Source organism: Rhinoraja longicauda, chromosome 36, assembly GCF_053455715.1.
Source record: "Rhinoraja longicauda isolate Sanriku21f chromosome 36, sRhiLon1.1, whole genome shotgun sequence".
NCBI classification, from domain to species: domain Eukaryota; kingdom Metazoa; phylum Chordata; class Chondrichthyes; order Rajiformes; family Arhynchobatidae; genus Rhinoraja; species Rhinoraja longicauda.
The window spans coordinates 2,890,388-3,178,745 of record NC_135988.1 but is presented as its reverse complement, the minus strand read 5'-3'; the positions used below and the strand labels follow the sequence as shown (position 1 = coordinate 3,178,745).

At 47.5% G+C, this 288,358-nt stretch overlaps 4 protein-coding genes across 7 annotated transcripts; 1 reads left to right on the top strand and 3 right to left on the bottom strand.

Moving 5' to 3' along the window:
- Positions 1-17,572: 17,572 nt before the first annotated feature.
- elmod3 (ELMO/CED-12 domain containing 3) lies at positions 17,573-52,996 on the bottom strand. 3 transcript variants are annotated; one of them, XM_078428799.1, is made up of 15 exons: positions 52,892-52,996; positions 52,314-52,474; positions 43,347-44,093; positions 40,278-40,346; positions 37,815-37,892; positions 37,612-37,681; positions 36,327-36,389; positions 33,401-33,424; positions 33,173-33,261; positions 27,721-27,844; positions 27,161-27,283; positions 26,692-26,822; positions 20,718-20,794; positions 20,009-20,136; positions 17,573-18,435 (listed from the first exon to the last, which is right to left on the bottom strand). In XM_078428799.1, the coding sequence occupies exons 3-15, from the start codon at positions 43,386-43,388 to the stop codon at positions 18,200-18,202; spliced, it is 1,254 nt and encodes a 417-aa protein (XP_078284925.1). In that variant the 5' UTR covers positions 43,389-44,093; positions 52,314-52,474; positions 52,892-52,996; the 3' UTR covers positions 17,573-18,199. The 3 variants fall into 3 exon arrangements, with proteins under 3 accessions (XP_078284925.1, XP_078284926.1, XP_078284927.1); XM_078428800.1 differs by lacking the exon at positions 33,401-33,424; XM_078428801.1 differs by lacking the exon at positions 37,815-37,892.
- A 54,098-nt stretch (positions 52,997-107,094) lies between these two features.
- Positions 107,095-218,553, top strand: LOC144610412 (inactive carboxypeptidase-like protein X2). Its single transcript, XM_078429068.1, is given in 24 exon segments — positions 107,095-107,282; positions 107,285-107,392; positions 107,395-107,409; positions 112,886-113,275; positions 125,003-125,062; positions 128,139-128,246; positions 129,700-129,783; positions 132,743-132,856; positions 138,340-138,420; positions 142,003-142,083; positions 145,914-145,988; positions 153,956-154,018; positions 168,786-168,895; positions 179,645-179,799; positions 187,723-187,807; positions 189,243-189,387; positions 190,774-190,856; positions 194,393-194,516; positions 195,741-195,937; positions 198,303-198,476; positions 201,397-201,748; positions 209,932-210,071; positions 214,683-214,782; positions 216,561-218,553. Coding segments are annotated over 24 exon segments (3,228 nt in total). The 5' UTR covers positions 107,095-107,200; the 3' UTR covers positions 216,863-218,553.
- Positions 217,403-243,466, bottom strand: pold2 (polymerase (DNA directed), delta 2, regulatory subunit). 2 transcript variants are annotated; one of them, XM_078429070.1, is made up of 10 exons: positions 243,035-243,466; positions 235,157-235,272; positions 230,878-231,001; positions 228,982-229,096; positions 227,375-227,573; positions 225,845-225,925; positions 225,383-225,540; positions 222,814-222,941; positions 222,060-222,161; positions 217,403-220,497 (listed from the first exon to the last, which is right to left on the bottom strand). In XM_078429070.1, exons 1-10 carry the CDS (start codon positions 243,258-243,260, stop codon positions 220,340-220,342), a joined length of 1,407 nt encoding a protein of 468 aa, XP_078285196.1. In that variant the 5' UTR covers positions 243,261-243,466; the 3' UTR covers positions 217,403-220,339. The 2 variants fall into 2 exon arrangements, with proteins under 2 accessions (XP_078285196.1, XP_078285195.1); XM_078429069.1 differs by having other exon boundaries at positions 217,404-220,497; positions 235,157-235,278; positions 243,035-243,464.
- A 4,507-nt stretch (positions 243,467-247,973) lies between these two features.
- myl7 (myosin, light chain 7, regulatory) lies at positions 247,974-268,552 on the bottom strand. The gene is made up of 6 exons (XM_078429091.1): positions 268,454-268,552; positions 266,875-266,950; positions 265,856-265,960; positions 263,660-263,738; positions 252,612-252,660; positions 247,974-248,084 (listed from the first exon to the last, which is right to left on the bottom strand). The coding sequence occupies exons 1-6, from the start codon at positions 268,487-268,489 to the stop codon at positions 247,980-247,982; spliced, it is 450 nt and encodes a 149-aa protein (XP_078285217.1). The 5' UTR covers positions 268,490-268,552; the 3' UTR covers positions 247,974-247,979.
- Between the last annotated feature and the right edge of the window lie 19,806 nt (positions 268,553-288,358).

The window sequence follows — 288,358 nt, the reverse complement described above, 5'->3', positions numbered from 1 at the left end:
GGTACGACGGTGAGTAAGGTGGGCCTAAAATCGTTGCGCTATCGTGTACCGTATTGGCTGTAGTTCAGGAAAAACAAACAAAAAAACAAGAGTTTTAGTATATAACTAGACCAAGTGGGCCCGTTGGGCCCGTCCTCGTAGGGTTTCCATTGTAACCGGGAGGGGAGGAAAGGGGGAGGGTTGGGGGAGGGAAGGGAGGGGGGGAGGGGGGAGGGAGGGGGTAGGGGGAGGGATGGGGGAGAGGGGGGGATGGGAGGGGGGAGGGGAGGGGGAAGGGAGGAGGGAAGGGGGGGAGGGAGAGGGGAGGGAGGTGGGTAGGGGGGAGGGAGGGATGGGGACCTCCCCTTTTCCCAGTACCCCTCTTTCCCCGTTGGGCCCGTCCTCGTAGGGTTTCCATTGTAACCGGGAGGAGGGGAGGGCGGGAAGGGGGAGGGAGGGAGGAGGGAGGTGTGGAGGGAGGAGGGGAGGGGAGGGAGGGAGGGGGGAGGGGAGGGAGGGGGGTAGGGGGGAGGGGGAGGGAGGGGGAGGGAGAGGGGAGGGGGGAGGGGAGGGGGGAGGGGAGGGGGAAGGGGGAGGGGAGGGGGAAGGGGGGAGGGAGGGGGACCTCCCCTTTTCCCAGTACTCCTCTTTCCCCGTTGGGCCCGTCCTCGTAGGGTTTCCATTGTAACCGGGAGGAGGGGAGGGAGGGAAGGGGGAGGGAGGGAGGAGGGAGGTGTGGAGGGAGGAGGGGAGGGGGAGGGAGGGGAGGGGGGGAGGGGGAGGGAGGGGAGGGGGGAAGGGGGGTAGGGGTGAGGGGGAGGGAGGGGGGAGGGAGGGGGACAGGGGAGGGGGGTAGGGGGGGAGGGGGAGGGAGGGGGGAGGGAGGGGAGAGGAGAGGGGGGAGAGGAGAGGGGGGAGGGGAGAGGGGGGAGAGGAGAGGGGAGAGGAGAGAGGGGAGGAGGAGAGGGGGGAGAGGAGAGGGGAGAGGAGAGGGGAGAGGAGAGGGGAGAGGAGAGGGGAGAGGAGAGGGGAGAGGAGAGGGGAGAGGAGAGGGGAGAGGAGAGGGGGGAGAGGAGAGGGGAGAGGAGAGGGGGGAGAGGAGAGGGGAGAGGAGAGGGGAGAGGAGAGGGGGGAGAGGAGAGGGGAGAGGAGAGGGGAGAGGGGGGAGAGGAGAGGGGGGAGAGGAGAGGAGAGGGGGGAGAGGAGAGGGGGGAGAGGAGAGGAGAGGGGGGGGAGAGAGGAGAGGAGAGGGGGGAGAGGAGAGGAGAGGGGGGAGAGGAGAGGGGGGAGAGGAGAGGAGAGGGGGGGAGAGAGGAGAGGGGCCTATTTTACTTTAAAATAAACAGCATCCTTTGTTGAAAAAGAAATTAAACTTATCTATAGAGCAGCAGCTTATGTCTTTGTTATAAATGAAATTAAACTTATGTGAAATAAATGTTCTTTTGTTAAAAAAGAAAGTAAACTTATCTATGAAATCTCTGTCTTTTATCTTTTTTTTAAAATAAAATTAAATGCAATGGAAATCTCGTACCGTTTAAAATAAAAGTAATTTTTCTGTTGGAAATGATAAGAAACTTATCTATAAATATTCTTTCTGTATTTGGATTAAACTGCCCTCCTGAGCGATGCTGGAGCCTGTCCTCAACCAGCAGCAGCACGGTGGACTGTTGGTTACGGCAGTTGGTGTCAGTTCAAATCAACTGCTCCACCCACATCGAGTGTGAGGTTGGAGCCAATCACTGCACCCCACGTAGAGACCCAGCCAATCGGGCGCTAACAGGGAGGGTGGAGCCAATCACTGCACCCCACGTACAGACCCAGCCAATCGGGTGCTAACAGGGATGGTGGAGCCAATCACTGTACCCCACGTAAAGACCCAACCGATCGGGCGCAAACAGGGAGGGTGAAACCCAATGAAAAAAACCGCGTTTTTACTTTAAAATAAACAGCGTTCTTTGTTGAAAAGGAAATAAACTTATCTATAGAGCAGCAGCTTTTTTAAAATAAATAAAATCAAACTTAATGAAAATCACATTCCTCATTTAAAATAAATGTCTTTGTTATAAATGAAATCAAACAGCGGGAGAGGCGACGGCGACTACACTTCCGCTTCGGGGAGAGGAGGGGGGTGGAGAGGAGGGGGGGGAGGGGTGGGAGGGGTGGAGGGGTGGGAGGGGTGGGAGGGGGGAGGGGTGGGAGGGGGGAGGGGGGAGGGGGGAGGGGGGGAGGAGGGAGGGGGAGAGGAGGGAGGGGGAGAGGAGGAGGGGGGGAGAGGAGGGGGGGGAGGAGGGGGGAGAGGAGGGGGGAGAGGAGAGGGGGGAGAGGAGAGGGGGGGAGGGGAGAGGAGAGGGGAGAGGAAAGAATGGAGGGGGAGAGGAGAGGGGGGAGAGGAGAGGGGAGAGGGGGGAGAGGAGAGGGGGGAGAGGAGGGGGGGGAGAGAGGAGAGGAGAGGGGGGGAGAGAGGAGAGGTGTCTATTTTACTTTAAAATAAACAGCATTCTTTGTTGAAAAAGAAATTAATCTTATTTATAGAGCAGAAGCGGGAGAGGCGACGGCGACTACACTTCCCGGCGGTCAGCGCTGCGGGGAAGGGAGGGAGGGAGGGATGAGGTAGGGAGGAGAGGAGAGTGGGGAGGGAGGGAGGGGGGAGAGGGGAGGAGAGGGGGAGGGAGGGTGTAAGGGAGGGGGGAAGGGGGGGGAAGGGAGGGGAAAGGGAGGGGGGAAGGGAGGGGGAGGGGGGAGGGAAGGGGGAGAGGAGAGGGGGGTAGAGGAGAGGGGGGAGAGGAGAGGGGGGGAGAGGAGAGGGGGGGAGAGGAGAGGGGGGGAGAGGAGAGGGGGGGAGAGGAGGGGGGGAGAGGAGGGGGGGGAGGAAGGGGGCAGAGGTGGGGGGAAGGGGAGGGAGAGGGGAGGGGAGGGGAGGGGGGAGGGGGGAGGGGGTGGGAGGGAAGGGGGAGGGGGACCTCCCCTTTTCCCAGTACCCCTCTTTCCCCGTTGGGCCCGTCCTCGTAGGGTTTCCATTGTAACCGGGAGGAGGGGAGGGAGGGAAGGGGAGGGAGGGAGGAGGGAGGTGTGGAGGGAGGAGGGGAGGGGGAGGGAGGGGGGGAGGGGAGGGGGGGAGTGAGGGGGTAGGGGTGAGGGGGAGGGAGGGGGGAGGGAGGGGGAGTAGGGGGAGGGAGGGGGAGGGAGGGGGGATGGGAGGGGGAAGGGGGGAGGGAGGGGGCTCTCCCCTTTTCCCAGTACCACTCTTTCCCCGTTGGGCCCGTCCTCGTAGGGTTTCCATTGTAACCGGGAGGAGGGGAGGGAGGGAAGGGGGAGGGAGGGAGGAGGGAGGTGTGGAGGGAGGAGGGGAGGGGGAGGGAGGGGGGGAGGGGAGGGGGGAAGGGGGGAGTGAGGGGGTAGGGGGAGTGAGGGGGTAGGGGGAGGGAGGGGGGAGGGAGGGGGAGAGGGGGGGGGTAGGGGGGAGGGGGGAGGGAGGGGGAGAGGGGGGGGGTAGGGGGGAGGGGGAGGGAGGGGGGAGGGAGGGGGAAGGGGGGAGGGAGGGGGCTCTCCCCTTTTCCCAGTACCCCACTTTCCCCGTTGGGCCCGTCCTCGTAGGGATTCCATTGTAACCGGGAGGAGGGGAGGGAGGGAAGGGGGAGGGAGGGAGGAGGGAGGACGGGAAGGGGAGGGCGGAAAGGGGGGGAGGGGGGAAAGGGGGTAGGGGGGAGGGGGGAGGGAGAGAGGGGGAGGGTGGAAAGAGCATCCCTCTCCCCATCAGAACTGCCCCCTCCATCGACTCCTTTAAGTCCAGGCTCAAAACCTATTTCTACTCCCTAGCGTTTGAGGCTCATTGAGGAGGCGCTGTGAACTGTTTGCGTGCCACTGTATGTTTCATTTTTTTCCTTAGTACCTAATCAGATGTACAGCACTTTGGTCAACGTGGGTTGTTTTTAAATGTGCTGTACAAATAAAATGGACTTGACTTGACAGCTCTTCGCAACAATGTAGCACAGGGGCATTGTGACATCACACGCTGAATACCGCAGGGGGGTCAGCTCGAGTTCATCTCACAGGGGCATTGTGACATCACAATCCGCACCGCAGCGCCCCCCTTCTGTCAAAACTTCGATAAATCAGGGGGGGCAGCACTTTTAAACCTCTGTAACTTAAAAAATATGCGTCCGAATTAAATAAAAATATCATTTTCCAGCAGCGAACCGCATGCTGATTAAGGCGGTACAAAAATCGTGGCGCTACGGTTCACCGTTTTGCCGGAATTGCCGTATTCAGCCGACATTAGTGGAATATATATATATATATACACAACATCTGAGTTTTAATAGTATATAGATTATATTTCAGGTTCAATTTTTCTGCCATAGTGAGATTTGAATCTGTATGTCAGTATTGTTTGATGAAGCCTCCTGATTTCTAGTCCAATAAGGCTTAAACTCTGGGAAGAGAGACGAGAGAAATCTCTGGAAGACACTCACATGGCAATCGATCCCCCTGAGAAACTCCCACCACGTTCCGACCAACCGTGGATAACCTGGCGCAGTCTCAACAGACTGGGGACAGGCGTGGGGAGGAGCAAATCCAACGTGCTGAAGTGGGGATATACTGAAGATGTGGCAGACTGCGAGTGTGGACGGGGCCTCCAGACTATGGAACATCTCCTGAGCTGTGACATGCTGCACGACACACATACTGTAAAGGATCTTGCAGAGGCCAACCATGTGGCACTAAAATTTGCTCGCGATTGGCAAACAGCTGTGTGATGACATGAATAAATAAATAAACCATAATTCCAATGTTGACATTAATGAAAGGCTTCTGATGGATAATGCGGAGCATGGAAATTGCTAATGTTGGCAAGATAAGACAAGCTCAATGGCAACTTTTGTAAAGGACAGAAGTAGAAGGTGGATGCTGGGAGTTTAGTAGAATGGCAGTTTTAAAGCTACCAATGTCAAAATTTTCACCCCCTGTTCTCAAGTACCCAACAAACCAAAAGATAGACATAAGACTACAGATGCTGGAATCTTGCCTAGTGCACAAAGTGCTGGAGTAACTCAGCCAGCCATTTCAGGAGGACATGGCTAGGTGACGTTTCAGTCTCGCAATTAGAGTGCATGTGAACCTCTGTCTCACATGGAAGGGCTGAGGTCCCTAGATGGAAGTGAGGGAAGAGGTATAGGGGCATGTCTGAAGAAGGGTACTGGCCCAAATCGTAGCCTGTCCAGCTCCTCCAGAGATGCTACCTGACCTGCTGAGTTACTCCAGCACTTTATGTCCTGAGCCAGAAGGGAGGTTGGCTACACTGGAAAAGATGTCCAGCGCAGCAGCAGATTGGAAATTATTCTGAGACGAATGAAGCAGATCAAAGCAGAGAAGATGAGAATATTGAAGTTGGTTCCTGGTTGACAGTATTGACAAAGAAGGGCGAGGAGTAGGAAGGAATATTGTTGCCAAAGAGTTAATTGTGTTATTTTGGGACTGGGACCATGCATCTGTCAGACTTCTAAAAAGTTTAAGACTATTTTCGACGGTTGGGAATTACTTGTATTTGTGTAACAGTCCACAATTTGTATGGTCACTTATTCCCACTGCCAGCTCATAGGCTACAAGATCAATTAAATTAATTTTCATAGTGGATCATGTCGAAAAGCAAGCTCTTAATGATAGACTACAAGTCGTACTGCCCACCAGGGAGAATTATCGTTGAAGAAAATGGGGTGAATCACCAGGTGGAAGCTCTCTAATGTGGTCCACCAGACTTGGCTGTCCTATGAACCTCTGAAGTGGCGGAGTCAGGCTAATTGGAACAAAATTCAAATTCATTCCTAAACCACTTCATCCTCGGCCAAAGATATGGCAATATAGACCAGAAAGCATCTTAATTCATGGGAGAATTTCTGAGAGAAATTATGATGGATTAACAGAAAAGCTGAAAAAGAAGTCCAAAAAGAGAACCAAGGGAGCAAATCATGTGTAAACCACATGCGGGAACAAAAAGGAAAAGACTCCGGGTCTCAGAGGACCTAATTCGGTTAACCACACTGTTCAAAGACATTACTAAAAATCCATTTGCAAAATCTATTCATGAAGTGTACTCATTGTACTGAGAGGTGTGCTGCCCCCTTCTAATTTTACGTACTTGGAGCAAGGCGTTATTCCTTGGTGCTCAGTAGGCTGAGGGTTGATTTTATATAGGTGTGTAAAATCAAGAGGGGGCTAGGCTGAATGCAGTCTTTTCCCAGGACATGGGAAAGCAAGACCCAGCGCATGCACATGTTAGGGGAAATATTTAATAGGAACCTGAGGGGCTACTTTTCCCACACAGAGGGTGGTGGGCATATGATATGAGCTGCCAGATGAAGTAGTTGAGGCAGTTACAATAACAACATTTAAAAGATATTTGGACAGGTACATGGGTATGAAAGGTTTAGAGGGAAATAACTAAGTGCAGGCAAATGGGGCTAACTTAGTCAAGGCTTTTTGGTCTGGGTGGACGAGTTAGGCTGCAGGACTGTATAACGCCAAGATGATAGGTAGGGAAAGGGTAGGTCTACTAAAATAAGGAGGGAATTCGTGCATTGAGCTGGAGGAAGTGGATAAGGTCCTTAATAAGCTCTTTGCATCAGTATTCACCAAGGAGGACATGGATGATGAAGAGATTCTGGAGGGTAAAGTTGATATTCATAATAGGGTGGTACTATTGGGTGCCTTGAAAAGCATAAAGGTCGCTAAGTCTCCAGTGCCTGATGGAATCTACCCCAGAAATCTGTGGAAAGCAAGGATGGGGCTGTTGGGGCTTTGACGAAGACCGTTGTATCTTCTTTAGACATGGGTGAGGTGATGGGTACATGGATAGGAAAGGTTTAGAGGGAATGATTAGAATCAGTCAATATGGCTTTAGATTTTAGAGATACAGCGCGGAAACAGGCCCTTCGGCCCACCGAGGCAGCGCCGCCCAGCGATCCCCACACACTAACACTATCCTACACACACTAGGGACAATTTTTACATTTTACCCAGTCAATTAACCTACATACCTGTACGTCTTGGGAGTGTGGGAGGAAACCGAAGATCTCGGAAAAAACCCACGCAGGTCACAGGGAGAACGTACAAACTCCGTACAGACGGCGCCCATAGTCAGGATCGAACCTGAGTCTCCGGCGCTGCATTCGCTGTAAGTCAGCAACTTTACCGCTGCGCCACCGTGCCGCCCTGAGACTCGGCTTTCTGTGGAGAGGTCCTTTCTACAAATTTAAGTGACTTTTTGAAGAAGTGAATAAGTTGTCTGATAAGGTAAGGCAGTGGATGTTTTCTGCATGAATTTTAAGAAAAGCATTAGTTTAGTTTATAGACACTGTGCAGAACCAGGCCCTTCGGCCCACACCAACCAATGATCCCCACACATTAACAGTATCCTATACACACCAGGGACAATTTACATTTATATCAAGCCAATTAGCCTACAAACCTTAATGTGTTTGGAGTGTGGGAGGAAACCAAAGATCTCGGAGAAAACCCACGCTGTCACGGAAAGTCCAAACTCCGTACAGACAGCACCTGTAGTCGGGATCGAACCCGGGTCTCTGGCGCTGCAAGGCAGCAACTCTACCGCTGCTCCACCATGCTGCCCACATCGGACATGGTAGGCTCATCCAGAAGATGGGATTCATGTTGATTTTGTAAATTGAATCCAAAATTTGCTTGGTCACAGAAGGCAAGGAGTCGTGGTAGTGGTGTACCTTCTGACGCGAGGTCTATGACCAGTGGCAATCTGCAATCAGTATGTTTGCAGACAACACGAAAATTGGTAAGAGTTGTGGGCAACGAGAAAGACTGTCAAACAATGCAGCTGAAAATTTCAGTTGAAAATGATCGATGTAGTTTAATGCTGACAAATGATTAGTGTTGTGTTTGGGAGGTCTAATGCAAGAGGCAAACATACTGCAGGACCCTTAGGACCATTGATGTACAGAGGGATCTTTGGGTGCAAGTTCATAGCTCCCTGAAGTGGTAGCACAAGTAGATAGGGTGGTTAAAACAGTATATGGCACACTCTTAAGATGGGGGGGGGGGGGGGGGGGGGGGGGGGTGGAGAGCATGAAAGCTTGTGGGGATTATAAAAACTGATTCTAAAAGCTTCTTTCGATATCTAAAAAGGAAAAGATTAATGAAGACAAATGTAGGACCCTTACCATCAGAGCCAGGTGAATTTATAATGCGAAGCAAAGAAATGGCAGAACAGTTAAACGAGTACTTTGGTTCTGCCTTCACTAAGGAAGACACAAACAATCTCCCAGAAATACCAGGGGACCGAGGATCTAGTGGGAGGGAGGAACCGAAGGGAATCCTCATTAGTCAGGAAATGGTGTTAGGTAAACTGTTGAGACTGAATGCAAATAAATCCCCAGGGCATGATGGTCTGCATCCCAGAGTACTCAAGGAGGTGCCCCTAGAAATGGTTGCATTGGTGATCATTTTCCAATGTTCTCTCGACTCTGGATTAGTTCCTGTGGACTGGAGGGTAGCCAATGTAACTACACTTTTTAAGAAAGGAGGGAGAGAGAAAAAGGGGAATTATAAACCAGTTAGCCTTACATCGGTAGTGGGGAAGATGCTTGAGTCGATTGTTAAAGTTGTTATAGCAGCGCATTTGGAAAGAAGTGACAGGATCAGTCAAAGTCAGCATGGATTTATGAAGGGGAAATCATGCTTGATTAATCTTCTGGAACTTTTTGAGGATGTAACAAGTAATGGATAAGGAAGAGCCAGTGGATGTGGTGTATCTGGACTTTCAAAAAGCCTTTGACCATGTCCCACACAAGAGATTAGTGTGCAAAATTAGAGCACATGGTATTGGGGTTGGGGTATTGACATGGATAGAGAACTGGTTGGCAGACAGGAATTAACGGGTCCTTTTCAGAATGGCAGGCAGTAACTAGTGGGGTTCCTGTTCTTCTGAAGGCAAGAACTGCCTTTCTGTTCTTACCACCAAAGTGGATAACCTCACATTTATCCACATTACACTGCCATGCATCTGCCCACTCACCCAACCTATCTAAGTCACCCTGCAGCCTCATAGCATCCTCCTCGCAGCTCACACTGCCACCCAGCTTTGTGTCATCCGCAAACTTGCTATGTTTTGCTATGATCGGTCAGGGTATCGAGTATAAAAGTCAGCAAGTCATGTAGCAGTTATGTAAAACATTGGTTAGGCCGCATTTGCAGTTCTGATCACCACACTATAGGAAGGATGTGAGACTTTGGAGTGGGTGCAGAAGAAATTCACCAGGATGTTGCCTGGATTATAATGTATGTCGAAAGATTGAACAAATTTGGGTTGTTGTCATAGAGTGATACAGTGCGGAAACAGGCCCTTCGGCCCAATTTGCCCACACTGGCCAACATATCCCAGCTGCACTAGTCCCACCTGCCTGCGTTTGGCCCACATCCCTCCAAACCTGTCCTATCTATGTACCTGTCTAATTATTTCTTAAATGTTGCGATAGTCCCTGCCTCAACTACTTCCTCTGGCAGTTCGTTCCATACGCCCACCACCCTCTGTGAAAAAAAGTTACCCCTCAGATTCCTATTAAATCTTTTCCCCTTCACATGACAGCTATCTCCTCTGGTCATCAATTCCCCTACTCATTCCTCTCATGATTTTATACACCTCTAAGATCACCCGTCATCCTCCTACGTTCCAAGGAATAGAGTCCCTGCCAACTCAACCTCTTCCTGTAGCTCAGACCCGCAACTTCTGGCAACATACTCGTAAATCTTCTCTGTATCCTTTCCAGCTTGACAACATCTTCCCTATAACATGGTGCCCAGAACTGAACGGAATACTCTAAATGCGGCCTTAACCAACGTCTTATATAATGGCAACATGACCTCCCAACTTCTATACTCAATACTCTGACTGATGAAGGCTAATGTCCCAAAAGCTTTTTTGACCACCCCATCTAACTGCGACTCCATCTTCAAGGAACTATGTACCTGCGCTCCTAGATCCCTCTACTCTATAACACACCCCAGAGCCCTACCATTCACTGCCTCTTGAGCATCAGCATCACCCCATATCAAAAATCTTCTAACCCACCACTCAAACTCCAGGTCACTCAGGTCCTTGGGGCTGACTTGGGGCTACTGACTGTCCCGCGTTCAACGTTGAGCTGCAGTAGCGCTAAACCTCGACAGTTGGCGGCTTTTGACTGTGCCTGTGCTGCACTGATACGCCGCCTAGCCGGCACCACATGGGGAGCCACGATGAAGACACTGCGCATGTCCACAGTGGCCCTGGTGTTCTCAGCCGCCGAGTACTGCGCGGGGCAGTACTGCGCCCCAGTCTGGTGCCATAACCCTCACGCTAAGAAGCTGGATGCTGCCCTCAACAGCGCACTACGGACTGTCTCCGGATGCCTCCGAGCTACCCCAGTAAACCAACTGCCCGTCCTTGCCGGCATCGCCCCGGCTAACATCAGACGGGAAGCAGCCACACTGGCCCTTCCTCGAAAGGCACAGACTAGTGATTTCCACCTTCTCCATCAGATCGTCACAGAGACACCACGACATGTGCGCCTCAAGTCACGGCGCTCCTTTGCCATGCAAGCCCACGAGCTGCTCTGTACAACACCGGTCGACACTTCCAAGGCCACCTGGGTCAAGACGAGATGGAGAGACCAGTAGAAGTCAGCGGAACCATCTAGGCCGCACCGCTACATCGGTGAACCCATGGACGTCCCTGGCCAGGACCTGCCCCGAAAGCAGTGGAGAACCCTCAATCACTTGAGGACAGGCATCGGACGCTAGGGAGTGTCGATGAAGAGGTGGGGTCTCGTGGACAGTGCCTCCTGCGAGTGTGGGGACCCAACACAGACAGTGGAGCACATAGTCACCAGTTGCCCCAAATACCGCCCACCGAATGGTGAACGAGGTCTGATTGACCTGGACGATGACACGTTGGTCTGGCTCGCCTCAACGGAGCTGCAGGTCTAAAAGACATACGACAGAAGAAGACTATCCCGCGGTCTAGGCTTAAGCTCAGGGGTGACCACGCCTTTGCGGTTGCAGCTCCTAGACTGTGGAACAGCATCCCTCTCCCCATCAGAACTGCCCCCTCCATCCACTCCTTTAAGTCCAAGCTCAAAACCTATTTCTATTCCGTAGCGTTTGAGGCCCTCTGAAGGGGGGCTGTAAACTGTGAACTGTTTATGTATGTGTTGTTAGGTTTGTGTGCTATTGTATGTTCTTTTTTAGTACCAGCACTGATGTACAGCACTTTGGTCAATGTGGGTTGTGTTTAAATGTGCTATACAAATAAATTTGACTTGACTAGAATGTGCTGCCCCAGGAGGCATCCGAATATTTAAGAAGCATTTAGACAGACACATGAACAGTCTTTGGAGATACAACATGAAAATGGGCCCTTCGGCCCACCGAGTCTGCGCTGACCAGCAATCACCCACACACTTGTTCTATCCTACACACTAGGAACAATTTACAGAAGTCAATTAATCTACGAACCTGTATGTCTTTGGAATGTGGGAGGAAACCGGAGCACCCAGAGGAAATCCACAGTCACAGGCAGAATGTACAAACTCTGTACGAACAACACCCATAATCAGCATTGAATCCAGGTCTCTGGCGCTGCAAGGCAGCAACTCTACTGCTGCGCCATTGTGCCAAGGAACTGAGGGATGCTCACATTCAAGCAGATGTGATTTGTTTAATGTGGTGTTATGTTTAGCGCAGGCAGGGTAGGCTGATGGGGAAGTTCCTGTGCTGCATTTTTTTAATTCTGTGCTTTTCAGAAAGAGTGGTGCAAATCTTCAATTTTCACAAGGTCGCAATGATGGTTCAAATAAACACACATAAATTACTGCAGATGCTGGAAATCTGAAAAGAAGTGGAAAATTCCAAAAATACAGATTCCAAAAAGATCTGATAGCTTCTGTGTAGAGAAACAGAATTAATGTTTCAGGTTGACCATTAATCAGAACCAGAAAATGTTCGAGATGGGCGGCTATTAAGAATATACAGCATGGGGCAATGGGGAACACAGGGAGTGAAGGAAGGGGAAATGTGTAGAAACATAGAAAATAGGTGCAGGAGGAGGCCATTTGGCCCTTCGAGCCAGCACCGCCATTCATTGTGATCATGGCTGATCATCCACAATCAGTAACCTATGCCCAACTTCTCCCCATGTCCCTCGATTCCGCTAGCCCCTAAAGCTCTATCTAACTCTCTCTTAAATTCATCCAGTGATTTAGCCTCCACTGCCCTCTGTGGCAGAGAATTCCACAAATTCACAACTCTGGGTGAAAAAGTTCCTTCTCACCTCAGTTTTAAATGGCCTCCCCTTTATTCTAAGACTGTGGCCCCTGGTTCTGGACTCCCCCACAATTGGGAACATTTTTCCTGCATCTAGCTTGTCCAGTCCTTTTATAATTTTATATGTCTCTATAACATTCCCTCTCATCCTTCTACACTCCAGTGAATACAAGCCTAGTCTTTTCAATCTTTCCTCATATGACAGTCCCACTATCCCAGGGATCAATCTCGTGAACCTACGCTGCACTGCCTCAATTTCAAGGATGTCCTTCCTCAAATTAGGAGACCAAAACTGTACACAATACTCCAGATGTGGTCTTACCAGGGCCCTATACAACTGCAGAAGAACCTTTTTACTCCTATACTGAAATCCTCTCGTTATGAAGGCCAACATGCCATTAACTTTCTTCATTACCTGCTGTACCTGCACGCCAACTTTCAGTGACTGGTGTACAAGGACACCCAGGTCTCGCTGCACCTCCCCCTTACCTAACCTGACACCATTGAGATAATAATGTGTCTCCTTGTTTTTGCCGCCAAAGTAGATAACCTCACATTTATCTATATTATACTGCATCTGCCACGCATCTGCCCACTCACTCAACCTGTCCAGGTCAACCTGCAACCTCCTAAAATCCTCCGCAGTTCACACTGCCACCCAGCTGTGTCATCTACAAACTTGCTAGTGTTACTTCTAACTCCTTCATCCAAATCATTAATATATCATATCATATATATACAGTCGGAAATAGGCCTTTTCGGCCCTCCAAGTCCGTGCCGCCCAGTGATCCCCGTACATTAACACTATCCTACACCCACTAGGGACAATTTTTACATTTTACCCAGCCAATTAACCTACATACCTGTACGTCTTTGGAGTGTGGGAGGAAACCGAAGATCTCGGAGAAAACCCACGCAGGTCACGGGGAGAACGTACAAACTCCTTACAGTAGAGCACCCGTAGTCAGGATCAAACCTGAGTCTCCGGCGCTGCATTTGCTGTAAAGCAGCAACTCTACCGCTGCGCTACCGTGACGCCCTATATATGGTAAACAAATGCGACCCCAACATCGAGCCTTGCGGCACTCCACTCGCCACTGCCTGCCATTCTAAAAAGGACCCGTTTACTCCTACTCTTTGCTTCCTGTCTGCCAACCAATTCTCTATCCATGTCAACACCCTACCCCCAATACCATGTGCTCTTATGTTGCTTACCAATCTCCTGTGTGGGACCTTATCAAAGGCTTTCTGAAAGTCTAAATACACTACATCCACTGACACCCCTTCATCCATTTTACTTGTCACATCCTCAAAAAATTCCAGATTAGTCAAGCATAATTTCCCTTTCATAAATCCATGCTGACTTGGACTTATCCTTTTACTGCTATCCAAATGCAACATTATTACGTCTTGTAGGTCAGTCCATGTCGCTCAGTCGGTCTTAGCCTACCTGATCTCCCCGTGGCTCAGCACTTCAACTCCCCCTCCCATTCCCAATCTGACGTTCTGTCCTGGGCCTCTTCCATTGTTAGAGTGAGGCCCAGCGCAAATTGGAGGAACAGCACCTCATATTTCGCGTGGGTAGTTTACACCCCAGCGGTATGACTATTTGGCTTCTCTAACTTTAGATAGTCCCCTGCTTTCCCTCTCTATCCCCTCCCCTTCCCAGTTCTCCCACTAGTCTTCCTGTCTCCGACTATATTCTATCTTTGTCCCGCCCCCTCCCCTGACATCAGTCTGAAGAAGAGACCCGCTGAGTTACTCTACGTCTTTTATGTCTACCTTCGAAGGAAGGGGAAAGGTCTTTATTGAAGATGGATAGCTCTTAAGCATGGACCACATGGGGTAAAGGGCAACACGGGGAGTGAAGGGGGGGGGGGTCTTTATTGGAGTCAGGAGTGTTTAAATGACAAAATGGATGACTGTAAACAGGGAAAGTGGGTCTAGATGAGCAGAATAGGATTCCAGAAGATCTTATTGAAAAAACTGTCAAGTTTGAAGATTGTAACGGATGCATTAATCTACACTTCCTAGAACGAAGCCAAGGGCAAACTATCCATTCCAAGATAACCGCTGGAGCATTCACAAAATTAATATTTATTGTGATGCAGTAATGCTACCGGTTGTGAAATAGTAGCAGATTCATTTTTTTATTTTAAAAACATAAAATTTAATGGATGCAAAAATAAAGATGTTTAGTGCTTATGTTACCATGACATCCCAAGTACAACCACAGTGCTAATCTTACATCCTGAATACAACCAGTCACAGTGCTCATTAGTGAAATCCTGCTTAAAAGTAATAACAGCAATTAACCTGTGTTTGAGCAAAGAAAACAATAAGAAATCACAGAAGAAATGAGAACTGTCAATAAAACATCAAACTTTTGAAACAAAGTCACATTACCTGCAGTGACTTCAATAGCCCATAGATCTTTGAAATAATTTCAGGCAGAATTTTGTAGGTCCCCAGTATACATCTCATCTCTGCACAATTGTTACAGGACATTTAATGTAGTAAAGGAACATTGGATCCATCAGCAAACTTGTTCAAATCCAAAACCTGTTTCTAACACTAAAATAGGTAAGGACTCAATTCCCAAACTCTGAATTGGCCCAACCTCATCACAAACCGTGGCCAGTATGGAGAAGTGTGTAGTATGTCGGCAGATTGCATCCACAATCAAACAGTACACTTCCAGGAAACCAGAGCCATTGGTATTCTAGCGTCTCTCAACCTCCCATGCAGCTGTTTCCAGTGTTGTCACCAAATTTGATTCATATAGGTTGGTAACAGTGGCTTTCACAAAATGTCATGCCTTTTTAATACATTACAATTTTATCTGTTAAGCATCTGTGTGCTGTTAGTTCATTGTTCCCCTACCAACACCACCAGTAAAAGTTTAGTTCTCATCTGTCGTTCCAACCTAAAGATTTAGACTAGATATGGTCTAAATTTGCAAAAATAATAAACTGCAAATGTAATGTAAAATGCCTCTTTACTTCTACTTTACTGAAATTTTCATTGTTAATTTTCCTATTCCAATGGATGCCTAACAATGCACAATGTTTAAGAGTCTCCCATTCATTTAAAAATCCAAGTAGAGTTTTTGCCCAATTTGAATGAAACTTGGCCATTAATCCAAAGGTAGAATCCAATTACAAGATAACCGTCGGTGAGGAAGGCCACTTAATCCATCATGGGCCATTCATCAAGAATCATCCTCAAATGCCAACTGCAGCATGCACCTGTTTCTCAAATGCCTGGACAATTTTCACCTCTACTCCTATTTCTATAGGTCTCTTCTACATAATCAGTGTCCCTGTGATCCAACATTTTGTGGCTCGTTCCATATTGCCCTTTACCAGCTTTATGCTGCTTCCTTGTTCAACACTCACAATTTATTTGAATTTTATTTTTAAATTTTGACCATTTTCCATACTATTCCCTGCACCATCTCCAGTGCTGGAATATACTGGTGATCAGATGGGAAACAACAGTGGTCGGATCACCAGTTCCTCTAGCTTAATCCAATAGTGGCTACATTGTTTGCTAATCTACACTGATTAGACATATCTAATGGCAACTGATTCCGTACAAATTTATTATATCTCTCTCCTGAATGAAAATGTGGAAACAGTGTGTTCTGGATTTAAGCAGAGTTAAACGATACCCAAGCTTACCGCTAGCTGTATGATTCACTGCAGCCCGTGCATCTGGTGGCACAACATTAAACTGCTAGAATAATGTCAGACAAGGGCTCTTACAATCACTACATGGCAACTTTCCAATATTGACCTCAGTACAAGGGGGATGCAACAAACTCTAGAACTATTGGGAGTTAGCATCTATAAAATACCATTCACTTTGCAAATGGAGTCAGGGGAAAAGCAAATTTACCCGTTCCAATAAACAAATAATGTCCAGCACAAAAGGATCTCATAGTTCCATTCCGTTTCACCAATTTGTGATGCCTACTTTTATTTTAGCTCATTCCAGATATATTACCAAGATTTTCTAAGGAATCTCAGCAATGTGCACCATGTGACTGATAATTGCTAATGTGCAGAATTTTCCTGTCTTTGCACAAGTTTCATCAACACAGATCTCTGCATTGGCAAATGACATGCAGTAATCTGCTCCCTTATAACTTCTCGTGAATGAATTCATGGTGGAAGCAACAAGCTCTGATATGTTTAAAACCTTGCAGTGTTCAAGGACACACATTCCATATACTTTGAATCTAAATTCAAAAGAATCGGACAAAAACTATTTTCTCCTCAAACCAAACATCCCACAAAAGCTTCAACAAAACACTGCAGACCACCATACTGAAGGGCTGCATTTACTGCTAGTCAAGAAGAGCATTCACTGCAGCCTGTTGGACGCTGGAGAAATGAAATGAAAGCTACAGCTGTAATTTAACCTCAACCACTTCAGAGGTACAGATCATTGAAGGTTCCTCATCGTGGACAAGTTTTAATAACCACAACTAAAGATCTCTGATAACCTAACAGTCCAATTTAAGAGTACATTTAAAACATATTAGAGTACATACATAGAATAAAACAAGGCTAGCAAGTGTTTTCTTGGAAGTTCCAATGTTACTGGTACCATAAACTGATCAGCAATTACACAGGACGCTGGACGTACCACATGTCTGATCTAGCACTCACGAGGGTTGAAGGAGGGGAACAGCACACCATAAAAAAATAGATAAAAGCCACACAAGGCTCAACACTGTGCACAGCTGAATAGTTTGCTTGTAAATAAATGAGAAGGTACAGAATATAAAGATGCAAGAATACTCAACGATTGGACCATATGCAGGACTACATGTAACTAGCCTGTCACTTGCAACTATTGATTGGACTTTGTATGAAATTCTAAAACTTTCATGGGTTTGAACAAGTTTTCAGCTCATTCAGAATCAGTTTTCTATTTGGTGCCTGGCCCACGACTTGCTGTCTGAACAAGTACTACAGAATGAGAAAACTATAGAACCATGTTGGGTGTCAGGTATTACATGTCTTTTGATTACATCAAATACTTAGGTCAACAAGTTTGTGTGCTTAAGATTAAAATTAGGGTAAGAGAGAACCACCTTGAAATAAGTAGGAAAGAACTGCAGATGCTGGTTTAAATCGAAGGTAGACACACAAAATGCTGGAGTAACTCAGCGGGACAGGCAGCATCTCTGGAGAGGAGGAATGGATAACGTTTCAGGTCGAGACCCTTCTACAGACTGAAGAAGGGTCGACCCGAAACGTCACCCATACTTTCTCTCCAGAGATGCTGCCTGTCCTGCTGAGTTACTCCAGCATTTTGTGTGTCCACCTTGAAATAAGAATCTTTCCATTCGGTTGAATAATATGAACCAAAATCATTTTGCCAACCCGAATATAGAGACAATGGTATTGCATCTTTAAGCTTTCTGTGTTGTTACTGACAGCACTAATTCAGAATTAAAGCTAAATAGTGTCACTTAAAAAGTAGAGTTCAAACTATGCCCAGCACAGACCGCATCATTGTTAAAAGGAACAAATATGTTCTCCTCTCCTGAGTAAGGTCATGTTCCAACCGAGGAACAGTTTTAGAAAGGTAGCAGAAAGCTTCTGTGTTCTAGCATTATCTGCACTTGAGTGTTCAAGCTAGAGCAGTACTGATTATATGAGCTAATACAGCAAGCTTACAACAATTACACATTTGCAAGCCACTGTTATTAGGAGAAGCCGAGGTTCTACTGCACTTACGTTGTTGTGTATGTTTAATGCCAGCATTGTATAATGTCCAGTGTAGTGAGTAGTGCATGCCATAGTCGTGAAACCTTCAGATGTCACATCCCTGCCATGTGGTGATGTCGGTTATCTTTCCCAATCACTCACACCTAGTTTTAGATTAGCCGCACCTCACCCTCAGACTCTGGCTCGGGCTCCAGCTCACACACGCCCATAAAATTCATCTCTTTGGTGTTTGCAGCCAACGTGGGTTTCGGCCTCATCACAGCATGGTTAGTACTGAGGGACACTTTGTCCGTGAGTAGGACCATCCCATTCTGACGCTCCATCAAGTAGGTTTCCAACTTTTTCAGCAGTTGCTTTGGATTCTTTTTGGCAAACGTTTCAACCTCTGCAAGGAAATAGGAAAGATATCTTGTATTCACAAAATCGTGAAAGTTGAAATGGAATTTCATGGAAATTCCAGTGGCAATATTGACGACATGGTTTCATATCAGTCTCACTGCATTTTAATTGGATGCACCAGGATACATTGGGCAAAATATATTATTCATATTTGTTTGAAGACAACTTTTCATCTTTAATTTAGCTTTGCCCATATCTCCCATGGGCAACTCAATGTTTTAGTCAAATGCTTCCAAAACCATTTTCTGCACAAATATTAGTCAGAGAATCAGTCATGCAGCATGGTAACAGGCTTGCAGGCCCAACTCGTCCATGCTGATCATGGTCTACCTTGTGTTTGGTGCACATCCCTCTAAACCTTTCCTATCCATATGCCTGACTAATTGTCTTTTAAACATTGTTATGTACCTGCCTCTGCAACTTCCCTTGGCAGCTCCTTCCAAATACATACCACCCTCTGTGTGGAAAACGCTGCCACCCAGTTCCTTGTAAATCTTTCCCCTCTCATCTTAAACCTATGTCATTTAGTTGTACACTCCCATACCCTGGGGAAAAAAACTGTGATCATTCACCATATCTACACCCCTCATAATTTTACATTCAGCCTCCTATGCTCCAGGAAAAAAAGATCCTAGCCTATCCAGCCTTTCCCGATAACTCAAGCTCCTCAGTCCCAGTAACATTCTTGCGAATCTTTTCTACACCCCTTCCAGCTTAATGACATCCTTTCTAAAGCTGGGCAACCAGAACTGCAGATAATTCTCCGTCTGGTCTCACTTACGACTTGTAACATGGCATCCCAACTCCTGTACTCATTGACCTGACTGATAAAGGCAAGTGTCTTCTTCAGGTAAATGCCTTCTTCACAACCTTGTCTTTCAGGCAACTATGTATCTGTATCCTTAGATCTCTCCTTTCTACACTTTCCAGGTCCTACCACTGATTGTGTAACTCTAGCCCAGGTTTAACTTACCAAAATGCAACACCTTGCACTGGTCAGAGTTAAATTCCATCTGCCATCCTTGGCCTACTAACCCAGATGATCTAGATTTCGTTGTAATCTTACCCTGTTCACTGTCCACTATACCACCATCATTGGTGCCATCTGCAAAACCTACTAACCATGTTAACAACACTGTCATCCAAATGATTAGTATAGATGACAAACAACAGTGGACCCAGCGTCAACCCCTGTGGGACACAATTGGTCATAGCCCTCCAAATCTGACAACAAAAAAAACCTCCATAACCACCCTTGGACTCCTCCACCAAGTTAATTTTGTATCCAAGTGACTAGCTCACGGTGGAACCCATATGATCACAACTTCCAGACATGTCTAAAGTTCATGGAGACATCGTCCACCACTCTCTCCTCATCACCTCTTCAAAAATCTCAATCAAATTTGTCAGATACGATACACCATGCACAAAGCCATGCTGACTATATCTTATATTTTAGGAGTAAGATTGGACGACCGGTGGGATAATCTAATGTTTCCCTGACCGACACACAATATAATGTTCAAAGGATTTCACAAAAAATGCATCAAATTTCTCACCTTTAAGAACAAATCCTGAATCAGTGATGGTTTTGTGCTGTGTTTTCCAAATCTGATAAAGATACAGGAATGCTGCCACGTAGAAATCATTCAGGACTGCAATCACTTGCTGTCTTCGATTACATTCTCTGCCACAAAACACACGCACTATGTAGAACACATCCAAAACTTTACACGGTTAGAATAATCCTCTTTCAGAACGCAGAATAACCAAATCTTTCACTATTTTGCCTCCAACTTTATTTGTGTCTCCCATCCCACTCATTCTACTATTCAAGCAGACGTCCACGTCCCTTGCTACTGAGCCAGGGACTGTTGACTGTGGCTCTGGAATTTGTCTGTCCCATTATCTAGCTTTTGGTAAGGAAAGCCCTGTGCACCCAAGATGCCTGCAAAGTGAGCCATGTATATTTTCAATGTGTCTTCCTCGTAGGTTAACAAAACTTTATAACCTATGCACAAATGAAGAGTCTATGTTTAACTTCTTGAAATACAATTACTATACGAATAAAAGTTGACACACGATGATTCTCAAATTGTAAATCTTAATGTTTCGGGCCCCAAAGGTTTATTTATTTGGGATGATATGGAGGATGAAGAAAATTTTAATCTGCTCCCCAAATAAATAATTTTCTTTGTGCTTATGTTTGTCTTCTCACTACCCAGTCAATATTCAGGTTAAATTAGCATCATGTTCTGAGTCACCTACTTGGATAGACATTCTTCCCTCAGAGCCTGGATAGCGATTCTGGTGATATTAATGGACATTAGACAGAAAGGGAAATTCTGAAATGAAAAGCAAAATGTTATGTTGTCAGAACATAACTCTGTAGAGGAGATATTGTAGAACATTGACTGAGGAACCAATACGATCAATAATTCTCTCACAAATATGAAGGCCAAAACGGGTCTCACGTCTGTTCAGAGGGTAATTTTATTCAATAACAAGAGTATGTACTAAAAGTCACAGAGTCATACAGCGTGGAAACAGGTCCTTCAGCCCAATTTGCCAACACCAGTCCACATGTCCCAGCTACATTAATCCCATCTGCCTGCGTTTGGTCCATATCCCTCCAAACCTGTCCTATCCATGTCCTTGTCTAATTTTTTTCTTAAACGTTGGGATAGTCCTAGCCTCAATTACGTCCTCTGGCAGCTTGCTCCATACACCCACCACCATCTGTGTAAAAAAAGTTACCCCACAGATTCCCATTAAATTTTTCCACTTCACCTTAAACCTACGTCCTCTGGTTCACGATTTACCTACTCTGGGCAAGAGACCTGATCTATTCCTCTCATGATTTAATACAAATCTGCGACAGGTTTTATATTAAAAAATACTAACGCTAAAAAAATAATCAAGACATTCACCATCTAAAAGAAATTCCAAGATTTTTACGTGCAGATTCTTTGTTAAAAAATCCTGCCGCACTTAACTAGATTTTTTTTGTTCACTTCAGTTTTCCATGTGCATGTGTGTACACGTTTGTAATTGCACAAAATAGAAGTTCATTGTGCTGGAGGTAACATATTGGCATGGATAGAATATCAGATGGCTAATAGGAAAGAGTTGACACAAATGGGAACAATGAGTAGTGTGCCATGGAATTGGATGCTGGGGTCTCAACTTTTTATAATTAATTTGACTTCAATGCACCACAAAAAGGCACGATTGTTGAGATTGCCAACGACAGATTGCCAACGACAGAGCAAAAATGCAGAAAGGATAAAAGAAAAACCACAAAGAAAAATTGACATTAGAAGACGGCAAAGAAAATAATTTAGAAATTGTTCTGCTGCAACGCGATAGTTGGTTTCTTTTTCCCCACAGCATTTTCAAGAACGTCTTCTTAATAACTAAAAGGACACAAAGTGTCCAGCACATTGTATCCTTTTGTGTAAACCAACATCTGCAATTCTTTGTTTCTACATTTTGATCTCTCTTTTTAACAGCTACAAGTTTATTATTTTATCCCACCAGCTAAAAATACATATCGCTGCACCGGCCAATCGAAGTGATTGTTTATAACATTCCAATGACTACCCGCAGTGAAACTAGCAGCTGTGTTCTTCAGAAGCAATGGTGTCTCATTATGTGGGGTGGTTACATGGAAACAGTTTAACCCCCCCCCCCCTCCACCCTTCCCGAGACTGTTTTTTTAATGCAAGACAGCCTTTTTTTCTGCTCATGAATTTGCAATGTAACTTCTCAGCTTTGGTGGAAATTGTGTTATAACCAAATTGGTCCGTACAAATAGTGCCCTAAAGCTCATCAACAAAATTATATCCAATTAGATACATGTGTTATAGCAGAACTACTTACACAATTGTAAAATTGTGAAATTGCCTATTTTGGCACAAAAAATAAAAAACCCCATATAATCTAAATGATGAGAGAATATAGAACTCAGATGCACATAGATGTGGGTATCGACTGCATGATCCACACGGTTAGTAGACTGATATCAAATAATTATGGAAGTTAACAGAATGTCATTGTTTAATACTAGATAAATTGAATATAGATGGAGGAATATGCTAGTTATATAGAGGTGAGAACACATCTGCAATACTGTGTGCAGTATTGATCTCCTTATTCAAGGAAGGATACAGTGTGTTAGCAGTGCAAAGCAGGTTTGCCTGATTAGTACCCAGAACTCAGGTTATTTCATGAGAAAAGAGCTGAACTGGCTAGGCTTGTAACTACTAAAGTGTAGAACGAGAGGGAATACAAGATTCTGAGAGGTCTTGACAGGATGAACACGAGAGGGCGTTTCTTATTGAGGGAGAATCTAGAACTAGGGACAATTGTTTACAAACAAATGCCCACTGAAGACATGGATGAGACAAAATGTTTTCTCTTGGAGGGCCGAGTCTTTGAAAGACTCTTCCACAAAGGGTGGTGGAAGCAGAATAGAGATTTTAAGGCAGAAATAAAGAGATTATTGGTGAGCAAGGGGAATGGATACAGTGTGTGGTGTGGTAACCTGGCGCAGTCTCAACAGACTGAGAACAGGCATGGGGAAGAGCAAATCGAACATGCTGAAGTGGGGATATACTGAAGATGCGGCAGACTGCGAGTGTGGACGGGACCTCCAGACTATGGAACATCTCCTGAGCTGTGACATGCTGCACGACACACGCACTGTAAAGGATCTTGCAGAGGCCAACCATGTGGCACTAAAATCTGCTCGTTATTGGCAAACAGTTGTGGGATGACACGCATTTAAAAAAAGCAAGGGGAATAAATAATCTTTGTTGAGGTCATCGTAAGGCTAAAGGTGTAGATGAGACATGGAGTTGAGGTTACAATCAGATCAGTCCTGATATTTTTGAATGACAGTACAGGCTTGAGGAAGTGTGCCTTTTGCTCCTAATTCACATATTACTATTGGGATTTTTATCATAATTCCCTAATGCCCACCCTATACACAAGCTAGCATTTATTTCTAGAGGACTTATTACATCAAATAGGGATGTAATGCTGAGGCTCTATAAGGCGCTGGTAAGGCCGCTTTTGGAATATTGTGAGCAATTTTGGGCACCATATCCGAGGATGAATGTGCTGGCTCTGGAGAGGAAGATCCCAGTAATGAGTAGGTTAACCTATGATGAGCGTTTGTCGGCACTGGGCCTGTACTCGCTGGAGTTTAGAAGAATGAGGGAGGGCCTCATTGAAATATACAGAATAGTGAAAGGCTTGGAAAGAGTGGATGTGGAGAGGGTGTTTCCACTAGTGGGAGAGTCTAGGACTAGAGGCCATAGCCTCAGAATTAAAGGACGTTCTTTTAGGAAGATAAGGAAATTTTTCTTTAGTCAGAGGGTGGTGAATCTGTGGAATTCTTTGCCACAGAAGGCTGTAGAGGCCAAGTCAGTGGATATTTTTAAGGCAGAGATAGATTTTTGATTAGTATAGGTGTCAGAGGTTATGGGGAGAAGGCAGGAGAATGGGGTTAGGGGAAGAGATAGATCAGCCATGATTGAATAGCGGAGTGGACTTGATGGGCCGAATGGCCTAATTCTACTCTTATCCCTTATGACTCCAACAAAATATGAATTTGAAGTTTTCCTGCTCTCTCCTTTACTACAGGTGCTCTCTTTTTCGGTAGGTTCAGGTCCATGGGCAGCGAGCACCCTTGACCTCACTAGAATAATTTAGTCTTTCTTTATGGATTCTGAGGTGCTAATGCTGTGCAACAGCCGCTCAAACTAACAGAGTAAACCGCAAGTGGCACTGACACATTGATGCGAATGTATTGAAACATAGGAATAATGTTTGTAAAGATATTTCAGGCCAAGTCAAGTCTATTACCATCGGCCCATGTACAGTGAGATACAATGAAAATCCAGCTTGCATCTGCATCGTTGGCACAGACTCGAACGCAAAATAATAAATAATTCATAAATTACGTGACCTAAAAGAAAGACGACCATGCCAAAACCAAGACACGAGTGCAAAAAAATTCTTAGAAAAAAATTGACCTTCATTTAAAAAAATTAGGTGGACCCTAGTCTTCCATTGTCAAGGTAGGATTAAGGTTCAGCGGGTTGGTTCACGAACCAAATTTATTTAGAGTCATACAGTACTGAAAAAGGCCTTTGGCCCCAATTTCCAATGCCAACCAAGATGCCCCATCCACACTAGTCCCACCTGCCCACATTAGACCTATATCCCTCTAAACCTTTCCTATCCATGAACCTGTCCAAATGTTACAGTACCTACCTCAACTATCTCTTCTGGCAGCTCGTTCCATATACCCACCATTCTGTGTGTAAAAAGGTTGCCCCACAGATTCCTATTAAATCTTTCCTTTCTCACCGGAAACCTATGTCCCTTGATTCCCTTATTCTGGGTAAAAGACATACAAAAGATTTTATATACTTTTGTAAGATCAGTCAGAGAGATCAGTAAGATCTGACTTTTCAGTCAGAGAGTTGTAAATCTGTGGAATTCTCCGCCTCAGAAGGCAGTGGAGGCCAGTTCTCGGAATGCATTCAAGAGAGAGCTAGATAGAGCTCTTAAGGATAGCAGAGTCAGGGGGTATGGGGAAAAGGCAGGAACGGGGTACTGATTGAGAATGATCAGCCATGATCACAATGAATGGTGGTGCTGGCTCGAAGGGTCGAATGGCCTACTCCTGACCTATTGTCTATTATCTATCACCCTTCACTCTCCTGTACTCCAAGGAATAAAGTCCTAGCGTGCCCAATCTCTCCCTATAGCCCAGGCCCTCGTCTTGGCAAAATTCTCGTCAATCTTCTCTGCATTCTTTCCAGCTTAACAATACCCTTCCAATAGCACGTTCAACAAAACTGAATGCAAATGCAGCCTCATCAATGTTTTACCTATACTCCTAGATCCCTCTGCTGTACAACACTCCCCAGGGCCCTGCCGTTCACCGCGAAGGTCCTGCTCTGCTTTGATGCCAAAATATAACACCTCGCACTTATCTGTATTAAACTCCATTAACCATTCTTTAGCCCACTTACTCAACTGATCAAGATCCTGCTGTAACTTTTAATAACCATCTTCACTACCACCCACTTTAGTGTCATCTGCAAACTTACTAATCAAGCCTTCTACATTCTCATCCAAATTATGGATATAAACCACAAACAGCAATATGCCCAGCACCGATTCCTGAAGCACACTACTTGTCACATGCTTCCAGTCCGAAAAACACCCTTTTACCATCACCCTCTGGTTCCTTTCGTGAAGCCAATTCTCTATCCAGTCCACTACCTCTCCCTCATTCCCAGGCGATATGACCTTCCATGCAGAACTTTATTAAATGCCTAATCCATGTACACAACGTCTACGTTTTTGGTTACTTCTTCAGAAAACTTTGCTGTGTATATATCATGAATACAGTATATTTTTGAAATTAAGCAAAATCGTAGCCTGACCTCTGAATGCTGAGAGAGCAGCTAACAAAGCATAGCACCATGGCAAGCCTCACCCTTCTTAAATGATGCCCACACATTCCTACCAGCAGAGTGGGTTGGATGGTAGCAAAATTCTGCGTTAAAACTTCCTTCTCTGGCTTTGCGCACTAACCAACCAAAGCAGCTTTTACAATTATCCTCCTGATATTAGCTAACTCTCCACAGGCGTGGAGTGGAAACGTCAGCCCACTGGCAAATACAGCACAGACGTCTGTAAAACTGCTTGTCAAAACTTCCTATTCAAAAGGCCACATTGATGGCTCATTCAAAATTCTACTGTGCATGCAGTCTTCAAACACATGCCTCAAACACAGTCGGAGGTCTGGAATAGGGAGAAGGGGGATATTTGCCGAGGCCCATAATGATATTAAAGGGACCATCAATACCCGAGCTACAAGCCCCTTCTCCCACCTACACAAGGTCCACATTTATACAGCAAGATCCTTTCCTCATGCACTCCCCTTGCCTTTTACCCCCCCTCCAGCACACGATCTTCCCAATCCACCTCCCGTTTACAATTTCCCTTCTCCACAATGGTGAGTGGGCAGAAAAATTGTTCTGTGCGTATTTAAGCATGCAATGGCCTGATCTGTTTTGCTTAGGCTGCAGGAATATCGTACCCATGGAGAAACTTGACAGTGTCCCTTGTGCAACTTTAACATGCATTTCTTGTGAGCACTGGGATGCCTCGACCTTACTGGACTTTAAGCTGTTAAAATGTGCGAGCATTAACTAACTTGTGTCGGATGGTGCGACAGTTTGTAGATGTCACGAGCCAAAGGTAGAGTCTGCAGGTCCATCACCATATACAATGTGTGCATCAGGCCAAGGAACCCAGTCCCACGCAGGTCAGTCCCTGGGTCTTCACCTAGTAAAATAAAACATGGTAGACGTGAACTTCTTCACCATTCTACTTTGGTTCACTCGTAAATGTCTACATTTTTTTCCTCAATTTTTCTTTCGACACATTTTGAATAAAGAAAAAGCAAACCTACTCTCACAACGCAGCCAGTTTTACACCGTTTATCTATTTCCAACTATACTGCACCTACATACTTAATGGTGTTACTTATAATACCAATACTCAGGTTAATGTAGCATCATGACCCTCTCACCTTAAACCTACGTCTTTTGGTTCTTGATTCCCCTAACAGATTCCGTGCATTTTCCTTATGGATACTTGTAAAGCAGTTTGTTTCTTTTTACCTTGAAATCCTAGTTGTTCCCAGTGTGTGCCATATCTTGCAGAGTCAAATTTTGCCCCCGTCAGTTTTTTGTAAATTGTCTGCAAAACTCGAATGTGAACTTTCTGATTGTTGTCCATGGAGCCTGCATCATAAAAGATATGCAGTTGTGCAGTTTAACAATATTAATAATTATAAAAAATACACCAGGTAGAATGTTTAGTCCTCCATTTGAAACTACACCTAGCGAAGCTCAGTAACATGTTTTACATCTGGATTCTTACATTGTGCAACAAATGATCGATGGACAAGTTTGAGCTACTCAATCATCCAATATTGCAAGACAACTTTGTTAACCCACAACTCAATATCCATTAATTTCTGCTAATCCAGTACTGGGTACCCACTAGCTAATTCTTTAAGGAGCCTTATAAGAATTTTAGCCATTTGGGAGTGTTAAGCTAGGGTTCTGCTTAAAAATGTAAAATGTATCACGTATATATCTAGATGCTAAAATATTCACTGTACTAGAGGAAAGGTTCATCTTCTTTCATATTCAATTATACCACTTGCTATACTCACACTGGGCAATCGCAAATACCAGATCCCGTTCTTCCTGTAACTCCTTGTGCAACCGTGGAGGGCCAAAAAGAAAATGGGTGATGGCAGAAAACCCGGTCCTACGTACAATCGGCTGGATGTTCTTCTGCAAGTATAAAGAAAAATGGCCAGGATTGTCCCCGAGAACTTGAAGATCCTGCCACATTTCCAATACTCCACTCTTTATGCCAAGCCCTCTAAATCTCTGTAACACCTGACAAGTTCCAAACTTACCCTGAATCTGATGATAATTCAAGACTTGAGTAACCGCCCATAGACTAAATGCATGTGTGTCATTCCCCTAATCAATTTGTCTTTCATGCATTTGAACCCTAACCCTAATGCAAGGAGAAGGAACACCTTCAGGACATTAGTGTAATTCTGAAGGTGGTCCATGCAGTATTTAACCATCATTGCCTGAATTTGTCCTGATCAGCCGCAGTTATTTCCCAATCAATTATCATTCAATTCTTTTACGAACAGGTTTTTTTTTTAAACAGAAACTTTTCGACAAATGAAAATCAGTATTAAACACAGTGGCTGTTATCTCCCATGCATTAATTAAACATCAGAGGATGTCTCAATATGTTTTGTTACATAGAACAGCACAAGAACGTGCCCTTTGGGGAAATCTGCCTCAACCCCTACCTCTAACAGTGTGTTCCAGACACTCACCACCTTCTGTGTGTAAAACAGAACTTGCTCCATACATCTCCTTTAAACTTTATCCCTTTCACCTTAAAGCTATGCCCTCAATATATCCATCCTGGGAAAAATTGGATGTCGCTTTGTGTGAATTCAGTACAAAGTCTGCTCGATACAACGTCTTAGCCATATTTATAAAAATTACAAGAGGCAGCCAATTTGCCTGATCATGTCTGTGCTGATGCTGCTTGCTTTTATTATCCCAATTTCTCAGCATTCCACATTTTTCCTCGAATGAACTCTGCAGGTCCTGCTAGATCCCCTGCTACATTCCCTGCATCCCTCCTCACAGCACTAAAACAATCATTTCTTTATGAGATTGCAATTGCTCAATTTGGAATGGGCGGCAAACCTTCATATCCTATGTCAGTGGCTATCATCCATAAACCCAGACGACCACTTCCATTCTGCAATGCTCAAATTTTGAAACTGGAGCTTAGAAAAAATTATCACTGATATATCCACACCAAGCAACTTCTCATGGGGACAAAAACAAAGTGTTAGAGGTACTTAAAAGGTCAGGCAGCATCTGTGGAGGGAATGGACCTACGTTATTTCAGGTCAGAACCCTTCCCAAAACATCACCTGTCTATTTCTCTTCACAGATACTGCTGACCTGCTAGGTTCCTCAAGCAGTTTGGTTTTTGCTCAAAATTCCAGCATCTTCAGTTTCTTGTGTCTCAACCTTTCAAGGCAGCATAATATTTGCTATCTATAATCTTTTGGCACAATTAAAACACTGTCCATAGATTTTGAGCAAATCATGATGCAAGGCTGAACATTTTTCTCCTGGGTCTCCTCCAGTATCTGGTTTCACTATCAACATCTGGTGATTTTTCTACTTTTATTCTCATTAAAAAATAGCTCCTTAACTTATCTTACACTTTCAATATATCATTTAGTTTATCTGCCAGCCAGTTCATATTGTTAATAAATCCTTGCAGCAGACTTCTTACGACGCCTCTTCAAGACATCAAGACACCTCTGCAGTTTATTTGAATTCTATCCAAATTTACTAACATCAAAATTCATCTCATGTTTCTTGGCAACTTGCTCATTGTCTTTTGAACATTACCAACGGGTCCCAACCTAAAACGTTGGCTATCCATATGCTCCAGAGATGATGCCTGACCCGCTAAGTTACTCTAGTACTTTGTGTTTTTTTAATTTACCAACAACAGGAACATCTACCCCAACAATTCAGAGCAGTAGTGACAGAATGCTGCACTGTCAGAGTATTGCTTTGTTAATGAGATATTAAACTGAAGCCCTCTTTTCCCTTTAAGCAAAGGGACACAAAGTGCTGGAGTAACGCAGCGGGTCTCACAGCATCTCTGGAGAACATGGCAATGTGACTTTTTGGGTAGTCTCCAATCTATGTTCTCCAGCGATGCTGCCTGACCCGCTGAGTTACACCAGCACTTTGTTTCTTTTTTGTATAAACAAGCATTTGCAGTTGCTTGTGTCTCCTCTTTACCCTTAGCTGGGAGCGTGAGATCGCAAGGTCCAACTGGAAAATAAACTGAGATGTTCACCAAGTCTCCTAGTTATTTATCTCCCTCAATAAATATAATAAACTGTATGCATCCAGTGATGTCAAGCCTCAACCAACATCAGTCTGAAGAAGGGTCTCGACCCAAAACGTCACCCATTCCTTCTCTCCCGAGATGCTGCCTGACCTGCTGAGTTACTCCAGCATTTTGTGAATAAATACCTTCGATTTGTACCAGCATCTGCAGTTATCTTCTTATACTCCTTAACACAGATTATCATATTGTGGCTTGTGGGAGCAATTGGCCAGCACACTTCCTCAAAAAACGTTCCAGTAACTATCTTTAAATGATTGGTCATGAAGCACACCAAAGCAGAATTATGTCTTAAAAGGTGTACATAAATACAACTTTCTTTACACGTCACTTAGTTCCAACTGTTGTAACACCAGAGAACTGCAAACAGCAATAATCTCACAACAGAATCTTGCATAATTTCATGGATTTTGGCTTTTAGTTTTGGAGATACAGCATGGAAACAGGCCGTTTGGCCCACTGAGTCAATGCCGAACATCGATCACATGTTCATACTAGTTCTATGTTATCCCACTTGTGCTTCCATTGGCTACACACGAGGGGCAATTTTACACAGGTCAATTTACCTAGAGACTTGCATGTTTATGGGATGTGGGAGGAAACCCACGCGGTCACAATGAAAACGCGCAAACTCCACAGAGACAACACCTGAATTGACAATAGACAATAGGTGCAGGAGCCAGTACCACCATTCAATGTGATCATGGCTGATCATCCACAATCAGTACCCCGTTCCTGCCTTCTCCCCATACCCCCTGACTCCGCTATCCTTAAGAGCTCTATCTAGCTCTCTCCTGAAAGCATCCAGAGAATTGGCCTCCACTACCTTCTGAGGCAGAGAATTCCACAGATTTACAACTCTCTAACTGAAAAAGTTTTTCCTCACCTCTGTTCTAAATGGCCTACCCCTTATTCTTAAACTGTGGCCCCTGGTTCTGGACTCCCCCAACATTGGGAATATTTTTCCTGCCTCTAACATGTCCAATCCCTTAATAATCTTATATGTTTCAATAAGATCTCTTCTCATCCTTCTAAATTCCAGTGTATACAAGCCTAGTCGCTCCAGCCTTTCAACATAAGACAGTCCTGGCATTCCGGGAATTAACCTAGTGAACCTACGCTGCACGCCCTCAATAGCAAGAATATCCTTCCACAAATTTGGAGACCAAAACTGCACACAGTACTCCAGGTGCGGTTCACTAGTGCGGCCCTGTACAACTCCAGGTGCGGCCCTGTACAACTGCAGAAGGACCACGTTGCTCCTATACTCAACTCCTCTTGTTATGAAGGCCAACATTCCATTGGCTTTCTTCACTGCCTGCTGTACCTGCATGCTTCCTTTCAGTGACTGATGCACTAGGACACCCAGATCTCGTTGTACGTCCTTTTCCTAACTTGACACCATTCAGATAATAATCTGTCTTCCTATTCTTACCACCAAAGTGGATAACCTCACATTTATCCACATTAAACTGCATCTGCCATGCATCTGCCCACTCACACAACCTGTCCAAGTCACCCTGCAACCTCATAGCATCTTCCTCACAGTTCACACTGCCACCCAGCTTTGTGTCATCTACAAATTTGCTAATGGTACTTTTAATCCCTTCATCCAAGTCATTAATGTATATTGTAAATAGCTGCGGTCCCAGCACCGAGCCTTGCGGTACCCCACTAGTCACTGCCTGCCATTCTGAAAGGGACCCAATTATCCCCACTCTTTGCTTTCTGTCTGCCAACCAATTTTCTATCCATGTCAGTACCCTACCCCTAATACCATGTGCTCTAATTTTGCCCACTAATCTCCTATGTGGGACCTTGTTGAAGGATTTCTGAAAGTCAAAGTCCACTCCATTCACTGGCTCTCCCCTATCCATTTTCCTAGTTCCATCCTCAAAAAATTCCAGAAGATTAGTCAAGCATGATTTCCCCTTCGTAAATCCATGCTGACTCGGAACGATCCTGTCACTGTTATCCAAATGCTTCGCAATTTTGTCTTTTATAATTGACTCCAGCATCTTCCCCACCACTGATGTCAGACTAACTGGTCTATAATTTCCTGTTTTCTCTCTCCCTCCTTTCTTAAAAAGTGGGATAACATTAGCTACCCTCCAACCCACAGGAACTGATCCTGAATCTATAGACCATTGGAAAATGATCACCAATGCATCCATGATTTCTAGAGCCACCTCCTTAAGTACCGTGGGCGGCACGGTAGCGCAGCGGTAGAGTTGCTGCTTTACAGCGAATGCAGCGCCGGAGACTCAGGTTCGATCCTGACTACGGGTGCTGCACTGTAAGGAGTTTGTACGTTCTCCCCGTGACCTGCGTGGGTTTACTCCGAGATCTTCGGTTTCCTCCCACACTCCAAAGACGTACAGGTATGTAGGTTAATTGGCTGGGTAAATGTAAAAATTGTCCCTAGTGGGTGTAGGATAGTGTTAATGTACGGGGATCACTGGGCGGCACGGACTTGGAGGGCCGAAAAGGCCTGTTTCCGGCTGTATGTATATGATATGATATGATATGATACCCTGGGATGCAGACCATCAGGCCCTGGGGATTTATCAGCCTTCAGTCCCATCAGTCTACCCAACACCATTTCCTGCCTAATGTGAATTTCCTTCAGTTCCTCCGTCACCCTAGGATCTCTGGCCACTAAAACATCTGGGAGATTGTTTGTATCTTCCTTAGTGAAGACAGATCCAAAGTACCGGTTCAATTCATCTGCCATTTCCTTGTTCCCCATAATAAATTCCTCTGCTTCTGTCTTCAAGGGACCCACATTTGCCTTAACTATTTTTTTCCTCTTCACTTACCTAAAGAAGCTTTTACTATCCTCCTTTATATTATTGGCTAGCTTACCTTCGTACCTCATCTTTTCTCCCCGTATTGCCTAGATTAAGTCTAGATTGAACCCGGGTCTCTGGCGCAAAGAGGCAGCAGCTCTATCACTGCACAATAGATGATAAGGCATATAATAGCCACATAATTTACATGATAGAATCCACCAGAGGCATATTATAATGTAAGAAACGCAGCATATAAGGCGGCACACAGAAGCAATTTTCTCAAATAAGCAAAACATCAAATGAAAGAATGATGACAGAGCATGCAGTTTCCTTCTTTCTCTTTGTGCCTACCCTGTACTCATAGAGATCCGCTGTTTGAAAATGCTGAAGAGCTTCGTTAAAGGAGATGAGCAGAGTGCATCCTGTGGCGTCAGTCGGACCTACAACGGACACAGAATGTGTCATACAGGATGATGCCTCATACAAAACAAAAATAAAACTCTACGTTTAGTTACTCTTAATATTGAATCTCATTAATCTATTGAAATACAGCATGCATCTTCGCAAGTAAAATCTTACCTTCCCGTTCCTCCAATGGTAATTCTGAAATCAAAATAAAAGTCACTCAGCCAGTAACGGTATACTGCAATGGCCCAACCATTCCTGAGCTGACTGGACTATTTCCCCACAGTCTTAGTTTAGATACAGGATGGAAACAGGGCCTACGGCTCGCCGAGTCCATGCCAACCATCATTCACACTAGTTGTTTGTTATTCCACTTTCCCATCCACTCGCGACAGATTCAAGGCAATTTTTCAGAACCCAATTAACCTAAAAAACCTGCATGTCTTTTGGGTGTGGGAGGAAACCGGAGCACCTGGAGAAAACCAAGAAGGTCACTGGGAATTCTCCCAGTGACCTTGTTGGTTTTCTCCAGGTGCTCCGGTGCTAGTGCTAGTGCAAACTCCACACAGACAGCTCCTGCGGTGAGGATCAAACTCGGGTCTCTGGTGCAATGAGGCAGCTGCTCTGCCAGCTGTGATATTGTAAAATTGGCCTCATTGTACTTCTTAATGTCTCCAGAGGCAAAATGGAAAATTGTTCCAATATTTCAGATAAGTACACAAATTCTGTTTATTTCTAATCATATGAAATTATCTAATCTTTGAATTAAGTGGCTGTACACAAATATAGTCCAGAGTCAATGTTTTTGTTGCATTAAAAAGAAATGAAGACATATGAAACCGCAGGTGCTGGAATCTTTAGAACAGAGCTGGAGTCAGTCTGAAGAAGGATCTCAACCCGAAACATCACCCATTCCTCTAGAGATGCTGCCTGTCCCCCTGAGTTACTCCAGCATTTTGTGTCTATCTTTGGTTTAAACCAGTATCAGCAGTTCTACACTGTATTTGAAACGCAGGTCGAGGTTGTTTTGAAATTCGCATTGCCGTGCTTCCTGTCCCCAGCGCCATCCTGTCGGAGTCTCTAAGCGCTGTTCCGTGGAGATGTGGCTGCCGCTGCCTCCTGGGAAATGTAGACCACCCGTCAACCCGCTTCCTGCAGGACGTGGGCAGAAAGAACTACAACCCTTCGGCTCAACTTGTCCATGCTGACCAAGATGCTCCATCTGCGCTAGTCCTATTTGTCCCTGTTTGACCCATATCCCTCTTAACCTTTCCTGTTCATGTGCCTTTCAAAAGTTGTTTTACTACCTCAATTACCTGCACCAGCAGTTTGTTCCATATAACCAACTGTGAGAAAAAAAGTATCCCCTCAGGTTCTTATTAAATCTTCCCTTCTCACCTTAAACCTATGTCCTGGGGTTCTTGATCCCCTTACTCTGGGTAAAGGTCTTTGCATTCACCTTATCTATTCCCCTCATGGTTTTACACACCTCTATTTCCCTCATGATTTTACACACCTTATCCTCCTGCACTCCAAAACAAAAAGTTCTAGCCTGCCCAACCTCCCCTTATAGCTCAGGCCCTTGAGTCCTGACAACACTTGTAAATCTCCGAGGAGATTTCACAAATGGAGACACGAGATACTGCAGATGCTGGAACCTTCAGCAAAACACAAAAACACTCTCTGAACATTATATTTCTATTACAAAATGTTTCAAGAACAAATGAAATATCCACTCCATGGACACTTATTTGACTTGGCAGGAATGAAATGCACATCCAAATACAAAATATGATGTTGTGTTTCACTGAAGGAAATGTTGAGTAATTCTTAGAATCAGTCTACTGTGAAGAAATAACTTCAATGCCCAACAACCACATGAGAATGTGGTAGCTGGGCACAGCTAAACAGTAAATAAAACAAAAGGTTCTGTTAATGAGTAAAGTTTCAGTCAATGAAAGAGGTGGTCTCTGCCAAGAACTTCCTGTGCGCTGACAAATAATTCATAGACTGACCCTACCCGTCTGCCTTACTTTCCCCACAACAAACCCCACAATACAAAACGTTTCCCATTTACAAAAAGAGTGGAAATGACCAGGAGGTATGACTGAATCACTTGTTTCTGCTTAAGTGTGACAAGGATCTTGACTGAATCTGAACAGTTGAATCCACCCTGTTCATGCAAGGTTACAAAGTCAACGTTCCTTTTCTTATCTTTCTTTTTGTGTCAGAATTTATGGAGAGACATGATGATTTTCTATCACATCCATCATTTTGTGACTTCTGAGCTCACAACTATGAACTGCTTTTGTAATTATTTAAAGTTCTTTAATTTAAATAAAATCAATATATTGCAAGCTCTGGGATCAAAACAGGAGAGGGTTATTTTTTCATTTAAACATTGAATATAAGAGTCATTAAGTTATGTTGCAGCTTTATAAAAATGTGGTTTGGCTGTGTTTGGAGTAATGTATGCAGTTCTGGTCACCCCAATACAGGAAAGATTTGGAGATGGTATAGAAGAGGTTTACTAGAATGTTGTCTGAATTAGAGGGTACTACCTTACAAGGAGAGGTTGGACAAATTTAGATTGTATTCTTTGGAGCACCGTAGGTTGAGGGGGAGACCTGACAGAAGTATATAAAATTATGAGAGGCAGTCACAACACTTTACCCAGGATGGAAATGCCAAAGACTAGAGGGCACAGCTTTACGGTCACAGAGAGAAAGTTTAAAGGAGACATCTGCAACAAGTTTTATTTACACAGACAGTGGTGCTTGCCTGGAGCACGCTGCCATGGGTGGTGGTGGGAGCAGATACGATAGTACCATTTAAGAGACTTTTAAATAGGTCCATGGATATGCAGGGAATGGGGGGATATAGATCACCTGCAGGCAGAGGAGATTGGGTTAACTTGGCAACATGTTTAGCACTGCCATAAAGCCTATCCTGTGTTGCACTGTTTTATGTTACACAAACATTTAAAGTTAAGAGATACATTCTATCAATTGGAGACTGTAGCGATGCGGACAGACATGTAATGTGGCCAGCTACCATTCTGACTGAAGACACGAGCAGTCTGAAGAAGGTGGTGTCTCACCTCTTTGTGCTGTTTCCAAAGCTTCCCATTCTGCCTCTGCCTGCAACACATTCAGAGTCACCTCTGCGAGACAAAAACAACAAGAGTCAAGGTTAGAAGGTTTCAATAGACAATAGACAATAGGTGCAGGAGTAGGCCATTCAGCCCTTCGAGCCAGCACCGCCATTCAATGCGATCATGGCTGATCACTCTCAATCAGTACCCCGTTCCTGCCTTCTTCCCATACCCCCTCACTCCGCTATCCTTAAGAGCTCTATCCAGCTCTCTCTTGAAAGCATCCAACGAACTGGCCTCCACTGCCTTCTGAGGCAGAGAATTCCACACCTTCACCACTCTCTGACTGAAAAAGTTCTTCCTCATCTCCGTTCTAAATGGCCTACCCCTTATTCTTAAACTGTGGCCCCTTGTTCTGGACTCCCCCAACATTGGGAACATGTTTCCTGCCTCTAATGTGTCCAATCCCCTAATTATCTTATATGTTTCAATAAGATCCCCCCTCATCCTTCTAAATTCCAGTGTATACAAGCCTAATTGCTCCAGCCTTTCAACATACGACAGTCCCGCCATTCCGGGAATTAACCTAGTGAACCTACGCTGCATGCCCTCAATAGCAAGAATGTCCTTCCTCAAATTTGGAGACCAAAACTGCACACAGTACTCCAGGTGCGGTCTCACCAGGGCCCGGTACAACTGCAGAAGGACCTCTTTGCTCCTATACTCAACTCCTCTTGTTATGAAGGCCAACATTCCATTGGCTTTCTTCACTGCCTGCTGTACCTGCATGCTTCCTTTCAGTGACTGATGCACTAGGACACCCAGATCTCGTTGAACATCCCCTCTTCCTAACTTGACACCATTCAGATAATAATCTGCCTTTCTATTCTTACTTCCAAAGTGAATAACCTCACACTTATCTACATTAAACTGCATCTGCCATGTATCCGCCCACTCACACAACCTGTCCGAGTCACCCTGCAGCCTTATTGCATCTTCCTCACAATTCACACTACCCCCCAGCTTAGTATCATCTGCAAATTTCCACAGCATGTACAAGCTCTTTCTTTCATTGTCACCTAATTTGTCAAATTCAGCAACATAACCTTCTCACTCAATTCACTACCTGTACTGCGACTAGCTTGCTTCCATTCCAGCACGAACAAAACATCTTTCCCCAGCTCATGCTGGATGAATGTAACTTACTTTAGCAGTTGAGGGGCGTGCAGTTTGTGTGCAGTTTGTGTGATAAAGTTAATCTTCAGGAATCGACTGCATCGACTGTACTTACCTTCATGTATTCGTTCACCCCCTCCAGCTGTAAGAGATTGTAGAAGCCCATTGTGTTTCAAAGTAGAAATCTGGAAAGAAACCAACAATGATTATAAACCGAAACATCTCAAACAACTCCAATGGCTATAATAGAAATGCGACAGGTATCCCAAGACTCAGTTTCAGTCTAGAAGTTAATTCTGCAAAACTCTTACTACTCACTGGTATAGATTTCAGCATTGTTTTCCCATTGCATGCATCGTCCGTCACCTGTGGGCGCAGACACAAACCCAACAAACCCTGAAAGACAGCACAAGAACGGATATGTAGACACAAGGAACTGCGGACGCAGGTTTACCAAAAACACACAAAATGATGGCTTAACTCAGCGGACCAGACAGCATCTCTGGAGCTATCCATATTAGCCTATGCATGTTCTCCAGGGATTCTGCCTGACCCACTGAGTTACTCCAGCACTTTATGGTTTTTTTTAAACAAGGATATCATGCACTTGCAGATGCTCTCAACTTCTCCCATATTTAACTGTGAATGAATGAAATACTGCTGTAATCTCGTACTATGAGAGAGTTAAATATTAACTGCTTTCCTTTTGCAGAAAGCAATGAGAAAGAACTCCACTTCATTAGGATTAGAATTTATGTCGCCCAATCAGTTGGAGCTGCAGGCAAACAATTCCCTGGGTCCTGATGAACTTAAATCTTTGGATCTTAAGGGTAGTGGTAACGGACATGCAACAACTCCCACCGTCCATCTGCAGGCTTCTCAAAGCTAACGGGCTTCTTGTTGAGCTGATAGACAGCCCAGGTAGAGATTAACCAACTTTTTTTAAATTTAGGTATGTATTTATTGAAATGAGAACTCTGTAAATTTGAGACCATTTACTGGAATGCTTAGTAGTGTGATAAATCTGTCAGAAACTTTAGAATCAAGCAGGAAAACAATGAAAATATTGTGGCATCTTACATAAAATTTACAGCACAGAAGTAGGTTATTCAGCCCAAACTCTTCTGTTATCGTGTTCACCCTCCACGTCAACACATTCACCTTTATTTAGCCCAAATCAGTTTGAACATTCCCTCCAAAGATATTGCCTGACCTGCTGAGTTCTTCCAGCACTTTGTGTTTTGCTCAAGATTCCGACATCTGAAGCTCCTGGAATCTCCACCAAATAATTTCAATGGCTTTCTCCCTCACATTTGTTCTGGAAATACAGCATGGAAACAGGCCCTTCGGCCTACCGAGTCAATGCTAACCATCGATCACCCGTTCACATTAGTTCCATTTTATCCCAATTTTACATCCGTTCCCAATACATTAGGGGTAATTTCTACAGAGCCATTAACCTACAAACCCGAACGGGTTTGGGATGTGGGAGGAATCCGTAGCACCCGGAGGAAACCCACACAGTCATAGGGAAAACATGCAAACTCCACAAAGACTGATCCCAGGTCTCTGGCGCTGTGAGGCAACAGCTCTGCCAGCTGCACCACTGTACTTATTTAGATTCTCTATATGCACATCAAGCTGGGTGTGCATCAGGTTTCACATTCCCACAACTATCTCGGTGAAGGGAATTTTCCCACATTCTTTGTTGGATTGATGTAAAATTTGAACTCCTCCCTTTGGAACTAACCTGGATAAATCAATCGAACATAATTTTATGAAAATTCTTTCAGGTCACCCTCTTCCCTTTTCTTGAGAACAGAATCCCAAGTCCTTTAAGTTTTTCCTGCTATTATGCATGTAGATCTGTTCTGCACATTTCCCAGTTACTAAATATCTTAGTAAATAATACTAGTTTTCAACCGTCCCTTAACATTCAAACCAGGAGATTTCTGTAAACTCAGACCTTCATAACTGTAATAGGTATATATAACCTATATAATTAGATTTATATATCATTATATAAATCTGAACTATAGAATCAGATCAATTATAGGGATGATAAATGAAATTAAAAGTTCATAGCAAAAAGCCACACTTAGCAAAAGCATCAGCATCAGAAAAATTCTTATTCTTATGGGCGGCACGGTAGCGCAGTGGTAGAGTTGCTGCTTTACAGCAAATGCAGCGCTGGAGACTCAAGTTCGATCCTGACTACGGGTGCTGCACTGTAAGGAGTTTGTACGTTCTCCCCGTGACCTGCGTGGGTTTTCTCCGAGATCTTCGGTTTCCTCCCACACTCCAAAGACGTACAGGTATGTAGGTTAATTGGCTGGGTAAATGTAAAAATTGTCCCTAGTGGGTGTAGGATAGTGTTAATGTTACGGGGATCGCTGGGCGGCACGGACTTGGTGGGCCGAAAAGGCCTGTTTCCGGCTGTATATATATGATATGATATTCTGTCCCCACATAACAAATTCCTTTCTTTGCTGGATTCAGGGTCAGAGAAGTCAAAAACCATAATATTCTGTTGCAGGAACAAAGAACTGCAGATGCTGGTTTAAAACTCAAAGTGCTGGAGTAACTCAGCCAGTCAGGTAGCACCTCCTAGAACGTGGGTATGTGATTTTTGGATCGAGACCTTCCTCAGATATTACCAATGTTCTATTGCACTTGCGTCTCTTACTCTCTATTGAGGCCTACTTCCCATCTTAGTTGAATGTGGGACAATGCTCCCCACAACTCACAGCAACATCACAAAGGGCGACAGCATAAACGTACATTTTTGTAACTGTGTTGTTCTTGAAGAGAGCCTGGAGCACAATTCCCAATACCAGGAAAGTTCAACACCTGCAGAATACAAAGAGAGTTATTTGCACATTTAAATAGGCATGACTAATATCTCCCCTTGCGAAGTTTATTTAATTAAATCTCATGTATATTGCACAACGCAGTTGGGTGCACGGTCTCATGCTGAAATCATATGCACATGCTCTGTATAAACAGCCCCAACACGTGCAGAAACCTGTATGACTTAATGCTAAGACTGAAATAGCTCTCATTTCAAATCCTGATCTCACAGTACAGCAGTGCTAGATAGATAAATTATGGATGATGTGGGAAAAGAGAAAAGTGGTAGCCACTTCAGTTATTACAAGATATGTAACAATTAAATGCTGCTGGAAGATCATCAAGAAAGACACTCTTTGGTCAGTCCAAAATGTGCTGGTGTTCCAGCATAGTGAGATGTTAGTCAGGGAATGTTGCCACCTGGCCCATTCCAGACTGCAGGAATAGGTGCTGAAGCTTGGTGCAGCCAAAGCAAAGCCTGTGTAGGGGAGGTTCTCAGTCAAGGGTCCTTCTGCTGGACATTGAGGGGCAGTCGGGACATCCCTCCAACAAGGGAGGGATATCACCTCACGGGGCCATGAGTGGCAAGGGTGTATTGTGTAAATACAGACGCGAACACTGCTGAATATGACACTATTGAATGTGTAGACACTGAGAATTTATGAAGAGTTTTTATAGTTTTTAGTTTGTAATTTTTAAATTCTGAATAAAGTTTATTTTTCAACTAAAAAAGGTATTTAACAGTATGTGAAATGTTTACAGTATGAAACACTTTTAAGAGAAAGATATATGGAAGCAGAATGAGACTTGGCAGGAGAATATGAGATTACATAAATGAGGGTAACAACAACCCAGGAAATCTGTTGTGCAATGAAAGAATGATAAACTTTAACTGTGCAGGATACAATGAGAATACAGCAGCAGTACAGGATATCGCACCAAAAACTGAAAATGCTGTTAAAACTCAGGTCAGACAGCATCAATAAGAAACAGTTCAAGTCTGACCCCCTTCATCAGATCTAAGAAAGAGAGAAAACAAGTCAGTGTAGGTAGCGGAGAAGGTGGGCAGGGCAAGAGATGGAGCAAAGGATATCACCACCAGGTAAGAGACAACGACAGCATGGGATATAGAAATAGTGTGGAAAGTTGTGACACAAAATGATTTTGTATTTGGAGTCCTACAGCATGGAAACACCTTGTCAATGCTAGCCATCAAGTATGCATCTATATTGATCCCAATTTCCAAGACACGGCCATAGTTTTCTATGCCATAGCAGAATGTTCCAAGCATTTTAGAAATGAAAAGTTTTGCAATGTAATCAATGTTATACGGTAGGAAAACACAGCAACTGAGATGAAAGTCACAAGATCCCACCAAGAGGAATGAGATAGCCTGATTTGGTATATCAATGAATAATCTCTTGAACTTTTATAGGTTGTACGGTAGAATGCATTTTGACCGATTGCATCATAGCCTGGTTCAGCAACTCAAACACTCAGGAACAAAGGAGATTACAAAAAGTGGTGAACATTGCCTGGTCCATCACAGCTACTGACCTCCCCACCATCAAAGGGATCTACGGGAGGTTCTGCCTCAAAAAGGCAGCCAGCATCATCAGGGACTTACACCACCCCGGCCATGCTCTCATTTCACTCCTATCATTGGAAAGAAGGTATAGGAGTCTGAAAACCATGAAGGTCTTGAACACGATACCAGACTAACCTATGGACTGCCTTTGGTTGCACTAAGGACTTTGGACATTTTGCATGAGTATCAGTTATTAATTTGTTGAATTTTTGTTTATTATATATCTATGAGTATTATGTTTACAAGCCTTTTACGCTCTGCAAGAAAGAATTTTATCGTTCCGCTGTCAGTATATATATCTATATACTAAAACTCTCGTTTGTTCCTGAACTACAGCCAAAACGGTACACGAAAGCGCGACAATTTTAGGCCCACCTTACTCACTGTCATCCCTTTGGTGCTAATGGAAGAAGTTTCATTGAAATCAGTGTTTATATTTTTTGTTATTCACATTTTAAAGTTTAAATCTATCTCCTAGCGAGGGAGGGGGTGGAGGGAGGAAAAGGGGATTGAGAGGGATGGTGTGGGGGGGGGAGGAGAAGGGGAGAGGGGGTGAGGGGGAGGAGGGGCAAGGGGAGAGGGAGGGGAGAGGGTGCTGCACCAATGCAGGAGACATTTGGGCCCAATGGGTCCACATGGTCTAGTCTCAATTAAATCTCCATTCTGAAAGATCAGTGGTAATCAGGTGATCACAAAGTTCCATGTCAATCATTGAAATTGGGATATTTTGCCTAGATTTGAAGAGGCAATCAAAGCTTTTACTTTGAATCCATCTAAAAGATAGCACCTCTGACAATGCAGGAACTTAATTCCCCAACCTTCTGACTCAATGATATGTTTGCGAATTACTATGGCAGTCTGCCACATTACAGCAATAACAGTGTACATACAATACACCAATAACACGGATGCATTAATGTACCACTTTCAAAAGACATTTAGACAGATATATGGATAGGAGAGGTGAGAGAGATATGGGCGAAATGCAGGCAAATGGGACCAGCCCAGAATGCCAACTTGGTCAGCATGAGACATTGGGCCGAAGGGCCTGTTTCCATGCTGTATAGTTTTATGATTCTATGACTAGTATGCAGGTCAAATCATCAAATATGCCGATGCTTTCCTTTAATATGCCCACACCTTGATACGTTAAGTGCATGGATACACACACAACACAGATTTTGCTGACATTCAGAATACATGAATTACGACTGTGAGATACACTAACAGTGGCACACTACACCAGTACTTTGCAGGAACATAGTAGGATACAGTAACTTTGTCCCTGTTTGCTTCCAGATCACCATTAAATATTAAATGGTGATTTTTCCCATGAATATTCTGCAACTGTTCGCAGAGCTGGATGCAAGCCAGGTGCTGTCTGTCCAATTCCCTCCCATTGATTCACATACCTTCTCCTTCGCCTCAGTTCTACAAAGCTGGTCCCCGTCCATTGTTTTCTGCAGGTTCCTATGGCAATGGCTTTTGCTTCTGCTCAGAGATGCCGAGTAGGTTTTCAAACCATATGCTCCCTATGTGCAGGCTGAAAGCAGGAATCTCTTAACTCTTCTCAACAGAGAGCCTTGGTTCCAGGGTGGAAGTGTACCAGCACAGAACAAAACCAGAACTCTTCAACAACTGATGTTTGGATTGGTGCAGAAATTAACCTACACATCTTTGTAGTCTAATGGTCTCGAGTCTCTCACACAAAAGCAATCTGATTCTTTTTATATAATGTAGTGCTCTGTATTAATTCCTGTCCCCCTGTTCCCTCAGTGGTTGTACAGTTAAGGAAGGTGCAGCTGGAGTTCCTGTTGTATGTGCAGCAACGATAAGCACTGGCCAACTCGTATACAGCACAGGAAGCTGACAATGAATTTATTACAAAACCCAGTCATTTAATTTGATGTGTGCTGCACAAAGGGAAATTTGTGTTGCTTTTTTTGTGAAGAAATACTATTCTTTGTAGGCCGTTCTCAAACCGCAAAATCTGCTTCAAACATTTGTTCAATGATGTTCTGGGGTCGTAGAGTTGTTATGATAGCAGTCCCTTGGGTTCTTGCATTGAAGGATTGAGGGACTTCTCAGTATGCTAAGATTTTCCAGCAATCATTCATCCCTTCAAAGATCTTGTTTAAATTTGATCGAAGCAGAATCATCTGTGGAAGATAACGACATAAACTAAAAGACAAACTTAAGCATTCATCTTTGATTAGAAACAAGGAACTGCAGAAGCTGGCTTACAAAAAAAGGACACAAAGTGCTGGAGCAACTTAGCGGGTCAAGCAGCATCTCTGGAGAACATGGATAGGTGACATTTCGGGTTAGGTTCCTTCTTCGGACTCTGTTCTGAATTCTTCAGATTCAAGTCTCAAGAAAGGTCCCAACCAAGACGTCACGTATCCAAAGATGCTGCCTGACCCTCTGAGTCACACCAGCACTGTGTCCTATTCCTCTTTGTTCCTCTCCTTCTCCTTGGTTAAGGAAGGAGTTATCCAAAAAGTTATTTTTATTCGCTATCTATTTGCTCCATTCCATTCTTGTGTATCAAGGAGCACAATATTTCAGTATCTCGCTTTACAAGTGACTGCACATAGTGAGTGCTTGCAGGTCACAGACCTCAGATCCTGTCCTCAAACAATATATGCATCTGCAATCTTCCCAACCAGGGTTACTGGACAAGGATCGGGGGCAGAAAACGCAGCTTAGATCTTCTGGATACCTTTTAGAACATAGAGCAGTACAGCACAGGAACAGGCCGTTCAGCCTACAAAGTCTGTGCCAAACATAATCATATCATATCATATATATACAGCCGGAAACAGGCCTTTTCGGCCCTCCGAGTCCGTGCCGCCCAGCGATCCCCGTACATTAACACTATCCTACACCCACTAGGGACAATTTTTACATTTACCCAGCCAATTAACTTACATACCTGTACGTCTTTGGAGTGTGGGAGGAAACCGAAGATCTCGGAGAAAACCCACGCAGGTCACGGGGAGAACGTACAAACTCCTTACAGTGCAGCACCCGTAGTCAGGATCGAACCTGAGTCTCCGGCGCTGCATTCGCTGTAAAGCAGCAACTCTACCGCTGCGCTACCGTGCCATACCGTACCGTGCCAAGATAAACTAACATTATCTGCCAGCACATGATCCATGTCCCTCTATTCTCTGCATATCCAAGTGGCAATCTAAAAGCCTCTTAAATGCCCCTATCATATCAGCTTCCACCACCACCCCTTCCAGTCATCCATTATTATGCGCTGTGAAAAAAAGGTGCCCGTGCATCTCCTTTAAATTTTGCCCCTCACCTTAAAAGCTAAAAGGAAAAGGTTCTGACTATCTACCTTGTCTATGCCTCATGGCAAAAATCTCAGGAACTATCTATATTTTTTCTAAAGTCAGCAGTAATGACAGGAAATTATTATTTTATAATTTTTTTTGAGCAGAAGTTGTCGATAGTGGGTACTTGGGAATTCTTCATATCCCTTACAGCTTTGGGGGAATAATAAAGAGAAGGAAGCTGAAGCGGTGCAGTGTCACCTTTATTTGTACTATCTGAAATTTTCTTTCATACTTTTTGCTAATACATGCTCCAAAACAGAAAATTGTTGAAAACACACAGCAGGTTGCACACTACCTGAAAGAGAAAACAAAGAGAACAGGTGTGCACTTCCAAAAACAAAACTCCTTTCTACAGTGCCCTCCACTGTGCCATCCTAATGTTTGGGACAAAGACCCATTCTTTATTTATTTGCCTCTGCACTCCACAATTTGAGATTTGTAATAGAACAAATCACATGTGGTTGAAGTGCACATTGTCAGATTTTAATAAAGGCCATTTTTCCACATTTTGGTTTCACCATGTAGAAATTACAGCTGTGTTTATACATAGTCCCCCCATTTCAGGGCACCATAATGTTTGGGACACATGGCTTCACAGGTGTTTGCAATTGCTCAGGTGTGTTTAATTTCCTCCTTAATCCAGGTATAAAAGAGCTCTTAGCAACCAGTCTTTCTATCACCTTTGGAAACTTTTTGCTGTTTATCAACATGAGGATGAAAGTTGTGTCAATGAAAGTCAAAGAAGCCATTATGAGACTGAGAAACAATAAAACTGTTAGAAACATCAGCCAAACCTTACGCTTACCAATATCAACTGTTTGGAACATCATTAAAAAGAAAGAGAGCACTGGTGAGCTTACTAATCGCAAAGGGACTGGCAGGCCAAGGAAGACCTCCACAGCTGATGACAGAATTCTCTCTTTCATAAAGAGAAATCGCCAAACACCTGTCCGACAGATCAGAAACACTCTTCAGAAGTCAGGTGTGGACTTGTCAATAACCACTGTCCGCAGAAGACATCTGAACAGAAATACAGAGGCTACACTGCAAGATGCAAATCACTGGTTAGATGCAAAAATAGGATGGCCAGGTTACAGTTTGCCAAGAAGAGCAACCACAGTTCTGGAAAAAGGTCTTGTGGACAGATGAGACAAAGATTAACTTATATCAGGTGATGGCAAGAGCAAAGTATGGAGGAGAGAAGGAACTGCCCAAGATCCAAAGCATACCACCTCATCTGTGAAACACGGTGGTGGGGGTGTTATGGCCTGGGCATGTATGGCTGCTGAAAGTACTGGCTCACTTATCTTCATTGATGATACAACTGCTGATGGTAGTAGCAAAATGAATTCTGAAGTGTAGAGACACATCCTATCTGCTCAAGTTCAAACAAATGCCTCAAAACTCATTGGCCGGCAGTTCATACTACAGCAAGACAATGATCCCAAATCCCATATTGCTAAAGCAACAAAGGAGTTTTTCAAAGCTAAAAAATGGTCAATGGCCAAGTCAATCACCTGATCTGATCCCAATTGAGCATGCCTTTTTTCTGCTGAAGAGAAAACTAAAGTCCCCAAAAGAAGCATAAGCTAAAGATGGCTGCAATACAGGCCTGGCAGAGCATCACCAGAGAAGACACCCATCAACTGGTGATGACCATGAATCGCAGACTTCAAGCAGTCATTGCATGCAAAGGATATGCAACAAAATACTAAACATGACTTCTTTCATTTACATGACATTGCTGTGTCCCAAACATTATGGTGCCCTGAAATGGGAGAACTATGTATAAACACTGCTGTAACCAGTGTTTACATGGTGAAACCAAAATGTATAAAAATGGCCTTTATTAAAATCTGACAAAGTGTACTTTAACCACATGTGATTGTTTCTATTACAAATCTCAAATTGTGGAGTACAGAGGCAAATAAATAAATGATAGGTCTTTGTCCCAGACATTATGGAGGGTACTGTAAATGTTGTCAGATCCATATTTTATTCTGATTGCGAATCTTTGATCAAACTGTACTTAAAACCTGTTTATTCTCTGATAATCAGCAAATGTCCAGTCAGAGTAGACCTCATGAAACATGCAGTTATTGCCTTCACACAATAAACTCCACAAGAGTCTCATTAAAATTTCACTTTAACGTGAATAATCGTCAGGGAGGTGGAAATAAAACCTTTGGTTTGCTTCGAACTAAAATTCTCATCAATAAACCAAGAGCTGCTCTTCACACGCACTGTTTGCCTCACTTACAGAATCCAGAATGTACCCCGTATTGGATTCCATCTTCTTCAAATCTAGACCAAATTTGTGGAGCTCATCAACTAGCCTATAAAAGACTCATAACCACAACCAGCCACACGGGTGCATTAACGAGTCTAACTTCTCAACTGACATACATACTACTCAATTACAAAGATAAAATGCAGAAAAACTATTAAAGTAAAATCATAAAAATGTGCAACACAGAAATGGGCCCTATCAGCCCAACTAGCCCATGCCGAACGTGATGCCTATCTCGATGATCCCATCTGGCTGCAGTAAGTCTCTAGCCCTCTAATTCTTTTCTATCCAAGTGCCGAGGTGAGAGGGGGCCTCCCAGTCAGATCCTTATAACAATGCACACTGCCATCGGGGCGACTGCTATGGAGAGGAGACGGTTGCCCACCACTTCATAAATTCATGTGGATTGCAAAGAGCGTCTGGAGAAGGATGCAAAGATCCTTGGCGTGGTTCATTCCGAATATCTCTATGACAAAAGACACTCCGATTTATAGGCTATTTCCTGGGACACACTCGGAGACAGAATCAAGTCCTGCTGAAAGACAATAACCTCAGTCAAAGATGCTCTTTGATCTGCCCACAGCTTTTTGGCCTCCCAGCATAGTGAGATGCCATCAGGTAATGTTGCCGACTAGCCCTTTCAAGACTGCAGGAGTACTTGCTGAGGGACACACTGAAGCTTGGTGCAGCGCACTCCAAATATCTGTGGGGCAGGACCACAGTCTGGGGTCCTTCCACTGCTGGACATTGAGGGACAGAGTCTTGTGGGACACCCCACAAACAAGAAAAGGGATATCAGCTGAGGGGACCACACGAGTGGCAAAAGTGCTTTTTTTAATATAGATGGGCAAATGCCACTGAGTATGACACTATTGAATGTATAGAGAATGGATGGAGTTTTTTGCTTAGTATTTGTTTTGTACACTGATGAGCCAAAACATTATGACATTTTTCGACGGTGGACAGGGGTCATCATGGGCACTCTGACCGGTCTGCGGCTACGCAGCTCCATACGCAGCAGGGTGCGATGCACTGCGTATTGTGACACATTCCTCCAGTGACCACCATTAACATTTTCTGTGACTTGTGCCACAGTAGACTTCTGTCGGTTTGGACCAGACGGGACAGCCCTCGTTGCCCTAGCGCATCAATGAGCCTTGGGTGCCCTATCGCCGGTTCGTGGTATGTCCCTCCTCGGACCAGTCAGTATGTACTCACCACTGCTGACCGGGAGCACCCCACAAGCCTTGCAGTTTCAGAGATGCTCTGACCCAGTCGTCTGCCCATAACAATTTGGTCCTTGTCAAAGTCGCTCAGGTCTTTAGTCCTGCCCATTTCTCCTGCATCCAAAACATCAACTTCAAGAACTGACTGTTCACTTGCTGCCTAATATATCCCACCTCTTGACAGGTGCCGTGGTAACAAGATAATCAATGTTATTCACTACACCTGTCAGTGGTCATAATGTTTTGGCTCATCGGTGTATATATTCTTTATTCTGAATTTTTAAAAAATTGAGATTTAAAACAGTCTTTTAAGCATTGGAATTGTACCAATCTCCACCACCCCCTCTGGCAGCTTGTTGCACACCAACCTGTGCACGAAAGGCTTACCTCTCAGATCTCCTTTAAATTTCTCCGCTCTCACCTAAAACTTGAGTCCTCTATTTCAAGACTCCCCAGAAACATAATAAAGCAGAGTGACTATTGTACAGTGCAATGTACAGCACAGCTCAGTGATAGAGCAGGTACAGCCAGTATCTCACAGCTCCAACAACCTAGGATCAATCATAACCGTGGGTGTTTTCTGTATGGAGTCTGCATGTTCTCTCGCTGACTGCATGGGCTTCCTCTGGGTGTCTCGGTGTCTTTCCACAACTTACAGGCTTCACAGAGGTCAATTAGCTACTGTAAAATTGCCCCTTGTTCGTAGGAGAATTGGTGGCGGAGAGGATCATTAATAAGTAATGAGAGAGAGAGAGCAGGAAACAGCAAGAAATGGGGAGGAAATGGATGGGTTTGCTCTAAGAGCCAGCCAACTGGGCAGAATGACATGTCAAAAAAAAAAAGTAGCTTCAGACTGGAATGTTAATGCACAATGTTCGACTGCTCACAACATACAGAAACAGCCCCTTGGGAATGCAGACATTTCAGCCAAATGAGATTACTTCCTTCTTGCTGATAATCATAATCCCAAATTCACAACATTTAGAATAAAATTATAAAATGCTAAATCTTTAGTATTTACTTTTAGTAGTAAAAAAATATGGATTTATCTTGTGGGTTAAAGATTACTCCTGATCTCGAATAGATTTCCACCCAACACACAGATGTTTGGAATTGTAGGTTGGAATTATAATTCCTCAAATTGGAGAATTTCAGATCTGAGCCCAGCTAGCAGGTGGCAAAACGAGAAAGAGGAGGGTGTCGAAGGTTGTGGAGCCATGTTTGTATGTAGAGGCTAAGGAAATGTCTTTAAATCTCATTCAGGAAACATTGTGAGGCAGAATTTTTGGAAGTACGGTATCAGAACATAATCCATCTTTCAAAAGCAAAAAAAAAACTGCTGGAAGAACAGGGAATCAGGAGGCATCTGTGGAGGCAAAGGGACGTCATTATTTCTGTTCCAAGACCCTGCTGCTTGACCTGCCAAGTTCATCCTGCAGTTAAACATGTTTTGCTCCAGATTCCAGTGTCTGCAATCTCCCGTGCATCTCTTTTCTCATCTTTCCAAACCCTTAGGGGCAAGCACAATATCAATATAATTTCAAACGAATTAATTTGATGATTTACTTGCTAACCTCTTGGAATGTATTGATTTGATGTTTTTCTTCAATTGCATCATTATTTTCCTTCTCCCTAGTCTTCATTTACAGTCAATATTGCTCCTCATGACCACTGTTGACTTGGCAATGCCGTAATGCTGGCATTATCACTGCCACCCATTTCCTATTGGAAACACAGTCTACTGTGCAAATACCCAGTTCATGTGTCCAAAGGGTACACTGAAAATTACAAAGCACCAGACAAATCACGGAGAAAAGACAAGTGGGGGCATTTCGTGGCATTGAGTACAAGAGTCAGGAAGTCATGTTACAGCATTATAGTAGTATAAGAAAATAACTGCAGATGCTGGTACAAATCTGGCTAGTATAAGAAAATAACTGCAGATGCTGGTACAAATCGGGCTAGTCCTGTCTCGACCCGAAACGTCGCCCATTCCTTCTCTCCCGAGATGTTGCCTGACCTGCTGAGTTACTCCAACATTTTGTGAATAAATCAATACAGCATTATAGTACTTTGGTTTGGTTACCGCATTTGGGATATTGCATGCAGTTCTGGTCGCCCCATTACAAAGAGAATATGAAGATTTCCAGCATTGGTTTACCAGGATTAAACGGTATTAACTATAAGGGGTTGGACAAACTTGGACTGTTTTCTCTGGAGAATTGGAGGTTGAAGGGAGATCTGATAGAAGAATACCAGATGATGAGAGGCATTGGCAGGGTTGACAGAAATGTTCCCAGCGTGGAAATGTCAAAGACAAGAGGTCATAGCTTTAAGGTGAGAGGAACAAAGTTTAAAGGAGATGTGCGGGGCAGGTATTTTTACACAGCGGATGGTGGATACCGGAAACACATTGCCAGGATTGGTGGTGGAGACACAATAGTGGCATTTAAGAGTCTTTTAGATAGGCACATGGATGTGTAGTGAATGGAAGGAATATAGATCACATGCAAGCAGGGGAGATTATCTTCTCTACATCGGCGAGACCAAACGCAGGCTCGGCGATCGTTTTGCTCAACCCGCCTTAACCAACCTGATCTCCCGGTGGCTCAGCACTTCAACTCCCCCTCCCACTCCCAGTCTGACCTTTCTGTCATGGGCCTCCTCCATTGTCATAGTGAGGCCCACCGCAAATTGGAGGAACAGCACCTCATATTTCACTTGGGCAGCTTACACCCCAGTGGTATGAACATTGACTTCTCTAACTTTAGATAGCTCCTCTGTCCCTCTCTTTCCCCTCCCCCTTCCCAGTTCTCCCACTGTCTTCCTGTCTCCAACTACATCCTTTCTTTGTCCCGCATCCTCCCCTAACATCAGTCTGAAGAAGGGTCTCGACCCGAAACGTCACCCATTCCTTCTCTCCTGAGATGCTGCCTGACCCACTGAGTTACTCCAACTTTTTGTGATACCATCGATTTGTACCACCATCTGCAGTTATTTTCCTACACATCTTAATCTGACATGTTCGGTATGGACATTGTGGGCCGAAGAGCCTGTTCTGTACTATGCTGTAGTCTATCTTCTGTTACGCAAATTCTAATGGGCAATACTCACCAAAATAGGTTCTTGCCAATTGGGACCGAACACTTTGTTAAGTTTCTCCATAGTGCTCTTGAGAACGCTCAACAATTTATATCAGTAATAAAGTGTCAGACAAAAACCGATCTGACAAAATAGAACAATTCTGTCTATATGGTGGCACACAACAGAGTTCAAGTGGCTAACTCAGCACCATCCAAGTACTGTTAAAGGGTTTGGGCACATGAAAAGTCAACGATAATAGGTTAAAATGGAAGCTCACAAAGCATTAAGATATTAATGTAGGAACACCTCTTCCATCATTATATCTCCATTCAAGACCCTGGTATCATGTCAAAAGGGACTCAAGTCACTTGCTCTCGCTTCTGCCAATAACCGAATTAACAAAATGTCGTTTTTTTGTGATAGGTTTCTCACCTGGTTCATCCCATCGCCAACGTTACTGGTCTAGCAGGTGCCTCCTTTCACCAGGGCTTTTTATGGGCAAGCTTTAACTCCTTGTTGGGGCATGGGTTCCACCAGCAATGGGCACTCTCCGCTCTTGTGCCCTCTTGGCTGCTCCTCAGGGTGAAAAGTGGCTGCAGGGAGGGTTTCAAAAATGAAGGGAGAGAGAGAGAGAGAGAAATAGAAAGAAAGAGAGAGGGGTAAAAGAGCTGATGAAGCTGCAAGAGTAAAACATTGACCCAGATTCATCATGGTTGGAGCTGTGGGAAATGGCAACGCACAACACGGTGAAATTCAGCACAAGCAACTCAACATCAAGTGCCCCCCCACTGAAAATTATTTGGTGATTTATAATTTTTACTGAATAATCTCAAAACCCTGTCAGATTAACCCTGACATGCCCAGATTGGATTAAAAAAAAAAAGGTCGATGTAATCGTTGCCTTTCAGCCACATTTTCTTCATTGTTGCCTTTTAAAAGGTGAGGAGGGTGACATGTTAAATGCTGTCGTTGTTTTATTGCGGGGTTATTTTTGTCGACGTTTGCTTTACCTCTGCTCACTCTCCCGCTCCAATCTCAGCCGCTATTTAACTGCCAACCGCCGAGTGCGGGTGCGCGCGCCCCCATCTCTCCCCGCACCCGCGGGCTGCTGGATGTTGTAGTTCTACTCACCCTTGGTTCCGCAGCAAGCGGATTGGCAGAAGGACTGCATTTCCCAGGAGGCAGCGCGGCAGCGGCAACGGCAGCCGCGTCTCCACGGAGTCTGCCCCCTCCCCCCGCGGGCTGCTGGATGTTGTAGTTCTCGTGCTTGGTTCTTCAGCAAGCGGGTTGGAGATCGGACTACATTTCCCAGGAGGCGGCGCGGCAGCAGCAACGGCAGCCGCGTCTCCACGGAGTCTGTCCCCCCTACCCCGGCAACAGCGCTCGGAGACTCCGACTGCACGGCGCAGGGGACAATAAGCACGGCAACGCGAAACTCAAAACAACCCCGACCAAAGATCTGCTCTACTATCTTTGCTTCCCACACAGTATTTGAAGCTTCAAATACTGTGTGGGAAGCAAAGAGAGTAGAGCAGATCTTTGGTAGGAAGGAACATCAACCATGTCTTCGAAGCAGCTTAAATACCAGCTGGGAAGACAGTTGAGTTGAAGTCATGACTTGCGCTTGACTTGGATTTACGTGAGGGGGAGTTGCGCCAGATCGTAGGCCTCACTCTCTCATCCTGGCCTATCATGGGTTCCGGCAGCAAGACATAGTCGATACGGCTGGGGACAGGCCAGGATGCAGTGGATGGTCAGAAGTGTCCTACGTATCTCACTCTGCCCTGTTTGCGCTCCACGGCGCTTTGCTGGGATCGTCTTTCTGCCCGTTGAACCTTCTGGTGGTTTCCTCCGCGCAATCCGCCGAACCCAGGCTTCACACGCTAGGTAGACAAGCCCTAAAGCCGCTGGAACCAACGACTTGCCGACTGTACATGTGGCATGCACACAAGACAGTGGAGACATCGTGGGGGGCGGGGTCGTCCAAGTCCCGTACAAGTCCCATTTAGGACTTGCCCACTGCTGGGAAGACAGAAGAACCAACGTCAGCGTGCTGAATGAAGCAAAAATATTAAGCATCGAAGCCTCTGTGACGGTCCCTGGGGCACACCTTCGTCATCAAGAACCAAATGAGATGGAGCGGTCATGTTGTTCGGATGGAAGACGAGCGTCTACCAAAGCAAACCTTCTATTCCCAGCTTAAAAAAGATAAATGTAAAAGAGGTGGACAAAAGAAGAGATTCAAAGACGCCTTAAAAGCCAGCGTGAAGAAATGTGAAATCGACATCGAAGGTTGGAAAACCAACGCCTAGGACAGGAAACTCTGGCAAACCATCATCCAAAAAGGATCAGCGATCTTCAAAGCCAACAGATGCGCAGAATTAGACGAAAAGAGAAGTAAATGGAAAGAGAGGCAGCAACAACAAAAGCCCGATCTGACATCTGGAATTACCTGCCCTGAATGCCGAAGAACGTTCAAAGCCAGGAATGGACTCATAAGCCACCTGAGAGTTCATAAATACAACGGAATGTAGACCATCATCCTCGACCTCGAGGGATAGCCACAACGAGGAGGAGGAAGGAACTGCAGACGCTGGGGTTTAAACCGAAAATAGAACCAAAATACTAGAGTAACTCTCTGGAGAGAAGGAATGGGTGACGTTTCGGGTGGAGACCCTTCTTCAGACTTCAAATATTGTACCACCGTTGTCAAGAGTGTTTTATTGTCATATGTCCCAGATACAACAATGAAATTCTTACTTGTAGCAGCACAACAGATATGTAAACATAATACTCTGTAAACAATCTCATAAACGAGAATAAAAAGTTCAGCTTATGCAAAATGCAAGATTGTGTCTATCTTCAGTGTAAACCAGTGTCTGCAGTTCCTTCCTACACACATATACATACATACATACACACAAACATAAACATACATACACATTTAAAAAAATATATAATAGTACAAAAAGACCAAACCAATGCCCCCAAGTCTATATAGTACAGTTTATTTGGACGTTGTAGTGTTTAATAGCCTGGTGTGGGAAGGAACTGCAGATGCTGGTTTAAACCGAAGATAGACACAAAAAGCTGGAGTAACTCAGCGTGACAGGCAGCATCTCTGGAGAGAAGGAATGGGTGACGTTTCGGGTCGAGACCCTTCTTCAGACTAGCCTGGTGGATGTGGGGAAGAAGCTGTTCCTGAACCCGGACGTTACAGTTTTCAGACTCTTGTACCTTCTTCCCGATGGCATGGGTGAAGTGAGTGTGCGGCCAGGGTGGTGCAGGTCTCTGATGATGCTGGCCGCCTTTTGAGGCAGCGACTCCTGTAGATCCCTGGACGGCGCTGTAGGCCCAGACACTGTAGGCCCAGACACTACATGCCCTGACACTAGCCCGGGGGCCGCAGCAGTCCCGGACAGTGTAGGCCCGGGCGCCGCCTAACGGAGGTTGCATAGCAACCCGCCTCCAGGCCGGGGCGGCCTCCATTGGTGGAGCGGGAGCACGTGGCCCTCTGGCTGGGTGAGGTCACGTGGGGCACGCGGGTGGTGACATCACCTTGTCCCTTATTTGGGAGTGAAGAAGTTGGCAACCCTATTCGGTCGGTCAAAGGGTCTGTTTCCGCGTTGTATTTCTAAACTAACCTAAACTAAACTATTGCAGCAACGGTACATTGCACATCTCTTTCAATTCTAAGACAGAAAAAAAGGGTGGCACAGTAGTACTGTGGTAGAGCTGCTGCTTCACAGTACCAGAGACCCCAGTTCGATCCTGACTACCTCTGGTGAGTTTGTACCTTCTCCCTGTGATTGTATGTGTTTTCTCTGGTATTTATTCACAAAATGCTGGTGTAACTCAGCAGGTCAGGCAGCATCTCAGGAGAGAAGGAATGGGTGACGTTTCAGGTCGAGACCCTTCTTCAGACAGAGGTTTTCTGTGGTTTCTTCCCACATCCCAAAGACATGCGGCTCTGTAGGCTAATTGGCTTCTGTAAAATTGTCCCTTGTGTAGGATGAGAAAGTGAGATTTACGTAGAACTAGTGTGAATGGGTGATCGATGGTCAGCGTGGACCCGGTGGGCCAAAGGGCCTGTTTCCATGTTATCATATCATATCATATCATATCATATCATATCATATATATACAGCCGGAAACAGGCCTTTTCGGCCCTCCAAGTCCGTGCCGCCCAGTGATCCCCGTACATTAACACTATCCTACACCCACTAGGGACAATTTTTACATTTACCCAGCCAATTAACCTACATACCTGTACGTCTTTGGAGTGTGGGAGGAAACCGAAGATCTCGGAGAAAACCCACGCAGGTCACGGGGAGAACGTACAAACTCCTTACAGTGCAGCACCCGTAGTCAGGATCGAACCTGAGTCTCCGGCGCTGCATTCGCTGTAAAGCAGCAACTCTACCGCTGCGCTACCGTGCCGCCCTTGTGTCTCTTAAACTAAAATAACCTAACATTGGCCACAACTGGCATAGATGGTGTAGCTAGTCAGAACTTTTTTTTCCCCCAGTGTGGAAATGTCCAACACTAGGGGGCATAGCGATAAGGTGAGAGGGGGAAAGTTTAAGAGAGATGTGTGGGACAAGTGGTTTACTTAGAGAACCTGGGGGGCTGGAATGTGTTGCCAGGGGTGGTGGTGGAGGTAGACATGATAGTGGTGTTTAAGAGGCTTTTAGATAGCTACATGGAAGTGCAGGAAATATAGGGACATGGATCGTGTACAGGCAGATGAGATCAGGTTAACTTGGCATCATGTTCGAAGCAAGCATTGTGGGCTGAAGGGCCCGTTGCTGTACTTGTTGTACTACGTTGAATTTGTGGTCATTTGTGGTCATTGGAGAATTTACAAAGACCTGAGGCTTTCTCACTAATCTTGTTGTATCATACTCTACCAAGTGGAGGGGCCCTTTATCCAACTCATCAGGTAAGAAACAAGATGATGCAACAATCCTGGTACGGTGTGGGAAGGAACTGCAGATGCACCGAAGAAAGACACAAAATGCTGGAGTAACTCAGCGGGACAGGCAGCATCTGAAGGAATGGGTGACGTTTCGGGTCGATGGCTGATCATCCACAATCAGCAACCCATGCCTCCCTTCTCCCCAAATCCCCTGATTCCGCTAGCCCCATGAGCTCTATCTAACTCTCTTTTAAATTCATCCAGTGAATTGGCCTCTACTGTCTTCTGTGGTAGAGAATTCCTCAAATTCCCAACTCTCTGGGTGAAAAAGTTTTTTCTTATCTCAGTTTTAAATGGCCTCCCCTTTATTCTTAGACTGTGGCCCCTGGTTCTCGACTCCACCAACATTGGGACCATTTTTCCTGCATCTAGCTTGTCCAGTCCTTTCATAATTTTATACGTCAGAGAGTAATACAGCAGGAAAACTGTCCCTTTGTCCAAACTTGTCCGTGCTGATCAACATGTTGACCTATCCTAGTTCCCATTTGCCTGCATGTGAATTAGATCCCTCTAAATATTTCATATCCACGTACTAAATTGTAATTGTTCCCCCCCCCCTTTACAGCTTCCTCTGGCATCTTGTTGTAGTTCTAGGATCCAAGGAGAGATAGCCAACTGGATGGAAATTTGGCTTCACGGAAGGAGGCAGAGAGTGATCGTAGAAGGTTGTTTTTCAGACTGGAGGCCTGTGACTGGTGGTGTGCCTCAAGGACAGCTTCTGGGCCCATTGCTGTTTGGGGTTTATGTCAACAATATAGATGAGAACATACAAGCCTGGATTAAAGGTAGACACAAAATGCCGGAGTAACTCAGTGGGACGGGCAGCATCTCTGGAGGGAAGGAATGGGTGACGTTTCGGATCCGGGTCGGATCGACCCAGAAACGTCACCCATTCCTTCTCTCCAGAGACGCTGCCCGTCCCACTGAGTTACTCCAGCATTTTGTGTCTATCTTCGGTTGAAGCCAGCCTCTGCAGTTCCGTCCTACACAAGTGATAGGTGGATACAGCTGAGAGGGTGTTGGTGGGCAGATGTGTGTGGACGAAGGCAAGAGGTGGAAAGGAGTGAAATGCAAATCCAAAGGGAAGGAAATGGGTGAAAGTGGACGGAGGTGAAGGGGCAGGGAATAAAAGAGAAATATGGGACTTGGGGCAGGGAGATGAGCTTCCAGAGGAGAAAAGAGCAGGGTGACAGGGTTTGTAGGAAAATAACTGCAGATGCTGGTTCAAATCGAGGTAGACACAAAATGCTGGAGTAACTCAGCGGGTCAGGCAGCATGCCAGGAGAGAAGGAATGGGTGACGTTTCGGGTTGAGATCCTTCTTCCAGTTACTCCAGCATTTTGTGACTACCTAAGAGTGACAGGGTAAGTGGGTGGGGGTGAGGGAAATGTGTGCATATTTAGTTTAGTTATACAGTGCGGAAACAGGCCCTTTCTGCCCACCGGTCCGCGCCGACCAGCGATCCCCGCACATTAACACTATCCTACACCCACTAGGGACAACTTTTACATTTACCAAGCCAATTAACCCACGAACCTCTACGTCTTTGGAGTGTGGGAGGAAACCGAAGATCTCGGTGAAAACCCACGCAGGTCACGGGGAGAACGTACAAACTCCATACAGACAGTGCCCATGGTCGGGATCGAACCTGGGTCTCTGGTGCTGCATTCGCTGTAAGGCGGCAACTCTACCGCTACGCCACAGTGCCGCCCCATTTGATGAGAAATGGGTGTAGTGAACTGAAACCTCCAACCCTGGTACTGCTTTAAAGCTTGGATCCGTTTAAAGAGGAGCAGCAGATGGACGCACCTTGAGGTGTGGTGTAAGGGCCAGGTTTCAGGCTGCAGGCTGCGATTCACCTGGCACTCCACCCGTGGCCTGTGTGGTCCATGCCCAGCAACATGGGCGAGGTTGGTAGTGGGGCAGGAGTGTGGGATGTAGTCAGAGAGAGTGGAGGTAAGGACTGGCGAGGGGCAGTGGGGGTTATCAGAAACAGAAACATAGAAAATAGGTGCAGGGGTAGGCCATTCGGCCCCTCGAGCCAGCACCACCATTCATAGAAACATTGAAACATAGAAAATAGGTGCAGGAGTAGGCCATTCGGCCCTTCGAGCCTGCACCGCCATTCAATATGATCATGGCTGATCATCCAGCTCAGTAACCTGTACCTGCCTTCTCTCCATACCCCCTGATCCCGTTAGCCACAAGGGCCACATCTAACTCCCTCTTAAATATAGCCAATGAACTGGCCTCAACTACCTTCTGTGGCAGAAAATTCCACAGACTCACCACTCTCTGTGTGAAGAAATGTTTTCTCATCTCGGTCCTAAAAGACTTCCCCCTTATCCTTAAGCTGTGACCCCTGGTTCTGGACTTCCCCAACATCGGGAACAATCTTCCCGCATCTAGCCTCTCCAACCCCTTAAGAATTTTATATGTTTCAATAAGATCCCCCCTCAGTCTTCTAAATTCCAGCGAGTATAAGCCTAGTCTATCCAATCTTTCTTCATATGAAAGTCCTGCCATCCCAGGGATCAATCTGGTGAACCTTCTCTGGACTCCCTCTAAGGCAAGAACGTCTTTCCTCAGATTAGGAGACCAAAACTGTACACAATACTCCAGGTGTGGTCTCACCAAGGCCCTGTACAACTGATATGACTGATCATCCAAAATCAGTACCCCGTTCCGGCTTTTTCCCCTTATCTCTTGATTCCCTTAGCACTAAGAGCTAAATCTAACTCTCTCTTGAAAGAAGGGCGGCACGGTGGCGCAGAGGTAGAGTTGCTGCCTTACAGCGCCAGAGACCCGGGTTCGATCCCGACTACGGGTGCTGTCTACGCAGTTTGTACGTTCTCCCTGTGGGTTTTCTCCAAGATCTTCGGGTTTCCTCCCACACCCCAAAGCCGTACAGGTTTGCAGGTTAATTGGTTTGGTATAAATGTAAATTGTCCCTAGTGTGTGTAGGGTAGTGTTCATGTGCGGGGATTGCTAGTGGTCGCGGACCCGGTGGGCCGAAGGGCCTGTTTACGCACGGTATTTCTAGACGAAACTAAAGAAGCAGGCCTGTTTCCTTCCAGTTACCCGGGGCTGCAAAGCTCAGTCCCTGATTTAGTAGATGATGTACATGTTCACTGCTCACCAATGTGGATAGGATGGAAGGGCGGAGGAAGCCACTGACTGTGGGGTCTGTGGTACGATTTGTTACACCTTTAGCGCAACATTAGGGTGACACATTAGGGCTGGTAGAGCTGCTGCCTCACAGCGCTGAAGACCCCGGTCCATCCTGACCTCGGGTGCTCTCTGTGCGGAGTTTGCACCTTCTCCCTGTGACCACCTGGGTTTCTTCCGAGCACATCGTCCCAAAGACGTGCTGGCTTGTCGGATGATTGGCCTCTGTAAAAAATTGCCCCCCCACCGTTGTGTCGGGAGTGGATGAGAAAGTGGGCGGCACGGTGGCGCAGCGGTAGAGTTACTGCCTTACAGTGAATGCAGCGCCGGAGACGGGATCGATCCTGACTACGGGCGCCGTCTGTACGGAGTTTGTACGTTCTCCCACTGACCTGTGTGGGTTTTTCTCCGAGATCTTTGGTTTCCTCCCACACTCCAAAGACGTGCAGGTTTGTAGGTTAATTGACTGGGTAAATGTGAGTGTGTAGAATAGTGTTAATGTGCGGGGATCGCTGGGCGGAGCGGACTCGGTGGGCCGAAGGGCCTGTTTCCACGCTGTATCTCTAAAAAAAAGATATCGTGAAACTAGTGCAAACGGCTGATGGATGGGCAGCGTGGGCTTGGTGGGCCGAAGGGCCTGTTTCCATGCTGCATCCTCAAAACTAAAATTTACGCTACCACTGCATTACTCTGAAAATCCCACATGGGGTCTTCATCCCGTAAATTGGGGAAGTTGCACTCGATGTTCCACAGCCGACAGAACTTGCATAACCTTTAAATAATCATTCCTACCACTATTACAACAATGATAATAATCCAATAGAATTTATATTACTGTACTTAAGGGCATGTCCCACTTAGGCAATTTTTTTGGCGACTGTCAAAGTCAATAGACAATAGACAATAGACAATAGACAATACGTGCAGGAGTAGGCCATTCAGCCCTTCGAGCCAGCACCGCCATTCAATGCGATCATGGCTGATCACTCTCAATCAGTACCCCGTTCCTGCCTTCTCCCCATACCCCCTCACTCCGCTATCCTTAAGAGCTCTATCCAGCTCTCTCTTGAAAGCATCCAACAAACTGGCCTCCACTGCCTTCTGAGGCAGAGAATTCCACACCTTCACCACTCTCTGACTGAAAAAGTTCTTCCTCATCTACGTTCTAAATGGCCTACCCCTTATTCTTAAACTGTGGCCCCTTGTTCTGGACTCCCCCAACATTGGGAACATGTTTCCTGCCTCTAATGTGTCCAATCCCCTAATTATCTTATATGTTTCAATAAGATCCCCCCTCATCCTTCTAAATTCCAGTGTATACAAGCCTAATTGCTCCAGCCTTTCAACATACGACAGTCCCGCCATTCCGGGAATTAACCTAGTGAACCTACGCTGCACGCCCTCAATAGCAAGACTATCCTTCCTCAAATTTGGAGACCAAAACTGCACACAGTACTCCAGGTGCGGTCTCACCAGGGCCCGGTACAACTGTAGAAGGACCTCTTTGCTCCTATACTCAACTCCTCTTGTTATGAAGGCCAACATTCCATTGGCTTTCTTCACTGCCTGCTGTACCTGCATGCTTCCTTTCAGTGACTGATGCACTAGGACACCCAGATCTCGTTGAACATCCCCTCTTCCTAACTTGACACCATTCAGATAATAATCTGCCTTTCTATTCTTACTTCCAAAGTGAATAACCTCACACTTATCTACATTAAACTGCATCTGCCATGTATCCGCCCACTCACACAACCTGTCCAAGTCACCCTGCAGCCTTATTGCATCTTCCTCACAATTCACACTACCCCCCAGCTTAGTATCATCTGCAAATTTGCTAATGGTACTTTTAATCCCTTCATCTAAGTCATTAATGTATATCGTAAATAGCTGGGGTCCCAGCACCGAACCTTGCGGTACCCCACTGGTCACTGCCTGCCATTCCGAAAGGGACCCATTTATCCCCACTCTTTGCTTTCTGTCTGTCAACCAATTTTCTATCCATGTCAGTACCCTACCCCCAATACCATGTGCTCTAATTTTGCCCACTAATCTCCTATGTGGGACCTTGTCGAAGGCTTTCTGAAAGTCGAGGTACACCACATCCACTGACTCTCCCCTGTCAATTTTCCTAGTTACATCCTCAAAAAATTCCAGTAGATTTGTCAAGCATGATTTCCCCTTCGTATATCCATGCTGACTGGGAATGATCCTGTTACTGCTATCCAAATGCTCAGCAATTTCGTCTTTTATAATTGACTCCAGCATCTTCCCCACCACTGATGTCAGACTAACTGGTCTATATAACATATAACATATAACATATAACAACTACAGCATGGAAACAGGCCTGTCCGGCCCTACCAGTCCACGCCGACCATTCTCCCTGACCTAGTCTCATCTACCTGCACTCAGACCATAACCCTCTAATCCCCTCTTATCCATATACCTATCCAATTTACTCTTAAATAATAAAATCGAGCCAGCCTCCACCACTTCCACCGGAAGCCCATTCCATACAGCCACAACCCTCTGAGTAAAGAAGTTCCCCCTCATGTTACCCCTAAACCTTTGTCCCTCAATTCTGAAGCTATGTCCCCTTGTTGGAATCTTCCCCACTCTCAAAGGGAAAAGCCTACCCACGTCAACTCTGTCCGTCCCTCTCAAAATTTTAAAAACCTCTATCAAGTCCCCCCTCAACCTTCTACGCTCCAAAGAATAAAGACCCAACCTGTTCAACCTCTCTCTGTAGCCTAAGTGCTGAAACCCAGGTCTATAATTACCCGTTTTCTCTCTCCCTCCTTTCTTAAAAAGTGGGATAACATTTGCTATCCTCCAATCCACAGGAACTGATCCTGAATCTATAGAACATTGAAAAATGATCTCCAATGCTTCCACTATTTCTAGAGCCACCTCCTTAAGTACCCTGGGATGCAGACCATCAGGCCCTGGGGATTTATCAGCCTTCAGTCCCATCAGTCTACCCAAAACCATTTCCTGCCTAATGTGGATTTCCTTCAGTTGCTCCATCACCCTAGGTTCTCCGGCCCCTAGAACATTTGGGAGATTGTGTGTATCTTCCTCAGTGAAGACAGATCCAAAGTAACGGTTTAACTCGTCTGCCATTTCTTTGTTCCCCATAATAAATTCCCCTGCTTCTGTCTTCAAGGGACCCACATTTGCCTTGACTATTTTCTTCCTCTTCACGTACCTAAAAAAACTTTTGCTATCCTCCTTTATATTATTGGCTAGTTTACCCTCGTACCTCATCTTTTCTCCCCGTATTGCCTTTTTAGTTAACTTTTGTTGCTCTTTAAAAGAGTCCCAATCCTCTGTCTTCCCACTCTTCTTTGCTATGTTATACTTCCTCTCCTTAATTTTTATGCTGTCCTTGACTTCCCTTGTCAGCCACAGGTGTCTCTTACTCCCCTTAGAGTCTTTCCGCCTCTTTGGGATAAATTGATCCTGCAACCTCTGCATTATTCCCAGGAATACCTGCCATTGCTGTTCTACCGTCTTCCCTGCTAGGGCCTCCTTCCAGTCAATTTTGGCCAGCTCCTGCCTCATGCCTCTGTAATCCCCTTTGCTATACTGTAATAAGTCGTAGCAGATCGCCAAAATTTTCTTTTACCCGACGACAATGACCACGACAATGACCACGACAATGCTGAGTCAGGTCGAGATTACACCGTCTTCTGAAACACCACGAAGTTCCCACGCTGTCAATGCTTCCTGGTCCTGGTTTTCGCTGAAATCACTGACAAGTCAGTAAGTACTTGAGAGTTCTGAACTATAACATCTTGTATGGGTTACTTAAAAACCAAGCTTCACTGTAACAAGGAATAAACTGGATTTACTTCCAGTTTACTAATAGCAGTATTTCTAAAAAAAATTTAAAAAGTGGCTAAGTGGATTTTTGTGAAAAGTGTGTGGGCATTCTTTGAAAATGTACAGGAGATGCATATCTGGTTTCTGGGTTGCATATCTGGGTTGGGAGCCCACTTTAAATGTAATGGCTGATGGCCATAAACATCGCGAAAATTCCCACGTTTACCTGACTGTCAAACTGTCGCCTTCAATCTACCTGTCAAATGTCCTGACGGTAAATAAATTGGTTAAACACAAGCATTTTATGGTATTTGGAAATGACTTTACTAATTTTAATATTATGTGCTTCTAAATGCATCTAAGAGAACCTAGCAAACCTGGGGACAGCATGTGACAGTGCCCGCAATAAGCAACGATACCTGGCGACAAGCCAGCTGTCGCCGAGAAATTTCAAACCGGATGATTTCTCAGCGACGCTACGATTTTTGGAAGACTCCTCACGATCATCCCCGCGACACCCCGGCGAACTGTCGGCGACAGCCTAGTCGCCTGCAGTTGCCTTTAAATCGCCCAAGTGGGACAGGCCCACTGGAATTTAGAAGGATGAGGGGGGATCTTATTGAAACATATAAGATAATTAGGGGATTGGACACATTAGAGGCAGGAAACATGTTCCCAATGTTGGGGGAGTCCAGAACAAGGGGCCACAGTTTAAGAATAAGGGGTAGGCCATTTAGAACGGAGATGAGGAAGAACTTTTTCAGTCAGAGAGTGGTGAAGGTGTGGAATTCTCTGCCTCAGAAGGCAGTGGAGGCCAGTTCGTTGGATGCTTTCAAGAGAGAGCTGGATAGAGCTCTTAAGGATAGCGGAGTGAGGGGGTATGGGGAGAAGGCAGGAACGGGGTACTGATTGAGAGTGATCAGCCATGATCGCATTGAATGGCGGTGCTGGCTCGAAGGGCTGAATGGCCTACTCCTGCACCTATTGTCTATTGTCTATTAGGCAAACTCCTCCACAAAACTCCCAAGTGTGACTTCAAGCCATGTGCACTGTCTGAGAGTCGGGTGAATTACAGATGGCCCTCACAATGCATCTGCCTTTTGTTACGTTCAATGTGACTGCCTTTCTTGGCCGCATTTCACAATCATTAATAAACAAGTTTTCACAACTGACTTTAGTTTCTTCAGTACTTGGAAGTTGAATAAGTAATTTCCAAGTTACTTTTTCAAAATTAATTGCGTGTTCAGTTTGTTTAGCAATTAAATGGAATATAATTATTTTTTAAACATGTAATTAATTTTCCAGCTGTGCTAATTACGGGATTATGGATAATTGAAGAAAGGTTTTCCTCTTCGTTCCACTTCATACTTGGACCGTTGCCACGTTACGTCCCGTGGCCCCAGGCATTCAAGGGAAAGATTAATGTGACCTGAATTCAGATCCCGCTGTTATTGATGGGAAGGAATCTCTCTTCACAAAAACGTGCCGTCGATCGCAGGCCCTGACAAACTGTCGGAAGAGCCCAGAACTCACAGTCAAGCAATGCTGACAAGATCAAAGTCAAGAAAAAGTGCAGATGCTGGAAATCTCAGAGAAAAAAACAGAAAGTGAGGGAAACACTCAGCATATGTTCATAAGTAAGATAGGAAGAGTTAGGCCATTCGGCCCATCAAGTCTATTCTGCCATTTAATCGTGGCTGATCTACCTTTCCCACCCAACCCCATTCTCCTGCCTTTGCCCCGTAACCCTTGACACTCTTACTAATCAAGAATCTGCCAATCTCCGCCTTAAAAATATCCATTGACTTGGCCTCCACAGCCTTCTGTGGCAATTAATTCCAATGATTTACCACCCTCTGACTAAAGAAATTCCTCCTCATCTCCTTTCTAAGGGAATGTCCTTTTATTCTGAGCCCATGACCTCTAGTCCTAGACTCTCCCACTAGTGGAAACATCCTCCCCACATCCACTCTATCCAGGCTTTTCACTATTCTACACACACAGTAGTGTGTAGAAGGGAACTACAGATGCTGGTTTATATTGATGATAGATACAATGTGCTGGAGTAACAGCGGGTCAGGCAGCACCTCTAGGAATGACCCCTCTTTCCATTGATCTGCTTTTTAATATTTTTATTTGCTTATCATCATAGAATGATTTGGATCTTATAGAAACGTATAAAATTATAAAAGGACTGGACAAGCTAGATGCAGGAAAACTGTTCCCAATGTTGGGGGAGTCCAGAACCAGGGGCCACAGTTTAAGAATAAAGGGGCGGCCATTTAAAACTGAGATGAGAAAAAACTTTTTCACCCAGAGAGTTGTGAATTTGTGGAATTCTCTGCCACAGAGGGCAGTGGAGGCCAATTCACTGGATGAATTTAAAAGAGAGTTAGATAGAGCTCTAGGGGCTAGCGGAATCAAGGGATATGAGGAGAAGGCAGGCATGGGTTACTGATTGTGGATGATCAGCCATGATCACAATGAATGGCGCTGCTGGCTCGAAGGGCCAAATGGCCTACTCCTGCACCTATGTTTAATGTTTCTATTAATATGCAGGCGTTTGTAGGAACTTTCAGCATCCGTCAATGAGTTATCCAAAAGACCCAAGAATGTAAAAATTGTCCCTAGTGTGTGTAGGTTAGTGTTAATGTGCGGGGATTGCTGGGCGGCGCGGACTCAGTGGGCCGAAGGGCCTGTTTCCGCGCTGCATCTCTAAATTAAATTAAAAATGAAAAATTAAAACTGCCGATGCCTGAATCTTGAGCAAAGCACAAAGTGCAGGTCAGGCAGCATCTGTAGAGGCAAGTCAAGAGTCAAAAATGTTTAATTGTCATATGTACCACAAACAGAACAATAACATTCTTATTTGCAGCAGGACAACAGGTCTGTAACACAGTATTCATAGATACCATAATAAACCAAAAATGTGCAATTAATTACAAATCCCCAATATTAGTGCAAACAAGCCCAAAGGCCTCAGTCAACCGAGGCAGTTCCTAGTTCACAGTTTAATTGTTTGAGTTTAGTTTAGAGATACGGCGTGGAAACAGGCCCTTCGTCCCACCGAGTCCTCACCGACCACCGATCCCCACACATTAACACTACCCTACACACACACCAGGGACAATTTACACATATACCCAGCCAATTAACCTACAAACCTGCACGTCTTTGGAGTGTGGGAGGAAACCAAAGATCTCAGAGAAAACCCCGCAGGTCATGGGGAGAACGTACAAACTCCGTACAGACAGCACCCGTAGTCAGGATCGAACCCGGGTCGCCGGCGCTGCAAGCGCTGTAAGGCAGCAACTCTACCACTGCGCCATCGTGTCGCCCAGTCCAATTGGTGATGGTAGTATTCAATAGCCTGATGATTGTTGGTGTTGAATAGCCTGATGGTTGTTGGTGTTTAATAGCCTGATGGTTGTTGGTGTTTAATAGCCTGAAGTTGTTCCTGAACCTGGACATTACAGTTTTCAAGCTCCTGTATTGTCTTCCCGCGATGGCAGGAGTGAGATGAGAGCATGGCCAGGGTGGTATGGGTCCTTGGTGATGCTGGCTGCCTTTTTGTGGCAGCCCCTCATATAGAACCTTCAATTCTGGAGGTGATGGTGTTTGAAGAAGGACCTTGACCCGAAATGTCTTCTGTCCATTTCCTCCACAGATGCTGCCTGACCCGCTGAGTTTCTCCAGCACTTTGCGTTTTCTCAGTTATACAAAAGTGCTTTGAAGGGTGCACATGCATTTTGTTTCCGTCGACCTTGTGGATCATTAGCGAGGTTCAAACGACAGACACATAGTACTGGAGTAACTCAGCAGATCGGGCAGCAACTCTGGAGAACACGGATAGGTGATGTTTCGGGTCGGGTCCAGAAAGGTGCTGTGGAAACGCAGGGGGTCAGACCCGCTGGCTTGACCTACTGATTTACTCCAGCACTTTTTGTCTTTTTTTTGTAAACCGGCATCTGCAGTTCCTTGTTTCTACTGGTGAGGTTAAATTTCCCTCAAAATGTAAAGACCCTACCTCCTCACTGAGTAAAGCATTCAGGATAATGTAGGATGGCACAGCGATAACGTTGACCACAGAAAGGATAAAGGACAGCATAGTTTGTTCTAGCAATGTTGGTGGAAAAATACAGGCACAAAACACCAGGAGAATTTCCCGTGCTTTGCGAACTGTCCAAAAAATCATACATGTTCCTCCGAGAGGGTAGATGAGGCTCAATGTAATGCCTCATCAAAACAAAAACAAAATGTTGAAAGAATTTAGCCGAATAGTACTCGCTAAAGCCTGCGCAGAAGGCCCGGCCTGGACTCAGGCCCAGCGGCAGGGACTTGAATCCAACACCTTCACCCAGGGGGCGGTGAATCTGTGGAATTCTTCGCCACAGAAGGCTGTGGAGGCCAAGTCAGTGGATATTTTTAAGGCAGAGATAGATAGATTCTTGATTAGTACGGGTGTCAGAGGTTATGGGGAGAAGGCAGGAGAATGGGTTTAGGAGGGAGAGACAGATGAGCCATGATTGAATGGCAGAGTGGGCTTGATGGGCCGAATGGCCTAATACTACTACTCCTATTCCTTATGACCTTATAACTCCCCTCTAGCTCACAGCAGATATCTATTTTATCAGTTGTACCTTAGTAAACTGTTGCAGGATGTTATTTTACATGACCCGGGTTACATAAATGACTGTGCTAACGTGTCCAACCCCTTAATGATAAGATTATTAAGGGGTTGGACACGTTCGAGGCAGGAAACATGTTCCCAATGTTGGGGGAGTCCAGAACAAGGGGCCACAGTTTAAGAATAAGGGGTAGGCCATTTAGAACTGAAATGAGGAAAAACTTTTTCAGTCAGAGAGTTGTGAATCTGTGGAATTCTCTGCCTCAGAAGGCAGTGGAGGCCAATTCTCTGAATGTATTCAAGAGAGAGCTGGATAGAGCTCTTAAGGATAGCGGAGTTAGGGGGTATGGGGAGAAGGCAGGAACAGGGTACTGATTGTGGATGATCAGCCATGATCACATTGAATGGCGGTGATGGCTCGAAGGGCCGAATGGCCTCCTCCTGCACCTATTGTCTATTGTCTATTGTGGTTTTATCACAGAATTTCTTTATCAATCAGGAGTTGTTCTCTTCTCATGAAGGCTGTGATATTGTCTCTCCGCCCAGGCCCAACGGCGGAGGCAGGTTCCTCTCTCTCCGCTCTTCCTGCTGAGTTGTTTCTGCCTCTCTACTCTTCACCTGCTCACGTTGACACATAAACAGCAGATGCTCGAATCTTCAGCAAAACACAAAGTGCTGGAGTAATGCAGCGGGTCAGGCAGCATCTCTGGAGAAAAGGACTAGGTGACGTTTCCGGGTCGAGGCCCTTCTCTTTTGTGCAGATCTTCGGTTTAAACCAGCAGCTGCACATGCTGACCGCAGGAGATGTAACACCTGTCCCTGCACCTCCTCCCTCACCGCCATCCAGGGACCCCAGCAGCCCTTCCAGGTGAGTCAGGGATTCACGTGCACCTCCTCTAACCTCATCTACCGCATCCAGTGTTCCTAGGGTTGCCAACTATCTCACTCCCAAATAAGGGACAAGAGGTGACGTCACCCCACGTGACATCACCCAGCCAGCGGCCACGTGTTCCCGCTCCACCAATGGTGGCCGCCTGGGCCGGGAGGCGGGTTGCGTAGCAACTTCCGTTCGGCGAACACACTCGGCCCCGCTCCCCGTACACACTCTGTTAGCCTACATTGTCTGGGCCTACAGCTGCCCTGGGCCTGCAGTGTCCGGGCCTACAGCGCTCCCCCGGGCCTAATACAGGACAAGGGCAGTCCCGTACGGGACAAACCAATTTAGCCTAAAATACGGGATGTCCCAGGTAATATGGGACAGTTGGCAACCCTAAGTATTCCCCATGTGGCCTCCTGTACATTGGCGAGACCAAGCGTAGGCTCGGCGACTGTTTCCCAAAACACTTGCGCTGGGTCGGCCAAGGTGTGCTGGATCTCCCGGTTACCAACCATTTTAACTCCCCCTCCCATTCCCACACTGACCTTTCTGTCCTGGGCTTCCTCCATTGCCAGAGTGAAGCCACACGCAAACTGGAGGAACAGCACCTCATATTTCACTTGGGCAGCTTATACCCCAATAGTATGAACATTGAATTCTCCAAAAAGACACTAAGTGCTGGACTAACTCAGCGGGTCAGGCAGCGTCCCTGGAGAATATGGATAGGTGATGCTTGCTGTCAAAACTCTTCTTTAGACTGATTAAAGGGGGGGAGAAGAAAACTGGAAAAGATGAGAGGCAGGACAAAGTTTAGTCAGTAATAGTTTAGTTTAGTTTAGTTTAGTTTAGTTTAGTTTAGTTTAGTTTAGAGATACAGTGCGGGAAACAGGCCCTTCGGCCCACCGGGTCCATGCCGACCAGCAAATGTTAATGTCGACCAGCAAATATTAATGTCCCACTAGGGACAATTTTTACATTTGCCCAGCCAATTAACCTACAAACCTGCACGTCTTTGGAGTGTGGGAGGAAACCGAAGATCTCGGAGAAAACCCAGGCAGGTCACGGGGAGAACGTACAAACTCCGTACAGACAGCACCTGCAGTGGGGATCGAACCCGGGTCTCCGGCGCTGCATTCGCTGTAAGGCAGCAACTCTACCGCTGTGCCACCGTGACCGCCCAAAATAGGTCGATGCCAAGAAGGTCATTATTAGGCCATTCGGCCCATCAAGTCTACTCCACCATTCAATCATGGCTGATCTATCTCTCCCTCCTAACCCCATTCTCCTGCCTTCTCCCCATAACCTATGACACCCGTACTAACCAAGAATCTATCTATCTCTGCCTTAAAAAATATCCACTGACTTGGCCTCCACAGCCTTTTGTAGCAAAGAATTCCATAGATTCACTACCCTTTGACGAAAGAAATTCCTCTTTATCTCCTTCCTAAAAGAACGTCCTTTAATTCTGAGGCTGTGCCCTCTGGCCCTAGACGCTCCCATTAGTGGAAACATCCTCTCCACATCCACTCTATCCAGGCCTTTCACTATTCTGTACGTTTCAATGAGGTCCCCCCTCATTCTTCTAAACTCGAGTCCAGTTAAAACGATGGGTATAGAGGCAGGTTATGGTGCAAGACGTAGAGGAAGGACTGTACTCACTGACGATTACTGGATGCTATACAGGTGAAGTGAATAACATTGATTATCTTGTTACAATGGCACCTATCAAGGGGTGGGATATATTAGGCAGCAAGTGAACAGTCAGTTCTTGAAGTTGATGTGTTGGATGTAGGAGAAATGGGCAGGAGTAAAGACCTGAGCGACTTTGACAAGGGACAAATTGTTATGGCCAGACGACTGGGTCAGAGCATCTCTGAAACGGCAAGGCTTGTGGGGTGCTCCCGGTCAGCAGTGGTGAGTACCTACCGACAGTGGTCCGAGGAGGGACAAACCACAAACCGGCGACAGACAGGGTGTTGGGCGCCCAAGGCTCATCGATGCGCGAGGGCAACGAAGGCTATCCCGTCTGGTCCGAACCGACAGAAGGTCGACTGTGGCACAAGTCACAGAAAATTTTAATGGTGGAATGTGTCACAATACACAGTGCATCGCACCCTGCTGCGTATGGGGCTGCACACGGAGCACCAACAGCACGTTAGGCAGGTGGTCATAATGTTTTGGCTCATCAGGTCATAATGTTTCGGCTGATCGGTGTATATGAGAAGCAATTCCATCACCACCCATCCTCCTAGAAGAATTCAGGCCACTCCAGCATCTGATTGAGCCCCAGGCAGATCTCAATATAATTCAATGCATGTGTGAGTGGTAGATTTCAAGGTTGACGTCGGTTTCTATGCAAGAAGATATTAGACATTGACCAAGATAGTTTTGTGTCTCAGACTAAGTTACTGAATGGATGATCTGCATTTTGCATGGCTGTGTATTGGAGAGGACAGTTTAGTTTTAGAGATACAGTCTGAAGAAGGGTCTCGACCTGAAACGTCACCCATTCCTTCTCTCCTGAGATGCTGCCTGACCCGCTGAGTTACTCCACCATTTTGTGCCAACCTTCGATTTGTACCAGCATCTGCAGTTATTTTCCTACGAAACAGGCCCTTCAAGTGTGCGCTGACCATCGATCAGCCGTTCACACTCGTTCTACGTTATCTCACTTTCTTATCCACTCCCTACACACTAGGGGGTGTTGTTACTGTTGTTGTTCGTCCTTCGGGTTGGAAGATGACCATGACTTCACTTTCAGTTGGAGGATTGGTGACTGGCGAGACCAATCCGGGCCCGGAAGGCACTCCCACACGTAGGACACAAGTGGATGGGTGCTGCAGTGGAAGTGGAGGTAGCCCGGGCCTTGCGCGCGGTGCGTTTCCTCTGGGCCTCTGCAGTGCGTCTGTTCTCTGCTGCACGGGCTCCTGTGGTGAGCTTGCTACGCCAGGTTGGACGGTCCAGAGCAAGAGACTCCCAAGTGCTGAGGTTGATGTCCAAGTCTTTGAGGGACACTTTGAGGCAGTCCTTAAACCGTTTCTTCTGTCCTCCTACAGAGCGCTTGCCCTGACACAGTTCTCCATACAGAAGATGTTTTGGCACTCGACTCTTGGGCATTCTGACGACATGGCCTGCCCATCTGCCTTGGGCTTTCCGTAGGAGGGTGTGGACGCTGGGGATTCCGGCCCGTTCCAAGACCTCTGTGTCGGGAATTTTGTCCTGCCACCCAATGTGAAGGAGTCTGTGTAGGCAGCTCAAGTGAAAGTGGTTGAGCTGTTTGGCATGTCTGCTGTAGACAGTCCAAGTCTCACTGGCATAGAGAAGAGTGGTGAGTACCACTGCAGGGTAGACCTTCAGCTTGGTGGTGAGGCTGAGTCCTCTCCGCTCCCAAACATTCCCGATTAACCTACAAACCCGCACGTCTTTGGGATGTGGGAGGAAACTGGAGCGCCCGGAAGAAACCCAGGCGATCACAGGGAGAACGGGCAAACTCCACACAGACATCACCAAGGTCGGGATGGAAGCCAAGTCTCTGGCGCTGTGAGGCAGTGGCACTGCCCGCTGGCATCGAAATGCCGTGCCACCTTCTTGGCATCGAAATTAAAACTGACTTTTAATGTTTTTCATTCGCATTGCTTCAATACTGGAATCATGGAAATGATGAAGAAGGGTCTCGACCCAAAACGTCACCCATTCCTTCTCTCCTGAGATGCTGCCTGACCCGCTGAGTTACTCCAGCATTTTGTGAATGGAAATGATGAAGTGATGAAGCTGTTTCTTTGTACTATTTGTTTTGGGCATCACTGAGCAAATCCCACAGCCCTGCCTTGTCCCATAAAACACAGCACAACACGGCACATCGGACGGCACGGTGGCGCAGCGATAGAGTTGCAGCCTCACAGCACCAGAGACCCGGCTTCCATCCTGACTACGGGGGCTGTCTACATGGAGTTTGTACGTTCTCACTGTGACCACGTGGGTTTTCTCCGGGTGCTCCGGTTTCCCACGACACTCTAAAAGCAGCGTTTCTCAACCTTTTTACCCTTGCGGAACCCTTGAAATAATTTTCATGTCTCAGGGAACCCCTACATAAAAATTATTAATGGGGGGGTTACCCCAGATGGCCGCCGGGGGTGAGACCCGCCCGAGTGACGGGAGTGGCGGCCAATGAGGGTGGGGGGTGCCCATCTTCCCGCTCAAAACAACGGCCGTCGCCATTGAGAAACGTTGCTCGAAAGACTTACAGGTTTGTTGGTAAATTGGCTTCTGTAAGTTGCAAATTGTCCTTGGTGTGTAGGGTAGTGCTAGTATGAGGGGTGATCATTGCTCGGTGCGGACTGAAGGGCCTGTTTCCCAATTGTATCTCTAAAGTAACTAAGGCAACAGGCCCTTCGGCCCACAATGTCTGTGCTGAACGTGATGCCAAGACCAACTCTTAACTGCCTGCACATAATGCATATCCCTGCATTCCCTGCACATCCATGCGCGTGTGTACTCAGATGCTACTTAGTAAAGATATGGTGTACATTCCCAGAGAGGCTCTCCATTGGGAATTACATTCACTGGCTGTGCAATGGGAGTGGGAAGTCTATCCAGGTTAAGTACAGATTCTGTGCAGGTGGTTATATTAATTTAGTTTAGTACTTTAGAGATACAGCATAGAAACAGGCCCTTCGGCCCATCGAGTCCACGCCGACCAGCGATCACCCCGTGCACTGGCAATCTTCTCCACACCAGGGACAATTTACAAATTACAATTTACAAAGCCCAATTATCCTACAAACCGACACGTCTTTGGAGTGTGGGAGTAAACCGGAGCACCCGGAGAAAAGCCACACGGTCACAGCTAGATCGTACAAACTCCTTACAGACAGCACCCGTAGTCAGGATCAAAAACGTGTCTCTGGCGCTGTAAAGGCAGCAACTCTACCGCTGCGCCACCGCGCCGCCCTAAATCACTGGCAAAGTGTTGGAGGAATACTAATTCCAGAATAATACTGTGCACTATTACACTCCCAGAGACATGGTTTAAACTGGAGAGAGGTTTAAGGGCCCTAAAGGCACAAGTGGTGAATTCTCGGCATGGTGAGTTCTCGAAGCCCTTTCCTTCTATTGATGTGCGGAAATATTTGGCATAATATCCTCATGTGTTTTTCAGTTCATCTGCATTTGAATAAATTCCTTTGGATCATTGGATGTGATGGGATAACTGTAACCATCTGGGGATTGCCGGCAAAATCCCCGCCAGGTTCTACTTCCAACGCAAACACACTCCGGGCTAATTGGTCGCTCTGTGCCTCTTGCCACCCTTTCAGGGAAGTGGGAATTTGTCAACCACGGCAAGGCGTTAACAACCCGCGGTGCAGACTAATGGGTGAAGGTGCTCCAGCACCCTCCCAACTCCCAGCCCCATCCACGCGCTCGAAACAAGCACCAGCAGACGTGGGTTAATGCACAAAAGGACACAAGGTGTTGGAGGAACTCAGTGGGTCAGGCCACACTTTTCCTTTCAAATCCTTTTATTGAATATCAAAAAAAATGATAAGCATAACAGTGATATTGATACATAGGGATCAGGATCACATTAACAACAAATGTAGCCTTAATATAAATCCAGTTTCAAAATACATATAGGGTATAGACCTCCCAGTCTCGATGTAATTATAGATAAAAGGTCAAAGTGTTTATTTTCGGAGGTTTTTCATACTTTGCCTCTCTTAAGTTAAAACATTGTGCGCCCTTTTTTTTCACAGAGCAATGTGTGAATGGACAAAAGTACCCAGAGTGCTGGAGTAACTCAGCGGGTCAGGCAGCATCTGTGGAGAACATGGATAGGTGACGTTCCACAGAGTGCTGGAGTAACTCAGCGGGTCAGACAGCATCTCTGGAGAACATGGATAGGTGACGTTTCACAGAGTGCTGGAGTAACTCAGCGGGTCAGGCAACATCTCTGGAGAACATGGATAGGTGACGTTTCAGGTCAGGACCCATCCTCAGGCTGATTGTATTAAGGGAGTGGGGGGGGGGGGGGGGGGGGGGTTGCAGCTGGAAGAGACGTACAAGTATGTAGGTTAATTGGCTGGGTAAATGTAAAAATTGTCCCTAGTGGGTGTAGGATAGTGTTAATGTACGGGGATCGCTGGGCGGCACGGACTTGGAGGGCCGAAAAGGCCTGTTTCCGGCTGTGTATATATGATATGATATGATATAATATGATATGATACAGAACAGAGGAGGAATCCTTTTGTTTTCTTCTCATCTCTGGTCTTTGGCAACACAAAGCTCCAAAGACGTACAGGTTTGGAGGTTAATTGGCTTTGGAAAAATTGTAATTTGTCCGCTGTGTGTGTGGGATAGTGTTAGTGTGCGGAGGTCGCTGGTCGGCGTGGGCTCGGTGGGCCGATGGGCCTGTTTCCGCACTGTATCTCTAAACTAAAATAAAACCAAACCCGTCTGCCAGTTAAACCCCCCTCACCTGTATCCACCTATCACTCTCCCGGCTTTGTCCCAACCTCACCTCTCGTCCAGCTTTCATCCCACCCCCATTACAATCAGTCTGTGGAAGGGTCCCGACCCAAAACGTCACTAGTCATGTTATCCACAGATGCTGCCTGGCCCGCTGAGTTACTCCGGCACTTTGTGTCTTTTTGTCCATTCACACATTGTTCTGTTACAAAAAGGGCGCAGAAAGCTTTAAATTAAGGGAGGCAAACTATGTGAAGTTTCCGAAAATAAACACCTTGAAAAGTGAAGGGGGGTGGGGGAGGGGGGTGCAGGGGGAGGGGGTGGGGGAGGGGGGTGGGGGGGGGGGGGGTTGTAGGGCAGTTGCTGACACAAGAGACTGCAGGTGCTGGAATCATGAGCAAAACACAAAGTGCTGGAGGAACTCAGCGGGCCAGGCAGCATCTGCGGAGAGAAATAGCCAGGGGTAGAATCGGGCCAGGACTGGTGGAGTAGGGGAGAGAAAGTGGTGGGGGTGGGACCAAGTGAGGCAAGTGATAGGTGGATACAGGTGAGGGGTGGGGGAGGGAGAGGTGATCGGCAAATGGATGGAGTGAGTGAGAATAGCTAGAGGTGAAAAGGAGGGGAAAAGTGTGTCAGATGAGGAGAGGAGAGGAGGAGTGAACTGTAAAGGCGGAGGGAGGGATAGGGATGGAGGGGAACGGGGGGAGGGGGGGGGGGGGGGAAGAACAGAGGAACGAGGAAATGAGAGGGATAAACAGAATCACCTGCTGAACTCTAGCCAGAATCAAGGTCAGTGAGCACAGAGTTATCCCACTCACCGACCTCACTGCCAAAAACTAACACAAGCAGGAGACCGGGTGACTTTGTATCACCGACAAACGCATTCACAATGAGATTTGAACTGGCTGATTGAAAGGGAGAAATTTAATTCCCTCAAATTAATACCCCACCATTGCCCACCCCCACCACATCACCCTCTCCCCCCCCCGCCCACATCACCCTCTCCCCCCCCCCCACATCACCCTCTCCCACCCCCGCCATCACCTACCCCTGTCATCACCCATTCCCACCCCCACCCCCACCCCCACCATCTCCCATCCCCACCACATCACCCTCTCCCACCCCCACCATCTCCCACTCCCACCCTCACCATCACCCTCTCCCACCCCCACCATCACCCAACCCCACCATCACCCACCCCCACCATCACCCACCCCCACCATCACCCACCCCCACCATCACCCACCCCCACCCCCACCATCACCCACCCCCACCCCCACCATCTCCCACTCCCACCCTCACCATCCCCCACCCCCACCATCACCCACCCCCACCATCACCCACCCCCACCCCCACCATCACCCACCCCCACCATCTCCCACTCCCACCCTCACCATCACCTCTCCCACCCCCACCATCACCCCAACCCCACCATCACCCAACCCCACCATCACCCACCCCCACCATCACCCACCCCCCACCATCACCCACCCCCACCCCCACCATCACCTACCCCCACCCCCACCATCTCCCACTCCCACCCACACCATCCCCCACCCCCACCATCTCCCACTCCCACCCTCACCATCACCCTCTCCCACCCCCACCATCACCCACCCCCCACCATCACCCGACCCCCCACCATCACCCACCGCACCATCACCCACCCCCACCCCCACCATCACCCACCCCCACCCCCACCATCTCCCACCCCCACCCCCACCATCTCCCACTCCCACCCTCACCATCCCCCACCCCCACCATCACCCACCCCCACCATCACCCACTCATTTCCCCTCCTTTGTACCCTCACCTCCCATCGAAGGTTGTCTCAGTTCCCTTTACACCCCTCTTTCCCCCCGCCCCCCCCCCACCTCCTCCTACCTCTATCCCTCCCACTGCCTTGACACTTCACTCCTCCTCTACTCATTTATCTGCCGCCCGTTTATCTCCTTTTCACCTCCAGCCTATGTCCGGTTGTCATTTACTCCACCCTTCAACCCCCCCCCCCCTCACCTGTATCCACCTGTCACTCGCCAGGCTTAGTCCCACCCCCATCACCCTTCTCGTTTCAGTGTCCCATTCCCTCCGCAGATGCTGCCTGTCCTGCTGTGTTTCTCCAGCAGTTTTTTGCACCCCACATCTGCAGTCTCTTGAGCCTCTAGAACCGTGGCAAAGCCGGTAGAGCCACTGCTACACAGCGCTGGAGAACCCGCGTTCCATCCTTACCTCTGTGTGTGGATTTTGCACGTTCACCCTGTGATCACGTGGGTTTCCTCCGGGTGCTCCGGTTTCCTCCCACATTCCAAAGACGTGCGGGTTTGTTGGTTGATTGGCTTCTGTAAAGTGTAAATTGCCCCGTGTGTGCGGATCGTGGATGTGAACGTGGGATCGCCTAGAACCAGTTTGAACGGGTGATCGATGGTCGGCGTGGACTAGATGGGCCAAAGGGGCTCTTTCCATGCTGTACCTTTCAATCAATCAGTTAATTGGAGCTATGTTTTTGCAGAAGATAGACACAAAATGCTGGAGTAACTCAGCAGGTCAGGCAGCATCTCTGGAGAGAAGGAACGGGTGACGTTTCGGGTGGAGACCCTTCATCAACCCCCTCCCTCACCTGTATCCATCACCTATTCCTTCTCTCCAGAGATGCTGCCTGTCCCACTGAGTTACTCCAGCATTTTGTGTCTATCTTCGGTTGAAACCGCCATCTGCAGTTCTTTCCTATGCGATGTTTTTTCTGCACTATCACTGTTTCGGCCGGTCTGAGTCCTTGCTTGCTTGCCCTTCGGAGTTCTGTTGCACTGATGGTATTTCAGGTCAGTGCTGGACCTGTCCTGAGATGATGTGGAGCTACCTATTTCTACGACCTTGCCCTACACTCCATTGCCCAACCATGTCATAAGGTCAAAAGGAATCGGAGTAGAATTCAAGTCTACTCCGCCATTCAATCATGGCTGATCTGTCACTCTCTCCGAACCCCATTCTCCTGCCTTCTCCCCATAACCCCTGACACCCGTACTAATCAAGAATCTATCTATCTCTGCCTTAAAAATATCCGCTGACTTGGCCTCCACAGCCTTCAGTGGCAAAGAATTCCACAGATTCACCGCCCTCTGACTAAAGAAATTCCTCCTCATCTCCTTCCTAAAAGAGCATCCTTTAATTCTGAGGCTGTGACCTCTAGTCCTGGACTCTCCCACTCGTGGAAACATCCTCTCCACATCCACTCTATCCAGGCCTGCTCACCAGTGTGATTTAATAATTAAACTTGTATGTCATGATAACTATAAATAAATAGTTTGTTGTCATGAGTTGACTGATTTGCCAAAATGTCTCCATGAGTTACGAGTGTTCAGGGAATGGATTAAACAAACTGTAAAATAACATATTTTGCAAGTTGAAACAGGAGTTATTCACATCTCTGGATTTATAATCAGCAATAACTCTGTGACTCCAAACCCTGCAGGCTTAGAGAGTATCTGGTGAAGTGGAATATGTGAAATGTTAAACGAATTAGCTTTATAAATTATAAATGAATGCCTCGTTGAGCAAAATGTTGGTTTTATTAATAACTAGACGACCCCTGAAACCCGTTGAGTCCAAACCTCTCCTGCATTGGTCTAGCACCCCCCCCTCCCACACTCCAGCAAGATCCCAAGGTATATCCGAGGCCTTGGCGGCCGGGGAGTCTCCCCCCGGGGCCGGGGGGGGCGGGTGAAGGGGGAGAGGAAAGGGAAGAGGGAGCCACTCACCCCGGCCCCGGGCGGCCATCGTGGTGGCCAGCAGCAGGAGAGCGGCCGCAAGGCACTGCCCCATGTTCGTCCTGCCGGCGGCCATCTTCTTTGACCTTCTCTCTGCTGCCGTGTTGCACTAAGGGAGGAAGGTCAGGAGCGGGGCACGCCCGGACGGGCGCCGGACCTCCCGGTGCTGTTGCGCAAGTGCGCCGCCGCCAGGCCTGGCAACCCTCCCCTGTTGTGATACCGTATTAGATCAAAATGGCGATCTCAAAAAGGCGATCTCATATATGACCCATTGGGTTCCCATTGTGACGCCGAACACGGAAGTATTAGATCAAAATGACTTGTCCCATTCACAGTATAATGTTTATGAAAGTTTATAAAGTGAATTACTTTTAAAATATAACAAAACTTGGTACTGCACACCGCAGGTGAATGGTGAGTAAGGCGGCCCTAACATTGTTGCACTATCGTGTACTGTTTTGGCTGTATTTCGGGAACAAACATACATACATACATACATACATACATACATACATACATACATACATACATACATACATACATACATACATACATACATACATACATACATACATACATACATACATACATACATACATACAAGATGAGAGTTTTAGTAACATAAATAGATCATTTGGAAGTGGAGAATGCTGTAAAGAAACAAGTATTAGACCAGTCAGATGTTATAATAGACTTCATTTGCTATTAGAGTGCTGTGTAGGTTCACCAGATTTATTCCCAGTATGGCAGGACTGACATATGATGAAAGAAAGGGACGATTGGGCTTATGTTCACTGGAATTTAGAAGGATGAGAGGGGATCGTATAGAAACATACAAAATTCTTAAGGGATTGGGCAGGCTAGATGCAGGAAAAATGTTCCCGATTTTGGGGGAGTCCAGAACCAGGGGTCACTGTTTAAGAATAAGGGGTCGGCCATTTAGGACTGAGATGAGGAAAAACTTTTCATCCAGTGAGTTGTGAATCTGTGGAATTCTCTGCCACAGAAGGCAGTGGAGGCCAATTCACTGGATGTATTCAAGAGAGAGTTAGATTTAGCCCTTAGGGCTGACGGAATCAAGGGATATGGGGAGAAAGCAGAAACGGAGTACTGATTTTGGATGATCAGCCATGATCATAGTGAATGGCGGTGCTGGCTCGAAGGGCCGAATGGCCTACTCCTGCACCTGTTGTCTATGTTTCTATGTTCATTTAGATTGCCAGTTGCCCTCGTGACTTTGCATCTTTTTTTTTATCTCCCTACAGGAAATTTAGAATTTCATTTATTATATTAATGTCAGAAAAATGGCTCTCTTATAGCTCTGGAATTCCCAAGTATACAATCTTACACAAACTTCCATGACCTTGTTAGGATGTAGCGTTAAAATCAGGAACTAAATTCCTGTTCCTAAACTCATACCCTGGCCTCTCCCTCTTCTCCCCTCTCCCATCGGACAAAAGGTACAGAAGTGTGAAAACGCACACCTCCAGATTCAGGGACAGTTTCTTCCCAGCTGTTATCAGGTAACTGAACCATCCTACCACAACCAGAGAGCAGTGCTGAACTACTATTAGACCATCTTTGAAGGGACTTTACTCTAGTCCTTTATCATGAAGATAGGCACAAAAAGCTGGAGTAACTCAGCGGGACAGGCAGAATCTCTGGAGAGTAGGAATCAATGACGTTTCGGGTCAAGACCCTTCTCCAGACTGGTTAGGGATAAGGGAAATGAGAGATATAGGCGATCGTGCATTCTTTATCTCTCTACATCACTGTCTATATCTCTTGTTTGCCTTCTCCCTAACCAGTCTGAAGAAGGGTCTTGACCCGAAATGTCACCCATTCCTTCTCTCCAGAGATGCTGCCTGCCCCGCTGAGTTACTCCAGCTTTTTGTGTCAATCTTCAGTTTAAACCAGCATCTGCAGTCCTTTATCATGTTTCTGTACACTGTGAATGCCTCGAATGTAATCATATATTGTCTTTCCGCTGGCTGGTTAGCATGCCACAAAAGCTTTTCATTGTACCTTGGTGCACATGGCCATAAACTAGACTGAAAGTATTCTTTTTCATTCTTTGTCAGGGAACCTTTTTTTTTTCCCTCCTTTAATAATCTTCAAGAGCTTAAAATTGAAGTATGCCGTTCACCCCTGCCATCGGGTAGAAGGTTCAGGAGACTGAAAACTGGAGGACTGAGATGAGGAAAACCTTTTCCACCCAGAGAGTTGTGAATCTGTGGAATTCTCTGCCACAGAAGGCAGTGGAGGGCAATTCACTGGATGTTTTCAAGAGAGAGTTGGATAGAGCTCTTTGGGCTAAAGGAATCACGGGATATGGGGAAAAAGCTGGAACGGAGTACTGATTTTGGATGGTCATATTGAATGGCGGTGCTGGCTTGAAGGGCCGAATGGCCTACTCCTGCACCTATTTTCTATGTCTATGTTTCTATGTTTCTATGTTTGTGTCAAACTACAAACTATCTGGGCTGCACGAGGAACATTGGGCTTTGTGCCTTGTTTGTAGTTGCACAATATTGGGTTTTTTATTTATTGAACTTAATTTCTTGTTTGTTGTCTTATCTGTTGAGTACAACGTCCTGTATTGAATGTGTAGGAAGGAACACCCAAGATAGGCACAAAGTGCTGGATTCACTCAGCGGGGCAGGCAGCATCACTGGAGAGGAGTGGGTGACGTTCGGGTCGAGCAGATTGGGTGCATTGGGTTGGGGTGGACAGGAGAGAGTAGCGGGGCGGGTGGCAGAGAGGGAGGGATATGGGGATAGTGCAATAAAGGGGGTGGATGGAGTCAGGTGGGGAGGGGGTTGATGCTGAGAGTTGGGGGGGGGGATGAGGGGAAAGGTGCATTCCTTTCCCACTCCTCACGTTTCCCCACTCCAGTACAGTCAGCCATGTTCAACTCCCGCCCCCACTGGTATCATCCGCCTACCTGAGTATCCCGGCACACAGTCCCGGCTCACCCAGGATTTAGTTTAGAGATACAGCGCGGAAACAGGCCCTTTCGGCCCACCGGGTCCGCTCCGACCAGCGTTCCCCGCACATTAACACTATCCTACACACACTAGGGACAATTTTTTAAAAACATTTACCCAGCCAATTAACCTACAAACCTGCACGTCTTTGGAGTGTGGGAGGAAACCAAAGAACTCGGAGAAAACCCACGCAGGTCACGGGGAGAACGTACAAACTCCGTACAGACGGCGCCCGTAGTCGGGATCGAACCCGGGTCTCCGGCACTGCATTCACTGTAAGGCAGCAACTCTACCGCTGCGCCACCGTGCCACCCTAGGAAGGACGTCACGCACACTGCGGACCGAGGATGGGGAGCTGCTCCCCGTCTCCTGGCTGCTCCTCACACCCGCCGTCCTCATCGCTGGACACCCTGTGCGCAGGGGAGAGGGTAAGGGGGGGCCGAGGATGTCCTGGTCGGGTTGCTCCTGGGCTTGGCCAAGCTGGCCGTCCGTGAGTCACGGCGCCAGGCGGAGGAGGGCTCTGCCCGAGCCGGCTGCCTGCCCCTTTTCCGGGGTTCGTCTCCCCCCGCCGGTGTTGGAGAGGGACCGCACGCTGTCCACGGGCATCCTGGGGGATTTCCGGGACCGCTGGGCACCGTGGGGGTGGAATGCATCCTGGACAAGGATTTGCATATAGTTGTTGAATATTTAGTACAGTTGGTATTTAGGAATATTTGTTTTACTTTGTGTTATGGTGGCGGGTGTGTTGGTATTGTTTTGTATTGTACCTATTATTATTGTAAATAATTGATTACATTTATTTTTGGGAAATAAAGGACGGGGACCCGACCACCGCGGGGAGAGGACCAAGGATCGCCGGCCCCACACACACGAGGAGAAGCCGCCCCGTAGACCCGGCACGCAACGCGGACTCCGAACCGATTCCGAGACACCGGCATCGACGGGAACCACGCCACCGAGAGAGAGGGGGGACCGAGAGGGAGGAGGGACCGAGAGAGAGGGGGGACCGAGAGGGAGGGGCGACCGAGAGAGAGGGGGGACCAAGAGGGAGGGGGGACCGAGAGATGGGGGACTGTGAGGGGGGACCGAGAGAGAGGGGGGACCGAGAGAGAGGGGGGACCGAGAGAGAGGGGGGACCGAGAGAGAGGGGGGACCGAGAGAGAGGGGGGACCGAGAGAGAGGGGGGACCGAGAGAGAGGGGGGACCGAGAGAGAGGGGGGACCGAGAGAGAGGGGGGACCGAGAGAGAGGGGGGACCGAGAGAGAGGAGGGACCAAGAGAGAGGGGGGACCTAGAGTGGAGGAACCGAGTGAGAGGGGGACCGAGAGAGAGGTGGGACTGAGAGAGAGGGACCGAAAGAGAGGGGGGACCGAGAGAGAGGGGGCACCGAGAGAGAGGGGGGACCTAGAGTGGAGGGACCGAGAGAGAGGGGGACCGAGAGGGAGGGGGGGACCGAGAGGGAGGGGGGACCGAGAGGGAGGGGGGACCGAGAGGGAGGGGGGACCGAGAGGGAGGGGGGAATCGAGAGGGAGGGGGGACCGAGAGAGAGGGACCGAGAGAGGGACCGAGAGAGAGGGGGGCCATGAGAGAGGGACCGAGAGAGAGGAGGGACCGAGGGGGAGGGGGGGGGGACTGAAAGAGAAGGGGGACCGAGAGAGAGGAAGGACCGAGAGAGAGGGGGGACCGAGAGTGGAGGGACCGAGAGAGAGGAGGGACCAAGAGTGGAGGGACCGAGAGAGAGGAAGGACCGAGAGAGAGGGGGGACCGAGAGTGGAGGGACCGAGAGAGAGGAGGGACCAAGAGTGGAGGGACCGAGAGAGAGGAAGGACTGAGAGAGAGGAGGGACCAAGAGAGAAGGACCGAGAGGGAAGAGGGACCGAGAGAGAAGGGGGACCGAGAGAGAGGGACTGAGAGAGAGGGTGGAACTGAGAGAGAGGGGGGACCGAGAGAGAGGGGGGACCGAGAGAGAGGGGGGGGCCGAGAGAGAGGGGGGGCCGAGAGAGAGGGGGAGCCGAGAGAGAGGGGGGACCGAGAGAGAGGGGGGACCGAGAGAGAGGGGGGAACTGAGAGGGAGGGACCGAGAGAGAGGAGGGACTGAGAGAGAGGGGGGACCGAGAGAGAGGAGGGACCGAGAGAGAGGAGGGACCGAGAGAGAGGAGGGACTGAGAGAGAGGGACCGAGAGAGAGGGGGGACCGAGAGAGAGGGGGGAACTGAGAGGGTGGGACCGAGAGGGAGGGGGGACCGAGAGAGAGGAGGGACCGAGAGAGAGGGGGGACCGAGAGGGAGGGGGGACCGAGAGGGAGGGGGGACCGAGAGGGAGGGGGGACCGAGAGGGAGGGGGGACCGAGAGGGAGGGGGGACCGAGAGGGAGGGGGGACCGAGAGGGAGGGGGGACCGAGAGGGAGGGGGGACCGAGAGAGAGGGGACCGACAATGAGGAGGGACCGATAGCGAGTGCAATGGGGGGGACCTGGCGCGGGGCCACCGAGAACGAAGGGGGGCCTGGTGGGGGAGGCGATTCTGATTAACTAAATCTCTAACTAACTAAAATTCTCCCTTCGTCCCAGCTGGCTCCATCCATTCCCTTTTTTGCTCTTCCTCCTTATAGACAATAGGTGCAGGAGGAGGCCATTCGGCCCTTCGAGCCAGCTCCGCCATTCACTGTGGTGATGGCTGATCATCCACATCCCACTGTCTCCCAATTCCACTCCTCGCTCTCCCCCCTCCTGCCCCGTGTGTCTCTCCTCACCTGGTTCCACCCCTCGCCTACCCATCCCCGTCCTCACCACTCCGCACTGCCTGCCTCCCCTCCCCACTCCCAGCCCAGCTGCAGGGTCTCCACCCGAGATGCCGACTGTCCATTTCCCTCCAGGGATGCCGCTCGGCCCACAGCAACTGTGGGGTGCTTCATGTAGGGTTACCCACTATCTCACTCCCAAGTAAGGGACAAAGTGACGTCACCGCCCCGCACCCCACGGGTCCTCACCCAGCCAGCGGCCACGTGCTCCCGCTCCACCAATGGCGGCCGCCCGGGCCGGGAGACGGGTTACCACGCAACCTTTGTTAGGTGGCGCCTAAGCCTCCCAACCTACACTGTCCGGGCCTACAGCGTCCTGGCCTACACCGTCCGGGCCTACAGCGTCCAGGCCTACCATGTCTGGGCCTATAGCGCCCCCCTGGGCCTACAGCGTCCGGGCCTACACCGTCCGGGCCTACAGCGTCTGGGCCTACCATGTCCATGCCTATAGCGCCCCCCAGGCCTAAAGCGCCCCCCGGGCCTATAGCGTCCGGGCCTACACCGTCCGGGCCTACCATGCCTGGGCCTATAGCGTCCCCTCCGGCCGAATAAGGGATAAGGGCGGTCCCGTACGGGACAAACCAATTTAACCCAAAATACGGGATGTCCCGGCTAATACGGGACAGTTGGCGACCCTAGCATCATGTATGTTGTTGCTTTTTGTTGGACTTTGCTGTTTTCAAACCAGCTGCTGCCACACAGCCCCACGCCTACACGTCGAAAACATAACCAGCTGTCAGTAATGTGACCACAACAAAGGTAGATGTGGTTGTAATAACCCAACACTGACTAAACACTGATTTCCATGCCATGAAATGCAGAATCTTATGTTTATTGGCCTCAATAAACAGTTGTCAATCTTCGGTAAGTCTTTTTATTTTCAAAAGTAAACTTCACTTGTAATAAAAATATATCCAAAACAAAATCTGTGCAATAACTCTTAATACATGCTCAATGTGTACACATACGAAATTGCAGTGTCATATTCTGTAGTGTTCGCACTCTCTTGAACCTATTACCTGCATTCTCCTGCCTCCCCTCTCTTCCAATTATTCCTCCACCCCATCCTGTCCCTCGTCTCTTCCAGCTTTCTTCCTCCCCCCCTTATAATCAGTCTGAAGAAGGGTCCAAATCCGAAACGTTACCTATCCGAGCTCTCCAAAAATGCTGCCTGACCCACTGAGTTACGCCAGCACTTTGTGTCTTTTTTTTTAAAGCAAAAAACACCCTCCCCATTCATTTAGTTAATTATTTTAGTTTAGAGATACAGCGCAGAAACAGGCCCTTCGGCCCACCGAGTCCGCGCTGACCAGCAGTCCCCGCACATTAACACTATCCTACACACACTAGGGACAATTTACATTTATAGTATACCAAGCCAATGTACTGACATAGCTGCACGTCTTTGGAGTGTGGGAGGAAACCGAAGATCTCGGAGAAAACCCACGCGGGTCACGGGGAGAACGTACAAACTCCGTACAGACAGCACCCGTAGTCGGGATCGAACCTGGGTCTTACATGCGCTGTAAGGGTCGCTGGGTCTTACATGCGCTGCACACCAGTTCCAGAGACAAAGTCCAATGTCCGCAATGGGGTTCCCTAGCTTATGGAAGGGCCGTTCAGAAGCCTGATAACAGAGGGGATGAAGCTGTTCCTGAGTCTGGTGGTGCGCGCTTTCAAGCTTCTGTACCTTCTGCCAGATGGGAGCGGGGAGAAGAGGGAATGACTGGGGCGGGACAAGTGTTTGAGTTAAAGGTTGTGTTAAAGAGGTGGCTCTGACAGCAGAGGGCACAGAGCTGTGTCTATGTCTGGTGGTGCAGGCTTTCAAGCTCACAACGCTTGGTGCTGAGAACCTAAGGCCAGGCCGGTGCTGTGAGGATGCATCTCACGCCTGCAATGTTGGAGACTGCCCTGTGGTTTCTGGTTTCCACTCACTCTATGGGAATGAGAGGGAAGGAATTTATCGGTGTGGGAGTAGCTGAATCAGAGTAGATGTAGTTATAGATCGGGCTGAGCCAATGTCCTTCAGTGAAGATGTGGAAATAGTGTAAACGCTCGTAATAACAGACCACTAGATAACGGAAGGAGGGTCTCGACCAGAAACGTCGCCCATCCCTTCTCTCCAGAGATGCTGCCTGTCCCGCTGAGTTACTCCAGCACTTTGTGTCTGTCTGGATAACGGATTTCGTGGTGCACCGCGCGCCTACGTCCGCCATCTACCATGTCCGGGCCTATAGCGCCCCCTGGACCTAATATGGGACAAGGGCGGTCCCGTACGGGACAAACCAGTTTAGCCCAAAATACGGGATGTCCCGGCTAATACGGGACAGTTGGCGACCCTAGTATCATGTGTTCTTGCTTTTTGTTGGACTTTGCTGTTTTCAAACCAGCTGCTGCCACACAGCCCCACGCCTACACGTCGAAAACATAACCAGCTGTCAGTATTTTGAGGTTATCTTAGACCACAACAAAGGTAGATGTGGTTGTAATAACCCAACACTGACTAAACACTGATTTCCATGCCATGAAATGCTGAATCTTATGTTTATTGGCCTCAATAAACAGTTGTCAATCTTCGGTAAGTCTTTTTATTTTCAAAAGTAAACTTTACTTGTAATAAAAATATATCCAAAACAAAATCTGTGCAATAACTCTTAATACATGCTCAATGTGTACACATACGAAATTGCAGTGTCATATTCTGTAGTGTTCGCACTCTCTTGAACCTATTACCTGCATTCTCCTGCCTCCCCTCTCTTCCAATTATCCCTCCGCCCCATCCTGTCCCCCCTCTCTTCCAGCTTTCTTCCTCCCCCCCTTATAATCAGTCTGAAGAAGGGTCCAAACCTGAAACGTTACCTATCCGAGCTCTCCAAAAATGCTGCCTGACCCACTGAGTTACGCCAGCACTTTGTGTCTTTTTTTTTAAAGCAAAAAACACCCTCCCCATTCATTTAGTTGATTTTTTTAGTTTAGAGATACAGCGCAGAAACAGGCCCTTCGGCCCACCGAGTCCGCGCCGACCAGCGGTCCCCACACACTAATACTATCCTACACACACCAGGGACCATTTACACGTACACCAAGTCAATTAACCAACATACCTGTACATCTTTGGAGCGTGGGAGGAAACCGAAGATCTCGGAGAAAACCCACCCGGGTCACGGGGAGAACGTACAAACTCCGTACAGAAGGCGCCCGTATTTTACAGACTCCAGCATTTTGTGTCTTATCTTCAGTGTAAGCCAGCACCTGCAGTTCCTTCCAACGCAATTATAATTAGCTGACAAGTTTAAAGCAATGGTCTAAATACTTGACACCAAGTCATAGCGAGAGGTATCAGGGCAGATGACCAAAGGTTTAGGTTGATTTATTGTCACGTGTTTTGCATGCTATGCAATCAAATCAGATAATGCCACACATAAATACAATCAAGGCAAACTTGAGTACATCAGGCAGAGGAAAGGGGAAGATAAAGAATATTGTTTAGACACAGCGTAGAAACAGGCCTTTCGGCCCACCGAGTCCACACCGACCAGCGATCCCCACACATTAACACTATCTTACACCCACTAGGGACAATTTACATTTATATTACACCAAGCCAATGTACTGACATAGCTGTACGTCTTTGGAGTGTGGGAGGAAACCGAAGATCTCGGAGAAAACCCATGCAAGTCACGGGGAGAACGTACAAACTCCGTACAGACGGCGCCCGTAGTCGGGATCGAACCCGGGTCTCTGGGTCTTACATGCGCTGTAAGGCAGCAACTCTACCGCTGCGTACCAGTTCCAGAGACAAAATCCAATGTCCGCAATGGGGTAGAGGTGGCAGTGCCCTAGCTTATGGAAGGGCCGTTCAGAAGCCTGATAACAGAGGGGAAGAGGCTGTTCCTGAGTCTGGTGGTGCGCGCTTTCAAGCTTCTGTACCTTCTGCCAGATGGGAGCGGGGAGAAGAGGGAATGTCCGGGGCGGGACAAGTGTTTAAGTTAAAGGTTGTGTTAAAGAGGTGGCTCTGACAGCAGAGGGCACAGAGCTGTGTCTGTGTCTGGTGGTGCGGGCTTTCAAGCTCACAATGCTTGGTGCTGAGAACCTAAGGACAGGCCGGTGCTGTGAGGATGCATCTCACGCCTGCAATGTTGGAGACTGCCCTGTGGTTTCTGGTTTCCACTCACTCAATGGGAATGAGAGGGAAGGAATTTATCTGTGTGGGAGTAGCTGAATCAGAGTAGACGCAGTTATAGATTGGGCTGAGCCAATGTCCTTCTGTGAAGATGTGGAAATAGTGTAAACGCTCGTAATAACAGACCACTAGGTAACGGAAGGAGGGTCTTGACCCGTAAACGTCGCCCATCCCTTCTCTCCAGAGATGCTGCCTGACCCGCTGAGTTACTCCAGCTTTTTGTGTCTGTCTGGATAACGGATTTCGTGGTGCACCGCGCGCCTACGTCCGCCATTTGATCATGGCTGATCCATTTTTCCCTCTGCACCCCATTCTCCTGCCTGTGTTCCTGTAGCCCTCGATACTCTCTCAAATCATGAACCGAACATTGTTGGGAGGTGAAACTCCCAATGATCCGGCACCAGACGGTGGGAGCTTCTGGTCAAGGGAGCGGGTGGCGAGAGGTTGCCGTGAGAGCCGGGCCCATCCCCGCTACACTGCGTGGAGGGCAGGGGGCTCAGCGGCTCCCTAGCCCGTGAATCCCCTATAGTTTAAACCCCCCACCCCCCCATCCCTCCCCCCCTCCCCCCCCCCCACCTCCCCCCTCCCCCTCCAACTCCGCCTTTCTTCCCTCCTGGCCTCGGGTTAAACTCCACCCTCCTCACTCAGTTACAGCAGGCAATCGGCAATACGTTCAGCTTGGTTTAGAGAACAAGTGTGGAAACAGGGCCTCCGGCCCACCAGCGATCCCCGCACACTAACACTGCCCTGCACACACAAGGGACAATTTACAATTTTAACTAAGTCAATTAACCTACAAACCTGCACGCCTTTGGAGTGTGGGCGGAAACCGGAGCACCCGGAGAAAACCCACGCGGTCACTGGGTAAATGTCCAAACTCTGTACAGACGGCGCCCGTAGTCAGGGCCGAACCCTGATCTTTGGCGCTGTAAGGCAGTAAATCTACCACCGTGCCACCCTGCCATCCAACCACAAATGATTGCCCACCCATTTGCTCTTCCTCCACCAAATTATTTGTCTGATAGCTCAACCTCAGAAGCTCACTCTCTAGGTTTTATCTTTTTTTTTTAGACAAGCCATTGTCCAAACGGTTTTCTGTGCAAACCCCATGATTGTAATGAAAGACCAAGTCTGCACTTTCAGTTCAGTTCATTTCTGGGCACCATGTTATAGGAAAGATGGTGCCAAGCTGCAAAGGGTACAGAGAAGATTCCCAATGTTGGGGGAGTCCAGAACCAGGGGCCACAGTCTCAGAATAAAGGGGAGGCCATTTAAAACTGAGGTGAGAAAAAACCTTTTCACCCAGAGAGTTGTGAATTTGTGGAATTCTCTGCCACAGAGGGCAGTGGAGGCCAATTCACTGGATGAATTTAAAAGAGAGTTAGATAGAGCTCTAGGGGCTAGCGGAATCAAGGGATATGGGGAGAAGGCAGGCACGGGTTACTGATCGTGGAAGATCAGCCATGATCGCAATGAATGGCGGTGCTGGCTCGAAGGGCCAAATGGCCTCCTCCTGCACTTATTGTCTATGTTTCTATATAAACGCAGGCAGGTGGGACTAGTGTGGATGGGGCAAGTTGGTCGGCATGGGCAAGATGGGTGAAGGGCTCATTTTGATGCTGTCTGACTTTGTGACTGTGGTTTTGAGCCTTATCTGTGACAGGTTACAGGTCTCACACCAGTGAGGGTCAGGACCCCGTGATGTGTAGCCTCAGCACAGCCTGAAAGCAATCTCCGCCTCGTGATCTATTCCAAATTGTGAGGCAAGGAACCAAGGGGACTTTTGCAATTTACTCCAAAACTGTAGATTGTAGTAAACAGGAAGCATTCCTCAGAGTTTGGCAGGCCGAATTAGCATGAATAATCTTCAAAATCTGTGGACTGAGGAAATGGCTGGGTTTTTGCATAATATTCTGTTGTGGCGGCTCCCAAGTTGTGTTTCAGCCCACACATTTAAGAAACAGTAATGTAACAACTAGAATCGAGATTTTGGAAAAAAGGAAAATAGTTTAACTGGTCACTTGCAAAGTGCTGGGGTAACTCAGCGGGTCAGGCAGCATCTCTGGAGGACATGGATGGGTGACGTCTCGTGTCGGGTCCCTTCTTCAGACTGATTGTAGTAGGAGGAAGAAATCTGGCAAGAGGCGGGAACAAGACAAAACCAGGCGAGTCTGGGTCAGGACCCGGTTGTAGATTAGGAGAGTGACAGGATCATAGAGGGGGGAGCAGAGAGAGAGGGGGGAGCAGAGAGAGAGGGGGGAGCAGAGAGAGAGGGGGGAGCAGAGAGAGAGGGGGGAGCAGAGAGAGAGGGGGGAGCAGTGAGAGAGGAGGGAGCAGTGAGAGAGGGTCTCACAGAACTCCTGTCTGAGAGAGGAGGAGAACTTCTTCAAAGCAGGCATACCTTGAGGAGATTTTGCAGTGGAACAGTAAAATAAAGACACAAGGGTCGGCACGGTGGCGCAGCGGTAGAGTTGCTGCCTTACAGCGCTTGCAGCGCCGGAGACCAGGGTTCGATCCCGACTATGGGCGCTGTCTGTACGGAGTTTGTACGTTTTCCCCGTGACCTGCGTGGGTTTTCTCCGAGATCTTTGTTTTCCTCCCACGCTCCAAAGACGTACAGGTTTAAAAGTTTATTGGCTTGGAATAGGTTCCCAGTGTGTGTGGGATAGTGTTAATGTGCGGGAATCACTGGTCGGTGCGGACTCCTTGGGCCGAAGGGCCTGTTTCTGCGCTGTATCTCTAAACTAAACTAAACTAAACTAAACTAAACTAAACTAGACTAAACTAAGCTAAACTGAACAGCAGATGGTGAAATCTTGTGTAGAACACAAAGGCTTGGACTAACTCAATGGTTCAGGCAGCATCTGTGGAGAACAGTGCGGCACGGTGGCGCAGCGGTAGAGTTGCTGCCTTACAGCGAATGCAGCGCCGGAGACCCGGGTTCGATTCCCACTACGGGCGCCGTCTGTACGGAGTTTGTACGTTCTCCCCGTGACCGTGTGGGTTTTCTCCGAGATCTTCGGTTTCCTCCCACACTCCAAATACGTACAGGTTTGTAGGTTAATTGACTGGGTAAATGTAAAAAATTGTCCTTAGTGTGTGTAGGATAGTGTTAATGTGCGGTGATCGCTGGGCGGCGCGGACTCGGTGGGCCGAAGGGCCTGTTTCCGCGCTGTATCTCAAAAAAACATGCACAGGTGATGTTTCGGGTCGTGACCCTTGTTCAGCGTAGTGGCGGGTTTAAGTTGGGGAAGAGGTCAGGGTGGGGCAAACTTACTCCAACGCTCTGGAGATGCTGCCTGACCTGCCGAGTTGCTCTGGCAGTTTTGTCTCACGCAAGATTCCAGCGTCTGCCGTTGTTTGTGTGTCCCCATTTAACCGATTACTTTCCCGGTGGTGGGTTTGTTGCCACAGCACCTGCCTTCCATCGTGTGACCACTGCAGGGGGCTCGGCTTCATTCCACCCTCCACTGGGTGACGTGGACATCATTGAGAAGCCAGGAATCTTTGAGCGCTCAATAAATCCACAGCTATCCAAACAGCCAGAGGCTGTTAACAATGATAATGATAATCAGATTGCAAGGTCAAGTTTTGAACAGTTTTTTAGCAAAGGGAAATAGATGGTGCTGGAGTAACTCAGCGGGTCAGACCATATCCCTGGTGGACATAGATAGGCTAGGTTTTGGGTCGAGACTAGGGTTGCCAACTGTCCCGTATTAGCCGGGACATCCCGTATTTTGGGCTACATTGGTTTATCACGTACGGGACCGCCCTTGTCCCGTATTAGGCCCGCGGGCCGATGTAGGCCGGAACAGTGTAGGCTAACGGAGTGTGTTCGGGGAGCGGGGCCGAATGTGTTCGCAACCCGCCTCCTGGCCCGGGCGGCCGCCATTGGTGGAGCGGGAGCACGTGGCCGCTGGGTGGGTGAGGTCACGTGGGGCGCGGGGCGGTGACGTCACCTTGTCCCGTATCTGGGAGTGAGGTAGTTGGCACCCTAGTCGAGACCCTTCTTCGGTCTGACCGAAGTAGCAAGCTGGAAGAGAGGTGGAGATGGGATAAGACCAGGCAAGTGATAGGTGGGTACCAGCATCTGCAGTCCCTTGTGTCTACAGTCATACTGCATGGGGAGAGGCCCTTCATCCCCCTTGCCCATGCCAACCAAGATGCCCCATCAACCCCAGTACCACATGGCCCACACCCCTCTAAACCTCCACATTTAGCAAAGGGAAGATTATATTCTCTGCAACATTTAGAATGTGTTCCAACTGCTCTTGTGAACTTAATGATATAGCTCAATCTCATTAAATAGATTAATTTTTTTTCGACAAAACATTTCCGTTTTGAGTGTCTTGGGGAATGATTACTGAATCTATCTTCATTGTCTCCACATAATAAGATCATGTTTCTGTCTACATTTTAGAAGAGCAGTTTTGTCATGTCCCACCAAGTTAATCCTTGCCCTTCATTAATACGAGTATTGCTCACATCCCTGTCTTCTCGTAAACAGTCCTCCCTCTTCCCTCCATCGAGAAGAATAGCCAATATCTTTTCTTGCGGCAAATTCTTCTGCTCTATGAAGGTCAACACCAGCTGCAGTTTTTTGGGAGACTTCAACATCCGACAGATGATAATTTGGTGGAGCTTTCTCCACTGACATCCCACTTTAACTTAGTTTAGTTTAGAGATACAGCGCAGAAACCGGCCCCTCGACCCACCGACCGAGTCTGCACCGACCAGCGATCCCCCACACATTAACACACATTAACACCATCCAGCACGCACTGGGGATAATTTACAACGATACCAATCTAATTAACTCACAAACCTGCACGTCTTTGGGGTGTGGGGAGGAAACCAAAGATCTCGGAGAAAACCCAGGCAGGTCACAATGAGAACGTACAAACTCTGTACAGACAGCACTCGTGGTGGGGATTGAACCCGGGTCTCCGGCGCTGCATTCGCGGTAAGGCAGCAACTCTACCGCTGCGCCACCGTGACCGCCCTTGGGGTCTCTCCCTTTGTTTCACAAGATTTTGCTTTCTTCTCATTCGTCGGATTATAACTCTGAACACTCTTCTTCCGGCCACTTTGCAAAATGGACCTCCCACACATTCACCCCCTCACAAAGTCATGTTCACAGACACATCACGGCGCTGTAGGCCCGGACACTGTAGGCCCAGACACTGTAGGTCCGGACACTGTAGGCCCGGACACTGTAGGCCTGGAAACTGTAGGCCCGGACACTGTAGGCCCGGACACGACACTGTTGGCCCGGACACTGTATGTATGGAAACTGTAGGCCCGGACACTGTAGGCCCAGCCACTGTAGCCCGGGGGCCGCTGTAGTCCCGGGCAGTGTAGGCCCGGGCACCGCCTAACGGAGGTTGCGTAGCAACCGGCCTCCTGGCCCGGGCGGCCGCCATTGGTAGGACGGGAGCATGTGGTCACTGGCTGGGTGAGGTCACATGGGGCGCGGGGCGGTGACGTCACCTTGTCCCTTATTTGGGAGTGAGGAAGTTGGCAACCCTAATGGGGACCCTGGGCTCACCATGGAGTACGAGAGATGCTGGGAGGGTTGGAGAGAGTGAGGAGGTGGGAAAGAGGGAGGTGAAAGAGGGGAAAAGCAGAAAGAAGGGAGAGGAAGGAAAGCGTGCTGCCTGAATGAGCCAGGCATTGAGGGCTGTGGACCAGGTGCAGGGAGATGGGATTAACATGGATGGGTGCCTGCTGGCCAGCAGGAATGTTGTGGGCTGAATGGCCTATTTCCATACACGCTGGTTGTGAGCTGAACTCTAGGTCACTCCTTGTTCTGGCAATCACAGGTTCCAAGGCATTGCGGTCAGCATTGCTGCCAAGCTGTGGATCTACAGGATAAATTCAAGGTCCCGGTGCTTCTGGGAGCCACTGGAACCCCATCAACACCAAGCCCCACTCACAAAATATCACACACCTTGGACTATCGAGCTGCCAATCCCGCTTGAAGACCAGGCACATCATCACAATCTCAATCAACCTGAAGAAGAGTCCCGACCTGAACCGTCACCTCGCCTTGTTCTCCTGAGATGCTGCCTGACCCAGACAGCGCTGTAATGCTGAGGCTCTATAAGGCGCTGGTCAGGCCATAGTTGGAATATTGTGAGCAATTCTGGGCACCGTATCTGTGGAAGGATGTGCTGGCTCTGGAGAGGGTCCAGAGGAGGTTTACAAGAATGATCCCAGGAATGAGTGGATTAACGTATGATGAGCGTTTGTCAGCACTGGGCCTGTACTCGCTGGAGTTTAGAAGAATGAGGGGGGACCTCATTAAAAAAGTACAGAATAGTGCAAGGCTTGGATAGAGTGGATGTGGAGAGGATGTTTCCACTAGTGGGAGAGTCTAGGACTAGAGGTCACAGCCTCAGAATTAAAGGACGTTCTTCTATGAAGGAGATGAGGAGAAATTTCTTTAGTCAGAGGGTTGTGAATGTGTGGAATTCTTTGCCACAGAAGGCTGTGGAGGCCAAGTCAGTGGATATTTTTAAGGCAGAGACAGATAGATTCTTGATTAGTACGGGTGTCAGAGGTTGTGGGGAGAAGGCAGGAGAATGGGGTTAGGGGGGAGAGATAGATCAGCCACGATTGAATGGTGGAGCAGACTTGATGGGCCGAATGGCCTAATTCTACACCTATCCCTTGTGACCTTATGACCCGCGGTGTTACTCCAACACTTTGTGCCTTTTTCTTTTGTAAAGCAGCATCTGCAGCTCCTTGTTTCTACCATTCCAATGAGTTTGCACTGTGGTCCCTTGATGACCGACACAGCTTTCTAAACTCTTGTGGCACCCCAGATATGTTTCACGTGGCCAGAGTATAACTTCAATTCATTGCCCTCCCCATCGAAAGTTATTTTCTCGTTATTTAAATGGATCGCAGTGGTACTAAACTCCAGTAGGATTCCCAGTCTCCCGCGGAGTGACTGCATCACATTTACGATCGCTCATGAAAGCCATTAAGTGAAACGTATGAAAACAATATTCATTAAAAGTCACTCAGCAGCACAGCAGCACTGAACACGGAGGGAAGGGAAAGTTAATGCTTCAAGTCCATTGCTGGTTGATCAGAACCCCAAAGTGTTAATCCAAACGTCCTCTCTCCGCTAATGTTGTCGGAATGATTAAGTGTTTCCAGACGTTCTGAAGTCTGCCAATGTTTTGACTTTAACCATAAAATTTATGTTGGCCTTTCAAACCTCTTTAGAAAGGAAGACTTTCTGGATGTAAAGCGTGTGCCTGTCCTAAGGTTCGATCTGTGTGGGAAGGAACTGCAGATGCTGGTTTAAACCGAAGACAGACACAAAAAGCCGGAGTAACTCAGCGGGACAGGCAGCATCTCGGGAGAGAAGGAATGGGTGACGTACCGGTTCGAGGTCTGAAGAAGGGTCTCGACCCAAGATGTCACCCATTCCTTCTCTCCAGAGATGCTGCCGGTCCCGCTGAGATACTCCAGCTTTTTGTGTCTCTCTAAGGTCTGATCTGCGACTCCTGCCAAGGCATTTTTTTAATGAGCCAGAGCATTTCGCAACACTCTTATGCTTTAAGTGCCACTCTGAGAAAGCTTGGAGGCACACAGTCCCAATGGAAAAGGTCCATTGGAAACCATAAGGTCTCTGGAGTTGGATAGACACAAAATGCCGGAGTAACTCAGCGGGACAGGCAGCATCTCTGGAGGGAAGGAATGGGTGGCGTTTCAGGTCGAGACCCTTCTTCGGACTGAGTCAGGGGGCGAGGGAGACACAGAGATAAGGAAGTGTTAGGTGTGAAAATGAGACAAAGGGGATGGTGATCAAGGAAAATGTAGAATTGATCAGTGTTAGCTCGGAGAAGGTAACAATAAAGGAAACAGCGATAAAACGAAATGACAGTCAGACTGGTTGGAGAACTGGGAAGAGGGGAGGGATGGATAGAGAGGGAAAGCAAGGGTTACTTGAAGTTAGAGAAGTCAATGTTCATACCGCTGGGGTGTAAGCTGCCCAAGCGAAATATGAGGTGCTGTTCCTCCAATTTGCGCTGGGCCTCACTCTGACAATGGAGGAGGCCCAGGATTGAAAAGTCAGTGTGGGAATGGGAGGGGGAGTTAAAGTGTTTGGCAACCGGGAGATCAGGTAGGTCTAGGTGGACTGAGCGGAGGTGTACAGTAGATGGCATCCCTGTGCATGTTCCCATTCTGGGTGATGAGGACTTTCAGTCTCGGATCCACTCCCTGTTGTCCGTACCTGAGAAGGGTTGTGGAGATGAGGAACGCAGAGCCAGATCTGTCCTTTTAGTTTGCTTCGGTCACTGGACATGGGCTTTGCAGCATTGTGTGCTCGGTTAAAGCACATGCTTGAGGCTCTCTCTCTCTCTCTCACACACCTGCTTGAGGCTACATAATCACAAAAATGCTGAACTTGCTAAAGCTAGTAGTAATCAGTAGCCCAAACCGCAGAATGTTCCAGCTTGTCTTCAGAGGAGAAAAACACAATGTATAAAGAACACAAACAGTAAACAGACGCCGACTAAACCTTGAACAATAGCATGTTAGGACCTTATAAGGGAAAACTGACTTTGTTCCAACACTCGGCCGTATAAGGGAAAACTGACTTAATTCCAATATTGATTGGTTGTGATACTTGTAAATAACTGTGAATTCTGCGGTTTTGGGGAATAAAAGGGGCTTAATTCTAGGGGCTGGTGTGACACGTTTCCACTGGCCCCGGAGCCCGCAACTCTGTGTGTGCTTTTAGAAACCTGTCTACGAGATCTCTAATAAACTAACAGGTAAAGTCTGTGCCGTCTCTGATTATTGACATCCAACTGACCGCGAACGCGAACTCGACAGGGTTCGATAACAAAGAGCTCAGGCACTTGGTAGATAGGTCCATCTGCAAGAAAGCTGCCGTGCCTGACTGCAGTAACTGGCGTACGATGCTCGTAATGCTCAGAGAGAACTATCACCAGGCTGGGAACATGGATCAAACAACAAGAGGAGGTGGCAGAGACGGATACGTTTAAAATAGATTGGGGTAGGTACGTGGATGAGAGAGGTTGATGGGAAAGATAGTGGGGTTTAAAAAGGCTTTTAGCTTGGTGTGCAAGGTGCTTTAACAAAGATGCTAGACTTAAAGTATCATATCATATCATATCATATATATACAGCGCGGAAACAGGCCTTTTCGGCCCACCAAGTCCGCGCCGCCCAGCGATCCCCGCACATTAACACTATCCTACACCCACTAGGGACAATTTTTTATATTTATCCAGTCAAATTAACCTACATACCCGTACGTCTTTGGAGTGTGGGAGGAAACCGAAGATCTCGGAGAAAACCCACGCAGGTCACGGGGAAAACGTACAAACTCCTTACAGTACAGCACCCGTAGTCAGGATCGAACCTGAGTCTCCGGCGCTGCATTCGCTGTAAAGCAGCAACACGAGACTAACTCAGCGGGTCAGGCAATATCCCTGGAAAGCATCGATGGTTGATGTTTCAAGTTGGGACCCTACTTCAAACCATCAGTCTGAAGAAAGGTGGTGACTCAAAACGTTACCTATCCATGTTCTCCAGGGATGCAGCCTGACCCGCCAAGGTCCTCCAGCATTCTCTGCCTTTCCTGGGTAAACAGGCACCTGTAGCTCCTTGTTTCTACCATAGAAAAGTAGGGATTGAGCTGGGAAGAGGTCAGGAAATTATTTAAACGTGCAATGATTGTACTGCCATCACTGAGTGACAGCTTAGAACTCTTGATCCAAATGTTTTTCCCAATTTCTTCACCATTATTTTCCTGAAGCAACTAAATCGCCACCAAAAAACCCATCCCCTTTTCTATTCCTATCCCCAGGGGGTATGGGGAGAAGGCAGGAACGGGGTACTGATTGAGAATGATCAGCCATGATCACATTGAATGGCGGTGCTGGCTCGAAGGGCCGAATGGCCTCCTCCTGCACCTATTGTCTATAGTCTATTGTCTATTGTCTATTCCCCTTCCTCCCCTCTTCCCCCCTCCCATGACTGACCTTGTACCAGTTTCCCTTCACCCCCCTCCCCCCCCCTCCCCCCCCCCTCCCCCCCCCTCCATCTCCACCTGTACCATTTACAATGGATGCACAATTAACAGCCATTCTATTCCTGAGCTTAACATTTCACGACTCTCTATCCTCTCGGCCTCACACCTGTCTCCTCATCTCTGGCCTTAGTCCAAAACTCTGCCTACCAAATAAACCCCTTGCCTGTGTTCACCTCTGCCCTGCTTCCGCCCCCCCCCCCACCCCCTAGTTTTCATTCTCGCCCCCCTCCAATCAGCCTAAAGAAGGGTCTCGACCCGAAACATCTCCTGTCCATGTTCTCCTGGGCCGCTGAGTTACTCCAGCACTTTGTGCCTTTCTTTTGCAAACGACAACAAAATTAGCAGCAACGGAACCAGACTCTCAAGCAATACCAATGAAGCCATAAATATCCACCTAGTTTTGATGGTCGTTCGGGAACAGAAGAACAATCACATATGAGCCCCAGATTGCCTTCAGGTTTAGAAGTCTAGGACTTTGTCCTTTTCAGAAGGGGTCGTAGTTTGGCAAACTGATCTTCTTTGCAAAATTCAACGTGTGCTGATGTCAAGTGAACCGCTCCACATTCAACACAAAGCCAGGAATTGCGCTGAGCACATATTAGGTCTGATTGAAAGACACACAGTTTAGATTTAGTTTAGAGATACAGCGCGGAAACAGGCCTTTCGGCCCACCGGGTCCGCGCCGACCAGCGATCCCCGCACATTAACACACTATCCCACACCCACTAGGGACAATTTTTTAACATTTACCAAGCCAATTCACCTTCAAAGCCTGCGCGTCTTTGGAGTGTGGGAGGAATCCGAAGATCTCGGAGAAAACCCACGCAGGTCACGGGGAGAACGTACAAACTCCGTACAGACAGCACCCCTAGTCGGGATCGAACCCGGGTCTCCGGCGCTGCATTCGCTGTAAGGCGGCAACTCTGCCGCTGCGCCACCGTGACCGCCCACTTCTTCCGACCAACATCTGCAGTTCCTTTTTATGACTTGTTGTCTGCTTCACTGTGAACTCTCCTCAAGGCAAGCCTACTTTGTAGGCTCTTCTCCTATGGGGCAGCACGGTGGCGCAGCGATAGAGTTGCATCCTTACAGCGCCCGAGACCCGGGTTCGATCCTGACTACAGGTGCTGTCTGTACGGAGTTTGTACGTTCTCCCCGTGACCTGCGTGGGTTTTCTCCGGCATCTCCAGTTTCCTCCCCCACTCCAAAGACGTACATGTTTGTACGTTAATTGGCTCGGTACAATTGTAAATTGTCCCTAGCGTGTGTAGGATAGCGCTAGTTTGCAGGGACCTCTGGTCAGCACAGACTCAGCAGGCCGAAGGGCCTGTTCCCACACTGTATCTGGAAACTAAACTAAACTAATCTCTAAACTATCTCTAAATTCAACTAAACCTTCTCCAACGGGTTCTGAACAAGGGTCCCGACCTGAAACGTCAGCGATCCATTTTCTCTGGAAATGCTGCCTGACCCGCTGAGTTACTCCAGCACTTTTTTGCACATTATTAGCATAAACCAGCATCTGCAGTTCCTTGTTGTTACATGCGGTCTGACTGACTCAGTTCACCATTGACTCAATTTCCAAATATTTAGAAAATGCCTATCTCGAAACACACCAAATCCAGCTTAGCCTGGAGACATGGGTCAGCACGTGTGTCTATATTTAGAACAACGGGCATAACGTTATTGAGGGCAGTTAGTGATGTGAACACATTTATTAATCAGAAAGCCATTCCCCACATTCCCACAGGCTATTTTACTAGCAATCATGTTAAGTTAAAGTCTTGCTTTAAATTTGAACATTTTCTATTTTTAATTAACACTAGACCAAGTGGACCTGTTGGCCCCAAACCCTCTCCTGCATTGGTGCAGCACCCCCTCCTCCTCCACTCCCCCCTCCACTCTCCCCCTCCCTCCTCCCTTCCCCCCCACCCTCCCCCTCCCCCCTCCCCTCCTCCTCTCCCCTTCCCATTCCCCCAACTCCACCCCCTCAACCCTCCTCCCTCCCTCTCTTCCCCTCCCCCTCCCCTCCCTCTCTCCCCTTCCCTTCGCCCCCTCCCTCCCTCCTCTCCCCTCCCTGCTCCTCCCACCCTCCTCCCCCTCCCTCCCTCCCTCTCTTCCCCTCCCCCTCCCCTCCCCCTCTCCCCTTCCCTTCGCCCCCTCCCTCCCTCCTCTCCCCTCCCTGCTCCTCCCACCCTCCTCCCCCCTCCCTCCCTAGGAGATAGATTTAAACTTTAAAATGTGAATAACTTAAAAAATTTAACACCGATTTCAATGAAACTCCTTCCATTAGCACCAAAGGGACAACGGTGAGTAAGGTGGGCCTAATATTGCCGCGCTATCGTGTACCGTTTTGGCTGTAGTTCAGGAACAAACAAACAAACAAACGAGAGTTTTAGTATATAGATTACTGTGAACTTGAATGCGAACCAGATGAGCCCTTTTATAATTGTTGTGCCTCCCTGTATATTTGCTCAGGGCAACATGTGGTTCTGGAACATCCACATATTTTCGCAAGCTATGGGTGTCAAGGGTGATCATGGATTCACATCAACCGTTTCCAATCTGTTAGTTGTGTTTCCTTTCAAATGAATGAATGCAAGTGTGGTTGACTCTAACTGGAATCAGGGGCCCGGGGTGAAAGAAGATTTGCAAGGGCAATTACCCGATGTTGACACAACTCATATCCTCAATGGAACAATACACGTCAAACTGTGAGTGAAAGTTAGGAGCTGCAGTTTCCACCCGATGCTGCCACTGTCGGGTTCTGAATGATCGTTCAATTGGTTTGGACAACTCTGACCGAGGGTCGCCAACTGTCCCGTGTTAGCCGGGACATCTCGCATTTTGGGCTAAATTCGTTTGTCCTGTGCAGGACTGCCCTTGTCCCGTATTAGTAGGGTTGCCAACTTCCTCACTCCCAAATAAGGGACAAAGGGTGACGTCACCGCCCCCGCGTGACCTCACCCAGCCAGCGGCCACGTGCTCCCGCTCCACCAATGGCGGCCGCCATTGGTGGAGCGGGAGCACGTGGCCGCTGGCTGGGTGAGGTCACGCGGGGCGGTGACGTCACCCTTTGTCCCTTATTTGGGAGTGAGGAAGTTGGCAACCCTAACTCTGCCACTATTCGAGAAGTTTTCGTGTTCCATTGTAGCAACTCCCTGTAACAGAACCCAGTGCCTTCAATAAACCATCTCCTCTATATTTGATTCCTCCCGTCTAAACCAGCTGGGTTCAATCTGAAGAAGTGTCCCGACCTGAAATGTTGCCTGTCCATTCTCTCCACATATCATATCATATCATATCATATATATACAGCCGGAAACAGGCCCTTTCGGCCCACCAAGTCCGTGCCGCCCAGCGATCCCCGTACATTAACACTATCCTACACCCACTAGGGACAATTTTTACATTTACCCAGCCAATTAACTTACATACCTGTACGTCTTTGGAGTGTGGGAGGAAACCGAAGATCTCGGAGAAAACCCACGCAGGTCACGGGGAGAATGTACAAACTCCTTACAGTGCAGCACCCGTAGTCAGGATCGAACCTGAGTCTCCGGCGCTGCATTCGCTGTAAAGCAGCAACTCTACCGCTGCGCTACCGTGCCGCCCTTAAGTTTAGTCTAGTTCAGTTTAGAAATCCAGCATAGAAACAGGGCCTTCGGCCCACCGGGTCCACGCCGACCATCGATCACCAGTTCAAACTAATTCTACGTTATCCCACTTTCTCATCCACTCCCTGTACACTCGGGGCAATTTAGAGAGGCCAATTAACTACAAACCTAGGGGAAAAAAACTGAAGATGCTGGTTTAAATCAAAGGTGGACACAAAATGGTGGAGTAACTCAGCGGGTCAGGCAGCATCTCGAGAGATGGGTGACGTTTCAGGTCGAGACCCTTCTTCAGACTGATGTCAGAGGAGGGGGCGGGTCGGGTCAAGGGTGGTCCCGTACGGGACAAACCAATTTAGCCCAAAATACGGGATGTTCCGGCTAATACGGGACAGTTGGCAACTCGAGGCTGGGACAACATTCCACCAATTGCAGTACACAGTGCTTACATTTATCGGTCTCTTTCCCCTGCCTCCTTTCCCCACTCCGGCCTGCAAACGTTTCTCCTTGTATGGTGGGGCAGCTGGTAGAGCTGCTGCCTCACGGAGCCAGAGACCCAGGTTCCATCCTGAATGCAGATGGTGCACTTTACCCTGTCCAAAACTGTTATAACTGTTCGTTTCGTTGGGTTGCTGCTGTCTAAATTACCTAAATTAGTGCATCGTATGGGAGGCGCATTCCCAATCTCGTTGTACCCCTGGGTACAATGACAATAAAGATATATTGTATTGTATTGTATTGTATTGTGTCGGTTGGGAGTTTGTAACTTCTCCTGTGACCACGTGGGTTTTCTCCGGGTGATCCGGTTTCCTCACACATTCTTCAGACAAGCAGTTGGCTGGGTTAATCGGCTTTGGTAAATTGCCCCTGGTGTGTATGAGGTGAAAGTGGAATAACACAGAACACTGTGTTCATCAAACTGGAATCATAAATTGCAGGAACAGCATCTCATATTTCGCTTGGGCAGCTCACAACTCAGTGGTATGAATCTGCAGCCCCTTCATACACATTTCTTGACAATAATATATCCTTAAGAAAGCATTATTCCAAAGCATATATTCTTCCTGATTGTTTCTCCTCCTCTAAAATGTTCTCATGTTTCCTGTTCCAAAATAAAAGTCATTGCACACACTGTTAAAACTATAACCCATTGTCCCATCTTCGGTTTACACCATCTTCCTTCCTCCACACTAGTGGTTAGCATAGGACTCGGTGGCTGAAGGGCCTGTTTCCATGCCGTATCCAAAACAAAACAGTCATCCCGCTCCTCTTTGCCCTCTGGCGTACACTCATCTCCCATCCACTATTTCCCCTGTATTCCCCCTCTGCCCTCCCCTCCCCTGCCCCTGCCCCCCCCCCCCCCCTACAACCATATCCTTCCCTCTGGCTTGACATTTCACTCCTCCCCTTCTCTCCTTATTGACACAAGTCTGAAGAAGGGTCTTGACCTGAAACTGAAACGCCACCCATTCCTTCTCTCCAGAGATGCCGCCTGTCCCGCTGAGTGACTCCGGCTTTTGGTGTCCATCTCCGTATCTTACACCCTTCGTCACTTACTGTACAACCACCTCCTCCTCCACCTGTATCCACCTATCACTCGTCTGAAGAAGGGCCCCGACCCGAAACGTCACATATCCATGCTCTCCAAAGATGCTGCCTGACGCTCTTGAGTTACTCCAGCGCTTTCTGTCTCTTTTTCTACACCACCATCTGCAGTTCATTTTATCCACCTATCACTTGCCAGGCTTCGTCCTGCCTGCACCTCTCTCATCCCCCCCCCTCCACCCCCCCCCCCCCCCCCCCCCCCCTCCCGCCCCCCTCCCCCTCCCTCCCCTAACTCCATTAGTCTGAAGAGGGTCTTGATCCGAAACATCTTCAACACCGGAGTGATACAGCATGGAAACAGGCCCTTCGGCCCAACTTGCCCACAACCGACCAACATGTCCAATTTACACTAGTCCCACCGACTGCGTATGACCCATATCCCTCCAAACCTGTCCTATCCATGTACCTGTCTAAATATTTCTTAAACGTTGCGATAGTACCAGCCTCAACTACCTCCTCTGGCAGCTCGTTCCCTACACCCACCACCCTGTGTGTAAAAAAGTTACCCTCAGGTCGCTATTAAATCTTACCCCCCTCATGTTTAACCTTTGCCCTCTGTCAGAGGATGTTGAATACTAGCAACACTGATTGCATAGACACGATGAACCTATAAAGGGTTTTGCACGATTTTTGATTTGTATGTATTTGTCATTACCAATTAAGTATATTTTCAAAGTAAATAATTGCCTCCGCAGGTGCTGCCTGACCCGCTGAGTTCTTCCAGCACTTTGTATTTTCAAATATTCACCAATTTCTGCTCAACATCGACCAACGTGGTCAGACTGGACTTGCATGTAAAGATTTCTCTTGTAGGAGCAGTCATTATCAGCGAAAAAGCCCATGAAATGTAGTAAATGGTAGTAAATTTAGTAAATTTTCACGGTCTTTATGTGGATCTACAGTATGGCAGTAGCTGTGGAGGAGAGGTGAGGTGAGGGGAAGGGAGTGGAGGGGAGGAGAAGAGAGGGGAGGAGAGGGGAGGGGAGGTGGAAGGGAGAGGAGAGGAGGAGAGGAGGATGGAGGGGAGGAGAAGAGAGGGGAGGAGAGGGGAGGAGAGGAGAGGAGAGAGGAGAAGGGAAAGGTGGGGAGGAGAGCGGAGGGAAGGGGAGGGCAGAGGGGAGGAGAGGAGAGGAGAGGAGAGGAGAGGAGAGGAGAGGAGAGGAGGGAGGGGAGGGGGAGAGGAGAGGAGGGGAGGGGAGGGGAGAGGAGAGGAGAGGAGGGGAGGGGAGGGGAGGGAGGGGGAGGGGAGAGGAGGAGGAGAGGAGGGAGGGGGAGGGGAGGGAGAGGAGAGGAGAGGAGAGGAGAGGATAGGAGAGGAGAGGAGGGGAGGGGGAGGGAGGGGAGGGGAGGGGAGGGGAGAGGAGAGGAGAGAGGAAAAGAGAAGTGAGGTGGGGTTTTTTTATCAAGAAAAGAAACATCTGAGAAACCAGAGCCAGAGACACAACAGCAAGCCCGGGGAAAGCAGAGTATTGATGTCTTCAAGTAAACTTCTCAAACAGAGGGGGCTTTTCATTCCAACAAGTGAAGTTCTGGCGCTCACTGCCTCTCTTGTGAGAGATCCCAGCGACTGATCATCTCTCCACAGACCCCAACCTGCCTCCACAATGGACCTGTTCGCCGCTCGTCTCGTGTCATCTCTTCCCCAGTGATTTATGTCGAGTGTAAGGGGCTGGGTGCCAAGGTTTCTTTAAAAAAGATGTTAGCTTCTCGTTCTGTCTCTCCCTCCCTCTTTCTCAATTCAGTCGGGGAGGGGAGGGGAGGGGAGGGGAGGGGAGGGGAGGGGAGGGGGGACCCTTTCATTTCCTCCCCTTTCTTTTTTTCTATTAAAAGTCACAGCTGCCAAATCCAGCCAGCCAGCCAGAGAAGGAGAGAGGACAGAGGGAGAGAGGGCGAGAGGGAGAGAAAGGGAGAGAGGGAGAGAGGGAGAGAGGGAGAGAAGAGGGAGAAGTGTTTAAAGAGCTGGAGTTTAACTCTTCTAGCAGCCGAGTGTTTCTTTTTAAAGGGGGAATTCAACGTGGCAACAATTTGATCAGACTTTTTTTTGTTTTAGTGCATCTAGCTCTCTCCAAGTTAGCCCTTGGTGCTTGAGCTCGGATCTGCTGTGAATCCTTAGCCTGTTCTTGCTGTTATCCGCCTGGATATTTTCTCTGTGTGTGTGTGTGGGTGAGTGTGTGAGTGTGGGTGAGTGTGCGAGTGTGTGTCGTGTGTGTGTGTGTGAGTGTGTGTGGTGCGTGTGTGGGTGAGTGTGTGTGCGTGTGTGTGTGTGAGTGTGTGTGTGTGTGTGTGTGTGTGTGTGTGTGTGTGTGAGTGTGTGGGTGATCTACCCAGGGGTGGTAGGTGTCCGAGATGACCACTCTCGCCGCCCTGCCCACCGCCTGCACCGTCCTCCTGCTCGTCTGCCAGTGTCTGCTCGCCCACCCACCTCCTCAGCGCCGCGAGCCCAGGTGCGAGCCGACCCGGGGAACAGCGACAAGGCAGCGGTCTCCCTGCCCATCCCATCCCAGGCAGCAGAAGATGGAGCGACATCTCCCCAGACTGGCAAGGACCGGCTCCTGGTAAGTGGCAGAGCCATAGAGTGACACCCTGTGGAAACAGGCCCTTCGGCCCAACTCCGCCCGCACTGGCCCACTCGTCCCAGCTACACTAGCCACAGAGTGATACCCTGTAGAAACAGGCCCTTCGGCCCAACTCGCCCACACCGGCCCACTCGTCCCAGCTACACTAGTCATAGAGTGACACCCTGTAGAAACAGGCCCTTCGGCCCAACTCGCCCGCCCCGGCCCACACATCCCAGCTACACTAGTCCCACCTGCCCGTGCTTGGTCCATATCCCTCCAAACCTGTCCTATCCATGTACCTGTCTAACTGTTTCTTAAACGGTGGGATAGTCCCAGCCTCAACTAGCCCATCTGCAGATTTTTCTAAGTTCCACAGTCCTAAGAATAAAGGGGACATCATTTAAAACTGAGGTGAGAAGAAACTTTTTCACCCAGAGTTGTGAATTTGTGGAATTCTCTGCCACAGAGGGCAGTGGAGGCCAATTCACTGGATGAATTTAAAAGAGAGTTAGATAGAGTTCGAGGGGCTAGCGGAATCAAGGGATATGGGGAGAAGGCAGGCACGGGTTACTGATTGTGGATGATCAGCCATGATCACAATGAATGGCGGTGCTGGCTCAAAGGGCCAAATGGCTTTCTCCAAATGACCTATTTTCTATGTTTCTATATTTACCCACCACCCTTTGTGTGAAAAAGTGACCCCACAGATTCCTATTAAACCTTTTCCCCTTCACCTTGAACCTATGTCCTCTGGTCCTCGATTCCCCCACTCTGGGCAAGAGATTCCGTGCATCTGCCCGATTTATTCCTCTCATGATTTTCTCCAGTGTAAGTCCGGCTCTTTCATCTGGTGGCCCTCGACGGTTTGGTGGGCTAAGGGCCAAATGCAGGCAAATGGGACCATCCCAGTATGGTATCTTGGTCAGCATGCACACGATGGGCCGAAGGGCCTGTTTCATAGAGTCTCGTAGAGTTCCCATGCTGTACGGTTCCATGACTCTCTGGCTTGGATTACAAGGCGATGCTGCCAAATGGGACTAGCCCAGTACAGCGTCTTGGTCAGCATGCACAAGATGGGCCGAAGGGCCTGTTACTATGCTGTGTAGTTCGCTTTAATTTATCAGTTTATTGTCACGTGCACTGAGGTACAGTGAAAAGCTTTTTGTTGCGTGCTAACCAATCAGCGGAAAGACAACACGTGATTACAATCGATCCATTTACAGTGTGCAGATACATGATAAGGGAGGAGTGTTTAGTGCAAGGCAAAGCCAGTAAAGTCCAATCACGGATAGTTCCCGAAGGTCATCAAAGAGGTAGATAGTAGTTCAGCACTGCTCTCTGGTTGTGGTAGGATGGTTCAGTTGCCTTGATAACAGCTGGGAAGAGACTGTCCCTGAATCTGCTGGACGGATCGCTCCATGACTCTATGAGGACAATTAAATTAAACTAAAATGACTAGATGTCAACTTATTTACATCGGCGAAACCAAGCGCAGGCTCGGCGATCGCTTCGCTCAACACCTGCGCACGGTCCGTGTTGGCCAAACTGATCTCCCGGTGGCTGAGCACTTCAACTCCCCCTCCCACTCCCAGTCTGACCTTTCTGCCATGGGCCTCCTCCAGTGCCATAGTGAGGCCCACCGCAAATTGGAGGAATAGCACCTCATATTTCGCCTGGGCAGCTTGCAGCCCAACGGTATGAACATCGACTTCTCCAACTTTAGATAGTTCCTCTGTCCCTCCCTTCCCCTCCTCCTTCCCAGATCTCCCTCTATCTTCCTGTCTCCACCTATATTCTTCCTTTGTCCCGCCCCCCTGACATCAGTCTGAAGAAGGGTCTCGACCCGAAACGTCACCCATTCCTTCTCTCCCGAGATGCTGCCTGACCCGCTGAGTTACTCCAGCATTTTGTGAATAAATACCTTCGATTTGTACCAGCATCTGCAGTTATTTTCTTAAACTAAAATGACTGCTCTTTATTTTCAGAAATGAAAATCCCAGTTATCTTCCTCAGAAGAAAGGAGGGGGGGGGGGGGGGGAGATAACAAAACATGACCTGGAGTTTACAAATACTGTGTAGCAGTTCACTTTACAGCCAAAAGTTAACTTGCAACTGAATAATTGGGAGTAGGGGTTAAATTAAAACCCAGCTCAGAAAGAATTAGCATTACTTTAAGAAGTATTTGTGCAGGGAAGAAAATGTTATTAATATTCTAGGAAGCTGAGGAAAATCAGCAGATCTTCTTTCATCGATTCTAGTTATGACCTGGTATGAGTTCTGAACAGGGGGTATGAGGGTTGCCAACTATCTCCCTCCCAAATAAGGGACGAGGTGACGTCACTGCCCCGCGCCCCACGTGACCTCACCCAGCCAGTGGCCACGTGCTCCCGCTCAACCAATAGCGGCCGCCCGGGCCGGGAGGCGGGTTGCTACGCAACCTTCGTTAGGCAGCGCCCGAGCCTCCGGACCTACACTGTCCGGGCCTACACTGTCCGGACCTACACTATCCGGACCTACACTGTCTGGACCTACACTGTCCGGACCTACACTGTCCGGGCCTACAGTGTCCGGGCCTACAGTGTCCGAGCCTAGAGCGTCCGGGCCTAGAGCGTCCGGGCCTAGAGTGTCCGGGCCTAGAGCGTCCGGGCATATAGCGTCCGGGCCTACTGCAACCCCCGGGCCTAATGCGGGACAAGGGCGGTCCCATACAGTCCCAAGGGCGGTCCTGTACGGGACAAACCAATTTAGCCCAAAATACGGGATGTCCCGGCTAATACGGGACAGTTGGCAACCCTACTTGATCTAGAGAGTTCTGTTTGTGGAAAGAGGAAATAAAGTACCAACAGTTAGTGCAACATGATCCTTGCATGTGGATAAAAATGTAGAATAAATCATTTTTTGTTGAGTGGGAGTCAACAGTTGGAGAAATGCTTGACTTCTGCAGACTTTTCAAACACAGAAAATGTGTGCAAAAGTATGGCTGAATTCTCCATATAAACACAAAGCCATGAATTCCTCCTGACACCCCAACGCATTGTGGAATCAACAGACTCAAAACGCAATAATGTTTGAACTTTAAAAGAAATCCATCTGGATTTTTTAATAGTGGTCCCTGATGAATGTTATTCAAATGTTTCCCTCTTATCCTTTGCATTCATATACGTATTACCACAGCCTTCCTAAAGAAGCATTTTAGTTACGCCTTCGTCTTCTCTAACAAGACAACAATGTTCAACTCACCCCCTCCTCTGTATTCGTTTACATTACTTCTGTTTGGGAAATGCTTTATTTCCATTTAGGTTCTTCATCCAGTCTGTCGTCGGATCCTGACCCGACACATGGTGTTTCCATCCCCTCCACAGACGCTGCCTGACCCGCTGAGTTCCCCCAGCACTTTGTTTCTGTTTTGTTCAAGATTCCAGGAACCTGCTGTTCCCTGCGTCTCTCTGTCTTCAAGCTTGTCACCAAAGATACTAGAGGAGCAAGATAGACCACTCGACCCTAAAAACCGTAGTACATCACGGCACCATTTCAGTCGGCAGAAAGCTGCAGAAACATTTAAAAGAAAAATAACAAAAATCTGTGAATTGATAGATGAGATATATTCTGCGTTTTAAAGGTATCATCACACATACTGTTCCCCCAAAACACTGAAGGTATTTATTCACAAAAATGCTGGAGTAACTCAGCAGGTCAGGCAGCATCTCTGGCGAGAAGGAATGGGTGATGTTTCGGGCCGAGACCCTTCTTCAGACTGATGTCAGGGGGGCAGGACAAAGGAAGGATATAGGTGGAGACAGGAAGATAGAGGGAGATCTGTTACCCCATACTCTACCTGTTACCCCAAAACACTGATTACACTGCGAGAGGCATAGCGAACGACGGGCTTTGCTTACTAAAATGGCTCCTTTGCGTACTACACTTCAGTATAGGCGATTTCAACGGAGTGGTCCATCTTGTTCTTCTAGTATCTTTGCTTTTCACTGTACCTCGCTCGGTACACGTGACAAGGAACTAAAATTGAAACGGAAACGATACCTCTTTCTGTGCTCAGCGGTGGTGCAGCAAACAGAACTGCCGCCTCGAAGTCGATCCTGGCCTTGGGTGCTGTCTGTGTGGAGTGCGCTTGTTCTCTCAGTTTAAGCCTGGGTGCCCTGCTTTCCTCCCACATTCCAAAGGCGTGCGGGTTTGCAGGTGAATTGGCCCTCTGCAAGTTGTCCCTGAGTGGATGAGAAAGTGGGATAACATCGACACAAAATGGTGGAGTAACTCAGCGGGTCAGGCAGCATCTGAGGAGAGAAGGAATGGGTGACGTTTCGGGTCGAGACCCTTCTAAGGGTCTACCTTCGATTTGAACCAGCATCTGCAGTTATTTTTCCTACACGTCTTGCCGCTCCACTGCGATTTCTCCTCAAGGTATGTCCACTTTGGAGAAGTTCTCCCCCTCTCTTCGCCGAGAGTTTAGCAACATGCTCTGTCGCTGCCTCCCCTCTGTGGGTCCTCCTGCCCTCCAACTCTACGACCACGTTATGACCCAGACTCTGTTTTCTCGGGACTTGCCTGAGCCTCCATCTTCCACCTCGTAGTTTCCAGCTCCGGTTCCCGACCTCCCAGTTCGGACACAACAGGTTCCAACCATCGATCTGCCGCTTTTCCCAACAATTCCCCTTCCGTGAGATCAGTCTGAGGAAGGGTCTCGACCCAAAATGTCACCCATTCCTTCTCTCCTCAGATGCCACCTGGCCCGCTGAGTTTCTCCAGCACTTTGTATTTACCTGGGATAACAAAGAACTAATTTGCTATTGAGGGCGTGCAGCGTAGGTTTACTAGGTTAATTCCCGGAATGGCGGGACTGTCGTATGTTGAAAGACTGGAGCGGCTAGGCTTGTATACACTGGAATTTAGAAGGATAAGAGGGGATCTTATCGAAACATATAAGATTATTAAGGGGTTGGGCACGTTAGAGACAGGAACATGTTCCCAATGTTGGGGGAGTCCAGAACCAGAGGCCACAGTTTAAGAATAAGGGGTAGGCCATTTAGAACGGAGACGAGGAAAAACATTTCCAGTCAGAGGGTTGTAAATCTGTCGAGACCCTTCCTCAGACTGATCTCACGGAAGGGGAATTGTTGGGAAAAGCGGCAGATCGATGGTTGGAACCTGTAGTCCTCTGCCTCAGAAGGCAGTGGAGGCCAATTCTCTGGATGCATTCAAGAGCGAGAGCTCTTAAGGATAGCGGAGTGAGGGGGTGTGGGGAGAAGGCAGGAACAGGGTACTGATTGAGAATGATCAGCCATGATCACATTGAATGGCGGTGCTGGCTCGAAGGGCCGAATGGCCTACTCCTGCACCTATTGTCTATTGTCTATTGTCTATAATGTGGACTCGGTGGGCCAAAGGGCATGTTTCCACGCTGTGTCTCTAACCAAGCACGTGCTCTGCTGATATTAATGGGGTCATTCTCTTTCAACAGGGCGATCCAAGAAGGCCTTACGTGGAGCGGAGGGCACGCTGCCAGAAGCAAGAGGCAGGCGTGAGGAGGCAGCGAGCCTCCCGACAGTGTCACCGGAGGCAGCGCCGAAAACAACGGGGACTCCCAAACGGGTCGGCAAAGAAAAGAAGCCGAAGGTAAAGACGCCCAAGCCGAAGAAAGAGAAGAAGCCAAAGGAGAAAGTTCCAAAGCCCAAGAAAGAGAAGAAACCCAAAGAGAAAAACGCCAGGCCCAAGAAAGAGAAGAAGGCCAAGAAAGAGAAGCCGCCCAAATCCGGGAAAGAAAAAGCCCCGAAGAAAGCAGTGGACAAAAGTGAGGAAGCACTGGCGCGCGAGCGGGAGGAGAAGGCTCAGCCAGAGGGTGGATACGAAGGTACGTACACACTGAATGTAGACCAGCTCGCGGATAATCCTCAACATGCTCACAGGGAGGGAGGTCTACCTTTGCTGTTCCAGCGCGACCTGTTGTGTAGTTCACCTGCTGTGTAGGAAAATAACTGCAGACGCTGGTACAAACCGAAGGTATCACAAAATGCTGGAGTAACTCAGCGGGTCAGGCAGCATCTAGGAGAGAGATTCAATGGGTGACGTTTCGGGTCGAGGCCTCACTTTTGTCCACTGCTTTCTTCGGGGCTTTTTCTTTCCTGGATTTGGGCGGCTTCTCTTTGGGCCTTTTCTCTTTCTCTTTGGGCTTCTCTTTCTTGGGCTTGGCGTTTTTCTCTTTGGGTTTTTCCTCTTTCTTGGGCTTTGGAACTTTCTCCTTCGGCCTGGACCCGAAACGTCACCCATTCCCTCTCTCCTAGATGATGCCTGACCTGCTGAGTTACTCCAGCATTCTGTGATACCTTTTTGAGTCCACCTGTTGTTTAGTTTAGTTTTTGTTTAGTTTGAGTTTAGTTTTAGAGATACAGCTATACAGTTTGGTTTTAGTTTAGTTTAGAGATGCAGAGATAGAGTTCAGTTTAGGGAACAGGCCCTTCGGCCCGCCGAGTCCAGACCGACCAGCGATCCCCGCACATTAACACTATCTTGCACACACTAGGGACAATGTTTACATTTGCCCAGCCAATTAACCTACAAACCTGTACGTCTTTGGAGTGTGGGAGGAAACCGAAGATCTCGGAGGAAACCCACGCAGGTCACGGGGAGAACGTACAAACTCCGTACAGACAGCAACCGTAGTCGGGATTGAACCTGGGTCTCCGGCGCTGTAAGGCAGCAACTCTACCGCTGTGCCACCATCTTTTGCTCCAGGTTCCAGCATCCAGGGTCCCTTGTGTTTGCGTTTTACTGCTCTACTCTGAACCTCTTTGAAGACATCCTCCCCCTCTTGTTGTCAGAGCCTCTCCTATCTGCTCCTCCTCTGTGATTTCCACCACTCTCCAGATCTTCCAATCCCACCCCATCCTCACCCCATCGCTCACATCGTTATACTCGCTATCTTTCCTCTTCTCTTTCAGTCGGCCGCGGGGTCTCATCCCATGTCTGTCCATCTCCCCCCCCACAGATGCTGCCTGACCCACTGCGTTCCTCCAACAGTATGTTCTTTTATTTCTCCTGAGCCTGAGAGTTACTGTTCCCGGGACTAACCGGTGGACTGGAACTCTTTTGCTCTCCTTGTTATTATCCTGTCATCAAAGTTCTCATAAAATTCAACTCCAGCAAAAAAAGAATTCTCCGAGTTGAAAATAAAGCAACTCTTTTTGATCTAATCTGACAGCACAGACCCCGATACGTCCCTGCTTTTTCCCCCACTTTTCCCCGCTCTCCTCCCCGTGTCCCACCCAAGTGCTCTCCCCTATTTCTCCCAGTATCCCACCTCCATTTCCCTTCCTCCCCCCCTCCTGTCCCCTTCTTTAGCTTTTTTTAGTTTAGTTTAGAGGCTCAGCGCGGAAACAGGCCCTTTCGGCCCACCGGGTCCGCGCCGCCCAGCGATCCCCGCACACTAACACTATCCTACACCCACTAGGGACAATGTTTACAATTACCAAGCCAATTAACCTACAAACCTGCACGTCTTTGGAGTGTGGGAGGAAACCGAAGATCTCGGAGAAAACCCACGCAGGTCACGGGGAGAACGTACAAACTCCGTACAGACGGCACCCGTAGTCGGGATGGAACCCGGGTCTCCGGCGCTGCATTCGCTGCAAGGCAGCAACTCTACCGCTGCGCCACCGTGCCGACCTTCTATCTATATCTCTTCTGGATTCATATTTCACTCTTCTTCTCTCCTTGACTTACACCCTCTTGTCCCCTTTCCATTTCTATCCTTTGTTCACCCATCTACCTGTTCAAACTCATGCTCACCTGTATCCACCTATCACTCACTAGAGTTTGTCTCATCCCCCAACCCCAATCTCTTTTCTAGCTTTCTCCCCCCTATTACAATCAGTCTGAAGTACTGTCCCAACCCGAAACATCTCCAGTCCATGTTCTCCAGAAATGCTTCCTGACCCACTCAGTTACTCCAGCGCGTTGTGCATTTTCTTTTTGTCTACCAGCATCTGCAGTTCCTTATTTCCCCCAATTCTGTTTGATTGCCAAGAGCCATTTCACCGAGGAAGAAATTGCCGAAGAAAATGATGGAAAAATTAGAGGCTTCCAATCAATAAATGTTAGAATCTCGATCCATGTTCTCCAGGGATGCTACCTGACCCGCTGAGTTTCTCTGGCACTTTGTCTTTTTTTTTGTTGCAAGCTTACATCTGTCCTTCCTTGTATCTATTCAAGAGAAAACTAGATAGAGCTCTTAAGGATAGCGGAGTCAGAGGGTATGGGGAGAAGGCAGGAACGGGGTACTGATTGAGAATGATCAGCCATGATTACGTTGAATGGCGGTACTGGCTCGAAGGGCCGAATGGCCTACTCCTGCACCTATTGTCTATTGTCTATTGGAAGAATTTCCTCCTGTTTCTTTGTAACCATTAACCATTTGTAACCAGCATTCTCCAGAGACGCTGCCTGTCCCGCTGAGTTACTCCGGCATTTTGTGTCTATCTTAGCTGTAAACCAGCATCTGCTGTTCCCTCCTTCACATCAAAGGGTGAAAACTGTTTTCTGAAATCTCTTCTTTTCCTGTGACTAAGAGCCTAAACAACCTGGGAATAGAAAATCAGGAGAAAATGAGGAGAAAATTCATTACAGATTGCGGAAAAGTCACATTGCTTTAAAACATTGAAAATAGGTGGAGGAGTCAACCTTCGAGCCAGTTCAATGTGATCATGGCTGATCATCCAAAATCAGTACCCCGTTCCTGCTTTTTCCCCATATCCCTTGATTCTGTTAGCCCTGTGAGCTAAATCTAACTCTCTCTTCAAAACATCCAGTAAATTGGCCTCCGCTGTCTTCTGTGGCAGAGAATTCCACAGATTCACAACTCTCTGGGTGAAAACGTTTTTCCTCATCTCAGTCCAAAATGGCCGACCCCTTATTCTTAAACTGTGCGACCCCTGGTTCTGGACTCCCCTGGTTCAGGAACATTTTTCCTGATTCTATCCTGTCCAATTCTGCTTTAAGCCAATGGGCTAGAGTTATGTAAAACTTACACACAAATTGAATAAAAGACTTACTTTTATACAGGATTGGTCACAATCTGAGACCATTGAAGGTTTCCCTGCAGCTGATGAAGCTCCTGAGAGGTGGGGAAGCTCTGTTAATGTTGTCGACAATTTGCATGCAGCACAGTCTCATAAACAGTAATGTGATAATGACCAAATAATCAGATTCATGTGTAGGAAGGAACTGCAGATGCTGGTTTAGAGTCATAGAATCGTAGAGTTAAACACCACCAACGATGTCCCAGCTACCCTAGTCCCAACTGCCTATGCTTGGTCCATATCCCTCCAAACCTGTCCTATCCATGTACCAGTCCAACTGTTTCTCAAACGATGGGATAGTCCCAGCCTCAACTACCTCCTCTGGCAGCTTGTTCCATACACCCACCACCCTCTGTGTGAAAAAGTTACCCCTCGGATTCCTATTAAATCTTTTCCCCTTCACCTTGAATCTATGTCCTCTGGTCCTCGATTCCCCTACTCTGGGCAAGAGACCCTGTGCATCTACCCGATCTATTCCTCTCATGATTTTGTACAACTCTATAAGATCACCCCTCATCCTCCTACGCTCCATGGAATAGAGACCCAGCCTACTCAACCTCTCCCTGTAGCTCACACCCTCTAGTTATTTAGACCGAAGATAGACACAAAATGCTGGAGTAACGCAGCGGGACAGGCAGCTTCTCTGGAGAGAAGGAATGGGTGACGTTTCGGGTCGAGACCTTTGATCAGACGGGATTAATAGACTCGGTTGACCATCGAATATTATCCAGGGTGCTGAATTACTAGATGATTTTGGTGCCACATATGACAAAGGACTAGCAGTCTGAAGAAGGGTCTCGACCCGAAACGTCACCCATTCCTTCTCTCCTGAGATGCTGCCTGACCTGCTGAGTTACTCCAGCATTTTGTGAATAAAGGACTAACATCTCTCACTAGTTGAGATTGGCACAAAATGCTGGAGTAACTCAGCGGGACAGGCAGCGTCTCTGGAGAGAAGGAATGGGTGACGTTTTGGGTCGAGACCCTTCTTCAGATCTCTCTCATTAGTGGCTTCAGTTCAATTATATGCACATTTGAAGAGCTTTTTGAGGTTGTTTGAAGTCTTAAAGCTCTGGCGTGCAGGGCACTTGTAACATGACACCTCGTTTGTCACGGCGTCAGCTTTCTGTTGTACTTTCTTCATGAGGCAGGATAACCTGTTTCAACCTGCAAGCGGGGGAAAGAAGGAATAAGCAAGCTGCCTCTGTTTCATTCCAGTTTTCAAACCATGCCTTGCTAAACATATTGTCCTTTTAAACTTTTTCTCTGGTTTGGGATTCATCTTTGGTGTACTATCACTGTATGACATCAAAAACATCTGGATCATATTGTGCACTATCAACTAAAGCTAGATAATCCCACTGCACAATATCAACAACGCGCAGATGTTATCATCCAATGACAGCAACAACATCTGGATAATACCAACAGCACTTGGGTCATATCTGGTCATAGGGGTCATACAGCATGGAAACAGTCATCCAGCCCGCCAAGTCCACGCTGATCATAAGGTCATAAGTGATGGGAGCAGAATTAGGTCGTTTGGCCCATCAAGTATACTCCGCCATTCAATCATAGCTAGGGTTGCCAACTATCTCACTCCCAAATAAGGGACAAGGTGATGTCACCGCCCTACGCCCCACGTGACCTCACCCAGCCAGCTCCACCAATGGCGGCCGCCCAGGCCCGGCAGGCGGGTTGCTATGCAACCCACGTCAGGCGGCGCCCGGGCCTCCGGACCTACACTGTTCGGGCCTACAACGTCCAGGCCTACAAAATCCGGGCCTACAGCGCCCCCCGGGCCTAATACGGGACAAGGGCGGTCCCGTGTGGGACAAACCAATTTAGCCCAAAATACGGGATAGTTGGCAATCCTAATCATGGCTGATCTCTCTTTCTCTCTCTCTTAACCCCATTCTCCTGCCTTTTCCCCATAACCTCTGACACCCGTACTAATCAAGAATCTATCTATCTCTGCCTCAAAAATATCCACTGACTTGGCCACCACAGCCTTCTGTGGCAAAGAATTCCACAGATTGACCAAAGAAATTTCTCCTCATCTCCTTCCTAAAAGAACGTCCTTTAATTCTGAGTCTGTGACCTCAGTTCTAGACTCTCCCACTGGTGGAAACATCCTCTCCACATCCATTCTATCCATGCCTTTCACTATTCAGTACGTTTCAATGAGGTCCCCCCTCATCCTTCTAAACTCCAGCAGGTTTATTGATGACTCCATCAATGTATAAACCCCATCTGGTACCACATGCCCCAGAGCGTCCTATGCCTGGGTAATTCAGGAGCTGCGTGTCACTCGAGTAGGTGACCTAAATGGTGTCAGTGACTGTTCTTCCACCATTCTCTCAGGAAGTGTAATCCAGGCACTCCCCACTCTCTGCGTGGAAAGAGGTCCCTCTCTAAATCTTTTCCCTCTTACCCTAACTCTGTGTCCTCTGGTTTTACCTATCTCTGATATGGGAACATTTTTAGTTTAGAGATACAGGCCCTTCGGCCCACCGGGTCCGCGCCGACCAGCGATCCCTGCACATTAACACCATCCTACACCCACTAGGGACAATGTTTACATTTACCAAGCCAATTAACCTACAAACCTGCACGTCTTTGGAGGGTGGGAGGAAACCGAAGATCATGGAGAAAACCCACGCAGGTCACGGGGAGAACGTACAAACTCCGTACAGACAGCGCCCGTAGTCGGGATGGAACCCGGGTCTCCGGCGCTGCATTCACTGTAAGGCAGCAACTCCAACGCTGCACCACCGTGACCGCCCCATTTTCCTTCAGTCTACCCAATCAATTCCCCTCATACCAAATACCTGTTCTGTCCCCACTAACCTTCTGCACTACAGTGAGGGAGACCAAGCCTTGCTGGTCTTGATAGCTAAATTGGACTATCCCAAGGAACAAATTGATGGGGCCTAAGTGAGTGGTGGCACAGTGCTGTAGCTGGTAATACTGCTGCCTCACAGCACCAAGTACCCAGGTTCTTGCCTGGCCTCAGGTACTGTCTGTGTGGAGTTTGCACGTTCTCGCTGTGACCACATGCTCCGGTTTCCGCCCACATCCCACATGTGTTTAGGGTGGTCACGGTGGCGCAGCGGTAGAGTTGCTGCCTTACAGCGATTGCAGCAGTTGCAATGATTTAATAATTTTTAGTGATATTTGATCCACTGGATTCACATGAACGAAGTTTGGGTTTCAGTTTCTTCTTAAAAACAAGCACCTAAGGTTGAAATATTTAAATCGGTTCACAAACATTTCAGGCCACTGATTAATCAAACTCTCAAACAAATACTCACCTGGTTAGACTGCAGCAAGTTGACATTTCAGAAAATATTTCAGCTTGGTGGCTTCCTGTGGGATCTTTGTGCTTCGGGCCTAAATTTCTCCAGCATGGTTGCCCCACCCGTTGAGTACTTGCGACGTTATTTGATTTGAGTTTGGATTTTCAAGGCCCCCCATCTATATGGGTCTCATTCTGAGACACAAATATCAGTTTTTAAGGAGAGTCAAGGGTGTATAATTGACAATAGACACAAAAAGCTGGAGTAACTCAGTGGGACAGGCAGCATCTCTGGAGAGAAGGAATGGGTGACGTTTCGGGTCGAGACCCTTCTTCAGACTGATCATCTATAATTGACATCTATATCGACAACAGAACAATGACATTTCTTACACAGAGCAGCCTACCAGGCCCCTAAACACAATACACCGATAATATATAATAAACAAAAATTCAGTCCATTAATAACATGAACACTAGTGCAAAAAATACCCCAAAATCCTTATTGCAACCGAAGATAGTCCACGGTTCACATTTGAAGTTAGCATTGTGTAGTTTTCCAGAGTCTAATTGTTGTTGGGAAGAAGCCGTTCTTGACCCTGGTGGTCGTGGTTTTCAGATTCCGGAGCCTTCTTTCCCAAGATAGGAGTGAATTGAGAGGTGGGTGTGCATCTTTGATGGTGTTGGTGTCTTTATGAGGCAGTGACTCCTATACACCCCTCTGATGGTGGGGAGGTCAGTACCCATGATGGATCGGGCAGTGTCAATCACTCTGCGCAATCTCCTTTCTTTGTGTCCATTCGAGTCGCCGGACCAGGTGACTCGAATGCACACAAACCAGTCAATATGCTCTCCACCTAGGGTTGCCAACTGTCCCGTATTAGCCGGGACATCCCGTATTTTGGGCTAAATTGGTTTGTCCCGTACGGGACCGCCCTTGTCCTGTATTAGGCCCGGGGGACGCTGTAGGCCCCGACATTAGGCTCGGACACTGTAGGCCCGGACACTGTAGGTCTGGATACTGTAGGCCCGGACACTGTAGGCCCAGACACTGTAGGCCCGGACACTGTAGGCCCGGACATTAGGCTCGGACACTGTAGGCCCGGACACTGTAGGCCCGGACACTGTAGGCCCGGACACAGTGTGGGCCCAGACAGTGTAGGCCCGGAGGCCCGGATGCCACCTAACGGAGGTTGCGTAGCAACGCACCTCCCGGCCCGGGCGATCACCGTTGGTGGAGCGGGAGCACGTGGTCGCTGGCTGGGTGAGGTCACGTGGGGGGCGGGGCGGAGACTTCGCCTTTTGTCCCTCATTTGGGAGTGAGAAAATCGGCAACCCTATCTCCACCTGTCAAAATTCAAGAGAGTATTCGTTGCACGTAAAAAGCCCCAGGTGTGGCTTAATATAGTCAGAGCAAGACATCTTTGGTAGAACATTCCAAGGCCTCTGTAATATAGGTGAATGGAATAGCCCAAACCTTTCAGGCCTGCCACACGCTACAGCTGTGTGTATTCTGCACTGCCCCAAACCCCCAGGTAGGTGTAAAGGGGGCATTAATAGACAATAGACAATAGGTGCAGGAGTAGGCCATTCGGCCCTTCGAGCCAGCACCGCCATTCAGCCTGCCATGCAGGATCAATGGGCAAACAGATGTGAAACAGGGATATGCTGGAGTAACTCAGCAGGTCAGGCAGCATCTCAGGAGAGAAGGTAGGGGTGACGCTTCGGGTCGAGACCCTCCTTCAAACAGGGAGGTGCTCAACCAACACTGAGGGGAGATGGTCCGTTGAGGAAGGCGGGAGGCGATGAATGAACATCACTGCAAAACCATTCTCAGGGAAAGAAGTTCACAGCAGCGAGAGGGAAACCCTGGTGAACATCCACCAGGGACCAAGCTGGAGCGGGGAAACCATTAACTCAGTTGCACTCCAAAGGAAAAGAATGAATAAGCAAGTCGTTAAATCCACAGCCTCCAGCGACTGCTCAAAGGGGGAAATTATTCACCAAGTCTAAATCCACAAAGTGAAATGCTTCTGTGGCCAGTCATGATAAACTACCCAGATGTGGCTCCTCCTCTTGGCATGTAATTGGGAAGGCCGATAGGGAGCTTATATGTTCCCTGTCTCAGTGAGTCATTTCTCCGCCGCTGGACTTTATAACCAGTGGTGGAGCTTACCTGTCACTGAGGCCACGGCATCTGCATTTAACCACACACGTCAAGTCCCGAGCACTCTGGCATTTAGCAGCAAAACCCAGGCCGCCGTTTTCCTCCTCAACTCTTTGCTGTACGCTTATTTTGACAATTTACACTCGGCACCTTGATTCCCACGAGGACCAAATCAAAAGCAGTGCCGACAAAAGATAAATAGATTTGGAGATTCAGAGAATGGTGGCGGCACGGTGGCGCAGCGGTAGAGTTGCTGCCTTGCAGCGCCGGAGACCCGGGTTCCATCCTGACCACGGGTGCTGTCTGTACGGAGTTTTTACATTCTCCCTGTGACCGTGTGGGTTTTCTCCGGGTGCTCCGGTTTCCTCCCACCCTCTAAAGGCATTGCAAGTTTGTGGGTTAATTGGCTTCAGTAAAATTGTAAAGTTGCCCTAGTGCGTGGGATAGTGTTAGTGCATGGAAATCGCTGGTCAGTGCTGGACTCAGGGTCTGTTTCCACGCTGTATCTCTGAAGTCTGAAGTAAAGTGTAATGATTTCAGAGCCATGGGCAGAGCACTAATGAGATTTGTTATTTTTAACAATTAATTCAGTTTTACCTTCTTCCTATCCAAGTTGTTGACTTCTCATTTTTTCTCCACATCACATTTCTTTCACTGTGCTCCTTACCTGTCCTCTGACTTAACCAAAGTATATCTCTGTGCAAGAGAGGAGAGGTGCAACATTTTTCATTTAATTCTCCAATTTTGAGTAACTTACCAACTCGCCCTCCCCCTTTTCCACCCCCTCTCTCCCCTGTGCTCACCCTGGACTTGCACCCATTTCCCTCCTCCCCCTCCCCTTCCACCTACATTTCTTTTATCTGGCTTCACAATTTGCAACTCTTCTATCCTTATCTCTCACACCTTTAGGGCTTTCATCTCTGGTCTTTGCAGGCAGTGAAGAAAGCCAATGGAATGTTGGCCTTCATAACAAGAGGAGTTGAGTATAGGAGCAAAGAGGTCCTTCTGCAGTTGTACAGGGCCCTAGTGAGACCGCACCTGGAGTACTGTGTGCAGTTTTGGTCTCCAAATTTGAGGAAGGATATTCTTGCTATTGAGGGCGTGCAGCGTAGGTTTACTAGGTTAATTCCCGGAATGGTGGGACTGTCATATGTTGAAAGACTGGAGTGACTAGGCTTGTATACGCTGGAATTTAGAAGGATGAGAGGAGATCTTATCGAAACGTACAAGATTATTAAGGGGTTGGACACGTTAGAGGCAGGAAACATGTTCCCAAAGTAGGGGGAGTTCAGAACAAGGGGCCACAGTTTAAGAATAAGGGGTAGGCCATTTAGAACTGAGATGAGGAAAAACGTTTTCACTCAGAGAGTTGTGAATCTGTGGAATTCTCTGCCTCAGCAGGCAGTGGAGGCCAATTCTCTGAATGCATTCAAGAGAGAGCTAGATAGAGCTCTTAAGGATAGCGGAGTCAGGGGTATGGGGAGAAGGCAGGAACGGGGTACTGATTGAGAATGATCAGCCATGATCACATTGAATGGCGGTGCTGGCTCGAAGGGCCGAATGGCCTCCTCCTGCACCTATTGTCTATTGTCTATTATCAACTATCTGCCTATTCCATACGTCCCCCACCTACGTCTTTGATGGTGTTGCTGTTTCTTTGAGGCAGTGCCTCCTATACATCGCTCTGATGGTGGGGAGGTCAGTACCCGTGATGGACCAGGCACTTTGTGTAATCTCCTTTGTGTGTGTGTGCGTTGGAGTTGCCGGACTCGGCCGGTTTACAACCAGTCAATATGCTCCCTGTCGAAATTCAAGAGTATTCCTTGCCCGTACAAAGCCCCAGGTGTGGTTTAATATAAACAGACCAAGACAATTGACGGGCGGTCACGGTGGCGCAGCGGTAGAGTTGCTGCCTCACAGCGAATGCAGCGCCAGAGACCCGGGTTCGATCCCGACTACGGGCGCTGACTGTACGTAGTTTGTACGTTCTCCCGTGACCTGCGTGGGTTTTCTCCAAGATCTTCGTTTTTTCTCCCACACTCCAAAGACGTGCAGGTTTGTAGGTTAATCGGCTTGGTAAATGTAAAAATTGGCCCTAGTGGGTGTAGGATAGTGTTAATGTGCGGGGATCGCTGGTCGGCGCGGACCCGGTGGGCCGAAGGGCCTGTTTCCGCGTTGTATCTCTAAACTAAACTAAACTAAACTAAGCTAAACTAAGACATCTTTGGTATTACATTCCAAGGCCTCGGTGAATAGAATAGCCCAAACCTTTTAGGCCGGCCACACACAACAGCTGTGTGTATTCTGCACTCCCCCAATCCTACCTTAACTGGGTGCAGAAGGCGCGTTGGTGGAAATGGGGCATCATCCAGGCATGCAGGATCAATGGGCAAACAGATCCTTCTGTCTCACCTCAGGGCCTTCATCTCTGGTCTTTGCCCAACCATCTGCCTTCCCCAAATGCCCCTCACCTGCATCCACCTGCCACTTGCCCCTCCTCTCGTCCAGTTTTCTTTCCCTCCCCGGACCCCCAACATAACCCGCCCCCTCCCCTGACATCAGTCTGAAGAAGGGTCTCGACCCGAAACGTCACCCATTCCTTCTCTCCCAAGATGCTGCCTGACCCGCTGAGTTACTCCAGCATTTTGGCAGATGGTTGGGCAAAGACCAGAGATGAAAGCCCTAAAGGTAAGCCCTAAAGATAAGGATAGAAGAGTTGCAAATTGTGAAGCCAGATGAAAGGAATGTAGGTGGAAGGGGAGGGGGGGGGGGGAGGGAAATGGGTGCAAGTCCAGCGTGAGCACAGGGGAGAGAGGGGGTGGAAAAGGGGGAGGGCGAGTTGGTAAGTTACTCAAAATTGGAGATGATGTAAGATGAGGCAGTGAGGATTACTATTTACACACCACCTCAGCACCAAAGCCCTGTTAAGCTTTCCACGTAGGTAAATGCCGGGTCTTTCAAATGTATATGTCAATTTAAATCGTAAGATGTGCGCAAGTTGTGCATAAATGTTTAATTTTTCATTATTTTGCTGACCAGAAAAACCAACTGAACCTGCCACAGGAATTCACATGGAAATTCTCACTGGCTTGGACAAATGTGAGTATATTCAACATCACAATGATCAAAGGAGACATAGTAGCTATTAGCAGAGGTTGCAACTCAGTAACTAAAGTTACAGATCCTCCATGTCCTGTTCTCCAGCATAAAGCAAAAGGATTGCAAAGTGCATAAGGGTTTTTAGAATTATACCACAACTAATATCTATAAGGAAATATTATACAGGCTGCGCCAATTTTAATTAGAAAAGTGATATGCGGATTGGAGATTTGATGGTTACAACAGGGTCTCACAAGATACGCATGAGAAGAGGACCACATACTGTTAGACCAGAATTAGACTCCATTGTTACAAAGTCATCACTAATAAATCCAGTATTCAGGAGAAGGTTCATTACCTGGTTATTGAGCTCACAATTGGGTGGGCACGGTGGCGCAGCGGTAGAGTTGCTGCCTTACAGCGAATGCAGCGCCGGAGACCCGGGTTCCATCCCGACTGCGGGTGCTGTCTGTACGGAGTTTGTACGTTCCATGTCACGCCTTAAATAGATGCCCTCCCTCATTGCAGTCATTGGAGTGCCCCTCCATCGCAATTATTGACCCCCCCCCTCTCCTGTTGTAATTAATGGGGTTCCCTTTCCCCCTCACAACTATTGGGGTGCTCTCCATTGTATCTATTGGGGAGTTCTCCCCTATAATAATAGGGGTGCCCTCCCCTCTAATAATAGGGGTGCTCTCCCCTGTAATAATAAGGGTGCCCTCCCCTATAATAATAATAAGGGTGCCCTCCCCTATAATAATAATAAGGGTGCCCTCTCCTATAATAATAATAATAAGGGTGCCCTCCATTGTAATTATTGACCCCCCCCTTCCTGTTCTAATTTTTGGGGTCCCCTTGCCCTCTCTCGCTCGATGGACTCCCACTCGAGCACTGTCCAAGTCTCTCAATGGTGTCCACACCCGAATAGACAAAAGACAATAGGCGCAGGAGTAGGCCATTCGGCCCTTCGGCCCAGCACAGCCATTCAATGTGATCATGGCTGATCATTAACAATCAGTACCCCGTTCCTGCCTTATCCCCGTATCCCCTGACTCCGCTATCCTTAAGAGCTGTATCTAGCTCTCTCTTGAAAGCATCCAGAGAATTAGCCTCCACTGCATCTGAATGGTCAAGTTAGGAAAAGGGAACGTACAACGAGATCTGGGTGTCCTAGTGCATCAGTCACTGAAAGGAGGCATGCAGGTACAGCAGGCAGTGAAGAAAGCCAATGGAATGTTGGCCTTCATAACAAGAGGAGTTGAGTATAGGAGCAAAGAAGTCCTTCTGCAGTTGTACAGGGCCCTAGTGAGACCCCATTTGGAGTTTAGGTCTCGTCACTGCCCGGCGCCCCACGTGACCTCACCCAGCCAGCGGCCATGTTCTCCTGCTCCACCAATGGCGGATGCCTGGGCCGGGAGGCGGGTTGCTAAACAACCTCCTTTAGGCGGCGCCTGGGCCGCCGGGCCTACACTGTCCAGACCTACACTAATCCGGACCTATACTGTCCAGGCTTACAGTGTCCGGGCCTACAGCGTCCGGGCCTACAGCGCCCGGGCCTACAGCATCCGGGCCTACAGCGCCCGGGCCTACAGTGTCCGGGCCTACAGTGTCCGGGCCTACAGCGTCCGGGCCTACAGAGTCCGGGCCTACAGCGCCCCCCGGGCCTAATACGGGACAAGGGTGGTCCCTTAAGGGACAAACCAATTTAGCCCAAAAGGCGGGATGTCCGGGCTAATACGGAACAGTTGGCAACCCTAAGCTAGATATTGTTGGCAAGATAGTTTGAAATACAGGCAATCGGTGGGATATGAACACCCATCTTAAAGACACTCCTACATATGGATGAGGTCCCACAATATCATTAAATTTAAAAGTTGGTGTACATACATACAATCATCCTAAGAACAGCAGAACCAATTTCCTCTCTGCACTTCCAGTAATTCATCTTTCTTATCAGTTCATTACAATGCCGTTGAAGCCTGGTTACCTTATTGAGAGTGATTTTTCTGTATTTTCTGACTTATGGACTAAAGGACCGTCAGAGGGCTGCTAAAGTCTGTAAAACCAGAACCCCTGCATTTCCCAGGGATGATGGCCGTTAACGGTTGGAACAAGCTTCCACTCTGTCTGCGTAGTCCTTTGGATATTCACAGATATAATCTGTTAAAAAAAATTGCAATTCAATGCAGATGTTGTAACCAGACTGAGAACCTGGACATAGACCTGGAGCCGAGTTTCCATCAGGCAAAGAGGAAACATGGGAGACTCCTGGTGTGAAGGAAACACATGGGCCAGTCATTCACCACTGAAAGCCATGAGAGTTATGAGTTTAGTTTATTGTTACGTGTACTGAGGTACAGTAGCTGTGTACTGTACATGTACTGGGGACAGTAAAAAGCTTTTGTTTCGTGCTAACCAAAGATACTAGAGGAGCAAGATAGACCACTCGACCCAAAAAACCGTAGTACGTCACGGCACCATTTTAGTAGGCAGAAACTTGCAGAAACATTTAAAAAGCAAAATAACAAAAATCTGTGAATTGATAGATGAGATTTATTCTGCATTTTAATGGTATCATCACACATACTGTTCCCCCAAAACACTGATTACACTGCGAGAGGCATAGCGAACGGCGGGTTTTGCTTACTAAAATGGCGGCCGTTACGCTCCTTTGCGTACTACACTTCAGTATAGGCGATTTCAACGGAGTGGTTCATCTTGCTCCTCTAGTATCTTTGGTGCTCACCAGTCAGCGGAAAGACAATAGATGCCTGTAATCGAGCCGTCCACAGTGCATCGACACATGATAAAGGGGATAACGTAGATGACGTTTAGTGCAAGATAAAAGATAGTCGGAGGGTTCTCGAAAGAGGTAGTTGGTAGCTCACAACTGCTCTTCAGATGTTGGCAGGATGGTTCAGTTGCCCGATAACAAATAAAAATTGCAGATTCTGAACTGGTGTTTACCTGGAGTGCAGGTTGCTGTAACTAAATTGTTTAGATATTTCAAGGGCGAAGCTACTTTGAAGGCAGAATGCATTGATAAAGAACTGACGGCTGTGTGTTTCGTTTCCAGCCGACCATGACCCGGATCCCACCGAATCCCCCACCAAGCCCTTCACCTCACCCGTCATTAAAGAATACTACAATGTGACGAAGGACATGAGCAGGGAGGAGAGGACAGGTAGGTTTACAGCAACAGCGGTATGAACATCGACTTCTCCAACTTTAGATAGTTCCTCTGTCCTTCTCTTCCCCTTCCCCTTCCCAGATCTCCCTCTATCTTCCTGTCTCCACCTATATCCTTCCTTTGTCCCGCCCCCTGACATCAGTCTGAAGAAGGGTCTCGACCCGAAACGTTGCCCATTCCTTCTCTCCTGAGATGCTGCCTGACCTGCTGAGTTACCCCAGCATTTTGTGAATAAATACCTCCGATATAAAAGAAAAGCTCTTTTTCAAAAGCTAGAATAGTCTCAAAAGGCCAAACAGACCCTCTGAGCTGATCAATCCTCTATCTGCAATGTTTTCATAAGATCATAAGTGATAGGAGTGGAATCAGGCCATTCGGCCCATCCAGTCTGCTCCGCCATTCAATCATGGATGATCCATCTCTTCCTCCTAACCCCATTCTCCTGCCTTCCCTATTTTACTGCAAGTCAAGTCAAGTTTATTTGTCACATACACATACACGATGTGCAGTGAAATGAAAGTGGCAATGCCTGCGGATTGTGCAAATAAAAAAGAATTACAGTTACAGCATATAAATTAAAGTTAATACAGAGAAGACAAAATTTAGTCTCTGGAGTTATAAAGGTTAACAGTCCTGATGGCCTGTGGGAAGAATCTCCGTCTCATTCTCTCTGTTTTCACAGCGTGACAGCGGAGGCGTTTGCCTGACCGTAGCAGCTGGAACAGTCCGTTGCTGGGGTGGCAGGGGTCCCCCATAATCTTGCTTGCTCTGGATCTGCACCTCCTGATGTATAGGTCCTGCAGGGGGATGAGTGTAGTTCCCATGGTGCGTTCTGCCGAACGCACTACTCTCTGCAGGGCCATCTTGTCCTGGGCAGAGCTGTTCACCAACCAGACTGTAATGTTGCCGGACAGGATGCTCTCTACAGCCCCAGAGTAGAAGCAATGAAGTATCCTCAGAGACACTCTGAATTTCCTCAGCTGTCTGAGGTGGTAAAGGCGCTGCTTTGCCTTACCCACCAGTGCGGCAATGTGCGTTGCCCATGTCAGATCCTCTGTGATGTGGACTCCCAGGTATTTAAAACTGCTCACCCTATCCACAGTAGACCCATTTATCTCCAGTGGCGTGTACGTCCTTGGATGTTGAGCCCTTCTAAAGTCCACAATCAGCTCCTTCGGTTTTTTTGACATTCAAGAGGAGGTTATTGTCCTGACACCAGAGTGCCAGATCAGCCACCTCCTCCCAGAAGGTCTTCTCATCGTTGTCGGAGATCCGGCTCACCACCACAGTGTCATCAGCAAACTTGATATGGAGGTGGAGCTGAACCTGGGCACACAGTCATGACCTGATTTATGTGGGGTGAAATATCTGACAGTGCTGTCTGTTCATGGGTTAATTCTATTGATGGACATAGCAGACTCAAATCTAACTTTTAATCTCTTTGCAGGCAAACCTACGGAATCCCCAGATATTCCCACGGAGTCATATGGAGGGAATTATGACTATGGAATAGATGAAGATATAGATGAATGTATGTTTCCAACTTTATTTCCCCTGTGCTGAGCTTCCCACTCGATAGCTATTCTCCCAGTGTGCTGGCGTTGCGTGACAATAATGAATTATCTCTTGCTATTTGGAAGGGGTTAAACAAAGATCTAAGAAAATGAAAATGACAGGAAGACCGTTTGCAAAACTGGTGAACATTATAGACTGAACGTCAGCCAACACTGTTGTGCAAGTTAAAAGAATCTCTGGGATGAATCATTCTTTAAGGCCCAATATCTTAGATACAACCTTGTTATTAGTCTAGTTTAGTTTAGAGAAAACAGCACGGAAACAGGCCCTTCGGCCCACCAGGTCCGCGCCAACCAACGATCCCCGCACATTAACACTATCCTACAATCACTAGGGACAATTTTTACATTGACCAAGCCAATTAACCTACAAACCTGCACGTCTTTGGAGTGTGGGAGGAAACACTTTTTTTTCACTACTTTTAGTTTAAAGCCCTAACTAATAGTTAAAAGAACAGCCAGAACATTTTCTGCTGAAACAGGAACAGCGAAGATGAATCTAAAGCAGGTTTTCCTAATTCTGCCTGGTTTAGTTGTTAGACAATGTGGGAAAAAAAGTATTACCATTGATCGGAGAATCCGAATCAAAAGAGCACAGGCTTAGGACAAGCATTGAATGAACAGAGCCCGTGAGTATGGAGAGAGGTGATAACATAACTCCAATACAGGCTTTGGAGGGGGTGCAGAAGAGGTTTACCAGGATGTTGCCTGGATTAGAAGGCATTCACTATAAAGAGAGGTTGGACAGACCTGGACTGTTTTCTCTGGATCGTCAGAAGGTTGGTGGGTTCACATGATAGACGTTTATACAATTACTAGACCAAGTGGACCCATTGGGCCCAAACCTCTCCTCCTCCCCTCTCCCCCCCCTCCCCTCCCCCCTCCCCTCCCCCCTCCCCTCCTACCCTCCCTGAGTGAGAGAGTCTAGGACCAGAGGCCACGGCCGCTGAACAAAATGATGTACCTTTAGAAAGAAAATGAGGAGGAATTTCTTTAGTCAGAGGGTGGTGAATCTGTGGAACTCATTGCCACAGAAGGCTGTGGAGGCCAAGTCAATGGATATGTTTAAGGCAGAGATTGATAAGATTCTTGATTAATACGGATTTCTAGGGTTACGGGGAAAAGGGCTTATTCTGCTCCGACAGCTTATGAACTAATGAAGAACCAGCCAGCTCGTTCAATCCATTAGTTGGCAGGCGGTCTGAGAAAGGAGAGATGTGTTCTCATGAAGCTGTTTATTGAGTGAATCACAGAGAAGGTACATGGAAAGGCCTTTGTTCACCCATGCAACTAGCTACTTAACTCCCTGGGAAATGTGTTTCCTCAACATGTAAAAGACATTTGGACAGGAACATGGTTTAGAGTGACACAGGGCAAATGCCAGTAAATGGGGCATCTTGGACAGCAGGGACTAGTTGGGCTGAAGGGCCTATGACCATGCTGTATGTATGACTATCTGCAGCCGCTCTGCTGAAATTTAATTTTCTTACTTTTAAAATACAACAATTTTATTTCTATTGTATTTTAAAATATAAATAATGCTCCCCGCCTTAACGTAATATGATCGCAAAGCTTTCAAAGGTCTTTTATTGCCACGTGTACCAATTAAGGCACAGTGATATTCGAATTACCGTACAGCCATACTAAAAAAAGCACCAAGACACATGATGGTCACGGTGGCGCAGCGGTAGAGTTGCTGCCTTAAAGCGAAATGCAGCGCCGGAGACCCGGGTTCGATCCCGACTACGGGCGCCGTCTGTACGGAGTTTGTACGTTCTCCCCGTGACCTGCGTGGGTTTTCTCCGAGATCTTCGGTTTCCTCCCACACTCCAACGACGTGCAGGTTTGTAGGTTAATTGGCTGGGTAAATGTAAAAATTGTCCCTAGTGGGTGTAGAATAGTGTTAATGTGCGGGGATCGCTGGTCGGTGCGGACCCGGTGGGCCGAAAGGGCCTGTTTCCGCGCTGTATCTCTAAACTAAACTACATAAAAGTTAACACAAACATCCCCACATTCCTCACTGTGATGGAAGGCAATAATGTCCAACCTTCTTCCTCCTTATTCTCCCGCGGTCGGGGCGATCGAAGCTTCCGCAGCCGGTGGTTGAAGCCTCCGCATCGGGGCGGTTGAAACTCACTCTGCGGTCTGGAGCTCCCGAAGTTGGTCTCTAACCAGGGACCGCGAGTCGGTCTCCAGCAGAGGCCGCCAACTCCTCGATGTTAGGCCACAGTACGCCCTAACATGTTAGGCCTCGTTGTTAGGCCGGAGATACGGTACGGGAAAAAATTGCACCTCCGTCGAGGTGAGAGATTAAAAATAGTTTCCCCCAACCCCCCCCCACATAAAACAAGCTGAAGAACACTAAAATATACACTTAACACATACTATAGGACAACAAAGAAGGAGGGGACGGACAGACTGCTGGCGAGGCAGCCATTGCTGGCGCCACCCGGTGTCTGTTTTACTTAGCTGAGCAAAAAATAAGATGGTAGTGGAATAGAAGCGCTTCAAACATTTTTCGATAGGAACATGGATATGAATGGGATGGAGGTTTGTGGATCACATGCAGGCAGCGGAGATGAGGTTAATGGCATCATGTTTGACACAGGCATTGGGGGCTGAAGGGCCTGTTCCTGTACTGTGCTGTGCTGTGGTGTGCTGTCCTGTCCTGTCCTGTCCTGTCCTGTCCTGTCCTGTCCTGTCCTGTCCTGTCCTGTCCTGTCCTGTCCTGTCCTGTCCTGTCCTGTCCTGTCCTGTCCTGTCCTGTCCTGTCCTGTCCTGTCCTGTCCTGTCCTGTCCTGTCCTGTCCTGTCCTGTCCTGTCCTGTTCAGCGTTCCACGTTCCAAGGGAATTCCAATGGAATTTCAGCATGCGGGAAAATGAAGTGCGGGAGTCATTCTTTCCTCTTTGTTGCAGACGGGTGGAGCAATCCAGAGGGACAACCAAAGAAACCTCCCGGCACAACGCTGGAGAAGGAACTCGAGTTTGAATTGGAGATTGAAGAAGTTGAGACAGATGAACACGGGGAATGTGAGTATCTGTCCATTTTCCTCGAGGGACGCTGCCTGACCCACTGAGTTTGTCCGGCACTTTGTTTTTTGCACGAGTGCACAGTGCTCTGTGCGTCTGTCCGTTCTAATAATACTGCTTCACGAATGACAAACGGCAAACGCACCTCGTAACATCACCTTCACACAGGGGATTCAAAGCTGCCATGGATACACATGGCCTGTTCATCTAACACTGTAATCCGGAAAACAAAACGATTCTGCTCAATCTAATTTCTTTCCTGCCAGTTGACGCTCAGAAATATAATACATTATCAAGAAACAGAGGGCATAGGTTTGAGGCTGGGTTGCCACTGTCCCGTATTAGCCGGGACATCCCGTATATTGGGCTAAATTGGTTTGTCCCGTACGGGACCGCCCTTGTCCCATATTAGGCTCGAGGGGAGCTGTAGGCCCAGACACTGTAGGCCCGGACACTGTAGGCCCGGGGGCCGCTGTCGGCCCGGACAGTGTAGGCCCGGGGGCCGCTGTCGGCCCGGGCAGTGTAGACCCGGACACTGTAGGACCGAGGGGCCTCTGTCGGCCCGGACAGTGTAGGTCCCGAAAGTGTAGGCCCGGGGGCCTCTGTCGGCCCGGACAGTGTAGGCCCGGAAAGTGTAGGCCCGGAGGCCTCTGTCAGCTCGGACAGTGTAGGTCTGGACAGTGTAGGCCCGGAGGCCTGGGCGCTGCCTAACGGAGATTGCATATCAACCTGCCTCTCAGCCCGGGCGGCCGCCATTGGTGGAACGGGAGCACGTGGCCGCTAGCCGGGTGAGGTCACGTGGGGCGCAAGGTGGTGACATCACCTTTTGTCCTTTATTTTGGAGTGAGAAAGTTGGCAACCCTAGTTTGAGGTGAGATGGGGCAAGATTTAATAGGAATCTGAGGGTGGTTGGTATATGGAATGAGCTGCCAGTGAGGCAAACACGGAGGGATATGGGTCAATCACAGGCAAATGGGAGATGGGGCATCTTGTTTGGCATAGAAAAGTTGGGCCAAAGTTAGGGCTGCCAACTGTCCAGTGTTAACCAGGGGCCACAGTTTAAGAATAAGGGGTAGGCCATTCAGAACGGAGATGAGGAAAAACTTTTTCACTCAGAGAGTTGTAAATCTGTAGAATTCTGAGCCTCAGAAGGCAGTGGAGGCCAATTCTCTGGATGCTTTCAAGAGAGAGTTAGACAGAGCTCTTAATGATAGGGGAGTCAAGGGGTATGGGGAGAGGGCAGGAACAGGGTACTGATTGTGGATGATCAGCCATGATCACATTGAATGGCGGTGCTGGCTCGAAGGGCCAAATGGCCTACTCCTGCACCTATTGTCTATTGTCTATTGGGACATCCCGTAATTTGGGCTAAATTAGTTTGTCCCGTTCGGGACGGCCCTTGTCCCATATTAGTACGGTTGCCAACTTCCCCACTCCCAAATAAGGGACAAAAGGTGACGTCACCGCCCCGCGCCCCGCGCCCCACGTGACCTCACCCAGCCAGCGGCCACGTGCTCCCGCTCCACCAATGGTGGCCGCCCGGGCCGGGAGCACGGGGCCGCTGGCTGGGTGAGGTTACGTGGGGCGCGGGGCGGTGACGTCACCCTCTGTCCCTTATTTGGGAGGGAGGATGTTGGCAAACCTAACCAAAGGATCTGTTTCCATGCTGAATGATTCTATACTCTGCAACTGAGATTTCATTCTGCTGCCTTTGGATCCAGCAGCTTGTCATCTGCAGTCAAGGTAGCAATGACTATTGGGTTTGCGAGGCGTGCCAAAAAAAAGAAGCATCCATCACAGTGAGTCTCCTCCAGTCACCTCCTCACTGTGATGGAAGGCCAGAATCCCCTGCCGTCTTCTCCCGTGGTCAGGCTGTTGTCGTTGCCACGTTCCAGGCCGCGCCGGACGGTAAAAGGTCCACAGCGGGCCGACCCAAGCCCTGCGATCCGGTGCGGGCGAAGACGCTGCCGCTGCTACTGCACGTCGGGGTGATCGTAGCTCCCGATATTGAAGCCCCCGCCGAGCAGAGAAAAATCCCGCGGCCTATTTCAGGCTGCCCAGCTACTGTTAGAAACCTGTGAGAGCATAAAGATGGTAAAATGGAGTTAGACGCCTTTTCATAGTTACCCATTCTGAGCTAAAAAAATATATTTACAAGGTGGCAGTACATCATAATGCCCTTTAACTCAGTAATCTTTACTGGAACCAAGGGCTTGCATGAGATTCAAGGAGATACAAGAAACTGCAGATGCTGATTTACAAAAAAAGACACATAAGTGATGGAGTAACTCAACGGGTCAGGCAGCATCTCTGGACAACATGGATAGGATAGAGCTATCCATGTCCTCCAGAGAAGCTGCCCGCCCAGCTGAGTTACTCCAGCACTTTGTGTCTTTCCTTGCTAGAGATTGTTTACAGTCAGTGATCCAAAAACGATGAACCGCAAAGGATATGACTAATCGTGGAGCATTAAATACAAAATAAAATTACTGGAAATGCAAGGTTTTTTCAGCTTCAGAAGAAGACAAAGTTATTGGGACTGAAGGAGTTGCTGCCTCACATCTTCAGTGACCCGGGTTCCGCCCTGACATCGTCCTCTACTGCCGATGTGGTGTTTGCATGTTCTACCATTCCCATCCATATCTATGTGCCAATCCAAAAGTATCTAGGGTTGCCAACTTCCTCACTCCCAAATAAGGGACAAAGGGTGACGTCACCACCCCGCGTCCCACGTGACCTCACCCAGCTAGCGGCCACTTGCTCCCGTTTCACCAAAGGTGGCCGCCCGGGCCGGGAGGCGGGTAGCTATGCAACCTTCGTTAGGCGGCGCCCGGGCCTACAGTGTCTGGGCCTACAATATCTGGGCCTACAGTGTCTGGGCCTACAGTGTCTGGGCCTACAGTGCCGTCCGGGCCTACAGTGTCCGGGCCTACAGTGTCTGGGCCTACAGTGTCCGGGCCGACAGTGTCCGGGCCTACAGTGTCCGGGCCTACAGTGTCCGGGCCTACAGTGTCCGGGCCTACAGTGTCCGGGCCTACAGTGTCCGGGCCTACAGTGTCCGGGCCTACAGTGTCCGGGCCTACAGTGTCCGGGCATACAGTGTCTGGGCCTACAGAGCTGGGCCTACAGAGCTGGGCCAACAGCGCCATCCAGGCCTAATATGGGAGAAGGGTGGCCGGCCCCGTACAGGCCAAACCAATTTAGCCCAAAATACGGGTTGTCCCAGCTAATACGGGACAGTTGGTAACCCTAATTGTATCTGCTTCTACTATCAACTATGGGTTTTCAAAGGCCTCTTGGTTTCTTACCGCAACCTGAAGACACACCAGTTGGTGGGTTAATTGGCCATTTTAGACTAACCCCGGTGTGTTGATGAGTGGAAGAATCTAGAAGGTATGTGTTACAGGGTACATTAGTGAGGGAAAGCGATTGCTCTGTGAGACAGCATAGCTTTGATAAATCGAAATGACCTCCTGAGCAAAAAAAAAACAAGTGCTGGAGGCACTCAATGAGTTCGACAGCACCTGTGGGAAGAGTGGAAGGGTGACATTTCAGTCTGAAGAAGGGTCTCAACCCAAAACGTTGTGTCCATTCCCTCCACAGATGCTGCCTGACCCCTTGAGTTCTTCCAGCACTTAGTGTTCCAGTCAAGATTCCAGCATCTGGAGTCTTCTGTGTCTCTGAAATGATCTTCTATTTTGTAAGGAGATATTGTAGTTTTTGCAGAACGTTTCAACAGGACGAAGAAGGAAAGAATATTTTCTTTTAGATGCTGAATATTCTGCTGTACTTTTCCAATGCTTTGGATTTCAGTATTTTATACTGCAATGCTTCAGTTCACTTCTGGGTTAATTCACCCAATTTTGATTAAAATAGAGATGACAAGAGGTGACTGGAAGGCAATATGTAATAACGGATGGCAGTAGCACGTGGTAGAGCTGTAAGCAGCGCTGAATGTAACTACAGTGTATCACCTTGGCCACTAATACAAAGGGTCCTTCTCTTCTGACGCTGCCCCTCAGCATCAAAGATGACTGACTTCCAGTCTGGCTTGGTGGTTTCATGAGTCATAGGGCTACACAACATGGAAACAGGCCCATTGGCCCAACTCATCCATCCTGCCCAAGTTGCTTAGCCAAGCTAGTCCAACTTCCCTGCACCTAACCCATATCCCTCCAAGCCTTTCCTTTCCTGTCCGAGTGTCTCTTAAACCTCAGTTACTTCCACGGACAGCTCATTCCACATCTGCACCACCCTCTGCTTGAAACAGTTGACCCTCGGCTACCCTTTAAATCTTTCCCCTCTCACCATGAACAGGTCTCCTCTCCCTTTAAGTTCACCTACACTGGGGAAAAGACAGTGGATGTTAATTAAAGACCGTGGCTATTTAAGACTAATTTGTAAGTTCCAGAGTCGCCTACTAGAGTCATAGAGTCATAGAGTGATACAGTGTGGAACAGGCACTTTGGCCCAACTTGCCCACACCGGTCAACATGTCCCAGCTACACTAGTCCCACTTGCCTGCGCTTGGTCCATATCCCTCCAAACCTGTCCTATCCATGTACCGGTCTAACTGTTTCTTAAACGTTGGGATAGTCCCAGCCTCAACTACCTCCTCTGGCAGCTTGTTCCATACACCTACCACCATTTGTGTGAAAAAGTTATCTCTCAGATTCCTATTAAATCTTTCCCCCTTCACCTTGAACAGATGTTATCTGGTCCTCGATTCCCCTACTCCGGGCAAGAGATTCTGTGCATCTACCCGATCTATTCCTCTCATGATTTTGTACACGTCAAAGGGTGGTGAATCTGTGTAATTCATTGCCACAGGCAGCAGTGAAGGCCAAGTCAGTGGATATTGTTCTGGTGGGGATTGATAGATCCTTGATCAGTGCGGGTGCCATGAGTTACGGGAACAAGGCAGGAGGATGTGGCTGAGTAGGAAAGATAGATCAGCCATGATTGAATGGCAGAGTAGACTTGATGGGCCAAATGGGCCAATTCTGCTCCTAGAACTTATGATCTTATGACACATCGAGTCTTCTCCGCCATTCGATCATGGCTGATTTAGTTTCCCCTCTTGATCCTTGTCCTGCCTTCTCCCCGTAACGTCTGATGGCCTTACTAATTAAGAACCTATACATCACTGCTTTGAAAATATCCAATCACTTGGCCCCCACAGCAATGGATTCCACAGATTCACTGTGCTCTCAAGAAATTCCTCCTCATCTCCATTTTAAAGGTACATCCTTTTTTTCTGAGGCTGTGCCCTCTGGTCCTAGACTCTCCCATTACTGGAAACGTCCTTTCCATGTCCACTCTATCTGGGCCTGTCTAATAGTGCATTTTGTCTCCATCTATTAGAGTGTCCATTATGGGACCTCTGATGTTCAGCCTGCTCGTCAGAGCTGATTGAGTGTAATCAGGGTGGGTACCTGGAGACATTGAACAGCAGAGTCTATGATGAATTGTGTGTTTTTCAGTGCAACCCAAGGAGCCCAAACCTGACGACACGTATGACTATGGAGATATATGGAACGAGAATCCTTGGGATGGAGACACACGTAGGTATTCTCGTACAGTTTGTATTGTTGTGTTTTGTAATAATAGATGCGCAGAGTCTCCTGCCCAGAGTGGGGAGAATCAAAGACAAGAGGACGTTGGTTTAAGGTGAAGGGGAAGAGATTGAACAGGAATCTGAGGGGTAACTTTTTCACGCAAAGGGTGGTGGGCGCATGGAACGAGCCGCCAGAGGAGGTAGTTGAGGCTGGGACTATCCCAACGTTTAAGAAACAGTTGGACAGGTACATCGATTTGGAGGGATATTGACCAAATGCGGGCGGGTGGGACTCGTGTAGCTGGGACAAGTTGGCCGGTGTGGGCAAGTTGGGCTGAAGGGCCTGTTTCCGCGTTGTATCACTCTATGACTCCATGACTCTAGTCTCTGAGGTGATTCTGGGTTATGCCACATAAGACAGGGTGCTAAATGACAGCTTCCCTGTCACTTCCTGGTTGTCTTGGAACTTCTCTGACCACATGGAACGTTTTATTCTGACCTGTTTAATTATGATTGGAAAACAACCAAAATATTTGAGAAACACATTAACATAGAAAATGGTGAAAACACTCACCAAGAAGGACAAAGGCAATTGGCACATGTGAACACCAACACATGCATCTTCTCTCCAATTCATGCCCTGTTCTTATCTGGGAATATATAATTATTTCTTCATCGTGCTTGACTAATCTTCTGGAATTCTTTGAGGATGTAACCAGGAAAATTGACAGGGGAGAGCCGGTGGATGTGGTGTACCTTGACTTTCAGAAAGCCTTTGACAAGGTTCCACATAGGAGATTAGTGGGCAAAATTAGACCACATGGTATTGGAGGTAGGGTACTGACATGGATAGAAAATTGGTTGACAGACAGAAAGCAAAGAGTGGGGATAAATGGGTCCCTTTCGGAATGGCAGGCAGTGACTAGTGGGGTACCGCAAGGCTCGGTGCTGGGACCGCAGCTATTTACAATATACATTAATGACTTGGATGAAGGGGTTAAAAGTACCATTAGCAAATTTGCAGATGATACAAAGCTGGGTGGTAGTGTGAACTGTGAGGAAGATGCTATGAGGTTGCAGGGTGACTTGGACAGGTTGTGTGAGTGGGCGGATGCATGGCAGATGCAGTTTAATGTGGATAAGTGTGAGGTTATCCACTTTGGTGGTAAGAATAGGAAGGCAGAGTATTATCTGAATGGTGTCAAGTTAGGAACAGGGGACGTACAACGAGATCTGGGTGTCCTAGTGCATCAGTCACTGAAAGGAAGCATGCAGGTACAGCAGGCAGTGAAGAAAGCCAATGGAATGTTGGCCTTCATAACAAGAGGAGTTGAGTATAGGAGCAAAGAGGTCATTCTGCAGTTGTACAGGGCCCTAGTGAGACCGCACCTGGAGTGCTGTGTGCAGTTTTGGTCTCCAAATTTGAGGAAGGATATTATTGCTATTGAGGGCGTGCAGCGTAGGTTTACTAGGTTAATTCCTGGAATGGCGGGAATATCATATGTTGAAAGACTGGAGCGACTAGGCTTGTATACACTGGAATTTAGAAGGATGAGTGGAGATCTTATCGAAACGTATAAGATTATTAGGGGGTTGGACACGTTAGAGGCAGGAAACATGTTCCCAAAGTTGGGGGAGTCCAGAACCAGGGGCCACAGTTTAAGAATAAGGGGTAGGCCATTTAGAACTGAGATGAGGAAAAACTTTTTTAGTCAGAGAGTTGTGAATCTGTGGAATTCTTTGCCTCTGAAGGCAGTGGAGGCCAATTCTCTGAATGCATTCAAGAGAGAGATAGATAGAGCTCTTTAGGATAGCGGAGTCAGGGGGTATGGGGAGAAGGCAGGAACGGGGTACTGATTGAGAATGATCAGCCATGATCACATTGAATGACGGTGCTGGCTCGAAGGGCCGAATAGCCTCCTCCTGCACCTATTGTCTATTGTCTATTGTCTATTGCCATGGGTTTGAATCCTGGAACATGGTGACTGCCAGGGACTACCAGGGTGGCACGGTGGCACAGCTGGTCGAGCTGCTGCCCCACAGCGCTAAAGACCAGGGTTCGATCCTGACCTCTGAATGACCTGCAGTTCTTATTCCAACACTTTGGTTGGTTTTCATTTTAGATGTTCTTCCTCCAGTTCACTCCTGGTATATTAGACAGTAGACAATAGGTGCAGGAAGGAGGAGGCTATTCGGCCCTTCGAGCCAGCACCGCCATTCAATGTGATCATGGCTGATCATTCACAATCAGTACCCCGTTCCTGCCTTCTCCCCATACCCCCTGACTCGGCTATCCTTAAGAGCTCTATCTAGCTCTCTCTTGAATGCATTCAGAGAATTGGCCTCCACTGCCTTCTGAGGCAGAGAATTCCACAGATTTACAACTCTCTGAGTGAAAAAGTTTTTCCTCATCTCCGTTCTAAATGGCCCACCACTTATACTTAAACTGTGGCCCCTGGTTCTGGACTCCCCCAACATTGGGAACATGTTTCCTGCCTCTAGTGTGTCTAATCCCTTAATAATCTTATATGTTTCAATAAGATCCCCTCTCATCCTTGTAAATTCCAGCGTATACAAGCCCAGTCGCTCCAGTCTTCTAACATACGACAGTCCCACCATTCCGGGAATTAACCTAGTTAACCTACGCTGCACGCCCTCAATGGCAGGAATGTTCTTCCTCGAAATGAGAGACCAAAATTGCACACCGTATTCCAGGTGCGGTCTCACTAGGGCCCTGTACAACTGCAGAAGGACCTCTTTGCTCCTATACTCAACTCCTCTTGTCATGAAGGCCAACATGCCATTAGCTTTCTTCACTGCCTGCTGTACCTGCATGCTGACTTTCACTCATTTTTAATTGAACTTGAGACAATCTGTTGTGAATGGAGTTGAGCAATGTCCGTGGGAACACCACACTCACGTTCCATGCGGTATCTGCGATGTACACCGTGGCTGTGCCAGTGAGCAAGTGCTGTTGTATTGCTGGTATGAGAGGCTGTCCTTCCCCATGGACCCCATGTTGGAGGTTGCTTTGCTTCCACTCCAGTTCTGCCAATGCAGAAGCCCCAGACTCTCCCCCTGGTGGGGCAGGCATCTTGAAGGGACAGGATGGTGTGTAGTTGATAAGGCGATGGGCTCCATCTGCCGTCGACGCTGGGCTTCTCCTTGTCCCTGATGAACTCAAGGTACCATTCTGAACTCTCGCTCTACACTTGCAACGTTCCTGGGGATTCCCAGGAGTTCCCAGGAGGGGGTATGGGGAGAAGGCAGGAACGGGGTACTGATTGAGAATGATCAGCCATGATCGCATTGAATGGCGGTGCTGGCTCGAAGGGCCGAATGGCCTCCTCCTGCACCTATTATCTATTGTCTATTCATGTGAATGCTCAGGAGGTGGGCGTTACCCACCAAGGCTTTGAGAAGGTGATGGAATCGTTTTCTTTCTGCTGTGGCAGGACCAGGAATAGAGTGGTTCTATATTTTCGGACTCTGGTGTAGGCTCAAAGCTGATTGCGTGTAATGAGGACAATGATGGTTGTGGGGAGCGTTGGCCCATGAGGTACTTTAAGATGCAACATATGTTTTTCAGTACAATCCAACGAGACCGAACCTGATGAGACCTTTGACTATGGAGACATATGGGATGAAAACACTTGGGATGGTGAAACATGTAGGTATTCTCTTCCTTGTGCTGTTACTTTTGGTGATAGTAGTTTATTTACACCAATCAGCCAAAACATTATGACCACTGACAGGTGAAGTGAATAACATTGATTATCTTGTTACAATGGCACCTGTCAAGGAGTGGGATATATTAGGCAGCAAGTGAACAGTCAGTTCTTGAAGTTGACGTGTTGGATGCAGGAGAAATGGGCAGGAGTAAAGACCTGAGCGACTTTGACAAGGGCCAAATTGTTATGGCCAGACGGCTGGGTCAGAGCATCTCTGAAACGGCAAGGCTTGAGGGGTGCTCCCGGTCAGCAGTGGTGAGTACCTACCGACAGTGGTCCGAGGAGGGACAAACCACAAACCGGCGACAGACAGGGTGTTGGGCGCCCAAGGCTCATCGATGCGCGAGGGCAACGAAGGCTATCCCGTCTGGTCCGATCCGACAGAAGGTCGACTGTGGCACAAGTCACAGAAAATTTTAATGGTGGTCACGGGAGGAATGTGTCACAATACACAGTGCATCGCACCCTGCTGCGTATGGGGCTGCACACGGAGGACAAACAGCACATTAGGCAGGTGGTCATAATGTTTTGGCTCATCAGGTCATAATGTTTTGGCTGAGCGGAGCAGAGTACATCATCAGTGTAATCACTGTGAATAATTCCTGGAACTCCCTCTTCAAAGGCCATGTGAGGCCACCACATGGAGATTTGGAGCAGATCTAGACTGGCCAACACCTCCTGAAAGGTAGTTTAGAGATATATCGCGGGAACAAGCCCTTCGGCCCACCGGGACCGCGCCGACCAGCGATCCCCGCACATTAACACTATCCTACACCCACTAGGGGCAGTTTTTACATTTACCAAGCCAATTAACCTATAAACCTGTACGTCTTTGGAGTGTGGGAGGAAACCGAAGATCTCAGAGAAAACCCGTGCAGGTCACGAGGAGAACGTACCGACAGCACCCGAAGTCAGGATTGAAGCCGGGTCTCCGGCGCTGCATTCGCTGTAAGGCAGCAACTCTACCGCTGTGCCACCGTGACCGCCAGGTAGAAACAAAGAACTGTAGATGTTAATATACCAAAGGAGACACAAAGCGCTGGACCAACTCACTAGGCCAGGCAGCATCTCTGGAGAACATGGATAGGTGACTTTACAGGCCAGGACTGTTCTTCACACTTCTTCAGTTGGAAGAACGGTCCCGAACCAAAATGTCACCTCTCCATATTCTCCTGAGGTGCTGCTTGACGTGCCGAGTTACTCCAGCACTTTGCCACCTCATGAAAGGCATTGTAAGGATAGGAAATGAATGCCGGTATTTCCAGCGTTTACCCAGACCTGAAAAAATTATCTATATACTAAAACTCTCGTTTGTTTGTTTGTTTGTTCCTGAATTACAGCCAAAATGGTACACGATAGCGCGACAATGTTAGGCCCACCTTACTCACTGCCATCACTTTGGTGCTAATGGAAGAAGTTTCTTTGAAATCGCTGTTATATTTTAAAGTTTAAATCTATCCCCTAGGGAGGGAGGGGGGCGGAGGGGAGGAGGGAAGATAATGGGGGTTGTGGGGGATGGAGGGGAATGGGGGAGGTGGAGGGTGGGGGGAAGGGGGGAGGGGCAGAGGGAGGGGGGAGGGGAGGATGGAGGGGGGAGGGACGAGGGAGGGGGGAGGAGGGAGGGAGGGGGGCAGGGAGGGAGAGGGTGCTGCACCAATGTAGTTGAGGTTTGGGCCCAACGGGTCCACTTGGTCTAGTAAATAAATAAAAGTAGAGCACGTCAGAACCAGTTCCGTCTCTGTTATGGTCTCTGACAGAAACACTCAGCCGTTTCATTCCTTCAGGTTTCCATATCTGGAGGTGTAACAATGAGGTAGTGTAGGAAAAAAAAACTGCAGACGCTGGTTTCAATCGAAGGTAGACACAAAATGCTGGAGTAACTCAGCGGGTCAGGCAGCATCTCGGGTGAGAAGGAATGCGTGACATTTCGGGTCGAGACCCTTCTTCAGACTGATGTCAGGGGAGGGGGCGGGTCCCGTTTGACCCGCTGAGTCGCTCCAGCATTTTGCGTCTACCTGTGACAATGAGGTTTGCGTGAGATCTGGACCAGATTCTTTGTGTGTGCTGCACTAATCATTCTGAATGCAGACAAAGATAGCACGAGGCATAATAACGTTCAGTTTGATTCATTCGTGGGAAGTGTCAAGAGGCAAAGTGTTTTATTGGTATCTCCCCCAAAACAGAACAATGACATTCTTACCGGTAGCAGCACGACAGGTACGTAAACATAATACTCATGGGCCTGTCCCACTTAGGCGTTTTTTTAGGCAACTGTCAGCGACTGGCACAGCTCGGCCGCGGGGCCTTCCATCGCCCGGCACGGCTCAGCCGCAGGGCCTTCCATCGCCTGGTACGGCTCGGCCGTGGGACCTTCCATCGCCTGGTACGGCTCGGCCGCGGGGCCTTCCATCGCCTGGTATGGCTCGGCCGCGGGGCCTTCCATCGCCCGGCACGGCTCGGCCGCGGGGCCTTCCATCGCCCGGTACGGCTCAGCCGCGGGGCCTTCCATCACCTGGTACGGCTCGGCCGCGGGGCTTTCCATCGCCCGGCACGACTCGGTCGCGGTACGCGAGTCGGGAGCCTCGGTCGCCTCGGTCGCCTCGGCAGAAGTCGAACTATCTGTCCATGAAGAATTTTTTTTTGCCTTCCATCACAGTGAGGGGGTGTCTGGAGGAGTCACTGTGATGGATGTTTGTATTAAAATTGTGTGTCTTGTGTCTTTTACTCTGTACTGTTGTGGCTGCGTGACAAATGATTTTCGTTCAATTCATTTTGAATGACAATAAAGGTAATTCAGATTCAGATTCAGATTCAGACTGCAATAGTCGTAGCAGGTCGCCGAAAAAACGGCGACTGGACCCCCCACCTATGACAATGTCTACGACAAGCTACAACAACCTAGCACCTAGTCAACGTCAAGCTACGACAAGCTACCGACAACCGGCGACCCAATCGTCACGACTTAGGACGTCCACCTACGACTGCACCCACGACAACCTACGACAACTAAAGTCAACCTAGGTCCACCCGTGACAAGCTACCACAAGCTATGACCCTGTTGGCGACAACAGAAGACAATTCACGTCATTTTGGCCTCCGGTTTTGACGCCGGTTGACACCTGTCGCCGGTTGACGTCGGTAGCCACCAATGGAATTCACCGAAGACAGCACCGGCGACAACCTATGTCACCTGGCAACAACCTGGCGACAACCTACCACAGCGCCCCCGTCAGGAGACGTCAAGTTATGATCATTGGCGTCAAACCAACAGTCCAGAAAAACGCTACGACTCTTTGGAGCCGAGCACTTCAACTCCCCCTCCCATTCCCAGTCTGACCTTTCTGTCATGGGCCTCCTCCAGTGCCATAGTGAGGCCCGCCGGAAATTGGAGGAGCAGCACCTCATATTTCGCCTGGGCAGTTTGCAGCCCGGTGGTATGAACGTCGACTTCTCCAACTTCAGATAGCTCCTCTGTCCCTCCCTTCCCCTCCTCCTTCCCAGATCTCCCTCTATCTTCCTGTCTCCACCTATATCCTTCCTTTGTCCCGCCCCCCTGACATCAGTCTGAAGAAGGGTCTCGTCCCGAAATGTCACCCATTCCTTCTCTCCCGAGATGCTGCCTGACCTGCTGAGTTACTCCAACATTTTGTGAATAAATCGATTTGTACCAGCATCTGCAGTTATTTTCTTATGCAACAATATACACCTTGTTTTGTGCTTCGAAGTCTACAGATAATATCAGCAACGTTGAATGTTGTGTGTTTTTCAGCATCGCCAATAGAACCCAACCCTGATGAAATATATGACTACGGAGATACATGGGACGAGACGCCTCGGAAAGAATGTAGGTATTTGTTAAAACTGGAGCATTTTCTTTAGTTGTGGGCAATCATTGACTCAGGCAGCATTTATTCCCCAGAGTAGAGTTGCTTGCCTTGCCATGGGCAGCATTGAGAGTCTGGGTCCGTGTCTACATCAGACCAACTATGAGCAGTAGATTCCCAAGCCTCAAGGACATCAGTGAAACAGGTGGGTGTTGGTGACAAGTCAAGTCAAGTCGAGTTTATTTCAAATGCATGAGTGATGATGCAATGCAAATCTTGCATCACAGGCACGTACACTCAGACAAGCACGTACACTCAGACAGGCACACAGGCACGTACACTCAGACAGGCACACAGGCAGGTACACTCAGACAAGCACACAGGCACGTACACTCAGACAAGCACACAGGCAGGTACACTCAGACAGGCACACAGGCACGTACACTCAGACAAGCACACAGGCAGGTACACTCAGACAAGCACACAGGCAGGTACACTCAGACAAGCACACAAGAAACATAAATCATCCATAAATGAGGCATTAAAATGGCAGGTACAATTCTGCAGGACAGCAACAAGAAAAAAAAGACGAAAAAGAATAAACAAGGGCATTAGTGCAAAATAAACACGTGCCGGTCACGGTGGCGCGGCGGTAGAGTTGCCGCCTTACAGCGCTCACAACGGCAGCGACGCGGGTTCCATCCTGACTACGGGCGCTGTCTGTGCGGAGTTTGTACGTTCTCCCCGTGACCTGCGTGGGTTTTCTCCGAGATCTTCGGTTTCCTCCCGCACTCCAAAGACGTACAGGTGTGTAGGTTAATTGACTGGGTAAAATGTAAAAATTGTCCCTAGTGTGTGTAGGATAGTGTTAGTGTGCGGGGATCGCTGGGCGGCGCGGACTCGGTGGGCCGAAGGGCCTGTTTCCGCGCTGTATCTCTAAATCTAAAAAAAATCTTCGGTTTCCTCCCACACTCCAAACACGTACAGGTTTGTAGGGTGTGTGGGAAGAAAGTGCAGATGCTGGTTTAAACCGAAGATAGACACAAAATGCTGGAGTAACTCAACAGGACAGGCAGCATCTCCGGAGAGAAGGAATGGGTGACGTTTCGGTCTGAAGAAGGGTCTCGATCCTGTCCCACTGAGTTTCTCCAGCTTTTTGTGTCTGTCTCAGGTTTGTAGGTTAATTGCCCTGGGTTTGTATTCTTGGTATAAGTGAAAATTGTCCCTAGTGTGTTATAGTGTTAATGTGCGGGGATCGCTGGTCGGCGTGGACATGGTGGGCAGAAGGGCCTGTTTCTGTGCTGTATCTCTAAACAAAACTAAACTAACCACATTGATGCAGGTAACTCTAGTAATACAAGAGGCGGTTCCTGTTCTGTTGTTGATGTAGGATTGGAGTTGTGCGTGTTGGTTGAGGAAACAGATAGTTTCTGTGCCTATCACTACGAACGACTAGTTATTTCTTTAAACTGAAATTAAATTCCACTGCTACCATGGCTACTACTGAACTTGGGCTGAAGGGACTGTTCCAATGCTGTGTAACAACGTCTTTGTTATCTGGACTGCATATCCAGGTCTCTACATTACTAGTAACGTTGTACAGGGCCCTGGTGAGACCACATCTGGAGTATTGTGTGCAATTTTGGTCTCCTAATTTGAGGAAGGACATCCTTGCCATTGAGACAGCGCAGCGTAGGTTCACGAGGTTAATCCCCGGGATGGCGGGACTGTCATATGAGGAAAGATTGAAAAGACTGGGCTTGTATTCACTGGAATGTAAAAGGATGAGAGGGGATCTTATAGAAAAGTATAAAATTATAAAAGGACTGGACAAGCTAGGTGCAGGAAAAATGTTCTCAATGTTGGGGGAGTCCAGAACCAGGGGCCACAGTCTAAGAATAAAAGGGAGGTCATTTAAAACTGAGGTAAGAAAAAACGTTTTCACCCAGACAGTTATGAATTTGTGGAATTCTCTGCCACAGAGGGCAGTGGAGGCCAATTCACTGGATGAATTTAAAAGAGAGTTAGATAGAGCTCTAGGGGCGAGTGGAATCAAGGGATATGGGGAGAAGGCAGGCACGGGTTGCTGATTGTGGATGATCAGCCATGATCACAATGAATGGCGGTGCTGGCTCAAAGGGCCGAATGGCCTCCTCCTGCACCTATTTTCTACGTTTCAGGTCTGGATATTTTATCACTGTGACCTCTGATGGGGGAATGCTTGCCGATTATGATATTATTTACCAGGATTCTGGAGTGTATCAACTGACAAAGATTATTAAATGACAAAACCCCATTTCCTGAGTTCTGAGATACACTGGCAATATGAAATGATATAAAATAATTAATAATAATAATAATAATGCATTTTATTTATATAGCGCTTTTCATATACTCAAAGACGCTTTACAGAGATTTAGAGAACATAGGGAAATGAATAAATAGATAAATAAGTAAATAAGTAAACGAACAGAGAAAGGAGACAGAAGGTGAGGTGACCTTCAGTGGTTGAAGGCAGTACTGAACTGGTGAGACTTCAGCGATGTTTTGAATGTGGTGAGTGTGGAGGGGTCTCTAACGGTTTCCTTCAGTTCTCACTAAAGACCTAGAGAAATATCTGAGTTAGTGCTATGGTTGCCTTTTGTCCACAGCTCCTGCACACCAGACTTTCTGACAGCAACATAAATGATACAAGGCAGAGTTTTCAGTGCAGTTTAGCTCAGTCTCCCTCTGGCTACTGAGATGATCAGCTTCAATTGTTTAGTTTAGAGATACACCGCGGAAACAGGCCCTTCGGCCCACTGAGTCCGCACCGACCAGCGATCCCCGAACATTGGCACTATCCTACACACACTAGGGACAATTTACATTTATACCAAGCCAATTAACCTTCAAATTTGGAGTGTTGGAGGAAGCCAAAGATCTCAGAGAAAAGTCACGGGGAGAACGTACAAACTTCGTACGGACAGCACCCGTAGTTGGGATGGAACCCGGGTCTCCGGCGCTGCAAGCACTGGAAGGCAGCAACTCTACCGCTGCGCCACCGTGCCGCCCAACTGTGTCAATCAAAATCTTTCTTCGGTTAATTGGCTTGGTGTATGTGTAAACTATCCATAGTGTGTGTAGGATAATGTAAATGTGTGGGGATCGCTGGTCGGCGCGGACTCGGTGGGCCGAAGGGCCTGTTTCCGTGCTTTATCTCCAAATACTATTTTTTAAACAAAATTCACGTGTCTCACAGACAACAACATTGTTTAATGGTCCCTTCAGTGTTCAGGCCGTCTGGTTCTGAGAGCAGGCGTCTCCTTTAGTTCCACGGGGAAACAGGATCTGCGATAGCAACCAGCCTTGTGTACCAACTGTTCTGAAGATTGACCAAATTAGCAGGATGCCAAAATCACATCCGCTTCAATTCATATATTGTTCAAATCCCAATGGTAAAAACACACACGCCACAACAAATAAGAGATGATATTTGCTACAGTTAGTGCTCCTTTTCTTTGTCTTCTTTTGCGCCAATGAAGAATGTATCAAGTGGAGACACAGAGTGCTGGAGTAACTCAGCGGGACAGGCAGCATCTCTGGGGAACATGGATGGGTGACGCTTTGGGTCAAGACCCATCATCTGTTGTTCCTTGTGTTTACAATGCGTCAACTAGCTTAGGTAATTGTCTATCTCAATGTAAATAATCATTCTGAACTCCAGTTTGGTCCCTTGTGGTATCCTATTACTCAATTTCCATGTTATGTCTTTGTTCCGATTTTTAAAAGACGTCATCACAGGGATAATTTAAAAAACGTTAAAGGGTCTGGTGTAGTTTCTAGAAACGCTTCAGCTCAGAAGACCTTTTTTGCATAAGCCTGTAACAAAAAGACAACATAGACATTATTCGAAGATAGGTACAAAATGCTGGAGTGCAGGCAGCATCTCTGGAGAGAAGGAATGGGTGACGTTTCGGGTCGAGATCCTTCTTCAGACTCTGTCTCGACCCGAAACGTCACCCATTCCTTCTCTCCAGAGATGCTGCCTGTCCCGCTGAATTACTCCAGCATTTTGTGTCTGTCTTCGGTTTAAACCAGCATCTGCAGTTCCTTCCTACGTGTATGGCCCACTGTATCCAGTGAAAAGAAATGAATAAGTGGATGAACAGGGGTTAAAATGAAGGAAGGGAGGAGAGTTGGCTCTGTTGTATAATCTAGATGTTGGACTGGTGTAGCTTTGATGGAGGTCTGTCTGTGTGGCTGCAGATTATGTGCACAATTTTCCATAATCATTGGGGAATTGAACGATAAATAACTCCTGATCCAAAATAAAATGAGTGTATGAATAGTAACAGCCGAATATCTTGGAACAATCATGTAACCTCGAACAATAATGTCACTGCAACAGGGACAAGGAGATCGGCAGCTGGGGCTCCATTCGAAGTTTAACGCCATAAAGAGTTATAGAACGCAGAATAACACAGCACAGGAACGGGCTCTTCCACCCACAATGTCTCTGCACAATATCCGAGTGGCACGGTGGCGCAGCGGTAGAGTTGCTGCCTTGCAGCGCTTACAGCGCCAGAGACCCGGGTTCAATCCCGACTACGGGTGCTGTCTGTACAGAGTTTGTACGTTCTCCCCGTGACCTGCGTGGGTTTTCTCCGAGATCTTCGGTTTCTCCCCACGCTCCAAAGACGTACAGGTTTGTAGGTTAATTGGCTTGGTGTAAATGTAAATTGTCCCCAGTGTGTGTAGGGTAGAGGACTCGATGGGCCGAAGGGCCTGTTTCCACGCTGTATCTCTAAACTGAAGATGATGTTCGATGATCCATTCCCTGCACTTCCATGTGCCCATCCAAAAGTCTCTTGTACGCCACTATCATATCTGACTGCACCATCACCCCTGGCAGCACATTCCAGGTACCCACCAGCCTTTGTGTGAAATAAACTTCTTCATATATCTCCTTTAAATGGTGTCCATCTCATCTTAAAGCTATGTCCTTTAGTATTTTATATTTCCACCCTGGAATAAAGGTTCTGACTGTCTACCGTATCTATAGGGGTGCCAACTATCTCTCCCAAATAGGGGACAAGATGACGTCACCGCCCCGCGCCCCACGTGACCTCACCCAGCCAGTGGTCACGTGCTCCCCCTCTACCAATGGCGGCAACCTGGGCTGAGAGGCAGGTTGCTATGCAACCTCCATTAGGCGGCGCCCGGGCCTACACTGTCCGGGACTACAGCGGCCCCTGGGCTACAGTGTCTGGGCCTACACTGTCCGAGCCTACAATGTCCGGGCCTATAGCGCTGTCCGGGCCTAATACGGGACAAAAGGTGGTCCCGTACAGGACAAACCAATGTAGTCCTAATACGGGACAGTTGGCAACCCCACCGATCTATGCCTCTCCTAATTTGATATACTTTAATCAGGTCTCCCCTCATTTTCTGATATTCCAGAGAAAACAGTTCAAATTTGTCCAACCTAATATCCTCTAATGCAGGCAGCATTCTGGTAAACATGCCCCTTCTCCAAAGCCTCCAATTCCTGCCTGTAATGGCTGGCCAGAACTGCACACAATACTCCAAACGTGGCTGAACCAAAGCCCTATAAAGCTGCAACACGACTTCCTGACTCTTTTACTCTAAGTCCCAGTTGATGAAGGCAAGCACACCACACGTCTACTTTACCGGTCCTACCTACTTATGCTGCCACTTTCAGGGTGCGATGGACTATGAACTTGGACCCCTTGTGCCTCTGCACATCAATGGCATTGAGAGTTTTGTCAGTAACTGTATACCTCCCACTTACACTCTAACTCCCAAAGTGCCGTCTGTAAAGTTCTCTCCACATAACGCAATCCCACAAACGCTGATCCCTGCTAAGATTTCCATGTTTTAATGTCTGAATTGACTTTATTTCCACAGCACCACATCTGCTCACAACATGGCAGAGTGTTTTGGACAACATTTGGTTCAGAATTTTCAGATATGGAATATTTCCAGCATTTTGCATTATATTTCAGATCTGCAGAATCGGCAGTGTTTTTCCTTTCTCCTGTTTATACCCTTCTCATGGTGTATCTACTGCTTCTCATCCTACCAGTACCCTTTCTCATTGTGTACTATTCCTTCCATCCTATCAGACATTCCCGATTATTTTATTTTCTCTTTACCCCTCCCTCCACAATCTAACATACATTTATCTCAAAACCTTTGCACTTTTTATGAAGGGCCAACAATCTGCACTATCAGACTGTCAAACCTATTTCTGACATTATTTCCATCCCATCTCACTGCAAATCGTCTGCTGTTAAGTTTACTTTAACCTTACTTTAGAGATACAGCGTGGAAACAGGCTCTTCTACGCATCGAGTCCATGTTGACCAGTGATCACCCCTCTGTTAGGCAGTGCCCGCCCGGGCCTACAGTGTCCGGGCCTACAGTGTCCGGGCCTACAGTGTCCGGGACTACAGCAGCCCCCGGGCTACAGCGGCCCCTGGGCTACAGTGTCCGGGCCTACAATGTCCGGGCCTACTAGTGTCCGGGCCTACTAGTGTCCGGGCCTACAGTGTCTGGGCCTACCGTGTCTGGGCCTACAGCGTCCGGGCCTACAGTGTCCGGGCCTACAGTGTCTGGGCCTACAGTGTTCGGGCCTACAGTGTCCAGGCCTACAGTGTCTGGGCCTACAGTGTCCAGGCCTACAGTGGCCGGGCATACAGTGTCCGGGCCTACAGCGCTGCCTGGGCCTACAGTGTCCTACAGAAGCCAATTAACCTACAAACCCACAAGTCTTTGGAATGTGGGAGGAAACCGGAGCACCCATGCTCCACACCAGGTACAAACTCCGTACAGACTGCACCCGTAGTCGGGGTCGAACCAGGGATCTCTGTTGTTGTCAGGTGTTGACACCATTTGACAAAACCTTGTGCATTTACATTGCACATTCAGCACAGCAAAAACACCCTAAAGCACTTTAGTTAGGGCCAACGGGTCCTCCCACCCCACACGCTCCACCAAACATCACAGTTACCAATCTGATGCTGAGTCACATGGGGAGATACTACTACAGGTGACCAAAAGACTGTTCAAGGAATGAGGTTTTCAGGAACAATTTAAAGGATGAAATGTACGGTAGCGCAGCGGTAGAGTTGCTGCTTTACAGCGAATGCAGCGCCGGAGACTCAGGTTCGATCCTGACTACGGGTGCTGCACTGTAAGGAGTTTGTACGTTCTTCCCGTGACCTGCGTGGGTTTTCTCCGAGATCTTCGGTTTCCTCCCACACTCCAAAGACGTACAGGTATGTAGGTTAATTGACTGGGTAAATGTAAAAATTGTCCCTAGTGGGTGTAGGATAGTGTTAATAGTGCGGGGATCGCTGGGCGGCGCGGACTTGGTGGGCCGAAAAGGCCTGTTTCCGCTCTGTATATATGAAATGAAATGAAAGAAGGATAGAAATGAAAATGACTTCTGAGTGGAAGAGTGCACATGAATGCAAAAGGGCAGCGTGGAAAAGAGTTCCCGCCCCCTCCCCTGACATCAGTCTGAAGAAGGGCCTCGACCCGAAACGTCACCCATTCCTTCTCTCCAGAGATGCTGCCTGACCCGCTGAGTTACTCCACCATTTTGTGTCCACCTTCGATTTAAACCAGCATCTGTGGTTATTTTCCCCATGAATTGAACCCCCTGTGGGAGGGGCTGATTGGGAGAGAATCTTTAAGTTGAAGCAACGAACGAGAGAATAGTGGGATTTTGTCAAAATAAGGAAAGCATCACAACCACAATACTTGACCCCAGGAGGAAATATCACATCTGGGTCAGAAAAGCGTCCGCCATTGGTGGAGCGGGAGCACGTGGCCGCTGGCTGGGTGAGGTCACGTGGGGTGCGGGGCGGTAACGTCACCCTCTGTCCCTTATTTGGGAGTGAGGAAGTTGGCGACCCTTAAGATCATGGGCGTCTAAAAAGAACGGCTGCACTGACATCTCGTTTTTTACGCCTTGCAGCAAAACCGAAGAATATACCAGAAGAACCAGAACCGGAAGAATATTTGCCACCACTAGGAAAAGGTGAGGTGAATTCTTGAGACCATAAATGGCAGTAATTTGCTGATTATTTCTGAGCAGAATGAATGAATGAATGAATGAATGAATGAATGAATGAATGAATGAATGAATGAATGAATGAATGAATAAGTTTATTGGCCAAGTATGTGCATATACAGGGAATGTGCCTTGGTGCTCCGCTCACAAATGACAACACAAACATACAGTTAACAATTAAGAATAAACCATAAAGAATACCATATAACATTGTCCTCAATGCAAGTTGAGTATCATCAACAGTTCTGTCAAAGGTCTGAGCACTCCTTGTTCTTCTTGAAAATGGGACTGACCGACTGATTGATTGAAAGATATGCCATGGAAACAGGCCCTTCGGCCCACCAAGGCCACGCCGACCATTGATCATCCATTCACACTAGGTCTATGTTGACCCTCTTGAGGGGCGATTTTACAAAGGCCTAATCGACATACAATCACGCGTGTCTTTGGGATGTGGGGGGAAGCTGGAGGGCCCGGAGAGAACCCACACGGACCCAAGGACAATAGACAATAGGTGCAGGAGGAGGCCATTCGGCCCTTCGAGCCAGTACCACCATTCAATGTGATCATGGCTGATCATTCACAATCGGTACCCCGTTCCTGCCTTCTCCCCATACCCCCTGACTCTGCTATCCTTAAGAGCTCTATCTAACTCTCTCTTGAAAGCATCCAGAGAATTGGCCTCCACTGCCTTCTGTGGCAGAGAATTCCACATCTCCGTTCTAGAAGGCCTACCCCTTATTATTCTTAAACTGTAGCCCCTGGTTCGGGACTCCCCCAACATCGGGAACATGTTTCCTGCCTCTAGTGTGTCCAATCCCTTAATAATCTTATACGTTTCAATAAGATCCTCTCTCATCCAAGGAGAACGTGCAAACTCCACACAGACAGTAGCCGAGGTCAGAGTCGAACCCAGGTCTCTTGCACGGTGACGCCACAGCTCTACCATCTCTTCATATCCAAGAGGAAACAGGTGCAGGAGGAGGCCATTTGGCCCTTCGAGCCAGCATCGCCATTCATTGTGATCATGGCTGATCATCCACAATCAGTAACCCGTGCCTGCCTTCTCCCTTGATTCCACTAGCCCCCAGAGCTCTGTCTACCATGGGAATAGGATGGGTCACCAGAACTTTAGACATGTGTGCACCAGCTTTGAGCCATGGGACAGTGCCATTCTTTCAGCGTACTCCAGCACAATACTTGCCACTAACTCCTCCCTCCTCCCTGCCCATTGCCCCAGATGGCCAAGTAGGCATGACACACATTACCAGATTGTGACGTAGGTTTAGGATGAGCTGGATGTGGCTTACTCCTGGGGCTAGATTGATCCCCTCTAGTCATCTCACGTTGCGTGACTGATGTTTGTGGCTTTGGCTGGAATTATCAGACAAAGCAAATATTTCTGGAGTTACCAAATCTCCCTTGTGGCTGAAGGACTCTCATGACAAGCTGGGCGGTGCGGTGATGTGTTTAGTTTATGATCAGCATCGCACGAGGGAGGTCTCTCAGCGTTTACTGTGGTATATCAGCACCAACTTTGCTAGAATTATTCATTCCTGCTGTGCTGTGCAATAAATGAGTAATTCTGCTGAAGTTAGTGCATTCTTTTAGTTTATGAACTGTCCCATGACATTCATGTGGCCAATTGGCGTGATACTGTTGGGAGAGGCAAACCATTACACGACAGACTTTTCTCATCCCATTGCCCAACTCTTTCCATGAAGTACTTCCATCCATTTGGAGGGGGGAGAGAAAGAGGGAGAGATTTAGTTTAGTTTGGAGATACAGCGCGGAAACAGCCCCCTTCGGCCCACCGGGTCCGCGCCGCCCAGCGATCCCCGCACATTAACACTATCCTACACGCACTAGGGACAATTTTTACATTTGCACCAAGGCAATCAACCTACAAACCTGCACGTCTTTGGAGTGTGGGAGGAAACCGAAGATCTCGGAGAAAACCCACGCAGGTCACGTGGAGAACGTACAAACTCAGTACAGACAGCGCCCGTAGTCGGGATCGATCATGGGTCTCCGGCGGTGCATTCGCTGTAAGGCAGCAACTCTACCGCTACGCCACCGTGCCGAGAGAGAGAGGAGGAGAGAGAGGGGGAGGGGGAGGGGGAGGGGGAGGGGGAGGGGGAGGGGGAGGGGGAGGGGGAGGGGGAGGGGGAGGGGGAGGGGGAGGGGGAGGGGGAGGGGGAGGGGGAGGGGGAGGGGGAGGGGGAGGGGGAGGGGGAGGGGGAGGGGGAGGGGGAGGGGGAGAGAGAGAGGATTGGAAATTATCTGCCTTGTGCCATTTGTTCAGGATTGCCTCATTGTACCACTGAGCCATTGTAAAGTACTATCACACAATGCTGGAGTAACTCAGCGGGCCAGGCAGCATCTCAGGAGAGAAGGAATGGGTGACGTTTCGGGTCGAGACCCTTCTTCAGTTTGTAAAGTACTGGTTGGTGTCATGGGAGGGGGGGGGGGCTGGAAGTCAGGCCTATTCGGACCGTGACACTGTGTCACAACAACCACGTGCTTGGCGACTGTAAGAGTCATTTCAATGGAGAAGCCCTAAGTGTCAATGGCATCACCAATATGTTGCATACTGCCGACGGGTGAAGCTTCCAACCCAGTCAAAGGAAGACCTGTACGAGGAACAAAACCTAGTCGCTAAAGAGATGTGCAGTGGCCAGTTATCAGATTCCTCTGAAGTCAAAACTTAATGAGGAAGGGTTGGAATGTATCATTGGATAAGTACCAATTAAAACTGTGAACACGGTGGTGGGTTGAGAGAATTCCCCCTAATTATATCATCCATGACAACCTATTTCTGTTGCCAGTAATTACTCTCCGCATCTGAGTAGCAAAATACTCTTTCATAAAGTGGATGTTATTGTTCAGCCAACTATTTTTCAATGGGTTGAGTTTTGGGCAGAATATCTCTGTGCTCCGGAGACAACTCTCAGTTGTGGTCTCAGCGTAGAGCATTTATCATCGTTATCAAGTAATGACGCGGCGCAAACACTGGGCCAAGTATTCCGCTCGACAGCCAACACTTGTCACCGTGACGTTGTGAGGCTTGGGATTCACCGCGTGACTGCAAGCAGAGACGGCGATGTCCTGGGTTTCCGCAAGCTTTGCTGCTTTGCAACCACAACTATTTCGCTGTCTGCAACAGTCGCACAGAGAAATGCAAGAAGGGGAATAGGGGAGATTCAGTGAATTTACATTTGCCTTTGTTAACTGGGTCATGGAATGAGAACGTCTCTGCCAATGCCAGGGATTTCTATCCATGCCCACCTGCAGCTGAGTTGGAACGACCGTCAGAGTTGGCGGGTCAGCAGTTACTGGGTCCATCATAGAACAGTGCAGAGTAGGGCAGCACGGTGGCACATCGGTAGAGTGCTCGCTTACAGCGCCGGAGACCCGGGTTCAATCCTCACTATGGAGATTGTACGTTCTCCCCGTGACCTGTGTCGGTTTTCTCCGAGATCTTCGGTTTCCTCCCACACTCCGAAGACATACAGGTTTGCAGGTTAATTGGCTTGGTAAATTATTCCTAGTGTGCGTAGGATGGTGTCAATGTGCGGGGATCGTTTGTCGGTGTGGAGTCGATGGGCTGAAGGGCCTGTTTCTATGCTGTATCTTTAAACTAAACAGGAACAGGCCCTTCGGCCCATAATGTCTGTGCTCAATATGATGCTAACTAGCTAAGAGCAAGAAAATTCCTTACCTGAAGAGCTTTAATAAACCAGATGGGATTTTTTTGAGATTTCTTGTGCATTAAGACTAGCTATTCAAATTCAGATTTTATTGAATAACTGAAATGTAAATTCTCCAGCAACCGTGGTTGGATTTGAAATCATGCCTCGGGATCTATTGTCCAGAACTGTGGTTCCTACATCAGTTTTTATAGAATTCACTGAGTTACATTAACATTTTGTTTTGTGTTTTTTGCAGCATTAGTATCTTTTATTTATTTTAGTATGTCTAAAACTGTAAAACCTTTATTTTGACATTTAGCAGTAGCAGAATGTGATTGAATGTTTCTGAATATCAGAGGCTTTAGGCAAAATTAAAGCAATTTGCAAGCTTTGACAACCCAAGGTACAGCTTCAACAGCTGTCAAAGTGGTCACGGTGGCGCAGCGGTAGAGTTGCTGCCTTACAGCGAATGCAGCGCCGGAGACCCGGGTTCGATCCCGACTACGGATGCTGTCTGTACGGAGTTTGTACGTTCTCCCCGTGACCTGCGTGGGTTTTCTCCGAGATCTTCGGTTTCCTCCCACACTCCAAAGACGTGCAGGTTTGTAGGTTAATTGGCTGGGCAAATGTTAAATTAAAAATTGTCCCGAGTGGGTGTAGGATAGTGTTAAGAAATTGTCCCTAGTGGGTATAGGATACTTCCAGTGTAGTCCCTGGTGGACTCTTCGGAAGTGAAGACCACAAGATACAAGATGCAAGGCAGTTCTGTGGGATTTTGGAATGTAGGACCATGCACTGAAGCTCTCTCTGAGAGGGTTGCAGAAGGAAGACATGGGTTTATCAACTGTGCCTGGAGATAGGGGCTTCAAGGAAAGGTTTGAAAAAAGGTTTGAGCGTTTGTCGGCACCGGGCCTGTACTCGCTGGAGTTTACAAAGAATGAGGGAGGGATATCATTGAAACTTACCGAATAGTGAAAGGCTTGGATAGAGTGGATGTGGAGAGGATGTTTCCACTAGTGGCAGGGTCTAGGACTAGAGGTCACAGCCTCAGAATTAAAAGACGCTCCTTTAGGAAGGAGATGAGGAGGAATTTCTTGAGTCAGAGGGTGGTGAATCTGTGGGATTCTTTGCCACAGAAGGCTGTGGAGGCCAAGTCCGTGGATATTTTTAAGACAGAGATAGAAAGATTCTTGATTAGTACGGGTGTCAGGGAGAAGGCAGGAGAATGGGGTTGGGAGGGTGAGAGAGATCAGCCATGGTCGAATGGCGGAGTAGACTCAATGGGCCAAATGGCCTAATTCTGCTCCTATCATTTATGGCCTTAATGAAAAACCTGGATTGATTTATCTAGAATGCCAGTGGCTGAGGGTAACATGCAGAAGTACATACAATTATGAGAGGCATAATAACGGTTGACGGTCAGAATCTTTTTTTGTTTCCTAGAGTGGAAATGTCAAACACCAGAGGGATTAGCTTTAGGATAAGAGGGGCAAAGTTTAAAGGAGGTGTGCGGGGCAAGTTTTTTTCTATTGAGTGGTGAGTGCCTGGAGGCAGCTTCCAGGGGTGGCAGTGGAGGCAGATACGATAGTGGCAAGAGGAGTTGAGTATAGGAGCAGAGAGGTCCTTCTGCAGTTGTACAGGGCCCTAGTGAGACCGCACCTGGAGTACAGTGTGCAGTTTTGGTCTCCAAATTTGAGGAAGGATATTCTTGCTATTGAGGGCGTGCAGCATAGGTTTACTAGGTTAATTCCCGGAATGGCGGGACTGTCGTATGTTGAAAGACTGGAATGACTAGGCTTGTATACACTGGAATTTAGAAGGATGAGAGGGGATCTTATCGAAACATATAACATTATTAAGGGTTTGGACACGTTAGAGGCAGGAAACATGTCCCCAATGTTGGGAGAGTCCAGAACCAGGGGCCACAGTTTAAGAATAAGGGGTAGGCCATTTAGAACGGAGATGAGGAAAAACATTTTCAGTCAGAGAGTTATGAATCTGTGGAACTCTCTGCCTCAGAAGGCAGTGGAGGCCAAGTCTCTGAATGCATTCAAGAGAGAGCTAGATAGAGCTCTTAAAGATAGCGGAGTCAGGGGGTATGGGGAGAAGGCAGGAACGGGGTACTGATTGAGAATGATCAGCCATGATCACATTGAATGGTGGTGCTGGCTCGAAGGGTCGAATGGCCTCCTCCTGCACCTATTGTCTATTGGCACTTAAGAGGCTTTTGGACAGGCATGGGGATATGCGGGGGATGGAGGGATATAGATCACGTGCAGGCAGAGGAGATTAGTTTATCTGGCATCATGTTCAGCATGGACATTGTGGGCCGAAGGGCCTGTTCCTGTGCAGTACTGTTCTGTGTTCCATGTTCTATGCTCTTGACAAGTCACTATGAGGAGATTTTAGGCTCTGAACATGGTCAGCTGTCTTTGAGTTGCGTTGGAAAAAAACTGCAGATGCTGGTTGAAATCGAAGGTAGACACAAAATGCTGGAGTAACTCAGCGGGTCGGGCAGCATCTCTGGAGAGAAGGAATGGGTGACGTTTCGGGTCGAGACCCTTCTTCAGGCTGATGTCAAGGACCGGACAAGCTAGATGCCGGAAAAAATGTTCCCAATGTTGGGGGAACCAGGGGGACACACTCTAAGAATAAAGGGGAGGCCATTTAAAACTCAGGTGAGATGAAACTTTTTCACCCAGAGAGTTGTGAATTTGTGGAATTCTCTGCCACAGAGGGCAGTGGAGGCCAATTCACTGGCTGAATTTAAAAGAGAGTTAGATAGAGCTCTAGGGGCTAGCGGAATCAAGGGATATTATTGCATCGTGTGGGAGGCACATTCCCAATCTCATTGTACCCCTGTACAATGACAATAAAGATATATTGTATTGTATTGTATTGTATTGTATTGTATATGGGGAGAAGGCAGGCACGGGTAACTGATTGTAGATGATCAGCCATGATCACAATGAATGGTGGTGCTGGCTCGAAGGGCCAAATGGCCTCCTCCTGCATTGTCTATTGTCTATTGTCTATTGAATGGGTGACGTTTCGGGTCGAGACCCTTCTTCAGACTGATGTCAGGTTCCCGCCCCCTCCCCTGACATCAGTCTGAAGAAGGGTCTCGACCCGAAATGTCACCCATTCCTTCTCTCTCTCGAGATGCTGCCTGACCTGCTGAGTTAGTCCAGCATTTTGTGTCTACCTGTCTCTGAATTGTCCCTATTTCAGTGCCCCACCTGAAACATCTACGGTGGAGCCCCTGTAATGTTTTAAACGACAAAATCATAACTCTATTCCTCAAAGGTTGCTGTTGAGGCAGGGGGCTAGGCCGCAGCCCGGCCTTGCACGGCTCTCACTTGGAAGGCTCGTGTTCGCTCATGGTTTCTAAGATTATGGCTTCCTTTGCCAGGTCTTGTCTGCTTTTGTTCAGAAACACTGCTATGATGTTGCCCTCTGCCAAAGCCAATATTTATCGAGGTTTTGGAAGCTCCTCTGTTGTTGCTGGCTTGAAGTCATCCTTGCAATTGATCTGCTACCTCCCCCAACTCTAATCCCAAGTCAGGGCAAAATTAATACAGTACAGATGTACCAACACGCAGTGCCTGCATGTATTACTGTGCTTGTTAACTCTTCTGCTGCTGTGGGCCTTTCCTGTGGCAGAAAAAATGAAACACCCGTTATGCAACCTCCGTTAGGCGGCGCCCGGGCTTCTGGGCCTACACTGTCCAGGCCTACAGCAGCGCCCGGGCCTACAGCGCCCAGGCCTACGGCACCCGAGCCTACAGCGTCCGGGCCTTCAGCGTCTGGGCCTACAGCGTCCGGGCCTACAGCGTCCGGGCCTACAGCGTCCGGGCCTACAGCGTCCGGGCCTACAGCGTCCGGGCCTACAGTGTCCGGGCCTGCAGTGTCCGGGCCTAAAGTGTCCGGGCTACAGCGCCCCCCCGGGCCTAATATGGGACAAGCGCAGTCCCGTATGGGACAAGCCAATTTAGCCCAATATACGGGATGTCCCGGCTAATACGGGACAGTTGGCAACCCTAGTCGGGACCATCCGTCAGTCACACAGCCTTTCAATTTCCCTTTGATTATTTTGCCATTTGCCTACACAAAGCAGTAAATTATAGTGGCTAGTTGACCAACTTGCACATCTTGGGGGGGGTACAATGGAGTTGGTGCCTTACAACATCAGAGACATCGATCCTGACTAAGGAGGCTGTTTGCACAGAGTTTGTGCATTCACCTGGTGACCGCTTGGGCTTTCTCCGGGTGTTCCGGTTTACGCCCACACCCAAAAGACGAACAGGTTTGAAGATTAATTGGCCGCTGTAAATTGTAAATTGTCCCACATATGTTGGATAGTGCTAGTGCACAGGGCATTTGTTGGTCGGCACAGGCTCGGTGGGCCGAAGGGCCTGTTTTGCTCTGTATCTCTAACGTCTAAAGGAAATCTTTGGGATGAGGGGGGAAACATGAGCATCCAATGGAAATCCGTGTGGTCATGTGGGGGAAGATGCAAACTTCACGCAGACAACACCGAGGTCAGGATCAAACCAGGGTCTTTCAAGCTGGAAGTTCTTTGTTCTCGGCCGCACCCACACACCGGGTCCTTCTCAGTTCTTGGTGGCAAGTTTTCGACCAACCGAACGCCGGCACTCATGAGGGTGATGAGTCTCTACCAGCCCTCCAGTCTTGCCACGGTTGCCAACTGTCCCGCATTAGCCGGGACATCACCTATATTGGGCTAAATTGGTTTGTCCCGTACGGGACCGCCCTTGTCACGTATTAGGCCTGGGGGGCGCTGTAGGCCCGGAGGCCCGGGCACCACCTAACGGAGGTTGTGTAACAACCTGCCTCCCGGCCCAGGCGGCCATCATTGGAGCGGGAGCACGTGACCACTGGCTGGGTGAGGTCACGTGGGGCGCTCATCGGGCGGTGACATCACCTTTTGTTCCTTATTTGGGAGTGAGGAAGTTGGCAACCCTAACTCTTGCTAACATCCCTCCTCCCTTGCAAACCGCCCTTCACGCTCTCTGTCCCTCCACGCTCCGACGACTGCCCTCCTCCCTCACCGACTGCCCTCCTCCCTCACCGACTGCCCTCTTCCCTCACCGACTGCCCTCCTCCCTCACCGACTGCCCTCCTCCCTCACCGACTGCCCTCCTCCCTCACCGACTGCCCTCCTCCCTCACCGACTGCCCTCCTCCCTCACCGACTGCCCTCCTCCCTCACCGACTGCCCTCCTCCCTCACCGACTGCCCTCCTCCCTCACCGACTGCCCTCCTCCCTCACCGACTGCCCTCCTCCCTCACCGACTGCCCTCCTCCCTCACCGACTGCCCTCTTAGGAATAAACGGGTCCTTTTCGGAATGGCAGGCAGTGACTAGTGGGGTACCGCAAGGCTCAGTGCTGGGACCCCAGTTATTTACAGTGTATATTAATGATTTGGACGAGGGAATTGAATGCAACATCTCTAAGTTTGCGGATGACACGAAGCTGGGTGGCAGTGTTAGCTGCGAGGAGGATGCTAGGAGGCTGCAGAGTGACTTGGATAGATTAGGCGAGTGGGCAAATGCATGGCAGATGCAATATAATGTGGATAAATGTGAGGTTATCCACTTTGGCGGCAAGAACAGGAAAGCAGAGTATTACCTGAATGGTGACCGATTGGGAGAAGGGGAGATGCAACGTGACCTGGGTGTCATGGTGCACCAGTCATTGAAAGCAAGCGTGCAGGTGCAGCAGGCAGTGAAGAAAGCGAATGGTATGTTGGCATTCATAGCAAGAGGATTTGAGTTTAGGAGCAGGGAGGTTCTGCTGCAGTTGTACAGGGCCTTGGTGAGACCGCACCTGGAGTATTGTGTGCAGTTTTGGTCTCCTAACCTGAGGAAAGACGTTCTTGCCTTAGAGGGAGTACAGAGAAGGTTCACCAGATTGATCCCTGGGATGGCGGGACTTTCATATGAGGAAAGACTGGATAGACTGGGCTTGTACTCGCTGGAATTTAGAAGACTGAGGGGGGACCTTATAGAAACATATAAAATTCTTAAGGGGTTGGAGAGGCTAGATGCAGGAAGATTGTTCCCGATGTTGGGGGAGTCCAGAACCAGGGGTCACAGCTTAAGGATAAGGGGGAAGTCTTTTAGGACCGAGATGAGAAAACATTTCTTCACACAGAGAGTGGTGAATCTGTGGAATTCTCTGCCACAGAAGGTAGTTGAGGCCAGTTCATTGGCTATATTTAAGAGGGAGTTAGATGTGGCCCTTTTTGCTAAAGGGATCAGGGGGTATGGAGAGAAGGCAGGTACAGGCTACTGAGCTGGATGATCAGCCATGATCATATTGAATGGCGGTGCAGGCTCGAAGGGCCGAATGGCCTACTCCTGCACCTATTTTCTATGTTTCTATGTTTCTATGTTTCACTCACCGTCGGCCCTCCTCCCTCTCTGATCCCCCCTCCCTCGCTCGGCCGCTGGTCCCGTCCTTGCCCCTTGTTCTCGGCGGTCACTCTGGCCTTGATCGGCTCGGCGCCGGCGGCCGGCCCGGCTCCTGCCGGCGCTCACCGGGAGTGGCACAAATTGCCCAGCCATTGTGCCACCCACATTGAGCTGAACATCTCTTCAGTGGGCCCCGCCATCTCTGGATGTTGACTGAAGAAGCATGGTGGCAGCAACTGAAGGGTAAATTGTAACCAGATATTTCATGTACAATCTGGCTAGACTACCAAAAATTACATGCAGTCAACCACCATGAAACTGAAAACCTGCTCAAATTAGATCCATACAGTCACGTTGAGTTTTCATGGTTATTAAATTTTATGTAGCTGTACATGATCCCTTTCCTGTATTTCATAAGATCATAATTTTACAGAGGGCCAGTTGTCCGACAAACCCCCACATCGATCGGGGTGTGGCAGGAAACTGGTGCACTCAGAGTAGACTGGGAGACAGGGTGACAGGGAGAACGTGCAGTCTCCACACAGACAGCACACGAGGTCAGGATGGGAGCCGGCTCTCCGGCGCTGTGAGGCAGCAGCTCTAGGAACTCATTCCAGGAATGAGTGGGTCAGCATATGATGAGCGTTTGACAGCACAGGGCCTGTACTCACTGGAGGTTAGAAGGTTGAGGCGGCCACCTCATTGAAAGTTACAGAATAATCAAAGACCTGGATTGAGTGGATGTGGAGAGGGATGCTGAGAAGCACAAGGGTCTCGACCCGAAACGTCACCCATTCCTTCTCCCCAGAGATGCTGCCTGTCCCGCTGAGTTACTCCAGCATTTTACGCCTGTCTTCGGTTTAAACCAGCACCTGCAGTTCCTTCCTACAACATGTATCTAGCTTCCAACCTGCCCTAACTAGGAAGATGCATTCAGGTATCGGGCCGTCGTGACAGAGCGTGCACGTGTAAGTGCTAGCCTGGCTTGGGTGAGCAGAGGAATGGGAATATGAATCTGCTCTGGCCCAGCAGATAATTATAGGCAGTGACAGTGCCTCGACAGTGATGATCTGTATAGGTATTAACTTGTCCTGATAAAGCAGGAAGATGTAGGAGACTATTCTATCCCAACGTAGAGCATAGAAAATACAGCACAGGAACAGGCCATTTGGCCCACAATGTCTGTGCCAAATAGGGTCGCCAACTGTCCCGGATTAGCCGGGACATCCCGTATTTTGAGCTAAATTGGTTTGTCCCGTACGGGACCGCCCTTGTCCAGAGCCGTCTTAACGCATGGGCCTGATGGGCACTTGCCAAGGGCCCCACGAGCTTATATGTTTAATTTTATCGACCATTTACATTTTTATTCCTGTGAGTAGTTGTCGTAGGGGCCCCAGTACACTGCTTTGCCCGGGGCCCATAATGCTGTAAAGACGGCCCTGCCCTTGTCCCGTTTTAGGCCCGGAGGACGCAGTAGGCCCGAACGGTGTAGGCCCCGACATTCTGACATTTTAGCTCTGGACAGTCTAGGTCCTGAGGCCTGGGCGCCACCTAACGGAGGTTGCGTAGCAACCCACCTCCCGGCCCGGGCGGCCGCCATTGGTGGAGCGGGAGCACGTGGCCGCTGGATGCGTAACGTCACGTGGGGCGCGGGGCGGTGACGTCACCTTGTCCCGTTTTTGGGAGTGAGATAGTTGGCAACCCCTAGTGCCAAACATGATGCCAAGCTAAGCTAATCTCCACTGCCTGCACGTGATCTACATCCCTCTGTGTATCCATGTGCCTATCTATAAGTCACGTAAATGCCTCGATCGTATCTGCCTCCGCCATCATCCCTCACAGCGCATTCCTCCACCCGCTACTTTGTATTAAAAAATCTTGCCACGCACATCTCCAATCTTTGCCTGTCTGGCCTTAAAGCCATGGCCTCTAGTCTTTGATATTTCCACACTGGAAGAAATATCAACCTTATCAATGTGTAGGAAGGAACTGCAGATGCTGGTTCAGACTTGAAGAGTCTCGACCCGATACGTCGCCCATTCCTTCTCTCCTAAGATGCTGCCTGACCTGCTGAGTTACTCCAGCATCTTGTGAATAAATACCTTCGATTTGTACCAGCATCTGCAGTTATTTTCTTACAATACATTATTGAAATGTCATTCTGCCGTAGTGTAGGTGAGGTGTCAGCTAGTCTGTCCACTACAACAAGGGCGGTCACGGTGGCGCATCGGTAGAGTTGCTGCCTTACAGCTCTATCAGCGCCGGAGACCCGGGTTCCATCCCGACTACGGGCGCCGTCTGTACAGAGTTTGTACGTTCTCCCCGTGACCTGCGTGGGTTTTCTCCGAGATCTTCGGTTTCCTCCCACACTCCAAAGACGTACAGCTTTGTAGGTTAATTGGCTTTTTATGAATGTAAATTGTCCCTCGTGTGTGCAGGATAGTGTTAGTGTGCGTGGATCGCGGGCAGGGCGGACTCGGTGGGCCGAAGGGCCTGTTTCCGCGCTGTATCTCTACACTAAACTAAGTAACACAAGATCCTACGAGCAGTGATGTGATAGTGGCCACGTCACTGGATGAATTCTTTGCCACAGAGGGCAGTGGAGGCCAAATCACTGGATGAATTTAAGAGAGAGTTAGATAGAGCTCTGGGGGCTAGTGGAATCAAGGGATATGGGGAGAGGTTGGGCACAGGTTACTGATTGTGGATGATCAGCCATGATCACAATGAATGGCGGTGCTGGCTCAAAGGGCCGAATGGGCTCCTCCTGCACCTATTTTCTATGTTTCTATGTTTCTATGAATTATTTTACTAATACTGGGTAAGGGCAAATTATTGACCAAAGCACTGGAGATAACTGTGATTTTCTTTGTAATATTTCCATACATTTGTCTGCATCTACCTGAGAAGGCAGGCAGGGCCTCATTTCAATGTTTCATCCATAAAGTGTACTTCTGGGCAGTATTGCACGGCCTTGGCCCTCTGTTAGAGGCGAACCTGAGTCCCTGGTGAAGGATTTTCATTCATGATCATGTCCAAACTGTGAACTGAAACTCTTACATTGAACGTGACAGAAGTGTGCAGGATGGGACTGCAGATGCTGAGTAACTCAGCGGGTCAGGCAGCATCTGTGGACAAAAGGAACAGGTGACGTTTTGGGTCGTGGCCCTTCTTCAGACTACTGCCTGACCCGCTGAGTTACCCCAGCATTTTGTGTGTGTCTTCGGTGACCAAAGTGTTGTTTGTTTGTTTGTATTTTATTTCGAACATGTAAAACAAAAAAAGATAAAAACAAAACAAAATAACAATAAAATGAAATGAACGATAAACCTATACACAACTCAATGAATAAATTCTCATAAACAACACAAATTAAATCTTACATGTTCGAAAAGGAGTAGGAGGAAGTGTATACTTATTTATTCCTCTTCTTCTCCGTTACTCATCAATTAGTTCACAAACTTTATCTCATCTACATATATATAATTATATATATATATATACACACATACATACATTCTACTCACTATCCCGCGGTCTAGGCTTAAGCTCAGGGGTGACCGCGCTTTTGCGGTTGCAGCTCCTAGACTGTGGAACAGCATCCCTCTCCCCATCAGAACTGCCCCCTCCATCCACTCCTTTAAGTCCAAGCTCAAAACCTATTTCTACTCCCTATCGTTTGAGACTCATTGAGGAGGCGCTGTGAACTGTTTTGTATGTGCTGTTATGTTTGCGTGCTACTGTTATGTTTCATTTTTTCCTTAGTACCTAATCAGATGTACAGCACTTTGGTCAACGTGGGTTGTTTTTAAATGTGCTATACAAATAAAATTGACTTGACTTGACTTGACTTGACTTGACAAACATACATACATACATACAAATATATCCATACATATGCCACCTACATACATACATATATACACATATATACACACGCGCAAACATGCATATATGCAGTTTATAAACAATTATCCAAATTCTATGTACCACGCAAATATCACACTGTATCAATAAATTAAAATAGGTATCACAAAATGCTGGAGTAACTCAGCGGGTCAGGCAACATCTCAGGAGAGAAGGAATGGGTGACGTTTCGGTTCGAGACCCTTCTTCAGACTGATGTCAGGGGGGCGGGACAAAGGAAGGATATAGGTGGAGACAGGAAGACAGTGGGAGAACTGGGAAGGGGGAGGGGAAGAGAGGGACAGAGGAACTATCTAAAGTTGGAGAAGTCGATGTTCATACCACTGGGCTGCAAGCTGCCCAGGCGAAATATGAGGTGCTGTTCCTCCAATTTGCAGTGGGCCTCACTATGGCACTGGAGGAGGCCCATGACAGAAAGGTCAGACTGGGAATGGGATGCTACTACACAAATACGTTAAAACAAGTAAGTTTTGGAATATTGCTGAACAAACCAAAGATCTCTATTCTGACCATAAAAGACCATTTTTGAAACTATTTTTTCATGTTTCTAAAGTGCAGGTGGATCAGCAAGAGATTAGTTGAGAGAAATGACAAGAGTGGCTTCCACCGTGCGAGAACCGTACACTGTATAATTCTCCCATCTGTCATTCAGCACATGCCTGTGTTTCTCTTTTATAGAATGCCCTCCTCTGGGTCTTGAGTCTCACAAGGTTGGTAATGATCAGATATTGGCATCTTCTTTTCTTCGACATGGTCTTGGTCCACATCGTGTTCGGCTTAATATGCAGGTAAGTGAAGCCTGGCGTCTAAAGCAAGCATCTGCTTCATACTTTTAGATTAGTTTAGAGGCACAGCACGGAGACAAGCCCTTTCGGCCCACCGGGTCCGCGCCGACCAGCGATCCCCACACATTAACACCATCCTACACCCGCCATTGGTGGAGCGGGAGCACGTGGCCGCTGGCTGGGTGAGGTTTACGTGGGGCGCGGGGCGGTGACGTCACCTTGTCCCGCATTTGGGAGTGAGATAGTTGGCAACCCCGATTCAAAGGTAATGGCGATTCCTATTTGAGGTACAGTATTCATTGTGGCAAGAGCCAACGATGGATGGAGCACTGGGAAGTTTCTAAGATCCAGCAGCAGAAGACTCAGAAGGGACAACATTAGCGTTGAGAGCAAACTTGCATGCAGTATAAAATGCAACAATAAAAGTTTTTACGGATATAAATAAGAAGAGAGTAATTCAGATAGGCGTGCAGCCTCGAGAGAACAAGATGAATTAATAACAGCAAACAAAGAAATGGCAGAAATGTGTAGAACATAGAACTGTACAGCACAGGAACAGGCCCTTAAGCTCAGGCCAAACATAATGCCAAGTTAAATGAATCTCCTCTGCCTCCACGTGGGTATGGGGAGAAGGCAGGAACGGGGTACTGATTGAGAATGATCAGCCATGATCACATTGAATGGTGGTGCTGGCTCGAAGGGCCGAATGGCCTCCTCCTGCACCTATTGTCTATTGTCTATTATCTAAAAGCCTCAAACATCATTCCCGTATCTGCCAACACCACCGCTTCTGCCAGTGGGCTCCAGGCACCCAACACGCTGAGCAAAAAAAAACATAACCCGCACATCTCCATTGAACTCCATATCCCTGTGCCCATAGCTCCTCCCTCGACTCTGTCCAGGGACCTGTTAGGCACAGGTTCACTTGCACCTCCTCCAACCTCCAATCTACTGGATCCGTTATTCAAGACGTGGACTCTTACACATTGGCGAGACCAAACGTACCTGTAGACTGGCCGATCATTTTGCTAAACACCTCCGCTCAGTCCACCTGAACCTACCTGATCTCCCGGTTGCCAATCACTTTAACTCCTCTTCCCATTCCCACACTGACCTTTCTGTCCTGGGCCTCCTCCATTGTCAGAGTGAGGCCAAACGCAAATTGGAGGATCAGCACCTCATATTTCGCTTGGGCAGCTTACAGCCCAGTGGTATGATATTGATTTCTCTAACTTCAAGAAACCCTGACATTCCCTCTCTCCATCCCTCCCCTGCCCAAGACGCACCGGCTTCTCGTTCTCACCTAGCAAACAGGTAACAATGGCCTGTTTCCTTTATCATTGTTACTTCTTTGCATATCTTTCATTCATTTGTTCTATATCTCTCTGCATCGCCATCGATATTTCTCATTTCCCTTTCCTCTGACCTGTAGATTTCAGGCTTTTCCCTGCTGCCCTTCTGAAACAGAGGCATGACGTTTGCCACCCTCCCGTATTGGAGTTTAACATTTTGTTGCAATTGTACAGGGTGTTGGGAGATGTTACATGAAATACTGCGTACTCTTTTGTTCCCTTTACCTAACTCAGTTTTCCAGTAAATGTGGAGACATTCCGGTGTAGTACAGCAGAGAGATTCAATATGAAAACGGGCCCTCCAGTCCAGAGAGATCCTTGCCGATTGTCAATCACCAGTTCACACTGATTCTCAGTTATCCCACGAATGCAACTTTCCCTCCACGCGAGTGGGAAATACAAAGGCCAATTAATCTGCAAACTCACACGCCTCTGGGCCATGGGACGAAACCGAAGCACCGGGAGGAAACCCAAGTGGCGGCAGGGAGAACATGCACACCCCTCGCAAACAGCGCCCCACGCCAGTATCGAACCCGGGTCTCTGGCGCTGTGAGGCAGCGGCTCCACCCGCTGCATCGCTGTGCTGCCCCTAGTGTAGAGTCTGTGCCACTGTCCAAAGGAGAATCACTGGGATGATCCCTGGGATGAGAGTGTTGTCCTGTCCAGGGGAATTGACGAGTACGGAAAGAGAGAAGAGTTGAAGCCATGAACATATTAAATGGCAGGTAGACACAAAATGCTGGAGTAACTCAGCGGGTCAGGCAGCATCTCTGGAGAGAAGGAATGGGTGATGTTTCAGGCCGAGACCCTTCTTCAGACTGATGTCAGGGGAGTGGGCGGGACAAAGATAGGATGTAGTCGGAGACAGGAAGACTGGTGGGAGAGCTGGGAAGGGGGAGGGGAAAGAGAGGGACAGAGGAGCTATCTGAAGTTGGAGAAGTCAATGTTCATACCGCTGGGGTGTAGACTGATATTAAATGGCAGGGCAGTTTGATGGGTGTTAAGGGCAACTCTTGCTCCTATTTTCTTGCACTCTTGTCCTTCAATGCTGTTGGCTTTTCTCTCTCCTTGGTCTGGAATGGGATCTGCTGTGGAGACTGGAAATGATAAATTCCTGAGAGATGTTTACAAAGAAAGGCTGAAACGTTTTTTTCCTGAGCACAGACATCTTCATTGTCACACTGCCCATCTCCCACTGGTGTATCTAGACAGCAGTATCTTTGGCTCTCTGGCACAATTTTAATCCTAAACAGACTTTGACTTTTCCACGAATTGGCTCATTCCAATAAAGTACAGTTAATAATTTCAGCTTGCTATTGCAAGGACATTGTACTGAAGTGCCCTCAGCTGAGTTAATGTTTAGGGTTGCTAGCAAGTGAACAATATGCTCCAGAAGCTGAAGTTGTTGTTTGCATCTGTGTTGCATCTTCTGATCCAATATGTTTACATAAAGATTTACTGTTTAATGCTCATTATCATCTCCGACTACATCATATGTTGAAAGACTGGAGCGACTAGGCTTGTATACACTGGAATTTAGAAGGGTGAGAGGAGATCTTATCGAAACGTATAAGATTATTAAGGGGTTGGACACGTTAGAGGCAGGAAACACGTTCCCAATGTTGGGGGAGTCCAGAACAAGGGACCACAGATTAAGAATAAGGGGTAGGCCATTTAGAACTGAGATGAGGAAAACCTTTTTCAGTCAGAGAGTTGTGAATCTGTGGAATTCTCTGCCTCAGAAGGCAGTGGAGGCCAATTCTCTGAATGCATTCAAGAGAGAGCTAGATAGAGCTCTTAAGGATAGCGGAGTCAGGGGGTATGGGGAGAAGGCAGGAACGTGGTACTGATTGAGAATGATCAGCCATGATCACATTGAAAGGCGGTGCTGGCCCAAAGGGCCGAATGGCCTCCTCCTGCACCTATTGTCTATTGTCTATCACGGTGCTTTAACTCTGTTTGAACATGCAAAATCAAAATCCTGACAACATTTCATACAGATTTAATTTTAATTTTATTGTTGTAACCAGTACTAAGTAACAGATAACAGTGTGATTTTACAGGATAAAATGTCCCCTCAGCTTCAGCAATAGTTCAGGGATTGACGTAGCGCGGTACAGTACAGGAACTACCACTTCACCTCACTTTGAATGTAAACGTAGGCGGGTTGCCCAGTGAGTTTCTAGATGATGCTGGGGTCACTGACCTTGAGGAAGGCTGTCACGATACACCGGGATATAGATCAGCTACAGAAATGGACAAGAAAACTGTAAATGTTTATTAATCCGAGCAAGTCATAGAGTGGTCCAGTGTGGAAACAGGCCCTTCGGCCCAACCCGCCCACACCGGCCAACAATGTCCCAGCTACACTAGTCCCACTTGCCTGCGCTTGGTCCATATCCCTCCAAACCTGTCCTATCCATGTACCTGTCCAACTGTTTCTTAAACGATGGGATAGTCCCAGCCCCAGCCTCAACTACCTCCTCTGGCAGCTTGTTCCATACACCCACCACCCTCTGTGTGAAAAAGTTACCCCTTGGATTCCTATTAAATCTTTTCCCCTTCACTTTGAACCTATGTCCTCTGGTCCTCGATTCCCCTACTTTGGGCAAGAGACTCTGTGCATCTACCCGATCTATTCCTCACATGATATTGTACACCTCTATAAGATTTCCCCTCATCCTCCTACGCCCCATGGAATAGAGACCCAGCCTGCTCAACCTCTCCCTGTAGCTCACACCCTCTAGTCCTGGCAACATCCTCGTAAATCTTTTCTGAAATGCGAGGTGTTGCTCTTTGGTAGGTCAAATATAAGGAGGAAATATACAACTAATGGCATGAACCTCAACAGCTTTGATGTGCAGAGGGATCTTGGAGTCCAAATCCATAGCCCCCTGAAAGTGACAACTCAAGTGGATAAAGTGGCCACATTTACAATATTGTGTGTCGTTCTGATCATCCCATTACAACAAGGATGTGGAGGTTTTGGAAAGGTTGCCTAGGAGGTCTATTAGAACATTAGGTAGACACAAAAAGCTGGAGTAACTCAGCGGGACAGGCAGCATCTCGGGAGAGAAGGAATGGGTGACGCTTCAGGTCGAGATCCTTCTTCAGACTGATCTATCAGAATGTTGCCTGGACCCGAAATGTCTCGACCCGAAACGTCACCCATTCCTTCTCTCCTGAGATGCTGCCTGAGTTACTCCAGCATTTTGTTTCTACCCTGGATCGAGGGATATTAGCTTCAGCGAGAGTTTGGACAGACTTGGATTGTTTTCCTGAAATGCTGGAGGTTGAGAGGAGACCTGATAGAAGTATATAAAATGATGAGAGGCGTAGATAGGGTAGACAGTCAGAACCGTTTGCCCAAGATGAAAAAAAATCAAATACTGGAGGGCATAGCTTTAGGGTGAAAGTTTAAAGGAGATGTGTGGGACAACTTTTTCACACAGTGGGGATTGCACGACTAGGGTTGGTAGTTGATGCGGATATGATAATGGCGTTTAAGAGGGTTTTGGATAGGCACGTGGCTATGCAGGGAATGGAGGGATATTGATCGTGCAGATGGTTAAGAGATGGTCGGCCTCGTGTTCTGCACAGACATTGTGGGCCGGAGAGCTTGTCCTGGTGCTGTACTGTTTGATGTTCTATAGCAGGGCGTGGACCCGTTGGGCCCCAATCTCTCCTGCAGGCCCGGCAACCCTCCATGTAACCCTCTCCTGTGACCAGCAGCAGGAGAGCTCTCCTCACTCCCCCCCCCTCATTGGCCGCCACTCCCATCACTTGTGTGGGTCCAGCCCCCCTCCGAGCCGCAACCCTCCCCCAACTTGTTCTAATATCTCATGTTCAGAAGTTCTAGGAGCACCCCTTGACACCAGTATTGATCAATTATGACAATAAAACACTCTTGAGCCGTGCGGCACGGTGGCGCAGCGGTAGAGTTGCTGCCTTACAGCGAATACAGCGCCGGAGACTGGTTCGATCCTGACTACGGGCGCCGTCTGTACGGAGTTTGTACGTTCTCCCCGTGACCTGCGTGGGTTTTCTCCGAGATCTTCGGTTTCCTCCCACACTCCAAAGACGTACAGGTATGTAGGTTAATTGGCTGGGCAAATGTAAAAATTATCCTTAGTGTGTGTAGGATATTGTTAATGTGCGGGGATCGCTGGGCGGCGCGGACCCGGTGGGCCGAAGGGCCTGTTTCTGCGCTGTATCTCTAAATCTAAAATCTAAAATCTTGAGTCTTGACTCTCTTGAAGTCAGGAGTTTGAAAAATGTGTTGCATATCCCTGACTCCAAAGTTGCCAATATCTTTTAAAGGGTGCAAGGATGGAATGGCTGTGCTGAGCATGATGTCAAGTTAAAGCAAGTTCCTCTGCTTGCCCATGATGCAAATCCCCCCATTCCCTGCATGTCCACCTGCCTGTGTACAAGCCTTTTAAATGTCAGTATTATTTCTGCCTCCACCATGTAATCTCACGGTAACATTTTGTTTTTAAATGAACCAATATGCATCTATCAGCCAGTGTGAAACTTGGTGACTATTTGAGTCAAAGCCAACCTCAGTTAAACATTAAGAAATTTTTATCAGTTCAATACATACAACAACTTTGAACTACTTCTTAAATCCAGGTCACAGTTTGGTTGTTGATAAGATCATACAGCAAGTGATAGGAGCAGAATTAGGCCATTCAGCCCATCAAGTCTACGCCACCATTTAATCATGGCTGATCTATCTCTCCCTCCTAACCCCATTCTCCTGCCTTCTCCCAATAACCTCTGACACCCAGATCTAAAGCAACACCAACTCTAGGCACGGTAGCGCAGCGGTAGAGTTGCTGCTTTACAGCGAATGCAGTGCCGGAGACTCAGGTTCGATCCTGACTACGGGTGCTGCACTGTAAGGAGTTTGTACGTTCTCCCCGTGACCTGCGTGGGTTTTCTCCGAGATCTTCGGTTTCCTCCCACACTCCAAAGACGTACAGGTATGTAGGTTAATTGGCTGGGTAAATGTAAAAAAAAAAAAATTGTCCCTAGTGGATGTAGGATAGTGTTAATGTACGGGGATCACTGGGCGGCACGGACTTGGTGGGCCGAAAAGGCCTGTTTCCGGCTGTATATATATGATATGATATGATATGATTCCTAGCAATATACAGTACTCAATTACATTTCTAGATCACATTTCCACATGTATGTTATTCAAATATATGTTCCAATGTTAAAAACCTACATTTTAAAAAATCCATAACCATTTAGAACATTGTAAGCACATCTACACTGAAAGGATACCTTGTGATTATTAATATATGCACAACCAGAAGCAGCTACTGAAGGACTACATCATCTAGCTATGTATTCTGCTTTTCAAGTCATAGAGTCATAGAGTCATAGAGTGATACAGCGTGGAAACAGGCAAGTCAAGTCAAGTCAAGTTAAGTTAAGTTTATTTGTCACATACAAGATGTGCAGTGAAATGAAAGTGGCAATGCCTGCGGATTGTGCTAAACTACAAAACACAATAGAAAAAATAAATTTAACACAAAAAATAAATTAATACAGTAAATTAAATTAGTCCCTGGTGATATGAGAGTTAACAGTCCTGATGGCCTGTGGGAAGAAACTCCGTCTCATCCTCTCCGTTTTCACAGCGTGACAGCGGAGGCGTTTGCCTGACCGTAGCAGCTGGAACAGTCCGTTGCTGGGGTGGTAGGGGTCCCCCATAATGTTGCTGGCTCTGGATCTGCACCTCCTGATGTATAGGTCCTGCAGGAGGGCGAGTGTAGTTCCCATAGTGCGCTCAGCCGAACGCACTACTCTCCGCAGAGCCTTCCTGTCCTGGACAGGGCTGTTTAAAGTGTGTGCTGAATAATCAAACTGCTGGACTCTACACAGTAACAAGCGAAACAGGGTGAATAACTGACAGGAGACACAAGGGATGGTGGGTGGCAGAGGAACTCAGCGGGACAGACAGCACCCTGTCTTTTAGGACTCTTCCTCACACCTTCAAGCAAGCATTGCTCAGCAAGTTTGATTCTCCACAGATGTATGGAGACAATTGAACTTCTGTCCAATGGTTTTGATGAAATTGAACATGAGCACTCTGATGTTAGTGATTCTCTCGTGACCCACTGACCGCAGATATTGCCTAATCAGCCGAGTATTGCCAGCCCTTTCTGTTTATTATACTTCAACTCTCTAAACTAAACTAAACTAAATCTCCAAACTAAACTGCTTCACTCGTTTACTTTCTACTGCACCGCCAAAGCTCACTGCAATGCTCTGTAAGGTTTCCTCTTTATACAGTACATCGAACAAACTCCTCGGCCTAACTCCCTCGATCACATCCCATTCCCAAATCTGATGGCCACATCTTCCCCATAATATACTCTCTGAGGTAGGCAATATGATTCAATGCAACATAATGCTAAATAGTCTGTAACCGTGACTACATGAGTCTCTGTCAGAGAGAATAAATGAATGAATGAATGAATGAATGAATGAATGAATGAATAAGTTTATTGGCCAAGTATGTGCAGATACAAGGAATGTGCCTTGGTGCTCCGCTCACAAATGACAACACAAACATACAGTTAACAATTAAGAATAAAGCATAACCACATCACCACACAATAAGGATACAACATTACGGTCTAAACATGTGGGTGACAATAAACCAGAACAAAAAAGAGACTACAGACTTTGGTTATTGAGTAGAACTGCTACTCGTGGAAAAAAAGCTGTTTTGATGTCTGGCTGTGGCTGCTTTGACAGTCCGGAGTCGCCTTCCAGACGGAAGTGCTTCAAAGAGATTGTGGCCAGGGTGATAAATGTGAATCTTGTGTTTTTTTACAAAGCTGTGGAGAATATCGGAGGGAACCTTGGAATGACTGACTATGGGTTAGTTCATTATGTACTGGGATATCTAGGGCATTCTGACATTTGAAAGATAAGTACGGGAGGAATCTGCCTGCTCTTGGACAACTCAATCTATTTCCCACACAGCAAGTCTCACAAAAATGCAATAAACGACTTTTATAGCATTTACTTAACTTACTCGCTCATGACTAACAATAGACAATAGACAATAGGTGCAGGAGGAGGCCATTCGGCCCTTCGAGCCAGCACCGCCATTCAATGTGATCATGGCTGATCATTCTCAATCAGTACCCCGTTCCTGCCTTCTCCCCATACCCCCTGACTCCGCTATCCTTAAGAGCTCTATCTAGCTCTCTCTTGAATGCATTCAGAGAATTGGCCTCCACTGCCTTCTGAGGCAGAGAATTCCACAGATTCACAACTCTCTGACTGAAACCGTTTTTCCTCATCTCCGTTCTAAATGGTCTACCCCTTATTCTTAAACTGTGGCCCCTTGTTCTGGACTCCCCCAACATTGGAAACATGTTTCCTGCCTCTAACGTGTCCAACCCCTTAATAATCTTATACGTTTCGATAAGATCTCCTCTCATCCTTCTAAATTCCAGTGTATTTTACGACTTACGAATTAACGACTTAATTCCATCGACTGTTTGCTCTCCAAGGCTCACATCAAGTCAAGTCAATTTTATTTGTATAGCACATTTAAAAACAACCCACGTTGACCAAAGTGCTGCACATCAGTTCAGGTACTAAGAAAACGAACATACAATGGCACACAAACATAACAGCACATACATAAACAGTTCACAGCGCCCCCTCAGAGGGTCTCAAACGCTAGGGAGTAGAAATAGGTTTTGAGCCTGGACTTAAAGGAGTCGATGGCGGGGGCAGTTCTGATGGGGAGAGGGATGCTGTTCCACAGTCTTGGAGCTGCAACTGCAAAGGCGGTTAATGGAGAATGAGTTTGTTGACGTGTAAAAGTAAATTATCAGTACTTTGTTCAACAATTCTCACATTCTACACTTAGAAAGAACCAAGCTCGACACGGTGGCGTGGCAGGAGAGTTGCTGCCTCGCTACGCCAGAGACCCACGTTCCATCCTGACTGCGGGTGCAGTCTGTGAGGAGTTTGCACTTTCTCCCTGTGACTGCGTGGGTTTTCTCCGGGTGCTCTGGTTTCCTCCCACACTCCAAAGACGTACAGGTTTTGTAGGGATACAAAAATACTGCAGACGCTGGTTTAAATCGAAGGTAGACACAAAATGCTGGAGTAACTCAGCGGGGTCAGGCAGCATCTCGGGAGAGAAGGGATGGGTGACGTTTCGGGTCGAGACCCTTCTTCAGTCTGAAGAAGGGTCTCGACCCGAAACGTCACCCATTCCTTCTCTCCCGAGATGCTATCGTAGACGTTTGTAGATTGATTGGCTTCCGTAAGTTGTAAAAATTGTCCCTAGTGTGGAGATTAGTTCACTGGTCGGCTCGGACTCGGTGGGCCGAAGAGCATTTTTCCACGCTGCATCTCAAAAGTCTAAAGTAAAGTCTAACCTCAACATCTGTGACCCTGCCCCATGGAATGCATTTAATAAATGCTCCTTGGACAATTGCTTGAGCTGGTGCCAATTGCTGGAGACAATTTCTCTCTATTTGGCCCCCCCCAGCGTTTTCACTTGGCCTAGGATTAAAACGGGAATGAATCTTTCAAAGAGCATTTCTCTTTCATGTGGCAATAGAAAATGTAAAAGTTCTCTCGGGAATCATCGTCACAGCAGATGGTCTGCATGCTGCTTATACTCACTGGGGGCAGCTTTTGGGACTGTAATCTATATACTAAAACTCTCGCTTGTTTGTTTGTTTGTTCCTGAACTACAGCCAAAACGGTACACGATAGCGCGACAATTTTAGGCCCACCTTACTCACCGTCGTCCCTTTGGTGCTAATGGAAGAAGTTTCATTGAAATCGATGTTATCTTTTTTAAGTTATTCACATTTTAAAGTTTAAATCTATCTGCTAGTAACCATCTTTAATTGTCATGTTGCCGGTGCATATGAGAATTAAACACTCTAGACCCTCTTTAGTTTAGTTTGGGGATACAGCGCGGAAACAGGCCCTTCGGCCCACCGAGTCTGCACCGACCAGCGATCCCCGCACATTGACACCATCCTACACACATTACGGGCAATTTACATTTATACCAAATGTACCTACAAACCTGTACGTCTTTGGAATGTGGGAGGAAACCAGAGATCTCAGAGAAAACCCACAAAGTCACGGGGGGAACGTACAAATTCTTACAGACAGCACCCGTAGTCGGGATCGAACCCGGGTCTCCGAGATTGTAAGGCAGCAACTCTACCGCTGCGCCACCGCGCCGCCCCATCTCCCATCTGCTCTCATGAATTACTGTGGATAGAGTAATGACAACTAATCTAACTAACTTCAAAAGGTTACCCAAAGGGTAAAAAATGGAAATCGGTTTTAGATGAATAGATCTGTCATTGAAATGTCTTCTGCCATTTCCCAGGCTGGTACTGAAAATGAGGAGGAGGAGGACGAGGACTATTACGATGGAGCGTGGTGTGCTCAAGCAGATGACCAAGCACAGTGGATTGAAGTAGATGCCCGAAAACTGGTCGAATTCAGTGGAGTGATCATGCAAGGCCGGGATTCACTGCTCCAGTACGTTGGTTAATAGCTCTATCGCTTAATAGATGATTTGTTGTCTCATTGTCTTTCACTGAGGTTGCCAAGGACATCCCGTATATTAGCCAGGACATCCCGTATATTGGGCTAAATTGGTTTGTCCCGTACAGGACCGCCCTTGTCCCATATTAGGCCCGGGGAGCGCTGTAGGCCCGGATACTGTAGGCCCGGACACTGTAGGCCCGGACACTGTACGCCCGGACACTGTAGGCCCGGATACTGTAGGCCCGGACACTGTAGGCCCGGACACTGTAGGCCCGGACACTGTAGGCCCGGACACTGTAGGCCCAGACACTGTAGGCCCGGACACTGTAGGCCCGGGCACTGTAGGCCCAGACACTGTAGGCCCGGATGCTGTAGGCCCTGGCACTGTAAGCCCGGATGCTGTAGGCCCTGACACTGTAGGCCTGGACACTGTAGGCCTGGACAGTGTAGGCCCGGAGTCACGTAATGAAGGTTGCGTAGCAACCCGCCGCCATTGGTGGAGCGGGAGCACGTGGCCGCTGGCTGGGTGAGGTCACGTGGGGCGCGGGTGGTGACGTCACCTTCTGTCCCGTATTTGGGAGTGAGGAAGTTGGCAGCCCCAACTTTCACCTCCAATGAACATTGACATTTTTGACCAGGAAAACAAAACGTATCTGGGTCTGCACATGTTGTTAATACAGGGGGAATTGTTTTTCAATCTTCACAAGAGTAAACAAGATGGCTGCCATTGAAGAAACATACTGAAAATTGTGAATTATGTTGTTAAGTGGAGAATTTAAGATAAGGTTCCATGAGGGTCGTCAGTATTTGGGACAATAGGTTATAGTTTTAACAGTGTATGCAGTGACTTTTATTTTGAAACAGTATACGTGAGAACATTTTCATGGAGGAGGAATAATCAGGAAGAATATATGCTTTGGAATTATGCATTCTTAAGGAAATATTATTGTCAAGAAAAGTGTAGGAAGGAACTGCAGATGCTGCTTTAAACCGAAGGTAGACACAAAATGCTGGAGTAACTCAGCGGGTCAGGCAGCATCTCTGGAGAGAAGGAATGGGTGACGTTTTGGATCGAGACCCTTCTTCAGACCAGTCAGGGGAAAGGGAAACGAGAGATAGGGACAGTGACGTAGAGAGATTTAGAATAGATGAATGAAAGATATGCAAAAAAAAGTAACGATGATAAAGGCAACAGGCCATTGTCCATCTCAGTCTCAAGAAAGTCTACTTTGAGAACAATACGTGAGACCATGAGGAGGTAAATAAATTGGTTCCTCACTACCTCTAACGTTCTGGCCTCATCAATAACAGTCAGCGTATCATAGGTGCAGAGATTGACCGGTCACTTTATTGACGATGGTATTTATGTCTGCTTCAGCAGTTTGGAAATGTGTTCCACATGTTTGGATATCTTCCAGTTCCACACAAATTGCCATCATCTGCCTTTCACATGGTCCTGTTCCTGGCCATCCAAGTTTCTGCCAAATTCTACAATGATTAATCACTTGTCATTTTATGGGGAGAAGGCAGGAGAATGGGGTTAGGAGGGAGAGATAGATCAGCCACGATTGAATGGCGGAGTGGACTTGATGGGTCGAATGGCCTAATTCTGCTCCTATCACACCCAGTGGTATGAACATTGACAATAGACAATAGACAATAGACAATAGGTGCAGGAGTAGGCCATTCAGCCCTTCGAGCCAGCACCGCCATTCAATGCGATCATGGCTGATCACTATCAATCAGTACCCCGTTCCTGCCTTCTCCCCATACCCCCTCACTCCGCTATCCTTAAGAGCTCTATCCAGCTCTCTCTTGAAAGCATCCAACGAACTGGCCTCCACTGCCTTCTGAGGCAGAGAATTCCACACCTTCACCACCCTCTGACTGAAAAAGTTCTTCCTCATCTCCGTTCTAAATGGCCTACCCCTTATTCTCAAACTGTGGCCCCTTGTTCTGGACTCCCCCAACATTGGGAACATGTTATCTGCCTCTAATGTGTCCAATCCCCTAATTATCTTATATGTTTCAATAAGATCCCCCCTCATCCTTCTAAATTCCAGTGTATACAAGCCCAATCGCTCCAGCCTTTCAACATACGACAGTCCCGCCATTCCGGGAATTAATCTAGTGAACCTACGCTGCACGCCCTCCATAGCAAGAATATCCTTCCTCAAATTTGGAGACCAAAACTGCACACAGTACTCCAGGTGCGGTCTCACCAGGGCCCGGTACAACTGTAGAAGGACCTCTTTGCTCCTATACTCAACTCCTCTTGTTACGAAGGCCAACATTCCATTGGCTTTCTTCACTGCCTGCTGAACCTGCATGCTTCCTTTCATTGACTGATGCACTAGGACACCCATATCTCGTTGAACTCCCCCTCCTCCTAACTTGACACCATTCAGATAATAATCTGCCTTTCTATTCTTACTTCCAAAGTGAATAACCTCACACTTATCTACATTAAACTGCATCTGCCATGTATCCGCCCACTCACACAACCTGTCCAGGTCACCCTGCAGCCTTATTGCATCTTCCTCACAATTCACACTACCCCCCAACTTAGTATCATCTGCAAATTTGCTAATGGTACTTTTAATCCCTTCGTCTAAGTCATTAATGTATATCGTAAATAGCTGGGGTCCCAGCACCGAACCTTGCGGTACCCCACTGGTCACTGCCTGCCATTCCGAAAGGGACCCATTTATCCCCACTCTTTGCTTTCTGTCTGTTAACCAATTTTCTATCCATGTCAGTACCCTACCCCCAATACCATGTGCCCTAATTTTGCCCACTAATCTCCTATGTGGGACCTTGTCGAAGGCTTTCTGAAAGTCGAGGTACACCACATCCACTGACTCTCCCTTGTCAATTTTCCTAGTTACATCCTCAAAAAATTCCAGTAGATTTGTCAAGCATGATTTCCCCTTCGTAAATCCATGCTGACTCGGAACGATCCCGTTACTGCTATCCAAATGCTCAGCAATTTCGTCTTTTATAATTGACTCCAGCATTTTCCCCACCACTGATGTCAGACTAACTGGTCTATAATTACCCGTTTTCTCTCTCCCTCCTTTCTTAAAAAGTGGGATAACATTTGCTATTCTCCAATCCACAGGAACTGATCCTGAATCTATAGAACATTGAAAAATGATCTCCAATGCTTCCACTATTTCTAGAGCCACCTCCTTAAGTACTCTGGGATGCAGACCATCAGGCCCTGGGGATTTATCAGCCTTCAGTCCCATCAGTCTACCCAAAACCATTTCCTGCCTAATGTGGATTTCCTTCAGTTCCTCCATCACCCTAGGTTCTCCAGCCCCTAGAACATTTGGGAGATTGTGTGTATCTTCCTCAGTGAAGACAGATCCAAAGTAACGGTTTAACTCGTCTGCCATTTCTTTGTTCCCCATAATAAATTCCCCTGCTTCTGTCTTCAAGGGACCCACATTTGCCTTGACTATTTTTTTCCTCTTCACGTACCTAAAAAAACTTTTGCTATCCTCCTTTATATTATTGGCTAGTTTACCCTCGTACCTCATCTTTTCTCCTCGTATTGCCTTTTTAGTTAACTTTTGTTGCTCTTTAAAAGAGTCCCAATCCTCTGTCTTCCCACTCTTCCCATTGACTTCTCCAACTTCAGATAGCTCCTCTGTCCCTCTCTTTCCCCTCCCCTTCCCAGCTCTCCCACTGTCTTCCTGTCTCCCTCTACATCCTATCTTTGTCCCGCCCCCTCCCCTGACATCAGTCTGAAAGAGGGTCTCGACCCGAAACGTCACCCATTCCTTCTCTCCAGAGATGCTGCCTGACCCGCTGAGTTACTCCAGCATTTTGTGTCTACCTGCCATTTAATATGTTCATGGCTTCAACTCTTCTCTCTTTCTGTACTCTTCAATTCCCCTGGACAGGACAACACTCTCATCCCAGGGATCATCCCGGTGATTCTCCTGACCCGCTGAGTTACTCCAGCATTTTGTGTCTACCTTCGATTTGAACCAGCATCTGCAGTTATTTTCTTACACAAAGAATGGCGGTGTTGGCTCGAGGGGCCAAATGGCCTCCTCCTGCACCTATTTTCTATGTAAGAAACTGCTGATGCTGGAATCATGAGCAAAAAATAAGCTGCTGGAGATACTTCACGGGTCAAGCAACATCTGTGGAGGACAGATAATGTTGTGGGTAGGGTCCCTTCTTCAAGAGGGAAGACAGTTAGAGGTGAAGGAAAGGTTCTTGATTAGTACGGGTGTCAGAGGTTATGGGGAGAAGGCAGGAGAATGGGATTAGGAAGGAGAGATAGATCAGCCATGATTGAATGGCGGAGTAGACTTGATGGGCCGAATGGCCTAATTCTACTCCTATCCCTCATGACCCTATGACGTATGAAAGAGGTATATCTCTCTGACCTTCCTCTGGCACGTAAACCCCCCACATTTTTTCCCTTTGGAAAATATGCTCAACTTTACTCCTGACCTTTATTTCACATTCAGTTATTCTTGAGCATGAGAGAATCCAACGCCCACATAATGCTCCAGTACCTGGAGAGGCTACTGGCATATTTATCACACTCGTGTGACGAGTGGAAGCTGTCTGATCCAACGGGGCAATTTTTCAATCATTCCCAAGTTCCTGTCATCCCAGCTTGGCACTTTCTACTTTACTCATACAGTTTTCTCTGGTGTTCCCAAGCGGAAACCATCCATCCAACATAGTTTTCTCCTTTCTGTATTCCCAAGAGCAAAACGCATTGGAATGTTTCCTAAACTTCATCTTCCAGAATCTCGCAATCCTTTGCAACCTTCTGACAATTGCCAGAATTGTAAAATCCAAGCCTGAAGTCATCGGATCACAACTTCCCGGTTAACTCATCTATACACTAAAACTCTCGTTTGTTTATTTGTTTGTTCCTGAACTACAGCCAAAACGGTACCCGATAGCGCGGCAATTGTAGGCCCACCTTACTCACCGTCGCCCCTTTGGTGCTAATGGAAGACGTTTCATTGAAATCGGTGTTATATTTTTAAAGTTATTCACATTTTAAAGTTTAAATCTATCTCCTAGGGAGGGAGTGAGGAAGGGAGGGGGGGAGGGAGGTTAAGGGGGGTTGAGGGGGGAGGGGGGAGGAGGGGGGTGGAGAGGGGGGGAGGGGTGAGGGGGGGGGAGGGGGAGGAGGGGGAGTGGGGGGGAGGGGATGAGAGGGGAGGGGAGAGGGGAGGAGGGGGAGTGGGGGGGGAGGGGGTGAGGGGGGAGGGGAGAGGGGTGGAGGGGGAGTGGGGGGGGGGGGGGGAGGGGGAGTGGGGGAGGAGAGGGTGCTGCACCAATGCAGGAGAGGTTTGGGCCCAACTTGGTCTAGTCTTGTTTTAAACCTTGTTTACATCTGTGCTTTTATTCACTTACACTTACACCTAGATTCTGGTTTCATTTTTAAAAGAACAATATTTCATCTTTAGTCATTATTTAAGTATTCTTCAAAATACTTCATAGTCAGGTCATAAGCAAATCATATTGGTGCTCGCATTTTCTTCAAGATTCTTTGCAATGGCCATATCTGAGCTTATTGTCAATTACCCCTAAAATAAAATAAAACCTTTCTGTTTTACTACCTCCATTTATTTTGTCATACCCCTCAGCACTGATCATCAGCTGTGTACATCACTTCTGTGATATCTACCACCAAACAAGACCAGAGCAATATTACCAGTTATTAATACATCAGAAAGTCTGACAGCCTCCACTGTTTTTTTTCCTTCATTCGAGGGGTGTGGACTTTGCCGGCTGAGCCACCATTTATTGCCCAGCTCTAGTTCCCCTTGAGAGGGTGGTGGCCATTTGCCTTCTTGAACCGCTGCAGCCCCTGAAATGTGGGTATTGTACGGTCATAAGTGATAGGAGAAAATTAGGCCATTCAGCCCATCAAGTTCACTCTGCCATTCAATCATGGCTGATCTATCTCACCCTCCTAACCCCATTCTCCTGCCTTCTCTCCATAACCTCTGACACCCGTACTAATCAAGAATCTATCTATCTCTGCCTTAAATATGTCCACTGACTTGGCCTCCACAGCCCTCTGTGGCAATGAATTCCACAGATTCACCTCCCTCTGACTAAAGAAATTCCTCCTCATCTCCTTCCTAAAAGAGCGTCCTTTAATTCTGAGGCTGTGACCTCTGGCCCTAGACTCTCCCACTAGTGGAAACATCCTCTCCACATCCACTCAATCCAGGCCTTTCACTGTTCTGTACGTTTCAATGAGGTCACCCCTCATTCTTCTAAACCCCAGCGAGTACAGGCCCAGTGCGGACAAACGCTCATCATAGGTTCATTATCTCCAATGAACTTCTCCAACTTTAGATAGTTCCTCTGTCCCTCCCTTCCCCTCCCTCTTCCCAGTTCTCCCTATATCTTCCTGTCTCCACCTATATCCTTCCTTTGTCCCGCCCCCCTGACATCAGTCTGAAGAAGGGTCTTGACCCGAAACGTCATCCATTCCTTCTCTCCCGAGATGCTGCCTGACCTGCTGAGTTACTCCAGCATTTTGTGTCTACCATCGTATGTTCACCTACTCATTCCTGGGATCGTTCTTGTAAACCTCCTCTGGACCCTCTCCAGAGCCAGCACATCCTTCCTCAGATATGGGGCACAACATTGCTCACAATATTCCAAATGCTGCCTTACCAGCGCCTTATAGAGCCTCAGCATTACAGCCCTGTTGTTGTGTACAAGCCCTCTCAAAATAAATGCTGGCATGGCGTTTGCTTTCTTTACTACCGATTCGACTTGCAGATTAACTTTGAAGTAAACTCACGATGCGCTGCGGGAGGGAGTTCCATCATTTTGACCCAGCAATGGCGAAGGAACAGCTATACATTTCTAAGTGCGGACACCGTGTAGCTTGGAGGGCAGCCTCCAAGTGATGGTGTTCCATTGCCTTTGCTGCCTTTGTCCCTCCAGCTGGAAGAGGAGGTGGGTCGGGAAGATGCTGAGCAAGGAGACTGAAAGGAAGCATGCAGGTACAGCAGGCAGTGAAGAAAGCCAATGGAATGTTGGCCTTCATAACAAGAGGAGTTGAGTATAGGAGCAAAGAGGTCCTTCTGCAGTTGTACAGGGCCCTAGTGAGACCGCACCTGGAGTACTGTGTGCAGTTTTGGTCTCCAAATTTGAGGAAGGATATTCTTGCTATTGAGGGCGTGCAGCGTAGGTTTACTAGGTTAATTCCCGGAATGGCGGGACTGTCGTATGTTGAAAGACTGGAGCGACTGGGTTTGTAGACACTGGAATTTAGAAGGATGAGAGGAGATCTTATCGAAACGTATAAGATTATTAAGGGGTTGGACACGTTAGAGGCAGGAAACATGTTCCCGATGTTGGGGGAGTCCAGAACAAGGGGCCACAGTTTAAGAATAAGGGGTCGGCCATTTAGAACTGAGATGAGGAAAAGTTTTTCAGTCAGAGAGTTGTGAATCTGTGTAATTCTCTGCCTCGGAAGACAGTGGAGGCCAATTCTCTGAATGCATTCAAGAGAGAGCTAGATAGAGCTCTTTAGGATAGCGGAGTCAGGGGGTATGGGGAGAAGGCAGGAACGGGGTACTGATTGAGAGTGATCAGCCATGATCACATTGAATGGCGGTGCTGGCTCGAAGGGCCGAATGGCCTCCTCCTGCACCTATTGTCTATTGTCTTTTGAGACACGGTGAGTGGCTGCAGTGCATCCTGTAGATAGTATAGACTGTATGCTATCGATACGGTGCGTCAGTGGTGAAGTGAATGAGTGGCTGGATGTGGACGGGGCAGCCTATGGGGCAGGTGCCTGGCCCTCTGTGGTGGCCAGCCCTCGTGCGCTGGTTGAAGCTCCAATCTCTAGGCTAGCGGAGAGCATACAGACCTTCTGAAGCTAACAATTGTCTTCATTGACAGCAACGACTGGGTGAACACGTACTATGTGCAGTTCAGCAATGACAGCCATACCTGGGTGACATACACAGATGGATATTACGATTGGGTAAGTACCGCAGATAAAGGTCGGTGTATTTGAATGAAGTATCGTACACTCAATGGGTACATCATCAATGGATGGCACGGTGGCGCAGTGGTAGAGTTGCTGCCTTACAGCGAATGCAGCACCGGAAACTCAGGTTCGATCCTGACTATGGGTGCTGTCTGTATGGAGTTTGTACGTTCTCCCCGTGACCTGCGTGGGTTTTCTCCGAGATCTTCGGTTTCCTCCCACACTGCAAAGACGTACAGGTTTGTAGGTTAATTGGCTAGGCAAAATGTTTTTTAAAAATTGTCCCTAGTGTGTGTAGGATAGTGTTAATGTGCGGCGATCGCTGGGCGGCGCGGACCAGGTGGGCCGAAGGGCCTGTTTCTGCGCTGTATCTCTAAATACACACTAATGGATGTAGTTTAGAGATACAGGACCGGAACAGGCCCTTCAGCCCACCGGGTCCGCGCCGACCAGCGATCCCCGCACATTAACACTATCCTACACACACTAGGGACAAATTCTTTTTAAATTTACGAAGCCAATTAGCCTACATAGCTGTATGTCTTTGGAGTGTGGGAGGAAACCGAAGATCTCGGAGAAAACCGACTACGGGTGCTGTCTGTACGCAGTTTGTACGTTCACCCCGTGAGCTGCGTGGGTTTTCTCCGAGATTTTCGGTTTCCTCCCACACTCCAAAGACGTACAGGTTTGTAGGTGAATTGGCTTGGTAAATGTAAAAATTTCTCCCTAGTTGGCTATGGGATAGTGTTAATGTGCGGGGATCGCTGGTCGGCGCGGGCCCAGTTGGCTGAAAGGGCCTGTTTCCGCGCTGTATCTCTAAACTAAACTAAACTTAAGGGTATGTGTTCAACCTTCAGCTGGCATTGTTCAAATCAAGACTTGGCAGTTGACATAAGTGAGCAATTACTCAATTCATCTAAATAGACAATAGACAATAGGTGCAGGAGGAGGCCATTCGGCCCTTCGAGCCAGCACCGCCATTCAATTTGATCATGGCTGATCATTCTCAATCAGTACCCCGTTCCTGCCTTCTCCCCATACCCCCTGACTCTGCTATTCTTAAGAGCTCTATCTAGCTCTCTCTTGAATGCATTCAGAGAATTTGCCTCCACTGCCTTCTGAGCCAGAGAATTCCACAGATTCACAACTCTCTGACTGAAAAAGGTTTTTCCTCATCTCCGTTCTAAATGGCCTACCCCTTATTCTTAAACTGTGGCCCCTTGTTCTGGACTCCCCCAACATTGAGAACATGTTTCCTGCCTCTAACGTGTCCAACCCCTTAATAATCTTATACGTTTCGATAAGATCTAATAATCTTATACGTTTCGATAAGATCTATAACTAAATAATATAACCAAATTGATTCATAATGATGATAGCGCTAACTGATGGAGACGTAAAATAACACATATTCTTACCCCTTTTCCAGCTATTTTACGGAAACGTGGACACAGATACACCAGTCCTGAGTGAATTACAAGAAACAGTTGTTGCTCGTTACATCAGGATAAACCCACAGAGTTGGAATGGAAGTCTGTGCATGAGAATGGAGCTGCTCGCCTGTCCAGTGTCCGGTACGATTATTTTTCTCAAGCAGATAGATTGGTAAAGAAGGTGCCTTCATCAGTTGAATTGAATTGAATACGTTTATTGGCCAAGTATGTACACATACAAGGAATGTGCCTTGGTGCTCCGCTCGCAAGTAACAACACGAACATACAGTAAACAATTAAGAATAAAGCATAAAACATTAAAAATAAAACATTATAGTTTAAACATGTGGATGAAATAAAATACCAGAGCAAAAAGAGGCTACAGACTTTTGGTTGTTGAGTAGAACTGCTACTCGGGGAAAAAAGCTGTTTTCATGTCTGGCTGTGGCTGCTTTGACAGTCCGGAGTCGCCTTCCAGAGGGAAGTGCTTCAAAGAGTTTGTGGCCAGGGTGAGAGGGGTCAGAGATGATCTTGCCCGCTCGCTTCCTGGCCCTTGCTGTGTACAGTTCGTCAATGCGACTAGGCTTGTATACACTGGAATTTAGAAGGATGAGAGGGGATCTTATCGAAACGTATAAGATTATTAAGGGGTTGGACACGTTAGAGGCAGGAAACATGTTCCCAATGTTGGGGGAGTCCAGAACAAGGGGCCACAGTTTAAGAATAAGGGGTAGGCCATTTAGAACTGAGATGAGGAAAAACGTTTTCAGTCAGAGAGTTGTGAATCTGTGGAATTCTCTGCCTCAGAAGGCAGTGGAGGCCAATTCTCTGAATGCATTCAAGAGAGAGCTAGATAGAGCTCTTAGATAGCGGTGTCAGGGGGTATGGGGAGAAGGCAGGACGGGGTACTGATTGAGAATGATCAGCCATGATCACATTGAATGGCGGTGCTGGCTCGAAGGGCCGAATGGCCTCCTCCTGCACCTATTGTCTATTGTCTATTGTCTATAACAACCTTCTCGGTTGATTGAACGTGCCGGATGTCGTGCTTGGTGGTTGAGCCAAACCAGACCATGATGGAGAAGGCGATGCTTTGAATATAAGAATCAGGAAGTCATGAAGCAGCATTATAAAGCGTTGGCTCGGCAAAGATTGTGTGTAGTTCTGCTTGTCCCATTGCAGCGAGAATGTGGAGGCTTTGGAGAGGGTGCAGAAGAGGTTTATCAGGGTGTTGCCTCGGTTTGAGAGTATTGGCTGTAAGAACTTGGATTGTTTTACACTGGAACAGCTAGATCGCGCAAAACTTAATTCACGTCCAAACTCTTTGCACTTTGATAATAATCTGAGATAGCAGCAATGAGGAGAGTTTGAACAAAGTTGGATTGTTCTCGAAGGTAGACACAAAAATCTGGAGTAACTCAGCGGGTCAGGCAGCATCTCTGGAGAGACGGAATAGGTGACGTTTCGGGTCGAGACCCTTCTTCAGACTGACTTAAAAACTTTTAACATGTGCTATCTATCACGCAGCACCCAACCAATACGAGTCAAATGAAGTGACTTCAGGAGACGGACTTGACTTCAAGCATCACAACTACAAAGATATGCGTCAGGTATGACTAACAGTGTGCTGGATATTACACATCACATACTGCAAGAGATAATTAGATCAAGCTCTTCGGGCTAACAATAGACAATAGGTGCAGGAGGAGGCCATTCGGCCCTTCGAGCCAGCACCGCCATTCAATGTGATCATGGCTGATCATTCTCAATCAGTACCCCGTTCCTGCCTTCTCCCCATACCCCCTGACTCCGCTATCCTTAAGAGCTCTATCTAGCTCTCTCTTGAATGCATTTAGAGAATTGGCCTCCACTGCCTTCTGAGGCAGAGAATTCTACAGATTCACAACTCTCTGACTGAAAAAGTTTTTCCTCATCTCAGTTCTAAATGGCCTACCCCTTATTCTTAAACTGTGGCCCTTTGTTCTGGACTCCCCCAACATTGGGAACATGTTTCCTGCCTCTAACGTCTCGACCCGAAACGTCACCCATTCCTTCTCTGCAGCCCGACCTGCTGAGTTACTCCAGCATTTTGTGAATAAATCGATTTGTACCAGAATCTGCAGTTATTTTCTTATACCCCTTAATAATCTTATAAGTTTTGATAAGATCTCCTCTCATCCTTCTAAATTCCAGTGTATACAAGCCTAGTCGCTCCAGTCTTTCAACATATGACAGTCCCGCCATTCCGGGAATTAACCTAGTAATCCTACGCTGCACGCCCTCAATAGCAAGAATATCCTTCCTCAAATTTGGAGACCAAAACTGCACACGGAATCAAGGGATATGGGGAGAAAGCAGGAATGGGGTACTGATTTTGGATGATCAGCCATGATCATATTGAATGGCGGTGCTGGCTCGAGGGGCAGAATGGCCTACTCCTGTACCTATTTTCTATGTTTCTAAGTTGGGCCTGCACATTTATACTCCTGTTCATCAGAAGCAAGACAGCATCTACAACAGTGATCTTTGACACACAATATAATTTGTGAAGCACTGTTTACTGCACTGCCACCTGCCCCTCCACTCTTCCCATTGTCTGTTGTATTCCTCCTCACATTCCAGCCTATCCTCTAACTTTGGCCAACATGAATGTTGCTCCCACAACCAGTGTGCCTCATCATGTAGTCTCTCCCAGTAAAGTTGCTTTGGACAGTGCTTGGGCTCTGCTGTAGAACATGATCGTTCCTTCCACAGCTCAAGGCAAGAAAAACGTTCAACTACAGAAGTAAGGTCATATATAAATGAATCGATTGAAATGGCAAACTGCACATGCAATAAATCCAAAAAAGCTTTATTTGTCATTCGTTCCGAACGAGATTACAGCCAGCAGTACAAAAAACACAAGACACAACCCCAACACAAACATCCATCACAGTGACTCCAAACACCCCCTCACTGTGATGGAGGCAACAAAACTTCCCCTCTCTCTTCCCCCATGCCCCTCCCACGTACAGACAACTCAACCCCTACCGAGGCGACCGACCCGCACAGCCCCCGCAAGGAGATGGAAAGTCCACGCGGTCGAGCCGCACCGGGCGATGGAAGGCCCCACGGCCGAGCCGCACCGGGCACTGTTCAGTCCCACGGCCGAGCCGCACCGGGCGATGGAAGGCCCCATGGCCGAGCCTCGCCCCGAGGAAGAGACCTAAAAAAATAAAGACCCCCCCCACATACACCCCCCCACATACACCACCCCCACACATACACCCCCCCCCCACACATACACAACCAAAAACAAAACACCCCAACACCAACACACAAACAAAAAAAGGACAAAGGACAAACAGACTGCCAGCGAGCCGCAGCCGTTAGGCGCCACCACACGAAAATGGGCAACTTAATATCATCCACCTAACAAAGCATTCTGAATATTGATGTTATTTGCATCTTCAGAAGTGGGAAAGGAACACTTTTTATTAATGCACTTTTAGAACATTCGTATTCATCTGCACCTTCATCTTTTCGTGAAATATGCACATACCTAACGAATAATGCTGTTCCCACGTCTCAATACGTTAGGTACATTGGCCTTCGTCAGTCAGGTATGTATTGATTATAGAGGCTGGGATGTTATGTTGCATTTGTACAAGATAGGAGGTGGCATTTGGAGTATTGTACTCAGTTTTGGCCACCCTGCTATTGGAAGGATGTCACTAAGCTGGATAGAGTGCAGAGAAGATTCGCAAGGTTGTTGCCAAGACTCGAGGGCCTGAACGATAGGGAGAAATTGGGAAGACTAGGACTTTATTCATCAAAGCTGGAAAGCCGAGGGGGGAGCTGATGGAAGTCATGAAGGTAGTAGATAGGGTGAATGCACAGTCTTTTACCCAGAGTAAGGGAATCAAGGACATAGGTTTAAGATGAGAGTGGCAAGATTTAAAAGGAACCTGAGGGGCAACTTTCTCACTCAGATGGCGGTAGTTTAGAGATACAACGCGGAAACAGGCCCTTCGGCCCACCGGGTCCACGCCGACCTGCGATCCCCGCACATTAACACTATCCTACACTAGGGACAATTTTTACATTTACCAAGCCATTTAGCCTACAGACCATGTACGTCTTTGGAGTGTGGGAGGAAACCGAAGATCTCGGAGAAAACCCACACAGGTCACGGGGAGAACGTGCAAACTCCGTACAGGCAGCACCCATAGTCGGGATCGAACCCGGGTCTCCGGCGCTGCATTCGCTGTAAGGCAGCAACTCTACCGCTGCGCCACCGTGCCGCCCTGGTAGGTACATGGAACAAGTTGCCAGAGGAGATAGTTGAAGATGGGCGGCACGGTGGTGCAGCGGTAGAGTTGCTGCCTTACACCGAATGCAGCGCCGGAGTCTCAGGTTCGATCCTGACCACGGGTGCTGTCTGTACGGAATTTGTACGTTCTCCCCGTAACCTGCGTGGGTTTTCTTCGAGATCTTCGGTTTCCTCCCACACTCCAAAAACATACAGGTTTGTAGGTTAATTGGCTGGGCAAATGTAAACATTGTCCCTAGTGTGTGTAGGATAGTGTGAATGTGCGAGGCTCGCTGGGCGGCACGGACCCGGTGGGCCGAAGGGCCTGTTTCTGCGCTGTATCTCTAAAAAAAAAAGAAGCAAATGCCATAACAGCATTTAAAAGAGACTTGAACAGCTACATAGATAGGAAAGATTTCGAGGGATATGGGCCATAGATGGGCAAATTGGGACAGAGGTGGAACATCTTGGTTGGAGATAGAAACAAAAGCTGGAGTAACTCAGTGGGTCAGGCAGCATCTCTGGAGAGAAGGAATGGGTGATGTTTCGGGACGAGACCCTTCTTCAGACCATGGATTGTATTGCACTTAACAGTTAGATCTCTTTAAGTCTTCTTGTCTGAAGAAGGGTCTCGACCCGAAACGTCACCCATTCCTTCCCTCCAGAGATGCTGCCTGTCCCGCTGAGTTACTCCAGCATTTTGTGTCTATCTTTGGTTTAAACCAGCATCTGACGTTCCTTCCTACACATCTTGTTTGGCATGGGGTAAGTTGTGGTGAAGAGCCTGTTTCCGTACTGTATGTATTTGCGGTAAATAAAAGAAACATTGAATTTTCTTTTTTAATTACCTGCCAGCTGATGAAGTTAGTGAACGAGCGGTGCCCAAATATTACCCGGATCTACAACATTGGAAAAAGTTCCCAAGGATTGAAGATGTACGCTATGGAATTGTCAGATAACCCAGGAGATCATGAACCTGGTAATCTATATACTAAAACTCTCGTTTGTTATCTTGTTTGTGACTGAACTTCAGCCTAAACGGTACACGATAGCACGACAATTTTAGTCCCACCTTTACTCACCATTGTCACTTTAGTGATAATGCAAGTAGTTTTATTGAAATCGGTGTTATATTTTTTGTTATTCACATTTTAAAGTTTAAAAGGAGGGGAGGGGGAGGGGAGGGGAGGGGGAGGGTGGGGGGAAGGGGAGAGTGGGGGAGGAGAGGGGAGGGGGGTGAGGAGAGAGGGGAGGGGGGGAGGGGGGGTGCACCAATGCAGGAGAGGATTGGGCCCAACGGGTCCACTTGGTCTAGTAATCACTAAAATCACAATCAAAGTCATAATTACTGCTCGTCCATGTTTCAGTAATAGTTTATGGACATCAGTGTAATTATCACTGGCATCTGCATCAGCACATGGTTAATACTATGGTTAGTCTAGTACATGGTTACCACCAGCCTCCGGTTTTATCCAGGTTGCAAAAGATCCCTCCTCGGAGAAACTAAAGGCTGGGAATGATTTGTGTCAATGGCGCAGCTGGTCGAGAAGCTTCACAGCACCAGAGACCCAGGTTCAATCCTGACGTCAGGTGCTGTCTGTGTGGAGTTTGCATGTTCTCCCCGTCACCGTGTAGATTTTCAGCTACATCTCAGAGACGTACATTGGCCTCTGTGTAAATTGTCCCTGGTGTGCAGGGAATGGATGCGTGGAGTTTGTACGTTCTCCCCATGACCTGCGTGGGTTTTCTCCGAGATCTTCGGTTTCCTCCCACACTCCAAAGACGTACAGGTATGTAGGTTAATTGGCTGGGCAAATGTAAAAAAATAGGAATCCGAGGGGTAACTTTTTCACACAGAGGGTGGTGGGTGTATGGAACAAGCTGCCAGAGGAGGTAGTTGAGGCTGGGACTATCCCATCGTTTAAGAAACAGTTGGACAGGTACATGGATAGGACAGGTTTGGAGGGTTATGGACCAAGCGCAGGCAAGTGGGACTGGTGTAGCTGGGACATTGTTGGTCGGTGTGGGTGAGCTGGGCCTGTTTCCACACCGTATCACTCTATGACTCTGAGTCTTGCAAAGACTGCAAAACAACAGTTCTTTTGGCCACACTGCGATCAAGCCTCTGAAAGTAGTCACCATATCAATACTGTGTCCCTCTCCTGGTTCTTGCATCTAACTCTGAACATTTGTTGTTTTACAGGGGAACCCGAATTTCATTACACAGCTGGAATGCATGGGAATGAGGTCTTAGGGAGGGAGTTACTGCTGCTTCTAATGCAATTCCTGTGTAAGGAATACATCTACGGAAACCCCCGGATCACACGATTAATCGATAACACAAGGATACACCTTATACCCTCTCTCAATCCAGACGGTTACGAACTGGCTTATGAAATAGTGAGCACCCAATTGGAAATATAGTCCAAGAGTTGTTAAGGATGTTTGCACTCGCATGGGCCCTAGCTATGCCTGCCTCTTTGTCGTGTACGTCGAACAATCCCTGTTCCGGGCGTACACCGGCCCCATCCCCGAACTCTACCTCCGCTACATCGACGACTGCATTGGTGCTACCTCTTGCACCCATGCAGAACTCACTGACTTCATACACTTCACTTCCAATTTCCATCCTGCCCTTCAATATACCTGGACTATCTCCGACATCTCCCTCCCGTTTCTGGACCTCACCATCTCCATCACAGGAGACAGACCAGTGACTGACATCTGCTATAAACCCACTGACTCGCACAGCTATCTGGACTACACTTCTTCCCACCCTGTCTCCTGCAAAAAGTCTATCCCCTACTCCCAATTCCTCCGTCTAAGTCGCATCTGCGCCCGGGATGAGGTGTTTCACACTAGGGCTTCCGAGATGTCCTCGTTCTTCAGGAAACGGGGCTTCCCCTCTTCCATTATAGATAAGGCTCTCACTAGGGTCTCTTCTACATCCCGCAGCTCCGCTCTTGCTCCCCCTCCCCCCATTCGTAACAAGGACAGAATCCCCCTCGTTCTCACCTTCCACCCCACCAGCCAGCGGATCCAACAAATCATCCGCCAACATTTTCGTTACCTACAACGGGACCCCACCACTGGCCTTATCTTCCCATCTCCTCCATTTTCTGCGTTCCGCAGAGACCGTTCCCTCCGTAACTCCCTGGTCCACTCGTCCCTTCCTACCCAAACCACCCCATTCCCTGGCACTTTCCCCTGCAACCACAGGAGATGCAACACCTGTCCCTTTACCTCCCCATCAACTCCATCCAAGGCCCCAAACAGTCTTTCCAGATGAGACAGAGGTTCACCTGCACCTCCTCCAACCTCATCTATTGCATCTGCTGCTCTAGATGTCAACTTATTTACATTGGCGAAACCAAACGCAGGCTCGGCGATCGCTTCGCTCAACACCTGCGCTCAGTCCGCCTTAACCAACATGATCTCCCAGTGGCTGAGCACTTCAACTCCCCTTCCCATTCCCAGTCTGACCAGTCATGGGCCTCCTCCAGTGCCATAGTGAGGCCCACCGGAAATTGGAGGAACAGCACCTCATATTTCGCCTGGGCAGCTTGCAGCCCAGCGGTATGAGCATTGACTTCTCCAACTTTAGATAGTTCCTCTGTCCCTCTCTTCCCCTCCTCCTTCCCAGTTCTCCCTCTATCTTCCTGTCTCCACCTATATCCTTCCTTTGTCCCGCCCCCCTGACATCAGTCCGAAGAAGGGTCTCGCCCCGAAACGTCACCCATTCCTTCTCTCCTGAGATGCTGCCTGACCTGCTGAGTTACTCCAGCATTTTGTGAATAAATACCTTCTCTCCCGAGATGCTGCCTGACCCGCTGAGTTACTCCGGCATTTTGTGTCTACCCAGGAGTTGTTAATTTGGGCTAGTGACCCAGATGTAGAGCAGGGAAATAGACTATGAATTGATTAAATATACACTGTTCAACCTTAGATGTGTTTCTATGACAGTTAGCATTAACCTTGTGACACCCCTGTAAATGAGTGGTATATCAGGCTATCAGCACTGTGCCTAGTCTTTCATGTGTTATTACCAGCGAATGTGGAGTGAAAATTATGTTGAAAAAATGGAGCTTATTTTCTCTTTGTATCTAGTAATAGACAATAGACAATAGGTGCAGGAGGAGGCCATTCGGCCCTTCGAGCCAGCACCGCCATTCAATGTGATCATGGCTGATCATTCTCAATCAGTACCCCGTTCCTGCCTTCTCCCCATACCCCCTGACTCCGCTATCCTTAAGAGCTCTATCTAGATTCTGGCATGGCAGTGAGTAGAATCTTGCAGAGTTTCCCATCTTCACACTCCGGCTTCGGAAGGAGAGATTGTTATTCCCATTAGAACCACGAACAAGGAAAAGTGACGTAATGCCAAGATGGAGACAAATCTCATCCAGCTGCACATGACCCATATCTCCCCAGGTGCCCATCGAAAATGATCTTAAATGCCACGATCTTGTCTGCCTCTACCACCAGCACGCTACAGGTACCCACCACTGTAAAACACCTGCCCCCCCCCCCCCCACATCTTCTTTGAACTTTGCCCCCCTCACCTTAAAGCTATGACCTCTAGTGTATGACATTCCTTTTTAAGCGAGGTTATCAATTTAATGTCAAACCGTGGCACCATTGAAAATTGTGCGGGATCGGCAGTGTCCAAAACCGTGAGTAAAAGATAAATTGATTCTGGTACAAAAACGACTGTGATACGAGGTACAATGTTAAAGAGAGCCAAGCTGCTTCTATTTTCACACAGGGCTCTGAGCTGAGCAGCTGGGCGTTAGGACACTGGACGGAAGAAGGATTTGACCTTAGCGACAACTTTCCAGAACTGACTTCAGTGTGGGCTGCAAAGGACCCAAGAGGTGTTCAACGAGTTGCCAATCATCATCTTCCCATACCAGAGGAATATCAGTCAGATGAAAGCGCGGTGAGCAAGCAACTGTCACGTTGCAGGACCTGCATAACAACCCTTCATTCAACAGACAATTGGGATAGAGATTAAAACAAGATTGCAAAATTGCAGAAATGAAAGTATAAAATGCTGCCATTTAACAGTCCCAATAAAATATTTTAAATGTTGTTCTATGGCTTCAATAGAACGTCACTTCCATCTCAGACAAGTAGACTGCAGCTTAACCTCAATGAAATGCACTGGAAGGGGAAGGGCGAGAGACGGTCTCTTTCCAAGTGTCGTTCCTCATGTATCGTGCAGCTACTAATTTAAGAGGGAATGCGAATCGAACCAATTGAAGATGTCACAGATTTCATACCCAGTCTGTGTTCACATGAATTGAAAAATAACTTAAGGGTGTCCGGGCAACGACTCTCTCAGGGGGTATTTAAGACCTAGTGCGTTTATTTGTCAAATGCAATGGATATCAACCAGAACAATGACATTCTTAGTTGCAGCAGCCTCATGGACTCGTCAGAAGTGGTCCGATGTTGGTACTGGTTTATTGTTGTCTCAAGGGCGGTCACGGTGGTGCAGCGGTAGAGTTGCCGCCTTACAGCGAATGCAACGCCGGAGACCTGGGTTCGATCCCGACTACGGGTGCTGTCTGTATGGAGTTTGTACGTTCTCCCCGTGACCTGCGTGGGTTTTCTCCGAGATCTTCGGTTTCCTCCCACGCTCCAAAGACGTACAGGTTTGTAGGTTAATTGGCGTGGTCAATGTAAAAAGTGTCCCTAGTGGGTGTAGGATAGTGTTAATGTGCGTGGATCGCTGGTCGGCGCGGACCCGGTGGGCCGAAGGGCCTGTTTCCGCGCTGTATCTCTAAACTAAACTAAACTAATATACCAAGATAATGTGCAAAACTTTGCGCGCTAACTAGTCAGATTATACCACATTGAGTATAATTAAGTACAACAAGTAGTGCAAAGTGAAAAATAGAGTGCAGTATATAGAATTATAGCGTTACTGTCACAGAGAAAAAGTGTAAGGGTTGCAATGAGGTAGGTTGGAAAAAAATCATGACTACACCCTAGCTTCTGGGAGGACTGTTATTCAATCATCTGATAAGAGATTGTAACTAGAATAGGTAAGAGTGCACCAGTTGATACTGCATTTGGACTTTCAATAGGCTTTGGCACATAGGCTTCATCAGCCATCTTGGGAGGTCATGTTGCAGTTGTATGAGATGTTGGTGTGGCCGCATTTAGGATATTGTGTTCAGTTCTGGGCACCATGTTATATGAAAAATGTTATCAAGCTGGAAAAGGTACAGAGGAGGTTTACAAGGATGATGCCAGGACTAAAGGGTCTAACCTACAGGGAGAGGTTGAGTAGGCTGGGACTCTATTCCTTGGAGCACAGGACGGTGAGGGGTGATCTTATAGAGTATAAAATTATGAGTGAAATAGATCGGGTAGATGCACAGTCTCTTGCCCAGAGATGGGGAATCGAGGACCAGAGGACATAAGTTTAAGGTGAAGGGGAAAAGATTTAATAGGAATCTGAGGGATAACTTTTTCACACAAAGGGTGGTGGGTGTATGGAACAAGCTGCCAGAGGAGGTAGTTGAGGCTGGGACTATCCCAACGTTTAAGAAACAGTTAGGCAGGTATATGGATAGGACAAGTTTGGAGGGAAATGGTCCAAACACGGGCAGGTGGGACTAGTGTAGCTGGGACATGTTGGCCGGTGTGGGCAAGTTGGGCCTGTTTTGACACTATCACCCTATGACTAAATGACTCAATGAATAGGCCTTCAGTCACAGACAGTGCAAACTCCACACTGAAAAGTCACTGATCTGACACAATTTGTTTCTGCACATTCTACCTTGCTGAATGTTTTTAAGCATTTTCTTTCTATTTGTTGGTATTGATTTATTATTGTCACCAGCACTGAGATACAGTGCAAAGATTGTTTGCTATCCAGTCAAATCAAAGTGCACTATACACAAGTACAATCAAACAATACAACAGACTATAGTGGTGCACCTACAGAGAGAAAAATTCAAGGACTGCAGTGAGGTAGATTGGAAGATTGGGTCTACACCCGTGTTCATGGGCGGTCACGGTGGCGCAGCGGTAGAGTTGCTGCTTTACAGCGCTTGCAGCGCCGGAGATCCAGGTTCGATCCCGACTACGGGTGCTGTCTGTACGGAGTTTGTACGTTCTCCCTGTGACCTGCGTGGATTTTCTCCAAGATCTTCGGTTTCCTCCCACACTCCAAAGACGTACAGGTATGGAGGTTAATTGCCTTGATGTTTGTGTAAATTGTCCCTAATGTGTATAGGATAGTGTTAGTGTGCGGGGATCGCTGGGCGATGCGGACTAGGTGGGCCGAAGGGCCTGTGTCCGCGCTGTATCTCTAAACTAAACTAAACTAAAGACCGCACAATAATTTGATAACAGTGGGGAGCTATTTGAGAATCAGCTCAAACTGTAAATGGCCTCCAGAACATGAAAGTGCTAACTGATTGTAGATTTAGATTTTTTAGATTTAGATTTAGAGATACAGCACGGAAACAGGCTCTTCGGCCCACCGAGTCCGCGCCGCCCAGCGATCCCCGCACATTAACACTATCCTACACACACTAGGGACAATTTTTACATTTTACCCAGTCAATTAACCTACATACCTGTACGTCTTTGGAGTGTGGGGGGAAATCGAAGATCTCGGAGAACACCCACGTAGGTCACGGGGAGAACGTACAAACTCTGTACAGACGGCGCCCGTAGTCAGGATCGAACCTGAGTCTCCGGCGCTGCATTCACTGTAAGGCAACAACATGAAAGTGCTAACTGATGGTGTAAGAGATGACAGTTAATGGTGAACGAGCTTCATCTCTTCCAGCAGACACATTTGACTAACCTTGTCACCAACGTTTTTACATTTTACCCAGGTTGCTATGGAAACGCGTGCTATTGTGGCATGGTTGGAAAAGATCCCCTTTGTGCTTGGAGCCAACATCCTTGGAGGGGAGAAAGTGGTGACGTTTCCGTTCAACATGGCAAGGGACAAAGAGGAGAGTGATGAGATGATGCGCAGAGCACAAATGCTGGAGGATTACGAGGAAGGCGAAAATCTCAGTTACATGGAGACGCCGGATGACGGGGTATTCCATTGGCTTGCCACCTCCTTTGCTTCCGCACATCTAGGGATGGCTGAGACCTATCAAGGCAAATGCCACACTGACGACTTCACCAAAGGATTTGGACTCATCAATGGAGGGGCTTGGCATCCATCTGTTGGCAGTGAGTATAATCTCCAGTTGACAGCAAAATAAATGGCACCGGAAGAGCGTTCCAATTCTAAAATTAGGCGCCTCTGTGATAATAGTCACAACCCCAAGTGTAGAGATTTCATTACTGGGAGGATTTCTGTATCTAAGCAATGTAGTTTAAGCGATCGCTGTGGCTAACGAGCAGGGACACGAGTTTAATTTATCTTCTCGTATCTAACGATGAGCAAAACACTAAGTTAGCAAGCTTGTCAAGCAATTTGTCGTTGAAGAAGCAAATGCTACAGCAAGTCAAAAGTTTCAATGCATTTTGTTGCATATTATCATATCATATCATATATATCTACAGCCGGAAACAGGCCTTTTCGGCCCTCCAAGTCCGTGCCGCCCAGTGATCCCCGTACATTAACACTATCCTACACCCACTAGGGACAATTTTTACATTTACCCAGCCAATTAACCTACATACCTGTACGTCTTTGGAGTGTGGGAGGAAACCGAAGATCTCAGAGAAAACCCACGCAGGTCACGGGGAGAACGTACAAACTCCTTACAGTGCAGCACCCGTAGTCAGGATCGAACCTGTGTCTCCGGCGCTGCATTCGCTGTAAAGCAGCAACTCTACCGCTGCGCTGCCGTGCCGCCCATGGCACGGCATATTGCCATGGTCTCAGTTTAGCTTATTGTCACGTGTGCCGTGGTACAGTGAAAAGCTTTTTGTTGCGTGCTAACCAGTCAGCAGAAAGACAATGCATGGTTAGAATCGATCCATTTACAGCGTGTAGATACATGATAAGGGAATAGCGTTTAGTGCAAGGTAAAGCCAGCAAAGTCCAGTCAAGGATAGTCCGAGGGGGATCAATGAGGTAGATAGCAGTTCAGCACTGCTCTCTGGTTGTGGTGGGATGATTCAGTTGCCTGATAACAGCTGGGAAGAAACTGTCCCTGAATCTGGTGGTTATGTGTTTTGACTCTCAATGGAGAGTGGCTAACTTTGGTCAGAATTGATTGGTTGAATGAAAGATACAGCATGGAAGAAAGCTCTTTGACTCTGCATTCAAGAGAGAGCTAGATAGAGCTCTTAAGGATAGCGGAGTCAGGGGGTATGGGGAGAAGGCAGGAACGGGGTACTAATTGAGAATGATCTGCCATGATCACATTGAATGGCGGTGCTGGCTCGAAGGGCCGAATGGCCTCCTCCTGCACCTATTGTCTATTGTCACCACCGATCATCTGCTTACACAATGTGTGGTGTGGTAGCAGGATTCACAGATACTTGTACAATCTAACAGGAACCGCGATGAGAACGCTCCTGCTACGGCTACATCAGTGGATGCATGAAACCCACCTAGACTGACAACATCTACCTACTCTCTGGCTTTGCACCTCCTGGAATCAGAAGAGCTGTAGCCAGTCATAAAGAACGCCTCAGACAATCAGAGGATGAAAGACACCCACTGCATGACCCTTTGCTACCTCAGCGTTTGAAACCACACAGAAGTTTCCTCTCTTCTGTCCATCCCCCTGGACTTCAGTGCATCGTCCAGAAGGCTCAAACTCTGGGGAAGAGAGACGAGAGAAATCTTTGGAAGACATTCACATGGCAATCGATCCCTCTGAGAAACTCCCACCAGGTTCCGCTCAACCGTGGATAACCTGGCGCCGTCTCAACAGACTGGGGACAGGCAGGGAGGAGCAAATCCAACGTGCTGAAGCGGGGATACACTGAAGATGTGGCAGACAGCGAGTGTGGACGGGGCCTCCAGACTATGGAACATCTCCTGAGCTGTGACATGTTGCACGACACACGCACTGTAAAGGGTCTTGCAGAGGCCAACGACGTGGCACTAAAATGTGCTCGCGAATGGCAAACAGCTGTGTGATGACACGAATAAATAATAATAATAATATCTGCTTACACTAGTTCTACGTTATCACACTTTCTCAATCCACTCCCTACACATGGGGCGATTCATAAGGGTCATTTAACCTACAGTCTGTGGGATGTGGGAGAGAACCTGGAGGAGACCCATGCAGTCACAGTGAGAACGTGCAAACTCCACACAGACACACCTGAGATCAGGATTGAACCCGGGGTCTGGCGCAGTGAGACAGCTGCTCTACTGGGTGCAGACTGTTATAGATTAACAAACATATTTATACAGACAGATTACAGGATGGAGTCGAGGAAAGTAATTTGTTATAGTTTCCAGCTGAGGATGCACAATGTCACCGTCTCATCAGATCACGTGACAGGAGCAGAATTAGGCCATTCGGCCCATCAAGTCCACTCCGCCATTTAATCACGGCTGATCTATCTCTCCCTCCAAACCCCATTCTCCTGCCTTCTCCCCATAAGCTCTGACATCCGTACTGATCAAGAATCTATCTATCTCTGCCTTAGTCTAACAGTCAGGAAGCTCTATTAGTGCTAGAACATATTATTTGGTGAAAAGATCAGAACAGGTTGACAGACAGAGCAAGATAATTATAATTTAAGTTTCAAGGACCCCTGCATTAAATTTCTTAAAGAGACAACTTAAGCCATTGGAATTATAGGCATTTCATTTCCTATACTGGTTTAAGTAATCCTAAAAAACATTTGCCAAGGCAGCTTTTGAAAGCATTTGAAACAAGTGAGCTGTGTGGTGTTGACGATGGTTGCCTGGGTACTGCTCCTCGCTGTTTTGTATGTATTTGTTTGTTTGTGCTGTCTGCGGTAATCGCACAAAGAGCACTTTCACGAGAGAGGTACTCCTCAACATCAGACACACGGTACCTTCAAACATCGTCCCGGATTTCTCTCACTCACTGGATTATTTGGACATAGTCGTCGGCGGGGCTGTGGCTGCGTTCAAGGTCTTGAAATGGAGGAGGACCCATGGGAAGCGCTCTGGAGCACTCACGCGACTGCGGCAACGAGGATTACGCACAGCGCTCACGAGTATATTCCTCGCAAATCTACCGACACCATCGTCAAGTTTGTAGACGACACAACGGCGATCGGGCTGATCACCAACGGTGATGAAACAAAATACAGAGCGGAGGTGCAGAACCTGGCGGACTGGTGCTCTGATAACAACCTGTCCCTAAATACCACCAAGACCAAGGAGCTGTTCATCAACGTCCGTAGGTCACACAACGGGGAATACGCCCCGATCTTTATCAATGGGGACAGTGTGGAGAGAGTGTCCAGCTTCACGTTTCTGGGCACTCACATTTCGGAGGACCTAACGTGGTCCAATAACACTGCTGCGCTGGTCAAAAAGGCACAGCAACGACTGTTCTACCTAAGAACACTGAAGAAGTCTGGTCGACCCCAACAGCTGTTGACGACCTTCTACCGCTGCACCATAGAGAGCATCCTAACACATGGCATCCCTGTGTGGTACCTCAGCTGCATGGAGGCAGAAAGGAAAGCTCTTCAGCGGGTAGTCCATAGAGCTCAGAGGACCATCGGAACACAGCTACCAGCCTTGGAGGGCATCTACAACACACGATGCCTCAGAAAAGCCACCAGCATCCACAAAGACTCTTCACACCCCTGCAACAGTCTGTTCGAACTTCTACCATCGGGCAGACGATACATGGCCTTCTACGCCCGCACCTCCAGACTCAGGAACAGTTTCATCCCCAGGGCCATAGCTGCTATGAACCGGTCCTGCTGAGCCGGATGGTCACATCGCACAGTGAACCGGCACAGATCTACTTGCACTTTATTCTGTTTTAAAACTGTTACAATTTGTTTCATTGGGTTGTTTAAATTAATACTGACTAGCGAATTAAATTATTGCATCGTATGGGAGGCGCGTTCCCAATCTCGTTGTACCCCTGTACAATGACAATAAAGATATATTGTATTGTATTGTATTGTATTGTTCTCTCAACAACAAAGTGGATGAACTGCAACTCCTGTCCCACACTAACAAGGACTTCTCTCGAGCTGCTGGCCTGTGCTTCACTGAGACCTGGCTGTGTGAATCGACCCTGGACAACACGCTGCAACTGGCTGGCCTTCAACCACACAGAGCGGACCGCGACACAGAGGCAGCGGGAAGATCAAGAGGAGGTGGAATATGCTTCTACATTAACCAGGACTGGCAGCGACATCACGGTCCTGTGTAACTCTGTTCCCCCAAATCTAGAGTCTTTCTTTATCAACTGCAAACCCTTTTACTCTCCAAGGGAATTCACCTCTTTTATTCTCGCTGAAGTTTACATCCCCCCCCCCCCCCTCAAGCCTGTGTAGGTGAAGCGCAAACGCAACTCGTGACCAGGTACTGAGGGTAGAGAGTGACTTCCCAGACTCCATGGTCATTGTTTTGGGGGACTTTGACAAGGCCAACCTCAGTCGTGAGCTCCCAACGTACAGACTTCATGTTACCTGCCCCACCAGAGGGGAGAGGACACTTGATCACTGCTACTCTTCAATCAAGAACGCATATCACTCTGTTCCTCGGGCTGCTCTGGGTCTCTCCGATCATTGTTTAGTTCACCTTATTCCGACCTACAGGCAGAAACTAAAATCTGCTAAACCTGTGGTGAGAACAACGAAAAGGTGGACGAGCGAGGGCATTGAAAAACGACAGCCCTGCTTTGACTGCACTGATTGGAATGTGTTCAGGGAAGCAACCACAAGCCTCGGTGAGAACACACACACTGTGACATCCTATGTCAGCTTTTGCCAGGACAGTTGCAATCCCACGAAGACCCGGATCTGGTTCAACAACAACAAGCCCTGGTTCACAGCAGAACTCAGACTGCCCCGCCAGTCAAAAGATGAGGCCTACAGGAGCGGGGATACAGACCTCTACAGGCAGGCCAAGTACAAGCTGAGAAGAGGAATCAGAGCTGCCAAGGAAAGGTGCTCTGAGAAGCTGAGGAGCAAGTTCTCAGCTAATGACGCTTCTTCAGTTTGGAACGGCTTGCAAGAAATCACCAGGTACAAGAGGAAAACCCCACGCTCCTTGGACAATCGTCAACTGACCAACGACCTGAACGAGTTTCGGCACGGTAGCACAGCGGTAGAGTTGCTGCTTTACAGCGAATGCAGCGCCGGAGACTCAGGTTCGATCCTGACTACGGGTGCTGCACTGTAAGGAGTTTGTACGTTCTCCCCGTGACCTGCGTGGGTTTACTCCGAGATCTTCGGTTTCCTCCCACACTCCAAAGACGTACAGGTATGTAGGTTAATTGGCTGGGTAAATGTAAAAATTGTCCCTAGTGGGTGTAGGATAGTGTTAATGTACGGGGATCGCTGGGCGGCACGGACTTGGTGGGCCGAAAAGGCCTGTTTCCGGCTGTATATATATGATATGATATGATAAACAGCAATTCACACCTACTCAGAGACTGGCTGGAGTTTGCAAAGACTGGCCCTTTCCCCCCCCCCCACCCCTCTGCAATCACCAATTTGCACATCCTCACAGAATGACTCCAGTTAAACAATAGCAATTGCGGAGGTGGAGAGGCTATTCAGAAAACAGAAGAGCCGGAAATCTCCAGGACCGGACAATGTTTCCCCCTCTACCCTCAAGCTCTGTGCCGAACAACTGGCACCGATCTACACAGACATTTTCAACCAGTCCCTGCAAACCTGCACTGTCCCTGCCTGCTTCAAGGTCTCCACTATTGTCCCTGTACCCAAAAAGACAAGGATCACTGGTCTTAATGACTACAGGCCTGTGGCACTGACCTCTGTAGTCATGAAGACCTTTGAAAGACTTGTGCTGGCCCGGCTGAAAAACATCACAACCCCCTGCTGGACCCTCTGCAGTTTGTATACAGGGCCAATAGATCGGTGGATGACGCAGTCAACCTAGGCTTGCACCTCATCCTCCAGCACCTAGACCACAAGGGGACCTATGCCAGGATTCTGTTTGTGGACTTTAGCTCTGCTTTTAACACCATTGTGCCAGAGCTACAACACTACAAACTCTCCCAGCTGACTGTGCCTGAACCCCTCTGTCAGTGGATCATCAACTTCCTGATGGACAGGAAGCAGCATGTGAGGCTGGGAAAGCACATCTCGGACCCACAGACCCTCAGCATAGGAGCACCGCAAGGCTGCGTACTCTCCCCTCTCCTTTACTCTCTCGACACCAACGACTGCACCTCCACAGACTCCTCTGTCAAGCTCCTCACGTTTGCGGATGATACTACCCTGATTGGACTGATCCAGGATGGGGAGGAATCTGCCTACAGAGGGGAAGTGACACAGCTGGCGTCCTGATGCCATCGCAACAACCTGCAGCTCAATGCTCTCAAGACAGTGGAACTAATTGTAGACTTTCAAAGAGATCCCCCTCCCCTCCCCCCACTCACCATCAACAACACCACAGTCACATCTGTGGAGTCATTTAAGTTCCTTGGAACCATCATCTCCAGGGACCTTAAATGGGGGGCCACCATCGACTCCACAGTCAAAAAGGCCCAACAGAGGATGTACTTCCTGCGGCAACTGAAGAAACACAATCTGCCACAGGCAATGATGGTCCAATTCTATACTGCTATCATTGAGTCCGTCCTCACCTTCTCCATCATGGTCTGGTTTGGCTCAGCCACCAAGCACGACATCCGGAGGCTGCAATGGACATCCGGAGGCTGCAACGACATCCGGAGGCTGCAAGGCGACTCTGGACTGTTAAAGCAGCCACAGCCAGACATAAAAACAGCTTTTTTTCCCACGAGTGGTAGTTCTACTCAATAACCAAAATCTGTAGTCTCTTTTTTGCTCTGGTTTATTTTCACCCACATGTTTAGACCGTAATGTTGTATCCTTATTGTTTTGATGTGTTTATGCTTTATTCTTAATTGTTAACTGTATGTTTGTGTTGTTGTCATTTGTGAGCGGAGCACCAAGGCACATTCCTTGTATCTGCATACTTGGCCAATAAACTTATTCATTCATTCATTCATTAAATGAAGATCTTATCATTTATGATATTCATTTGTATCTTATCACATTTTATTTCAAACAAACACACACAACTATTCACCCTGCCTGTTCAGCTGCTTATTTCAGAAACATTCTATTTTGGACCCTTGCACAGAATCAGACTTTTATTTTGTCCTCACTTTGTAATTGTTTGAGAATCTGTCAGTATTACAGAGCTAGACACAAAAAGTTGGAGTAACTCAGCGGGACAGGCAGCATCTCGGGTCGAGATCTGAAGAAGGGTCTCGACCCGAAAAGTCACCCATTCCTTCTCTCCAGAGATGCTACCTTTCCCGCTGAGTTACCTCAGCTTTTTGTGTCTATCTTCGGTTTAAACCAGCATCTGCAGTTCCTTCCGAAATATTACAGAGCTATTGCCAATTGACACGTGGAAGCCCTAAGCTTGTAACTACATCCCACAAAAATCAGGTGTAAGATTTGCTCAATGCAATGGAAAGGCTTGAATGTTAATTTTACAGGCCACATGCCATCAGGACTGTTAACTTTTATAACTCCAGGGACTAAATTTTGTCTTCTCTGTATTAACTTTAATTTATATGCTGTAACTGTAATTTTTGTTTTTGTTTTTGTGCACAATCCGCAGGTATTGCCACTTTCATTTCACTGCACATCGTGTATGTGTACGTGACAAATAAACTTGACTTGACTTGACTGCGCTTCGGTTTCTTCTGGGGTGGAGGACAGAGATGTGCTCGCCCCCTGGTGGTGATAATAAATACATTAGATGGACCATCCTGAATGGAAATAGGTTCATACTACAACACTGACCACAATTCAATACAATAGAAATTTCCAAGGGTATTCTCCTTTAAAAAAAAAACCCTCACAAGAACATGCTGTAAAAGTTATAATAGGTTGTGTTGGAATTGCAGATGCTGGTTTAAACTGACGATAGACACAAAACTGGAGTAACAGCAGGTCAGACAGCATCTCTGGAGAGAAGGAATAGGTGACGTTTTGGGTCGAGACCCTTCTTCAGACTGTCAGGGGAATGGAAGTGTTATCAATTGTTCCCAGGGCTAATTTAATAAGTTATAACGCATTAGTGTGCAATTGATAAATTCCAATTCAGGTTATGTATCCTCTTGCACTTGCTCTATTCAAAATGTTGTCATCATTCGATGCTGTAATGCCTTTGCTGGTTTAGCTCTGTCATTGGTTGGCAACAGAGTGAAAGTTCTTTGAAAGAGCTCAGTTGTGCTGGAGCCAGTCCTAAATGGTTGCCTTCTTTTCCACAGCTATGAACGATTTCTGTTACCTGCACACTAACTGCTTCCAGCTCTCCGTTTATGTTGGCTGTGACAAATTCCCTCACAAGGGTGAGCTGCGAAAGGAATGGGAGGACAGCCAGGAGGCACTACTCCACTTCATGGAACAGGTAATGGTCAACTACAGAGTGGCAGCTGCAGCACTCAGTATTCCAACAGTGCCCAGCACCATACAATTTCCACATCCAAAACGCACCGAAAGTCTCATACCAGCTGCACTCAGTTCCATGGTTGCATTCCTCTTGCACACCAAGACTAGCTGTTCCTCAGTCATTTATTTTAATCATTTGTATGATTGAGCCCTGTTCATCTTTCCAAAATACATCCCCTCGCACTTATCAGGATTAGGCTCCATCTGTAGGAAGGAACTGCAGATGCTGGTTTAAACCGAAGAGACACAAAAAGCTGGAGTAACTCAGCGACACAGAATGAAGATGGGTCTCGACCCAAAACGCCACGCATTCCTTCTCTCCAGAGATGCTGCCTGTCCCACTGAGTTACTCCAGATTTTAGAGTCTATCTTCGGTTCCATCTGTCTGTACTCTATATCTTATCACACCATCAATATCATCCTATTGCTTGACGAACTTCCCTGAAAATGACAACACCTGGATAAGGAGGGTAAGTTTCTATGTTTCTCCTATCAACATCACCACCAATTTTAAGCGACATCTGCAAAATTATATGTCCTACATTCCCATCCAAATCATTTACATAACCATCAGTAAGGGTTGTACCACTGATTTCTGTGGTACACCACCAGTCACTGGCCTCGGCCTCAAAGCAACTTTCCACCATCAACCATTTCAGAATGGCAGGCAGTGACTAGTGGGGTACCGCAAGGCTCGGTGCTGGGACCGCAGCTATTTAAAATATACATTAATGACTTGGATGAAGGGATTAAAAGTACCATTAGCAAATTTGCAGATGATACAAAGCTGGGTGGTAGTGTGAACTGTGAGGAAGATGCTATGAGGTTGCAGGGTGACTTGGACAGGTTGTGTGAGTGGGCAGTTGCATGGCAGTTGCAGTTTAATGTGGATAAGTGTGAGGTTATCCACTTTGGTGGTAAGAATAGGAAGGCAGAGTATTATCTGAATTGTGTCAAGTTAGGAAAAGGGGACGTACATCGAGATCTGGGTGTCCTAGTGCATCAGTCACAGAAAGGAAGCATGCAGGTACAGCAGGCAGTGAAGAAAGCCAATGGAATGTTGGCCTTCATAACAAGAGGAGTTGAGTATAGGAGCAAAGAGGTCCTTCTGCAGTTGTACAAGGCCCTAGTGAGACCGCACCTGGAGCACTGTGTGGCAGTTTAGGTCTCCAAATTTGACGAAGGATATTCTTGCTATTGAGGGCATGCAGCGTAGGTTTACTAGGTTAATTCCCGGAATGGTGGGACTGTCATATGTTGAAAGACTGGAGCGACTAGGCTTGTATACATTGGAATTTAGAAGGATGAGAGGGGATCGAAACGTATAAGATTATTAAGGGGTTGGACACGTTAGAGGCAGGAAACATGTTCCCAATGTTGGGGGAGTCCAGAACAAGGGGCCACAGTTTAAGAATAAGGGGTAGGCCATTTAGAACTGAGATGAGGAAAACTTTTTCAGTCAGAGAGTTGTGAATCTGTGTAATTCTCTGCCTCGGAAGGCAGTGGAGGCCAATTCTCTGAATGCATTCAAGAGATAGCTAGATAGAGCTCTTAAGGATAGCGGAGTCAGGGGGTATGGGGAGAAGGCAGGAACGGGGTACTGATTGAGAATGATCAGCCATGATCACATTGAATGGCGGTGCTGGCTTGAAGGGCCGAATGGCCTACTCCTGCACCAATTATCTATTGTCTATTGTCTATAACCCCCCTACCTTCTCCTACCAAACAAACATGGAATGCAGGGCATGTTGGATCATCTAGGTTCTAATGTAGACACAAAATGCTGGAGTAACTCAGTGGGTCAGGCAGCATCTCGGGAGAGAAGGATTGGGTAACGTTTCGGGTCGAGACCCGTCTTCTGATAATCAGACTGATAATCATTCTGAAGAAGGGTCTCGACCCGAAAAGTCACCCATTCCTTCTCCCCCGAGATGCTGCCTGACCCACTGAGTTACTCAGGTAGGCATTTTGTGTCTACCTTCGATTTAAACCAGCATCTGAAGTTTTTTTCTTACACATCTAGGTTCTAACCTTTTGCACCAATTCTCCACTTAAATAAAGCTGTAAAACATAGAAGTAGAATTTAGGCCATTTGGCCCATTGAGTGCGCTCCGCTATTTATTCACAGCTGATTTATTTTACCCTCTCAACCCCATTCTTCTGCCTTCTCCCCATAACCTTTGATGGCCTTACTAATGAAGAACTAATCAAAGTCTCTGCTCCAAATATACCCAATGATTCGTCTCCACTGCCGTCTGTGGCATAGAACATTGTCAGATGCATAATCTGCCCTTATCAGTTTACTTTGGAACCTTTTTTAAAAAAAACTATCAAATTGGTGAGCTGATCCCTCCATAACAAAGGCACGTCGACCATCTTCAGTTCACCCCTCCCTTTTGAGCGTAGATTAAGCCTGTCCAAATTTTTTCCAAACGTATTGCCGTTGATGATGCGAAATTCATATGCCGATAATGATAACCTACTTTATCCCTGCTGCCTTTCTCAAACACAAGTACATTTGCTGTACAGCTGTATTGCAACACCTCATCTGTATTCAGAGTAAATGCCAAACATCTGTCACAGCACCTTGGAATACATCATCGGGCTGTGGAAATATACCAACCTTTAAACCCAATAAAACATCTGATATCTCCTTTCTAACAGCAACATGTGTAATAGTAGTTACCTCTATGTGTCTATATCAGCACAGAAACAGGGACCATATTCATGTGAATGGAAATTCACAGCTTGTAAATTAGATGGGGAATGTGGTTCAATTTCCTTTTAATATTTTTATTTGAAGATTTTACATACCACAGGTATGCTGCAGAAGCCTACATGCAGCTTCTCTGTGCTTACCACATGCCTGTGGTATCCAGTAAATTACGTCCTTAGAACCACCCCACCTGGATCAATAAAATGAAAGTAGATTTGGTGGAAAATACATAGAATAGGATGAGCAATATTGAGGGGCAGAGAGTTAAATTTTAAAAAGAATAAGATAATAAATTGGGTGTAGCATGAGATCTAATTTGGAGCAAACAATCTATTTACATCGGAGAAACCAAGTGCAGGCTCGGCGATCGCTTCGTTCAACACCTGCGCTCGGTCCCCATTGGCCAAACTGATCTCCCGGTGGCCGAGCACTTCAACTCCCCCTCCCATTCCCAGTCTGACCTTTCTGTCATGGGCCTCCTCCAGTGCCATAGTGAGGCCCACCGGAAATTGGAGGAACAGCACCTCATATTTCGCCTGGGCAGCTTACAGCCCAGTGGTATGAACATCGACTTCTCCAACTTTAGATAGCTCCTCTGTCCCTCTCTGCCCCTCCTCCTTCCCAGTTCCCCCTCAATCTTCCTGTCTCCACCTATATCCTTCCTTTGTCCCGCCCCCCCTGACATCAATCTGAAGGGTCTCGACCCGAAACGTCACCCATTCCTTCTCTCCTGAGATGCTACCTGACCTGCTGAGTTACTCCAGCATTTTGTGAATAAACAATCTAAAGGTGTAATGCAGAACAAGTCATTCTTCTTTCGTATGTCAACTACAACAATCAAAAGTGGCAATTGGTGCTTCAGAGGACCATAGTTGACGCTTTGCTGCAAATGTTGCCAGTTCCGTGGAACTGCCCAGGGTGGACGATGAGGGAGAAAGGCAGCTCCCACCCCAGACCAAGTCATGATTTAAAAAGAAAGGTGACTTCATGATTAAAACTACTAACTATGCCAAGATATGGGGCGGCAGCGATAGAGTGGCTGCCTCACAGCGCCAGAGACCCCGGTTCGATCCCGACTACGGGTGCTGTCTGTACGGAGTTTGTACGTTCTCCCCCTGACCTGCTTGGTTTTGTCCGAGATCTTCGGTTTCCTTCCACACTCCAAAGACGTATTGAAGGTCTAATTCGAGCTACACTCAGTTCCATGGGTGGATTCCACAAGGTCATTTATTTTAATCATTTGTATGATTGAGCCCTGTTCATCTTTCCAAAATACATCTCCTCAAACTTATCAGGATTAGGTTCCATCTTGTAGGAAGGAACTGCAGATGCTGGTTTAAACAGAAGAGACACAAAAAGCTGGAGTAACTCAGCGGGACAGACCTAGAAGGGCCTCGACCCGAAACATCACCCATTCCTTCTCTCCAGAGATGCTGCCTGTCCCGCTGAGTTACTCCAGCTTTTTGTGCAGGTTAATTGGGTTGGGTTTGTATACTTGGTATAAGTGTAAATTGTATGTGTAGGTTTGTGTTAATGTGCGGGGATCGCTGGTCGGTGCGGACTCGGTGGGCCGAAGGACCTGTTTCTGCACTGTATCTAAACCAAACTAAAGTGGGGCTTTCAAAGGAGAACTGGATCAATTTCTGATTTTGGGGTTGAGTGGTGAGACTGAGGGAATTGTACATTTATTAATAAGTAGAGTTCTAATCTTGGTAACACTGCAACAGGAAGCAAGATGTATTTTCTCTCGTTTTAAGTTCTTGGAAACAGGATATAAAATACATCAAAAGCAAGAATGTTATTGCAACATATATTGGGAACAACATTCTTGTGCTCACAAACACTTCATTTCAGATACATCGTGGAATAAAAGGCCTGGTACGGGATTTGGACGGAAATGCAATTGCCAATGCCACAGTGTCAGTTGATGGAATAAACCATGATGTGAAAACAGGTAAAATAACCCCTTTAACTTTAATCTAGTAAAATAAAATTAACCAAAATAGTATCCATAGTGTAAGAAAATAACTGCAGATGCTGGTACAAATCGAAGGTATTTATTCACAAAATGCTGGAGTAACTCAGCGGGTCAGGCAGCATCTCAGGAGAGAAGGAATGGGTGACGTTTCGGGTCGAGACCCTTCTTCAGAAAATAGTATCCATAGCCTACAATGTAGGACATGAAGGCTAAAAGTAATTTAAGTGGAGCACCCTTTTCTCTTCTCTGATCTCCTCCAGCCTTGATTTATTTTAGTTGCCCCACTCCCCTGTTCTCTCTCGCACACGACTCATCAGCCTATCAACCTCTCCATCTTGATCCACCTACCACTAAAGTGCCTGAGTAACTCAGCGGGTCAGGCAGCATTTCTGGAGAACATGGATAGGAGACGTTTTGGGTGGGACCCTCCTTCAATCTAAAGAAGGGTCCAACCCAAAACGTCACCTATTCACGTTCTCCAGAGATGCTGCCTGACCCGCTGAGTAACTCCAGCACTCTGTCCTTTTGTGTAAATGAGCACCTGCAGTTCCTGTTTTGACATCCACCTGTCACTTGCCAGCTCTTGGCCCACCTATTCCCTCTCACCTTCTTATAGCAGCTCTTGCCCTCTACTCCATCAGCCGTTAGGACGGTCCCAGCCTGAAATGTCATCTGACCATTTCCCTCCACAGATGCTGCCTGACCCAAGTTTCCCCAACTTTGTTTTATGATCAAAAAGCCCAAGGGATGTTAGTCCATCTGAGCAATGCTTCTTGAAAATAAGTCTGCATGCAAAAATTAAGTACCAAGACAAGCAAGGTCTCAGAAAATGGACTCACAGTGGTAGTTACTGCCTTACAGCGCCAGAGACCTGGGTTCAATCCTGATTTTGGGTGCTTTCTGTAGAGTTTGCATCTTGTGACTGTGTGGGGTTTTCTCCTGGTGCTCCCACATTCCCAAGACATACAGGTTTGTAGGTTAATTAGCTTTGATAAGTTGTAAAATTGTCCATGGATAGTGTTAGTGTACAGGGCGATTACTGGTCGGTGTGGACTCGGTGGGCTGAAGGGCATGTTTCCGTGCTGTATCTCTAAAGTCTAAGAAAATCTAAAAACTGTTGCAATTTCAGTGCATTGGACCATAATGCAGCCAAAGAAGGGAGTACAATTACTTTGGTGCTTCATAGTAATCAAACTCCAAGACAGAGCAATGATAGAAAAGGAGGGAGGGAACATTCTTAACATTCGAGCTCGGCGAATTAAGATTGAAGTCAGGAAGGACTCGTTCAATAAAGTGTAGGTGACAACTGAAACCAAACACCCACCCCAAAAACATGGATGGTTAGGCAATTGCATCAACTTTGATATGTTAGAAAAATATCAAAACATAAGAAACAATGAGAAAGGGCAGTTGATCAGCCATCATTTTGTTTCTCCAGAACAGATGTAGCAGGGTTGAATTATGTACTAATTGCTATACAAGTGAGGGTGAAAGACAGATCCATGATGGTCATATCTTGTGGAGCAGTATTCAAATCCTGTACTGAAAAGTTATATAAATTAAACTCTTGGCTTCATTTTTAGAAGGAACAAACACCAGCTGGTCAGGAGAAAACTAGATTTTCTTAGAAACTAAATTATTGTTCATCTTTTTAGGGTGCTAAGTTTTGTTATCGTGACTGTTCCTGCCTGCAGGTGTTATCTGCCAAGTGTTTCGATCCACTGAGATTAGTTTCCCTTGTGCTCTTTTTCCAGCGGCTGATGGCGACTACTGGCGAATACTGAACCCTGGCGATTATCGAGTGACCGTGAAAGCAGCGGGCCACGCGCCCGGCAACAGGGTGTGCCACGTAGGCTACGAGAATGAAGCAAGGCAGTGCGACTTTAATTTGCGCAAATCCAACTGGCAGAGAATTCAGGAAATCATGGAACAATACGGACGCAAGCCCATCAACGTGATGATGAAGCGAGGGAGGAGAGTAAAGAAGATCCGCAAGATTCGGGTGCGTGCAGGACACCGGATACATCACCAAAACCAGACCCGGACTTCAGTGTAGAGAACTTGTTCACTTGTACCTAATTAATTAGGGAGTGAAGAGTCTTTTATTTAGGACCAATGATGTCACTGAATAATATGCCTGTTGAAAAGGTTTGACCAATGTTGTGAATTGCCATCATCAGTCCCATTCACGATCAATACGAGTGTGGATCAAGTTTCAGGCAGATTTAATTTTGTGAAGAGACAGATAAGCACTTGTTTTAAACTGACCTGTCAAACATAAGCGACATTGGTACGAACATAGTAGTTTATATACAGCACTATGCATTGTTGCCCAGTTTTATCAGAAGAAAATCAAATCTATCTTATGCCCAAGCTTAACATGGGTGCTTCAGGATGAAAACGAGTCCCCAAACCTCACCTATTATGCAATTTAATTAGAAAAAAACATATACCTAGCACAACAAAACAGCAACCTGCACCAACTCCCTCACCGAATCAAATTAAACTCCATAAAATATATATTTCAAGTTAGTTTTCAGAAACCCTATTTTATCTGAATATGCAAAACTCTAGACAAAAACAAATTTAGTACATTTCTAGATATGTTAAGGGAAGAAAAAACAAACTGCGAGAGGGACTCAACAAGTAGCAAAATTAAACATTTAATTGTCGCAACACTATAGCTGATTACTGCCAGTTACAGTAGACGCGGAAACAAATGCTCAGATTATTTTCTATTCACTATGTAAAATAAAGATTTGCAAAGGGTTGAATTATTAAAGAACAATTCTAAAAATGGTCACCCGGTCTGTTCTGTAAACAGGAAAACAGAGCGAATAATTCAGGCCTCAGATTTGGAAACTTAATTGGTTCCTACCCCTATTTGTAAAATGAGTGCCAAGGCTGGAGAGATAACCACTACTTGCTCCAATGCAGTGTATTTTCTAACATTGCTCCACATAAACCAGTTATCATGTGGACATGTGAAAAATATCCGTTAAAATACCAGACAAACATGACCACAAAGTCACACACCGCAAAAACATGCGACATTTCAGTGATCTAGGAAAAACTATTCAACACTTGCTCGTGCCTTCCACCCTTATTATCGTTGTGCTTTGAAAGTCAAGCACACATACTTGCATCTCACAAGTAAATCATGGGAAAGATTACTGGTGCACTTTTGACCAAAGAGAAAAATTAACAAGACCGCCAAAGTTTTAGTCTATTCCACCAAATAGACTTCTTAGAATGGAGAATTACTGTTGCGGATAGCTACAATCTCATAAGAGTTAAAAAAAATATCATGATAAATTTCTGTGACTAAAGGTAGACATTTTAGTTCCAGGGAGAATGTAAATCTCTTGAATTTGTTCCTTTCATCACACAACCAATTTTAGCTTGGCATTAATAACAATAGTTTTCAATACTGGATAATGAAAAGGTGCTTGGGAAGTGTGTTCATTGATTAGATGCTGAGATTGATGTGCATTCATCTCAGTGAATAGACTAGCTGGAGAAGTAAAGTTTCTATTGTTGAATTTTTGGATAATGGCAAATTTCTTAGAGAGATCGGTATTTAATATTGCAGTCATAATTACTTTCTTGTGCTAATGTTATATAATAGAAAACATGTATTTCAAATAGATAGGAAATGCAGTATCCAAAGGATTGTCATATGATTTAATTGCACAGAAGTTCCTTTGTGTCTCAAAATATATCTATCATTTTAAAACAGAATAAAAGATAGCACAGAATGAAGTACTACTTTTAATTGGAGTATAATTTTGAAAACTGTAGCAATATTTCATACATCCAAATCAAAAGTCTCCAAATAAGCTAACAGGACCAGCAAGTTATGCACCATTCTTCTGCATCCAAAATTCTGGGTTGAGTGTTCAAAGTCACAGGAAATCTTGCTCACCCGTGCCCCTTGCTTATATCATTCTACAATGGCCCCTGGTCAGCAGTAGCTCCATTTTAAAATACTTAGTCTTGTAATTACCACCCGGGGGGGGGCTTCATTCAACCATGTGCATCCTCCTCCAGACCCAGTAACTTCCAAAATCCTTGCACTTTTTTGTTCTGGCATCTTCCTGGTTGCCCTTTTCAAACTGCTCCAGCTCAGGAAGATCTGCCTCCAAATGTGGCAGCGCCATGCTCCACAATTCCCTCAATAATTATCAGCGCTTTGATTCAAACCTCAAAACCTATCTCAAACTAGCTTTTTGGCCATCCAGCACATTTATAATTAGAAGTTGATCATTTGTTTTCTGCCTTTGTACGTTTTTTCACTAAAACATAAGAAATGCAAGTTATCATAGAAAAACAAGGATTCAAATCCACTACTAATAAGTAGAACTGAAAAATCTGAGCTGGGTGGGCTGAAAGGACTGCAGGTGAAAATAATGCCTAAAATTCAATTAAATGCAAAATTGCTTAAAATTCAGTAAGCAAATTGTAAACATTGGTCAAAATCAAATTCACACTGTGATGTCAGTTATGCAATAAAAATACAGACAGCCTGCAAACGCCCCACCAATAAACTAATTTATTCATTACTTGCAGTAACTTGAAAAACTCAGCCAAGTTCCAACAACTTATTACCTTATAACTTAACTCCGGCAGATGGCTGGCATCTGAAATGGGCTGCTCATGAATAGAATTAACAATACAATGACTGGGGTAGCAAAGGGAAACAGTTTGAGTAGAATAGCAATTTTAAATTTATGTTTTAAATATCTTGGCTAGTATAAAGTTTAGGCCTTATAGCAGTAAGTACAAAATTTGTTGTGGTGCATTTAGCTACAATGATCCCCAATTATATATTACATGAGAATTCTCAAATATTTTACAACAAAATGATGATTTAAAAAAATACTTGAAACAACTTAGCATCCATCAGACAGACACTGCATTGAAATTAACAGCACCTTCTACATACGTTTAAGTATTTTCAGAAATGTTTCAGTTGTCTTCAAACCTAAATATAACAGGTATAGAAAAAAGGAAATAAATCACAGAAAAAGTGACGGTATAAAAGTACAACCTCCCCGATTAAAAAAAAAAAATCTCTGGTTCCTATTACCAAAGTTCAACATTCTTTCACTAATAGCTTAAATTGACTCTTGTAACCTTTTCCTCAGGTATAATTTGAATATCAGCACATTATTGTTAAATAGACAAATAGTAAGGTCTCTCATTACATATTAAAATCATATCCTGTATTTTGAAAACAAATCAATGAGACAAGATTAAGAGGCTTGTTCATAAATTTTAGAGTTTAACAAAATAACAGCTCTCTCCACATTACTGTACAGTACTTCAGGAGAAGCAACAGGCTAAAGACAAAAATGAAGACAAATCATTTCTTCCAAATGTCACCACGACATTGGCAGCACCAACTGTGTGAAGGATGCACAGCACAATTGTTGCTCACTGTGATGTCCATCTTAGCATTCTGCAGAGTGTGCTTCAACGACAGGAACAGAACCAGTTTCCAAGTCCAAAGAAATTTAAGCCATTTGTGCATTCAGTGACTGGCGTCCATTTCAACAATGTCTTCCTCAGCAGAGAAAGCAGAGAAGCTGACAGGTTGGCATTCAAGAGTCCGCAGGTTCACCAGACAGGCCTTTTGTGTGGTCTCAAATTCTGGGACGGCAACCAAAAGCAACCGCTGTCCTTCTACACCTAAGAACAGACAACATTTTCCTTAATTACTGCAAAGTATAAAAACTGGCAAGGCACAGGAGGCCCTGGTGGCCCGGGAGTCTAATGAAAAGGCAAGGCCTACTCACATATATGTTACAAGAACATTTCTGGCTCAAGTATCATCTCCTTGCATGTCTAGATTTATCAACACAACCATTGCACAAACCCTGAGACTCTCGGCTCAAAGGCTTCATGATAAAACAATGGGTGGACAATATCATTCAATCAGACAAAGTGTACATTTAAAAACATCTTCAGATAAATATATATCTACATAACCATCATATTATTTACTTCATTTGTGGAATTAAGTGAAATGTCTCACTACAAACTGAATAGTAGAGTAGAGCAGCAACACCCCTGTTGCCCCTTCTAGGATTACTATATACAGGCCCACAACAGATTTTCCGGCCCCCTTGGTTCCAGAGACTTTCCGGTATTATGCGTTTTGCCAGATCAACAGAGGCGACAGCCTTGGAGGGGGCTGAGGTAATGACCTCCGAAGTCGACTGCGGAAGTCGGCTATGGGAACTGATCTGCCGGTGCCGGCTACAGACAATAGACAATAGGTGTAGGAGGAGGCCATTCAGCCCTTCGAGCCAGCACCACCATTCAATGTGATCATGGCTGATCATTCTCAATCAGTACCCCGTTCCTGCCTTCTCCCCATACACCCTGACTCCGCTATCCTTAAGAGCTCTATCTAGCTCTCTCTTGAATGCATTCAGAGAATTGGCCTCCACTGCCTTCTGAGGCAGAGAATTCCACAGATTCACAACTCGCTGATTGAAAAAGTTTTTCCTCATCTCGGTTCTAAATGGCCTACCCCTTATTTTTAAACTGTGGCCCCTTGTTCTGGACTCCCCCAACATTGGGAACATATTTCCTGCCTCTAATGTGTCCAACAATCTTATACGTTTCGATAAGATCTCCTCTCCTCCTTCTAAATTCCAGTGTATACAAGCCTAGTCGCTCCAGTCTTTCAACATATGATGGTCCCGCCATTCCGGGAATTAACCTAGTAAACCTACGCTGCACGCCCTCAATAGCAAGAATATCCTTGCTCAAATTTGGAGACCAAAACTGCACACAGTACTCCAGGTGCGGTCTCACTAGGGCCCTGTACAACTGCAGAAGGACTTCTTTGCTCCTATACTCAACTCCTCTTGTTATGAAAGCCAACATTCCATTGGCTTTCTTCACTGCCTGCTGTACCTGCATGCTTCCTTTCAGTGACTTATGCACTAGGACACCCAGATCTCGTTGTACGTCCCCTTTTCCATTTCGTGCTGTAGAGCTCTCTAACTGTAATGCTGTGGCAAAGCATTACTCCATACTGTTATTATTCTCACAATAAAAATGCAAGATATTAGCACACATTATAAACTCATGCTTAGTAGACTTGCTTAAAATTATTCCCATTTTAGTATCTTAAAAACATTTAAACTGTATTCTTCATTTCAGCCCAAAAAGGGATTAGGCTTCCAGTGCAGTACAATCTTTCCAAAGCCATATTACTCATTAATAACAGCAATCCTCACCTTTGATGGTTTTTGATTTGAATGACGGAGCATTGCCACAAAAGTAAACATGAGGACACTCCTTGATAACGAACGGGTCAGTATTGTAGAATGGGTAACATCCTAAGAACATGAACACAAGAAATACTTCAATCCTTAATACTACTCCATCACATCAGGACATTAAACAGCAAAAAACAACCACAGCCCCTTATGTCCTAGGGCAGAATAGATTAGAATTACATAAAGTCACAAAAAGGGTAGATTACAGCTTACTTCCAATGCTATATTTTAATGAAACAACAGAATCTAAAAATTAAGGTATTTATTCACAAAATGCTGGAGTAACTCAGCAGGTCAGGCATCATCTCAGGAGAGAAGGAATGGGTGACGTTTCGGGTCGAGACCCTTCTTCAGACTGATGTGAATAAATACCTCCGATTTACAGCATTTTGTGAATAAATACCTCCGATTTGTACCAGCATCTGCAGTTATTTTCTTACGAATCTAGAAATTAGATATCCTTCATATATTAGAAAGAGTCGAATGTATAATTTGTCATATGCAGCAGGAATGGAACAATGAAATATTTACTCGCAAAGCTTTGTTGGTTCATTAACACAATAACACAAATAAATATAAAATAATCAATAATACAATAAATTATCAGTGATACTAGGTAACCAGGTAGGGTCGTAGTTAGGGACAGGTTGAAATATCTACAGAGGCCAAAAGTGCAGTAGTATTAGGTTCTATGGTTGCTCTAAAGGCTTACCAAGTGTGTCAGGCGCAGTAGGACTCAAGTGGCCAACCTTTAAAGTCCATTCCAGGATTTCCAAGTGATCGTTCATACTGCTATAACAGAATATGTCGTTCACATTCTGTCCTGCTGTTCCCAGAAACCTAAACACAAGGATTCAAATTTAAGCTTCACAGTGCAATTGAAAAGACATTAAATGAATCTATTCATTTTGTTTATCCTCAAATTAGGAGTCTACGTCACATGCTACAAACCAAAGTCCTTCACATTTAAAGCAGTTATGCTTGCCAGGACCCCTACAATACATATGATAAGTTTTAATCTACAAATCATAATATGATGTTTTAATCTACAAATTGAGAGGGAGAAGGGAAAATCGGAAATGTCAGCATTACAATATAGCAAAGGGGATTACAGAGGCATGAGCTGGCCAGATTTGACTGGAAGGAGACCCTAGCAGGGAAGACGGTGGAACAGCAATGGCAGGTATTCCTGTGAATAATGCAGAAGTTGCAGGATCAATTCACCCCAAAGAGGAAGAAAGATTCTAAGGGGAGTAAGAGGCACCCGTGGCTGACAAGGGAAGTCAAGGACAGCATAAAAATAAAAGAGAATAAGTATAACATAGCGAAGAAGAGCGGGAAGCCAGAGGATTGGGACTCTTTTAAAGAGCAACGGAAGATAGCTAAAAAGGCAATACGGGGAGAAAAGATGAGGTACGAGGGTAAGCTGGCCAATAATATAAAGGAGGATAGTAAAAGCTTCTTTAGGTATGTGAAGAGGAAAAAAATAGTTAAGGCGAATGTGGGTCCCTTGAAGATAGAAGCAGGGGAATTTATTACGGGGAACAAGGAAATGGCAGACAAGTTGAACCGGTACTTTGGATCAGTCTTCACTAAGGAAGATACAAACAATCTCCCAGATGTTCTAGTGGCCAGAGATCCTAGGGTGACGGAGGAACTGAAGGATATTCACATTAGGCAGGAAATGGTGTTGGGTAGACTGATGGGACTGAAGGCTGATAAATCCCCAGGGCCTGATGGTCTGCATCCCAGGGTACTTAAGGAGGTGGCTCTAGAAATCATGGATGCATTGGTGATCATTTTCCAATGGTCTATAGATTCAGGATCAGTTCCTGTGGATTGGAGGGTAGCTAATGTTATCCCACTTTTTAAGAAAGGAGGGAGAGAGAAAACAAGAAATTATAGACCAGTTAGTCTGACATCAGTGGTGGGGAAGATGCTGGAGTCAATTATAAAAGACGAAATTGCGGAGCATTTGGATAGAAGTAACAGGATCATTCCGAGTCAGCATGGATTTACGAAGGGAAAATCATGCTTGACTAATCTTCTGGAATTTTTTGAGGATGTAACTAGGAAAATGGACAGGAGAGAGCCGGTGGATGTAGTGTACCTTGACTTTCAGAAAGCCTTCGACAAGGTCCCACATAGGAGATTAGTTGGTAAAATTGGTTGGCAGACAGAAAGCAAAGAGTGGGGATAAATGGGTCCCTTTCTGAATGGCAGGCAGTGACTAGTGGGGTACCGCAAGGCTCAGTGCTGGGACCGCAGCTATTTACAGTATACATTAATGACTTGGATGAAGGGATTAAAAGTAACATTAGCAGATTTGCAGATGACACAAAGCTGGGGGGCAGTGTGAACTGTGAGGAAGATGCTATGAGGTTGCAGGGTGACTTGGACAGGCTGTGTGAGTGGGCAGATGCAGTTTAATGTGGATAAGTGTGAGGTTATCCACTTTGGTGGTAAGAATAGGAATGCAATTATCTAAATGGTGTCAAGTTAGGAAAAGGGGACGTACAAAGAGATCTGGGTGTCCTAGTGCATCAGTCACTGAAAGGAAGAATGCAGGTACAGCAGGCAGTGAAGAAAGCCAATGGAATGTTGGCCTTCATAACAAGAGGAGTTGAGTATAGGAGCAAAGAGGTCCTTCTGCAGTTGTACAGGGCCCTAGTGAGACTGCACCTGGAGTACTGTGTGCAGTTTTGGTCTCCAAATTTGAGGAAGGATATTCTTGCTATTGAGGGCGTGCAGCGTAGGTTTACTAGGTTAATTCCCGGAATGGCGGGACTGTCGTATATTTAAAGACTGGAGCAGCCTGGCTTGTATACACTGGAATTTAGAAAGATGAGAGGGGATCTTATTGAAACATATAAGATTATTAAGGGGTTGGACACGTCAGAGGCAGGAAACATGTTCCCAATGTTGGGGGAGTCCAGAATCAGGGGCCACAGTTTAAGAATAAGGGGTAGGCCATTTAAAACGGAGATGAGGAAAAACCTTTTCAGTCAGAGAGTTGTAAATCTGTGGAATTCTCTGCCTCTGAAGGCAGTGGAGGCCAGTTCTCTGAATGCTTTCAAGAGAGAGCTGGATAGAGCTCTTAAGGATAGCGGAGTCAAGGGGTATGGGGAGAAGGCACGAACGGGGTACTGATTGAGAATGATCAGCCATGATCACATTGAATGGTGGTGCTGGCTCGAAGGGCCGAATGGTCTACTCCTGCACCTATTGTCTATAATCTTAATTTGCTCGTTGTTTGCACACATTTGCCCCATGGTCAATACCTGACTCCGTCAATATCTGCTTGGTAAGGGTTGGTGACCAGCTGCATCGTGGGGTAGGTAACAGCTTGTGGAAACATACAATGGTGCAGAGGCTGCTGTGGCAACGTAGAATTTGTTGGGTCAAATTCACCAGGCATGCAATCAACAGGAACTGAGGCCTGCAGCAAACACAGTAAAAATAATACATCCCCCCTTCAACGATCATGGCAACTTCAATACACACATTTACTGAAATCACAAACTCACTAAGTTTAAAAATAAATATAAAGTTCCCATCATTTCTTCTACAGCACTAATTCCAGTACCAGGCATGTGAGTGAGGTAAAAAGAGAGGAAAAGAGCCAAGTACTTGTGTACAACGGGGGTCAAAATATGTATACACAAAATTACTAGTTTCAAGCCTCTTTTAGTGCATTTCAAAGTAAAAACGCGGAAATCCAACAGCAAAATAAAAATACATACACTGAGTTGCACCAGGATTTCATCCAGCATTTTAATGGCTTCTACACTAGCAGCCTGTGTCTTCTTTGTTAGGTATTTTGCCTAAAACACAAGTGACAGGTTAGAAAATTATACATTTGCAAAAGACTTAAAAATAAACTGTGACCATCTGACCATCCAACAATTTGATCAGCTAAATAATTAATGTAACCTCAATTATATTCACATTGCAGCCTGATAAATAAACTTATGCCATCCAACCTAAAATTATCAGTCCCTGCTCCCACCAATCCCAGTTACAGCAATTAAGGTACCAGCTATTTTTGCCCTCAACGCTTCTCATTGGCCATTTTAACAATCAACAAATTCAGAATTGCAGAAAGTAAAATACCAACACTCTAAATTTAATTCCTTTGCCTAGCTCTTGAACCTGGTGAAAGATTCACTGAAGCATAGCACAGAAACTGAAGGCATTATTATTAAATAAATCTGGCAATCGGAGACTTGAAAATCAACAATGTACGTAAAAATTTACAAAACGCTTACCTTAGTTTTGTTGTTTAGTTTAGAGAGTTTTAGTTTAGCTGAGAGAATTTATTTGTTGAGCATTTAAACAAAAACGGTCCATTCAATTTTTTTAATATACATTTGATTAAAAGATACATCATGGAAATAGCCCTTTCAGCCCACCAAGGCAATTTTTTAAAGATTTTTTTTTAGATTTAGAGATACAGCGTGGAAATAGGCCCTTCAGCCCACCGGGTCCGCGCCGCCCCACCCCGCACATTAACACTATCCTACACCCACTAGGGACAATTTTTTTTTTTTTACATTTGCCCAGCCTATTAACCTACATACCTGTACGTCTTTGGAGTGTGGGAGGAAACCGAAGATCTCGGAGAAAACCCACGCAGGTCACGGGGAGAACATACAAACTCCGTACAGACGGAGCCCGTAGTCAGGATCGGACCCGAGTCTCCGGCGCTGCATTCGCTGTAAGGTAGCAACTCTACCGCTGCGCCACCGTGCCGCCGGTACAATGCTGACCATCGACCACCCCTTCACACATCCAGTGGCACAGCTGGTAGTAGAGCTGCTGCCGCGCAGCGCCAGAAACCTGGGTTCAATCCTGACGTCAAGTGCTGTTGGTGTGGAGTCTGGGCATTCTCCCTGTGACCGCATGGGTTTCCTCCAGGTGCCCTGGTTTCCTGCCACATCCGAAAGATGTGCAGCTTTGCAGGTTAATTGCCCTTTATAAATTGCCCCGACTGTGTAAGGAGTAGATGCAAAAGTGGGATAACAGACTTTATGTGAAAAGGTGGTCGATGGTCAGCATTGCCTTGGTGGGCTGAAAGGGCTATTTCCATGATGTATCAACGAGTAAGTTCTTCTCTCAGCTAAGCTAAACTAAAACTCTCTAAACTAAACAAAAAAACTAAGCTAAGCGTTTTGTAAATTTTTACGTACATTGTTGACTTTCAAGTCTCAGATTGCCAGATTTATTTAATAATAATGCCTGAAACTTGAAACAGGTGACTTTTTTGAGCTTACCTTGGTGAAAGAATCTTTATTCTGGGTGTTGCGACTGAGAAGGTTTCCTGCCAAAATCACACGGGAAATCTTTGCAGCACTACTCTGCTCGCCCTCGTCTCCCAATTGTCCCGTTACCATGTCAATGAGGAGTTGCAAGCCGAGAAGACTGTCTGCATTCTTTCCACCCAAGCCAAGGCCCGAGACCAATAAAACATACCTTCAAGATAGCAAATAAGGTACAATTAATTCACAGAAATAATTATAATCAAATTTTGAAGATTAGGGAATGACCCGAGATATCAAGTAAAAGGTTTGCCTCAATGAAATCTTCAAACCTGGAGTAAAAGAGGGCCAGGCAACATCTTTTCACTCTAGATTATAATAAAATTAATAAGAACATCGTAGAGACGATATACAAGGCTCTACTTTGAAAGCAATGAAAACAATGAACTAATAATATGAAGAAGTCCACAAGTGAGACCACATCTGGAGTATTGTGTGCAGTTTTGGTCTCCTAATTTGAGGAAGGACATCCTTGCTATTGAGGCAGTGCAGCGTAAGTTCACAAGGTTAATCTCTGAGATGGAGGGACTGTCATATGAGGAAAGATTGGAAAGACTAGGCTTGTATTCACTGGAATTTAGAAGGATGAGGGGGGATCTTATAGAGACGTATAAAATTAGAAAAGGACTAGACAAGCTAGATGCAGGAAATTTTTTCCCAATATTGGGGGAGTCCAGAACCAGGAGACACAGTCTAAGAATAAAGGGGAGGCCACTTAAAACTGTGGTGAGAAGAAACCTTTTCACCCAGAGAGTTGTGAATTTGTGGAATTCTCTGCCACAGAAGGCAGTGGAGGCCAATTCACTGGATGAATTTAAAAGAGAGTGAGATAGAGCTCTAGGGGCTAGTAGAATCAAGGGATATGGGGAGAAGGCAGTCACAGGTTACTGATTGTAGATGATCAGCCATGATCACAATGAATGGCGGTGCCGGCTCAAAGGGCCAAATGGCCTCCTCCTGCACCTATTCTCTGTTTCTATGTCAGTCAGTATGTAAATTTCATCCAAAAGTGTTGGACCAAATAGCCACATAGGAATATAAAAGAAAATAGCAGCACTCAACCCCTTGAGCTTGGCTTATCATTCGATAATGGCCTTGCTCTATTTTCCCACCTGACCCCATAACGCTTAGTGTCCTATAGCTCAAATATATCTCAGCGTGCTTTATAGAACAATAAAATATAAAATATAACAAAATATAATAATTGCCAATAAAGAGAACTGAAGAACAAAAAGACAGTGGTGTAAAACATCTTCAAATTAGGCATGTACAGGTCCTCCCAAGGTTACGACATAGTTGCGCTCCCATGAACTGTTTGCAAGTTCCCATGAACTGTTTGCAAGTCAGTAAAAGCCGCCGCGGATCACGTTCCCACCTGGTAGAAAATGCCTACAGTTCTGCAGCAGCCAGCAAATCCAAACCACTCACCACCCAGATACTAGTTCATATATACAGGCTGTACGCAAGTCAGGCATTAGACGGGAGGACCTGAATCTGATGTCAATCATACAAATCTAGAAATTATTCTCTTAAAATGAATTGAATAAAAGTGTTTTCATCACCTATCAGTGTCAGAAGCTGGCAGCTGCTGCTGTGGTGGGATATCCGAGGTGCAAAGATCCTCCACAAGGAACTTTCCATTATCCTGCTCTGCTCCAAGTAATGCAATAACCGCCCCTGGTAAACAAGGCACACGGTGATATTAGATACAGGTAGAAACTCTACAATACTACGAGGTTATGTGAGACAAAAAAAAAAGATAAAAGGGGGCCACAGCACTTGGGGTAATTATAGGAACAGTTATAATCATGGCAGAAACATTTAAAATAAATAACCACAGATGAACTTTGTGCATTAAAGTTTACAACTGAGTAACAGGATTAACATGGCAAATGACACAAAGGTTATTTAAATCAAACTAGAAACTGGGGAACAATTTGATCAATTGCAAGGAGAGATAATAGCACATCCAAAGCATAATATGCATGTTTGTAAACAACTGGTTATGATACTTTTAAAATCTGGTGCCTGCTCTACTATGTACATTTTTCCAACAGCAACCTAAAAGGATTTACACCAACTATAAACCTTTCATCAGACTTGCCAGAATGCTGCCTGGATTAGAGGATATTAGTATTAAGGAGAAATTGGATAAACTTGAATTGTTTTCATCGGACGCCAGAGGCTGAGGGGGACGCCTGATAGAAGTATATAACATTACGAGAGACAAGCTCGGGGTCAAGGCCTTCCTCCCCTGGGTGAAAATGTCAAAGACAAGGGGGCATAACCTTAATGTGACACATGCAACTGGGGAAAGTTGTACAATAGTGTTTTTTAAGAAGCTTTTGGATTGGCACATAGACATGCAGGGAATGGAGGGATGGGGATCACATCAAGCAGGGATTAGTTTAACTTGGCATCATGTTCAGCAGAAGCAACATGGGCTGAAGAACCTGTTCTGGTGCTGTACTGTCCTGTTATATGGTCTATTGCACAAAATTATTAGAACTTGACAGAGCAGATGCAGTGATGACAACTGGAATGCCTATAAAAAATCCAAATAAATAGGTGGCCCTTGAGGGCTAAAATTAACAGAAAATTCATTGCCTCAAGGAGACCAAATCTTCAGTATTCTCTACCTCAAAAGACAGTGAAGACAGTATATTCAAGGGAGATATGGACTTATATTATAGGTATTAAGAGGATCAATGAATGTGGGGATACTATTGGAAGCTGGAGCGGAGGCAACTATCCTTGATCTATCTTGAATGAGGAAGTGGGGATATCACATCGTATGAAACTCCTGCTTTTACGGTGCTCCAAGTATCTTCAAAGCAGCTATAATAGGCTGCCAAAGTTAATTTCCCAGCTGGTACAAATTGCAGTCCGTGTGCATCATGGATGGGCAAAGTGGTTATACCAGTCCTGATATAACATTATTTGCACTCCACTTGGTGGCAAGTAAAAAGCACCATCTTATTCAAGACTTTTGCTTTGCAGATGGCAGAGATCAGAAATCAAGATACTTAGGCAGAAGTCTCAGCCGCCGACCTGCCGATTTACCCTGTTTGTATGTATGAATATAATAAATATACAGCTGATAATATACAAGCAGGAATATATTCAAGGCGGTTACCCTGGATTTACTGTCACATTTTGTTGTAGCAGTTTGAGGCATCGGAGGGAAATGAAAGATATTTGAGAGAGCAGTTAAGAATCAACATGTGCTTTCAACTACATTCAATAAAATCATAAATCAGAGACTTCCATTTGATTTGATCATCTATGATGTATGTTAATACTTAATACAAGTTGAAAGTTATATCCAGAATTAGAGGAAGAAACAAGTCTGTCTAACAGGAAGTCTCACGTTACCACAATGTAATTTACTAAGTCATAATTAACAGACCCGTTCTCTTAATTGACTTGTATTCTTTTAATGTTGCTTGCGGCCATACCTGTAACAAGTTTCTGAATATCAATCTTGCCCTCCAGTTTGATGCGTTGCAACTCATCCTCCAGAATCAGCTCATCTAATTGGTCTGTGTACTTCGCACGAGCTGGCTGCGGCAACAGGTTATGCTAAAATTAAAAAGGACTCCATTTAGAATAGTGAGCAACTATGAATCCTCCAAATTCAATCATTGAGCATTAATGTGCTCCATCAGGTGTGTATGAGTGGAGACCTAGGGTTCACGTTCTGTTAAATTTTATGCACAACTCCAGAATGGTCTGTTATCAAGATCAGGGATGTGTCAGAGCAAGTGCGGAACATTCTGGAGTGGGAGGGAGAACAGGGTAGTAGCACATGTTGGTACGAACGACATGGGCAGAAAGAGGAATGAGGATCTCCAGAGTGCATATAGGGACAAGGATAGAAGGTTAGAAAACAGGACCCTGGAGATTATCAACTCATGATTATTCAGCAAGCAGGAAAGGACAGATGAATGTGTGGCCAATGAGCTGTTTTAGGAGGGAGGGTTTAGGCACCAGAGCAGGAGAGACCTGTACAAGGATAACAAATTACACCTAAACTGGAAGGGGATCAATATCCCTGAAGGAAGCTTTGCTCATGTTTCTTCAGAGGATTTAAAGTAATTTGGTAATTTGGCTGGGGAGAGGAGGTGGCGGTGGTAGGAAACTCAGTAGCAATGTGGCAGTGGGAGATTGACTTGATTGTAAAGAATAAACCAACCAAGTCTAGTGGTCGGAGGAGCCAGAGACACATTAAGGAGCACGGGGGAAGGCGGAAGCTGGCAAGCTCAACTGTACTCTAATGCAAGAGCCTCGCAGGTGTTTCAAGCACGTAAGAGCATATGTAATTACAGAACTGTGATTAAGTGGAGGGCAGGACAGACTGCTGAATATCTTGTCAAATTAAGTTTATTGTTATAGGAGCAATGAAGTAGAGGTGCAATGAAAATCTTGCTTGAAGCAGCATTACAGACAGATAAATTCTACATTAAAAAAAGTAAAAATACACAATTAGAAAAAAAAAGTCCACTGTATTGCAAGAGATCTGTAATGTTCCACTGCCAAAGTAGAATTAGGGATGTAGAGGTCAGTTCAAGAACTTGACAGTTGCAGGAAAGTCGCTGTTCCTGAATCTTGTGGCTTGGGACCTCAGGCTTTAGCACCTCCTACGCAATGGTTGCAGTGAGAAGAGAGCGTGGCTCAGATGGTTGGAGATCCTTGATGATAGATGCCACCTTCTGGAGGCAGCCTATATATATATATATATATATATATATATATATATATGCGTTAGATGGAAATGTGGGCCATGCCCGGTGATGGATCAGACCAAAGCCACCACTCTCTGTAGCCTCTTGTATTCCTGTGCGTTAGACATTCTATGATGCATCAGCAGCGGTTTACTGGAGCCTTTGGTGGAATACTGAATTGCTTTAAACTTCTAAGTAGACACACTGGCCCACTTTCTTCCCGATTATATCTGTATGTCTCAATATCTCTCATCAACTAGGGTTCCCCAAACTTGCCATTCATCCTAACAGGAACCTGCTGCCCCTTTATTCTTGCTATCACACTTTTTAGTATTCACTGGAATTGTCTGAACACAGAGTTTAGATGAGATGAAATTTAAGTGCATCCAAGAATTTTTTTTGAGAGAATGTGTAGAGGCAATGTATAAAGCTATGCTCAACCAAAGAATACTGAGAAAGTTAAAACCCTCTCAATAATAACCTTTGCTCTTACACCTTTGAGATTTGCTGATGTATCTATTCCTCCATATTGCATAAAACAAAAGCGAAGTGATCAATCACACATTCCTATCGATATAAACTCATTGCATGATCCATGCAGAATATCCTTTCTATGTACAGACATTATGTGCTCCCTAATCAACACTGCGACTCCCCTCCTCGTCTGCATTCTCCTCTGTAATGCCCAAACCTTCTATACCCTAACATTAAGCTGCTGGTCCTATCCTTCCCTCAACCATGCTTTCATGATTCCAATGACATACAGCCAAGTGCAGACCCACGCTCTGACCTCACCCAATTTACACACGAGGCTCTTTGCATTAAAATAGGTGCAGTTTAGCCTGTCACTGACTCCCTAACCTGCTTGTCTGCTCCTGGCCACTCGACTTGTACTACTTTCCCTCTATATTTTTCTCCCCACCTGATTCATTACCACTATCATTCCCAGCCACTACATCAAATTAGTTTAAACTCTGACAACTAGCAAGGGCAAACTTCCCTTAAAGGACTGGCCCCCCTGAGTTTTGGTGCAAGTGTCCTTTTTGTACAGGTCCCACCTATCACAGAAGGAATCCTCCTGATCCAAATACCTAAAGCCCTCCATCCTGCACCAACTCTTTAGCCACTCATTTATCTCATCTTATTTTTAAACCTCACTAGAATGCGGTGCAGTGAGTAGTTCTGAGATTATAATCCAAGAGGTCTATCCTTTCAACCTTCAGCTCAACTACTTATTCTACCCTACCTCATTAGTGTCATCATGTACTACAACCTCCAGCTACTCTCCCTACCTCTTCAGAACATTCTCTACCTGACTGGGGAAGCAACATATTATTCTGGAGTCTCGCTTTCAGCTAGTTCCCCTCACCAACAAATCTCCCACCATTATTACTCACCTAAACTTTTCCTTCTCCTGCTGCACAAATCAACCATGATGCCACAAATTCAGCTGTTGGCGCTCCTTTACAGAGAAGCCATTCCCATTCCCATAATAATGCACCTGTTTAGAAACATAGAAACTGCGTGCAGGAGTAGGCCATTCGGCCCTTCGAGCCAGCACCGCCATTCAATACGATCATGGCTGATCATCCAGAATCAGTACCCTATTCCTGATTTTTCCTCAATACCCCTTGTTTGAGAGAATCAAGATCACAGGGTATTCCTGTACTACCTGCTTGTACTTAATGCCCATCCTGGCAGTCACCTTTCTTTATGTAACTGCAGCATGACCAACGTATTAAACGTATTATGTATGACATTTTCTTTATCTAGGATACTCCATAAGTCCAGCTGCATCTCCAACCATTCTACATGGACTGATAGAAGCTGCAGCCGGACCCCTCTACAACTATATTCACTATAGATATTGCTGCCCATCCTGCTGATTTACTCCAGCATTTTGTGTCTATCTACGCTTTAGTTTATGTTCCTTTGTGTTCTCACTCTCCACCTGCTCGCATTCACATTGACCAGATCAGCTTGTTTACTGCTTATTCCTATAGACACCTTGGTTTTATCCTAGGTATTTCCACACCAATTCTCCCTGCACCTCTAGAACCTTCTTTTGTCCCCTTCCCAGCTCTTAAGGTATTCAAGCAGAAACATTAACCATTTCTCTTCCACAGATGCAGCCTGTGTCTTTGTATTATTTTGATTTTCACCCAATAACTTTAATCATACATTAATCCAATTTCTCTCCCCTATATATTGTCCTCAATTAACCCATATTCTACCACTTAGGAATAATTTATAGTGGCCAGTAACCTGCCAAACTGCATGTCTGCAGACATGGGAAGAAATTACAACACCCAGAGGAAATGCATGCAGTCACAGAAGAACGTGAACTCCACAGTGGACGACAAGCATTGAGGAGGCAGAGGCTCTACCAGCTGCACCACCTTGCTACCCCGGTCAAATCAAACCTAAACCTGCTAATCAGCAATAATTTAATATCAATTAGATTTTAGATTTAGAGATACAGCGCAGAAACAGGCCCTTCGGCCCATCGGGTCCGCGCCGCCCAGCGATCCCCGCATACCAACACTATCCTACAACCACTAGGAACAATTTTTACATTTGCCCAGCCAATTAACCTACATACCTGTACGCCTTTGGAGTGTGGGAGGAAACCGAAGATATCGGAGAAAACCCACGCAGGTCACGGGAAGAACGTACAAACTCCGTACAGACGGCGCCCGTAGTCAGGATCGAACCTGAGTCTCCGGCGCTGCATTCGCTGTAAGGCAGCAACTCTACCGCTGCGCCACCGTGCACCATGTGAGTGAAATCACAGTCACGGACAAATTTTCAAGCAATTCATTACTGATCATTACTGAATACAGAAAACAGTCGCATAAGGAAAATGAGTCAAAGGATTAATACAATCTGTCAAACAGTACAATAGGTCAAACGTAGCAAATAGGACTAGTTTAAATGGTGTCCTGGTCAGCATGGATGAGTTGGGCCGAAGGGCCTTTCCCTATATTGTATCACTATCCTGATACCTGCCTACCTCTTCACTGATTTCACGCAAGATGGATGGTTTCAACTCCATGTTTTTGAAGAGTGTTCCAATCACAGAACATTTCTCCATGACCTGCATTTCACACAACCTCCTCACGGCCACATCTGCTCCTGGAAAACAAAGCACAGCATCAATCACCGCCTGTTACCTGGCATCATTTTCAAATTCAGATTGTACTAATTTAAGGTCATACTTTACAGAACACAATTTAAAACATTTTCATCCATTCTGAAAATATCAACATTGAAAATATAAGGAATAAACTCAATTAAATATCTTTCAAGAAAATTGATATCTGTAACTTTAAAACAGAACACAGTGAATACTCCCCAGATCAGACACAAGGAACTGCAAATGCTGGTTTACAAAAAAGTCAAAGTGCTGGAGTAACTCAGCAGGCCAAGCAGCATCTCTCCTTATTTCCTAATCTCATTACTATTTGTCTTTTCATCCCTGGCCTTTGTCCCACCATCTACCAATCCCCCAACTCATCTTTATCTATCTATCACTTGCCAAGCTTTGAACTGCCCCCAGCTTTCACCATCCTTTCCTCACCCCTCCCCCCCCCCTGCAATATCTAAAAAAGGGTCTTGACCCGAGATGCTGCCTGACCGACTGAGCTATTTCCGCACTTAGTGGGGTTTTTTTGTCCCGATCAATTTCACATTTGACATTGCAACTGGCACGGTGACACATCTGGTAGAGCTGCTGCCTCACAGCGCCAGAGACCAGAGTTCAATTCTGACCTCGGTGCTATTTGTGTGGAGTTTGCACCTGTGACTACATGGTTTTCATCCAGATGCACTGGTTTCCTCACACATCCCAAAAGACATGCAGGCTAATTCGCCTCTGTAAAATTGCCTTGAGCGTGTAAGCAGTGAATGAGAAAGAAGGATAACATAGAACTAGTGTGAACGGGTAATCGATGATTGGCAAAGACACTGTTAGCCGAAAAGCCTGCATCTCTAAACAAAGAACTGGGAACTCCATACTTCAGTGAATAACTAATGACTAGATCGTTTTAAATAAACTGAAAGATACAGATGGAAACAAGACCCTTTGGGCCGACCAATCATCATCCGTTCACACGTTCTATGTTATCCACCTTTCACAATCACTCCCATTAATTTGTAGATTTGGCAATTTACAGAGACCATTTAACCTCCAAACTTTATCAACTTCTCTAGTTATAATAGAATTAGTTTCAAGTTAAAATAAAAAATGTAAGAAACACTCAGCAAGTCGAGCAGCATCTATGAGAAAGAAAGCTAATGCTTGAGGTCACAGACCACTCATCAGAACTATAACGGAGATGTTAGTTTGAAATAATTGCAAGGATGGTGAGGAGAGATGAACAGGGAATAATACCTCTGATAGGATGAGGCATGGGTTGCAAAGGTGATTCAAGTTTGCAGAGCCATCTGCTTGAGAGATTACAAAGGGCAGTTACAGAGATCGAAAACAAAATAAGCGCTCAAACTGTCAGAGCTGCTGCTGAGAATGTTGGAGATCAGGCAGTGTCCGTGGCAAGTGAAAATCCAAGTTCATATTCTAGGTGGATCACACTGCAAGTTCACTGAAAATGTCAAATTCAGTATTCAGTCTCAGAGGCTGCATAATGCTGAGTTTGAAAAGGAAGGATGGTTATGGTGAGTCCCAAAGGAATAGCGCAGGAATCTGCAATCAGATAGATCAGAGTGAAAGTAGGATTGACAATTAAATTGGCAATCTCAGGATCATCCCCATGGACTTATCCCTAACCAGTCTGAAGAAGGGTCTCCAACCAAAACATCAGCCATTCCTTCTCTCCAGAGATGCTGCCTGTCCCGCTCAGTTACTCCAGCTTTTTGTGTTCATCCCCATGATTGTACTTTAAAGTGGTCATTCAATCCACATATTTTCCAATGTAGATGCAACAATAATACCAGCACTGAATCAATACATTAGATAGGCAGAATTGCAAGTGAATCGAATCACTGCTTCACCTAAAAGGAGAGTTTTGGTCTTTGGATGGTGGCAAGAGATGTGGTAAAATAGCAGTTGTTGCATCCTCTGCAGATGCATATTAAATTACTGTGTGGTGGGAGGAAATAGGAGACCAAACCAGGTAGAGAACGGTTTCTTCGGAATGCTTACGAGAGGCTTGCACTGTCATGGTCTCATTGCTTAGTATCACAAATAATTGATTGTATTACGATACGATAGAACTTTATTTATCCCAGGAGGGAAATTGATCTGCCAGCAGTAATAAAACATAAAATACATGAAACATGAAATTAAAGTGACGAGTGGAAAGGACTGGGGTTGTGCAAAGATTGGGGGGGGGGGAGAAGAGAAGTGGAGTCAGTCCACCACACAACAGAAGGGAGAGGATTGTACAATTTGATAGCCGAATGGTTGTTTATACTAAATGTGTGCGCTGTATTGCATTAATGTGTCTATACACCTGCAGCAAGAATTTCATTGTTCCATTCCTGGTGGAAACAATATTGACTCTTAACGGGAAACTCTGTCCTTAATCCGGTTGGAAAAAGAGTGAGCAAGAGAAATGTGGGGAAATATGAGATGCTGCAGAGGCCACTATTATCCATGGCAGAATCATGGTTAAGAAAAAAAGAAATTCCTCCTGTCTCAGGAGGAATTTGTATGGGAAATCCCCTCCATTGTAAGCTTCCTGTTATGTCCCACCATTGGTCCACACTTTCTCCCTGTGGCCTTGATGATGACCAAAAGCAACTTGCTCAAACAATTTATGTCCACAAATAGAAAACCAGACAATAAATAACCTGCTTGCACAACTACAGTTGAACATCTCATACAGCATCTCATATATTTCACCACCTTTCTCTTGCTCACTCTTTTTCCAACATTTTCTGACATCCTCGATTGTAGGGTCTTTCTAAATTATCAATTTTTCTGGACCAACAGAGGTCACGTGATGATGAATTGATAATACACCCCTGGCCCGCTAATGACACCCCTACTGGGTCTCTAAAGCACCATGGAGTGTCAGAAATGTAAATAAAGCAGATATAAAATGTCAATTGAATGTGAATGGAATGACCATCCCCGGCTCGCAGCTTCTCCCCAACTGTTTAGAGCCCTGGCCACCCAGCCCTCCTGAATCGCAAAGTGCACAAGCGACAGGACACAAAGTGCTGGAGTAATTCAGCGGGTTAGAGTCTCTGGAGAACACGGATAGGTGACATCGGGATCCTTCCTTGAAATGATTCAGTCAGCAGGATCAATTTATTCCAAAGAGGTGGAAAGACTCTAAGGGGAGTAAGAGACACCTGTGGCTGACGAGGGAAGTCAGGGACAGCATAAAAATTAAGGAGAGGAAGTATAACATAGCAAAGAAGAGTGGGAAGACAGAGGATTGGGACTCTTTTAAAGAGCAACAAAAGTTAACTAAAAAGGCAATACGGGGAGAAAAGATGAGGTACGAGGGTAAACTAGCCAATAATATAAAGGAGGATAGCAAAAGTTTTTTTAGGTACGTGAAGAGGAAAAAAATAGTCAAGGCAAATGTGGGTCCCTTGAAGACAGAAGCAGGGGAATTTATTATGGGGAACAAAGAAATGGCAGACGAGTTAAACCGTTACTTTGGATCTGTCTTCACTGAGGAAGATACACACAATCTCCCAAATGTTCTAGGGGCCGGAGAACCTAGGGTGATGGAGGAACTGAAGGAAATCCACATTAGGCAGGAAATGGTTTTGGGTAGACTGATGGGACTGAAGGCTGATAAATCCCCAGGGCCTGATGGTCTGCATCCCAGGGTACTTAAGGAGGTGGCTCTAGAAATAGTGGAAGCATTGGAGATCATTTTTCAATGTTCTATAGATTCAGGATCAGTTCCTGTGGATTGGAGGATAGCAAATGTTATCCCACTTTTTAAGAAAGGAGGGAGAGAGAAAACGGGGAATTATAGACCAGTTAGTCTGACATCAGTGGTGGGGAAGATGCTGGAGTCAATTATAAAAGACGAAATTGCTGAGCATTTGGATAGCAGTAACGGGATCATTCCGAGTCAGCATGGATTTACGAAGGGGAAATCATGCTTGACAAATCTACTGGAATTTTTTGAGGATGTAACTAGGAAAATTGACAAGGGAGAGTCAGTGGATGTGGTGTACCTCGACTTTCAGAAAGCCTTCGACAAGGTCCCACATAGGAGATTAGTGGGCAAAATTAGGGCACATGGTATTGGGGGTAGGGTACTGACATGGATAGAAAATTGGTTGACAGACAGAAAGCAAAGAGTGGGGATAAATGGGTCCCTTTCGGAATGGCAGGCAGTGACCAGTGGGGTACCGCAAGGTTCGGTGCTGGGACCCCAGCTATTTACGATATACATTAATGACTTAGACGAAGGGATTAAAAGTACCATTAGCAAATTTGCAGATGATACTAAGTTGGGGGGTAGTGTGAATTGTGAGGAAGATGCAATAAGGCTGCAGGGTGACTTGGACAGGTTGTGTGAGTGGGCGGATACATGGCAGATGCAGTTTAATGTAGATAAGTGTGAGGTTATTCACTTTGGAAGTAAGAATAGAAAGGCAGATTATTATCTGAATGGTGTCAAGTTAGGAGGAGGGGGAGTTCAACGAGATCTGGGTGTCCTAGTGCATCAGTCAATGAAAGGAAGCATGCAGGTACAGCAGGCAGTGAAGAAAGCCAATGGAATGTTGGCCTTCGTAACAAGAGGAGTTGAGTATAGGAGCAAAGAGGTCCTTCTACAGTTGTACCGGGCCCTGGTGAGACCGCACCTGGAGTACTGTGTGCAGTTTTGGTCTCCAAATTTGAGGAAGGATATTCTTGCTATGGAGGGCGTGCAGCGTAGGTTCACTAGGTTAATTCCCGGAATGGCGGGACTGTCGTATGTTGAAAGGCTGGAGCGATTGGGCTTGTATACACTGGAATTTAGAAGGATGAGGGGGGATCTTATTGAAACATATAAGATAATTAGGGGATTGGACACATTAGAGGCAGATAACATGTTCCCAATGTTAGGGGAGTCCAGAACAAGGGGCCACAGTTTGAGAATAAGGGGTAGGCCATTTAGAACGGAGATGAGGAAGAACTTTTTCAGTCAGAGGGTGGTGAAGGTGTGGAATTCTCTGCCTCAGAAGGCAGTGGAGGCCAGTTCGTTGGATGCTTTCAAGAGAGAGCTGGATAGAGCTCTTGAGGATAGCGGAGTGAGGGGGTATGGGGAGAAGGCAGGAACGGGGTACTGATTGAGTGATCAGCCATGATCGCATTGAATGGCGGTGCTGGCTCGAAGGGCTGAATGGCCTACTCCTGCACCTATTGTCTATTGTCAGCCGAGTTACTCCAACACTTTGTGTTCTTTCACTTTAAAACTCGGCTCCATTGCCATTGGTCTGCACCAAGGAGCCCTTCATCAGCTCACATTGTAGCTCTTCAGTGTGCCCCCACTGACGGAACGTGCTCAGTCACTGTAGGGCTTCCTCCCCTCTCGCCTGCTGTCACTTCCAAGATGGAGTATGTCAGCGGGGGAAGCGGTGGCGCCGATGGGGGAAGAGGAGGGCGAGGGATGGGATGGGGGGAGTGGAGATTGGGGGAGCCATGGCTTCCGACCAGGTCGCCACCCTCTCCTGTATTACACTGCCGGTAACCCACCCTCAGCATATTTCACTCAGCAATCACTCCATACTGCCCAATAAATACGATAATAAACTGTCCGACGCAGACAGAATCTGCACTCTCACTGCAAATTCCAGATCTAAATCTGGCACTGAATCGAAACAGCACCTGGCAGTCTACTTCGTTAACCTACATTCCAAAGCTCCCCTACCCCACCCACCCAAGTGCACCCACATTTCTCCATCCATCCGAGTCACCCTAATTCTTTCTCCTTTTCTATAGGCTCATCTCCCACCCGAGTGTCATATTTTCCTTTTATCCCTTCCTCCTGTTCCATTCCACCCATATCCCTCCCTCCAGCTTTACATCTCACCCTCCTATTCCCTCCTTATCCAATGCTCATTTTGTCTCCTTTTCACCTCTAACTTTTGTCACTTATTCCACCTATCTGCCAATCACCAACCCCACCATCTGTTTCCATTCATCACTTGCCAGGCATTGTTCTGCCCCCACCCTCTTTATTCCAGCTTACACCCCCTACTACAATCAGTTTGAAGGGAAGCAATTCAAAATGTAGTCTCTCCAGTCCCTCCACTTCTTCTTATCGAGTCCACATCACAAGATTAGAAATTGTTCAGCCAGAGTCCAACACACTTCTCGGCAACTGCTTCTTGAGTGTAGTGGTGGAAAGATTGGTGAAAACGGGGCCACAGCTTGAACGCTCTTTCCGTGACCCTGTCCCTCCACTGATGTTGCCCGACTTGCTAGGTTCCTCCAGCACTTTGTTTTTGACTAAATCTCAAAAGGTGGTGCAGCGGTAGAGTTGCTGCCTTACAGCGCAAGAGTCCCAGGTTCGATCCTGACTACAGGTGCTTGTCTGTACGGAGTTTGAATGTCCCCTCCCCCTTGACCTGCGTGGGTTTTCTCCGAGATCTTTGGTTTCCTCCCACACTCCAAAGATGTACAGATTTGTAGGCTGATTGGCTTGGTATAAATATAAAATAGTCTCTAGTGCGTGCTGATGGCATTAATGTGCGGGGATTGCTGGTCAGTGCAGACTCTGTGGACCAAAGGGCCTGTTTCTGCTCAGTATCTCTAAACTAAACTAAAATCTCATTCACCTGTGTATCTGATGCAAACTACCATGCCAGTGACCAACAGTACTCATACCTTACATGCCCCCTCCCTGCAAACCACACCCACCCCAATGCAATGTCATATCCCTGCATGCATAAGCATTCATTGTCCCAGCTGTGGACCCCACCATCCCTTCCCCAACCCCATCACAACCATGAAAACCACCCCTGTATCAGTGTATCCTCATGAACCACCCCTCCCAAGCCCCCAGCACCTATTTCCTCCCCACAAGCCTGGCTCCATAATGCCACCCTTCCCTCCCCACCCACTTCCTCACCCCTCGCCATCTCATCCCCCCCACCTCCCCCCACCCCCCCCCCTCTCACACCATCCCCATACCATTCACTCCAGCTCATCCCTTCATTCCACTCACCTCCCCACCCCTCTCACACCATCCCCACTCCAGTTCATACCTCCCCATCTCATCCCACTCCTCACCTCCCCATCCCCTCATCTCACACCACACCTCCTTACTCCAACCTTCCTCATCCCACCCCCACCGCTCTCTTCCAATTCCCACCCCTCTCACCCCATCCCTCCCCATGCCATCCCCACTCCAGTTCATCCCTCCCCATCTCATCCCACTCACCTCCACACCCCACCCCCACCGCTCTCATCCCACCCCCAACCCCACATCACCATCCCCACACCACCTCCTCATCCCCATCCCTCCTCACCCCAACTCCACCCCCACCCCTCATCTTCCTCTCCTCACCCCATCCATGATCATATTGAATGGTGGTGCCGGCTCGAAGGGCCGAATGGCCTACTCCTGCACCTATTTTTTCTATCCCCAACCCCATCTCACCCCTCCCCATCCCTCCTCACGTCATCCCCATCCCATCCCCTCCCTCACCCCATCCCTCCTCACCCCATCCCTCCTCACCCCATCACTCCTCACCCCATCCCCTCCTCACCCCCACCCCTCCTCACCCCATCCAACCCCACCCCTCCCCATCCAACCCCACCCCTCCCCACCCCTCCTCACCCCATCACTCCTCACCCCATCACTCCTCACCCCATCACTCCTCACCCCCACCCCACCTCACCCCATCCAACCCCACCCCTCCCCACCCCTCCTCACCCCATCCCTCCCCACCCACCCCCACCCCTCCTCACCCCATTTCTGTTTGGCCCTCTCGATGAGCGGGGGCCGCATCAGCTTCAGCCGAGAGGCGTAGATGTTGGCGTACTGTCGGTTGAAGCAGCGCTCGCCCAGGGTGAAGCCGGCCGAGCAGTTGGTGTAAGAGGCCGTGGGCAGCCGCTCAAACGTGGGGCCGCGCTGTTCGGGCAGCGGCGCCGACAGCAGCGTCCGCTCTCTGCGGGCGGCGTGCTCAGTAAACATGGCGCGGCCTGGCAGGACGGGCAGGGCAAGTGCGGTCTGTGGGGCACCAAGTGAATCCTCCCTCACGGTTTGGTTCGGTCCGCCCGCGCTGAGGAGCCGCCGCCGCCTTGTTGACGACCCGGTGACTTCCGCTCGAGCGCGCCAGCCGGTTCCCGCCAACTGGTGCGCGTGCGTATTCACCAGCCTCCTGACGGGGACCAGGGCTCCCCATGTTGGTGAGGGGCAACCCCTCGCTGCCGCCATTGACTGCGGGGTACTGGGGACCAGGGCTCCGCCATGTTGGTGAGGGGCAACGCCTCGCTGCCGCCATTGACTGCGGGGCGCTGGGGACCAGGGACCCACCATGTTGGTGAGGGGCAACCCCTCGCTGCCGCCATTGACTGCGGGGTACTGGGGACCAGGGCTCCGCCATGTTGGTGAGGGGCAATCCCTCACTGCCGCCATTGACTGCGGGGCGCTGGGGACCAGGGACCCGCCATGTTGGTGAGGGGCAATCCCTCACTGCCGCCATTGACTGCGGGGCGCTGGGGACCAGGGCTCTGCCATGGTGCCGCCATTGACTGCGGGGCGCTGGGGACCAGGGCTCCGCCATGTTGGTGAGGGGCAATCCCTCACTGCCGCCATTGACTGCGGGGCGCTGGGGACCAGCGACCCGCCATGTTGGTGAGGGGCAGATTTAGATGGAGTGTCAAGGAGAAAGCGTCAAGAGTCTTTCTTTTATCGTATATGTCCTGAAACCGAACAATAGAATTCTTAATTGCAACGGCACAACAGATATGTAACATAGTAAGCTGTAAAATCCATAATAACAAATAAGTTCAGTTCAAAAATATTGTCCCCAAGTCTATTTAGTTCAGAGCTGATTTGGAGGTTGTAGTTGTCATGACGATGAGTCATGGTCATGACAGTAGTGTTCAATAACTGATGGTTCCCGGGAAGAAGCTGCTCCTGAAAGTGGAGATTACAGTTTTCAGGCTCCTATACTTTCTTCCCGATGGAAATAAATGGTTATACACCCTCCTCCAACCTCACCCCCTCTGAACGTACAGCCCTCCACTCACTCTGCAGCAACCCCAACATTATCATCAAAACCCACCGACAAGGGAGGTGCCGTGTTAGTCTGGTGCATTGACCTCTACTGCACTGAGGCCAGGCAACAACTCTCAGACATCTCCTCCTACTTACCTTGGACCATGATCCCACAGATGAGCACCAGGCCTTAACCTCACACACCATTACTGATTTCATCACTTCTGGCTGTCTGCCTTCCACAGCCTCCAACCTTATTGTTTCCCAGCCCCGCACAGACCCATTTTACCTTCTCCCCAAATTCCACAAACATAACTGCCCTGGCAGACCCATTGTTTCTGCCTGCTCGGAAATGATTTCCACGTACCTCAACTCCATCCTATACCCCCTGGTCCAATCTCTCCCGACCTATTTCCAGGATTCCTCACATGCCCTTCATCTCTTTAATGACTTCCCGCTTTCCGAGCCCCGACTCCATCATCTTTACTATGGACGTTCAGGCACTCCATCCCCCACCAGGAAGGCCTTCAAGCCCTTAGTTTCTTCCTCGACCGCAGAACCATCCAATTTCCCTCTACTAACACTCTACTCCACCAAGTGGAGCTGGTCCTCACCCTCAACAACTTCTCCAACTCCTCCCACTTCCTCCAAGTCCAGGGCACAGCTATGAGCACTCGCATGGGCGCCAGCTATGCCTGCCTCTATGTCGGGTACGTTGAACAATCCCTGTCCAAGACGTACACTGGCCCTATCCCCGAACTCTATCTCTGTTACATTGACGACTGCATCGGTGCTACCTCTTGCACCCACAAGTCCACCGGGCAGTAGTCAGCACGGAACGTCTTGAAGGCACTGCAGGGAAATGACTCCATGTATCCTGTGGCATGGTTCCCAGAGCAGACTGCCCAGCTTGTCTGGTGAAATGCCTCATCGCCAGAACTCACCAACAAGCACCAAGACCTGGCTTGGCTGGCAGTGAGGGGAGCCCTCCCAGTCGGATCCTTCCTGCACCGCCGGAACCTCACTACCAGCACACGCTGCCCTCGGGACGGCTGCTATGGAGAGGAGACAGTTGCCCACCTCTTCATAGAGTGTCAGGAGAGGTTTGCAAGGGTCCCTGTCACAACTTATTCCGAACAGCTCCGTAACAGAGGACTCTGATCTACGGACTGTTCCCAGGGACGCATTCATAGACTGACATCGAGTGCTGCTGGAAGGTCATCAACTCGGTGAAAGACGCCCTTTGGTCTGCCCGAGCCTTGTTGACCTCCCAGCGGAGCGAGCTGTCTGCCGGGGAATGTTGCCGACTGGCCCGCTGCAGACTGCAGGAGTACGTGCTGAGGGACGCACTGAAGCTTGGTGCAGCCAACGCCAAGGCTCTGTGGGGGAGGACCACAGTCTAGGGTCCTTCCGCTGCTGGACATGGGGGGCAGAATGTGGTGGAGACGCCCCTCCAAATAAGAGAAGGGATTCCACACCAGTGGGCCACATGAGTGGCAAGTGTGGGGGGTAAAATTGTGTGATTTGTGTAAACAGTATTGGACGTGTGTATAGCCTCTGGGGATGTCCTATGGTGTCTTGTAAGGAGGATGTATTGTATATAAAGTCTATTTTGAAATTTTTTAAAAAATTACATCACCTTCCGGCTCCTCACCAGCAAATCTGTAAGGTGCATCTTGCCCATCTGTGGCAGAGTTTGCAGATGTCATACTAACCTAATTAGTGATCTCAGACCCAACACAACACGTGGAAGCAAGTCATAGTCGATCCTGAGACAGGCCTCCTCCACTGTCAGAGTGAGGCCCAACGCAAATTGGAGGAACAGCACCTCATATTTCGCTTGGGCAGGTTACACCCCAGCGGTATGATTTTGATTTCTCTAACGTCAAGTAACCCTTGCTTTTTCCCTCTCTCTCCGTCCCTCCCCCACCCTAGTTCTCCGACTAGTTTCACTGATCTCCCGATTAAATCTGATTAAATCCTGATGTGTGCCTCGTCGTCGCCTTCCCCTCAGGTCACAATGAACCGTTCTACATTTCCCTTGAGCACCGTCCCCGTTGATCTGTGTTTTCACACCTTCCCCTTCCGTATCTCAATGCCTCCCTCTCTCCTGACTCTCAGTCTGAAGAAGGGGTCTCGACCTGAAATATCACCTATTCCTTCTCTCCAGAGATGCTGCCTGAGTTACTCCTGCAGAAAGAACATTATAAATTATACAGTAAGAACGCATCTAGAGAACTGAATAGAGTTATGTAGGAAGGAACTGCAGATGCTGGTTTAAACCGAAGATAGACACAGAAAGCTGGAGTAACTCAACAGGTCAGACAGCATCTGAAGAAGGGTCTCGACCCGAGACGTCACCCATTCCTTTTCTCCAGAGATGCTGCCTGACCTGCTGAGTTACTCCAGCTTTTTGTGTCTATCTTCGAAATGAATAGAGGTTTGGTTACCTGATCTAAAGGACCACATGGTTGCTTTAGAAAGATTGCAGCAAAGATTTGCAAGAGTGATTTGTAGATGAAAGAATTTTACGACAAGGAGAAGTGGAGTTCACATTCTGTGGTATTAAGAATGAGATGCAAGAAGATTGGCAGATTTTGTGATGTAGTTTTCACCTGACTGAAGACTCTAGATCTCGGGGATCAGAGTCTCAGAATCATGGTTGCCCAATTACGACCAAAATTAGGCGAAATTCTTCAAAAGGATGCAAATCTGAGGAATTCTCTGGTGTTGTGGTTGCTTGATTGTTGAGTATAGGCCATGGGGATGTTTGATTTTTAGCCAATAACAGATATGGAGGCAATGCAGAAAGGTGAGGAAAGTCCAAAATCTGAAAGAATGTTTAACGATCTCAGATGGCTGAACAGTCACCTGCTGGCCCCAGAGCAGAAGCGACCATGTGGCAGGGCTGGAAACTGGAAGTGTCCTGAGCTAATTCTGCTACCATCATCGTGTAACACTGAAGAAGTCTGGTCTACCCCAACAGCTGCTGATGACCTTCTACCGCTGCACCATAGAGAGCATCCTAACACATGGCATCCCTGTGTTGTATCTCAGCTGCACGGAGGCAGAGAGGAAAGCTCTTCAGCGGGTAGTCCATAGAGCTCAGAGGACCATCGGAACACAGCTACCAGCCTTGGAGGGCATCTACAACACACGATGCCTCAGAAAAGCCACCAGCATCCACAAACACTCCGCGCACCCCTGCAACAGTCTGTTCGAACTTCTACCATCGGGCAGCCGATACAAGGCCTTCTACACCCGCACCTCCAGACTCAGGAACAGCTTCATCCCCAGGGCCATAGCTGCTATGAACCGGTCCTGCTGAGCCGGATGGTCACATCGCACAGTGAACCGGCACAGATCTACTTGCACTTTATTCTGTTTTAACACAGAGTAGCGAATTAATTTATTGCAACGTTATGGGAGGCGCATTCCCAATCTCGTTGTACCCCTGTACAATGACAATAAAGATATATTGTATTGTATTGTATACTGTACAAGTGATGGCTCCTACTGACTGTCACCGGAAACTTGGCCCTTTTCAGGACGGACGATGACATTTGAAACATGGATGATGGACACGAAACAAGAAGCCGACTGCTGCTATTATTTCTTGTGTTTTTATATATTTTTATTCTTTTTCATTGATGACTGCAGGTGCCCTGAACAGCACAAACGACTTGCATCCTATGCTTCCTCCTTTTCATCTCCGTGTGTGATGATGTAACAGAGGGACTTGTAATCGATGTTCCCCGCGACGTCGATGGGCGTCACAGCAAACATCTGCTGAACCTGTGGGAGGAAGGGGCAAGGTTATCCCCTTGACAAGCACGGGTCAGAGGGTCAAACACAGGCATGGGGGGGGGGGGGGTGGATCAATGGATAGATTTTAGATTTTTTTTAGATTTAGAGATACAGCGCAGAAACAGGCCCTTCGGCCCACCGGGTCCGCGCCGCCCAGCGATCCCTGCACATTAACACTATCCTACACCCACTAGGGACAATTTTTTTTTTTTTTACATTTGCCCAGCAGGAAACCTACAAACCTGTACGTCTTTGGAGTGTGGGAGGAAACCGAAGATCTCGGAGAAAACCCACGCAGGTCACGGGGAGAACGTACAAACTCCGTACAGTACAGCGCCCGTAGTCAGGATCGAACCTGAGTCTCCGGCGCTGCATTCGCTGTAAGGCAGCAACTCTACCGCTGCGCCACCGTGCCGCACTAAATAATGCCGGATAAAGCGGACCCGGTTTGGGGGGAGCATCGTGAGGGATGGGGGGGGGGGGAAGAACATAGGGAGAACTGGGGGGAGGGGGGGGATCTGTAACTTTTTAAGCCCCCTTTATGGGCGACTATTTGAATACCGTGGCAAGACATGCAAGCAAAGAAATTCACTGTGATTTGTCACACGTGACAGAAAGGTATTCTATATAGAATGAATAAATCAAAATAAAAGGATTCAGAAACCCCAACACGTCTCCGTTTTTAGTTGAGTTTAGCGATACAGCACAGAAACAGGTCCTTTCGGCCCACCGAGCCTGCACCGACCAGCGATCCCCGCACATTAACACTATCCTACACATACTAGGGACAATTTACACTTATACCAGGTCAATTAACCCACAAACCTGCACGTCTTTGGAGTGTGGGAGGAAACCGAAGATCTCGGAGGAAACTCAAGTGGTCAAGGGGAGAACGTACAAACTCCGTACAGACAGCACCCGTAGTCGAGACCGAACCTGGGTCTCCAGCGCTGTAAGGCAGCAACTCTACCGCTGTGCCCATGTTTATTTTTGTGCTACTAATTGCGCAGTTCCCAACATTTCAAAGTCCCCAATATTTAAATTTCAACACGGCTTGTTAAAGAATCATCCACTAAAGAATCAAATTCCACTTATTGGAAAATCATCCATAGTTCTCACTAGTGAACTACAGAAAAGCTCTGTCAGTATTGCTCAGCAAATCATAGATTAAAGCAGGGGTGTCAAACTCATTTTCACCCCGGGCCACATCAGCATTATGGCTGCCCTCAAAGGGCCGGTTGTAATTGTAAGACTGTATAATTGTAACTAATCCTTAACATATTGTTAAATAACTGTCTGCATTTGATTATTATTTATTGAAATGAACAAATATTGTACATGCATTAACATAAATGTAAAAATATATGTAAGCACATTGACAAGTTGGGCCCGTTCCTCATAGGGTTTCCATTGCGACCTGGGGAAATCGCGTTTTTTCTTTAAAATAAATTGTCTCTTAAAAAAAATTAAAATGAATCTCAATTGGGGGGGGGGGGGGGTAGAGAGGGGAGGGGTGGGTGAGGAAGGAAAAGGGGAGAGCGAGCCTCTGACACCATCCTGCCAGCGGCCATCTTCTTTCTCCTTCACTGTGGTGCCGTGCTCCTCCAGGGGAGGGGGAGCGCAATTAAAGGCAGTACAGGGAAGGTGAGAGGGTGTGACCGAGGAGCCCTGGACCCAAAGCCCCTCCTGTATTGGTGTAGCAGCCTCAACCCCCTACTCAATCCTCCTTATCACTCCTCTCCCTACCCCCCACGCTCCCATCTTCCCTGACCCCCACTGTCCCCCTTCTCCCCAACCCCCACTCTCTCATCCCCCACCAACACCCCCCTCCTCCCCCCACCCCTGCTGTCCCCTTCCCCCCACCGTTCCTCCCCGCCCCACCCTCCCCAGATTCTCCCTCCCACCCCCACTCACACTCTCCTCCACCCCCCATTCCACCACTCTCTCCACCCCCCCACCTCCCATTCTCTCCTCCCCAGCCCCTCTCACTCTCCCCAGCCCCACTCTCTCCTCCACCCCTCCTCACCCACCCCCGCCTCCCCCACTCTCTCCTCCCCTCACCCCCTCCTACCCTCCCCTCCACCCACTCGCCCCACCTGCATTCTCACCGTCCCCCTCCCCCTCACTCTCACCCACCCCCACTGTCCCCCTTCCCCCTTACCCCCCATTCTCTTCCCCCCAGCACCACCCCCCCTTCCCCCCACACTCCCTCTCTCCTCCCCCCACCCTCCTTTCACTCTCACTGTCCCCTTCCCCATCACCCACCTTTCCCCCCCTCTCCCCTTTTCCCTGACCCTCAGCCCCCTTCCCTCCCACTCCCTCTTCCCCCCACCACCACCCCCCACAGCCCCTCTCCTCCCCCTCCTCCCTCACCCCCTCCCTCACCCCATCCCTCCTCCCCACCCCCTCCCTCATCCCTCACCCCATCCCTCCTCCCCACCCCTCCCTCCTCCCCACCCCCTCCCTCCTTCCCCACCCCTCCCCCTCCTTTAATCTCACTGTCCCCTTCCCCCACCCACCTTCTCCCCCTTTGCTTCCCCCCCCACTCTTCCGTGACCCCCACTGTCCCCCTTCCCCCACCCCACTCTCTTCCCCCCCATCACCCCCTCCCCAGTCCCACTCTCCGCTCCTCCCACCCCCACTCTCTGCTCCTCGCACCCCCCCTCCCCCCACTCTCCCATCTTCCCTGACCCCCACTGTTCCCCTTCCCCCACCCTCTCTTCCCCCAACCACCCCCAATGTCCCCTTCCCCTGTCCCACTCTCCCCCTACTCTCTCCTCACCCACTCTCACTCTCCCCCCCTTTCCCCAACTCTCTCCTCCCCCCACACCCCCACTCTCTCCTCCTCCCCCTCCTACCCCCACCCATTCCCTCCCCCCACTCGACCCCCACGTCCACTCCCCTCCCCTCCGTGGAGCCGTTGGCGGCGAAAGGCACTGACCCAGCGTGCAGGGAGGAGGAGGGAGCCCCGGACTACTGGAGTCGGGCAGCGGAGGTGGGACAACTCGAGGCGGGCGGGCGGGGCCGGTCTGGGAACGTCGGGAGGGGAGAGAGGCGCTGCGGGAGGCGCGCAGTCTGAAGTCGCGACGGGCCTTCGGTGGCAGCGGCCCTCGTCGACGCCCGCCATCGGTGGAAGCGGGGACTCGAGGACGCCGTGCGTGGGTTGAAGGGACGGAAGGGAAGGATGAGGACCATCAGTCCGACCATCTCCCTCCTGCTCGGGAGACAGTGTCCCCCGGGTGTTGGAGAGTGGGGAGAGTGAGGGAAGTGAGGGGAGGGGAGGCGGTGATTGCGGGCGGGCGGCTCCGCTAACGGCGTCCATCTTGTGTGTGCGAGTGAGGAGAGGCCGTGCGTGGTGACTTCAGACGTACAGCACTTGAAAAAATGTGTTGAGAAATGAAAGTTTGAAAGTTAAAAATGTCTGTAACTTAAAAGATATACGACCAATGACAATTAAGCTCTCGCGGGCCACATAAAATGACGTGGCGGGCCGCATTCGGCCCACGGGCCTTGTGTTTGACACCTGTGGATTAAAGGATCAGTCTTCACTGATCAGAGAACTTTTTTTTCAGCACATGGAAAAGCTTTCATTGAAAGTTAGAGAATATACATCATCTCTGAATATAGTCCACCAGGTCAGTCATCACTCAGACTCACACAGTGAAGGTCTCTGAACATAGTCCACCAGGTCAGTCATCACTCAGACTCACACAGTGAAGGTCTCTGAACATAGTCCACCAGGTCAGTCATCACTCAGACTCACACAGTGAAGGTCTCTGAACATAGTCCACCAGGTCAGTCATCACTCAGACTCACACAGTGAAGGGCCAGTCACCTAAATGAAGAATTTGTAAATCTCCATCCAGGGACCCTTGGAATGAAGACACAAGGAACTGCAGATGCTGGCTTACTAAAAAAGTGTTGGGTGTAACTCAGCGGGTCAGGCAGTGTCTCTGCAGAACATGGATATGTGTTGTTTTGGGTCGGGACGGGACCCTTCTTCAGACTGATTGAGCGGGAGAGAAAGCTGGAAGAGAAGAGAGGCAGGACAACCCTTGGTGAGTGATAGGTGGATACAGGTGAGGGGGGGGGGTTGGTTGGACTAAGGCCAGATACGAAAAGACAAAAATTGTGGGATAAGGAGAGAAGAAGTGCAAACTGTGAAGCCAGAGGAGGGAATCTAGGTTGAAGGGGAGGGAGAGTGGGAGAATTGGATGCAAGTACAGGTGGGGCACAGAGAAGAGTGGGGTGAAGGGGGGGGGGGGGGGAGGGCAAGGGGGGTAGGAATGAGTTTTACTGTATAAAAGGTCTCTCAGTTTGTACACGTCACTGGAATCCACATCCTGTGGGCTTATTATTCACGGAAAACATCCCCAATCCCTGAAGCGCCGATTTCTCCAATGGGTTCCTTGTGATTCGAGCAAAGTATAATTGGCAAAGTTTGTTGAGTGCTGGGAAATTCAGACTTTGGACAGTTTTAACTTTAAACGCACAATTTAATGGTAAAAGCCTTACCTCGTCTGCACTGAACTTATCAGCTTGTGTCATCAGCAATCTCTTAAATCTACGAAAAACAAACAACAAGTCACAAATTGTTTAAGTGCCGTTTTTAATGTCCTCGCCAGAATGGGTCATTAGTGAAGTTGATTTGACAGTATGAACTTATTTCTGGTAAATCCATAATTGGATCGACCGAATAGATCCCGCCAGCTTTAATCTTGTCCTCTAATTGGTGAGTAAACAAAGGTTATTTCAAGAGTGCGTCTCATGTCCTCAGATGTCAAGCCAATGAAGCAGATAGTTACTGTTGCTTGTGGTAGGGTATCCCTGTGTCGGATGTGTTGTGTGTACCACCTACAAAATAACAATCAGCGTTTGCTTTAAATGATTATTGAGACGTAACCATTGATCAGGGCACCAGCATTCCCCACTGCTTTACTACATCCTTCTGAGGTACCTGATGAGAAAGGAAACGGACATAGTAGAACGTAGAACAGTACTGCACAACAAACAGGCCCTTCGGCCCGCAATGCCCGTGGTGTACATTATGTCATTCTATCCCTGCGTGCGACCCTCCATTCCCTGCATATCCGTGTGCCGATCTAAAAGCCTCCTAATTGCCACTATCCTATCTACCTCCACCAGATAGGGCGGCACGGTGGCGCAGCGGTAGAGTTGCTGCCTTACAGCGAATGCAGCGCCGGAGACCTGGGTTCGATCCCGACTACGGGTGCTGCCTGTATGGAGTTTGCACGTTCTCCCCGTGACCTGCGTGGGTTTTCTCCGAGATCTTCGGTTTCCTCCCACACTCCAAAGACGTGGGAAAGTTGCCCCTCGTGAGTGAGAAAGTTGCCCCTTGGGTTCCTTTTAAATCTTGCCACTCTCATCTTAAACCTATGTCCTTGATTCCCTTACTCTGGGTAAAAGACTGTGTATTCACCCTATCTACTACCCTCATGACTTCCCGGGTTCCATCCCGACTACGGGTGCTGTCTGTACGTTCTCCCCGTGAACGGCGTGGGTTTTCTCCGAGATCTTTGGTTTCCTCCCACACTCCAAAGACGTACAGGTACGTAGGTTAATTGGCTTGGTAAATGTAAAGATTGTCCCTAGTGTATGTAGGATAGTGTTAATGTGCGGGGATCACTGGTTGGCGCGGACCCGGTGGGCCGAAGGGCCTGTTTCCGCTCTGTATCTCTGAATTAAACCACCACCCCCGGCAGTGCGATCAAGGATACCAGCTCTCAATGGGTAAAAAACATTTGCTCTGCACATCTCCTTTAAACGTTGACCCCCCTCACCTTAAAGCAGGGCCCTCTAGTGTTTAACATTTCCACCATGGGATAATGATTATGATTGTTTACCCGGTGGCTGAGCACTTCAACTCCCCCTCCCACTCCCAGTCTGACCTTTCTGTCATGGGCCTCCTCCAGTGCCATAGTGAGGCCTATGGCGAGTCCGAAACTTGTTGATTGTAGACGAAGTTTATTGCAGCCGCAATACACGAATACAGAGTTAAACAACAAGGTAAAGGACAACCAATACAAACTTACTGTCTTCCTTGAAGACTTCGCCGAACTGAGTAAAACGGGCGCCAAACGCGCACCTGACATCGCTGGCCAATCAGCGATGTCGTTCCCTGGACCAATCCCCATGGTCGCGTTCCCACGTGACCTCGCTGGCCAATCCGAGGGTTCGACGACCTGGACCATTCTCTATGGTCGCTACATGACCCCCCCCAGAACCCGAGGTGCGGAACCTAGCAGGGAGCCGGATTTCGCGACCATAACGAGTACGGAGAGGGACAGCCTGAACCACAGGAGCCGGAGGATCCGGACTTGGAGGAACAGCCGGAACGAGAGGTTCTGGAGGAACTACCGGCACGGGGGGTCCTGGAGGAACTGCCGAAACGGGGGGTCCTGGAGGAAACGTCGGAACAGGGGTTTCTGGACTGGGCGGAACTAACGGAGGTTGGCCTCTCCTAGGGGTTTGACCGACCAGGACTGGTTGATCCAGGTCCAAATGGGCAGGTTTGAGCCGGGACACCGAGACGAGTTCACTCTTGCCGCCCATGTCTAAGGTGAAAGTAGCCGTTCCCTTACGTAAAACCCGGAACGGCCCTTGATAGACCTTCTGCAACGGGGCGCGATGGGCATCTTTACGCAGAAAAACAAACTCACAGTCCTTCAGGGAAGACGGTTCATGTACCATGGGACACCCATGACGTGAAGTCGGCACTGGAGCCAGGGAGCCCACCCGTTCCCGGAGAGATGCTAACGCTGATGGGACTGTAGGGAGCAGGGCTGAAGGGTCCGGAAACAGATCTCCGGGTACTCGAAGTGTCGAGCCATATACTAGCTCTGCGGACGACGCACCGAGATCTGGCTTAGGAGCAGTCCGGATGCCCAAAAGAACCCAAGGGAGTTTGTCTACCCAGTCCGGGCCTTCAAGCCTTGCACTGAGGGACGCCTTAAGTTGGCGGTGGAACCTTTCTACGAGTCCATTTGCCTGGGGGTGATATGCAGTTGTGGGTTGTAACTTGGACCTGTACAGTTCCGCCAGCGCGGCCCAGAGGGACGAAGTGAACTGTGGCCCTCTGTCAGTTGTAATAACTGCCGGGACCCCGAAACGAGCTACCCAATGAAGGGCCAAAGTCCTAGCACAAGACGCTGACGAGATATCAAACAATGGGAAAGCCTCTGGCCACCGGGTGAACCGATCCACCACCGTGAGGAGGTGGGTGTAGCCCCGGGAGGAAGGCAAAGGCCCGACCAAATCCACGTGGATGTGGAAAAAACGACAAGCCGGGACCTCGAAATCCTGTACGGGGGGCTGGACGTGGCGCTGGACTTTAGCGGTCTGACAGGGCACGCAGGAATGTGCCCACCCCGCTACCTGTTTCCGCAGGCCATGCCAGACAAACCTCGCTGCTACCAAGGCAGAGGTGGAGCGGATGGACGGGTGCGCCAGCCCATGAATGGCATCGAAAACCCGGCGCTGAAGGGAGGGCGGTACTACCGGCCTGGGACGGGGAAGAGAAACATCGCACCAGACTTTCGTGCCCTCCGACCCACAAGCTACCTGGGCCAACTTCAATCCCGAAGTGGTGGACTGGTAAGCCGAAACGGTATCCGCTAGGAGCTGTGCCTCCGCGAGCTCCTGGGGATCCACCTCGCAGTCCACCGCCGAAATAGGGGGAAAAGCAGGTCTAGACAGGGCGTCAGCAACGGCATTAAGCTTACCCGCGACATGACGGACATCGGTGGTAAATTCGGAGATAGCAGTCAGGTGCCGCTGCTGGCGGGCCGACCATGGGTCAGACAATTTCAAAAAAGCAAATGTTAATGGCTTGTGGTCCGTAAATGCCACGAATGGGCGGCCCTCGAGGAAATACCTGAAATGACGGACAGCTAAATAGAGAGCTAGAAGCTCTCGGTCAAATGCGCTATATTTCAGCTCGGCCGAATTTAGTTGCCGGCTGAAAAACGCTAAAGGCTGCCAACGGCCACCGACCTGCTGCTCCAGAACCCCACCCACCGCCACGTCAGAGGCGTCAACCGTCAGGGCCGTGGGGGCGGAGGGGCTCGGATGGACCAACATGGTGGCGTCTGCCAAGGCTGCCTTAGCTGCCGTAAAAGCCGACTCTGCGGTCGGGGACCACAACAACTCTACCGGATTCCCTGCAAGGCATTGGAAAAGCGGGCGCAGGACTCGCGCCGCTGCCGGAACGAATCTATGGTAGAAATTAACCATGCCTACGAACTCCTGCAGCCCTTTTACTGTGGTGGGCCTGGGAAAAGCCCGGATAGCTTCCACCTTCTCAGGCAAAGGGGCGGCGCCGGCAGGAGTAATTCTGTGCCCTAGAAAATCGAGGGCAGGCAGGCCGAATTGACATTTGGAGGGTTGGATAATGAGCCCGTGGTCTTGGAGCCGCTGGAACACGGTCCGCAAATGGGCCTGGTGTTCCTGCACTGAGGGGCTGGCTACCAGGATGTCGTCTAAATAAATAAACAAAAAGGGTAAACCCCGGCCCACGCGGTCCATCAGTCGCTGGAAAGCCTGTGCCGCGTTCTTTAAACCGAAAGGCATACGCAACCATTCAAACAACCCGAACGGAGTGATCGTTGCAGTTTTTTGTATGTCCTCCGGTCGCACCGGAATCTGATGGTATCCTCGCACCAAATCGATTTTGGAAAACACCACCGCTCCTTCCAGCCCCGATGAAAAGTCCTGAAAAGTGCGGTATGGGGTAGCGATCAGCCGTGGTGACAGCATTGAGACGCCGATAATCGCCACATGGCCTCCACCCCCCAGATGCCTTGGAGACCATGTGTAACGGCGAGGCCCACGGGCTGTCAGACTGACGGACAATTCCCATTTCCTCCATCTTCCTGAACTCCGCCCTTGCCACCACCAGTTTGTCTGGCGGTAGTCTCCTGGCCCGAGCGAAAACGGGAGGGCCTTCGGTGCGGATGTGATGGACCACACCATGCTTAGCCGAAGGTGCGTCAAAACGCTGGACGAGCAGCTCTGGGAACTCTGCCATAATCGCAGCATACGAGTCGGGGGCCGCGACGACGGCCTGGACAGTAGGGCTGGGCGAGGAGGCGATTGTCGGAGCGACGTGCTCATCTTCGGCGGAGGGTCGGAGGTCGTTACCGTGGACATCAGGAACCAGTGAAAAAGCCCAGAGAAAATCTGCGCCCAGGATCGCTTGTTTGACGTCGGCTATGATGAATGGCCATTCGTACGTGCGGAGGCCTAACACAAGGGACATCTTCCGTGTACCGAAAGTGCGAATTGGGCTGCCATTAACCGCGATGAGGGTGGGACCTGTCTTACCCGATCTGATTTCGAGGTCGGTCGGCGGCACTATGCTGACGATGGCTCCCGTGTCTACCAAAAATTCTGTGTCCGTGAATCGATCATGGACATAGAGGCGCCGGTTCTGGCCAATCGTAACTGCCCCTATGTACGATCGGCCGAGGCATTTCCCGCGAAGGTACAAGGCAAACGACAGTTGCGGGATTCGTTACCCCATCGTAGGTGATAATAGCACCAGCCGCGCTTGTGCGGATCTTTTTGGCGGGCTTTCGGAGAATTGGCGGGAGACGTGGCGCCATCTTGCCGTCGCTGTGGCGTGGTCACCGATGTCGAGACTTTGTTGATTGAACCACTTGCCTTGTTTTTTGCCGCTATGAGCGCGTCCGCTTTCGCTGCATATGCTTCGGGGTCCTTAAAAGAACAATCCGTAAGCAGCAGTCGGACATCCTCGGGAAGTTTCTCGTGGAATGCCTGTTCAAACATCGGGCAATCCGTATGCTCACCGGCTAGCATCATCATTTCGGCCATGAGGACGGAAGGCAGTTGGTCTCCAAGATCCGGTAGGTGCAGAAGTTTTGCCGCACCACCATGCTTATTTAACCCGAAGGTTCGTAGTAATACCTTCTTCATGGCCTCGTATTTGTCTTCCGCAGGTGAATTTACGATGAACCGCATCACGCGCTTAGTTGTGTCCGGCGATAGCGCGCTGACGAGGTAGAAGTACTTCGTGGACTCGTCCGACACCTTCTTTATATGGAATTGAGCCTCGGCGTGGATAAACCAAGCTTGCGGTGCGTACGTCCAAAATAACGGAAGATGAACGCCTGCCGCGCTTGACTCCGGTGTGCCCTGCTCGGTCATCGTCAACGAGGCGTCGGGTTCCTGCTCAGTCGGTGATCGTCCAGATCACGTCGGGGTCACCAATATGGCGAGTCCGAAACTTGTTGATTGTAGACGAAGTTTATTGCAGCCGCAATACACGAATACAGAGTTAAACAACAAGTTACAGGACAACCAATACAAACTTACTGTCTTCCTTGAAGACTTCGCCGAACTGACTAAAACGGGCGCCAAACGCGCACCTGACATCGCTGGCCAATCAGCGATGTCGTTCCCTGGACCAATCCCCATGGTCGCGTTCCCACGTGACCTCGCTGGCCAATCCGAGGGTTCGACGACCTGGACCATTCTCTATGGTCGCTACAGGCCCACCGCAAATTGGAGGAACAGCACCTCATATTTCGCCTGGGCAGTTTGCAGCCCAGTGGTATGAACATTGACTTCTCCAACTTTAGATAGTTCCTCTGTCCCTCTCTTCCCCTCCTCCTTCCCAGATCTCCCTCTATCTTCCTGTCTCCACCTATATCCTTCCTTTGTCCCGCCCCCCCTGACATCAGTCTGAAGAAGGGTCTCGACCCGAAACGTCACCCATTCCTTCTCTCCCGGGATGCTGCCTGACCTGCTGAGTTACTCCAGCATTTTTAAAAGATTTTTTTTAGATTTAGAGATACAGCGCAGAAACAGGCCCTTCGGCCCACCGGGTCCGCGCCGCCCAGCGATCCCCGTACATTAACACTATCCTACACCCACTAGGGACAATTTTTACATTTGCCCAGCCAACCTACAAACCTGTACGTCTTTGGAGTGTGGGAGGAAACCGAAGATCTCGAAGAAAACCCACGCAGGTCATGGGGAGAACGTACAAACTCCGTACAGACAGCACCTGTAGTCGGGATCAAACCCGGGTCTCCGGCGCTGCATTCGCTGTAAGGCAGCAACTCTACCGCTGCGCCACCGTGACCAACCTCATTTTGTATCCACCCGTCTCCATTGAAAGCAATCCAAGTTTGCCCAGCCTCTCCTTACAACATTTCATCTAATAAACTGAACTATTTATTTTGACACCATTTGTATTCCACTGCCAACATCTGCTGGAAGGACAGGGCAGAAAAATGCTTTAGTTTAGTTGAGTTTAGAGATACTTCAAATGAAACGGGCCCTTCAACCCACTGAATCCACACTCACCTACGATCCCCTACACTAGGTTAATTGGTTTGATGTAAATGTATAATTGTCCCTAGTGTGTGTGGGGCAGTGTTTTTGTGCGGGGATCGCTGGTCGGCGCGGGCTCGGAGGGCCGAAGGGCCTGTTTCCGCGCTGTATCTTTAAAACTAAAACTAGTTCTATCCTACACAATTTACAATTCGTAGCGAAGCCAATTAACCTACAAACCTTAACGTCTTTCGAGCGTGGGAGGAAACCGGAGCACCCGAAGAAAACCCACGCGGTCACGGGGAGAACGTGCAAACTCCGTACAGACAGCACCCGTAGTCAGATGGAACCCGGGTCTCTAGCGTGATAAGGCAGCAACTCTACCACTGCTCCACCGTGCTACCATTATCATGCCAAGGTTTGGAGATTCTGCTTCCGTCGTTGGGGTGGCTCTTGTTAAATACAGATGACATCCTGGACAAGATGCTGATCGTGAGATGCTGCCTCACCATACGATCAAACAGTTAGCTGAAATGCTTAATGCCTAACAAATGTGCTGTGCTAAATGCATGCTGAAAGTGAACACCAATGCCAAACCCAAAGACATTAAAGAAAAACCAAATTGGAATGCCTCGGTTTAAGAAGTTAAAACAGACGTGTACGTTTTGCACTGATTCCCCCTTGGGGCACTGGGTATTTGCAGCTCGATCTGTGAGCGGGGTCTCTCGCTTTGTCTTGCAGCTATCTTTGCAGGTTGCCATGGAGTTGGGAGCAAGTGGGGGAAGGGTGAACAGTGGGGGGTGGGGGAGGGAAGGGCAAGGCTACGGGCCGGGGGCAGAGTGGGGTGGAGCGATATCGGATGGTGCTGGCAGGTTGGCAGACGGTGGTGCAATCAGAAGGTGGAGAGGGTGCAGGAAGCATTGACGACTTACCTGGGCTTGAGTACTGAGGGGAGGTTGCATGGGTTAGGACTTTGTTTCTCTGGAGCGAAGGAGACTTTACTGAAGAATGCAAAATCGTGAAGGCCGTGGACAAATTGAACACTCACAGTCTTACCCTGGGTAGAAGATTCAATTATGGATACAACCACGGCCTTCAAAAGATATTTCGGCAACTGTTTGGCCAGGAAGGGTTCAGCAGGGCTAAGGGGCAAATGCAGGCAATTGCGACTAAAATACCAACTTGGTCAGCATGGGCAAGGTGGGCTGAAGGGCCTTGTTCCAAGATGAGCAGCTCTACAACTCTAAGGCAATGAGTTGGGGTGGGATTGCTGTAAGTCTAGGGATGAATCCAGAGAAGGCGGGAGAATCGGGAATGATGTCACACCACGACACAGGTATCACACAATGCTGGGGCAACTCAGCGGGTCTGGCAGCATCTCTGGAGAGAAGGAATGGGTGACGTTTCGGGTCGAGACCCTTTTTCAGCCAGATGTCAGGGGAGAGGGCGGGTCTCGACCCAGAACGTGTCCCCGCCCCCTCCCCTGACATCAGTCTGAAGAAGGGTCTCGACCCGAAACGTCACCCATTCCTTCTCTCCAGAGATGCTGCCTGACCCGCTGAGTTACTCCAGCATTTTGTATCCACCTTCGAAGCAGGGCAATTTATTATGGAGAACAAGGAAATGGCAGACGACTTGAACCGGTACTTTGGATCTGTATTCACTAAGGAAGATACAAACAATCTCCCAGATGTTCTAGTGGCCAGAGATCCTAGGGTGACAGAGGAACTGAAGGAAATCCACATTAGGCAGGAAATGGTGTTGGGTAGACTGATGGGACTGAAGGCTGATAAATCCCCAGGGCCTGATGGTCTGCATCCCAGAGTACTTAAGGAGGAGGCTCTAGAAATTATGGACGCATTGGTGATCATTTTCCAATGTTCTATAGATTCAGGATCAGTTCCTGTGGATTGGAGGGTAGCTAATGTTATCCCACTTTTTAAGAAAGGAGAGGGAGAGAAAACAGGAAATTATAGACCAGTTAGTCTGACATCAGTAGTGGGGAAGATGCTGGAGTCAATTATAAAAGACGAAATTGCGGAGCATTTGGATAGAAGTAACAGGATCGTTCCGAGTCAGCATGGATTTACGAAGGGAAAATCATGCTTGACTAATCTTCTGGAATTTTTTGAGGATGTAACTAGGAAAATGGACAGGGGAGAGCCGGTGGATGTGGTGTACCTTGACTTTCAGAAAGCCTTCGACAAGGTCCCACATAGGAGATTAGTGTGCAAAATTAGAGCACATGGTATTGGGGGTAGGGTACTGACATGGATAGAAAATTGGTTGGCAGACAGAAAGCAAAGAGTGGGGATAAATGGGTCCTTTCAGAATGGCAGGCAGTAACTAGTGGGGTACCGCAAGGCTCGGTGCTGGGACCGCAGCTATTTACAATATACATTGATGACTTGGATGAAGGGATTAAAAGTAATATTAGCAAATTTGCAGATGACACAAAGCTGGGTGTTAGTGTGAACTGTGAGGAAGATGCTATGAGGTTGCAGGGTGACTTGGACAGGTTGTGTGAGTGGGCAGATGCATGGCAGATGCAGTTTAATGTGGATAAGTGTGAGGTTATCCACTTTGGTGGTAGGAATAGGAAGGCAGAGTATTATCTGAATGGTGTCAAGTTAGGAACAGGGGACGTACAATGAGATCTGGGTGTCCTAGTGCATCAGTCACTGAAAGGAAGCATGCAGGTAAAGCAGGCAGTGAAGAAAGCCAATGGAATGTTGGCCTTTATAACATGAGGAGTTGAGTATACTAGCAAAGAGGTCCTTCTGCAGTTGTACAGGGCCCTGGTGAGACCACACCAGGAGTACTTTGTGCAGTTTTGTCTCCAAATTTTAGGAAGGATATTCTTGCTATTGTGGGCGTGCAACGTAGGTTCACTAGGTTAATTCCTGGAATGGCGGGACTGTCGTATGTTGAAAGACTAGAGCGACTAGGCTTGTATACACTGGAATTTAGAAGGATGAGAGGGGATCTTATGGAAACATATAAGATTATTAAGGGATTGGACACGTTAGAGGCAGGAAACATGTTCCCAATGTTGGGGGAGTCCAGAACCAGGGGCCACAGTTTAAGAATACGGGGTAAGCCATTTAGAACGGAGATGAGGAAAGACTTTTTCAGTCAGAGAGTTGTAAATCTGTGGAATTCTCTGCCTCAGAAAGCAATGGAGGCCAATTCTCTGAATGCTTTCAAGAGAGAATTAGATAGAGCTCTTAATGATAGCGGAGTCAGGGGGTATGGGGAGAAGGCAGGAACGGGGTACTGATTGAGAATGATCAGCCATGATCACATTAAATGGTGGTGCTAGTTCAAAGGGCCAAATGGCCTCCTCCTGCACCTATTGTCTATTGTCTATTGTCTAAACCGGCATCTGCAGTCCTTTCCTACAAACTCTAGTTGCTGGTCACTTCAGTAATGTGGCCTCAATATCTGCTGCCGCCTCATACAAATTTTGTTCCAGTGAGAATCCAGTGAGGCACAGAGATAAAGAATGTAAGGTGTGAAAACGAGACATCAAAGGGGACGAGGTTCATGGAAAATGTAGAATAGATTATTGTCAGGGAACTAGAATGGGGGAGGGATGGAGAGAGAGGGTTACTTGAAGTTAGAGAAGTCAATGTTCCTACCGCTGGGGTGTAAGCTGCCCAAGTGAAATATGAGGTGCTGTTCCTCCAATTTGCGTTGGACCTCACTCTGACAATGGAGGAGGCCCAGGACAGATTGGTCAGACTGGGAATGGGCGGAGGGGTTAAAGTGTTTAGCAACCGGGAGATCAGGTAGGTTTAGGCGGACTGAGCGGAGGTGTACTGTGCCTCATGTTTCGTTTGGGCAGCTTGCAACCCAGCGTTATGAACCTCGACGTTTCGACCTTCAAGTAACCCTTGCTTTCCCTCTCTCTCTCCATCCCTCCCCCTTCCTGGTTCTCTGACCCGTCTGATTGTCCTCCTGGTTACATTTTTATCTTTGTCACCTTCCCCTAGCTGACAATGAGCTATTCTACATCTCCCTTGAACCTCGTCCCCTTTGATGTCTCGTTTTCACACCTTACATTCTTCATCTCTGTGTCTCCCTCTCCCCTGACTTCCAGTCTGAAGAAGGGTGTCAACACGATATGTCCCCCATTCCCTCTCTCCAGTGATGCTGCCTGTCCCGCTGAGTTGCTCCAGCATTTCTTGTCTGTCTCACGCACAGCCTTTTGGTCACCTTGATTTTGAGCTGATGGTTTTACTCACTCCTCCTTGTTGACATTCCCTGAACCTTGAGGATCGAACAGTTTGAATGCATTCACAATGGATTCTTCTGGATCAGTGCCTGTCGGAATAAAGTGAGCACTTAATTGATTGCACTTGCAAGAAACAGCGCAAGGGTGGAACAGATGGAGTCACTGTGGGATACAGCTTGCAAAACAACAAAAAAACTTATTTATAGCTATCTGGACAGTCCAAAGCACTTGCAACCTATTTAAATACTTTTGAAATGCAGTCACAGTTGTAATGTAGCAGATATGGCAGCCAATTTGCACAGAATAGATCCCCATGAATAGTTATGTGATAATACCCACTGTCTATTTCAGTGGGCCACAAGCAACTGCAGATGCTGAGCAAAAAAAAACAAGTGCCGGAGGAACTCAGTGGCTCAGGCAGCATCTGTGGAAGGAAATGTGCGGGCGACGTTTCACGTTGGGACCCTCCCTCCGACTGAAGGATTGCAATCTTGAAAAAAGGGGTATTTTTTTGACTGAAGGATGTCTGAAGAAAGGACTCAGACTAAAACATCGCCGGTCCATTGCTGATTGGCCCACTGCGTTCCATCAGCAGTTTGTCTCTTTTAGTGAGGTTGCTTTAGAGGCAAATATCAACAATGGCTCAGGTTGGATGCTGTTCTTTAAAACAGTGAAACGGGATCTTTTGAGATCTGAAAACCTCCAACAGAGCAAAGGTTCATTCAGTCTGTAGAAGGGTCTTGACCCGAAACGTCACCCATTCCTTCTCTCCTGAGATGCTGCCTGACCTGCTGAGTTACTCCAGCATTTTGTGAATAAAGGTTGATTCAGTGCTGTATTGGAGCGCCAGCCAGCCCAGGGTTAGTGTTCAACAATCTTGTGTGGGATTTAATCAACAGCCTTCTGGCTCAGAAGCAAGAATGTTGTCAACTATGGCGACCGCAAGCCTCCATCACTAACAAGTTTGTGCAAGCAGTAACAAACCATGTGGTAACAATGCAAGGAGTAAGATATACTAGACTAAGTGGACCCATTGGGCCCAATCCTCGTGCATTGGTGCGGCTCCCTCTTACCCCTCCACATCCCCCCTCCCCTCCCCTCCCCCCCTCCTTCCCCTCCCTCCTCCCCTCCCCCCCTCCCTCCACCCCTCCCTTCCCCCTCATCCTCCCTCCCCCCATCCCTCCTCCCCCTCCCTCCTCCCCCTCCCTCCTCCCCTCCTCCCCTGCCTCCCTCCCTCCCTCCCTCCCTCCCTCCCTCACTCCCTCCCTCCCTCCCTCCCTCCCTCCCTCCCTCCCTCCCTCCCTCCCTCCCTCCCTCCCTCCCTCCCTCCCTCCCTCCCTCCCTCCCTCCCTCCCTCCCTCCCTCCCTCCCCCTCAACCCCCCTTATCCTCCCTCTGCTCCCTCCCCTCCCCCTCCCTCCACCCCTCTCCTTCTCACTCAACCCCTCTTATCCTCCCTCCCTTCATTCCTCCACCTCCCTCCCTCACTAGGAGATAGATTTAAACTTTCAAATGTGAATAACTTTAAAAATATAGCACCGATTTCAATGAAACTTCTTCCATTCGCACCAAAGGGACGACGGTGAGCAAGGTGGGCCTAAAATTGTCGCGCTATCATGTACCGTTTTGGCTGTAGTTCAGGAACAAACAAACAAACAAACAAACGAGAGTTTTAGTATATAGATAACAAGATGGCTGATGGAATTATGCTTTGTTCACGGTGGACGTGGTGCCCATCCATGTGCTCAAACAGAGGAGGTTCTCCAGAACGCTGCCTGAACGGGTTTCAGTGACAGGGAGGGTTTGGATGGACTTGGACTGTTCTCTCTGGAACATCAGAGGTTGAGGGCAGACCTGATAGAAGTGTATAAAATATAGAGGCGTAGATAGGGGAGACAGTCAGAACCGTTTTCTTTGGGGGAAAATGTACAACACTGGAGAGCATAACTATAAAGATAGGGGGAATGTTTAATGGAGATGTGTGGGACATACAGAGAGTGGTGGGGGCCTGGAACGCACCGCTAGAGGGAGTGGTGGAGGCCGATATGGGCGTGGGGTTTAAGAGGCACATGGAGGTGCAGGCAGTAGAGGGATTCGGCTCGTGTACGGGCAGCTGAGATCAGTTTAACCTGGTACCTTGTTCAGCACAAACATTGCAATAATGTTGTACGTCCTACGTGTCAGATATTGCAGAGTTGTTGCCTTACCGTTCAGTTTTTCCCCAAAGAGACTGAGAAACACCGTGAAGTTCATCGGCCCCTTCCCCTCTTTCAGCATCTCCTCCACTTCTTCATCCTTTACATTCAGCTTTCCTACAAATATATTCATTCACGTTCAAATTCGATCATCCGCATGTTTAAATGTTTTTTAATGTGTTTATATTTTTGCGTATGTAAGTATTTTTTAATATGTTTCTCCATCATGAATCTGTTGGCTTTGTGGTGATCACCTGATGGTGTTGGTTACATGGTTCAATTCCAGCACTCCAAAGCCAACCTGTTTATTCTCAGGACTCATTTAATGCTGGGATTCTGAAACTACCACATAGCCCAGTCGCTGGAGTATGGCATGGTGGCGCAGCAGTAGAGTGCTGCCTTACAGTGCCAGTAGGGTTGCCAACTGTCCCGTATTAGCCGGGACATCCCGTATTTTGGGCTAAATTGGTTTGTCCCGTACGGGACCGCCCTTGTCCCGTATTAGGCCCGGGGGGTGCTGTAGGCCCGGACACTGTAGCCTGGGGGCGGCAGCAGTCCCGGACAGTGTAGGTCCGGGCGCCGCCTAACGGAGGTTGCATAGCAACCCGCCTCCCAGCCCAGGCGGCCACCGTTGGTGGAGCGGATGCACGTGGCCGCTGGCTGGGTGAGGTCACGTGGGGCGCGGGGCGGTGACGTCACCCTTTGTCCCTTATTTGGGAGTGAGGAAGTTGGCAACCTTAAGTGCCTGAGGCCCGGGTTCGATCCTGATACAGCTGCTGTCTGTAGGGAGTTTGTACGTTCTCCTCGTGACCGTGAGGGTTTTCTCCAGTTGCTCCGGTTTCCTCCCACACTCCACAGATGTGCAGATTTGCAGGTTAATTGGCTTTGGTAAAGATTGTAAACTGCCCCTCGTAGGACAGTGGTAGTGTACCGGGATCGCTGGTCGGCGCGGACTCGGTGGGCCGAAGGGCCTGTTTCTGAACTGTAACTCTAAACTAAAACTAGACTTAATAACAGACATGGTCACCTACCCAGTTGCATGAAGGTCTCTTTCAGGTCCTGCTTGCTAATGATCCCATCACGATTCTGATCAATGCAGCCAAATGCCTGTTCGTTTATGAAAAAGATTTAATCAATATTTCCACTGGTATTGCCAATGAAATCTGATGCTGCCCATCACTCACTGTGGACTCTTCTAAGTGCAGCCTCTGAAGCCAATTCCCCTTTGAGAAACTATTCCATATTACCCAATGATTGCTGAAATAATGGTCCCGAAACAGGCCACACAGCAGCACAGCTGGTCGAGCTGCTGCCTCACGGCGCCAGAGACCCGGGTTCGATCCTGACTTCGGGTGCTGTCTGTGTGACCATGATTTTCTCCGGGTGCTCCAGTTCCCTCCCACATCCCAAAGACGTGCAGGTTTGCAGGATAATTGGCCCTCTGTAAATTGTGTGTAGGGAGTGGATGAAAAAGTGGGATGCCATACAACTAGTGTGAACGGATGATCGATGGGCTCGGTGGGCCGAAGGCCCTGCTCCCATGAAGTACCTCTAAACTAAACAGAGGCAAAATGGGGAAGGAACAGCGAGCCAGATTGCCAGAAGCAATGGGAACCTGATTTTCGTTTACTGAAGGCATTCCATGGGTGCTTGGCAGTCAGGGAGGCTGACCAGAGACACCAAGTAACAGCGGAGCGAGGAGAGGAGAGATTCGGAGGCAGAGGATAGACATAAAATGCTGGAGTAACTCAGCGGGACAGGCAGCATCTCTGGATGGAAGGAATGGGTGACGTTTCGGGTAAAGAGCCTTCGTCAGACCTGAAGAAGGGTCTCAACCCGGAACATTACCCATTCATTCTCTCCAGAGATGCTGCCTGTCCCGCTGAGTTACTCCGGCATTTTGTGTCTTTCTTCGGCGTAAACCAGCATCTGCAGTTCCTTCCTACACATTTCGGGGGCAGACGTTTGGGTAAGATTATTAATAGGAGAGTGCTGGTAAATTGTGGAGCGGGAACAATCTCATGGACGAGTTGTAGAGGTCTGGTGGATGATCATGAAGTGATGTATGTACAGGATTTATGGGGGGAAGATGAAAGCACTCTTTGTCCTGCAGAGACCACTGTTAGGAACATGGATCACAATTGTTTCATTGCTGGGTGGTTAATGTCATTATAGACCAGAAGACATCCTGCCTGCCCTTCCTGCCCCCATAAGCAGCGTACAGTCTCTCGTTCCACTTAAAGCCTCAGGAAACCCAGGCAGTCACTGCAGGGAGAGGGGCAGGGAAGAGGGAATGTGTTTTAGTTCTTTAGTTCTTGGTAGCAGAATCAAAAAAGGGAGAAGGAAATAGGGCAAGTGAGGGTGGTGGGTTATGGAACGAGCTGCCAGAGGAGGTAGTTGGGACTATCCCATCGTTTAAGAACCAGTTGGACAGGTACATGGATAGGACAGGTTTGGAGGGTTGTGGAACAAGCGCAGGCAAGTGGGACTAGGGTAGCTGGGACATTGTTGGCCGGTGTGGGCGAGTTGGCCTGTTTCCACACTGTATCGCACTCTATAACTCTACGACTCTATGACTGTATCGTTGGGTTCAGTGTGTGGACCACTCACCTCTTTGAACTCCTGGATTTGAGACTGTTCAAACATGGAGAAGACATTGGAGGAGCTGCGTTGGACGTGTTTGGTTGAACCTTTCCGAGCTGTTTTCCTGCTTGCCTGCCAACAAACAGAAGCAGAGCAATGGGACAGGATATCAAGCCGTGATGACCGTGGCAACTTTGTATTGCAGCACTCATTTCATCAGTCAATAAAGTACAACTTATAGAAACATAGAAACGTAGAAAATAGGTGCAGGAGGAGGCCATTTGGCCCTTCAAGCCAGCACCGCCATTCATTGTGATCATGGCTGATCATCCACAATCAGTAACCCGTGCCTGCCTTCTCCCCACATCCCTCGATTCCACTAGCCCCTAGAGCTCTATCTAACTCTCTTTTAAATTCATCCAGTGAATTGGCCTCCACTGCCCTCTGTGGCAGAGAATTCCACAAATTCACAACTCTCTGGGTGAAAAAGTTCCTTCTCACCTCAGTCTTAAATGGCCTCCCCTTTATTCTTAGGCTGTGTGGCCCCTGGTTCAGGACTCGCCCAACATTGGGAACATTTTTCCTGCATCTAGCCTGTCCAGTCCTTTTATAATTTTCTCCGTCTCGATAAGATCCCCTCTCATCCTTCTAAACTCCAGTGAAAGAATCGTGAAGCTCACTGATTTATGAAAAGAAAACATGGAGTTAAAAATGTTGTTAAAAAAAATAAAATTATTGACAAAGGTGATTAAGATCAGTTCCATCTCGACAGGCTATCTTTTTAAAGAATACATGGATCTAAAAATGCTACCTGCCACTTCCAAGTTCTTTGGCCAAATATTCTCCATAGTGTCGCAGAATCACCACCCGTGAAAATCTGTGAGGAAGCCATGACTGGATGCTTATCCCCTTCCCCACGGCTCCACAAACTTTAGTCTGCTGTCTTCTGTGGACAACATCGCCAACATGCCCACCGCAACAGGGCGGCACGATGGCGCAACAGTAGAGTTGCTGCCTCACAGCGCCAGGGTTCAATGCCGACTACAGGTGCTGTCTGTACGGAGTTTGTACGTTCTCCCCGTGACCTGCGTAGGATCTCTCCGAGATCTTCGATTTCCCCCCCACACACTGTCATATGTTGAAAGACTGGAGCGACTAGGCTTGTAAACACTGGAATTTAGAAGGATGAGAGGGGATCTTATCGAAACGTATAAGATTATTAAGGGGTTGGACACGTTAGAGGCAGGAAACATGTTCCCAATGTTGGGGGAGTCCAGAACAAGGGGCCACAGTTTATGAATAAGGGGTAGGCCATTTAGAACGGAGATGAGGAAGAACCTTTTCAGTCAGAGAGTGGTGAAGGTGTGGAATTCTCTGCCTCAAAAGGCAGTGGAGGCCAATTCTCTGAATGCATTCAAGAGAGAGCTAGATAGAGCTCTTAAGGATAGCGGAGTCAGGGGGTATGGGGAGAAGGCAGGAACGGGGTACTGATTGAGAATGATCGGCCATGATCACATGGAATGGTTGTGCTGGCTCGAAGGGCCGAATGGCCTCCTCCTGCCTCTATTGTCTATCAAAGTCGTGCAGGTTAATTGGGTTGGTGTAAATGTAAAAGTGTCCCTAGTGTGTGTCGGATAGTGTTAGTGTGCAAGGATCGCCGGTCAGTGCGGACTTGGTAGGCCGAAGGGCCTGTTTCCGCGCTGTATCTCTAAACTAAAACTATAAAACTAAAACTAACGTGCCCATAACTGTTCAATAACCACCATGTTCTTATTCTCCAACAGCAACTCCTGTCTGTCTGGTGGTAAATACATTTATATGTATGAGATTAAATATTTTTCAACTTTTATTCAAATTCTTTCACAATATCTTTTGTGTTTGATTTTTTTTTTTGTTACCAAATTCGCATTTTGTTGATTACTTTCTGGAAAGGTCAATAATCTAATTTCAAATTGCTGGAGTGACTCAGTGGGACAGGCAGTGTCTGAGAGAAGGAATGAGTGACGTTTTGGGTAGAGACCCTTCTTCAATCGTCTGATGAAGGGTCTCGACCCAAAGTGTCACGCATTCCTTCTCTCCAGAGACGCTGCCTGTCCCGTTGAGTTCCTCCAGAGTTTTGTGTCTATCTTTGGCGTACACCAGCAGTTCCTTCCTACACAATAATCTGATTTATTTGGGTGTTACATTGTCATTCATGTAGATCAATCCCCTAGGCGGATTGATCCATGCCTGACTTTCGTATTGCTGACCTGATCTACGGTCCATGCCTGATTTTGGTAGTGTTACCTGCATTAATTCGTTTCACTTTGTAACCATGAGGTGTACCATGCCAATAGTCAATAGTCATTTATTTGTCACATGTGCAGTGAAATTAAAAATTACCCGCAGTTCAACAATAAGACCAATAAGAATAATCAATAAAAATGCAATAACACATACAATCGTAAACCAACACCAAACAAAAAGAAACATTTTCTCACTTGCTCTCTGCATTGTATTTGTAATAAAACGCTTATATAGAAGTTAAACGATTTGTGGAAATCTACACTTCTTACAATTCATTATACATAAATCTGTTCCATTGATATGTTCCATAAAAACTATATTCAAATCCATCACACCAATTTAAAATTATTCTTGGTAGCTCTAAACGATGCTTTCCTCTGTCAACTGGTCAAAATGATGATTAAATAATTCTTCTTCCATCCCTGATGTTTGTGGTTAACATACAACTTTTGTTGTCTTACATACAACTCTGTGTCAGCTCATTCTTGACCTTACCGTAAATACATTCATAAGTCATACCAGCAAAATGATTCCATTCGGCCCCTCCAGTCCACTCCGCCATTCAATCATGGCTGATCCATCTCTCCCACCCAACCCCATTCTCCCTGCCTTCTCCACAAGGCACTTGACTCTTACTAATCAAGAACCTGTCAATCTCCGCTTTAAAAATATCCACTGACTTGGCCTCCACAGCCGTCTGTGGCAATGAATTCCACAGATTCAACACCCTCCGCCTAAAGAAATTCTTCCTCATCCCATTTCTAAAGGTATGGTTCTTTTATTCTGAGGCTGTGACCTCTAGTCCCAGACTCTCCCACTAGTGGAAACATCCTCTCCACATCCACTCTACCCAGGCCGCTCACGATTGGGTAAGTTTCAATGAGGTCCCCCTGTCCCCATTCCCAGCTGTTTCTCAGTAAGATTACACACCAGCACAGGAAACAGATGACGTTCCCCAATCTGATTTCAACCATTACCCTGCAATAAATTGCTGTCCAATATTCCAGCATTATTTGTCTAATTTCTTTGTTCGAGCTTCTAAGGAGTTGCACTATGCTTCTCACCAACGTTTTATTTGAACGGAGAAACGCTGATGACATTGTCTGAAAGCCAGTTCAAAGAGTAAGAAGATAGACACAAAACGCCGGAGTAACTCAGCATCTCTGGAGAGAAGGAATGGGTGACGCTTCAGTTCGAGACCCTTCTTCAGAGTAAGAACATAGATTGGAATATTTTATATCTGCTAAATAACTGCTGAAATCTGAACAGGTATTTTAAACTTTTTTTGATGGTAAGTGTATTTCACTCCATTTCACCCAGCTCTCAGCCCCAGTTTATACATCACTCTTGATGTTGGAAAACATGGCAAAGTCAACAAAGGGGATTTATCAAAGAAAATTTTATGACTGAGCTGTGGAACTTGGTTCATGAATAATTTTTAATGGATGTCTTTGAGGAGAGAGGATGTCTTTGAGGTGGTGCAGTGGTAGAGTTGCTGTTTTACAGCGAATGCAGCGCCGGAGACCCGGGTTCAATCCCGACTAGGGGCGCTGTCTGTACAGAGTTTGTACGTTCTCCCCGTGACCTGCGTGGGTTTTCTCCGAGATCTTCGGTCTCCTCCCACACTCCAAAGAACTACAGGTTTGTAGGTTAATTGGCTGGGCAAATGTAAAAATTGTCCCTGGTGTGTGCAGGATAGTGTTAGTGTGCGGGATTCGCTGGTCGGCACGGACCCGGTGGGCCGAAGGGCCTGTTTCCGCGCTGTATCTCTAAACTAAACTAAACTAAACTAAACTAAACTAAACTAAACTAAACTAAACTAAGCTAAAGTAGGACAGAGAGACTTTGGAAGGAAATCCAGTAAGTAACTGAAGGCATGATTTCTCATGACAGTACAATTAAAATTAGGCATATACAAGAGGAGATCATGGTTTCAGAAGCAGGGCCACAGATGGTTAAAAACTTAGAATGGAGGGAGGCCATGGAATGAATAAATAGTTAAACTCCAAAAAGCAGGTTTCATAAGATGAATTTTATTAAATAAAATGAAATGTTTTCTGTTTAAAGAGGAATCCTATCACCAACAGGACACAGAAATAGCACAAATTCTTGCAGACTTCAAGGATGCTTTATTAGGCGTTATTAATAACGAATAATGAATAACAGATTTCTGTCATATCCATGTAGAACTGAGCTCACTACAAACGATGATTTACTGTAATAAAAGAAAGAATCAGGAGTGAGATATTTGGTTCCTCTTCTTAACTGCCATTCAGTGAGATTATGCCCAGTCTTTTACCACTTTCTAGCGCACCATTTCTTTTATGTTGTTTAATTTTACATTGCTTTTTTATTCCCTGAAAAAGCAATCGATCACTCTCTTGAATCTAAAGTATTTATCCACAAAATGCTGGAGTAACTCAGCAGGTCAGGCAGCATCTCAGGAGAGATGCTGCCTGACCTGCTGAGTTACTCCAGCATTTTGTGAATAAATACCTTTGATTTGTACCAGCATCTGCAGTTATTTTCTTATACTCCCTTGAATCTACTCAGCTACCGATGCCCCAAATCACTTGATGGGAGTGAATTCCAGAGATGATGAAAGATCCTATTTGTGTTAGTCCTGAATGGCCAACCTAATCCAGGTCCTTTGTCAAGATATGTCCAGCCAGGGGAAATATCAACTGTGCAAAATTTCCTATCACCAGATGTAGGAATTTTACACGTTCTAGTGAGATTACCTTTCTCTTTTCTAAACCCTGGAATTACTGACCTAATAATCCCTCTTCATGTGACAAACTGTCATCCCAGGAATGAATCAGGGAATCTTGACCACACTGCCTCTAGTGCAAACATATCCTGCCATGGGTACAGAGACCAAACATCTACAAACATCAAACATCCCGTCTGAAGAAGGGTCTCGACCCGAAACGTCACCCATTCCTTCTCTCCTGAGATGCTGCCTGACCTACTGAGTTACTCCAGCATTTTGTGAATAAATACCTTCGATTTGTACCAGCATCTGCAGTTATTTTCTTATATTAAACATCTACACTATGTTCCCGATGCAAGAAATAGAAATAGAGACAAATGGCTCCACTCTTGTACCGAGCTTGTCTTCTATTAAGGCCGGTGTATATCAAATTATGAGAGGCATTGATCGGGGAGACAGTCAGACATGTTTCACAAATGGAACTGCCAAAGACTAGAGGGATAGCTCTCTCTACAGGGGCAGGTGACAAGGGCAGATGTGGGGGGGGGGGGGCAGTTTTTTTTAACACAGGGTGGTGGGTGACTGGGGTGGACTGCCAGGGCTGGTGATGGAAGCAAACTAGACCGTGGCATTTAAAGAGGCTTTTAGATCGGCACATGGACATGTGGAAATGGAGGGATATGGTTTAGCTTTGCATCATGTGGATATAGTGGGCAGAAGGGCCTGCTCCTGTGCTACACTGATCTATGTTCTATGTATCACCTTGTACAAGGGCATCCTCTCTGGAGAGAAGGAATGGGTGACGTTTCCGGTCGAGGCACTTAACTTCTCGGCCCGTAATGTCACCCATTCCTTCTCTCCAGGGATGCTGCCTGCCCGGCTGAGTTACTCCAGCTTTTTGTGTCTATCTTGGCTTTAAGCCGGCACCTGCAGTTCCTCCCTACACACAAGGGCATCCTCACCCTCTGAGCACTAACACATGTTCATCTCTCATCATTTAAAAGATACTTCACCCCTTTCTTATTTTTCTATCACAGTGTAAATATGAAAGATAAAAGTTAACAGATCATAAGGTCATAAGGAATAGGAGTAAAATTAGGCCATTCGGCCCATCAAGTATACGCCATTCAATCATGGCCGATCTATCTCTTCTTCCTAACCCCATTCCCCTGCCTTCTCCCCATAACCTCTAACACCCGTACTAATCAAGAATCTATCTCTCTCTGCCTTAAAAATATCCACTGACTTGGCCTCCACAGCCTTCTGTGGCAAAGAATTCCACAGATTCACCACCCTCTGACTAAAGAAATGTCTCCTCATCTCCTTCCTAAAAGAAGGTATTTATTTCACAAAATGCTGGAGTAACTCAGCAGGTCAGGCAGCATCTCAGGAGAGAAGGAATGGGTGACATTTCGTGTCGAGACCCTTCTTCAGTCTCGACTCGAAACATCACCCATTCCTTCTCTCCTGAGATGCTGCCTGACCTGCTGAGTTACTCCAGCATTTTGTGAAATAAATACCTTCGATTTGTACCAGCATCTGCAGTTATTTTCTTACACTTCCTAAAAGAACGTCCTTTAATTCTGAGGCTATGCCCTCTAGTCCTAGATTCTCCCACTAGTGGAAACATCCTCTCCACATCCACTCTATCCAAGCCTTTCACTGTCTACATTAACTTTCCTGGTTATTTACTCCAAGATATTCATTCATGTATCTGTCGCACTGAGACTTCAAATCGTTTAATGTTAAAAAAAATGCTTAGATAGTAAAAAAAATGATCAAATATATTAATCATTCATATCCTGTGAACGAATGAAATAATTGGGTGAAGAGATCAAACTCATCGCGCGAGCCTAGAGCTTCCAGACTACCTCCTCACAACCTCTCTCTTCCCACAGCGGTAGGTAGTCCAGAGGGGCAAAATAGACCAGATGCAGGCAAGGTCAAGTCAAGTCAAGTCAATTTTATTTGTATAGCACATTTAAAAACAACCCACGTTGACCAAAGTGCTGTACATTTGATTAGGTTCCAATAGAAAAAAAAAAATGAAAACATACAGTAGCACGCAAACAGTTCACAGCGCCTCCTCAATGAGCCTCAAACGCTAGGGAGTAGAAATATGTTTTGAGCCTGGACTTAAAGGAGTCGATGGAGGGGGCAGTTCTGATCGGGAGAGGGATGCTGTTCCACAGTCTAGGAGCTGCAACCGCAAAAGCGCGGTCACCCCTGAGTTTAAGCCTAGACCGCGGGATAGTGAATAGCCCCAAGTCGGCCGATCTGAGGGACCTGGAGTTAGAGAGGGGGGTAAAAGGAAAATAACTTATGATATAAGTAAAAATGTTGATTATTTTTAAAAGATCTTGTATGATCCAACACTATTGTTACAACCAAATGTGGAAATTGCCGATGCAATTGTTCACACCACCTCGACTAACAAATAACTATCTTATAACCAGTCCTTCATTCCTTCGGTATTCTTTTTAAAAAGTGTCGCATGATCCAATATTTCAGAATGAAAATACAAATAGAATTCAAGGCTTCTAAATGTTGATGAGTATTTTAACTCTGCTTCAGTTAACGTGTGAGAGTTGCACTCTTGTCTAAGAACTTAGTACAAAGAAAATGGAAGACAAATTGTCAAGAAACGCCAAAACATTTGTTTTCAAGGCCTCTCCTGCCACACATTTAACCATATTTGATCTTGACTTTTTTCGCAACAAGGAGGGAAAGCTTTGGATCAAAAGAGCTTCAGAGCAAACGTGACTTACCATTTTGTGTAGCTGGTGTTGAATGCAAATGTACGTCAGGTCATGTTTGTCTATATAGTCCTCTTTATCTTTGTTCCTAAAAATGGACACACACCGATGGACAGACCTTAAATGGAAATATGCAACCCAGTATCTGACTGTCACAGGACAATGATAAAACAGATTCCTTCTCTCCAGTCCAGATAGCAGAAAGAGGGCTGGACATTCCAGAGTTATGTTGAACCTTTGAATCAACATTATCAGTTTAGTGCACTATTTACATGGATGACTTGATTTGCTGGGATCCCGTTAAACTGTTGTCAAGCAGTTGTCTATACCATCGATGTATCTGAGCTGTATTTGCCATCTTTCATGCTGAGTACAATGTTTTTCAGACAACCTCCAATATTGATTCAGCTCCAACTGATTCCTAAGTTTTGTAGGTTCAAGCTCTGCTTCAGAACATTATTTAGACTGAAGCAAATATGTTCCTCTTCAGATAAAACTAGACCAAGTTGGGCCCAAACCTCTCCTGCATTGGTGCAGCACCCTCTCCTCCCCCCTTCCCCCTCCCCTCTCGTCATGACCCCTCCTCCCCCTTCCACCCCCCTCCCCCCTCCTCGCACTCCTCCCCCATCACCCCTCTCCCCCTTCCCCCTCCTCCCCCTCCTCCCCCCTTCACCCTCCAGCCCCCTCCCCCTCCCCCTCTCCTCCACTCTCCCCCTCCCTCCCCCTCCCCTCCCCCTCCCCCTCATCCTCCCCCTCCCCCTTCCCATTCCCCCTCCCTCTCCCCTCCCCCTCTCCCCCATCCTCCCTTCTCCCCCTCCCTCCCCCCTCCACCCTCCAGCCCCCCTTTCCCTTACCCTCCCTCCCTCCCCTCCCCTTGAGGATAAATTTAAACTTTAAAATGTCAATAACTTTAAAAATATAACACCGATTTCAATGAAACTTCTTCCATTAGCACCAGACAGTGAGTAAGGTGGGCCTAAAATTGTTGTGCTATCATGTACCATTTTGGCTGTAGTTCAGGAACAAACAAACAAACAAACGAGAGCTTTAGTATATAGATGCTAAATTAAAACCCTGTCCATTCCAACAACAGTTTCTTCAATCTAATTTTTCTTTCCCAAATCCTTAAACAAATATTGCATCTCAATTCCTTAATTCTTCTAATCTGGATTCCACGCCTGCCACGCACCAAAATAATCCATATCAAAATCACAAATGCCATTCTTCCTATACGAATGGGACAAAAATAATTCATCTTTCTTAAGCTGATTGCTGCATTTGACTAAACTATCTTTCTACCACAGCCCTTTAATGCCACCCAGCTGAGTGGAAACACTTTCACCAGATTACATTCATGTCATAAGGTCATAAGGAATAGGAGTAGAATTAGGCCATTCAGCCCATCAAGTCTACTCCGCCATTCAATCATGGCTGATCTATCACTCTCTCCGAACCCCATTCTCCTGCCTTCTCCCCATAACCTCTGATACCCGTACTAATCAAGAATCTATCTATCTGTCTTAAAAATATCCACTGACTTGGCCTCCACAGCCTTCTGTGACAAAAAACTCCACAGATTCACCATCCTCTGGCTAAAGAAATTTCTCCCCATCTCCTTCCTAAAAGAAAGTCCTTTAATTCTGAGCCTATGACCTCTAGTCCTAGACTCTCCCACTAGTGGAAACATCCTCTCCACAACCAACTCTATCCAAGCCTTTCACTATTCTGTAAGTTTCAATGAGGTCCCCCCTCATTCTTCTAAACTCCAGTGAGTACAGGCCCAGTGCCGACAAACGCTCATCGTAGGTTAACCTACTGATTCCTGGGGTCATTCTTGGACTTGATTATTCTCCATACATTTGGAGACACACAAAGCTCCGCTGCCCTTGCACCAAGTCCATTTCCACCTCCCCTTTGTGACTTGCTGACCACACTGGCTCCCCATTAAGTAACGTCTCGATTTTAAAATCTCTCTATAAACTTTGGCCCTCCAGCCCTTGCGATACACAGGAGAGGACAGCACATGGCCAGGCCGCTTGGCCCACAAATTCAATGTAACTTGAGGCTAAGTTAAACCATTCTTCTGCCTACACGTGGTCCAGATCCCTCCATTCCCTGCATATTCATAGAAACATAGAAACATAGAAAATAGGTGCAGGAGGAGGCCATTTGGCCCTTCGAGCCAGCACCGCCATTCATTGTGATCAAGGCTGAACATCCACAATCAGTAACCCGTGCCTGCCTTCTCCCCGTATCCCTTGATTCCGCTAGCCCCGAGAGCTCTATCTAACTCTCTTTTAAATCCATCCAGTGATGTGGCCTCCACTGCCCTCTGTGGTAGAGAATTCTACAAATTCACAACTCTCTGGGTGAAAACGTTTTTTCTCACCTCAGTTTTAAATGGCCTCCCCTTTATTCTTAGACTGTGTGGCCCCTGGTTCTGGACTCCCCCAACATTGGGAACATTTTTCCTGCATCTAGTTTGTCCAGGATATTCATGTGCCTGTCTAAAAGCTTCTTTGAACACCGTTATCATTTCTGCCCTCTCCACGTCACTTGGCAGCACATTCCAGGCACACTTCAGTCTCTATGTAAAAAAAACCTGTCCCCACACCTCCTTTAACCCCCCCCCCCCCCCCCCCCCCTCTGACCTTAAAGCTATGCTCTTGCTGGGGATTTTCACCCTGGCAAAGAAGTTCTGACCATCTATACTACCCCTCTCATACATTTATATACTTCTCTCGGGTCTCCCCTCAGCCTCTGACACTCCAGAGAACAACAATTCCCGTTTGTCCAAGCTAATGCCCTCTAATGCAGGCAGCATTCCGGTAAACCTCTCCTGCAGCCTCTCCAAAGTCTCCACATCCTTCCTGTAATGGGGTGACCAGAACTGCACGCAATGCTCCAGATGTGGCCGAACCGAGTCTTAGAGTAGCAGAATGACTTTTAGTTTAGTTTAGTTTAGAGAAACAGGCCCTTTCGGCCCACCGGGTCCGCGCCGACCAGCGATCCCCGCACATTAACACTATCCTACACCATTTACCAAGCCAATTAACCTACATACCTGTACGTCTTTGGAGTGTGGGAGGAAACCGAAGATCTCGGAGAAAACCCACGCAGGTCGCGGGGAGAACGTGCAAACTCCGTACAGACGGCGCCCGTAGTCGGGATCGAACCCGGGTCTCCGGCGCTGCATTCGCTGTAAGGCAGCAACTCTACCGCTGCGCCACCGTGCCTCCCCAAGTTTGTCTTACACTCAGTGCCCCGATAGAAACACTCACTATTTCTGCTCATGAGCATTTCTGAAGTTAATTGCCCCGGCATTAAATGATCTACCTTTTGCTGTCAAGACGATGCATTACAATTGTTTCTCAGATATGATGCTTCTTTCCACCCTTGAAACTGTGATCAAGTCTTTGTTCATTACTCTCAATTCTATTTATATGCCTCATTATCGGGTCAGACCAATCGTGCTCTGACGGAACCATTAGATCATTTTGCTATAATAAAAACACAAGACCAAGGTGCTGGCATTTAGTTTTAGTTTTAGAGGTACAGCGCGGAAACAGGCCCTTTGGCCCACCGAGTCCGCGCCACCCAGCGATCCCCACACGTTAACACTAACCGACTATTAGGGACAATTTACACGTACACCAAGCCAATTAACCTACAAACCTGTACGTCTTTGGAGTGGAAGATCTCGGAGAAAGCCCACGCGGTCACCGGGAGAATTCCGTACAGACAGCACCCGTAGTCGGGATCAAACACGGGTCTCGATGAAGGGGAGCCAGTGGATGTAGTGTATCTAGACTTTCAGAAAGCCTTTGATAAGGTCCCACACGGGAGATTGGTGAGCAAAATTAGAGCACATGGTATTGGGGGTAGGGTGTTGACATGGATAGAGAATTGGTTGGCAGACAGAAGGCAAAGAGTAGGAGTAAACGGATCCTTTTCAGAATGGCAGGCAGTGGCGAGTGGAGTGCCGCAAGGCTCGGTGTTGGGGCCGCAACTGTTTACCATATATATTAATGATTTGGCAGAGGGAATTAGAAGCAACACTAGCAAGTTTTGCGGATGACACAAAGCTGGGTGGCAATGTAAACTGTGAAGAGGATGTTAGGAGGTTGCAGGGTGACCTGGACAGATTGAATGAGTGGGCAGATGTGTGGCAGATGCAGTATAATATAGATAAATGTGAGGTTATCCACTTTGGCGGCAAAAACAAGGAGGCAGATTATTATCTCAATGGTGTTCGGTTAGGTAAGGGGGAAGTGCAGCGAGACCTGGGTGTCCTTGTACACCAGTCACTGAAAGTTGGCGTGCAAGTACAACAGGCAGTGAAGAAAGCTAATGGCATGTTGGCCTTCATAATGAGAGGATTTCAGTGTAGGAGTAAAGAGGTTCTTCTGCAGTTGTTTAGGGCCCTGGTAAGACCACATCTGGAGTGTTTGGTCTCCTAATTTGAGGAAGGACATCCTTGTAATAGAGGGAGTGCAGCCGAGATTGATCCCTGGGATGGCGGGACTGTCATATGAGGAAAGATTGAAAAGACTAGGCTTGTATTCACTGGAGTTTAGAAGGATGAGAGGGGATCTTATAGAGACATATAAAATTATAAATGACTGCTGAGTCACTCCAGCATTTTGTGATTAAAAAGACCAAAGGTAGACACAAAATGCCGGAGTAACTCAGCGGGTCAGGCAGCATCTCGGGAGAGAAGGAATGGGTGACGTTTCGGGTCGAGACCCTTCTTCAGACTGATGTCAGGGGAGGGGGCGGGACAAAGATAGGATGTAGTAGTAAAAGGATGAAATTTGTGTCTGCCTTCGATTTAAACCAGCATCTGCAGTTATTTTCCTATACGTAAAAAGACCAAGTAACATCTATCCAGTTGGCGATTACAGTTTTCACGATGAAATGATAATGGAGTGGCTGATAGATAATGAGACTGTTTCACTGTCGGTCAGCATAATCCTGACCCAGACATGAGACAAGGACAAGAAACGCTTCCTGATTTATTATGTTTATTTGTTGAAAATGTTAGAAATTTTCCTTTCAACACTAATAGAGTATAGAAGCAAAGAGGTCCTTCTGCAGTTGTACAGGGCCCTAGTGAGACCGCACCTGGAGTACTGTGTGCAGTTTTGGTCTCCTAATTTGAGGAAGGATATTTTTGCTATTGAGGGCGTGCAGCGAAGGTTCACGAGGTTCATTCCCTGGATGGCGGGACTGTCATATGTTGAAAGACTGGCGCGACTGGGCTTGTATACACTGGAATTTAGAATGATGAGAGGGGATCTTATAGAAACGTGTAAAATTGGAAAAGGAAACATGTTCCCGATGTTGGGGAAACATGTTCCCGATGTTGGAGGAGTCCAGAACCAGGGGCCACGGTTTAAGAATAAGGGGTAGGCCATTTAGAACGGAGATGAGGAAAAACATTTTCACTCAGAGTTGTAAATCTGTGGAATTCTCTGCCTCAGAAGACAGTGGAGGCCAATTCTCTGAATGCATTCAAGAGAGAGTTAGATAGAGCTCTTAAGGATAGCGGAGTCAGGGGGTATGGGGAGAAGGCAGGAACGGGGTACTGATTGCGAATAATCAGCCATGATCACATTGAATGGCGGAGCTGGCTCGAAGGGCCGAATGGCTTACTCCTGTACCTACTGTCTATTGTCTATAATAGTCTTGGAGTTTAGAGATACAGCGCGGAACAGGCCCTTCGGTCCACCGAGTCCGTGCCGACCCGTGCACCAGCACTATCCTATGCACTGGGGACAATTTACAATGTTACCAAAGCCAAGTAACTCACAAACAACGTGCACGTCTTGTATTCACTGGAGTTTAAAAGGATAAGAGGGGATAGTATAGAGATGTATAAAATTTTAAAAGGACTGGACAAGCTAGATTGTGATTGTGGATGATCAGCCATGATCACGATGAATGGTGGTGCTGGCTGGAAGGGCCGAATGGCCTCCTCCTGCACCTATTTTCTATGTTTCTATACTTGTATACACTGGAATTTAGAAGGATGAGAGGAGATCTTATCGAAACGTATAAGATTATTAAGGGGTTGGACACGTTAGAGGCAGGAAACATGTTCCCAATGTTGGGGGAGTCCAGAACAAGGGGCCACAGTTTAAGAATAAGGGGTAGGCCATTTAGAACTGAGATGAGGAAAACTTTTTCAGTCAGAGAGTTGTGAATCTGTGGAATTCTCTGCCTCAGAAGGCAGTGGAGGCCAATTCTCTGAATGCATTCAAGAGAGAGCTAGATAGAGCTCTTAAGGATAGCGGAGTCAGGGGGTACGGGGAGAAGGCAGGAACGGGGTACTGATTGAGAATGATCAGCCACGATCACATTGAATGGCGGTGCTGGCTCGAAGGGCCGAATGGCCTCCTCCTGCACCTATTGTCTATTGTCTATGTCTTTGGAGTGTGGGAGGAAACCGGAACTCCTGGAGAAAAGCCGCTTGGTGTCAGGGAGAACGTACAAACTCTGTCCAGACAGCACCCGTGGTCAGGATGGAACCCGGGTGTCTGGCGCTGTGAGGCAGCAGCTCTACCGCTGCGTCACGGTGCGTCACTGTGCATCCCAGCGCCTCTGCCTTCAGTCTGACAAGAACTACAACTAACCTGAGGGATCCCAAACCTGAAACGAATCACATTAACGACATAATGCCACAGCAGAAAGAAAGTGAATCAGACACATGTTTTATTTGTGCATTTATTCCTTCATTGGCCCACAAGGTAACATTTATATTCATTAATTCGCTCACCATCCCAGCTACAGCTAATGCATGCAGTGCTCCTAGAAATCACACACAGGATATCCAAAATATTTTATGAATAGCACAATATTCACAATATATATAGTCCTTCAGACTGAAGAAGGATCTCGACCCGAAACGTCACGCATTCCTTCTCTCCAGAGATGCTGCCTGTCCCACTGAGTTACTCCAGCATTTTGTGTCTATCTTCGATTTAAACCAGCATTTGCAGTCAATATTGGGAAAGTTTCAGTCACCCACTGACTGCTTCATCATCTTGTGTTAATCTGTCTATATTTCTGTCCCTCTGTCCCCTGCTTGCTATTCCAGGGCCGATGGTACAAACCCATAAGAGTGCTTGCACTTTCTTAGTTTGAAGTTCTACCGTCGTAGACTGAAGCTGATTATCAGGAATTATAGCAGACAATAGGTGCAGGAGGAGGCCATTCGGCCCTTCGGCCCTTCGAGCCAGCACCACCATTCAATGTGATCATGGCTGATCATTCTCAATCAGTACCCCGTTCCTGCCTTCTCCCCATACCCCCTGACTCCGCTATCCTTAAGAGCTCTATCTAGCTCTCTCTTGAATGCATTCAGAGAATTGGCCTCCACTGCCTTCTGAGGCAGAGAATTCCACAGATTCACAACTCTCTGACTGAAAAAGTTTTTCCTCATCTCCGTTCTAAATGGCCTACCCCTTATTCTTAAACTGTGGCCCCTTGTTCTGGACTCCCCCAACATTGGGAACATGTTTCCTGCCTCTAACGTGTCCAACCCCTTAATAATCTTATACGTTTCGATAAGATCTCCTCTCATCCTTCTAAATTCCAGTGTATACAAGCCCAGTCGCTCCAGTCTTTCAACATATGATAGTCCCGCCATTCCGGGAATTAACCTAGTAAACCTACGCTGCACGCCCTCAATAGCAAGAATATCCTTCCTCAAATTTGGAGACCAAAACTGCACACAGTACTCCAGGTGCGGTCTCACTAGGGCCCGGTACAACTGCAGAAGGACCTCTTTGCTCCTATACTCAACTCATCTTGTTATGAAGGCCAACATTCCAGGATCTTGATCAGCTGGGCAAGTGGGCTGAGGAACGGCAAACGGAGTTTAGTTCAGATGAGTGTGAGGTGCTGCATGTTGGGAAGGACTTTCACTGTGATAGGTGGGTTTGTTGGAGAGCAGTGGGATCTAGTAGTATTGTTTCCTATAAGTGGCAGGTAGATATGATGGAGGCCTTCTGGCACATTGGCCTTCATCTGTTAGGGAATCACGTGTAGAGGTTGAGACGTTATGTTACAGTTGCTAATGAGTTCTGGCGATGAGGCATTTTGCCAGACAAGCTGGGCAGTCTGCTCTGGGAACCAGGCCACAGGATCCATGGAGACATTCCCCTGCAGTGTCTGCAGGACGTTCCGTGCTGACCACTGCCCGACACATACAGAACTCACTAACAAGCACCAAGACCTGGCTTGGCTGGCGGTGAGAGGAGCCCTCCCAGTCAGATCCTTCCTGCACCGCCAGAACCTCACCACCAGCACACGCTGCCCTCGGGACGGCTGCTACGGAGAGGAGACGGTGGCCCACCTCTTCACAGAGTGTGGATTTGCCAAGAGAGCCTGGAGAGGTTTGCAGGGGTCCCTGTCACGATTTATTCCGAGCAGCTCCGTCACTGAGGACTCTGTGATCTACGGACTGTTCCCAGGAACGCATTCAGAGACTGACATCGAGTGCTGCTGGAAGGTCATCAACTCGGTGAAAGACGCCCTTTGGTCTGCCCGAGCCTTGTTGACCTCCCAGCGGAGCAAGCTGGCTGCCGGGGAATGTTGCCGACTGGCCCGCTGCAGACTGCAGGAGTACGTGCTGAGGGACGCACTGAAGCTTGGTGCAGCCAACACCAAGGCTCTGTGGGGGAGGACCACAGTCTAGGGTCCTTCCGCTGCTGGGCATGGGGGGCAGGGTGTGGTGGAGAGAGACGCCCCTCCAAATAAGGGAAGGGATTCCACGCCAGTGGGCCACATGAGTGGCAAGGGTGGGGGGTAATTTTGTGTAATTGGTTTATTGAATGTATGTATAGGCCCCGAGAGTGTCCGATGGAGTTTTGTAAGGAACATGTTTTGTATATATTTATTTCTTGAATAAAGTATATTTTGAATTTTAAAAAAAAGCTATGTTACACTTGCTCAGGAGATTGGCGAGGTTGCACCTGGAGTCATGTGTTCAGTTTTGGTCGCCCTGCTGTGGGAAAAAGGTTCCATATATGAAAAATCAGAGAAGATTTACGAGAATGTTCCAAAGGTCCTTTATTGTCACGTGTACCAATTAAGGCACAGTGATATTCGGATGTTGTCAGGACTCGAGGGCCTGAGCTATAGGTAGGCTGGGACATTATTTTTTGAAGAGCAGGAGGCTGAGGGGTGATCTTAGTAGAGGTGAATCAAGTCATGTGGGGAATAGATAGGGTGAATACACAGTGTCTTTTACCCAGGGTAGAGGAATCAAGAACTAGAAAGACATCAGTTTAAAGCAAAGATACTAGAGGAACAAGATAGACCACTCGACCCTAAAAACCCTAGTGTGTCACGGTGCCATTTTAGTCGGCAGAAACTTGCAGAAACATTTAAAAAGAAAAATAACAAAAATCTGTGAATTGATAGATGAGATATATTCAGCATTTTTATGGTATCATCACACATACTGTTCCCCCAAAACACTGATCCAGACCTCCCAACATTTGATTTTACAAATTCAGAATTTTGATGTCCAAACTTAAGAATTTTACATCAAAATTCATAATATGGCGCGAAATGCAACTTTTCAGCAAAAAAGAAGTATGCAGGCCATGTGTGTTATGTTACATTCACGTGTGAAAAACGACTATTATCTCCAACAGTTCTTGGACTACATGTACAATGTCAGGTCGATCATGAGTATATTCTACTATTATAGAAAGGTTATTGAACAGAAATACTTTTTACAACAAAGAAAAAATAGTCTTGTTTTGGTTTCTCTATTTTGCTTTTTCCTTACACAAAATGTATGATTTTCATTTAATAATAATAATAATAATGCATTACATTTATATAGCGCTTTTCATACACTCAAAGACGCTTTACAGGGATTTAGAGAACATAGGGAAGTGAATAAATAGATAAATAAGTAAACGAACAGAGAAAGGAAACAGAAGGTGAGGTGACCTTCAGTGGTTGAAGGCAGTACTGAACAGGTGAGACTTCAGTGATGTTTTGAATGTGGTGAGTGTGGAGGAGTCTCTGACGGTTTGGGGTAGTGAGTTCCATAGGGTGGGAGCAGCGATGGAGAAAGCCCTGTCCCCCCAGGATCTGAGTTTGGTCCGGATGTGGGGGGGATAGGAGATTGGCAGCAGCAGAGCGGAGGGTGCAGGTGGGAGTGTGCCTATGGAGGAGGTCGGTCAGGTAGGATGGGGCCAGGTTATGGAGGGCTTTGTAGGTCATGAGGAGGATTTTGTACTGAATTCTCTGAGGGATGGGGAGCCAGTGGAGTTTGTAAAGGACGGGGGTGATATGGTCACGGATCGGGGTGTGGGTGAGTAGACGGGCAGCGGAGTTTTGAATGTATTGAAGTTTACTGATGATTTTTGAGGGTGAGCCATAGAGGAGGCTGTTGCAGTAGTCCAGACGGGAGGTGATGAAGGCGTGGATGAGGGTTTCTGCAGCTGTGGAGGAGAGGGATGGACGGAGACGGGCAATGTTTTTGAGGTGGAAGAAGGCTGTCTTTGTGATGTGTTTGTCGAAGGAGAGGGTTTGATCAAAGATGATTCCAAGATTCCGGATGTGAGGGGAGGTGGATACTGGGAGACCATCAATGTTGAGGATGAAGTTTTGGGTGGATTTGGTGAGCGTTTTTGGACCAATGATGATGATTTCAGATTTGTTGCAGTTGAGTTTGAGGAAATTTGATTGAAGCCAAGATTTTATTTCAGTGATGCAGTTTGTCAGTGTAGAGTGTGTGGTGGGGGAGATTGACTTGGTGGAGATGAGGAGCTGGATATCATCGGCGAAGCAGTGGAAGTTAAGACCATGACGGCGGATTAATTGACCAAGGGGGAACAGGTAGAGGATGAAGAGGAGGGGGCCAAGGATTGAGCCTTGGGGGACACCTTGGGGGAGGGGAGCGGTGGGGGATTTACAGTTGTTAATGGAGATGAACTGGTGTCTGTCAGAGAGGTATATACTGCACATACCTAATTTCATGGGCATGCTTGCTCCAGTGGTCTTCAACAGCACATCACAACAGTCCATGTCCCCCCACCCCTCCCCACTAGCCTCCCCATTACCCTCCCCCCCACTCCCACTCTACACCCACTACCCCCCCTTTCCCCCCGACTCCCGCCCTCCCCCCCACTCCCACCTCCCCCCTCCCCCCCACTCCCGCCTCCCCCCTTTCCCCCACTCCCGCCCTCCCCTCCTCACCGTTTCCCCCCACCTCCACTTCCCCTCTCCCCCACCACCCTCCCCTCCTCCCCCTCCCATCCTCCCCCACCCCCACTCCCACACTCCCCCCTCCCCTGCCCCCTTCCCCCACACCCCATCCCCTCTCTGGCGGGCCCAGCGGCGTGGCAAGTCGGGGTCAACGGCGAGTCGGTGCCAGCGAGGTGAGGCGAGCCCAGCGGCGAGTCCGGACCAGTGACGAGGCGAGTCGGGGCCAGTGGCGAGGTGAGTCGGGGCCTGAGGCGAGGTCTGGCCAGCGGTGTGAGGCGAGCGGCGGGGCGGGGCGAGTCGGGGCCAGCGGTGTGAGGCGAGCGGCAGGGCGGGGCGAGAGGCAGGGCATGTGTTTTGCGGAAAATGTGAGGTGAAATCGTAATGGCGGAAATGAAATAAGAAAGCGGAAACTTTCCGCCAAATTTGGAAGGGTTGGGAGGTCTGCTGATTACACTGCGAGAGGCCTAGGGAACCGCAGGTTTTGCCTACTAAAATGGCGGACGTTACGCCCCATTGCGTACTACACTTCAGTATAGGCGTTTTCAACGGAGTGGTCCATCTTGTTCCTCTAGTATATTTGGTTTAAAGTGAGAGAGGAAAATGTAACAGGAAGCTGAGAACAACCCTTTCACACAGAGGGCGGTGGGTCTATGGAAATGGAACCAGCTGCCTGAAGTAGTGATTAAAGCAGGTACAATCACAGCATTTTAAAAGATATTTGGACGGGTACATGGGTGGGAAAGATTTTGAGAGATAGAAAGAACTAGCTGAGATCATCCTAGGGCATCTTGGACCAGCTGGGCCGAGGGGCCTGTATGATCCATGACAAATCCATTTGTGAAGTTGATTATGAAGTGGTTTCACTGTGATGATTGCAACGTCACTCCAGCAAGGTCTGAGCTGGTGGGAAACAGGATCTTGCCATTTCCACATGCAGTCAAAGAA

What these genes read in the sequence shown, in the direction of transcription:
- myl7 (XM_078429091.1), bottom strand. Translation starts at nt 268,489, where the DNA reads ATGTTTGAACAGTCTCAAATCCAGGAGTTCAAAGAG. An exon ending in AAATCCAGGAGTTCAAAGAG is followed by an intron (nt 266,951 to 268,453) that starts GTGAGTGGTCCA and finishes ATAAACGAACAG; the next exon opens with GCATTTGGCTGCATTGATCA. An exon ending in ATAAGTTCAGTGCAGACGAG is followed by an intron (nt 248,085 to 252,611) that starts GTAAGGCTTTTA and finishes TTCCTCCCACAG; the next exon opens with GTTCAGCAGATGTTTGCTGT.
- pold2 (XM_078429069.1), bottom strand. Translation starts at nt 243,260, where the DNA reads ATGTTTACTGAGCACGCCGCCCGCAGAGAGCGGACGCTGCTGTCGGCG. An exon ending in GAGGGCCAAACAGAAATGGG is followed by an intron (nt 235,279 to 243,034) that starts GTGAGGAGGGGT and finishes TTTGTTTTCCAG; the next exon opens with GAGCAGATGTGGCCGTGAGG. An exon ending in CCAGCTTCTGACACTGATAG is followed by an intron (nt 227,574 to 228,981) that starts GTGATGAAAACA and finishes GCTATCTTGAAG; the next exon opens with GTATGTTTTATTGGTCTCGG.
- elmod3 (XM_078428799.1), bottom strand. Translation starts at nt 43,388, where the DNA reads ATGGACGGGGACCAGCTTTGTAGAACTGAGGCGAAGGAGAAG. An exon ending in GGAACAACTAGGATTTCAAG is followed by an intron (nt 26,823 to 27,160) that starts GTAAAAAGAAAC and finishes TTATTTTACTAG; the next exon opens with GTGAAGACCCAGGGACTGAC. An exon ending in TTCAGGATTTGTTCTTAAAG is followed by an intron (nt 18,436 to 20,008) that starts GTGAGAAATTTG and finishes ATTTCCTTGCAG; the next exon opens with AGGTTGAAACGTTTGCCAAA.